The sequence below is a fragment of the Microcebus murinus genome, chromosome 6, assembly GCF_040939455.1.
Source record: "Microcebus murinus isolate Inina chromosome 6, M.murinus_Inina_mat1.0, whole genome shotgun sequence".
In the NCBI taxonomy this organism is placed as follows: domain Eukaryota; kingdom Metazoa; phylum Chordata; class Mammalia; order Primates; family Cheirogaleidae; genus Microcebus; species Microcebus murinus.
The window spans coordinates 57,112,094-57,344,045 of record NC_134109.1 but is presented as its reverse complement, the minus strand read 5'-3'; the positions used below and the strand labels follow the sequence as shown (position 1 = coordinate 57,344,045).

The window sequence follows — 231,952 nt, the reverse complement described above, 5'->3', positions numbered from 1 at the left end:
ACTCTCTGGCCCTAATTCTGTCCTCTGTAATCACATAAAATAAATAATTCTAGTCTGTCTCACACATGCTAGAAATAACTATAATATCTTCCAATGTAACAGAAATGTTTTATTCTGTGGCCAAACATCCTCTGTCTAAGCCATCCTTCACAAGGCATAGTTTAGTTCTCACCCATATCTTCTAAATATCTTTAGATATATTTATAATCTTCTAAATGCACCTCACTTCTTCTGTATTCCTCAGAGTATAGATCCAACACATGAAACATAATCCTGTGATGACCAGTGCCTTCTTGCTTTCCCCATTCCATGTGTGCAGCCTAAAATAACATTATGTTTTATAAGGGAAGAAAATCACATTGGTTATTCACATGTAATTTCTAACTTTACCCCTTTGGAAACTCTGGCCTCAAGAGGTTAGGACTTATCTATACTCACTGAAAGCTATTGTTCAGGAATATTGGGGCAGTAATGGTGTACAGACAAAAACTGTCCAAAGAGAATCTGGAGGCCATTTAACAGATAGTGGACAGTAGTATGGAGTAAAATTGTGACCTTTGAAATCTCAAGGAAGAAGAGGTTGGGGTAATGGGAATTATTGCAGATGTGTGGGCAATGACAGAGACAAGTCAATGATGACTATGAATTTTCAAGCCTGAATGACTAAAGAGAGTGAGAAAAAATATGGAAGTCAGGAGAGGTGCATTGTTACTGGAAGAAATGTGTTGCTTTAATTTAACTATATTGAATATTAATGGCAATATCTTGCAGACAGGTATAGAAATAAGATGGAAGCTTTTTTAAAGGACAGGGATAAACTTTTAGCTTGCTACGTGATAGTTCAAGCCATGAAACAAAAGAACAAAAGGCCTGTCAATGTCCTGTAGCCAGACTATTAGGGACATACCTATAGTTGAATAAGTTGGGTTTATTGCTTGTTACAAATAAGGGAGACCACACACCGTGGGGAACTGTGTGGCATTTCAGTAAGAGGGTGTTAGAAAGAACTTTCTGTAGGATTGGGGCTTATGTTGTGTGGGGGCGAGTTCAAGAAAGTGAGACTTTGGATTGAAAGATGTCAGCAGGAATAATTCTATGATTGGATATCTTAAATCTTATCTAGGAGAGAAGATTAAAACAAAGCTAAAGCTGTAATTTGTAAAGAAGCAACAGTTACTCTTATTAGTTGGCATGGGGGCAGGGATGTTTGCTATTTTTGTGGTTTACACAGTGACCTGGTTTTTATCTGTGCTTAGACAAAACTACAGTGTGGTCTTGATTTTGTCTCACTTCTGTGTGGCTATAGAGTGGCCTTGTCTAATGTTGGTGTTTGGTAAAATTGTTTGGCGGATATGTTTGTCTCAGAGAGGAGGCAAGACTCCTCCTCCTGAACCTAATGCAGGATTTATTGGTATAGGAGGAGAAATGTTGGTTTGGAATATAGGCTAGATGAAGGAATGGATGACAGGTAAAATCAACTCTCTCTTTTTTTTTATTTTTCAGTAAAGTTAGACACAAGATTGTCTGCCAAGGTTTGGGAACAAGAGATATGACAAAGCCTAGAGAAAGTTTAACTCATCTAAGCAGTTGTTCAGTGAATCAACAAAAGATGCTGTTTTTGACTATTTTATCCAAGAACTAGATGTAGCTGTTACTGTGTATCATGAATTCATGGAGGATTTAGGATTGAGAGTTCTTTTATTCAAAATAAATAAATAAAGGGATGGGTTGCCATCTTTTTATATGAGTGGTAAAGCCAAACATTTTTTGGAATACCTATACTAGTAAAATATTATTCGATACACATAATTTGTAGCCTTTATTTTGGCTCTTGGACTGTGTCTCCCAAAGGGAAAAAAAAATCTTGCTGTTTTCAAAAGCTAAATAGAACATCAGCTAGGGACAATAGCCATCTAGAAGACTAAGTTGCATAGTATCCAGAGCAAAGAAAATTAACGTTCCACCCACAACCATAAAAATGGACTTCGCACTCCCACTTGAATTCTCTGTTTTTGTGTATCTAAATAACTAGATGCCTTGCTCCTTCCTGGTATTAGGTGTGATTGAGAGATAACTCACTTACGGCAGCAGTAGCGGCAGCAGTTTCTGTGCCTGCTATAGCCCATGCTCTTGTGAGCATCAAAAGGAGATGAAGCCTGATTAACCATTTTGAAATCTATCGGATGAGGAGAAGTCCTTACAAAACAACTTTTATACGCTTTAATTAAAAACGTGTTCCGGCAGCTCAGAGCTGAATGGGCTTCAGGGGGAGCAGGGCTGAGCCCGTTGCTATGACGACACCAAATCTTTTCACGCCTGGCCCTTCCTCAGCACACTCTGTCTGGCTCTCTCTAGCTATTAATTTGCTTCTGTCCCATCTCTCGCTCCCTCGGTCCCCTGGTCTGAGTCTATACATGACCTAATACCTTCTGCTTCTGCTATGGTGCTTCTCCTTCCTCCCTGTTTCCTTCATCTGTTCATCACTTACATTTGCCTGGAAATCTCTGTCTTCTGTTCTTCTCAAAAACAAGTTGCCCTTTGGAGTCAAAAACACTTTAAAAATTTGTTTTAATCAAACCATGGTAATCATTGTTTATTACCACTCTTGACAAATCCAGTGTTAAGAGTCTTGAGTGTAGGCCGGGCGCTGTGGCTCACGCCTGTAATCCTAGCTCTTGGGAGGCCGAGGCGGGCGGATTGCTCAAGGTCAGGAGTTCAAAACCAGCCTGAGCAAGAGCGAGACCCCGTCTCTACTATAAATAGAAAGAAATTAATTGGCCAACTGATATATATATGAAAAATTAGCCGGGCATGGTGGCGCATGCCTGTAGTCCCAGCTACCCGGGAGGCTGAGGCAGAGGGATCACTCGAGCCCAGGAGTTTGAGGTTGCTGTGAGCTGGGCTGACGCCACGGCACTCACTCTAGCCTGGGCAACAAAGCGAGACTCTGTCTCAAAAAAAAAAAAAAAAGAGTCTTGAGTGTAGTTGAGAAGAGTCTCACCACGTTCCACATGTTTTATATTTCAGGTTGAACACTGGTTACTGTACCATTGCTGAGAGTCAGACTAAAATGGAAAGGGCTTAGTTATACTCTGTTAATTTGTGCTTTATTATTAAAATCTCAGATTATTCAACAAACAGCATTGTGTGGTAACAATTGTAAGTGAATGTAAGACTTTAAAATATGTTTGTACTACAAATCCTGGGAAAAAAACAAAATTTACTTAACAAGGCTCTTTGAATATTTTTAAAGTTGCATTCATTATGCAGGGAGTTCAATAAAACCCAACACTGCCACTTGTTATATCACATGCATCAAGAATTGGGTAGAACTTGTCCCTCTTAGGACTCAGTGGCCAATTGGAGGGAAGCTGATATCTTTGCAACTTTGAATTCAATGGATTTATATGAACTATAATATTATTACATAACTTCTTAATGTTACTCTCTGAATCATCGGAGGCCCTACAACCTTTCATTTTGATTATAATTCCAATTTTCCCTTTCACCTATTCTATTTTATAAGATGAGATAGGTGAATGGAATGCATTGGAGATGATTTCTCAGTATTTCTCATTTCCTCTGCCTACTTAACTCACAAACTGTTCTTGCAATGATTGTACTTCCAAAGTGAATTATTTGTCAGGTTAAGTAAGCATTTACTTTCTAGTTGCCTGACTCAGTGGAGCTGTTGTAATTTAAGAGACAGGTGCCGTGTGAGGGGTTAATTCTTGGCTTGGCATCATCTCTCAACAGAGTGTGGGAAAGTCATTCAGCACGCTGGGAGTCCAGAGTTCAGTTCTGAGTCTGAGACTCCAAATCATAATGCAGCTTCTAGCTCTAGCATCTGAATCCCTGGAATTGAAATATAAAAGTTTTACTTCTCTTTAGTAGTTTTATAATGAACTTCCTTGATCTATTTACTATTAATATATAAAATTCTGACATAATATATTCCTGATAGGCCACATGTGAATCTCTGGGTCACAAGTAACAAATACTCTGAAATCTCTCCAGTATGAGGAACAGTATTTCTTCTAAATAAACCAATTCTCAACTGGTTTCTAGGGATCTTTTTTCTTATAATTTAAGAATTTACCACATTTTAAGAAGTTGAAGTCCTATAATTTCATAAAAATTACACTTAAAAAGTAAAGAGGCTGTGTGACCTAGCATTTGGGTGATATCTCACAAACGGACCAAATCTTGTGTTTATAATGCTGGTAGAATTCAAAGGAATTTGAGATTTAACTTCACTTTTCCCTCTTAACATTAAGAATAGAAAATCAAATGCTTTTCCACGTTAAAGGTGTTTTCCATCTGGGCGTTTTATTTAGATCAATCTTAGGCAGGAACTAAAGACAGTAAATCTGTATAGATTGGCTAAATAAATAGAGACAAGCATTCAGGTATCTGAAACAGGTTTGAGACCTAATAAAAATGGACCCTCAAAGAGGCATACTTAAAATGTAAGACAATTTTGCCTTAACAGCAGAGAAAATATTCAGTTGGTAAATGTTGAGCACCATGAATATAAAGCTCCTCCATTACACAGATAAACTCAAGAAATTAGAGTCTTTCAATTCTTGATATTTCAGTCTATTCTGGATCTGGCTTGAGAATAGTCTGAGGGGAATAATCTTGCAGATGAGTGAACTAGGAGACATAAGGGGTGTTTTCCATTACTATTTTCTATGGCCCCAAGATTCAGTGAATCTCAAGACTGAAATGTGCTTTGGGGTTGCACTTTAGATAACACTGAATTCTCATTTCTGTTGAAATGCTTGCATCTCTTTCCCTTCTAATTCTGTTCCATGGCCAAAGATATCTACCTGAAAATCATGGTATCTTTGGTTTGGTAATTCATCCATCCTATGGGGTCCTGCTCACCTGAAGCCACATAATCCTTATGTGTGCTCTGACACTAGACAAATTGTTTACAGGATAAACCACAGAACTGTCCTGTAGCTTCTGTGGTCTGGTGGAAATGTGTCAGAATTAATGATTTTTTGGTGGTTGTTTTGAACATATCATTTCAGGGAATAGTTCTTTCCTTGGGTCCAAAGTGGTTAGTCTGAAGTCTTCAAAATATCATGAAAATTAATTCCCAAATAGCTATAACCTATGTGTAACTTATTCTGATCATTCATATTTTGTTAAACTCTTATTCAAATTGTGAATATGTAAAAATCTAAATCACTGCTATCTTTACCCTGTGTAAATGCCTTTCTCTTCCCAGTATTTCTAAGCATGTGATAATGAATATGCAAAGGAAGCACAGCAAGAAATCCACCAGGTGTGGGATATGTGTGCCACAATTCAAGACAAAGATTAAACCTCCACTTGATGTTGCAAAAGAGATTTTATAAAAGGTGACTGAAGTAAGTCATTGCACTATAAGTGAATGAGTCACCAAGATTCAAACCTATTTTTTAATAAGTTAATAAAAAGTGTGCTAAGTGTCCAAAAGAGAAGTCACTCGTTTTTTGATAACCTGTAGTATCTGGAGTTTAAAACTTATCTAAAGAATAGAATTTCCCATAGACTTCTTTATTAGACACTTGGAATATCAGCAAGGTAAATGTTTTACATCCTTTTTGAGGCAAATGAAAGCCATAAAGACTTCACAAAGGTAAATTTGTGTTTTAATGTAAGTTATGTTCTGGATGCTGCTCTATAAGACAAAAAGAAATTTTTTAAAAAGGAAGGAAGAACTGAAGTCTTTCTCCTTAATCTTACCTACCACAACGGAATGTTTCCTCTCCCCACCCCCACCCCCAGTGCCTAAGCCTAAAAATGGAAAAACTACAGTCAGAGTTCCATGGTCTAAATTTGTAACGGTTGCTCTATTTTATGCTGAAAAGAAGTAAATAACTAAATCCTGTATCTCCTGACGAGAGAAATGCCTCACTGAAAGTCTTAAACCTAAAACACTTTTCTTGGTTTATCCCAAATCAGCAGATCACTCAATTTATTGCTTTCTTGCTTTCAGGACATTCTTGTAGATGGGAATGTCAGGTGGATGCTCCTCAAAGTCAGTATATCTATTAGTGTGAACACGTTCAGGTATCTATCCAGATCTGTCTATATACTTCCTATAGCATACGCGTGCTGGCTCTAATTCTCCTAAGGTGAAGAGTAGATTGCTTGAAGGTTGGGAAAGTCATGACTAATTGGGAAGAACAACCAATTCTCAGACACTATTGCAGAGCATTCCTATTCCTAAGTGTTTTGGCTTCTTTTTTTTAAAGTTCTTTAAATTGTTTTTATTATTATTATTTATCTGACTGAAATAAAACTACAATACACACTGTCCCCAGAAATGGATGAGGAGGAAAGTAGGGTTGTGTAGGAAGCATGCTCAGTAATGACTTAAACTGGTATTTTAGCTACGAAGCTATATAGAGAAGTCTTCTTTGATCATGATTCTTAGGGATTCAAAATCAATCTCTCTCTCTCTCTCTCTTCTCTCTCTCTCTCTCCCTCTTTCTCCCTCCCTCCTCCCCCCCACACCCCGAGGTCAAAGTACGCAATGCCTTAGTCTATTTTCACCTCCATACATTCAGGAGAGCAGAGAAGCAGGGGCTAGAGGTGGCTGAAAGGGCAGGGATGGCGGTGGAACCCGGGAGGAGGCATTCGTGACGGGTCTCGGAGCGGGGTGGACGGGGCATCAGGCCCGGCGCCCGGACCCCAATACCAAGGGGCCGGACGTGGTGTCCCGCAGTCCCGGCTCAGGCTCTTGGGGCGCCTTTCCTCTACGGCTGGTGTGGAAGCGAATGGAGAGAGCCTGAACTGAGAGAGCCCGGTTTATCCGTGCTAGGTTCAGAGTAAAGCTGGCTCCAAGCCCAGGACACCAGGATTGGCGGCGCGGCCGGGACGTTGAGAGCCTGGCGTGCTCACCGGGGCCCTCCTGCCCAGCGCGCCCCGGGCGCGGGGACCGCTTCGCAGCGGGAGGCAGGGAGGGGGAGAGCAAACACCCAGTCTGCCGGGGCCGCCCTCGGGGGATAGTTTCAAAGGGAGAAACAAAAAATAAGTCAAGCCAGAAAGCCGCCCCGCCCCTCCCCGCGCGGCCTCCCCTCCGCGGGTGGCGCCACCGGTCCTGCAGCCTCGGGACGGGCCCGCGCCCCCCGCGCCCAGGGGGCGCCGCAGCCCGCGGTGCGGGCCGGGACTGCGCCTCCGAGCGGGTCCCCAGGAGCGCTTCTCGCCCGTCCGCCCCGCCCCGCCGAGCCCCTCGGGCGGAATAGAGCCTTGCTTTGCTCTTTTCGTTGGCCAAGCACAATTGTGTTATTGGAGATAATGAATTCAATCCCCATCAAAGGGCATTAGGCTCGCCCGGGCCTTGGAGTTGCTGATGCCTTTTTTTTTCAAACCAGGAATGAAAGGCTGGGGAGAAAAAAAATTCTCTGGGGGAGCCTTTCCCCTGATCGCAGCTTTTGAAGTGAAGGGGCCCGAGCATTGTTGTTCACCTCGCGGCCCATACGGCTGAAGAAAGCCCGGGCTTTTGATGAGCTGAGAACCGCCTCGGCAATGAGCACCACGTCGGGCCGCGCGGCCTGCGGGCAGCATATGTCCCCGGACGCCAGGGCCCCGTCTGGCGGGCGAGGCCGCAGGCCGGCGGGGAGGGCGCCGCCACGGGAGACGAGGTCCGCACCCAGCCGCGGCGACCCGGACCTCAGGCCTCCGGCCAGGCATCGCGGCTCCTCGCGCCCACCTGGGGCAGAGGGCAAGGGTTCCGCCTACGGCTGGTCGGGTTAAAGCCTCGGGCTGGGCGGCCGGGCTGCCCGTTGGCGTGGGGTGAGGGGCGGCGGGGAAGCCGGGCTCTCCTTGGAGGCAGTGGGCCAGGCTGGTTGAAGTCTTTGTTTTAACCACTGGGACCCAGCATCTAAAGCGGCTGGCTTGGCTAGAACTCGATGAGTCTGTGTCTGCGAAGGTGTACACCTCTAAGAGGCGCATTCGCAGGACTCGAAGCGAGGAATTTTCACCTGCGACTCGCAGCGGCTCGGCGCGGCGGAGCTCGGGGCCGGTGGGCGGGGGAGGCGGAGACGGCAGCCGGCGCGCGGCCGCTCCGCCAGAGGGACCGTCTCTCGAGCTTCCGCGCGTCTGGCCGCGCAGTTCTGAGCACACGACAGCGCATTAGCATCAGGTCACCTTTTCTAAGACTTGTTGCAGGCATTTAAATTAACTTTCAGTGCCCCCATGGTGAACTTGCCCCACCTCGATTCGCTCCCCCATCCCCGGGCCGCCTCTGAGCTCCTTGGCCCAAGGGTCAGCAGCCAGAGCTGTTCGGTTCCCTTCTCCGCCCTCCCCATCTGCAACCCCCTCCTCCCCTCCTCGAAGGATCCGGGTTATCCGCCCCATTAATATATTAGCCAGGCATAACACAAAGGAAGCGCGTGTCGGCAGAAGGCAGTGTGACTCCAGGGAGAGGCAAGGAAACCTGGACGATGCCCTGCGTCACAACACGGCTCATTGCAGTTTGAGCTAGTAAATCAGCCTCCACCTAGCAGAAGCGGTGGAGGATGCGGCGGGCGTTGGAGCTTGGGGTTGAGCGGCTGTTGGGCTGGACATTTATAGCGGGGCTGCAGGAATAAAGCACAAGCCTCCCAGGTGGGACCCAGAGCTAGGGGAACGTTCCAAAAATGCCCCAGTCACCTGAGTCATGCAAAGAAAATCAGCTCTCCAAGATCACTGCACTGGGCGGGCGCCTATCTCCCCCCTCGAGCATAATGGACCCTTACAATTAAATATATAAACGAAACAAACCACTGCAAAGCCCCTTACATTTTTCTCATTAAATTGTTTGTGTTTTAAAATAACTCCTTTCTGTAAGGGAGAGAAACAAAAAATACTGGCCCAAGACATGAATAGACAAGCAAAGGAGTAACAACTTTCATAGGGGGAAGGAGGAGAAACTAAGGAGGTTTCCACTTTAATTAATTGTTCCCTATTTCCAGGCAATTCTTTTTTGGGGGAGGGGAGTGGATTTCCAGGTTGTTTTCTTGGTTTCAGAAAAAAAAAAAAAAACACAAAAAAGCTGATGTGTAATCTTGAAGAGTTTAGAGAAGTAGAAAGTCAACCCAAAGCAACCTCTCACTGAAAAGTCTGAATCAGGCTTCCCTTGGTGTCACTGGCCGGGTTCTGAACTTAATTTCACCAGTGCCTTCACCAGCATCCTACCTGGATTTGAAGTCCTCCATCGTGATTCCAGTTAAACTGTTTCCTTCCTGGATTTTTAGGGAGAATATCTTTCTTCTGTACTCTAAGATGACTAGAACTAAGAGAACCCCAAAATGTCATGAGGTGTCATCTAGAAGAAAGGAGGCTCCTCACTTCCTGGGGCTGCAAGGGGGAGGGGAGCTCACTGATCACTGTGTTCTTTGCTCTTACACTGTGTAGTCACAGCTAACATACTTGGAGAAATGAGGAAGTTAGAAAAAGAAAGGTAGCAAGTGAGGATTTCCCCCTTGTCAGGTGTTTAAAAATGTTTATAATAGGAAAATGCATGCATTTTACAAGTTAAAATTGAACTGCCTGCATGGCTATTTTCCAGCCACGCATTGCTTGCTAAAAGGACGGCTGGAGGTGGGGGGGGGGGCGGAATGAGAGCTGCAGTCCGAGCTGGCCAAAGTTCAATGAAGCAAGCTGGGCTGGGAACTAAAAAGAGAAAACCCATGGAACCATTGTGCCCTCAAACTTAACTATTTGGAAGGAAAATACAGATTTAAAATAATCTGTTGTTAATTGTTATTTGGATACAGTGAACACCATCATGGGTAGAAAAAAAACTTGCATAAATGGCTACATGATAAAACCTTTTATCTCCCCAAATAGATTCTGTTTCTAAACGGGAAGTTTGTAAAATCTTTCAAGTTGTTTCATTTTCTTACACTCTTACTATCATGAGTATCTATTGATGCTAATGATTATTTGTTTGGGAAAATTTTATTTTTAAATTTCAGTATAATTTGATTACCTATTTAGCTCAATGTAGCTTAAAAATAATCGCCTTTCACACAATTATCTTGAAGTAATTAGGCATTATTTTAACTCCATTTAGTTGCAAAACACATTTACTCCAATTCAAATAAACACTTAACATTTAATTTTTGAAGACAAAATACCTTTTACAAGTGTATTAAATATCTATTAAATAATTTAAACAATTTTATTTTTCAACGAGTTTTTTCTCCTTGACATATTGAGGTATCACATTAAAATACATTATAGCTAAATGTTCTACAATATTACTGCTAAATCAACAGAAAACGAATTGATCTTGAGGAAAGGTTAATTAATTTGGGCTACAGGTCTCCTACTTTGGCCCGCATTGAAAGGAATTTGTATTGATCGTGGCAGTTTTTTTAAAAGAAATTTAATAAGCATTTTTGTGGAACTGAGACCAATTTTTAATATGACAAAAAACAAGCTTAACATTTTTTTTTTATCACTCTAGGAATTATTTTGTTGTTGCTTATTCACACCTCTTAGACTTCTGAGAAAAATGTTTTCTATACTATCAGTGAAATCAGTCAGGTAACCAGCCTTCAGAAGATGAAAAAAGAAGTTAAGAACTTTAACAGGATTTTGTTTGTTTTAATCCCTCCTCCCATAATAATTCTCACCAGCTTATTCTGCTATGAGGGAGGTCACGACTGGACAAAGGAAATTAAATTTTGTCTTTGATTTAAACACTGTATTAGCCATCATGTAGAAGACGGAGCGAGCTGCCTTCCACTTGCCAGTACTTCTGGGTTGTTTCTGCCGAATTGGAACTGGTGAGCTTTTCTTCTTCTCTATCTTTGGTGTCTCCTCTTTTTATCATGTTAACAATGTTTCAGACCTGTTATTCCTAGATGCTAGGTGAAAGTAACAATTGAAGGTCCCCTCCCCTGCACTATACTCACTCCCCAAACATTTTTGTTTTTCTTTTCCTGAGTGTCCGCCCGCTGGGGTAGTCGGCGGATCGGAGGGCCTCGGGAGCTTCACCCTGGGATCAGTTGGAAGGGTTTCCCCTCCTCGCTCCCTCCCTCCCCCTTCGGAAGACCCCTCCCCCACTTGGGGCGAAATTCCTAAGTAAAGGGAGCGGGGGGCCGCGGCGGAGCGGGCAGCACCCCCTTTCCTGGCCTCCTCTTCGCGAGCGTCGGAGGTGAAGGCATATGGAAACTCCGAGACAAAAGGGGGGAGCGGGCGGGGGCTGCAGGGAGGCTGCGCTCGGGAAGGGTCCCGCGCTCCCCGCGAACCACAGATGTTTTCCTCCTGGCCCCGGGCCGCGGCGCCCCAGCCCCGGGCGCTCCGGCGTTTGTGTGTCCGGGTTTCCGAGGAAGGGATTACGCAGCGGGAGCAGCCGCTGCAACTGCGACCGCTGGGGCCGTAGCGGCCGGAACGAGGCGGCTGGCCTTCTTTGTTGACTTTTAGGTCTCAGGCTCAACAGAAGATTTATTCGCTGGGAGGGGAAAATGCTCAGACAATGAAGAACTAACTGCACTTGTCACCTCCAGATGCTTGCGGTCCGGCTCTGTCCGCCTTCCTCGGCATCCAGCAGCCCTGCGCGTCTTCACGCGCCGTTCGCAGGTCGCATCGCCCAGGGGTGGCGGGGCGCGCGGTCCGGGAACCGCGAGAGGCCCGCGAGGCAGGGGCTGGGCGCCGAGGCAAAGCCCGCTCCCCGCGACCCGCAGTTCTAGCTTCCGAGGCGGGTCTCCAAAGTAGCTCCTCGGCCCCCCAGCCCTGCAAGACCACAGAAAGTCTCCCCCAAGTAAGAGAGTAAGGCTGAAGCCCAAGACAAGACATTGATATTGCTGATATGTTAAAGAGGAGAAAGGGAGGGGACAGCACAAAAGTTAGAGGCCTTAGATTCAGCGAGACCGGGTAAAATGCCGAGGCCTAAGCTCACGCCTTTACATTTGGAATTCGAATTTGCCAGCCACATTTGTTTGCCCTCTATAAATATGAATTACTGTTGGGATTGAAAGCTTTTTCGTCTCTTTGGGATTTTTAACGTCCTTCCTAGGCCTCCAAATTAGGTTTCGAAATTACTCGAACCAGTAATTTCCCTCCCCTTCTCCTTTCATTAGCTGAAGTGAGCGGGGGAGGTGCGTTGAGATTTCTGGATTTTTCTCAAGTGCTACATGGCACCCTTCTCTCATCTGGGGAGGCAATTACGCGATAATTAAGCGACTCACACAGCTCTTTTTATCTTGTCTGCTGTGTGGAGTGGGGCGATCAAAGTAAAGGCTGCCCAAGTTCAAGCCCTGGTGAGGATGGAGTTCATACACAAGGGATCAGGCAGTCCAGCCTCTGCTTGGGCTGGTGTTGTTATTGTTGATGTCAATCCGAACAAGACTTACAAAGAAATAGGTGGACTGGAAAGTGAGGCTACTATCAAAGGAGATTAATGATTTTGTGATCCCAAGCAACTATGGGGTGTGAAGTTGCATTGGAAAGCTTCTTAGAAGGCAAACAATCAGTTTTAAGCTCTTAGGAACAATATTTTTAGAAACAATATTTTAAAAAATATCTTCACAAAATACAAAATAGCAGCTATTCTGAAATGTCCTGGTGGTACAAGCTTCCCTTGTAGGAGTAAATTAACTCCCCTCCTCTCCCCACCCCTTCAAAGCTACTATGATAGCTAAGTTTTGTTTCTCTTTTAATGAGAAGAGGGCTCTGGCATCTCTGCAGTAGACAATTTTATCACCCACAGCTGGTATTTTATTCCCACTCAAATACTTCTCAGATAAAGGAAAAATGATATGTTGGAGAGCGGGGAAAGGTAAATTAACAACATTTGATTTTGTAGTGGATGGAAAGATTCCAAGGACACATGGAAAGCTTAAGCCTATATTTTAAAAATGAAGTAAACATTACTGGGAATATAGAATCTTTAAAATCTCAATTCTTGAAATATTAAATCAATTTATCTACTCATTTTCATTCAGTTTCTTTCACTGCTTTTACTAGCTACATGTTCATTCAAATCACAGACAAAACAATTGTTTTTGATTATTTTCCTTTTTGTCATTTATATTCATTTTCAAAATTTGAAAAATGTCATAGTCAGAATATCCATTTTGGATTTAAGTAAGGAAAATAACAGAAATCCTTTTTTGTTAACATTTGATTTATTTAAACTCCTTAACTGCAAATAATCAAGAACATTTTCCATCGCTTAAAATCTGGTATTATTTTTGTTATTTAAATCAAAATATTTTAATTACAATCACATGATAAAAATTAACATTTTAATTTGTAATTTTAACCATCATTTAAAGCAATTTCAGCTGTAAAGAAAAAGAATAAACCATGCAATAAATTAACATTGAAAAAGCAAAGAGGAATAATAATGAAACCCGTCTGGCTATACTAATACCATGTCCAACTGTGGAAAGTGCATTAACACTGGATGAAACAAGCACACGATGGCAATAATTAAAATGGCCACAATCAATAGGATTTTAGAATCTTGGACCAAATTTTGAAATACAGCTCCCTATAACTTCTCTCTCCTCCAACATTGTAATATTCCCTTTTTTCCTGGAAAAAAATATTCTTTAAATGGCATACACACATAGAAGCTAATTTTATACATGTTATGTGACCTCAGAATGACATGACCATGGCACTCTGCAAAGCAAGGAGCAGAGTTCTAGAGGAGGGCAATTCCTGAGGAATGGATTCCCAGGTCCATATGTGGATAAAGAGGACAAGGGGATTGGGGTCCTTGTAACTTCTTGGTCAGGCAACTCTTGAAAATGTAGCATGTATATCACCTATTATCTCTATATGTTATGTAAATATATGGAGGTGTCTACATATCTGAGCATGTGCATAATTGTACATATATGTATTTCATTTAAAGACATCTGCTATCTGAATGTATCAGAAATGTAAACTGAAAAACAAATGGCTCTGATGTTTATAGTCTATGTCTTGCTGCATAACAACAGTATTGTCTTTCAATATTTTTAAGAGCCCAATGTCTACTTGTTTCTTCACCATTTCAGTTCTTATGGTTAAGAGTATTGCCACAGACCTGTAAACTTGTAGGGGTACATCAGGTAAGGAGGGAAAAAAGCACAAATATTTTACAAACTTGACCATCTTCTTTTTTTTTCTTTTTTTGTTAAATAAAACCTGCACAGACTAGAATGTTGTCTGGAGGGGAAAGAGGAAGGAAAGGCAGGGGGGCAAGGAAGGAGCAGGATTTTATATATACACTTGTGGTTCATTAAACTTCACAGGAAATAAATGTTGGTTTGGGGTTGGTTGTCTTTGTAATAATACACAACGAGTTTTGAATACAATAATAAAGTAACAGTCCTTTGCACTGAGGGAAAGATTGTGCACGAAAAACAAAATAAAAAGAGGTGTTAGGATTTTATTATGCTGTTATTGGTTTGATATATGTGGTTTTGTTTGCTGTTGATTTTTTTCTCTCCTGCTACCAGCATGGCCATGCCAGACAAACCCCCAGTCCCAGGAGCTAGGAAGTGTTTAGGACGGGTCTGGAATACACACCTTGGTAGTAGGCCGGCTCCAGGGCTGAGGGCTCGATGGGGCTCCTGGTGGCCACCGAGGCGCTGCCGAGAGGCAAGCTGGCAGGCAACGTGGCGCCGTAGGGCGAGTACTGCAGTGCCTGCTCGTATGCCTTGAAGTCCAGCTTGTGCTGCTGCTCCGAGGAGGACATGAGGTTGTTGATAGAGAAGGGGTGGTTGAAGGAGTAGTGGGGATCCCCTTTCAGGTGCAGCTGGGACTCGTGGGGTGCCAGGCCATGTGCCGGGTGAGAGGGGGGCACCGATGCCAGTGCCCCGGGCCCGGAGCTTATGGGGGGCGCAGAGGAGGAGGCTGGAGTCTTCAACTCCGACGCGCCCCCTGTCGCCGTAGCCCCACTGTGGTCCAGAGTCTGGGGGCTGGCGGCGGGCCCGGGGGCCGGCGCGCCCTCTAGCTGGCCGGCCTTACCGTGCACGCCCCGATGCAGAGGCGAGTCGGCGCTGGGGTTGGCGGCGCCCGAGGGGTCCTTGCGGCTCTCAGGGCCGCCCTTGGCCCCGCCGCCCCCGCTCCCACCCCCTCCGCCGCCGCCAGCCCCGGGCTGCTTCTCGCACTTGAAGCGCTTCTGGCGGCGCAGGTAACAGCCGTTCTCGAACATGTTGCCGGAGTCCGGGTGCAGCGTCCAGTAGGAGCCCTTGCCTGGCTTGTCCGGGGAGCGCGCCACCTTGACGAAGCAGTCATTGAAGGAGAGCGAGTGGCGGATGGAGTTCTGCCAGCGCTGCTGGTTCTGCCGGTAATAGGGGAAGAGGTCCATGATCCACTGGTAGATCTCGCTCAGCGTGAGCATCTTGCTGGGCGCCTGCTGGATGGCCATGGTGATGAGCGAGATGTACGAGTAGGGCGGCTTGGCGTGCGGGTAGCTGCGCTTGAACGTCTTGGCGTCGCCTCCGCCGCCCGCGCGGCTGCGGCCCAGGTTGGACGGCGCGTACGCCATGGGGCTCATGCACGGGTTCATGGCGGCCGCGTAGGGGCCCAGGCCGTTCATGGAGGCCGCGGGCTGTGCGCCCATGGCGCCCATGCCGCCCGGGCTCAGCGCCGTCCCCATGGCCGTCACGCCCGCCGCCGTCATGCTGTTCATGGCGCCCGCCGAGCCCCCTGGCATGCCGGCCACGGCGCCGGGACTCAGGCCGGCCCCCAGGCCCGGGTTGGCGTAGGACATGTTGAAGGAAGCCGGAGTCATGTTGCCGCTCGTGGTCATGGTGTTCATAGTCATGTAGGTGTTCATGGAGTTCATGGAGCCCAGGCCCGAGTTCATGTTGCTGACCGGGACGGAGGAGTAGGCCTGGAGCAGAGACAGCGAGTGGAGAGGCCCCGAAGGGCGGGGTTAGTGGTGGGCGCAGGAAGGCGGCCGGCCGGGGGCGAACCCGGGGCAAGCGGAGGGCATTTCTGCAAAGCAGGGGACACCCCCACCCAGGGCAAACTGTTAGGCGCCTTCCTCAGACCAAGTAAAGGTGTCTTGCACGGCAGGGGGAAAATCCTAGCTCGGCAGGCATGAAAGATAAGCGCTCACAGAAAACATGTCCCCGGGAAGATGTGTAATCGCCTTACACGCCAGGCACAGGGGCTGACTTCCAGGCCCCCTTCATCGCCTCCTCCATCCACGCCAGGTGGTATCCCAAGTCTCCACCCCAACCAGCCGGGCAAAGCGCCCTTTGGGGGCAAATCATCTTTAAAACTCTGAAAATAGAACTCATCTTTGACCCTCTGCTTATTCACATCACCACCAAGGGTGCAGTGGGTTCCACAGCGCAGGCCGGCTCAGCAGACCTCACGGCACCGGCTCCCTGTCCACCTCCGCAGAGGCTGCCAGGCCCAGCTGACCACACAACGGTCTCACTTGTGCTAAGTGGCTGTTAATGAAACTCTCCCTGATAGAACAAATCATCTATGGCCATAGGATCCCCCCCAACATTCATTTCCCAGCAGCTAGCTTTGTTGTCTTACACGTTTTTGTTGTTTATTATATTTAAAAGAAGTGTTTTTCACCTACTTGTAGAAACTGTAATATTGAAGGGAAACAAACTAATACGGTAAATAAGTTTGGGAAAAACAAAACTAAAAATAGATCTATCACAGAAGAGGAGTGCATAGTAGTATCAATGTGCTACATACATTTAACTTTAGCGTGACTTTACATGTACACCTCTGTAAGTCACTTAAAAACGTGCATTAATTCTGTTACCGATTTATAGTCCCTTAACGTTTGAAAATTTTGGTAACAGTTCATTGAACTAATCATCTTTTTTTTTCCCCACATACTGATGTGTTGTTGTTGATCATTTCAAAGCCTGGCCTTTGAAACTACACGAGTAGTTTAGAATAATTTAAAATTCCAAAATTGAACTCTTACTTATTTTCTCTTAATGCTATTCTACTTACTCTAGGCTTTAACATGTAAGAAAGCTCTTTAGTTAGAGGTCTTAATTGACTGGTGGGACTAGATGACTGCGTCAGAATTAAACCTCTGGAAGAGCTCTGAGTTCCTTTTAAAATCACCAAGTGAAACCCTTTATCAACAGCAATTTGAGAATGCATTAGGTACAGTGTTTTAAAAATACAGAGCTCAGATATGTTAAAACTACTTTTCTGATACTTTAATAAAAAATCATGATGCCCTTAATTTATTTCCATCAGCAAATACAACTCCATTTTAAAACATAAGAAGTGAACAAACAGATTTAAATAAGAACACCCTGTGAGCCATCATATGCAAATAAACTCAGAGGTAAATTTGTGAATATAAAAATTTAAATAAATTAGTTACCATAAAAATATTTCCTGATTCTATAGTTTTTCTGTGTATGTCTTAAAGTATTTTTTACTTTGGGGTTTATTTTCCTCTTCCCAACATTATCCAAAGCAATTTCAATAAGCGTTTTCAATAATAGTAATTAAACTTTTGGGGGGTAATCGCCAGCTGTTTCTAGAAAAATACTTTTAATAGGGGGTAGTCCTGTCTGTACCTGGTTTTCCTTGTAATCCTTTTGTGCACATTGTAAAACAAACCCTATGAACCAAGGGGACAATGGAGAGAAACAGGTTCTCGGCCCCAAGTTCTGGGAGAAGATTCTGGTCGCACCAGCGCCACCCAGCGGTTCTAGAGACGAATGAGCACACTTTTCCCCAAACAGGGTTTTTGAAGAACAAGTTTTATAAAATTTAGGAATCGTTTCATTATTAAGACACTCAACTTAGCGGCAGAGCGCTTTCATCAGAAGACGTCTGCGCATTAAACGGCGGGACGAAGAGGCCACCCTGCAGGAGTGCCCTGGCTTTCTCAGAGTTGCTTCCAACTCGTGCGGCGCCCGCCAGCCCGCCGAACCCGGGCCAGGCTCTGGCTCCCGCTCTCGGCCGGGAAGAGGCAAGTGCTTCCCAGGGCGGGTGTTTTCAAAGCCCGGAGTTCTCTAAAACTCTCTCCCCCGCTGCGAGAGTGGGGGAAGAGAAGGGCCGTGGGTGCGGCTCGCAGGCCCGGCCGAGGCCGGGGCCACACCGGCAGGCGGGCAGCCGCGGCACCGCAGGCGCCCCCGCCCGCCCGCCCGCCCGTGCAGCTCAGCGCCCACCTCCCCCTGGCCTCCCCGGCGCGGGCTCCGGAGCGCCCCGCCGGCTGCCCGCCTCTCACCTCCTGCGTGTCCGCGTAGTAGCTGTTCCAGTCGCTGCTCTCATGCCCTTCCATCTTCACAGTCCCTAACATCCTGGAGCCACCCTGCCCGCTGCAACCATCCAGCCCTCTGCGAAGCGACGGGCGGCCGCGCGGCGCGGGCGGGGGAGGGGAGCCGGGCGGCAGCAGTCACCCGAGCGCCCGCGCGGGCCCACGCCACCCCGGCCGAGAGGAAGCCGGGCGCTGCGGGGCGCGGCGTGCGCGGCGGCGGGGGCGGCGCGGCGGGCGGGGGCAGCGCCGGGGGCAGGCGGCTGCCGCGGAGCCCGGCGCGGGGGAGCGCCTCCGCGGGAAGTGAGCGGGCGGCCTCTGCGAGGCGAGTGCAGTTGAGCTGATGTGGATCTTACGTCGCTCGAGTGCCCACCTCCTCGTCCTCTCCCCATTTGTCCGCCGCACAAAGACGCTCGCACCTACAAAGCCCGAGGTGCACCTGCGAGGCGGCCGCCCGCCAGTCCAGCCGCCGCGCCTCCCGCCCCGCCGCGCCGCCGCGCGCGCCCCCCGCGCCCCCTCCCACTCACCCCCGCCCCCCAAACCCGGCCCTCACTTTGTTTGCAAAGCAGTGTAATTGGTTTAAGCCCAGAAGCTAGGGAAAGAGGGAAATGGGGTGGAGGGGTGTAACCCCCTTTGGAAAAAGAAAAAAGAAAGATAGGCGGGGCCGGGCGGGCAGGCCCGGGCTCCGCTTGGGAACTGTGCCGGGGAAGAAGGCCAGGGGCGGTGGCATCGGAGCCCTGCCTTAGAGACCGAGCGGACTAAATGACCCCGGGGTACCTCCCCGGAGGTGCTCACCACCCTCCGGAGCCGGGCCGCGGCCCAGTCCCGCGCACCTCTTGCTCTTCTGCCTGCTCTCTGCCCCCTCCCTCCTGACTCCTGACCCAAAGTTCAACTCTGGGAGACTGGAGAATACAGACTTTTTCCCCCCTTTCCTTTCTTTCCTGCTTGGGCTTCAAACTAGAAAAGGGAAAAAGCCCCACTTTTGCTTCGTCACTAGAAACCCGGTCATCTGAGTCAGCCTAGCCGAGTGACGTTAGGCCGACCCGGGCTCCTGGCTAGCAGAGCGGAGGCCCTGCCACGAAACTCGTACCTGCGGCTAAGAGCAGGTGAGTCACAGCACCGTTTTATATCTTTATGACATAACTTTTTTTTTTTCCGCCTCGGTCCGCTCCACTCCCCTTGTCATCTGTAGCGATCATAAAGAGGAAGAAACTGAGAGCAGACGTCTGTGTGATAGGGCAGGACCCAAGTAGGGCGTCCTCCCTCTGCCCGGCTCCTCCTCCCGCCCCCCTTCAGCAGCCTCCGCACTGGGCTGGAGGCGACCGTCTGGTTTCTGATAGGGAAAGGTCAGGGGGAGGGGCATCTCCCTAAACGCGCGCGCTAGCTGGGGGAGCAAAGGCCTGGCTCGGGAATGCATCTGCACTGCTGAAGAGGTGCCAGGCACACGCATTGGTGCCTGGTGGGGTCTCTGACGTGAAGAGGCCGTGCTAGGATCCGTGGGGCCCCTCGGTTCCTAATCGGTCCTGGACGCCGGTGGGAAATTCTCCCCCACGCAAAGCCTCTTGACTCCTATGAGACTCTGGGTAGCGGACTGCCCACACGTCCTGGGGACAGAACAACTGAATTAGCTGCGTGATAGGCACTGAGTTGGTGATAGGTTGGGAGATGGTGCGTGTGTTTCTGAGTGGATGTGACCATGTGTTTCTGAGTGTGTGGGTGACCATGTATGTTGTACCGCCTGTATAACCACTAGGGTTCCTTAAGTAGCAGTAAAATAAAAATCTTCCTCAAGTCGCTGAGAATCTGCAAAATATTCTTGTTTTTTAAAGTTTTAAAAAAATATTATTAATCTCATTTTAAGAAATGTGTTTTAACTTGTCTTTCAAACAAATACCTTATTTTCCCCCCTCTGCTTTGTTCTTTTAAATCTCTCTTCCTTGAAATGTGGCAATAGAATCATGTTAAATCCTTGAACCAAACAAATCTCTTAAATCAGCAGGGAGTAGAGAGGGTGAAGATGTGCAGTTAAGGAAATAAAAAAGATAAAAGCATCGGATTACAATTCACTTTAAAAGGGGGGGGCATCACATTGTAAGGAAAGGAATGAGAACGAAATTAAATCCACCTGGAATTCAACAAAGCAGGAACCCTCCCCAAGACAGCCTTTTCTTGTGACTGCCAGTCATTCCATCAGTTTGTGTAAATGTATCTGCGAATGTGTGTCAGAAACTAATTCTTTTGTGCAAAGTTCCCATCAGCAGCAGGACTTGAGTTCCATTTGTCAAGTACACGGATGCTTAGCTTCCTCGGCCTGATGTGGGACTTTCAGTGCTTGTGAGCTTCCTTGTTCCTTCCCGAGGTGACTCTCCAACGCCCTCTTGGCTCTTCAACAACGTCGAGCAAGACTAGGGTATTTTCTGTGGATGGTTAACAATTGAGTAATGGCTTTTATAGTGCACAAGAAGCCAGTGCTTTTTAGGGGAAAAACACTGTCACTTTAAACGGGGGGGGGGTCAATGAAAATATCAAATATTATTCTTTCAACACATTTTCCAAAGCTATTAGGTCTCATCTTAAAAAAAAAAGTTCAGTGTTCATAGCCTGATGGCCAAAGCGAAATTTCTTCCAGGCTTCTTCAAAAAACCCAAGACTGGTGGTGCAGAGTGAACTCAGCCAGCTTCACATCCTTGATCCAGCTTGGAGGTTCCTGGGTCTGGGGCCCAGGAGATTCCCACGAACACAGCGCCTCCTGTCGTGGAGAGGGAACGCTGGATTCTTCCGCAGGCGTCTGCAGGGAGCTTCGCCAGGCGAGAAGGTATTGACTCCCGCACGCATCCCGCACCCAGGGATTTCGGTTTATACAGTCCGAGGCTTGGTTGAAGGAGAGATGGCAGTTCGGTTAGCTCCCAGCCTCTCTCCACTCCGTGGCATCATTCTAAGACACCTAACAAATTCTGGAAGTGAAGTTCTAGTGCACTCAAGATGAAGTTCTAGCGCAGTCAGTCTTTTTCCTCGAGGTTTAAAAGCGAATCAGCAGAGCTATGTCGGGTCTTTGACTTGGAAAATACGTACATACATGCCCACAGACATTCACAAAGTAATGCAGCTGTCTCGGAGTTGCTGGCCTGTCGGCAGCCAGGTAACTTACTCATTTTCAACCTCTTTTCCCAAATAGGCCCTTACACTATTGCAAAACTGCTTTGCGAAGACTGCTGCTCGTTAGGGGGAACTAGACCTGTCTTCAGCTCGGGGAGGCTAGGTGGACTGGGCCAGGGGAGCCGCGAGGACAACCACGTGTCGACTCCTGGGGAATCCTGGGCCAAACTCGTGCGGGTGAGGACCGGTCTGTGGCGGCCTGGGGCGGCTCAGGTAGCAGCGAGGGCGGGCTTCTCCAGTGGAGGAGGCCGCGGCGGTCGGGACGGTAGGGAGCGCCGGTACTCCAGGTGGCCTTGGGAGGAAGAAGCAGCTCCGCCCTTCCCGGAAGCCGCGCCTGCGACCCGCGGGGGCCGCTCTCCGCGCAGTGCGGCTGTAGAAGAGGCGGCACACGGTCCACTGACCAAACTGGGCTGCCTCAGCTTAGCCTTCCCAGCATGACCTGGCTGGGAGTCCCTTCGCATATATTCACCGCGGAGGGAGACTCAGAGTGTGACTGCGAAGGGAAAGGCCACGGGCTCGTGCTCGGGCCCAGCCGGTGGCCTCTCGCGGCGACGAGGGCCTTCCAGTTTACCTGGGCCGCAGGCTGGGCCGAGAGCAGGGCCCGCGGCGGCGGGACTCCGCCGTGCCCACTGGCGTCTCTGGAGGGCTTCTCACTCTGGCTCTCTAGACCGCCCCTTTTCTTGCCCACCCTCTTTCCCCGACGGGGCTGTTGTCAGTCACTGCCTCCCTGGGTCCGCCACGCTCGGTGTGGGGTGGTCCGAGCTCGCCCCCACCCTTCGCCCAGATAAGGAGCTGAAGTCCTCTTTCCTGCGGGGGAGAGTCGTCGTGCGCAACGAAACTAAGATTCATTTTAGTTTTAACGCAATTCAAAGCCGATTGACAGCTTAGGAGTAAGGAAGGCCTGGACGCTGGAAGCAGCTGTCCGCACTTGCGCGTGCGGGGCCTTCCAGCTGGAGGTGTGCGCGGGCCGGACGAGGCCTGGGCGCGCGAGAGGACGGCCCAGCGCCTGCCCTCTGCATCCCGCCCACAACCGCAGGAGGCGCGGCGGCCAGGCCCGCGCGGCCCCCGCTGCCCCGACCGGACTGGACTGGGGCGCTGGAGCTGAGAGAGGAGAAGCGTGGATGGGCTTGGCCAGCGTTCGAGCTCCTGTTCCTCCGCTGCCTTTTTCTTTTCATTTTTCTTTCCTCATACCTTCCTTGCTCTCTCCCTTCCATCATTAAATCACTTAATTCCCAACTCACAAGGCATCTGACCCCCAGTAGGTAGGGGTCCTGGGACCACCTGACCGGCCGCTACTTTTCCTGACCCATCCCTGACTCTGTGTGTGTGTATGTGTGTGTGTGTGTGTGTGTGGTGTGAAACCAACATATATACATACCCAGGACCTTCCCTTATGTTGAAGCAAGCAAACAAAAACAGCCACTGTTTGTCTTTTCCCCTACTGCTCCCTAAGCCGCCGCCGGGTTTCTGAGCGGCCCGGGGCGCCGGCTTGGCTCTACTGCAGCCGGATGTCAGAGCCGGAGCTGCTCCCCACCCAGCCTCGCCCGCAGGCGACAAAACGGTCTCACTGGCCGTGAGAGAGCTTCGTGTTGCCAAAATCAACTCGCATTTTCATGTATTCAAATGAGAAAGGTTGGGAAGGGAGACTTGTCCTCCTGGGCAATCAACAGCCTTGGAAGGAAGAAGTGCCCCATCAGTCACCGCTGGAGGGAACTTCCCTCCCTCGAGGCCCCGGGAGCTGATACTGCGCCCCCGCCTGCACCTGGGCCACCAAGGCGGTAGCGCATCTCCTGGCGGCTTTGTCCCCCAGAGTTACCAAATGCTTTATTCACGTCGGTAAGCGCCAGCTGGAGAACGTGCTCGGCCCCAGCGGTCCCCCTCCTGGGGAAAGCGGGCTCCACTGCAGTGATGCTCATACTGTCCTCTGGCTTTCCCCCTCTCTTTAAAAGCCCCTAGGGTTGGAGACCTAGGGGAGGGAATGGAAATGCAGGCTTCACACACAGTCCTGAGTTAGAGACGGGGACCAGAGCGGATGAGGCCCTACTGTGTGCCACAGACTGGGTGGGGAGCTTGGGGATCCCCCATCTCTCCACCTGCAGAGGCAGTGTGCGAAAGCTGGGAGGCGGGAAGCCTGGGCGACGGTAGGTCAGGAGCTCCACTCCACCCCAACACAGAAGTCAGAGCTAATGGGGAGCAGTGGTTGCAGCTGAGGGCTTGGAAAAGTCAACGAATTTCATCTCTTGCCCAGAAGCTGGCAGCTTAAACCTAAATCCTTCTAGAATGGTCGATCAGAGTTTAGCTTCCCCGTCAGGGCCAACCAGACAGACCCCTCAGATCCTCCCGCAGCCCACCCCCTGCCCGCCCTCCCCAGACACCCAAGAGCTTTCCCACAGTCCCTCCGTTGTCCCTAGTGGTTTAACTTTGGCTATTCAAATGCGATTACCCTCAAATTTTCATAGTTCTATTTAACAGACGCTTTAGTAACAATCGTATAAATCATGCACTACACACTTGGAAAGAAAATAAACTGTACAAATGCATTCTAGACAGTAGTTTTTCATCGTATAGCTTCCTGATTTACCCCGTAATTTTGAAATTGTGCTTTCTACTTATAAAAAAGACTAATTTACTGGCACGACTAGAGGGAGGTTACATTCATTATTTAAAATTAAAATTCGATTGGAGGGCATTGTTGGGTGACTGCTCCTGAGACTTCCAGCAGCTATTCCAGAGCTAACATCCAGAGAAAAGTTTTGTTTTAAAAGTGGTGCGTTTGTTTGAAGTTTTTTGATTTTCTGTGTCTTATGGGGATCCAGAGCAAACCTAGTGCTTAGCTCAGCTTGCAGTGAGTTTGTTTCCAAACAGAAACACCCTGAAGAGGCCTCCATGGCAGCATTTGCTTTTGTTGGGATACTAGTGAGATTTGCAGGAACTCTGGCCACTTTCTAAATGCTATGGTTTTGGTTGTCTACCCAAACCATGGATCAAAGTGAAGAAATGCAGCAGCCACCATTGGTGGTAGCAAGTCCAGAGCAGCTTTCTGGGGTCCCTGGTGAGAACTTTGCACACCTTCCCCAACCAAGTGAACCCTACCCTCCCTAGGTCCACACCTTGCTCTAGATTCCTGCCAGGTTCTTATCACTCATGGACAGCAAATTCCATTTGTTTCTTTTTCATTTTTTTTTTTTCTCTCACCCACTGGTCTAGTAGCTTCCTGAGGGCAGGGACTGCTATGGATCCTGCTGCCAGAGCAGAGCCTGAAACACAGTAGACTTTCTAGGAAGATTAGTTGAGTCAATTAATCAACTAACTACCCCATCCCAGAGAGTGCAACTAACTACCCCATCCCAGAGAGTGCGGCAGGCTGGCATCTGGCAGGGAAGGATTCTCTAGTCTAGAAACCGTATCCACCACCTCCAAAATCTCCATGTGAGAGAATCCAAGGGACGTGATTTAGCTCAGTGCATTGGGAAAACAAACGTTTTGTGGAATAAATGGGCCAATGGACTGAGGATTGAAGGACTGGATGGGACAGATGCTTCTGGCACAACAGACAGGCTCTCAGAGCCCTGGGACCACTGACCTCGATGCCTGATTTTATCTACGGGTGACATGATCAAATCAGAAATGCTCCCCTTTCCGTGTACCTGAACATGGGCAGAATCAGCACCCGCGCTTTGCCCATATAAGGCGGTCGTGTGACCCAAGGCAAATATTTCACTTTTTTCTTCTGTGAAAAGGCAGCAGCCACACCCTTCAATAGCAGATACTGAGTAAAAGGTAAAGAACCCCATCATTTTCCATCAAGCAACATGTTTCACTCGGAGCTGCAAAGGAAACGTCCGTGTTTAAATAATACTCTTAATTGGCAAACACATAAAGCAGAGCCCACGCGTTGAGCAGGAAAAGCCTTACAACAGAGCTCTCTGTTAGTCCGAGGTTGTGCGCTGCGGCTTGGAGCGCGCTGCCGTCCAGCCCCGGCGCTGGGGGGCGCCTGGAGCCCTGGGTGACCGCGGGGCGGGCGTGCACCCCCAGAGTCACAGATGCGATCCTCTCGGCTGCTCGCCTCTGAGCAGGCCTTGGCTCTCTGTCTTTAGGATGCAAAGGATTTTATTCTACACACCTTCCCTGTGTAATGTAATGATTTTCTGAAAGGGTCACCAGTCCCTCTCAGAACTTACAGTGTTGTTGCAAGGTATTAACTGGAGACTCCTAGTGTCAATTTTTCATCCTGAAGTTTTATTTGCCACGAAAGCAGGCATGGGGAGTGCTTGCAAGAGGAAGCACTTCTCCTCTTCTGGGTTGCTGTCACTGGAGAAGCCACACAGGCTGCGCGATCCTTCAGATCCTACGTGATCCGTGTACTCCATGTCCCTCACTCCTCTCTGGGCTGTGGTGGAGCTCAGCCTTGGCTTGGATGCGACCTGGAATCTGCGCCACTAACTTCTGTGCTTTCAAGTCCTCTTTACTGGGCTGCGCACACCCTGACTCAAGTCACCGCAGTGGGGGAGAAGGGGCTCAGAACTCACACCCAGTCCACCTTGGAGACTCAGGGTTTCGAGTTTTAGCAGATCTGGTATAGATTTATTTTCTTTCAAATGATTTCGAAGATGCCCTCAGTGGGGTGGAACCCACTCTCCTCACGGCACTGGCCACCTCCCGCCAAAATACCTTCCATTGTGAATCGCTGGTCTCCTCTGACCTCCCCATGACCCTCCTTCCACCCCCTCCAAGAGAAGAGGTTTCAATAAATAAAGCCCAGTACTGGGGTTGAAGGTCAGTTTACACTGGAGCAGGAGCTTCAAAAACTCCTGCAGGTGCTGGAATGGGAATAAACCAGGTCACCATCCCAAGAGGTGAGAGAGGGAAGAAATGAGTACAAGAGAGAATGTGTGAAGACGCCACCTGGAGTTAGAATTGGGGTGGGAGGAGCACAGTCAGGAGCTTGGTCCCAGTGCTACCCACATCACATTTCTAGGGAACCCAGGTAGACCCTTCTGCCACCGTTTCCTGCTTTTCCAAGTGATGAGTTTGGACCTGATGTCAGGGCTCTAGTAGTCGCCAGTTGTGGAATAGCGTGGCTGGCGCTCCAGAGTCAGCCCTGATGACCCATCCAGGGGAATGAGGACCTGTGTGAGCCTAGGAAGGGCGCTGCTGTGGTTGTGGTGGTGGGGCGGGGGCTCCACTCCCGAAGTGGACAAGCCTCTCTACCAGGAGAGAAGACTCTTGGAGAATTGGTACTGTGAAGATTTCCCTTCTTTTTGCTGAATGCCTACTTTTAAGTTCTATGTTGTATGTTCTACGTATTTTATGTTCTATGTTCATAGAACTTTTATGTTCTATGTACAAGGTTCTATGTAACCTTGGGTAAAAAGCCTTTCCCTTTTTCACTTCCTAGCATCTCCAAAGACAGCAGCAGCAGGAGAGAGAGGAGGGTGTCTTTCCAATTTCCAAGCGCAGACACAGCCTCTTTAGTGAGCCAACAGCTCAGCACTGTAAACATTCTCCCCCACTCCCCCACAGGGCTGGCGGCCCAGGCTGCTGGTGTCTGAGAATGAGAATCTCTGAGACAGTCTCTCATTAGACAAACTCCAACAGGGCATGTTCAATACAATCAACAAGGACAAGTAGTGTGTCTGTGTAAGTGCACGGGGTTTGGAATCAGTCCTGGATTCCAATCTGAATACTGCAAGAGACTGGCCCTCTCTGAGACTCATTTTTCTCAGCTGTAAAATGGGCATGTTAATACTCACCTCATATCAATTGAGTGCAGAGTAAATACACAATAAATGGTAACCCAAATAAGGAGCTTTCACAGAATTCTGGGAGCCTAGGTGGTGCTGCATGCTGAGACACGCAGTGGCAGGTGATGCAGACCTGCAATCCAGCTGTGCCTCCCATGCTCCCTTTATAGGTCTTTTGCCTGTGGTCACCAGTCAGGCTCCCTGATGCAGTGGTTCTTCCCAGCTACAGTTGGTGAGGAAGGAGACAGCTCCTGCCTGGGGACTGGGTAGCCAGCAGGCAGAGTGACAGTGCCTATGGGGACCCTGCCTGGAACTTCCTTTCTATCTTCTAGAAGGATGGACGGAGCCTGTTGGAAAAGCATCATCCTAATGGGACCCAGAGACTGCATCAGGCCCTATGTTAAGGACCTTCTGGGGGAAGGAAGCTTGAGGATGGAGGAGATGAGAGGTCAGGAACCTCTAGGTTGTGCAGAACACGCCTAGGCCAGCAGGAAATTTGTTCTTTCCTCCACTCCTCCAAGAGAGGGGGATGATCCTACCCCAAAAGCCTGGCTGTGGCTCCCCTGGGCTCCTGAGATGGTCATCTGTGCCCAGGTTTACCAGTTGGACTTGCGGATTTTGGGTGCCACTAGCATGCCTCTCTCTGAGGCTTCCACCATCAACCTGGCTATGGTGATGTCAAGCAAACAGGAGTTGTGACCTGGATCCAGGAGGCACTATTGAAGAATAGGGGAGCTGCAGGGGAGAGGAAGAAAAAGGAAGCTGAGTCTGAGCTTCTGAAAGGCCACTCTGCCCTCAGCACCTAAACTTGGGGAGAACTGAGATGAGAAAGCAGGACCCTTGATTTCACCTAGACACTTTCTCCTCCCTCCTCTTCCCTTCTCATGGACAGTTAGAAGGAACCATTTATGACTCATTTGCTGAAGTGAATCCTAAGTTGTTATTATAGCAAGGAAGCTATATTTGCTGTCTTTGAAAATGTTTTGATTTAAATTCCCTAAAATAGTGTCTTACTGGGTTTTCAAGTCCATCTAAAATTAAGCAAGCATGATGGGCTTTTGATGTATGCTTCAAATAGTAAAACTTTAAATATTACCTTGCATGTCCAAGGATGCTTAGTAGGGTGCTAAAGCTTAACTAAGACAAATAATATAGTTTGTGAAAGAGCAAATCACAAAAAGATTTTCCAGATATAGATCCATCTTCTGAAGTGAAGATTCAGGAGTCGATTAACCCGTCCTACTGAGGAAGTTTGGACAGGCTGTAGTGCAGCTGTGGAGGCAGGGGCATCTCATGAAAAAAAAGTTCCACAAATTTCAGACAGGGCTTGGATGAGCTAAGAAGGTTGTGTGTACAGGCTGTAGTAAGTTTTTGAATTCTTCTTCACTCAGTAATCAGAATCCAGTTGGATTGAAAAAAATATTTCCAGCCAGGCATGGTGGCCATGGTGGCTCACGTCTGTAATCCTAGCACTTTGGGAGGCTGAGGCAGAGGATGACTTGAGCTCTTGTGTTTGAAACCAGCTTGAGCAAGAGTGAGACCCTGTCTCTAATAAAAATAGAAAAATTAGCCAGGTGTGGTGGCACATGCTTTCAGTCCCAGCTACTTGGGAGACTGAGGCAATAGGATCCCTTGAGCCCTGGAGTTTGAGGTTGCTGTGAGCTATGATGATGCCATTGCATTCTAGCCGGGGCAACAGAGTGAGACTTTGTCTCAAAAAAAAAAAAAAATTCCTTCCCTGTAGAACAGAAAAACAACACATCTTCAAAGCTTATTAATTTTCCTTGGATTGGTATTGGGGGAGGTGAGTACAGGGGAAGTGGTCTGGTACACAAAAGTCTCAGACAGTGATCTCTGGCTAAATGCAGCTTCTGTTTTTACAGCTTACTTGGGAGAGCTGTTAGTTTTTCTAAGCATAAACCGGGCATTGGTTCTCTAAGCTCAATGTTTAGGCTACAAAGCACATACAACAGTCTTACATACCTACCTTTAGAAAAGGAATGGTTTTGACCTCAAACTCAGCAAAATCTCTAGAGCATTACCATACTTGGAGAACACCTAAGCCAAACCCTTTGGAGGTATAAAGTGTAACTGGAATGCTAAACACCAGCCACTACCACCAAGAAAAATAAATCCTTAATTCTCAGCCAAATACATCTGTTTTGGACCAGACTTATTAGTGTTATTTGTATCTTTTCTTCTCAAATGAGTAGTTTTACTCTCAGGGTTTTTCTTTCTGCGCAGTGCTTGCTATTTTTATCTTGCCTTAAGCACCCTTAAGCACCTCCAGTGCCAGACCTCTGAGGCACTCCAGGGAGAGTCGTAGTTGGCTTCCCAGGGCTCCATTCCTGAACTCCGAAATCTTAATTTTTAAATTTTTTTTTTTGTTTATTTTTTTGAGACAGAGTCTTGCTCTGTTGCCCAGGCTGGAGTTAGTGCCATGGCGTCAGCCTAGCTCACAGCAACCTCAAACTCCTGGGCTCTAGCAATCCTGCTGCCTCAGCCTCCCGAGTAGCTGGGACTACAGGCATGCACCACCATGCCCAGCTAATTTTTTTCTATATATATTAGTTGGCCAATTAATTTCTTTCTATTGATAGTAGAGACGGGGTCTCGCTCTTGCTCAGGCTAGTTTCAAACTCCTGACCTTGAGCAATACGCCCGCCTCGGCCTCCCAGAGTGCTAGGATTACAGGCATGAGCCACCGTGCTGGGCCCCGAAATCTTAGATGTTAGAACCCCATCAGAGTTTATGATCTAGAGGGAAGCCTGACATATGTTGATTAGGTCACTGTGGGGAAGGGGAGGGTGAGCAGGATGCATGGAGAAGGCTGAAGATAGTCAATGCCAGGGAGGACCCTAAGGCAAGGTAAGCTGTCTCAATACACTAGTTTCTGTGGATCAATGGCAGTATAGGCAAATTTTGGTAGGTGACTCCTCTGGTTGTTCACTGTTAGACTCCTTGGCTGCCTCCTCTGCCCTGTTCTCAGCCCCCGGAGGCTGACCTCTATGAGCCACATTACCCAGCCTTCCTTGCCTTTGGCTTTGGCCAATGGGGGACAATGGCACAGGAATGAAGGGCAGGAGGATAGAGCAGTAGGAGTACTTATTCCTCCTACTTTCTCTCTGTATCACTGTGGCTTTGTCCTTTACTTCCTCTCTCTGTGTCCCTAGCAGGTAGCCCCTCTCTCATAGCTTCAGCTTTCACCAGGCTCTGCTAATACCTCCTTTTGCCCCTTGCCTTTTCAGATCAAAGGTGGTTATACCTTCCTGGTGTTGCTAGACCTTGGGTGACTCTTTATCTCTTGTTAGTTCCCTTTAATCCCACTTCGATTCTTTCCCTCCCGGCCCCCCGCCCAGGAAACCTCTTTTGAGCATGCCATGTTTCCTGTGGGGAGCTGACTGATGAGGAGAGGAATGAGGACTCATGGAAGAGAAGAATGACGTCTTCAATTCTTTCCAGTGTCATCCTCAAGCTGTAACTCATCGAAAGGCTCTACTCCTTCCCCATCACCATCTTGGGGTGCAGCTGTGAAGGCTCCAGGGTTTCTATTGTGGCTTGTTTCTGCAGGCAAGGCTGCCTCTGGGTCTAGCAGGAGAACAAATTCTGACTTTATTTGCTTTATATTCACCATTTTAATTTGCTGATTTGCATTTGATATGATTTTTAAAGTAATTGATGCTAAAATCGAATATCAGTATTATTCAAGTTTTTTTGACTTCTACTCAACTGACCTTTTACTATAAATCAAGGAATAAGACTTTTGCTAGTGGTGAGTTGTGTTAACAGAACCAGACACTGAACTAGGTCCAGTGACTGAAAGGCTCACGGGAAATGTTCATGTATGCTCCCCAGGGCCTCGGCATCTTTGGCTTCCTCATCTCTATAATGTTAAGTCTAGAGCTCAGTTCTCTTTAGGCCCATGTTCTGGCAACAAGTGTCTTGATTAATGTTAAATCAGTGACATTTTTCAGGTGTGACCATCAACGAGAATTCTATGTGCCAGGCACTGTGCTAGATACTAAGGACGTCACATGTAAGACAAGATTCTGCCTTACAATGAGTAAAACAAATGTTTCAATATCATTATTTAACATTTTTCATACCTCTATGTAGGAAAAGTCTATCAACATGACATTTCTGGGTCAAAAGACATGCAAATATTTAAGCCTTTTAGGACATTTTGCTACCTGGCGTCTAGCAGGGAGCCATCAGAAACCTGAGTGGCTGTGTGACTGAGTTCCTCATTCCCATGAACAAACTCTATTACTAACTTTGTAATTTGATTGGTGAAAATGTCATACCAATGTTCTAATTTATATTTCTAAGATTATTAATGGAGTTGAATATTCTTATATTTCTATTGATCAAAATATTTCTTCTTTTGGGAACTGCCTGTTCACACCTTCCCAAACCAATTGGAAAATTTGGGTGTTATTATCTTATCTACAAAATGTTGATCCCATGTCTGCTATAAATGTAAAATTTTCAACAGGTTTTCATTTGCATTATAATTTTGTTTATTTTAAATGCATAAAAGTTTTAAAAATCAATATTTTTATCTATAGTTTCTGCTTTTTTTTAGTTTAATGCTTACAAGTCTTACATACACAAAATCGAAATCTTTCATCCAGTTGGAATTTATTTTGATGCATAATATGCAGATATAACCCTAATTGTTTATTTTACAAATATTTAAGCCTTTGGGCAGGCCCTCATTGTGAGGAGCCTTGAATTCTCTTGGGGAACTGTGTTAGGATTGTTCTGTGGTGATACTTTGAAGGTGTGGAAGCTGGGAAGTCACATTGGGTCTGCTTTCACTTGCAGTGTAGTGAATTATAGGGGGCTTCAAAACTAGATGACAAGGGGACTGGTAGGTGGCTGTTGGAGTGTGAAAAAAGTTGCATGAAGTCATAGTGTTTAAATGATTGCTTGAGTAATTTTATGCTGCTCTTCTGAGTCTAATTACCCTCTCTTTGGTACCAAAACTATTAACACTTTCATATGAAGGTATTATAATATCAACAATAAATTTAGAAATGCCTCTAGATTAATAATCAACTTATCTTTCTCCTCCTTCATCCTTCTCCCTTCCTTTCTTTATTTTTGATAAAACTAGACCTAGAACAGAAGTTCCTAGCACAAGAGTACTAGCTAGAGGGCCTCAGGTGAACTCCTTCATTTCTTTGAACATCGATGCCTTATCTATAAAATGAAGATAATAATAGTACCTAGCTCATGGATTGTATTATCCTATGAAATGGCTACCAGACTACTTAGTTACTATTTTTTGATTATGAAACATATTGATGAACAATATTTATTTACCATTTAAATTGTTTTCTGACCATATGATAGACCTATTTTAAGGTTATGTTAATTAAATTTTTTTTACCGGTTAGGAACATGGCCTATATCTCATTTTTGTGCAGTATCCAGGATGGTACCATGAGCAATTAGTCACTTCACAAGCACCTTGGCTATTTGCTTATTATCTTAATTAGCATAGAAAAGCAATTGACTCCTGGACTGAAGAGGCTACTCCCATACTTAGAGTAAAGCTGCCCTCACAGAATGCTCCCAGAGCAGTGGGATGTGATGTGAATGCAGTGAAACCTCAGGGATGGAAGGTCCTTTTCTATAGAATGCTTCTCATCTTGTGCATTCAGCAACCATTTTGAACACATTATGTTAGGTAGTAAAGTAACAAACCTTTCAGGTAAGATTATTCTCTCCATTTCATAGATGGGGATGCAGAATCCCTGAGATGGGAAGCAGCTTGTCCCAGTGGCAAAGTTGGGTGTCCTAGCCTGGCTTTGTCTGTTTCTTGAGGTGGATTTTCCCTTTTGAAGGCCTGAGGATGCCTGGGTGCATCAGTCTTCACAGCTGGGCTGTTCAGAGGCTCAGCACTAGGGAATTGTAGAGCACAGAGCATTCTTTTATCTTGAACTTCTGGGAAGCGTGTTGCCTCCTTCCAGCATGTAGAATCTTATGGATGACCTCTAGGTTTTATCTGCATTCTCCTGATCTCATGTTTTAGTTGCCCTAGTATTTGGAGGAGTTGGTAGAGAGTAGAGGGATATAAAATAATATGTGAGGGCCTGCTAAGTGCCAGGTACTGAGCAAAACTACACTATTTCATCTAATTGGTTTTTCTTTTTCTTTTTGCCCTTTTAAAAAATGGTGAAATATTACGTGGGAAAATCAACAAAACAGAATTTCCTCTTTATCTCAAAGAGAAAAATCCAAGAAACCATCTCTAAGGTTAAAAAATAGGATATCACTAGCACCCTAAGACTCGCCCTGGTACTACCTGCCCACTCACCATCACCTTCCCCTCTCCCAAGATAACTACTATCTGGACCTTTATGATTATCACTTTCTTGTGTTTATTTGTAATACATCAGCTGAGCATGCACCCATAAACACTATAGGTTTTGAACTTTATATCATGGAAACATGCAGCATGTATCCCTCTGTGTTTGGCTTCTTTGCTCAACATTCCATTTGTGAGATATTCATCTATGTTGTTCCCCCAAAGTTGAAGTTTGTTTCCTTGATGTATAGTATTATCACGTTTTATGTATATATTACAATTAATTTGTGAATTTCACTTTTGTTAGATATTTGTGTTGTTTTCAAGTGTTAGCTATTATGAATGAAACTGCAATGAATATACACGTTTCTTGGTGCACAGATGCATGCATTTCTGTTGGGAGTGTAATTGCTGGATCATAGAGTATGTGTATATTCAACTTTAATAGATTATGCCAATTAATGCTTCTTATCTTGGACCACATCTGAAGTTCAAAAATGGCTAAATCTGAGATTTTAATATGAACTTTCCAGAAGTCTGAGTCTCGTGCCCTTGATTTCAATATGTTCTTTACAAGTTGTGCTCACCTAAGTGGACAGCATGGAAACATACCCCCTGAAATGTACCCTTCGCTGGCATGTATATTTAAAAACATATACCCGCTCTCAATTTTTTTTTTTTTTTTTTTTTTTAATTTCGTGGCCCAGCATTATTCATTTAAACGTAGAGAGAGCAAGAGTGCTAAGTAAGCAGTTGGTTAAGCTGGGCAAAAGCGACCAATCCAGGCAGCTCTTGGGGAGTAGCGGCTTCACCACTGGGAGAAGTGAGAGCTGGGTTCGGGGTCCGAGGCGGAGACGGTAGGTGCGCGCCCCTCGCGCGGGGGACCCTCCAACCCTCCAGGGCCGGGCCGGGGGCGGGGGCGGGGCGGAGGAGGGCGCGCGGCTTGTTGCCGGGCGACCGAGCGCGTCCTTTCTTCCGGCGGAGCGGCTCGAGCCCACCCGGCCCCTGGGCACCGGAACGGCCGGTTGGATACCCGCCCGGCGGCGGCGGCGGGGCGCATCTCCCGCCACCTGCATGTGAACACGGGCGCCCCCGGAGCTGGGTGAGAGAGGGACGCGGCCTGGGGCGGGAGTGACCGGGTCTGGACGCTGCGGGAGGGGAAGACCGAGAGCTTGGGGCGGAGCGAGTGCCCGCCCTGTTCCGCCTCTCTAATCCGCTCCGGCAGGTTCCTGGGCCCAGATCAGTCCCGAAAGTAGGAGCTGAGGCGCAGCGGGGATGGCGCAGTCGCGGGGCCTGCGGACGGACTTAGGCTGCCTTCTGCGGGGAGTGAGCGCGGGTGGAAGAGGCGCCGCGAGGAGCGAAGGCTCGGGGGAAGGGAGCGGCAGATGGTTGCGCAGGACCGGCCTGCGGGGAAAGGAGGAAAGGGCTAGAAGGCAAAAGAGCGGGCGCAATCTGGGGGGCTGCGCGGAGGGTGAAAGACATCAGTGGAGGAATTCACTCCCACCTCCCGGATGACCCCTGCCGTCCAAAGACGGGCGGCTTCTTTCGGGCAAACTTTAACCACCATTAGGTGACCTCTCCCACTAGGATCAATGTGTCTAAAATTTCAAAATAGCTGTTTCCTGAGTTTGGCTCTGTTTGGTGGGCAGGGCGAGGGCACTGTGTGTTTAATGCAAGGATTGAAGGCCACAGACCCACGAGGAAACTATTGCAGACGACCCTTGCAGGAGCTTAAAGGAGATCAATAGTTTATTTTTTAAATATGCAAATCTAAAAGTTTTAACGAGTTGCTTTTTTTCCTATTTACAACTTTATAGAAGTATCATTTATATTCAATATACTGCACAAATGTTCAGTTTGTACAATGCACAATGTACAAGTATGCAATTTGGTGAGTTTTGACAGACATATACACTTTTGAAACAATTACTGCACTGAACCTGTTTGTTCCTTGTCCCCTTTGCTTTCCACTCCTGCTCTCACCCCCACCGCCAGCCATCCGCTGATCTGCTTTGTGATGCTATCTATAGAATAGGTTGCATTTTTCTAGAATTTTCTTTAAAAGGAAGCATCCTGTATATGTCTTTTGTGTCTGGCTTCCTTTGTTCATCATGATGCTTTGCCAGGACCTTTGCCTTGATTACTGTAGCTTACTGCAGTAAGTTTTGAAATTGGATAGTTTAAATCCTTCAGCTTTGCTTTTCTTTTTTAAAACTCGCTTTGGTGATTTTAAGTCATTTGAATTTCTGTGTACACTTTAGAATCAGTTTGTAATTTCTATAAAAAAAAAGCCTGCTGGAATTTTGATTTGGATTGCATTGAATCTATAGATCTATTTGGGGAGAATGCTGATTTTAACAATATTGAGTCTTCCAATCTATGGAAATGGCATGTCCATTTATGTAGGTGTTTAATTTCTATAAACCTCCATTTATGTAGGTGTTTAATTTCTATAAACCTCCATTTATGTAGGTGTTTAATTTCTATAAACAGTGTTTTGTAATTTTCATTGTAGAGATTTTGGACGTCTTTTGTGAGATGAATTTCTAGACATTTTATGTTTTGGAAAGGGGCATTAGTGTAAGTGGAATTAAAATATTTTCCAATTATTTGCTACTAGTATAAAAATCGATTTTTACGTTAACCTTATATTGTGCAACCTTGATACATTTACTCATTAGTAGTTGTTTTGTAGATTCCTTAGGATTTTTAATCTAAAAATCATGTCATCTAGAAATATGGATACTTTTACCTTTTCCTTTTCTATCTTTATTCCTTTTATTTCTTTTTCTTGCTAGATTGCTATGGCAGTATGATAGTATAATGTCTCATCGACATAGTACAAGCAAGGTATTTTTTTTCTCTCACTCTGTTGGCCAGGCTAGAGTGCCATGGAGTCAGCCTAGCTCACAGCAACCTCAAACTCCTGGGCTCAAGCGATCCTTCTGCCTCAGCCTCCTGAGTAGCTGGGACTACAGGCATGTGCCACCATGCCCCGCTAATTTTTTCTATATATTTTTAGTTGGCCAATTAATTTCTTTCTATTTTTAGTAGAGATGGGGTCTCACTCTTGTTCAGGCTGGTTTCGAACTCCTGGTCTTGAGGAGGTCCACCGGCCTCAGGCTTCCAGAGTGCTGGGATTATAGGCTGAGCCCCACAGTGCCTGGCCCCAAGCAAGGTATTTTTGCCTTGTTTCCAATCTTACGAGAGTGTATAAATATAATGTTAGCTGTAATTTTTTTGTGTGGATTCTCTTAGTAAGATTGAGGATGTTCCCTATGATTCAGCTTGCCCAGTTATTTATTTATTATGAATGGTTGTTGAATGATGTCAAATGTCCTATCGCTATCTATTAAAATAATCTCATATTTTTCTCCTATACTCTGTTAGTAATGTGAATTATATTGACTTTCAAATCAGTATAATTAAGTCAAAATAGTTAAATCAATTTTTCAACCCTGGGATAAACTCTATTTGGTCAGAATGTATTATCCTTTTTAAAAATATATGCTTGGATTGGTTTTGCTAATATTTTGTTAAAGACTTTTACATCTATGTTCATGAAGGATAAGGCATGTAATTTTCTTTCTTTTTTTAAAAATGCCTTTGTCAGATTGGTATTAGGATTATGTATGTCTCATAGAATGATTGTTCCTTCCTCTCTATTTTCTGAAAAAAAATTTATTTTATTTTTTCTTGAATATTTGAGAGAACCATCTGAGTCTTATGGTAAGATTTCTGATAACACTTTTTTTAAAAATAGAGGGCTATTCAGATTTTCTGCTTCTTTTGTTAATTTTCATAAGGTGGAATTTTCAGATTTTCCCATTTCATCTAAATTGTTAGATTTATTGGCATAGAGTTGTTTACCATATTATCCTTTAGTATCTTATTATCCTTTAATATCTTAGGATCTATAGTGAAAACCCCTCTTTTATTCCTGCTCTGGTGATTTTTGTTCTTTATTATTTTTAAACCAGCCAGCCAGGGATATTTTAAACTTTTTTGATATTTTTAAAGAACCAGCTCTTGGCTTTGTTAATTTTCTCAATTACTTTTCTGTTTTCTATTTGATTGACTTACATCTTTATACTTATTATTTCTTTTTATTTACTTTGGGTATACTTGGTCTTCTTTTAATAGATTCTTAAGGTAGAATCTTAGGTTATTGATTTTTTTACTTCTTTTTGACATAAGCATTTAAACTGTAAATCAGTGCTTTAGCTGCGCCCCACATATTCTGATATGTTGTATTTTCATTATTATTTAATCTAAAATATTTTCTAAAATTTAACAACATCTTTTGTTTTTCATTTGATTATCTATTGACTTTTTAGTTATATTTCTTTGTATTACTTTAAACATTGTTTCTCTTGGAATTACAATATATATCCTTAACATTTCACAGTCTACTTAGAGTTAATATTGAACTAGTTCACATAAAATGCAGAAACTGTACAATCATATAGTTCCTTCATCCACCCCTATCCGGGTCTTTTTGGTTGTTGTTGTCATTTGCATAACATCTACTTACACAAACATCTCACAAGACATGTTATAATTTTTCATACAATTTTTAAAAAACTTAAGAGAAAAAATGGCCTATTGCACTCATCCATATATTTGCCATTTCTGATCTTCTTCATTTGTTCTTGAAGATTCAGATTTTCCTCTGGTATAATTTCTCCTCAGCTTGAAAAACTTTCTTTAGCATTTCTTGTAGTTCCAGGTGGCTGGTGAGTAATGCTCTTTTATTTTAATATGTCTTCATTTTGCCTACATTTTAAAAAAGAATAGGCATACTAGGTATAGAATTCTGGGATGACAGTTTTTTAGTTTTTTTTTATGTGTTAGCATGTTATAAATCTTGTTTCCTTGTCATCTGTTCTCAGTGGTGTCTTATGAGAAGTCCATGGTCATTTGAATTGTTATTTCCCTGTAAATAAAGTGTTGTTTCTCTCTTTCTCCTGATGTCTGATCTGGCCTTGTGAGAGAAGCAAAAAGGTTGTTTTTTGGCTCTTCTGACTACCTCACTGCTCAGGCCTTAAACCTCCTGGTAGAAGAGAAAGAAAAAGGTATAGGCAGAGTTCCAGTAATTTGGAAAAAAGAGGAGAGTAAAATTACTGCTTGAGTCACAAATATTTTAAGTGTATTCTATTCCATTTTAAAGTGCAGGGTAAACTTAAACAACCTGAATGGTGTGCCACAGATTTGACACCTCATGTAGGTTCAAACTTTCTCCTTTTGAGACAACTACACTATTTTTCCTTGTGTATCTCCAAAATAGATCTAGTCTTTCTTAGTAAATTGCTCCCAAGAAAGAGGGAAAATGCTATTTTCTCATAAGATTGGATGTTTAAAAGTTATTTCACTTTTTTGTATTGTAGAATGGTGGGTGGGGGAATAAAGGCATCAAGTTTTGATGGACTGGCCCATGACACATTGGGATACCACCCACCTTGAATGCACAATAGAAGTTCCTGTCAAATTTAGAAGTTCTATTTCATGTTGGTTTACTTTTAGATAGAAAGAGAAACTTTCCTATTAAGAACTCATGGGAATGTACTGAGAAGTGTTAAACAATGAACACTTGTTAAACTTCAATAGCAAACCAAGGGCCTGGGAGAAGTTGGGAAGGGCATCCAAAGCAGGAACTAAGAAATAAAAGGGAAGTGGATTTGGGAGAGTCAAGTCCAATTCTCATCAGGTGTTAATGTACTTCTGCTCTGTGCTCTGTTCCAGTTATTACCTTTTAACCTTTTACAGGAAGAAATGCAGGTGGTGTTGGTGTGAACATATTGCCACCTGTGCAAACAATAACAACGAAAATACTATGACGAGGAGGATTATATAGCATTTTTTAAAATAAGGAAACTTTCTTAAGGGCTTTAGAAGGCCTTTCTAATGTTCATGTACTCTGGTCTAGAAAACAGACAACAGATTATTATTTTCACTTTTTTTATATGAACCCTTGGTATGGATAGAATTGGATTGTCCAAGGTCTAGTCAGTGGTGTAGCTGGGTAAAGAAAGAAAGCCTATTGATTCCCAGATGAGAGCTTTAGCATGTAGAAGGATCTTCAATTTTAGAAGCAGTGGTTCATATTTTAGAAATTAAAATCAGTATGACTATTTGGAGGATAAATAGGATGTTCTCTTTATACCACCCAAACTACATGATAAATGATGACTAGATATTGTAATTATACTAGGTCTTCCCCAAATACTGTATTGGTTTAATGCTAATACAAAAATTTAAAAATGGTATTTTGAACATTTGAAAAATTATTATGAACTCAACATTTAATACTACCTTTATAACTTATATTATTTTTAATTCTTTTTCTTCTTTTCTCAGTCTACCTATTGATTCTAGCAGCAGTATTTCAGTCCCACTTATATCTGTATAAATTTTATTTATCTGGTCGTTCTCTCATACAAGTGCTCCCTCATTTCATTTTATAAAATTTCTGGTTAGTCTAGCCTGTTCATTATTTCAAATGAGTTCAGAATAACTTTTCAAATGTTCAAAATATCATTTTTAAATTTTTGTATTAGCATTAAACCAATACAGTATTTTGGGAAGACCTAGTATAATTATAATATCTAGTCATCGCATCAAGGAACATTTAACTGTCCATTTAGTTGAATCTTTATTTAATGTCCTTCAGAAAAATTTGAAAAATTTATTCATATAGTTTTAGTACATTTCTTGTTATGTTTATGTGAGAGTCTTTTAAAAAAATTACACATGAAATTTTACCATTATGTTTTTGATTGGACCATTTTGGTATAAAGGAAACAACTGGTTTTTGTATAATTAAGAAAAAAAATTCAAACCTTACTGAGTGTGGTTGCTCACACTTGTAATCCTAGCACTTTGGGAGGCTGAGGTGGGAGGATCATTTGAGATCAGGAGTTTGAGATCAGCCAGAGCAAGAGCAAGATGTCCTCTCTACAAAAAATTAGCCAGGTGCAGTGGCACATGCCTGTAGTCCCAGCTACTTGAGAGGCTGAGGAAGGAGGATTGCTTGAACCCAGGAGTGTGAGGTTGCTGTGAGCTATGATGGCACCACTGTACTCTATCCCGGGCAACAGAGCGAGACCCTTTCTCCAAACAAAACGAAACCAACCAAACAAACAAAAAAAATTCAAATCACTTGTAGAATTTTATTAGAGTTCTAAGTAGTTCTTTTTTTTTTTTTTTTTTGAGACAGAGTCTCGCTTGTTGACCAGGCTAGAGTGAGTGCCGTGGCGTCAGCCTAGCTCACAGCAACCTCAAACTCCTGGGCTCAAGCAGTCCTTCTGCCTCAGCCTCCCGAGTAGCTGGGACTACAGGCATGTGCCACCATGCCCGGCTAATTTTCTATATATATTAGTTGGCCAATTAATTTCTTTCTATTTATAGTAGAGACAGGGTCTTGCTCTTGCTCAGGCTGGTTTCGAACTCCTGACCTCGAGCAATCCGCCCGCCTCAGCCTCCCAGAGTGCTAGGATTACAGGCGTGAGCCACCGCGCCCGGCTTAAGTAGTTCTTTAGTGCCTGAGTTTTCTAGTAGATAATCATACTGGAAATAATGACAATATTCCAGAGGGGTTTCTGCTATATTATTTTATTTTGTTTAAAATAATCTTGGCTTTGGGCTTTAAAAATTTACTATTCTTCTAATTCATTATTTTTTGTTTTTATTTTCATTGCTTTAAAGCTATTTTTTGAAACACAGCTTTTCTTGCCTTCTGTGGAACTCTATTCTCTTCATTTTTCTAACCCTGGTTGCTCTTGCTCCTTCTATTTGCCACAGGCAAGTGTGACACAGAAGCTGTAATTGGCCCCTTTTCTATTTATATTTCCTGTTAGCCTGGCTTTGAGTAATGATCTCAGAGTTTTCAAGATCTCAAAATTCATTCATGAATAACAGAAGTTGTTTTTTCAAAAATTGTGGTAAAATACACATAACATAAAATTTACCTCTTAACCATTTTGAAGGGTACAGTTCAGTGAATAACAGAAGTTTTATTATGCACTTGGTTATGATCAAGATTTCATTAAGATGATTGAAAATCCCTATTTTATGAAGGAGCTGTAATTGCTCCCCTCCCTCCCTTCCTTCCTTCCTTCCTTCCTTCCTTCCTTCCTTCCTTCCTTCCTTCCTTCCTTCCTTCCTTCCTTCCTTCCTTCCTTCCTTCCTTCCTTCCTTCCTTCCTTCCTTCCTTCCTTCCTTCCTTCCTTCCTCCCTCCCTCCCTCCCTCTCTCTTTCTTTCTTTCTTTCTCTGTTTTTTTTGAGACAGAGTCTCACTCTGTTGCCCAGGCTAGAGTGAATGCCCTGGTGTCAGCCTAGCTCACAGCAACCTCAAACTCCTGGGCTCAAGCGATCCTTCTGCCTCAGCCTCCCAAGTAGCTGGGACTACAGGCATGCGCTACCATGCCCAGCTAATTTTTTCTCTCTATATTTTTTAGTTGTCCAGCTAATTTCTTTCTTGTTTTTTAGTAGATATGGTGTCTCGCTCCTGCTCTAGCTGGTCTTGAGCTCCTAAGCTCAAACGATCTGCCTGCCTTGGCCTCCCACATTGCTAATATTACAGGCTGAGCCACCTCACCCGGCCTTCCATTTATTCCTAATCATTGGCCTGATCCCACCAGCTTTACCTTGTTAGGTCTCCAATTTTACTCTGCTCCATTACCAGGGCCAAGTCTCGGGTTCCAGCTACCAAGACTCGTACTTGCCCTTCCTGACTTTATTCTGTCTTCTAGTTGATATTAATATCCCCCATGCAACAGATGCTATCAAGACACTGTGCTAAAAATTTTGAGTGGTTTCCAGTGGTTCACAGAAGTACAGACACCTGGCATTCAAGCGTCATGATCCTGGCTGCAGCCTACCATAAGGCTGACCACCTCCTTCCCTTCCTACACTCTGCTCTAGCTCAGGTGACACATTAAGGAGTGGGCTGAGTGAGTGAGGGAGACCCATGGGACCAGCTGGTGAAGGAAGGGGAAACAGCTTTCCAGCCACAAGAGCAGGGATTTGGCCCTTGCACTGCCAGAGCTGTCACTTTTCTGTTTTCCAGAGAAACTGCAAACCTGAATTTTTATGTGAAAATCTTCCAACTTAAAATGTTGGCTATGAATTAATGTTGAAATACCCTGAACAACTGAAGACATGATCATGGGCTGGATCCAGGTCACACGCCACAGATGGTGCCCTCTGTTTTCTCTTTGCAGGGCTGCTTTGGATTTTTTTTTTTTTTGCCTATACTTAGTGTGGTCTCTCTTGCCTGGAAATGGGACACTGCATCATAGTCTAAAGAAATGTTAAAATAAATCCAGTAGGATTTTGGGAAACTCACTCCGAAAAAAGTTACTGCTTTAGAGATTTCTCATGGTTCTCGTGACAAGGCCAATCGATGGCTATAAAATTGTATACTTAGTTTACCCATTTGTACTTCAGGGAGCAGCACAATGAGGTTCTATCCTAAGAAACTTTGCTGAACTGGAATTGTATTTATCAACAGTTTTGTGTTATATATATGCATAAATAGAATCTAATTTGGGGGGTGGTTATTTTACAGGTCAAAATCGTCAAGATGTCCACAATCCCGAAGCACTTTGGTCTGAAACATAAAGAAGAATCACACATGTTTAAAGAGCTTGAGAAGGTTCGCCAGGAGACTAAAAAGGATTTTGTCCGATTCAAACAGAAATTGGCCGCCAAGCCGACTGTAGTTGAAGGCTCAGCCCACAGCCTCCGCGCCTCCAGCCCGGCCCACCTTAGGGGCCTTTCCTACGCTGGACTCCGGACGCCGAAAGCGTCCTCTCCGGCTAAAGGCCGCGAGTTCTCGGCCGCGCCCGGCCTGCAGGGGGCGCTCGGAGGCGCAGCGCGTCTCTTGGGCCCGGCGGCTCCTGGGAAGGCCCCGACGTTTCAGCCCCGGAGCTTTTACTTACGGAGCTCCGCGTTCCTACGGCACCGGGTCCAGAAGAAGCCTCCGGTCATCGCCTCGGGTGTCGGCACGGCCAAACCTGTGGTCCTGCTGCCGCCGCCCACGCCGCGGGCGAGGCCCATGGCGCACGGGGCCCCGGAGCGCCCGCCGCCCGCGGCCTCCAGGCGGGACGTCGACCGGGCCGCGGGGCGCGGAGCGAGCCAGGTGGCAGCTTGGTCCCCAGGGCCCTTCAAGGCCAGAGAGAGGAAGTCCAGCTCCCTCGCCAGCGAGGACGCCGACGCGGAGGCGGGCGGCTGGCGGAGGAGAGTGCGGAGGAGCACCTACGTCGGGCGCGAGGCCGAGGGCTGGGCTGGCAAAGCGCGGGAAACGGCCGGGTCCGTGTCCAGAGGAGAGCGCGAGAGCCACCGGCAGAGCGTGGCGCCCGACGGGACCCTGCTGCCCCCGCGCGCGATGCCCAAGTCCATCGAGGAGATCATCGCCTCGCTGCAGTCCGAGGCCCAGCTGGCCTCCGACCAGATCATCAAAGAGCTCATAGAGAGCGTCCTCGGCCAGAACTACGACATTAAAGTGGAAGTAGGTGAACCAGACCGAGAGTAATATTTCTCCTGGGTAAATGCAACTTTAGGATACGTTATATATGTGCTATTTTATTATATATAATACTTAGGCGTCTGTGGTATGTTACTGCGAAAACACTGCCGTGGTATTCAGCTTCTTTGCGTTTTGTCTGAATTTTCAATTTGAATTTTTTAATTTTCCACCAAGGAAGCGTATCCTCTTGTCAAAGTGAAAAATTGAAAAGTTATGCCAAAAACTTGTTCGGAGAACATTAGCTGAAGACCTGAGTAATACATCACTAGTAGCCTTCCCTTTCAAACGCTTTGTATTGAAATAAAAGCAGGCATTTAATGTGAAAAACTCAGTTTAGCATTATTAGTAGTGAATTACAGTAAAAGTGAGTTTATATCCTAAGATCAGTATATAAGTATTACGTTTGTTTATTTAATTGTTTATTTATTTTGAGACAGAGTCTCACTCTGTTGCTGGGGCTAAAATGCAGTTACATGATCATAACTCACTGCAACCTTAAACTCCTGGGCTCAAGCAATCCTTCTGCCTCAGCCTCTGGAGTATCTGGGGCTACAGGCATGTGCTGCCACGCCTGGCTAATTTTTCCAGTTTTTCTGTAGAGACAGGGGTCTTGCTCTTGCTCAGGCTGGTCTCCAACTCCTGGCCTCAAGCAATCCTCCTGCCGCTTCCCAGAGTGCTGGGATTGCAGGTGTGAGCCACTGTGCTAGGCCTAATAAGTTTAATGTACAAGGATTTTAGAATATTTTCAGTGAAAACAGTTCTCTTGAAACATTTTTAAAAATTTATTTTTTTAGACCTTCCGAGTTACAGAGACTTAAGTGTTTCTTGTGTGCCAAACACTATGGGGATGCATGTTGTATGCATTTTTGTCACCACACCCCTCCACCCCAATCAGGTAGATAGATAACAATCATAAGTCCTATTTTATGTAGGAGGCCTTCTAGCTTCAGTGAAGCTAAAGGATTGGTCTAGTGTTTTGCGACTAATGCATGGCAGAGCTGGGATTCCACCCCAGTCAGTCTGTCCCAGAGACTTGATTAGAATTGTGCTCAGGATGGTCCATTTATTATGACATATCCCCAACAGGAAGCAAAGCTACACAGGGTCATATTTAAATTTAAAATATTTTGTCTATTATATAGACTTTGCTTTGGCAGGGACATTCAAAGCAAAAATAGTAACAAGGGAACTTGAGCACCACACTCGAAGAAAGGAAGAAAAAAAAATAGTCTTTTTTGAGAATGACAGGGGAAGAAGGAATAAGAGGGAAGAAGATTCTATTACTGTTCTTGGCTGCTGCTCCAAATTTATTAGTAAACAGAATACTGCTGCCACATTAGGTCTTTAAAATAGTTTCAGCCCCAGAATACACTCCTGGCTGTGATTTAGAGAATGTTATCATAAAGGGAAACAAAAATATGTATGAACAAGAGTCCACAGTGTCACTTTTGACCTAATGGTTTTTTGGGCAGAGTACAACAAATATTCTGAATTAAAAGCCGCATCTCACCGCTGTTGCTGAACAAGATCAGGGTGACTGCTCGGGTCATTTCAAAATGAGTGTTTCTAATTAGACTTTCTGTAAATCTAATGTGGATAAAGGAATCAGGGATGTCTCAGAAGAGCCTTGGCTGAGAAGAAAGGCCTCTTCTTCTAAGATGGGCCCATAGCCTATCACATAGTTAAGGTACTTGACATGAAAAGGGACTGCTATTAGAAACCAGCTCAGAGGCCCTGTACAGTTGGAGAAGTTATGCTTCAGAGCAGGGTCCCGTAGGAAGGGCATATTTGAAGGACTCAAATGGAATTAGTGATAAATAAAGGGAGAGTATCAAATGAATAGTGGACATCAGAACAGTGAATTCTGTTCTTCTTCTGGAAGTGTTCATTTCTCTTGTGTAGCTTTTCTTGGTGCTTCAGTTACCTGAATTGTTTCATGTAGGAGAGAGGCATAGATCATGGAGCGTTAGAATCAGGAGCCAGGGGCTCTAGCCCAGGGCAATATTGGATAAAAGTGGTTTCAGAAGTTTTATTGGAGTGAGAAAGGAACAATGGGGAATTTGTTGAAAATGGAGGTGGGAGGGTAGGTGAGAGATAGCAATAAGGACACAAGTATAAAGTGGGGTCTAAATTATGATTTTAAAAATTCTTAAGATGACTAGAATAAAGGTTTTTTTTTTAACATTTGGAGTTTATGTAAATGATGTTCTCTCCAGAGAAAGCAAAGGAACATGATTTTTCACTTTAGAAATCTTAGAGCCACACAGCAATCCCTAGAAGGGAAAGCCAAAGGGTAAGATAGTCTTGGAAGACTGGATTGTCTCTATTTAGAGCTTGGGCAAGGCCATTCCGGACCCAGCATTCAGAGTTTCACATTTCCATGGGCCAGGAGATATACTGAATACCTGAAGATTAAACTTAACTGTCAATGTAGGTCAGACATCGAAACCAGGGTTTATCAACTTTGGCACTATTGAAATTTTGGGCTTGTGACTTCTTTATTGTGGGTGGCTATCCTGAGAATTATAGAATTTTTGAGGCATCCCTGGCTTCTGCCCACTAGATGCCAGTAGCTCCTCCCAAGTCTTAACAATAAAAATGTCTCTAGATGTTGCCAAATGAGCCTTTAGGGAGAGGGGCAAAACTGCCCTTTTCATTCAATTGAGAATCACTGACCTTAACAGTGTGCATACACCATGGCAGCAGACATGGAGATGTTACAAAATCTTATGTTTGTTTTACTGAGAAGTTCGATAGTATCACTCACATTCTAATTATCTGAGACTGGAGTTGGGAGACCACCTTCCAGATCTTAATTGAGTGTGAAGGAGCCAGGCTGTCCTTGCTTCTGTCATATTTAGTTGTTTTTGGTCAATAGCTCAGGAGGAAAATGGCTTGACGTGACCTAGGTAAGAGCGAATTCATGTTATGAGGTCTCCCATAAGCAACTAATGTATAGTCCTCAAGAAAATATTGTATCATAAAACTTATGTTTACTTTTGCTTCGGGGAACATGAAATAGATATTCTTTTTCTTATTCCTCCTGCTAAGTAGAACTGTGTACATACTCTGAACTGTGTATAAAACAAACATGAGAAGACTCCTACGGTGAAAAGCAGAAGACAGAGTAGCTAGGGACTTTGGGACATAAGGACTGACATGGTGGTGAGTTGTCTGGGTTTTCTTTTTTCCTAATTTATCACGGACTTAGAACTAAAGAAGCTGGTAACCTAGGGATGCCAATGGGTACAGATGGAAAAAGCCCTAACAAAAGCCTGCTCTCTAGCCAAAGGATCGGGGAAGGGGCAGTTTAACAAGACAGAAAACTTTTAGACAGCAACTGTGCCACTCCAGCCAAACACTGCAGTAAAACCTGTGGCCCCATCCCCACACCCACCCCACCAGAGACTGGGGTGGTGAATGGGGAGCCTAGATTTCTAATCTCACCAGGCTGTAACAAGGTGTCCCAACACCTCTCCACTGGGGTGGTGTTGGTGGAGAGTCCAGACTTTCAACACTGCCCAGCAGTAGTGAAGCTACCCTTTCCCTCCTTCCTGTGGTGTCACTGGAGGCCTCGTGGAGAACAGTAATGAGACGTGCCTTTTCCTTCCAACTAGGATGGTATTAGCAGAAGCCTAGTGGAGAGCCAGAACTCCTTCTCCCACCCAGCAGTAATAAGGCGCCTCCCACCCCTGGTGCCAACAGAGGACAAGCAGGGAGCCTGGACTTCTACCCAGCAGTAACAGGCAGTCCCTTCTCCCACTGTCCCCATTACAGCAGTGTCAGAGGAAGCCAGCTAAAACAGAAAGTTTAACTAATATCCAGATTCTCATAATGCCCCAAATGTCCAGGTTTCAATAGAAAATCACTTGTTATGCCAAGAATCAGGAACATTTAAACTCGAAAGAAAAGAAAAGACAATTAATAGATGTCAAAATTGAGATAACGGAGATGTTAGAATCATCTGACAAAGATTTTAAAGCAGCTCCCCTCAAAAATGCCTCAGTGAGCAATTATGAATGTACTTGAAACAAATGAAAAACTAGAAAGTCTTAGCGGAGAAGCAGAAAGTCTCAGTAAAGAAACAGAAAATATAAAGAAGAACCAAAGGAAAATTTTAGAACTAAAAAATGCAATAACTGACACAAAAACTCAATGGATGGTCTCAACAGCTGAATGGAAAGGACAGAGGAAAGTGTCAGTAAACTTGCAGAACAATACAACTTTCCTGAGCTGAACAACAGAGATGATAGATTGAGAAATAAAATTGACAGAGCCTCAAGGACATGTGGGACTATAACAAAAGACAAAACCTTGGTTTCATCACAATCGTGGAAGGAGAGGAAAAAGAAGGCAGGACTGAAAAAGTACTCAAAGAAATAATGGCCCCAAACTCCCCAAATTTGACAAGAGACAACCTACATATTCAAGAAGCTGAGTGAATCCCAAACCAAAGAAATCCACACCAGAAAGACATAATAGTCACACTTCTGAAAACTAAAGTCAAAGAAAATAATCTTGAAAGCAGTGAGGGAAACAACATGTTGCATATAGGGGAAAACAATTTGAATGACACTAGATATTTCAACAGAAACCATGACGGTCAGAAGGAATTAGCACAGCATTTTTCAAGTGCTGAAAGAAAAGAACTGTTCACCCAGAATTCTATTTCTTATGAAATGATCTTTTAGGAATGAAGGGGAAATGAGCACACTCTCAGATGAGATAAAGCTAAGAGAATTTGTCACTTGCAGTTCTACCCTAAAAGGATAGCTAAGGGAAGTTCTCAAACACAAAAGAAACAATTGGAAGAAAGGATTCTTGAAGCAGGAGGAAGGAAGAAAGAACATAATAAACAAAACTATGGCTATATACAATAGACTTTTCTTTTCCTCTTGAGTTTTCTATATTATGTTTGATGGTTGATGCTAGAATTATGACACTGTCTGATGTGGTTCTAAATGTATGTAGAGGCAATATTTAAGACAATTATAGACAGGGGAGGATAAATGGACATAAAGGGAGATAAAGTTTCTATGTGTCACCCATTGGAAAGTGACCATACCAGTAGGCTGTGGTAAGTTAAATATATATAATGTACTACCCAGAGCCATGAGTAAAAAAGTATGCCAAGGGATTCATTTAAAAAACCACTCTAGATAAATCAAAATAGAATTCTAAAAAAGTATTAAGTAAGCCATAGGAAGGCAGATAAAAACAAGAGAGAATAAAAAGAAAACAAAAAATAAATGGTGGACTTAAACCCTAACTTATTAGTAACTGCATCAAGTATAAATGGTTTAAATATAATTACAGAGACAGCAGGTAGATTAAAAGCATGACTCAAGTATATATTGTTTATGAGAAACTTAGTTCCGGTAGGATGATATGGGCAGGTTGAAAGTTAAAGATGAAAAAAATGTTAATATAATGCATACATTAATCAGGAAGAAGCAGGAGTGGCTATCTTCATATTAGATAAGGTAGAGTTCAGAGCAAAGAAGATTGCAGGGATACAGAGGACTTTATAATATATAAAAGGGTCAATTGACCAAGAAGACAAAGCAATTCTAAATATATATGTACCAAATAACAGAGCTATAGAATATGTGAAATAAAAACTGAGAGAGAAACAAATCCCAAATTATAGTTGAAGACTTTAACACCCCTCTTTCAACAATTGATAGAAAAACTACACAGAAAATCCTCAAGGATTTAGAACTCAACAATGCTATCAACTACCAGCATCTAATCTACATTTTTAGAATACTGTGCCCAACAAAAGTAGAATACACATTCTTTTCAGCTGCTCATGGATCATATACTAAGATGGACCATATCCTGGGCCATAAAATGAACCTCAGTACACTTAAAAGAATTGAAATCATGCAGAGTGTGTTTTCTGACCATAACAGAATCAAACTAGAAATCAATAAATAGCAGAATGATAATAGGAAAATCTCCAAAAACTTGGTAACTAAACAATACAATTTTGAATAATCCATGGGCCAAAGAGGAAGTCTTAGGGAAATTAAAAAAATACATTGGACTGAATTAAAATAAAAATATAACTTTTCAAAATCTGTGGGCTGCAGCTAAAGTAATACTAAGGGGAAATTTATAGCACTAAACATATACATTAAGAAAGAGGAGGCCGGGCGCGGTGGCTCACGCCTGTAATCCTAGCTCTCTGGGAGGCCGAGGCGGGCGGATTGCTCTAGGTCAGGAGTTCAAAACCAGCCTGAGCAAGAGCAAGACCCCGTCTCTACTATAAATAGAAAGAAATTAATTGGCCAACTGATATATATATATAAAATTAGCCGGGCATGGTGGCACATGCCTGTAGTCCCAGCTACTCGGGAGGCTGAGCCAGGAGGATCGCTTGAGCCCAGGAGTTTGAGGTTGCTGTGAGCTAGGCTGACGCCACGGCACTCACTCTAGCCTGGACAACAAAGTGAGACTCTGTCTCAAAAAAAAAAAAAAGAAAAGAAAGAGGAAAAGTATCAGATCAATAATCTAAATTCCCACCTAACATTATAATGACTGGATTACTGAAATAAGTAACAAAATGTCCACTTTTAAGAAAAATAGTTGAAAGATATTTTATCACAGCAAGTTTTATTATAGTTATTGACAAAGACATTCCAAAATTAATATGGAAAGGCAAAAGAAGTAAAATAGCTAAAAATAATTTTGAAAAAGAAAAACGTGGGAGCTATCAGTGTACTTTATTTCAGTCTTTATTATATAGCTATGCTAATCATGACTGTGTGATACTGGTGGAAGGAGAGACAGTGGAGACAATGGAACAGAATAGAGGACATGGAAGCAAATCTGCACAAATGTGCCCAGCTGATCTGACAAAGGTACACAAACAATTCAATTTCATTTCAAAAAATGGAACTGGAGAAAGTGAACATGTATAGGCAATAAAAAAAAAGAACCTTGATATAAATCTCACATCTTAAACAAAAATTAACTCAAATGGATTATGGACTTTAAAACCATAAAACTTTCAGGAAAAAAACAGGAGAAAATCTTTTGGATCTAGGGCTAGGCAAAGAGTGCTTAGAATTGACACTAAAAGCATGATCCGTAAAGGAAAACTTGAACATTATCCAAATTAAAGTTTTTTTGTTTTACAGAAGACCCTGTTAAAAGGATGAAAACACAAACTGCAGGCTGAGAGGAAATAATTTGCAAGCCATATACTGTGTTTCCCCCAAAATAAGACAGGGTCTTATATTTATTTTTCCTCAAGAAGACACCCTAGGGCATATTTTCAGGGGATGTGTTATTTTCCCCTCAAAGCCTCAGCTTGCAGCATGCACAGGATGGTCAGGACCTGACAGGGGGAGCCGACCTTGTTGGTGGGGCTTCCTGCACCTTTCTCGGTCACCTCTGGGATAGTAGCTGTCACGATGGGGCAGATGAGAAGGGCTGCTCGTCGTCTTTACCGCTTCGCGATGAAATGCACGGGTTGTGCAGATACACTGCGTAGCCACGGCCATCACTAGGTCTTATTTTCGGGGTAGGGCTTGTATTGTGCAAATGCTTAGAAATCCTGCTAGGGCTTATTGTATGGGTAGGTCTTATTTTCAGGGAAACACGGTATCCAGCAAAGCACTGGTATCTAAAATTTATAAAAAACTCCCAAAACTCAACATAAAAATTCCAATTAGACAATGGGCAAAATACATGAACAGACCTTTCACCAAATGTTGAGCATATACAGATGGGAAATATGCACATGAAAAAATGTGCCAACATCATTCACCATTAGGAAAATGCAAATTAAGACCATAATGAGATATCACTGCATACCTATGGAAAATGCCTAAAATAAAAAATAGTGACAGTACCAAAGGGGTGCAGAGATAATGGATCACTCATACATTGTTGGTGGGAATATGAAATGACACAGCCACTTTGGAAAACAGTTTGCAGCTTATTAAAAAAGTAAGTATGCTACTACCATGTGATGCAACAATTGCACTCGGCATTTATCACAGAGAAAGGAAAATTTATGTTTGCACAAAAATCTGAGATAAATCTTCATTTCAACTTTATTAGTAATAACCCCAAACTGGAAACAACCCAGATGTCCTTCAGGGAGAAATGGATATATTACTCAGCAATAAAAATAATAAAGTATCGATATCTACAACAACTTGGATGAATCTCCAGAGAATTATGCTAAGGCAAAAAAGCCAATCTCCAAAAGTTAGATACTTTATGATTATGTTATACCATATTCTTGAAACGAAAAAATTACAGGAATGGTTGAAAAAATTATAGGAATGGAAAACAGATTTGTGGTTGTCAGGAGTTAAGGATGGGCTTGTGATGAGGGTATCTGGTGGGACATGTGTGTGGCTTTAAAAGGGCAACATGAGAAATCCTTATGGTGATAGAAGTGTTTTGGTATCTTGATTATATCAGTGTCTGTATCTGGTTGTAATATTGTATTATAGTTTTGCATAATGTTAGCATGGGGAAAGCTGTGTAAAGGGTACAAGAGATCTCGCTGTATTATTTCTTACAACTGAATATAAATCTGTAATTGTCTCAAAATAAAAAACTTTAAAGATGTTAGCTGATTTTTTATAAAAAGTGTATGCTTCGTTTTACAAGTTATAAGAAGATACATAAGAAAATAATATATTCTCTTCTAAGCCCCTCTTAATTCTCCAAACTAACCAATACTGATTATTGTTTATCTATACTTAATTTTTAAAACAAATATGTATGCACACATATACAAATATATAGGGTATTTTTTCTTTATAAAAATAAGAACATACCATACACATTATTCTGCAACTGACTTTTTGATGCATGTCAATGAACACACATCAAAGATGTATAACTTATAATGTATTCTTTTAAAGAGCTACATATTTTTGCAAACTATTTAAATATTTTCTTGGCCCTTTGCTTTTCAAGTTTCATCTTTCCCTATCTTAGGAACACATTTTTGCTCATTGAGGGAATAAATCAGATAACCTACCAGGATTTAAGCAGAGAAAAGCAATTGGTATTGTTTGATATCAGTACAATTGGGAGGGACTTGTTTGGGTAAATCTTTTATATTCAAAATGACAAGATATATGTATTACATTTTTCTCTTAAATATGCCTTTTGGGAAATACTTTATTGTCCTCATAGATGTAACAGGTTACACTAGTACAAGTGATATAATGATTAAGAAGTTTCCTTTTATTGCCAAATCAATATATAGTTTTTTTCTGTGAAAATTTAAAATATCTCAGATAACATTTGGATGCTTTCAGTAAATACAAAGTGCTTAGGTATATAATTTTTATTAACTTTTTAAAAATGGAAAATTAGATATATTAATTCTTGGAGGAAAATTCCTATTCTTTTAACTATTAATAGATTGATTATAATAATGATTTTGAACCAAGCTAGAAGTTGTTCCTTCAGAATAAGCTTATTGTTTGTTGGATAAAAGTGCTGTTCATTTTTTGTGAGAATTTTTTTTAAGATTAGAATATTGAGTTATTTGAAAAATGAAATGTTAATTTATTAGAGAATTCATATTTTTTTCTGTTTCTTAGTACAGATGCAACCTAACAATGAATTTTTTCTTTAGCTTGTGTTTATAATTAAATTCCTGACAAAGGCCAGGTGCATTTGAATCTTCAAAGTGATTCATTTTTACACATACCAGGATTTAAGCAATATCTGTGCATGTGCGATAAAGTGAAGAATTTAAAAATGTTGTTAAAAATAATTACTTTTTCTAGCTATTTCAGGTACAATTACTTGGATATTTAGGATTAAAGCTTCTCTTCCTCACCTCCCATGGATTATTGTTTTAATACATAAGTCAATATCAACTTTGATTTTGTAACATACACCTTTTTAATACTTTTACATTTTAAGAACTGGTTGTAGGCTTTAGAACAGGTGTGGGGAATCTTTTCATGTTGGAAGGCCACATTAATTTAACTGTAATCAAATAAGGCAGCATTCAAGAAACTTCAATTAGATATACTTAAAAATGTACATTATTTTGTAAAAATCTAACCACTATGTACTTAGTAATTTCAAAAAAGGAAAACTATTTGTTAATTTCTTTAGATGACTTTGTTGTGTCTGCTTTTTGTTGGAAAGCATTTGAATATTTGGTTGTAGATGGAGGCCTGCAGTTTCAGTTGATGGTCATCGGCCATTTGTGACCTTATGGGCATCTTGATTTGGGTTAGGTAGGTGAATGTAGATTCACAGCAATAAATGATTGAAAAGCAAGAAAGCATTTTTTGGGCATGTTGCCAAAGGTGTGAGTGTTCTGAATTTCTCCGTATGTCAATTGGATCTTTCTTAGCATCAAACAATGACTTTAAAATGTCATCTACTGAGAACTTGGTGATACTACTGTGCCTTGCTGATATCAACTAGGTGAGGCTGAAATGCTAATTTGAGTGTGATGTCATGATTCTCAAAGTCAGTGAACCTTTCATTGTATTCTCCAATTAATAGGTCTATAACAGCTGCATATTCTTCAAATATTCACATAGATCATCCTGTTCATCAGTGACCTTTGCTAACTGAGGAAAATGTTCATCTAAAATTTCCTTCTGAAGAAGGATTTTGAAAAAAGAGAGCTTTTTTCGAAATGCTTAGATTTTTTTGCCACACACATATAGACTTAGTTTTATCTTGGGAAGAAATATTCAAGTTGTTTTGATTTGACATGATATCACACAGAAATGCTGCACTCCTATGGAAATCTTCTTCCAATAATTCACATTGCTGATTCTGTCCTGATAAAATTTAACTGTTATCACAGAGATAAATTTTTTTTTTTTTTTCATGATTAGGGTATCCTTAGAGCAGAGATAAAATTTTGACTAACACCTGTCCCTGAGAAAGCCAACACACTTTATGAAGATATGGCAAATCCACACTGAATACCTAATTGTTCAACTTTCCCATGTTACAGAACTAAGGATGCCCTGTTGCATTTGCAGGAATGTAGTTAACAATCTTATAACTTGTTGCAAAGTGTCACTTAAAATAGTAGCTTTAGCACAGAGGTTTTTGCTGATGCAAGATACAATGAAAAAACTGAGAGCATTGGATCTGTTAATACTTTTTAAATCTGTGCAATATACCCTTCATGTTTTCCTGTCATGGAAGGTGCACTGTCTGTACATACACTCATTAAATTTACCAAATTCAGTCCAACTTCATGACATTTATCTTGAAAGTTGTTGAAGATATCTATTCCCCTTGTTTTGTTTGCAAGAGTGCCCAAAGCAAGTAACTCTTCGAAGCAAAGAAAATCTTCATTATGACCTGAATGAAGTATAAAACTTCAGTAAGTAGTATCAGTTTATTTTTCCAAAGCAATTGAATAATATATATTTTTCTTTAGAATTATTGCAAGAAGTTGTTCTGGTAAGCTGAAGGCTAATGCATGCTGCCGTTCAGTTATGGTTCTCCCTGAAAGAGACAGTTGTTTGCACTTCAAAATGTTATTGGGGTCTAAGCATCCTACAACTTTGAAAATGCATTCCTTCACAATTTCTACATCACTGAATGGCTTCTCCTTTTTCCTCCGAGCATACAAGCTACTTTATAAGTTGCTTCAGTGGCATTATATCCAGGTCTTGTTGCTGCTTGAAAGAATTGTCTTTTCATCTTTTAATTTCTGCAATACAACCTTTCACACCTCTCTCTCTAATTTAAAATATTTGTGGTCCTTATGAGTGTTATAATGCTAATGAGAACTGAATTTCTTTAGTGTTGATATTGCAGTATCACAAAGCAAGCAAATCATCTTATCTTTAGCGGAAACAAGATAATAGTGCAATTCCCAGTCCTCATTAAAAAGTCTTTTTTCTTCAGCATTCTCTCGGTCTTCTTTGACATGATTGGCTGTTAAGCAGGCAGAACTAAAAAATACTGTTGAGCTGTGCACCTGTTTACAAATTCCACCTCAAATAGTAACACAGTGCACTGATAACAGACTGGCGTACTTGACTCCCACAAACTCTCGCCAACCAGCCTGGTGTGGCGCCAGTCAGGCAGGGAAAGTTAGAACTAAATCATGAGTGTAACAGCCATCAATTTAACATTGATGGCTTACTAATGTTCTAGCTGTGCCAGTTGATCTAGGAGGACTATTTCATTGAAACTTATTTTATTCTTTGGTATTTTAAATATGTTCATTTTAAAAATAAAATAAAAATATAAAAGAAAAACAAAAATGTATTAATAAAAATAAAAGAATTTGTTCTGTAAAATTTGGATTCAGTCAGAAGGCTTCTCACTTAAGGACCTAGAAGGCTGCATGTGTGGCCTTGAGGCAGGAGTAGGAGGTGAGGTGGGACGCCAGCTGGCAAGCTGTGTAGTTGAAATCCAGCACTCATTGCCACCTTGACATTGTAGAGTGTCAGTCCACTTTAAGGGTAATATTTGTGACAGCTTCAAGTCATGATTTTCATTTATTTTGTGTAAAACTAAAGGAAAGAGCTTACGAAATTTAAATCAGTTGTTTAACAAGTAAAGTTGACATCAGAGCTTAGAATAATACAGCTACTTTGACATTAAATTGAACCAACTAAATATCCCAGTTAGGTTACACATCAACATATTGTACATGGGGAGTTGTTTATTTTTTATTACTGAAAAGTGCAGTATTTGATTGCGATTGAAGTCAGCCATTCTGGAGCTATAAACAGCCTGAAGCTAGGCAGCTGTATTCTTTACAGTGTTTGTTTTAAAGCAGAATAGGTAAACATGTGGGTTTTAAGGATGGGTAAATGAACAGTTTTGACAGTAAAATCAAAATCTTGAGAACTAGCCAAGCACAATCATGTTTAAGCATCTCTTAACCCAAATGAAAACAGTCTAATGGACTGTGCAGAAAATTTTCTAGTTGTGTTGGATAAATGTTTCATTTTAGGGGCAATATTCTTTTATAAGTACCTGGTTTTCTTAGTCCATTGCAAAGTGTGCTGAATCTTGGTCTTGCCATAGTGGAGAGGGATGGCTTGACAAAATTAGCCATATTATCTTTGTGAGTTTTATCATCATGGTAGGAAAAAGGTTAAATTCTTGGTCTATTGTATTGAAGCTAAAAATAATACATTCTTATTTAATACATTTTACTTTGACATATTTTACTCTGTGTTCTCACTGTTTGGAAAAGAACTTTCAGAGTCCTAGTGATAAATTTCCCCATAGTGTTTCCTTACCCCTGCTTTTTACTAAAATTGTGTCTACAGCCAGAAGGTAACTTGATTCATTTTTTATTATAGATAATACAACTGAGACTCAATGAGCAACTGCAACTTTCGCAAGACCGTACAGTGAAGTAGCATTGTTGGGACTAGAACTATTGAGTTCTTCTGACAGTCAGTCCAGACTTATTTTTATTCAAGTTACATCATGCTGATGGCACTTTCCTTTCTCTCTTTTACTCCATCTTCCTTTCCTTTTTTTCCTTCACTGCTTTAACACCTAGACCCCAGGTATCTAGAATTATTTCTTACTGTGACGTCTCCTCTCTCAGATCTCTGCATTAGTGGGAGGACCATTGTATTGTCTCATGCTGGGACGTCCCCACAGCCTCTTGCTAGTAGCTTCTGAGCCCAACACACCTGGGCCTGGGGAAGGTCAGAGACAACCAAGGATTTGCTCATAGAGACCTGTGGTGTTGGTGAGATGGTGGGTGTGGGAAGGGACCTGGGCTGGGCACCTTAGATAGCACATTTTGTCATCCAAGTGAGAGGAGTGAGAAGAGATGTTCGTAGTCGGTTACGTGATCACTCACCAGTCAGTCAAAAATCTAAGTTGATTCTGCCAACTTAGATTGCTTTTCAAATGAGTAGAAGATACAATATCCTCTATCTGCTGTCTCTCATCTCAAATAAAAGCATAGTAACAGGCTGACTCACTTTTACTTAATCTTATTAGTTTTATTATTAGTGAAATCTTTGAGCTATTTGCAGGTATTTCAAACTGAATACCTGCAAATACTTTCTCTTCTTAGCCTGATAGGTAAAGGTGCATGTTCCCATCTTTTTCTGGAAAAACAGTTACTTCGATACACAGTCATGGGTCACTTAACAACGGAGATACTTTCTGAGAAATGCAATGTTAGGCAATTTCGTCATTGTGTGAACATCATAGAATGTACTTACACAAACTTAGATGAGATAGCCTATTGCTCCTAGACCACTGACCATGATACTGAACTGACTACTGTAGGTAATTGTAACACCATATTGTTTGTGGATCTAAACATAGAAAAGGTATGATAAAAATATAGTCGTATAATCTTATGGGACCACCCTCATATGCGATCTGTCATTGACTGAAATGTTCTTACATAGTGTATGATTATATTTGAAATCTTAATATCTGTGGTGAGTTTTAGGGTCTTTTTGAGAATTCTCAACTTAAGAGAATGGAATGGTTCAATGGTCTTTCCAAAAGCCAGGAGGAAGAGCCAGTGCTTTGGATATTATTTAAGTAGGGCTACAGGATTGCCATGATCACATGGCCAACTGTTAATCAGCATGCTGGTTATCAGATTTATTCACTCTTGGTAAAAAGTAAAATTCCCTGCACCCTCCACCCCTTCCTCACCTTTTAAAGAGGTAGTCTATCTTCTCTTTAGACCTCACAGATAATACAATAAATAAAATTCTTGTCATTTGCTTGGCTTACTACAAATTTATTAGACACACAGGAGCAGATTACAGTAAAGCCAGACCTCATCATTTCAGCCAGATTTCCCTTCAAGAACATTACTAGTCTCAAGCTCTTCATCTCTTAATCATTGGAAATAGGGTTACGAAGAAATGAAAGATTGAGACAGCTGAGGCACTTTTCATTGTTCTTATTTCATTATGCTGTTGAGACCTGCCTAGTCGTACAGTTTTTGACAATCAATTATTACTCTGGAAAGTGATTATTAAACAGTTTATGGAATTATGGCTTTTTATGCGTGACTGTTCTGTTGCTCTTTAGGGTTAAGTGAAAAGGCTTATTAAATATCCATTTACAATGGAATCTTTGAAAATGCTAAATGGAATGCATAATTCATATCGGCTGTCACTAGTACAAAGCCAAATCACTTTAACTAAATATCAAGTTACAAGGAAATAGCGAGTAAGTGGCAGTCCTAAAAGAACTAGTTCAGAGTAGCTAATGGGTCCTAAACTCAAAGTAATACTGGCTTAGACAAGATAGAAGTTTATTTCTCTCTTGTAAAAAATGGTCATGTAACAAGGTAATGTAGTACTGATATGGTATTCCATAGGGCCAGGGATCCAGAATTCTGCCAACTGACTACTCCACTGACAATCCTCTTTCTCAAGGTCATCTCAAGGTCCAATCTAATATAGCTGCACCAGTTATCACATCTGCATTCTAGACAGCAGGAAGGTATTAAGCAAGAGAGGCACGTACCTGAGGTTGCCCACCACTTCTGCTTATTACTTAGGTAGCCAGAATATAGCCACATGACCACATCTAGCTACAAAAGAGGGTGAAAAATGAAGTCACTTTCCTGAGCAGCCATTTGCCAAAGTTCATGTTCTATTACTATAGAAAGGTAGCAGAGATATTGGTCTCTCACATCAGCACACTCTTTAGCCTTTAAGCCATTTGTCTACACATTCAGTGTTATTAAGTCTGGTGCTATACTAGATAGTGGGAAATGGCAATGGACAAATAAAGTCCCTGCTTTCTTGGGGCTTACAATCTAGCGCAAAGAAGCAGAGAGTAAACAAATAAATGAGTAATGTTTTAGTTGGCAATAAGTGACTAAGGAAAAATAATTCAGGATAAGAGAGGTAGAGAATATGGGGATGGAGAAACATTCAAGTAAGATGGTCAGAAAAGGACCATAAGAGAATGTGAATTTGAGCAGAGGTCTGAAGGAAGGAAGGGAATAAGCCATGCAATTCATATATGGGGGAGGATCATTCCCCACAGAGGGAAGAGACAGTGCAAGGCCCCAAAACAGAAATGTTCCTGTGGTGTTTGAGAATCAGCTAAGTGGGGTTTGAATGGGTAGTACGATGGGAAATGATGTCATAGAGGTAGCCAAGAGCCATATCAACTAGGGCAGTGGTTCTCAATACTATCAGACACAGCATTCTTTTTGTATTGGGTATATTCTTCCCCTTTCACTATCCTGAAATAAAATTCATAGATAATTATCTATGATAGGTAATTATCTTTTACCTATCCATGTAATATAAAAAATTAATATAATTCTTTTTGTAACACATAGGAAAAATTAGAGTACTTTATAATTAAATCACAATTATAAATGACTACACTGGAAGACTTTTAAAATTGTTAGCCGCTTTTTTCTACTGATAGTAAATATCTTTTGGGCAGGAATATAAGGAGCCATAATGTATAAGAAGGACTTGAAAATGAAAGAACAGTGGAATTGGTACTAAAATACATTAGGATAAATAATAGCAGACTAGACTTGTGTGTGCATGATAAGAGAAAATGGTAAATAACCTTAAGTGAAGTAGGGATGTACACTAAGATCAGTTAAAAACTTCTGAAATGGAGAAAATGAGCTGGGCCTCTTTATAGCTGTAATATCAAAATAAATCCTTGTTGTGACATGGGACAAAGTGACAAAGTATCAGAGAACAAAACAAAACAAAACCCAAACAAACAAAATGTATCTTCCAATTTGAAATCTCAACAAGCCACATGTAGTCTCTGGTACTTAAGAAGACCTTGGAAATCATGTCTTTCAAATAGACCTCTGTGAACAGTTTCAGGGTAAAAGAAAAGCAACAGATCATTCAAAATTAAATAATTTCAATATGTAATTCTTACAACATAAATTTACCTTTGTTTTGATAAAAAATTTTAAAATTATATGGATTAGCAATAACATATTTTTAAAACTTTATTAGTGAAATATTATTCCTCATTTCATGTCTTTGCTAATTTAATTATGTTTGGTTATAAGCTTACAAATGAAGAATGAACTTCATGAAGAATATTCTTCATGAAGAATGAACTTCATATATTCTCTGTACATATTTGAAAGTAACTACTACCAATGCATAATGAAACAGGTGTGTTGTTTTGTTGACTAAACTACTAGCAGAGTTGCTAGACTTTACGCAGTAGTTGCATTTTAAAAAAAATATAATGTGGGTTAAATAAGGAAAATATTTTGTGTTTAAATATATAAAACAAATTAGATTCTGGCCTCATGTATTTATAAAATGATTTTTTACCTACCTGAAAGCCTTTTAGGACATTTGAAAGTTATGCAGGATGTGGGCATTTCGTTATTTTGTGGGATTTTTTTGTGAACTGTAGGCTGTCTTCTATGTATCTGGCCCTTCTTTGCCCACTAAATGCCACTAGCACTTTCCCATTTTAGCAACTAAAAATGCTATGGCCTCCCACCAATTTCTAAATGTTCCCTAGGGAGTAGTACTGTCCCTGCTGAGAATCACTGGTGTGTAGAGTCTTGCAGCCCATGGTAAGGACATGGCATGGGAAGACATTGGAGGGTTTTAAGCAGGGGCATGACATAATCTGACCTTATTTTAAAAGGATCATTTGATTGCTGTGTGGATAATAGATTATAGGTGGGAAATGGTGAGGGGAAAAAAGACCAGTTAGGCACCTATTGCCATGATCCAGGTTAGAGATGATGGTGGCTAGGGCCAACTATGGTGACAGTGGTAGAGAAAGATGTGAAAAATGATCTGACTCAGCATCTACTTTGAAGGTTGCTTATGGTGTGTGTGTGTATGTATGTGGAGAAAGAGAGGAATAAAGTGAAGAGAGAGGAGAGAGAAGTGAGAAGAGAGAGGAAATGGAAGAGAGAGAAGGGAGAGAGGAGAGAGAAGAGAGAAAAGAGAAAGGAGAGACAGAAGGAAGAGACAAGAGAGCAGAGAGAGAGAGGGAGAGACTCCATGTTTTTTTGTGAGTGTAGCCAGCTGGTAGAATTGAGTTTTCATTTTCTGAGATGGTGGAGACAAAGGGTGGGCCAGGTGTTGGGGTTTATTTTGGATATTTTAAATTTGAGATGCCTAATATACTTCCCAGTGGAGTTGTTGAATAGGCAGTTATAATTCTAGGGTTCAGGTAGGAGGTTAGGGCCAGAGAGATTGGGAATCATAAATGATCAGATAGTATTTGAATTCATGAAACTGGAAGAGATTACCAAGGGGATAAGTGTAGCTAAAAAGGAGAAAAGACCTAACAACTAAGAGCCCAAGAACATGTCATTGTGTAGAGGCATAGAGAAGAGGTAGAATGAGAAAAATAAAGCAAGGAAAGTCTGGTGTAGGAGGAAAATCAAGAGAATGTATATGGTATCTTGGTAACTAAGTGAAGAAATTATTTCAAGAAGGATACAATAATTGTGTCAAATACTGCTAAGTCTAGTAAGATGAAGACTACAAAGTTTAACCACAGTGTTAAAACTATAACTGCATACACACACACACACACACCCATACACCTACCTTATAGATTTTATTGCTCTTGTAAATGGAATGTATTTTCCATTTACATTTTTGAATTGTTTGTTTGTTTATTTATTTATTTATTTTTTTTGAGACAGAGTCTCACTTTTGTTGCCCAGGCTAGAGTGAGTGCCGTGGCGTCAGCCTAGCTCACAGCAACCTCAAACTCCTGGGCTCAAGCGATCCTCCTGCCTCAGCCTCCCGAGTAGCTGGGACTACAGGCATGTGCCACCATGCCCGGCTAATTTTTTGTATATATATTTTTAGTTGGTCAATTAATTTCTTTCTATTTTTAGTAGAGACGGGGTCTCGCTCAGGATGGTTTCGAACTCCCAACCTCGAGCAATCCGCCCGCCTCGGCCTCCCAGAGTGCTAGGATTACAGGCGTGAGCCACCGCGCCCGGCCTGAATTGTTTATTATTATATTGGTTTTAATATGTGGAACCTTTAGAATTTCTTGTTTAATAAAATTTGTATTTACAAAAGTAGTGATGATGGACATTCTTATTTTATTCTTGACTTTAAAACAAAGGCTTTTAGAATTTTACTACTAAGTATGATGTTTATGATATTAATAGTTTTTTGATATTATTTATTAAGGTCACTTCCTTTCTCAGTTTGCTCAGACTTTTTTTGAATACTTTCTCTCTTTAATCTGTTACTGTGATATATTAGTCGATGTGAACTATTCTTGCATTCTGGGAAAGATGTTCCTTGTTACAGTTTGTTTATATACACTGATAATTCTATTAGCGTTTTTGCATTTGTAGTCATATGCAAGATTAGGGCATAGTTTTTTCTTATACTGCCTTTGTCCATGTTTAATATCGAGATTGTACTAGCCTCATAAATTGGATGTTTGCTTTCTGTTTCTATTCTTCAAAAACAGTTTGTATAAGAAAGAGGTTATTTGTTCCTTTAAAGTTTGATAATTTTCACCTGTAATGTTTTCTGGCCTGGTATCTTGGGTAAAGAGAGATTTCAAAAAATTATCTCAGTTTCTTGAATGATTATTAATTTATTCAGCCATTAAATTCCTTTCTTCTTCCCAGGTCAATTTTATGATGATGTATTTCTAGGCAATTATTTTTTTATCCAAGTTTCCCCACATTTATTGTCATGAAGTTATTCATAGATTATTTCTTCTTATTCTGTGGCTTGGCCTTTTGATTTCATGGCTGTTGAGTCTGTCACAGCATGTAGTAGGTATGGATCTCAGGCTGTAAACACAGATGTGCAAAAACTATGTTTATTTCTCTAGAACTCAATTTAGTCTTTATTTGGAGCTCCCATTCCATCAGGGTCACAGAATCTTAGTCTCAATTTGGGGACCCCCCTCCCCATCCCCGGGATATATAAAGTTCCTTACGATTATGTGCCATGCTGGGCACCTCTGTTGAGACATCCATACTTCTGTCTGATGGTCCACTTAGGTCTTCCCAACATCATCAGTTCACTTCTAAGTTGCCCCTGTTCTAGTTTCTAAGGCTCCTGTGATTTCCTGAGCTCTGTCATTCATATTTGCTACTCTTGATTACACAGAAGTCATTTTGCTGTTCTCAAGCCATTCTGGGCCCTGATAAACTGTGAGGTTATATAATGCTCCTTCTACCTTGACCCTCCACTTGGCCATTCTTCTCAGGGATCTTGCTGTTTCTTGGATTCTTCATGGGAATTGGTCCCAGGTCCTTTCTGCTCTTCATCCCACAAACGCATCTCCCTCTTGTTTCCTTTGGGCTTAGTGCTGGGGAGCTGGGTGTGAGCCCCTATCCCAGGGGCCTATCAATGTCTATGTTTTTAATCACCTCCCTGGCAGTTTTCTCTGGCCCAGGAATTCAATTCTTTTCTAGCTGCAGAGGAAGGAAATATTACACATACTCATCTTGTTTTCTCCCAAATCACTTGTCATTGTCCTATATTCTTTTATTTCACCCAGTTCCTAGGTTTTTGAAACCTGAAAGCTGGAAAGAAGCTCTTCTTTTATTACTTTATGTTCTTCTGTAGCACTTTTTACCTGAGGCCATGGGCCGGCAATAACCAGTCGGGATAAGAGGGGAGAATATTGAGTGTGTGGGTTGGAAGGAAACATCATTGGATACTTCGCAGCTATCTCTTTAACTTCTTCATTTCACAGATGAGAAGATAGAGTCTCAGAGAAGTAACCGATTCGCCAAGGCCACATGTGGTTAGTGGTGGAATGGAGAGACCAAACCCCAGATACCCTAACTACTACTCTTATATTCTTTGATGTTATTTACTGTTGAACAGTTATTTGAAACCCTTATGGAGTTTAGGTTCTATGACCCAATATATATTCCAGCTAGATTTTTAGATACATTGTAACTGCTATCATGAGGGTTCCTTAGCAAATGAATCATTTTAGATACTGTGTTTTCTTGACAATTAGGGGTTCAGTCCTTTAAGGACAAATATGCCTTCTTTTATGCTTACTCTCTCAGCAGAAACATTTTCTTAAGTGTGCTGTACTCTTTCCGCCATTCCCATTACCTGGCATGGGTATGCCCCAGTGGAGGAGCTAAGCTGATCCTTTACTTGAGGACAAAGGGCACCATTTTGGGTGTCGATTCTTTATGCTATGGTATGAGATGGTGATGTCCCCCAAGATCTTATTGGGTGTATGAAGCATTTGCCCCACACCCTGTATTCAGCTGTGCTTTGAGGTCTTTTGTTTTCTTGTTCTAATTTTTGTTTCCTCCTTCCCAGTAGGCTGACAGTTGTCTCTGTCGTGCAGTCAGTGTGTCAGTATGTTGTAAGTAGCCCCTCTCCCACAGCTCTCTTCTTAATATTTTATTTCTATTCTGCCGTAGGCTTAGAAACTAGATAAATAAGCTGGGTAATATTGTTTGTAAAGTGAGAGTAAACAGCCTCTGAGGGAGAGCCTCAAAAGCTTTCCTATGGGAAAGTGTGTGAGCTTCCTCTGCACAGAGCTTTGCTGACATCTTTTTTTTTTTTTGCCTGCGTTAAGCCCTTTTTTTGTGTACATCCTGATTCCTGTCTCTGCTAGATCCGTGAGGTTGTTGGATGTCTGCACAGTGAATAGGTGAGGAATAACGACTTTTTAAAAATTGATTTAGAGATACTGTAAACATATTTTTGCATTTGAATAAGCCATATTCTTAGCATAGAGCTAAGATCCCTTGCAAATCAGAATAAAAAGTAATAGCCATGGAACCACAGAATACCTTTGGGCAATTTGATTATTTAAGATGCAAACTATAACGCTGGCCTTGGGGGCTTTTTGAACCACAGCTGTCAGTTTAAACAAAACTCCAAACCTAATTAAACTTTGTTGGATGGGGTACTAGCTTGAGAACTGGTTGGACAGCTTTTAAAACTTAATGATGCAGTTCTTTACCAGAAAACAAATAGAAGTATTAATACTTAGTATATATATTCTTTAAGGCTAACTATAAGGACTTCATTTTATCGCTTTTTAGAAAACAGAGAACAATTTCCTGCACACAGATTAATTGTAATGTTTATGAATTTTCTTCACTTAGTTGTTACAATGTGAAATTGAGCTATTTTCCCATACCCCTTCCCTCCCTCTTCCTTCTCTTCTCCTCTTTCCTTTTTATTTCTCTCATTCTTTCCTTCTTTGTCTCCTTCTCTTTCTTCTACCTGTCAGTATAATTTATGTTGTTTTTAGTTAACTGTCATTATGCATTTTAATACTTAAATAAACATAGTTAGCCTTTTCAATTTTCACTTGGTTCATAGAAGAAATAGAATATGTATACTGTATATAGTATGTATATTTTTTCATCCATGATTCACTTTTGGCTCATTTATGAAAACACTAAATTTTCCTTTCATAAATATTTATCAGGTACCTTCGAGGTGCCAAATATTAGGGATATGTCATCTCCTATATGTATATTTTAATATATATTAATAAAAGGAACATTTCTGCATGTAAGTTGTTTAGTATGACTCAGGTACAGAGGGTACTCATCTCAGTGGGGTGCACCGGTATTCCCAACTACTCTGGAGGCTGAGGTGGGAGGATCACTGGAGGCCAGGGGTTCGAGGCTGCAGTGAGCCATGGTCATCCCACTGCACTTCAGTCTGGGTGACAGAACGTGATCCTGTCTCTAAAAAAACAAAAAGAAAAAAGCATAGAGGGCAAGTTTGGGACCAAGCCAGGGTGGGCTGCAGAGTCTGGAGGGAAATGAAGCTGGAGAGGCGCAGGGAGTGGTCAACATGTGGCCCTGGAAGGGAGTTTAGGTTTGATTTTTTTAAATTTCAAAATATTAAGGGAGTACAAATATTCTTGTTACATGGATACCTTTTTATAATGCTTAAAGTGGGGCTTTTGGTGTGCTTGTCACCAGAACAGTGTTCATTGTACCTGATAGGTAAGTTTTTATCCTTGCCCTCCCCACCCTCCCCCTTCTTGGTTTCCAATGTCCTTTACGTCTCTTTGCACCTGTGTGTGCCCGTCAGTTAGCTCCCAATTATTAGAGAGTATATATGGTGTTTGTTTTTCCATTCATGAGCTACTTCACTTAGGATAAGGGTCCCCAGTTCCATTCAAGTTGCTGCAAAGGACATTATTTCATTCTGTTTTATGGCTGAGTAGTAAGGAGTTTAGGTTTGATTCTGATAGCACTGGGCTGCCACTGAAGAATTTGAAGCAGGAGAGTGACACCATACAATTAATATTTTGAAAAGACCATTCTGGCGGCTATGCCAACATAGACTTGTGGGGAGCAGGAGTTAGGAGGTAAAGCCTTAACCCAGAAAGACATGAAGCACATCTGAATTAAGGCAGGGGTAACGTGGCTGGAGAGTAGGGCACAAATGAAGCAGACAGCAGGAGATACTCAGGTGATGGGCGCAGAATTTGGTGGTGGTGATGACAATAAGCCCTTATATTGGACCATATGGAGTTTTTGTTTTTGTGGGTAAAAAGTTATTAGATCGGCAACTTCATTTGGTTCAACTCAATCCATTGCAACAGGTTGAGTAGGGATGGTGAGGGCCTGATTAGAGAAAAATTTACAGTAAGATTGGCAGTGATAGAAAGAAAAGAAATTGGACTATAGCTAAAAGAGGTTGTATAAGGATTTTCTTTTAAATGAATGTATAAATGCTGAGGGGAAAGACTGAGCAGAGAGAGAGAAAGAGATATTGAAGATATAAGAAGAGGAGGTAGATTTAATTTTTGTTGTTACTATTTATTTTATTGCTTATCTTTTGTTATACTTTAAGTTTAATTTTTATATTTTGGTTAAAGTAATATATAAACATAGCTAAAAATGTCATACAGTGCTACTAGGCTTATAATAGCAGTTCCTTGCCAAACTTTTCCATACCTCTCATTCCGACTCCCCATAGACAACCACTTCCCAGCCTTTTAGCTATTTCATCTTATGTATATCTTTCTATTTCTAAATCATATTTTAATGTTGCTAGTTTCTGATTTCTCCCCATGTTAGACAGCATCTATTGATTTCCTATTATGGAATATAAGCAAATAAATCTTTTTATTTGCTTTTACTACCACCCACCCCTACCCTATGGTAATACACTTTCCTATCTTCCCAATATAGTTAATCATAATTTTTGGTATTTGCAATATTATGTTTAGGTAGATATCACAGTAACATTTCCTTTCTTGAGTAACTGCCTTTCCCCAGAATTAATGATTGCAAGGTTTTTTTTCACCTTATTACTTAATATTCTATGTATACATCACTAACTTATCTCTAAACTCTTTCTGCAAGTGTAAATGTCTTCTTAATATATTCAGATACATCAGGTAATCTCTCTTATTCTTTTTTTGAGATGTTCCTTTAGGAGCCCTTTGATCTCCTGTGTAATCAGGATTAATGGCTCTTCGGGCTTCCTTCTTAGCTGTAGCCTTGGCTTTTGCCTTCATCTGTTGTTTGGATCTCATATCTTCCCTTTCCTGGCTTACTAACTACCAAGAAAGGGGATGTGGGAAGTACATTGTGGTGTTTTTTAGATCTTGCCCATCTGAAAATTTTACTATTTTACCTTCCCTTAAAAATAATAATTTGGCTGGTAGTAGAATTCTAGGTTGGAATCATTTTACTGAGAGTTATGGAAGTATTGTTCCAACTTTTTTTATATTTATGATTGCAGATGAGAAATCCAATGATGTTCTCATTTCTGTTCCCTTTTTAGTGGCTTTTTCTCTCCTCTCTTAAAAACTGTTTTTACCCCAAGTTTTCTGAAATTTCTCAATGACATGCCTTGACATGGCTCCTTTTTCATTCATTTGTGGTGGGCCCTTTCCTTCTAAATAACTCATATCCTTCAGTTTTGAGTAATTTTCTTTTAAAATGTATTCCTGTCTGTTTTCTTGTTTCTTTCTTTCTGGAACTCATATTATTTGGATGTTGGTAGGCTGGACCAATTCTTCTGATTTTTATATATCTCTGCCACTTTCCCACTCATTCTCTCCTCTTTTTTTCCTGAGAGAATTTTCTCAAATTTAGCTTGTTCCTTTGCATTCATTCCTGCTAGTATATTTTATTTTTCTCAGATGAGGGAAAGGTATTACTTGGCTGTGTGCAGGGGGATCTAGGTGCTGTTTTCGGTCCCACTTGCACTCTCACTTTTGGAGTTTGGTGTTTACAATTCCTAAATCATTCTGAGGTTCTGTGGTATCAATTGTTTTGCTTCTGGGCTTTCATTTTAGTAAAATGTGGTTACATTTCATAGAGAGGTGTTGATAAAATAATAAGAAAATATTTACAAGACACTCTTGTCAGCTTATTCAGGTTTGTTGTTTTTAATGTATGCCTTTTTTACTTATTTATACACTGGCAACTGACTACATGCCTTACAATAACCAGTCAAGAATAAATAACCGTCTTGTAGAATACATTTTGATGTTCTTACTGTCTGTCAAGTTATATCCAAAGTAAACTTCCTTTCATATATTTGTTCCCAATTAGAAAAGTGTTTATTTAAAGCAATGTCTTCTTATAGTTAAAGCTTGCTTAAGATAATTGTTTCTATAAATGATTTTAAGAAATCCCCTTTATTTGAGAAGTTATTAAATATATCTTTAAGAAAATAGAAGTTGGAACTGACAGAATTGTTGTCACAGGGTAAACAGCTCAGGGATAAATAATCTTTCTTCTTTTTATTTAGTTTCATGAATTTAAGAGAAAACATGCAGTTGGTATCTAGACAAAATTTAAATTAGTTTAAATAATAGCACTTCTAAAAATACAGGTAAGTCAGGTGCTTGAGTTGTTGAAAAATTTTGTTTTCTAATCTACAGGGAATAATGTCAGATTTTATAGTTGACTATAATCTAATGTTAATCTGGAGATTACACTTTTCCATTCATCGACTTATTCCTTAAATAATTTCTAAATTCCTACTAAATGTCTGATTCCATTACTCTGTGAATGGGTTTAGGAATGCTGTGCGTGAACAGTTCGGTGTGCATGACACTTACTGTCAATGGCAGCTCCTGGTCCCTGCTGCTAGACTGCTTGCGACTGCTTGCTTGTCCAGTGTAGCAGGGCCAGAGGTTTTGACATAAAGACTGGAAAAGCAAGAATCATGGCCAAATACCACCCTTGATTTATAATATTGTAAAGATAAATATTTATGATAACACATAAATTGATAAATATATTTTCTAAATAGAGAAACTGAATGATCTAGGAGAATAAAGACACAAAAAGGAGTATACAATTCTAAGAACAAAATAGTTTCTCATATTACTTCTTTTTCTTTCTGTGTTTTAAGCCACTTGCAGCAGTTTTAAAAGAAAACCTTGTGTTTTAATTTCTTTATTGCTACTTTGCTAATACTATGCTATTAATATGAGCCATAATATCTTGAATTTATAGGGTATAAGCAGCCAAGCAGGCTTAATCTTTTTTTTTTTTCCTCAGAACTCCCTTTATGTCAATTTGAGGTAACCTTTCTTTCTCTTGAACTTTCTGCCATATCTATAATGAAGGCATGTGATTTCCCTGCTCTAGATTTTTATTTTCTTAACAACTCCTCCCAGGCTTATTCAGCATGACTCAGAAGCATGAAGGGGCCCCAGATACTTTGAACAGGGACCAACAGAGGATAATGGAGTAAGACTGTGAATTCCTAAGAAATACAAAGACATTCAGAAACATTAATCCGACACTACCACCACCCAATATTTCATTCATGGATATTAATAAGGGACTTTGTTACAAAATCACTCCTCTTTGTAGTCCACAATTGAAGGCTGCATATCTTTAGGCTCTTATAACCATCCTCTCAACTTTAGTTTTTTTTTTTTAATCTGTAAAGTTGGAATAATAACAACTACCGCATGGGTTAGTTGTGAGAACTAAATGGAATAACGTTTGTAAAGTGTTCATCAATGCCTGGCATACTGTAAGTGCTCAATAGTTGTTAGCTCTCATATCCCATAATACATTCTTTTATTAATCTTTTGTCAAGTATCTATCCATTAGGGGGTGGGTTGGGTTTTTTGGAAACAACCAAATGTCATTGAGAGCAATGTCTTGTGAATAAAAAGGCTGAACACTTTGATAGGGGTGAAACCATCTTGGGTCAAAAATCCAGGTGTAACAATGAAGATGCAAAAGACAAATTTTCTTTTGTCAATGGCAAGCTGTATCTGAAGGCAATTCCAAAATATATTCCCCCAACTACAGATATAGGTATGGAGGTTCTAAAATGGACTCTTTTAAAGTAGTTGGCAACTTTGGGATGCAAAGAACTGCCGGGTGCTGTGGTGGAGTCCTTTCCTTATGATCTGGTGGGAGAGACGGGCTTCAAACTCTAAACCGTTTTGTAAGCTGCATTGTGTTGTCACAGCCTGCAAAACTGTGGGTAGTTGACCCAGTCAGCCATGTCAGTATGTATGTTGTGTGCGTTGATCAGAGTTGAATTCGAGAGGATTACCTTGACTCAGGATGAGGAGTGGATGGCTGTGGTGGAAGGTGATTAGAGAGGTGTGGGTTATAATGGTTAAGAGGCTACAGTGGGGATTCCTGAGATGATGTTAGGTAGCAAATTTAAGGGTTTAGTGATGATTTGGATTAGGGAAGTGAGGGAGAGCAGAGATGTCAAGGATGGTTCCTTTCTGGTGTATGCAGCTGGCTCCCTGGGATTTTGAAGACGAGGATCACCAGGAGAAAACCAACTTCTTGAAATCTGTAAGGATCTAGGAGTGGTTGAAAGCACATTCTAATAGCATAAAGCCAAATCGATGTACAGGTCATGTGCTGTGGGAACAATGAATTCTGAGTGAATGTTTAAGGAGGAATAGGATTTTAATAAAAAATATTTGAAAGCTTTGGAAGCTTTCTTTTAAAAAAATAAGACCCCCTTCTGCCAAATAAAACATCTCCCTATGTCACCTGGGGAACCACCCATGAAAGTATTTGGGAAGCGAATTCCCTAGTAGGAGACAAGCATAAACAAGGACACTGATCTAAAAAAGGCTCCAGTGTCCTTGGGAGACTAAGTATTCCAATATGAATGGTGTGGAGAATCTATAAAGAAAAATAAAATATTGATATGTTCCATGAATTAGAAATGATTTAATACACTGTCATTAAGTAGATTTTTCAAAGATAGCAAATTAGAAAAATATTATTTTGTTTAATAAAAACCTTATCAAGTTAAGCAGAGGGTAAGAGTAGAGTGGTTGGTTAATTCTTAGGCCTAAATTCTAAATGAAATTAATTTTGTTTTTGAATTTTGGAGGAAGATGCCAATTTATCTTGTTTTTCAGACAATCTGATATGTAATAAAGTGATAAAATCAGTGCAACCCATACAACTCTACATAAAGATACAATTTGATTTCTTCTTCTTTTTTTTTTTTTCATGTGTACCAACCCTTAAAAACATTTGTCTCGTCTGACATTCTGGGGTGAAAAATTCATTCCTTTGGTCCTCTTTCACGATGCATTTATTCCACAGGGTGGAGCTTTTATATTGCTTATCATTTATATCAGGGGTGGCCAGACTTTTATTTTATTCAGGAACAGCAAAAACAAAGTTTTTTAGATTTAGTTTCATTTGAGAAAACACAACAAATATGTTTTCATCCTTCCTCAGTTTGTGTTTTGAAAATTTTAATTTTATGCAATCTTGTTGACCAAATGAACAAAAGAGGTATATGAACTTTCAAAATTCATCGATACAGATGCATAATTATTTTCAGGTGGTCTTATAGTAAAATATGAAATACTGTGTTTCCTCTGCCCTCCACCTCCTGTCCCAAGAACTCAGATCTTTCCCAAATTTATTTTTCAATAACATAGTTCAAATGGGTGCATTTTCTGATATTTATACTCTTTCCTCGTCTCTCTGTATAAATTGGATCCCTGTTGAACTTGAGCCCTGTGCATAATAATTATACTTGATTAAATATACTGCTTTGCATTTTGAATAACATTATTTCTAGTCTGTTATTTTCATCTCTTTAACTAGATTGTAAATTTCTGAAGGGAAAGAATCTTGCCTTATGCTTCTCTTGGATTCCTATACTTGAAGTGCTATAGCACAGTGCTGCTCACATAGCTGATCATAACTCACTAAATAGTTGGTCCGTATTTCAAAGAGATGTCATATCCGACAGAGCAGATGCTGTAACCTAGAAGCAGGCATAATGACTCAAATTTCTCTATAGGCTTCTGAGAGGAAAAGCCTGGATTTTGTGTTGTCTTTTCCAGCATAGATGTCAAGAAGTAAAGGATGGTGCATTACGCAATCACAGACTTGATCATATTCTGGAAATATTTTTCTGATTGCATCTGTTTTAGGTAATCTGGTTTAAACAATCTTTTCATGAATGCCATAGTAATTTTTTTCCCCTAAGAGCACTGTATGGTTTTATAGCATAGGGCAACTATTAGAGAAGTGATATTTAAAAAATAGAAATCTTACTTGAAACAGTGATTCTGGGAATAGTGTACTTTTTGAATAGGCTTAAGTAATAGACTATATTCTGCTAGGACTTTGTGGAAAAGAGGACACATGTATTTAGTTACGGTTTCCGTAGCAATTTTGATGTTTAAATTTATATGGCAGCCCTTCAAATGCTGATGTTTTTTCAAATTACGTTTTTCAGTTGTTCTACTGAATGCAGGGTCCAGTTACCCAGAACAATCACATAAAATGTTCGGTGGCTCACGCCTGTAATCCTAGCTCTCTGGGAGGCCGAGGTGGGCGGATTGCTCTAGGTCAGGAGTTCGAAACCAGCCTGAGCAAGAGCGAGACCCCGTCTCTACTATAAATAGAAAGAAATTAATTGGCCAACTGATATATATATAAAAAATTAGCCGGGCATGGTGGCACATGCCTGTAGTCCCAGCTACTCGGGAGGCTGAGGCAGAAGGATTGCTTGAGCCCAGGAGTTTGAGGTTGCTGTGAGCTAGGCTGACGCCATGGCACTCACTCTAGCCTGGACAACAAAGCGAGACTCTGTCTCAAAAAAAAAAAAAAAAAAAAAGTCAAAAGTGGTGACAGCAAATGTAAAGCAGCTCTTGTGCCTGTAAGCAGGATTCTACAGGCCAACGCCATCAGGGTTTTTGCCTGCAGGAAGCAAGAGAAAGTCAATGAAAATCAGGGCAGTTTCTCAAGAAAGTTACCTGTGTACTTGTTTTGGGCCATAGAATGCCTTCTCTTTCCTTCTTTCTGAAACTTGCACTTCACAGTAAGTTATTTAAAGGCAGTACACTTTGACCAAGTGCTGATGAAACTATAAAAGAGTGTATGTTAGAAATGCTGTTTTGCCCATGTCATTGCAGCCAGTGTCATGTGGGGAGAACCTGGATTGCATGATGAAGAGTAGCGGGACAGTTGCTCTCCCCACGCCTTTTAATGATTATTGAAAAAACTACTGGGCCTGCCCAAGAGGCCAGAGGAACACTGCTGCCTCTGTGGCTGGTTCATCTGCTTGAAGCAGTTTAGGGGAAAGACCATGTGCTCTGTTTGTTTTGAATACTACACAGCACTAGTTAAAGCTCAAAGCTCTGGTTTCAGCGTCTGTGAAATTTGGGCTTCCTTCACATTTTACCAATCCTTTAAGTTCCTTCCAGGTCTGACATTTTGGATTCTAAGTTAGCTGTCCCAGCTGGAAGTTGCTCTGTGAAACACATGAAAAATGTATCCAGGATTGTGAAGCTGGACTGCTCACAGCTGTATAAATTTTCAATTATTTATGGAGTTTAAAAATTTGTTAACACTTTGCCAGACCCTGTGGAAGATGTAGAAATATACTACTAGTTATAGTTTATAACTCAGGGAGACAAGATAGTGTAAATGCATGTTAGATAAAATACTAATAGTATTACTTAAAATTTTTCTTTTTGACTTTTTTCTTGGTCCAAAATTCAAGATTTCTGATTCAAGTAAATTTTTATGTCTCAGTATTTTTTTTTTTTTTTTTTTTTTAGTTTGGCTTACTTTTTTTTTCTTTCTTTTTTTTTTTTTTTTTGAGACAGAGTCTCGCTTTGTTGCCCAGGCTAGAGTGAGTGCCGTGGCGTCAGCCTAGCTCACAGCAACCTCAAACTCCTGGGCTCGAGTGATCCTTCTGCCTCAGCCTCCCGGGTAGCTGGGACTACAGGCATGCGCCACCATGCCCGGCTAATTTTTTATATATATATATCAGTTGGCCAATTAATTTCTTTCTATTTATAGTAGAGACGGGGTCTCGCTCTTGCTCAGGCTGGTTTCGAACTCCTGACCTTGAGCAATCCGCCCGCCTCGGCCTCCCAAGAGCTAGGATTACAGGCGTGAGCCACAGCGCCCGGCCTACTTTTTTTTTCATTTCAATAAATTTAGAGAGTACAAGTGGAATTCTGTTACATGTATATTTTGTGTAGTGGGTGAAGTCTGGGCTTTTAGTCTCTGGAGCCAGATAATCCTGGTTTAAATTTCCAACTATAATAATATATTTGTATATTTTTGTTTTTAGATCTGTTAGTTTTTGTTTTATGTATTTTGAAGCTTTGTCATTAGTGAATGCTGTTCTGTCTTCTGAGTGACTTGACCATTTTATTATTATGAAATGATCCTTTTTATCCTGCTAATATTCCTTGTTTTGAAGTCTACTTAGTCTGATACTAATATAGCCACTCCAGTTTTCTTATGGTTAGTGTTTGCATGTTATATCTTCCTTAATCTCTTTACTATTAACCCATTCGTGTCTGTATACTTAAAGTAGGCTTTCTATAGTTATCATATAGTAGGGCTTTGTTTTGTTTTTTTCTGTGGTCCAACAATCTTTATCTTTTTAATTGCAGTGTTTAGAACCATTTACATGTAATTATCGATATGGTTGAGTTTGGACTTACCATATTGCTATTTGGTTTCTATATGCCACATACACTCTTTGTTCTTTTTCCCTTTTTCCCTGTCTTATTATGATTATTATTATTTTTTAGCATCCCATGCTATTCCAAACTATTAGCTGTTTCTTTGTGTTTTATCATGTTAGTGGCTGCTATGGGATTTTCAATATGCATATTTAATTTATCTTAGTAAATAATATACCATTTCACAAATAGTATAAAAACTTTACAGGGGTATAGTTCTTTTATTGTGCTTTTTATATAGTTCTAATTTACTGCATGCTATTGACCAGCTTATATTTCTCTTTTATATTTCTCATGTACTGCATTAACTGACTAGCGTTTTGTTACATCAAAAAACGTGCCTCGATGATTTTTAAAATTGTCATTATTTTAATTATTTCCTTTTCTCCCCCTTCAAGGATATTTCTTTACTGGGACAAATGCACGTCAGATCAGCTGAGATACAAGCAGAAACACCTCAGATACAAGTAGAACAAGGATTACCGATAAGTGTTGAGGAGCCTCAAGTGGTAAAATCTTTAGTGAAAATCCTCCTTTCCTATGTTAAAGTAACAGTCTGCCTCCTGTTACTGGAATGTTTATATAGAGAGTTGAAAAAATATTTCCTCTGATTTATTTTAGAGTTATGTTTAACTTCGATCACTAATGCAACCCCACCTTGGGAGTCCTGGCTACTTTGGCTCACTGTAGCTGGCTATCATTGACTGTCTGAGCTAAAGCTCAAACTCTTTTCAGAAGGGCAAGATTTTAACTACTCTTCTTGTTTAGAGACATTCAAATCTAGAAGATAGATGGAGAATCAATTAAAAGTTATTTAACTTGTACGAAAGCATCCCTCTAAACTCTATTCTGCTAGAAGAATTGTTAAAATCATTGACAAGGACAAAATTTGGTTGAGAAATATGGACAGTTGGTGACAGTTTCTTTCAGAAATAAAGCTCCCTGTTTATCCACCATTGACAAAATAATAGTGGGATTCAAAGCAATCTGGAACACATTCCCTATGAATGGGAAGTGTCTCCTTTTGCAGAGAAACACATTTGTATAGAAAAATGATGGCATGATGATAAATTCCTTTATAAAGGATTCATAAAATGTTTTAATCAAATAACAAGCTCCTTTGGTTCCTGGAAAATGGCCCCACAAACATAAAAATTGTGATTACAACTCATTTTTAGGATAGCATATCATTTTTTCAAAAAGCACATGGGATCTTTTCTTTTCATGAAAGCCATGGATCCTCTATTATATTAGAATTGCCACAAAGGGTACAGCTACTAGAGTTTGAGATGTTTCTGGTTGAGACCATATCATTTTCTCTGTTATATTCTTATCACCTGCCTCAGGACCCAGCATGTGGTGGAACTAGTAGCCACTTGGTAATAATATGTGGGTAAATCAATTGTGAAGCCTTACTATACATGCTATAAGCATCTAGGTTGCTGCCTCGAGGTGACACCATTTACAGGTAGATAGCAAAACCTCTGACATCTGATCCTCTTAATAGGTATGATAAGCTGCAAATACAAGATCAGTTAGGTTTAACAAAATAGAAGTCTTCATAACAGAATAAACTTGAGTTAATACCATTCACTATATTCATCTAAAATATAAGGTGTCTCAAAAGTCTCCATACAAAGGAAAAATTCTGCAATGAATATTTTGTAAATAAAGATACATGTAGCTATGGTTTCCCATTTTCCCTATGTATGGTGACTTTTGGGACACCCTGTATAAGAAAATTTACCATTTTGAAGAAAATGATGAAAAAGGCTACTGGGTACCTAGCTTAGACATCATCTTGATTATTTAAAAGAAAGATTTAAACAAAAATATTAATTTCTTTGCAAGTCTGTGGGAACAATGAGCAATCACTTATTCTCTTCTGGCCACTGGCTTTTTATGAGGAAGCTCACCACTTCTTTAGAGATAAAATACCTTTTGACGCTGTACCTGGTCATGGTAGAAAGGCTTCTCTATGGTTCCAGACATATTTTTTTGGGGGGGATGCCTACTCTGTGCCAGACAGCAGAACTCTATCTGTCCTACCTGACCCTTAGACTGCTCTAGAAGCTTCCCTGGTAGTTCCTGAACTGAGATCTGTCTGGGCAGCACTGCCCAGACAGATCTCAGACATGGTCTCTACTCGAAGGGCCTGTTCTTTCTCAGTGGTACCTTGTACCTGGCACCTGCCCTCAGAAAATGGCGGCCTCAGTCATGAGCATCTCAATGCCACAAGCCAGAGTTCTCTAAGTTCTTTGACACAACGTGTTTCTTTTTCAAAAGGAACATTCTTAATGGAATACCTTTTCTTTTTAAGTACCCACCAAGTTTGAATATAACAGTTTTTGAACCACTATAGTGAGTGATTTCCTTACTTACTCACTCAAAATAAAAAAAAAATAATGAAATGTATTCATTCATTTCTTTTCCTATTATGTGCCAGCTATTGTTTTAAACATGGTTGATGCAAAGACAGAAAAGACAGTTCTTGCCCTGGAGGAACTCATTTAGAAAGTAGACCAATATGTAAAGAGACAAAGCATACTGCCATTTAATGAGTATTATAATAGTGACTAACTGTATATTAGATAAAAATTGAAATAATTTCCTTTCATTCATTTATTCATTGACTTATTCATGCATAATTGCAGAATGTCTATAATATACTAGGTGCTTGGGATATAAAAGATAAGTGAGACACAATTTCTGTTTTAAGAAATTTTCAAACTTTTTAGTCTCAGGATACCTTTACACTCTTAAAAATTATTTTAGTAATATCAAAGAATTTTTGGTTATGTGGATTATATCAACCAATATTTACCATATTAGAAATTAAAATTGAGAAAAATTTAAAATATTTATTCATTTAAAATAACAACAATAAGCCAATTGAATATCACATAAAAATATACTTTTTAGACAAAAATCCAAAACAAAAAATTTGAGTGAGAAGAGTAGGATTGTCTTACATGTTTTTGCAAATCCAATGTCTGGTTTAATAGAGAGCTAGATTCTCATCTCTGCTTTGACATTCAATCGGTTGTAATGTGTTTTTTTTTGTTGTTGTTGATTGAAGTATATTAAGTAAATTTGGTTTCATACAGGTTGGAAAGAGAGTCATATTTTAATAGTATTTTTACATAATTATGGCCACTTTTCTTTGTTAACGCACCAACATTTTACAAGTGGTAGTTTCTTAAAGATTAGTTGCATTGTGGAATTTGAAACCAAATAAATGAACTTGTTGCATATCATTACATTAAAATCCTTTGATCTACCATGTTCTTTGAATGAATCTTTTACCCTGCATGATTTTATAACTTTGTTCCTCACTAGTAAAAAGGGTTAATAAAATCATTTTTTTATAAATTGGAAAGGTAGATACACTGGGGCAATATATGTTATGGGCCCTGCTCCTATTCTGTCTGGGAGACTGTGTTGAGGAAGCCAAGAGCAGAGAAATTCAAAAGAAAGGGAATGACCAACAGTGCCAAAAGCTAGGGAACATAAAATCATTGAATTTATCATAGGTAGACAGCGTAGGGGCAAGGCCCATAAAACAAATTGCCTCAATGTATCCACCTTGTCATGTAATAAAAAGGGTTGTATTAACCCCATTTAGCTGTGAGGAAAATGAAGCTAAAAATGTTCAAGTAACTTTACCAAGATCAAACATCTATTTATTGACAGATCCAGGGTTTGAATTCAGTCCCATTTGGTTACAAAGCTCTTAATCTTCACATAACATGAGCTCAACATTAAAGTTTCATTTTAAAAATGTAAATTTCTTGGTCCAGCAATCCCTTCTTGCATAATAAAGAAATTTGGATGGTATTTGTACTGTATGCCATCTTTTACCCATAACAACTGTGAAGTGGCTATATTTTCTGACACAAGGACCAAGGACAATAATTGCCAGCCTTCACATTTTTCTTAAGCCAATTTGGGTTTCCCTTTATAAATCTTCAGAGGAAACTTGGCACCACTGTTTATTTTAAATATGCATTTTCATATTCATTTTGTTGTCAACGTTGCATCACTGAAAACTTTGGAAGGACCAATAAAAGAGCCTTCTTGTACATTTACTTTTCCCAATAGAATATGCTTAAGGAGCTTCCTGAAGCCACGTCAAGTGTGTTCCAGATTGAACAAGAGGATATAGAATGGGAAGCCTCAGAAGCAGAAGGCATAGTATTGAAACCTCAGGAAATTTTGGAAGTTCAGCCAGCAGTGGAATTAAGTAAACCTTTGGAAGATGGACAGCCCAAAAGTGATGCAAAAGCTGCCAAGCACGTGACTTTAAAGGTAAAAACACTGTTTGTGTTGGAAACACTTAGAGTTATGAGAGTTGAGGATGTGCAGGTGTGAAGAAATGGTCCAGAGAAGGACCAAAGTGTGGGGTGTGGGGGTTCACACTGAAAAGAGGGCCTCAGAAGAACAAATTGTCCATTTAGGAAAAGAGAATATATGCTTTATGAGGACTTTTAGTCTCAACCCTAATTGCAACTCTGAGGAGAGAAGATGGATTTTCAAGGAGAGAAGGAACCTCAGGTATGTCAGAAATTGATTAAGAATCTTCTAGTTACCATCTGGAAGGAGTTAGGAACTGTAGCCCAAGGACTAAGACTTTTATAACTTTATTCCTTAGGTTTATAACTTTATCCACTTAGGTTTATACTAATCCTTAAATCATTTCCTATTGTGAGAATGTTTTCCAGATTCATTTTGTATTATTTACATACATACATTCATTATGAATACATACATTCATTATGTATTATTTTCATAATCTTTACCATATTTGCATATCACTCTACCATTACAGTAGTCTCCTTTTATCTGTGGTTTTGCTTGCTGCAGTTTCAGTTACTTGCAGTGAACCGCAGCGTGAAAACAGATAAATACCATACAGCACAGAAAGATATTTTGAGAGAGACTATATTCACATAACTTTTATTACAGTATGTTGTTATCATGCTCTATTTTATTATTAGCTATTGTTGTTAATCTGTTATAGTGCCTAATTTAGAAATTAAACTTTATTAGAGGTATGTCTATATGTAGGAAAAAATATAATATATATAGGGTTCAGTACTACCTGAGGTTTCAGGCATCCACTTTAGGGTTTTGAACGTATGCCCCATGGATAAGGGAGGACTACTATATTTACTTAATACTTTAATTTGAGAGAGTCACTGTTTGACTTAAATGATTTATTTAAAAATAGATATATTATTATTGGTATTAAAAACTCACAGTCCTTTCTCCTTGAACCACAGCATATCACCTTGATTATCACCAGTTCTCTCCTTGGCTGATTCAGAGAGATGTCTCTTCTTGGGTAAACAGCCTTCCTGGTCAATCCCTCTACTTTCAGGCCCCCCATCCCCACTAATAACTGTGTTCCTGCTATGCTTCACTCAAGTTGACTGGCCATTACCAGTTTTTCAATTTTTGCCCAGGACTCTCAAGTCTGAAACCTGGGATTTATCTGTGACCTTCTCCTTCCCTTTCTGTTCACATATGGTCAGTCTCCAAGGCCTAGATCCTTCCCACACACAATATGTTTTTCCTTCTCTTTTCCAGTTACTCCATCCTTGTCTTGGTCCTAGTGACCTTATGTTTGGATTAGTGTATTATCCAGTTTTTCTTCATTTTTTTTTTCACCTCTTAAGCCCTACTTTCTTAGGTTCATTCTGTATGACACTAGCCTATTGATCTTCCAGCAATAAGTAACAAGGAAGATACACAAGTTTTGAGTTGACCAGAGAAAATCCATCACTGCTTTCAGGGAGAAGGGACTTACCCTGTGGTTGGTGACTGACCCCATCAACAGTCATGCTATTTTTCTGAAGCCTGCACTTTGATTCTTCTCAGAAGCATTTTATGAAGAATGGTTTGACCAGAGAGACTTCGTAAATGGATTAAGAAAGAGGACTCTAAACTAACATAAGACATGTTTCAAGGGGTGGAGAAGAGAATGTCCTGTAAGATTTTATAGTTTTTTCTTGTGGGATATTGTGACACACAACAGAAATGCCATAAAAATAGCACTGGAAGTATTCCTGCAACTTATCCCACGAAGTCTTTACCAAGAATCTTTTATTTATTTATTTATTTGTGTTAACATTTTAAGATCAATTGTTATCCATAAACTTTGCCCTGTATATGGACATTTGAGACCATAAAGTTAGTCTCTAGCATCTCTGGCACAAGAATGAGGAACAACACACTCCAGCAACCCAGGTCAGATTGAGCGGACAAGAAGACCTTTCCTGACATGGCTAATAAATAGCACTAGCCAGAGACGTGATAAAGGAACAATGTAGGACTTCAATTGCTTGGATATATGCCTGAAGGTGTTGTTGAGCAAAAAAGTAAAGAATTTCTTCATTCCTTACCTTATTGGCCCTCTTTACTCTTATAAGCTCATTAGTAACAAACAAAAAATAACTTGGTGATGGGCACACTTAGAACCTTGACTCAATCATAACAAAGGCCATCCATTTAACCAAAAGCTTTTCTACTGTAACCAAAATATTTCTACTGTAATATTTTGCAGTAATGAAAAAAAATACTTTTCATGTTAATTACATATTGAAAAGATAATATTTTGGACATATTGGGCTAAATAAAGCATTATTAAAATAAAAAATTGGTAATAAATATTCAAAACCCATCTCTTTCTAAATATTTTACTACATTTGATCAGCCATGCTCTTGAAATTATTTACACCTGTTGTTTCTGTATGATGTTTATATTTATTGTTATCTGTATCAAGGAAATTTTATGTTATGATGTTCTAGTGTGCATCTTTTTCCAGCTCTGTATTGAGAGACATTACATTGTTAGCTTGAAATCAGCAGTATTGGGAGTATTTATACCCCCATAGTATTTGGCAAAGACTACAAATGAAGGTTTGCTGTTGTTGTTTTTCTGGAGAGTTAATAGTTAAATATTTACCACTACTCTTAAGGAACAAACAAGCTTGAACATCATTCTCTTAATTATTTTAAAGCAAAAAATAAAAGAAGCTCATTAGTATTAAAAAAGGTATTAGTAGTCTGGTCTAAGTTATGACCAACAAAATAAAGTTAGAAAAAATAGTGGCCCTGTGAAGAAATGACTGACACAATAGCTAGTCATAGAATTGTTGCACAGTTTAGGAAGATAGATTTCAATAAAAGTTTATAAAAAAAAAATAGAGATTTGATCACATGACCTGAGATTTTAAATGGAAGAATGTTCAAGAAGTGTCAGATGCCCTAAATCCCCTCAAATTCTCATAAAACAATTAGGAATGATCTATTACATTTGGAGCCTAAAAAATTTACAAAAGATGAAAGAAGAAATAGATACCCATAGATAAACATAAAAATGGCATGGGGCTATAAAATTATAGTAAGAAGGCTGAAGTCACGAATGGGTTGAGGCCTATGAATAATGCTAAGAACAACAAAAAAACGTATTTTCTTTGTTAGGATGGAAGCAAAGAGAGGGGAAAGAAAAAGAAAGATAACCCTGTTATTATGGATGAATAGTATGATGACAACAGATGACAGAGCTGCTTTAATTTATTTTGGAAAAAAGTTGAGGTTTTAAACAAACAGAAACATGAGAAAGAGAAAAGGAAACTGATAAACTCATGCTTTGCTTCCCTTAAATCTGACAAGGAGAATGATCTTTAGTTTTGAAAGAGGAGAAGAAGAATTGATAAAAGAAACTTGAAGTTCAAGGTCTATAAAAGACTTTAAGAGTTAATTTGGACATCTGAGCCTATGGGCTCTGATAGATGGGTTTAAGCCTGCTGTGCCCTGTCAGCAGCAGCTTTGGGGAGCTGATACCTGTGGGAGGGGTGCCGAGACCTGCAGACTAGCAACTGCAAATCTGACTTTCTTTTTTAAGAGTAAGGGTTGCAATTTGTGCAGTCTATGCATTGATCTTGGATAAAGCTCTAGAATGATTAAATGACTAAGCATAGTACTTCAAAACCACGTCACGTAAGGTACAGTTGAAGAGACTGGGGCTGTTTCTCTGGAGGAAAAGCAGTCCCTGGGGAGTCAACTGTATTCAAATAATTATCTGTCAAATGGAAGAGAGCTAGATTGTGCCTGTTATATAGTTCTTGAGGTTTGAAATGAGACTGGCGGATGGAAGTTGTTAGGCTCAATAATAAACAAACAAACAAACAAAAATTCTAACAACTGGAAGAGTTTCAAAGAGAAAGTGGCTGCCTTTATGTGTATCTAACTTCTCTGATCCTGACCATGTTTAAGCCAAGTATTGACTACTTCGTGGAGATACTGTAGAGGAAATTCAAAGATTAACTGGATGGTGAGATGGAATGCACTGTACTCCTCCAACTTTTATTCTTCATCACTTCTTACCCAAGAAGTTGGAATAGCTCTTTTCTTAGTACTGTGTCAAGCCCAAACCCTCTACCTAATTTATAAGAACTTCCTTTTATCTGGCTACTCATTTAACTGTATCTCTCTGCTCTGGTAATTGTGCCTCCTTGCTTTCTTCCTTAAATCTAGTCTCAACAATTATAAAGCAACCCACATAGAAAAATATTTTTACATCAATGATTACCATGAATGTTACAATTTTCTAGGAAACCTAGGAAAACAATACTCCTAATACTTATAATGATTAAAAGGCAGTTATTTATGAGACAGAATGTATTTTATTTTTCCCAAGCAGTAGTAATAGAAAGCAGTACAACTCTAAGAAGTACAAATTGATAAATGTTGCTCAAAATAGTAACATAAAGCATTAAAGTTCTTTTTAGCTTATGCTTGTAACCACCGGTCATGTCAAACTAAGGATAAGTTTTATTAAAAATACCAATCATGAAGAGTAGATTTATGAAGGGAGAAATCTTAATATTTCTTCTTTGATAATTTCAATGTGATAAATAAATGATATTGTAAATAAATATGGTAGTAATATTTTTATTATTATGAAGGTATATATGTAAAAATTTAAGAATGGATTTAGAGGAAAATATCAACTCACCTTTAGGATTTATATTCTATTATAAAATATACATAGAAATCAGGAGTTTAAATATTAGATGGATCATTAAATATGACAGAACGATCTAGCCTTCACATTACAGATTCCCTTAATAACCCACGTGATATATTTTTTTAAAGGTGAAATCATTAGAATTCTTGGAAATAAAAGGAAAAGAAGTTAAGCGAATACGAAAAGCTGTATCAGGGATTTCACCACCGAGACCAAGAAAGTGTTTAAAACCCCCTTGGGATCCAAAACTAAATAATAAGTAAGCTTCTTAAATTTATAAATTTTATTATTGGAAGATAAGTTATTCAGTAGCATTGATACATGGAAATACATTTTAAAAAGGAAAACTAAATGTTTTAGAAATGGATATACAAGATCTGAGTTAAACCTTCTCACAGAAAAAGTAGTGGCAGATTTTATAGTTAGAAATATATATGTTATATTCTGTGCTTCTTTCTTCCCATTTGAAAAATGTACTTTCATGATATAACAATAGCTAGAATAAAAGTAGCTCTTTGTGAGACTAAAGAAAACTAAGTGTTAGCATGTAAGATTTGATATTTTTGATCACTATAATGCCTGATTTGGATTAATTGCTTTTATACTGACTAATTTTGTTATGATAAAATAAAAGGCAACCCAACACAAAATGTCCATAGGTCAATAAATTTGATAATTTTGATGGCTTTATTTTTCTGTACTATCATGTTTCATCTCCTCACCCATATTTTTAGTGGAGTTTCTTTATTACACAGGAATACAACCACAATTTTGAATAACTGTGTAAGTGCAATTTAGATTATGGTTTACCTTTTGCCATTTACCTTGGTGAAACTCTGATTTTCTTCTTATTATACCACTAGGTTTTTATGAGTTGGTTTATTCTAGATTCTTCTTCATTTAACTCTTAATGGGGGTTTAAAGAAGCTTTAATTATTAGCTTTTGTTGTTGCTTAGGGCACTGAAAGGTGTGCTGGACACCGAAGACAACCTTTTTATGACCAGCCCAAACTTTGTAAATGGATATTACTCACAATTTAGTAGCTGAGAATAGACTCATGGGAAAAGAATTCCAAAGTTTATGAAACAGTCAAATTGGCATTTAAGTGACCCTGTACATACCATTGCTTATCTGCATTGCTTTAAGCTCATTTAGTTAGCAAGATTATGTATTAAAACAAATAGTGACAGCAGACAACAAGTATTTTAACTTCAATAAATAGTTACTGTCAGATTATCAATGGAGCAGAAACTTCTTGATTTTTTTTTTCTAAAAACCCTTGCATTTAGTGCATTAAGCAAAGTAGTATGGCCACACACAGAGTCAGTCTTTTCTTTTTTATGTCTTAGTGTTTCAAAGAATGACAAATAGTCCTGTTTAAGGAGAGTGTGCTATAAAAACACACAGCCTTTCTTGAGCATGCCAAAAATATTTGTAGATCTTATATATATATAGAGAGAGAGACCTATTTTAATTCATTAAAACCAAAATTAGAAGTTCCTGTTAGAGAGAAATAAGAATGAAGTGTATAAAAATATGACACTTAAAAAATTTATGTAATAAAATAGAATCTTGGAAAAATATTTCTGAAAATCTTTTATTCACTGCTCCTTTTTCTTTAATCAATTTTTTTACCTAAATTTTCTCACCAGTGATTGGCCCCCAAATTAAATTGTTTTCTTGGGAATTCAGCTATCTACTGCAGCATATTGTTATTTAGCTCAGTAACCAAGGGAGATTCACTTGCTAACCTATGTTGTTACACTTCAATGGGAGTTTAGAAATTCAGATTGGTTGTGGTACTTTTTAAGAAAAAATAAAAATCAGTAATGTAATCTCAAGCACATTCCACTAGCTAGGACCTGTCTGAGGCAGAATGATGGTATAGGTGAGCTTGACATTAGAGCTCACCCTTTTCTCTTCTCTCTCTCTTTCTCTTTTTTAAAAGCCCTCTCTTAGGAGTCCTGAGTGCCTGGAGCTCTGGCTTCCTGGATACTCCTTTTCACCCCTCAGTTAGGGCTCTTTGTCTCAGGCATTTCTAAATGCTTTTCCTTCTTTGCATGAACTTATACGAATTTCAAGTCCTGTTTTTGTTAAGCCCTATGGTGTTTTGGAAATGCCATAAACCCCTCTCTGTTAATGATTCCATAATGTATATATTGTGCCTAGCAATGGGTTAGGTGCTGTGCACTACAAACTAATAACAACAACAATAAAAACAAAATCATAATTTCTTGAGAGACCTCTTATAGACCAGGAATGATTTCTGTTATTTTTATCAATTTTTACAAAGCAAGAGTTAGCGATTTTTATTCTCATTTTTCAGTAGGCTTTCAGAGAAGCCAGTAATACAGTGTGCAAGTGTTAGAACTGAAATTCTGAACCAGGCCCAGCCAACTCTAAAATCTATATGCTCCATATTATGTTATTCTCTGAGGTGATCCTCGACACATGGAGCAGTCATTGGACAGACTAGTATTAACCCACTAGATAAGGGGTCAAAATAGGTGGCACAAGACTAGGACAATATATGAAAAGAGACAGTTGTAAAAAAGAAATAAAAAGATAAAGTTGCAGAGAAGTCTGTTCTTGAGATATTGTTTGAAGGATGTTTAGACATGGACAAAAGGGTAGACAGCATTCAATCTATAACTGAAGGAACTGACAGGTCTAGCTCTGTGATATGTCCTGGAAACTAATGACAGTAGCTAACATCTACCATGTGAGAGACATTGAATGCATTCACTTTTCTTTCTTAAAGCAACTTTATCCAGCATGCACTACCGTGTTTCCCCAAAAATAAGACCTACCCATAAAATAAGCCCTAGCAGGATTTCTAAGCATTTGCACAATATAAGCCCTACCCCGAAAATTAGACCTAGTGATGGGTGTGGCTACGCAGTGTATCTGCACAACCCGTGCATTTCATTGCGGAGCGGTAAAGAAGACAAGCAGCCCTTCTCATCTGCCCCATTGTGACAGCTACTAACCCAGAGGTGACCGGAAAGGTGCGGGCAGCCCCACCAACAAGGTCAGCTCCCTCTGTCAGGTCCCGGCCATCCTGTGAGTGCTGCAAGCTGAGGCTTTGAGGGGAAAAATAACACATCCCTGAAAATAAGCCCTAGGGTGTCTTCTTGAGGAAAAATAAATACAAGACCCTGTCTTATTTTCAGGGAAACACGGTAATGTTGTTATTCATAACTTACTACAGTACAGAGAAATTAATTGCCTTGCTTATGACCAAGTGAGAATTTTAAACAGGATTTGGACCTAGGCAATCTAACTCAAGAGTCTACACTCTTAATCACTATGCTAGAAGTGAGGCCAGATGCCAGGAGCCCTGAAACTTAGAGAGAGGATGTTAGACAGATGCAGTAGCAAGAAAGAACCATTGTGCTGGGTAAAGTAGAACTTAAGATCAATCTGGTAGAATTTTGTAGAGGGGGTAAGACAGAGGGTGCAGTACTTAAGTCAGCTAGAAAACCCTTGCCTGTGCAGGCTGAGGTGATGAGGTCCTTGTCTTGGGGGGAGCTGGCGGTGAGAATGGAGAAGGAGCACACTGGAGCAACTCTGTGTGGGAAGAAACTCAGTTTTGTGCTGAATATGCAGGTGAAGGAGAGAGGAGTCAAAGATGTTTTTGCTCTGCATGATGAAGAATCTAGGTGAGAGAGTGCTACTGGGGGTGAGACGGGAGCTCTCAGCGCAGAGGGAATAGCTGAAACACCAAAGGTGCGTTTTCCAATGTAGGAAATAAAGTTAAGCTTTAGAAACCACACCCAGTTTGGAAGCTGGAGAAGGAAAAACCAGTGACTTAAGTCAGATTTTGAAGAGTTTGGGAGATAGATGGAAAGCTGGGATAGTGTAGGCTTAATAAAGCTCACAGAGAAAGCAGTTTCAGGAAGAGTCATCAATATTGTCAGCTGCGACTTGGAGGTCATAAGAGAATATGATCTAAAGATCTGAAGTTGATTTTATTTGATTTGATGAAAAGAAAGTCATTTGGTTGATGTAAGATTATAGCTTTAGTTGGGAGGTGGGGATGGAATGGTAGTACCAGACAAGGGCCACTTCCAGGCAGGAGTCATTAATAGGCAAGAAATTTGGCTTATAGCCAGCAACGTTGTGTTTGGATCTTATTAGTCACCCACTAATTTTGTGACTTACCCAAAATAAGCCTGCTCCAAAACAAGAATAATAATGCCTCTAACATAGCTTCATTGTGAGGGTTAGAGAAAAATGCATGTAAAGCACCTAGCACAGAGTCTGGCACATAGTAGGTGCTCAGTAAATATTTGTTGATTGGGTGGCAAGTAGTGCCAGGGATTAGGAATCCAGATCTTTGTGCCCTCTTCCCTCCTTTGGAAAGTCAGGAGAGAGGCAAGGTCCAGCAGAGTGAGAAGGGAGATGCCAAGATGTGACTTAGATGCAAGGTTTTATCAGTGCTAGTTAACAAATATTGTGCTATACTTTCTTACTTCTTTAGGGACATTAGCATTTAAGCAGAATGGCAAAGGAGTAACGCATGATGGCTAGATATGGTGTTTCCAGACTGAATTACAGAATTCAGAGAAAAAAGGTTTAGGGATGGGTGGTAACGAGTTTGCTCTTAGATCTGTTGATTCTGAGGTGTTTGTAGGACATGTAGGTTGAGATATTCAGCAGGTAGTTGGATACAAGTTTAAAGTTGTGGACAATGGCCTGAGATTGTGATATTATATTTGTTATAAACCATTATTATAGTTTCAAATCCCGATCTCTTACATTAATATATGCTCTTTAGATCTTAAACTAAACTGTCAATATAAATTATTTTATATCTGAAGACCACAAAATGATAAAAGAAGCTCACTTTCTTTTCTCTGGTACAGAATTCCATACAACTACTCCACTCCTAACCTTCATGATCTGTGCACCACTATCCCATCCCGGGAGTTGCCCATTGACTTGCGCCTGGCTTCTCGAGTGTATCACACTGCTGATAAGAAAGGTCACGATACCCTACTTGGAGTATTTGGAACATCTTTCATAAATGATCGCTTTTCAGATGAAGAGCAAAAGGATAGGTAAGAGTTCCACTGGTAATTTTGTTTTAAACTAAACTTAAACTGCCAAAGACATTCTGCCTTTTGATGTTTAGATTTTAAATATTTGATTCTTTTCTTGGATGCTAGAGAGGAGCGGGTTTTGTTCTTTCCCATTGCTTCCCCAGTATGTACATAATCTAGGTTCGTATCTCCACTTCTTGACAGTACTAACAAGAACCGTACCCTACCATAAGGTAACTTTAGTTTAGTAGCCTAGTTCCCAAAGAGAGTTACATACTGTACATTATTTCACTTGTTCTTCATCACAACTCTGGAGTACACATGTGGAAATTGAGGCTCATAAAAGTTAAGCAACTTAGTTACATTTATACAATTTACAAAAAGTCACAGATTTGGTGCTGAAACCCACTATCTTAAACTAGATTTCACCATCCTTGGGTACACTTGGGTCCAGGGATCATATACAAAAGTCATTGCCTCTTGGAGTTCATCCCACTTCTCCTTGGGTCTTACTTTCCTTGGGAATTTGCATATTCTTTTGTGGAGAATATATAATTTATAGCATCCTCAGACAAGAAAAGGGAAGGGACCTAATGTTTATTTAGCAGTAACTATATTCTGAGCATTGTGCTGTGTGTTTTGCATATGTTTCCTATTTAAGTCTTCGACTGCAAGCGAGAGTCATAATTTCCATTTTATTCATGAAGAAATTTAGGGTCCATGATATCAGGTTACTTGCATAAGTTCTTATCTCTTAATAAAGATTAGAATTCAATTTGTCTAAGTCAGTTTTTCTCAGCCTTCTTTTTTATTATCACCCTTTTAAAGAAAATTTTAAGACCTTTCCTCCCAATAACCTCTCTTGATTAAATTGTAATACCCTGGATATGCTATATATCTGTTTATGGTACTTTATGTATGTCTGTGCTTTATACAAAAAAAAGAGTAAGCTCTTATCACCCTCCCCTTTCCCCATCTATAGCACCCATTTTCACCCCATTGGGGGCAAGATCACTGGCCCATTAAGAATGCATGCTTTAAAGTCTCTTGCCTTTCAGAAGCTTTTATAGGAATTCTGAAAAATCTACTACAAACTTTTTTAGTATTACAATTTATCCTGGATATATGAAAATAATATTTGAAAAGATTACTTTTAATTACATGATTACAAAATTATTAATAACTTATGCACATTTTCCATTATATATATTTATATATTTATTTTTTTCTTCTTTTTTTTTTTTTCTATTAATGCAATTGTAATTTTTATTCCACTGATGGGAGGATGTAGAAACTTGCCTTATGTACTGGCCTTAAGATACAAAAGCACAGTAGGTACCTTTCTTAGAACAATGCACATTTTTAATTTATGAATGTTCTTTTATATTCCTTTATTTTCTATTTCAGGATATTATGGGGGTACAAATATTTTGGTTACACAAATTGCTTTTATACCATTTGAGTCAAAGTTGTAAGTGTGCCCATCATCCAGATAATGTGCATTGTACCCATTAGGTATGAATTTACTCAAATCCCCCCCTTCCCATCTGCTTGATTTCCCATGAATGTTATTTCCATATGTACACATTTGTGTTATTGATTAGTACCAACTTAATGGTGAGTACATGTGGTGCTTGTTTTTCTATTCTTGTGATACTTTACTTAGAAGAATGGTTTTCAGTTTCATCCAGGTTAATATAAGAGGTATTAGGTCAGCATTTTTTATGGCTGAGTAATACTCCCCGGTATACATATACTACATTTTATTAATCCACTCATGTATTGATGGACACTTGGGTTATTTTCACATCTTTGCAATTGTGAATTGTGCTGTTATAAACATTCAAGTGCAGGTATCTTTTTTATAGAATGTCTTTTTTTCCTTTGGGTAAATACCCAGTAGTAGGATTGCTGGATCGAAATAGTAGGTCTACTTTTAGTTTTTTGAGGTACCTCCATACTACTTTCCATAGAGGTTGTACTAGTTTGCAGTTCCACCAACAATGTATGAGTGTTCTTGTCTCTCCGCATTTACATCAGTACTTGTTGTTTTGGGACTTTTTGATAAAGGCCATTCTCACTGGAGTTAAATGATATCTCATTGTGGTTTTGATTTGCATTTCCCTGATGATATGAGATGTTGAGTATTTTTTCATGTTTTTTGAAAAGTTTCTGTTTCTGTCTTTTGCCCACTTTTTAATGGGGTCGTTTGATTTTTTTCTTGCTGATTTGCTTGAGTACTTTATAGATTCTAGTTATTAGCCTTTTATTGAAATACAAATATTTTCTCCTATTTTATAGGTTGTCTATTTTCTCTAATGATAGATTCCTTGGTTGTGCAGAGCTTTTAAATTTGATCAGGTTCCATTTATTTATTTTTGTTGTTGCTGTGGTTACCTTTGGGGTCTTCTTCATAAATTCTTTGCCTAGGCCAATGTATATAAGAATTTTTCCAACATTTTCTAGACTTCTTGTAGTTTCATGCTATAGGTTAAGTCTGTTATCCATCATGAGTTATTTTTTTGTGAGTGGTGACAGGTTTGAATCCTGTTTCAGTCTTCTCTTGTGGCTATCCAATTTTCCCAGCATCATTTATTGAATAGAGATTCTTTTCCCCAGTGTATGTTTTTGTTTGTTTTGCCAACGATCAGAAATATGAGAATGGTTTTATATCTGCATTCTCTGTTCTGATCTATTGGTGTATGTCTCTGTTCTTGTGCCAATACCATGTTTTGGTTACTATAGCCTTGTAGTATAACTTGAAGTCTGGTAAATTTATGCCTCCCAATTTTTTCTTTTTGCTTAAGGTTGCTTTGGCTATATGGGGTCTTCTCTGGTTCCATATGAAGTATAGAATTATTTTTTCTAGATCTATAAAAGATGAGATTGGTATTTTAATAGAGATTGCATTGAATCTGTAGATCACTTTGGGTAGTATAAACATTTTAACAATATTAATTCTTCTAATCCATGAGCATGGTATGTTTTTACATCTGTTTATGTCTGCAATTTCCTTTCTCAGTGCTTTGTAGTTCTCCCTGTAGAGTTCTTTCACCTCCTTAGTTAAATATATTCCTATGTATTTTATTTATTGCTATTGTGAAAGGTAGTGAGTCTTTGATTTGGTTCTTAGCTTGGCTGTTGTTGGTATATATGCATGCTACTGATTTGTGTACATTGATTTTGTAATTTGAGACTTTGATGAATTTATCAATTCCTGGAGTCTCTTGGCAGAATCTTTGGGGGTTTCTAGATATAAGATTATATCGCTAGCATAGAGCAATAGTTTGACCTCTCTGCTCTCATTTGGATGCCCTTGATTTCCTTCTCTTATCTGATTGCTCTGGCTAGGACTTCCAGCACCATGCTGAATAGAAGTGGTGATAGTCAGGTTCCAGTTGTCTGGTTCCAGTTCTAAGCAGGAATGCTTTCAATTTTTCCTCATTCAGTATGATGTTGGCTATGGGTTTTTTGTATATGGCTTTTATAATTTTGAGGAAAGTACCATCTATGCCTATTTTGTTAAGAGTGTTCTTATCATAAAAGGGTGCAGAATTTTGTCAATTATTTTTTCTGTGTCTATTGAGAGGATCATATGGTTTTTGTTTTTACTTCTATTTATGTGGTGAATTATATTTATAAATTTGCATATTTTGAACCATCCTTGCATCTCTGGGGTGAAGCTCTGTTGGTTGTGATGGATTATTTCTTTGATGTGCAGCTGAATTCAGTTTGCTAGGATTATATTGATAATTTTTGCATCTATATTCATAAGGGATATTGGTCTGTAGTTTTCTTTTTTTGTTGAGTCCTTCATGATATATTTTGAATCCATTTCCTCCAACTTGACTTTTAGTAAAACTGGGAATACTCTACTGCATTCTTTCATGGTTTCAAATTACCTAGTTTCCCAGTGTTTAGTAATCACAATGAGTTTCAATTTGAATTCCTAAAAGAAGGTCATTCTCACATTTATTTTCTATATGTTTAGGATTTATTTGTCAATCATAATTTTATGTATCTACAGCCTTTTTGTTTTAATTTATCAAGTCAATATTTGCTAAATTAAAAAAATTATGTGTGAAATATTTTGGAAATTTCAAAACTGTTCCAGTATCTCTGGCAGAAACAGCAACTCAGCATGACATTCTTTGGAATGTCTTTTTAAAGCCTAAATCTGAGAGTAGAAAATTAAGACATAAATGTAATCTAGCAGTCAAGAAATTCTACTATTTTGAGTTATTTTCACTAGCACTATGTAAGCCAAACATCATCTTGAGGATTTATAGCTTCTGTTATCCACGCAATGTGTTAAAATTGCTGGTTTCTTTCCAATTCTAAAGTTTTTTTTTTCTTTAAGTAGACCTCCCTTTCTTTTTCTAAGAGAGTCAATAAATGTTCTATTTGATGATGTTAATTCTTGGCAATTTGTTCCTAAGTACCAAATAAGAAGTTAATTTAAGTACTGAATATTTAATTCTCAAGCATCCATCTCTTGAGGATTACCTTGCTAAACATAGCTTAACCTTTTCAAAATATATCTGTCTACTCAGCCTACAAGTTTGAAGAAATGTATAATTTTGTCTGCACTAATAGTGGTCTCAAGAAAGGTAATTATAAACATAAAATAAATATCCTTTCATTTTATAGCTTTTTGCTTTTTCTGTGCAATGAACAGTTAACTCTAAAGATGATAATACTTGTGATTATATAGTTTTTTTTTTTTTTTTAATTATTTTTTTTATTTTGGTATATTATGGGGGTACAGATTTTAAGGTTTCAATAAATGCCCATTTCCCCCCTCCCCCCAAAAGTCTGAGTCTCCATCATGACCATCCCCCAGATGGTGCACATCTCACTCACTATGTATGTATATACCCGCCCCCCTCCCCCCTCCCACCTGCCCAATACCCTATTACTGTAGCACCTATGTGTCCACTTAGGTGCTACTCAGTTAATACCAGTTTGCTGGAGAATATATCTGGTGCTTGTTTTTCCATTCTTGGGATACTTCACTTAGTAGTATGGGTTCCAGCTCTAACCAGGAAAATATAAGGTGTGCTATATCACCATTGTTTCTTAGAGCTGAATAGTACTCCATGGTGTACATATACCACATTTTATTAATCCATTCTTTGATTGATGGACACTTGGGCTGTTTCCACAGCCTTGCAATTATGAATTGTGCTGCTATAAACATTCGAGTGCAGGTGTCTTTTTTGTAGAGTGTCACTGGATCATTTGGGTAGATGCCCAGCAATGGGATTGCTGGATCAAACGGTAGATTCACTTGTATCGCTTTAAGGTATCTCCATATTGCTTTCCACAGAGGTTGAACTAGTTTGCAGTCCCACCAGCAGTGTAGGAGTGTTCCTCTCTCTCCGCAACCACGCCAGCATTTATTGTTTGGAGATTTTTTGATAAAGGCCATTCTCACTGGGGTTAAGTGATATCTCATTGTGGTTTTGATTTGCATTTCCCTGATGATTAGAGATGTTGAGCATTTCTTCATATGTTTGTTGGCCATTCTTCTGTCTTCTTTAGAAAAATTTCTGTTCAAGTCCTTTGCCCACTTTTTAATGGGGTTATTTGATTTTTTCTTCCTAATTTTCGTGAGTTCTAAGTATATTCTAGTTATCAGTCCCTTATCGGATGCATAGGATGCAAAAATTTTCTCCCATTCTGTAGGTTGTCTGTTTACTTTCATGACTATTTCTTTGGCTGTGCAGAAGCTTTGTAGTTTGATCATGTCCCATTTATTTATTTTTGTTGCTGCTGTGATTGCCTTTGGGGACTTCTTCATAAACTCTTTGCCCAGGCCGATGTCTAGGAGAGTGTTTCCAACTTTTTCCTCTAGAGTTCTAATAGTTTCATATCTTAGGTTTAAGTCTGTTATCCAGCGTGAGTTGGTTTTTGTGAGAGGTGAAAGGTGTGGGTCCTGTTTTAGCCTTCTACAGGTGACTATCCAGTTTTCCCAGCACCATTTATTGAAGAGGGATTCTTTTCCCCAGCATATGTTTTTGTCTGCTTTGTCAAAGATGAGATGGCTATATGAGGATGGTTTTATATCAGGATTCTCACATCTGTTCCACTGGTCAATATTCCTGTTTTTGTGCCAATACCATATTGTTTTAATTACTACAGCTTTGTAGTATAGTTTGATATCTGGCATATTAATGCCTCCCATTTTGTTTTTGTTGCCTAGAATTGTTCTCGATATTCGGGGTCTTCTTTGGTTCCATACGAAGCGTAAAATTATTTTTTCTATATCTGTGAAGAATGCTGATGGGATTTTAATAGGTATTGCATTGAATCTGTAGATCAGTTTGGGTAGTATAGACATTTTGATGATATTGAGTCTGCCGATCCACGAGCATGGTATGGATTTCCATCTGTTTACATCCTCTGCTATTTCCTTCCTCAGTGTTTCATAGTTCTCCCTGTAGAGGTCTTTTACCTCTTTGGTTAAATATATTCCTAGGTACTTTAATTTCTTTGTTGCTATTGTGAAGGGAATTGAGTCTTTGATTTGGTTCTCAATTAGATTGTTGTTGGCGTATATGAATGCCTCTGATTTCTGTGTATTAATTTTGGATTATATAGTTTTAATGCTTTCCTAATTCTGTGTATAGTCATTGTTATTTGTGGCAAACACCAAGGATATTTTAGTGGACTAGTAAGGGTATAATCTTAAGTTTATTTGAACTAGTAATGTACTGTTCAAACTTATGTTTATTTTGCTAAGCAGCAATTATGATGAGAATTATAAAAATATTCCACATTGACCATATTTTTGCTTTAAAAGGTGATTTCTGTATCATATAGAGAAAGTTATAGACATTTTGTTAGAATATCATGAAATTTAAACTATAGAGCATCTAACTTTTACTAAAAATCAAGTTTGAGGAAATAGATTCAAAATATATTATGAAGGACTCAACAAAAAAAGAAATTTAAGTTATTTCATGATATTCACTACTTCAGCCAAACTACAGTGACATTGTTTATGACAATTTATGAGACTTTTCTTTTTTTTGCCTAATTGCTAAGTGTCAATCTTTTTAATTTTTTTATAATCTGATGAGGAAAAACTTTTTAAAAATTATTTTTATTCATTTCTGGTAAGGTCAAGCATATTTTTAGATGTCTCTTGGCTATTTGGTTGTTTTTTATTTTCCTTTTGAAAATTATCAGCTCATATTCTGTGGAGTTGTCATTCATCTCTTTCTTACTGATTTGTAAGTGATCTTTTCATGTTAAAGATTTTAATTATTTATCTCATATATTGTAGACTTTTTCACTTTGTTTTTTGCTTCTCTGTTTTGTTTATGGTGTTTTATGCTATACAGAAGTTTTAATTTTTGTGTAGTAAAAACTATCAGTTGTTTTGTATAGGTGTTCTTGTCTTAGTGTCATTTTTAGGCCATTTCTACACTTAACCTTTGAATGTATTCTCTCATATTTTCTTGTAGCAATTTTATGGCTTCATTTGAAAAAAATTAAGTATTTGATTCATCTGTAATTTATTTTGATAAGAATAATAATTATACAATGTAATTTATTTAATAAATCCTCTTTTCCTCACTGTTTTGAAATACAGCTTTTCATATCTTAAAATGGTCTTTTTTTCTGTTTCATGAATTTGTCTATGTAGAACTGCCTGGGTATTTTTTTTTTTTTTAATCTACCATCAATAAAGAGAGTTGGTGTCAAAAATGCTGTCCTACACATGTCGACTGATTTCCTCAAATCAGGTATCTATTTTAACCAGCTACCTGTTGGTGAGCAATGTTTAGGCTGTGGATCTCAGACAGCACAAAAGAAATTTCTAGTCAATTTTTGAAAAAATATAGACAGACTATTAGTTCTTCACATTAAAATAACAGCAAAAGCAACTGGAAAACCAAAGATTTAGTGTTAGAATTCAATGTTTAATTTCATTTTTTATTATTTCATTATAAAAATAAAAATGTTTTAGAAAATATGCAAAAATATGTAAGAAAATGCTAAAAGAAAAACAATTACTCAAAATCTTGCCATCCAGGGATAATACTGTTAACATTCTTAAATATAGGATTCCAGACTTTCCTGCATGGAAGTAAATCATGTATAACAAAACTGGGTTAATGCTATATGTGTAGTGTTTTGTAACCTGACTTTAAAAACCCATTATGCTGTAAACATCTTTTCATGTCAAGAAATATAGATTTGAGTAATCATTTAAATTAATCAGCAAATATTTTTTGTGTACTTACTATGCGGCAAGCAAGATAAACATAACCCCTGCCCTCAGGGAACCTGGAGACTAGCAAAAAGAAAGAGATGAATTAATTATTGAGACTGTGACAATTAATGTGGAGATGTGCAGGGTGCTATGGAAACATTTAAGAAGAGTCCCTGATTGTCAGGGGAGCTTTGAGGAAATGATACTTAAATTGAAATCTGAAGGATGAACAGAAGATAGCTAGGAGGAAAGAATATTTTAGGTCCTTGCTCTTCAAAGCATAGTACACAGACTAGTAGCATCACTACCACCTGGGAACTTGTTAGAGGTGCAGGTGATTTGCATACATATTGAAATTTGAGAGTACCTGTTGTGGACAGCTGGAACCCATGTAAGAATTAAAAAGAAGTCCAGTATTAGAAAACAGGCAGAACACTGATGTAATTGAGGCTGGAGAGGAGGCAGGATTTTATGGATACCCTGTATATATATGTGAGGGTGTGTGTGAGGACTTGGGAGAGGGATTTTTATTCATAGTGCATTGGGAAAGCACTGGTAGGGTTTTGGAAGAAGAATATGATCAGATTTGCTTCAAGACATCACAGGCCTTGTCTTGACATCTCTGTAATATTTGACACAGTTGATCACTTGGTCTTCTGTAAATCTCTTTTATCCCTTGGCTTTAGGGACCACTGTTAGTTCTCTTCCAGCTTTTCTGGCTGTGCCTTATCAGTCTCATTCCCTGGTGTCTCCTCCTCTTGATTTCAACATTGGAGTGCCCAAGGCTTATCCTGGGACCTCTCTGCTCCTCTACCTACACCCTCAGTGTAACTTATCTAGGACTATGGCTTGAAATGCCATATATATGCTGATGACTATCAATTAGTAAGATAAATGCACAAGGGCATTCATCATTCATCGTTGTCACTTTTTATAATAACTAAACACCAGAAACAAATATCCATCAATTGTGGACTTTTTTTGGTGCAGACAATAAAGAGATGCATTGCAACCACGGTAAAGAACGAGGTGGAGCTCTGTGTTCTGAAAGGAGGTAGAATTAAATATTGAAACAATATATTATAATTATATAAAACAATTTTTTTGTGTGTAGAAGATTTAAAGAACTGTGACTGTGGTACTTTTATTTTCATTGTAGATTGTACAGTGAAAATGTATTTTTTCTTATTTTTTGCTTTATTTATATGATATATATTTGTCCTTTGTTTTATTTTACTCTTTCTTAGTTTAGTTTCTTAGTTTTTTATGTCTCTTTTAAGATTGCATAGACTTAAATATTTTTAAGCTAATCAGAAATTTATTTTCTTATAATAGATTGGAGCACCCCACATTCATTTATTGCCTTATCAAATATACTTGATATTATTCTTGTCACTCTATTTTACATTCTTTTTCTCTGTTTTGCTTCTTTGCTATTTCCTATAATCTGTTATATTTGCCAACGTATCTATGTGTTTTTTGTTTTTTTGTATCATTATCTGATGTCTAACCTTGTGAGATAGAAATCTGAAGCCAGCCTGCTTTTATTATATTATATTTGTATGGAATGTTTCTCTTCTACTTCCATTAGATATTTATAGAATTTTAAATTTTGCTCTAAATGGTTTCACTAGCATATGTCTGAGAATGGATTGCTATCTAATTTTTTTTGTACATGGAAAGCCCTTCTGATATGCAAATATAGCTCTTTAGTTTAGGAGTTTTTCTGTTTTATTTTGAGTAATATTTCCATTTAATTTATTTTGTGCATTTCTTAAGGAATTATCAATTAGCCATAAGTTGGATCTTCATTATCTTTCTTCTGCATTTACTATTTTTCAGTTTACATTTATCTCTCAAACTTCTGTTCATCAGTGGTTTCATTTTCCTGAGGTATAAATTTTAAAATTTCAATTAATTTCTATTTTAATACTGCTATGGTATAATTTTTATTATTTTTTCTTTAATTCTATGAGTCTCAAGAAAAATCTAAGTCTTTTATTTATATGTTTCATGAAAACCTTTAAAAAGTTTTCTTGAGAACACAAAGCAGAACCTTTATAAATATTTTTTTGTTTCATATGATAAATCTTTTATAAAAGGATGTTCTTTGTGTAACTCTTTGAATACTATTTTTCTTTCTCATTGTTTGCAGACTCTTCATAGAACTCATATTGGATTTTTCTGCATACTCACCTTTGAATGAAGATAGGTTATTTCTGGCCCTCCAAAATTAATATTGGATAGATTTACCTTGCAGTTTTTGACTGTTCATCTTGGAGGCATTAGAATACTACTTTTAGGTCTTAAGTAGGAGAACCAGAGCTGTGGGTTTATATTACCAGTTCAGTCATTCAGAATCCTGAAAGGTGTTGGAGGTGGGATGGAGCAGGATCTGAAAATTTTAACTCTATGATTTTTCTCTGTGATTGTTATAATTGGTATACTATGAATGACTTTTTTTCTATTGGGATTTTGTATGGTAAATATTATTATAGGCTTTTTTTCTGTGCATAAAATATTATGTATACATACGTTTTACACAAATGACATATGTTATTTTGACAGCTTATATTCCTTTGAATGTGTGCATGTATATATATATGTCACACTTCATATATATGTATAAATTGTAAAGACAGGTATATGAGTAATTATTTTGACTTATTATCTCTAACCACTTATAGCTTACAAATCAACTATATAGGATGTATCCAAAGCCTTCAAGTAGATATGTGATAAGAAAATAGAAAATGAATTGAAGTACACTGCACTTATTATACAATTTTGTATTAACAACAACTCTATATAATAGATAAAATACTTTCATTTCCTAAATGTAGAAAATACAGCATAGTGATTAAGTGACTAGTCCATATTTATACAGCCAGTAAAAGCTAGGATTCAAACTCAGGTCTCTCTGATTCTAAATGTGGTTTCTATTATATACCATTGCTTTCTGAATTTGTGAAAGACCCTCCTATTTTTATCTCTTTACACTTTATTCTGAATATTCATTCTCATCCTGTTTTCAGGACCAGTTCTGATTTAACCTAGGAAGAGTTTCAGGAGCTCTAGTTGGATAATCTGAGAGAAGTGTATTTCACTCACTCTTGGTTATTTATATTTGATCCATGTTAACCAATTTGGGAAGTAGAGTTTATGCTTATATAAGGTGAGGAATCTATTTTACTTTGCCTGTTTCCTCATAGGAATTGAAAATCCAGTGTTTTGAGTCTAGGCCAAGGAAGTGGCCTTACTAACTATGGAAGACTTCCCTGATGTTAATGACTTTACTGAAAGCTTTAGAGTCTCTGAATATTGACTGGTTTTGTATTTGGCTATAACTGTTTGCCCCTGACCAAAAAGTGCTGTTTTCCCATGCTATAGACCTTTCTGATGCCAGTTGTAGTGCATGGTCTGTCATACTTTATTTGTAATATTGTGTTCTGTATTCTCTTTATTTCCTTCCAATATGGGTATCTGGGACTGACTTTCCTTACCATCTTCCATTTCCCCTATTGCCTGTCATTTCTTAATGGTCAGGTCTAACCTGGCCCCACTCCCACTCTTTGCTTGACCTTGTTCCTTGATACATAATCCAGGCAATGATCAAAGATATACCAAATAGCATAAAAAGCCCTGTCTGAGGTCTGCTTTGTTATATGTGTCATAGAAGTCCACAGATCACAAGTATGAGAGTTCTTAGTGTTTCCTTAGTCCAAACCCCTCAGATTATGGATGAGGAAACTGAGGCAAAGTTTTACATCCCAAATCCTAGTTGGTGACAGAGTTAGAACTAGAATCAATAGTGACTTCATTTCAATTTATATTATATCCACTTTGAACAAATAGCCCCATCAAATATACCTTAAACATATTTTTAAAAATATAGATTGAGGTGACAAAAAGTCATTTTAGTCACTTACAAATATATGATAAGATATTAGACTTGTATATTTTTATTTTTATATGGAAATATCAAAAGAGAGTTATTTGGAAATTCGTCTTTTTCCGTAACTGCCTATATGTAATAGCTGGATTTTTTAAAAAGTAAAGCAATGTCATTCCACCAGATGTCACTGTTTGCATGTAGCAATGAAGTTACAATATTAAAAATACAATTCCCCCTCCCCAGTCATATTTTATAAAAAAAGAAATCTATACAGTTATACACTTAACTTATCTGTAGAGTCATTATTTTATCAAGACTGTATTTCCTGATGTTTATAAAGCATACGAAGTATTCATATGCCTCCACTGCAGATTTTGAAGAAAAAATTACTTAAGGCTAAAGAAAACTATTTGTATATTAGCATCTTCAAGAAGGTGAACTCCTAAAGTTCCAGACCCAGGAGTCTGCTTTTTAAACAACATTATTTGAAAGTTAACATTTCCCAAGTTGTGACTCAGTGGATTGGGTTGTGAAATCAGTTCTGTAGTTTGCTACAAGCACTTTAAAAAATGGTATCTAGCATAGGACACACCATCACATGTAAGAATTACTTTGGTGAAATTTTTGTATGAGACCACTCTAAATATTTCCCTGTACACATTTTCCCTGAGTTACTTAAAAGTGACTATGAGCTCCATCCTGTAAAGCCTCTTTCAGGCTTTTGTACACCAAGGAGCAAGATAAATTTGCTAAGGAAGAGATATTGTAGTAAAGCTGTGATGGGGGAAATTGTCTGTTAGGGTCATACCAAGGTGGGAGCAGGTTGCTGGAGAGAGAACCCTGCCCAAGCTTCACAGGATGTAGCTCACAGTCGCTTTTATGTAGCTCATGGAACATATGTGCAGAGATATTTTAAGAGTACTCACAGCTTAGAGCAAAAATTTTCCAAACTTCTTTAACAGCAACCTACAATAAGAAATACATTTTATATCTCTGGCCCCATGGAAGGCTGATATTGAATCGGAAGGAGGTTTAACTTTCACTCTGAGAGAGATGGGCTCATTCCCTCCATTTACATCGTCAATGACAGGAACAATAATGATTGTAATATCAATCACTTACTTAGCATGTACTGTGTGTAAAGTTCTTCACATGTATTACTTCTAAGCATTAGACTCGAAAGACTCCATCACTGTTGCCATTCATAGATGAGAAAACTATCTGAGACTTAGAAAGGAAAAGCGACCTACCCAGCAAAGCATAGCAAGGGACCAAAATCCTGGTTTTCAGCATCAATCCAAAGACTTGCTCTTCCCACTAGTTCAACGATTTTTAGGCTTCCCTGAGGATAAGGGCCATGTGGGATATTTAACAAGTATATCAATTCCTGGGCTGTATTCCAAACCTATTGAGTTAGAACCTCTAAAGGTAGGGTGTGGGAAGGCAATCTGAAAAGCGTCTTGGGATATTCTTATGATCAGGCTGTTTCAGGAAAGATTGTGGTACATCAGTTGTTACTGATTTTCAGACTGAATCAGAATCATCTTTAACCTTCAGAGCTGTTTAAAACACAGATGACTGGGCCCCATCTTCTGAGTTTCTCATTCATTAGGTCTGTGATGGGGCTGAATAATTTTTGTTCCTAACAGTTTCTTATGTGATGCTAATGCTGCTGCCTAGGGAACACACTTTGAGAACCACTGCGGTATCTCGTGCTGACCTGTGATTCTCAGTTCCTCAGGACAGGGTCTGAGGCTGACTTTGGCTGTGAGATTTTTCTTGCTCAGCCAAAATTCAACAATATTTATTCAGTATCGATTATAATACATTGAAGTCCTTCGGAGAAAGAAAATGAATGAGCATTACTTTTCTCCCCAAATCAGCCTATGATCTACTGTGAAAAAGATATACTGAATAGAATGAGATATATTCTATAATGAAAGAGCAAATCAAATGCAGCAGGAAAACTAGGGAGGCAAAGATAAATTTTGGCTAGGTAGAACGGGATTTGTAAAGGTCTCGTGGAGGACTTGAAATCTAAAGGCCTTGCCCTCATCATTAGTCATTTTCTTGTTTATTTATTTATTTATTTTTAAGAGGTACAAGTGTTTTTATGACATGGATATCTTGTATAATGCTTAAGTCAGGGCTTTTAGTTTGCCCATCATCAGAATAGTGTTCATTGTACCCCAAAGTTTTTAATCCCACATGCACCCTCCCCCCCTTCTTGGTTTCTTATGTTCTTTATATCACTCTGCGCCCATGTATACTCATCTATTAGCTTCCACTTATTAGTGAGAACATTGCTGTTTGGTTTTGCATTCCTGAGATACATTACATAGGATAATTGTCTCTATTTCCATCCCCATTGCTGAAAATGACATTATTTCATTCCTTTTTATGGCTGAGGAGTACTCCATGGGATGGAGATATCTATCTATCTATCTATCTATCTATCTATCTATCTATCTATCTATCTATCTATCTATCTATATATATATATATCACATTTTCTTTTTCCACTCATGAATTGAAAGGCATGTTGGTTGATTCCATATCTTTGCAATTGTGATTTGTGCTGTGATAAAGATTTGAGTGTAGGTATCTTTTTGATTTTAAATTACTTCATTTCCTTGGGGAAGATACCCAGCAGTGGGATTACTGGATTAAATGGTAGGTCTACATTTCTTTATTTGAGGAATCTCCATACTGTTTTCTATAGAGGTTGTACTAATTTGCAGTCCCACCAACAGTGTATAAGTGTTCCTTTCTCTCTGCATCCTTACCAGCATCTATTGTTTTTGGACTTTTTAATAATGGCCATTCTGATAGGGGTAAGGTGGTATTTCATTGTTGCTTTAATTTTCATTTCCCTGATGATTAGTGATGCTGAGCATTCTTTCATGTTTGTTGTTCATTTGTCTTCCTCTTCTAAAAAGGTTCTGTTCATATTTTTTGACAACTTTTTGATGGGTTTGTTTGTTTCTTGCTGATTTCTTTGAGTTCTTTGTAGATTCTAGATATCAGTAGTTTGTTGGATGTATAGTTTGTGAATATTTTCTCCCACTCTGTAGGTTGTCTATTAACTCTATTGATTATTTCCTTTGCTGCACAGAAGCTTTTTAATTTAAGAAAGTCCCATTTATTTATTTTTGTTGTTGCTATATTTGCCTTTGAGATTTTAGTCATAAAATTCTTTGCCTAGGCTGATATCTAGAAGAGTTTTTCCTACATTTTCTTCCAAAATTCTTATGGTTTCATGCCTTTCATTTAAGTCTTTAATCCATCTTGAATTAATTTTTGTATACAGTAAGATAGGGGTCCTGTTTCATTCTTCTGCTTGGGGCTGTCCAATTTTCCCAGCATCATTTATTTAATAGGACTTCTTTTCCTAAGTGTATGTTGTTGTCTGCTTTGTCAACATCAGTTTGTTGTAGGTAAATGGTTTTATTTCTGGGTTCTCTATTCTGTTCCATTAGTCTATGTCTCTACTTTTATACCAGTACCATACTGTTTGGGTTACTATAGCCTTGTAGTATAATTTGAAGTCTGGTAATGTGATGTCTCCAGATTTGGTCTTTTGCTTAAGAATGATTTGGCTATTCTGGCTCTTTTTTGGTTCCAAATGAAGTGTAGAATTACTTTTTCTAGATATGTGAAATACTACCTTGGTTTCATGCCTTTCATTTAAGTCCTTAATCCATCTTGAATTAATTTTTGTATACAGTAAGATAGGGGTCCTGTTTGATTCTTCTGCTTGGGGCTGTCCAATTTTCCCAGCACCATTTTCCCAGCATCAATTCCCATTGCTTTGAATCTATAAATTGCTATAAATCTATAAATTGCTTTGGGCAGTATAGACATTATAATGATGTTGATTCTACCAATCCATGAGCAGTGGATGTTTTTCCATTTGTTTGTATCATCTGTGATGTCTTTCATCAATGTTTGTAGATCTCCATATAGAGGTCTTAAATCTCCTTTGTTAAGTGTATTCTAGATATTTTATTTTCTTTGTAGCTATTGTGAATGGAATTGAGTCTTTGATTTAACTCTCTGCTTGCTGTTATTAGTATCTAGAAATGCTACTGATTTGTGTACATTGATTTTGTAACCTGAGACTTTGCTGAATTTCTCTCAATTACATGAGTCTTTTCGTGGAGTCTTTAGGTTTTCTAGATACAGGATCATATCATCAGTAAATATGATTAGTTTGACCTCTCTTTCCCAATTTGGATGCTGTTTATTTCCTTCTCTTACCTGATATTGCTCTGGCTAGGACTTTCAGTACTATGTTGAATAGAAGTGGTGACAGTAGGCACCCTTGTCTTGTTCAAATTTTTAGGGGGAATGCTTTCAACTTTTCTTCAGGCAGTATGGTGTTGACTATGGGTTTGTCATGTATGGCTTTGGTTATTTTGAGGTACGTTCCTTCTGTGTCTAGTTTGTTGAGGGTTTTTTCATGACAGGGTGCTAGATTTTGTCAAATGCTTTTTCTGCATCTGTTGAGATGATCATATGGTCTTAGTTTATGTTTCTGTTTATGTGGTAAATCACATTTATTGATTTACATATTTTGAAGTATCCTTGCATTCTTGGGATGAAGCCCAAATGGTCATGGTGGATTATTTTTTTGATGTGCTGTTGAATTTAGTTTGCTAGTATTTTACTGAGGATTTTTACATCTATATTCATAAAGCATATTGGTTTATAGTTTTCTTTTTTTTATTGTGTCCTCTCCTGGCTTTGCTATCAAGGTGACACTGGCTTTATAGAATGAGTTAGGGAGGATTCCTTCCTTCTTGATGTTATTGAATAGTTTCTGCAGTATGGCTACCAGCTCCTCTTTGTAGGTCTGGTAAAATTCAGATGTGAATCTATCTGGTCCAGGGATTTTTTTGTTGTTGGAAACATTTTTATTACTACTTCTTATTGCTCATTATTGGTCTATTAAGAAGTTATATTTCTTCCTAATTGAGTCTTGGGAGGCTGTGTATTTCCAGGAATTTGTCCGTTTTCTCTACATTTTTTGAGTTTATATGTATAGAAATTTTTATAGTATTCACAGATGATATTTTGTATTTCTGTGGGTCAATTGTAATATCTCCTTTTTCATTTCTGGTTGAGGTTATTTGGGTCTTTTCTCTTCTATTCCTGGTTGATCTAGCAAGAGTTTATCAATTTCATTTATCTTTTCAAATAACTAACCTCTTTTGTAATTAGGCTTTCATAGTTTGAATCTATTATTCCAATATTGATAAGGGTTACTACTAAAATGTGTACATAACCAAACATGAGTTATTTGTGAATTATTTCTAATTTTTTATTATTATTTGATTACTACACAATCTCTGTTTAGTGCAGATATGAAATATTAATGTATTTATTTCAGCAGAGATATGCAATGAGAGCAAACATCTTTTGCTTTATCAATGACTTGAAAAACAAACTTAATAATTTTTATTACATTGTAGAATACTGCATGGAATTCCTGTTGTGGCCAACAAGCAAGAATATGTTCATGTTCCTCCAATACTACCAGGAATACCACCTGAATTGGTACAAAGAACTGGAAAGCATGCTCGCAGACCACCACACTTGCAAGTTTGGGGAGAGGAAGTAAGAACTTTCTTTAATATTAATTTTCTGCACCTCATAGTTGTCAAACTTTTTGATTTTAGAGCACTTTTTTCACTGTTGAAAATTATCAAAGACTTCAATAGTCATTTATGTGAATTTTATCTATTGGCATTTACCATGTTAGAAATGAAAACTGAGAGCATACTAATAATTTATTTATTAAAATAGCAGTAATAAAGTCCTAATATTCATATAAATAATGTATTTTTATGAAAAATAATTATATTTTTGAAAACAAAATATTTAGTGAGAAAACTAGGATTTTTTTCCCCTAATCTCTTTAATGTCTGGTTTAATAGATGACAGAGGGATTCTCATATCTGCTTCTGCATTCAATTTTTTGGTAGTTTGTTTTGGTTGAAATATATGAGAAAAATTCTGGCTTCACAAAGATTTATAGTTAGAAAAGTTAAATTATTTTAATAGAACTTTAAAACATAATTATGGATATTCTCCTTTGATAATACACTTTAGTGTGTATTAAGTGTTTTAACTTAACAAGTGGTAGTTTCTTGAAAGTTAGTTGTGAGACTTGCACTTCTGGGAATGATGGAGTAGAAGCATTTTTCCCTATGCTTCCTGCTAAGTACAACTAGAAACCCTGGGCATTCCCAACATAAGAAGACTATGAAAGGTGGAAAGAAGGAAGCACACCAGCTATTAACTTTGAGACTCAGGCATGAAATGGTGGTTAGTTAGTTCCCTGAATTTTCTTTTTGCTTCATTTATACTAGGCTTGAGATGAAAAAGGTGGTAATCTAGAAACATCAACAGGTAAAGAAGGAAAAAAAAGTCCCAAGAAAAGGCTGCTATTCATAGCCAAAGAATCAGGAAAGGGATAGCCTAGTAAAACAGAACAATTTTAGACAAATAATTACTTTATGCCAGCTAAACACCACAGGAAAAACTGTGGTCCCATCCCTACCTCCACCAGTAAAGGTCTACCGGGAGCCCTAGATTTCTACCTTAGATAGGATGTTACAAGGCACTCCAATACCTCTGCCAGGGTGGTGTCAAAGAGGGCTGAGTATGTAAAACAGGGGGCTTTTATCTTAATGGAGTGATATAGGACTTTCCCTTTATGCTGTCAGTCGAGACCACCTGAGGATCCTGGGCTTAGTCTCTTTCTAGTAGTAATGAGCCAGTGCTCCTCTGTACCCTGGGGGATAGTATCAGGGGAAGTCTAATGGAGCGTCAGCTAAAACAGAATACTTAAATAAGACCTCACAGCATAATATCTCAAATATTCAGATTTCAACTAAAAATCACTAATCATAACAAGAACAAGCAAAATCTCTAATTAAATATAAAAATCAATCAATAGATGCCAAGGCTGAGATGACAGAGATGTTAGAATTATCTGACAAAGATTTTAAAACCTGCTAGCATAAAAAATGCTTCAGTGAGCAATTGTTAACATGCTTGAAACAAATTATAAAAACAAAAAAAACATTCAGAAAGGAAATAGAAAGTCTCAGTAAAAAAAAAAAAAGATGAGACTGAGAAGAAACATGAAAATTTTAGACTTGAAAAATACAATAACTGAAATAAAAAGCTTAGTGGTTGGGCTCAAAAGTAGAATGGAGGATACTGGAAAGAATCAGTGAACTTGGAAATAGAACAATTAGAATTTACTCAATCTGAACAACAAAGAGAAAATAGGCTGAATAACAAAGAGAAAACAGACTGAAAAGATATTAACAGAGCCTTGGGGATCTAGGAAACTATAACAAAAGATCTGACATTTATGTTATCACAATCCTAGAGAGAAAAGAAAAAGGGGGAGAGACTGAAAAAGTAATGAAGTAAATAATGGCTGGAAACTTCACTTGTTTGGTGAAAGACCTAAAGCTATAGATTCAGGAATATGAGCAAATCCCCAAACAGGAAAAAGCCAAAGAAATACACACCAAACCACATAATAATTAAACTTCTGAAAATTAAAAACAGAAAAATCCTGAAAGCAATAAGAGAGAAATAACATGTTCACTTAGAGGGGAAAAACAATTTGAATGGGAGTAGATTCCTCCAGAAGCTATCAAGGCCAGAACATTTTTCAAGTGCTGAAAGAAAACAACTGTGAACCCAGAATCCTATGTCTAGAGAAATATACTTCAGGAATGAATGGGAATCACAACATTCTCAGATGAAAGGAAACTAAGAGAATTTGTTGCCAGCAGACTTACTCTAAATGAAGGGCTAGGAAAAGTTCTCTAAACAGAAAGAAAATGATAAAAAGAAGAAGTCTCAGAATATCTACAAGAACAAAGAACATTTCAAGCAAAAATATGAGTCAGTACAATTCCTTCTCCTTTTGAATTTTCTAAATTATGTTTGTGAATTGAAGAAAAAATTATCATACTGATGTGGTCATAAATGTATATAGAGGAAATATTTAAGATAATTATATTAAAAATGGGAAGGGTAAGAGACAAAAAGTAAGGTTTCTACTTATCACTTGAACTGGTAAAATGATGATATCACTAGACTGATAAGTTATGTTTATTGAAAAGTTATAAATTATATTTAGTTGTTTAGAGCAAAAATTAAAAAGCTATACAAAGGAATATACTCAAAAACACTACAGATAAATAAAAGTAGAATTCTAATATATGTTCAAATAACTTACAGGAAGGCAATAAAAAGAAAGCAGAGAAACAAACAGATAGGACAAACAGAAAACAGACAATAAAATAGCAGACTCAAGGCCTAACTTAAATGTAAATGGTCTGAATACAGCAATTAAATGACAGAGAGTGACAGAGTTGAATAAAAAATATGACTCAACTACATTTAGCCTATAAAAAACAGACTTAAAATATAATGATTTAGGCAGGTTGAAAGTAAAAAGATAATATATATATATATAATGCAAATGTTCATCAAAGAAAAGTGGGAGTGGCTGTATTAATATCAGATAAAGTAGAATTCCAAACAAAGAAAGTTAACAGATACAGAGAGAGAAATTATATTATGATACAAGTGTCAATACACCAAGAAGACATAGCAATCTTAAAAAGTGTATGCACCAAACAACAGAACTGCAAAATAGGTGAAGCAAAAACTAATGGAACTGAAAGGAGAAATGGACAATCCCACAAATATAATTGGAAACTTCAACATTCCTCTCTCAATAATTGATAGAACACTTAGACAGAAAATCAGCAAGGATATGGAATAATTCAGCAATCCCATATACCAACAGGATCTAGTTGACATTTATAGAACACTATACCCAACAAAAGCAGAATATATATTCTTTTCAGTTCCCATGAAACATATTCCAGGATACAGCAAATCCATAGCAGATGTAAACTAAAAATCAACAACAGGAAGATAATGGATAGACCGCCAAACACTTGGAATCTAAAGAATATAGTTATAAATAATCTAGGGGTTAAAGAAGAAGTTTCAAGTGATTTAAAAAATATATTGAACTGAATGAAAATTAAAATACAACACATAAAAATGCATGTGACACAGCTAAAGCAGAATTTATAGCATTCAATGTTTATAATAAAAAAGAGAAAGTCCCAAATCAATAATTTAAGCTTCTTCCTCAAGAACTAAGAAAAAGAAGAGTAAAATAAAACCAAAGCAAGCAGAAGGAAGGAATAATAGAAAGAAGAAATCAATGAAATTGAAAACAAAAAAATAATAAAGAAAATCAATGGAAAAAATTCTTTGAAAGACCAGTAAAGTTGATCTCTAGCAAGACTGACAGGGAAAGAAAGAGAAGACAAAAGTTACCAATACTAGAAATGAAACAGGAGATATCACTAAAGACCCTGAAGACATAAAAATAATAATATGGGAATACTATGAACAACTCTGTACACACATAAATTTGACAACTTAGATGAAATGGAGCAATTCCTCAAAAAAGACAAACTATCACAACTTACCAAATATACAATAGATAATTTGAATAGTCCTATAATGCTTACGGAAATTGAATTATTAATATATATATTTTTTATTTCAGCATATTATGGGGGTACAGATTTTAAAGTTTCAATAAATGCCTATTTCCCCCCCTTCCCCCACAAGTCTGAGTTTCCAGCATGACCATCCCCCAGATGGTGCAATCTCACTCATTATGTATGTATATACACACCCCCTCCCCCCTCCCCCCTGCCCAATACCCTATTACTGTAGTACCTATGTGACCACTTAGGTGCTGTTCAGTTAATACCAATTTGCTGGTGAGTATATGTGGTGCATGTTTTTCCATTCTTGGGAAACTTCACTTAATAGTATGGGTTCCAGCTCTAACCAGGAAAATATAAGATGTGCTATGTCACCATTGTTTCTTAGAGCTGAATAGTACTCCATGGTATACATATACCACATTTTATTAATCCATTCTTGGATTGATGGGCACTTGGCTGTCCCTGCATCCCTGGGATGAAGTCCACTTGGTCATGATGGATTATTGTTTTGATAAGCATCTGGATTCGGTTAGCTAAGATTTTGTTAAAAATTTTTGCATCTATATTCATTAGGGATATTGGTCTGTAGTTTTCTTTTTTTGTTGCGTCCTTTCCTGGTTTTGGTATCAGAGTAATATTCGCTTCATAAAAGGTGTCTGGGAGGTTTCCATTCTTCTCGATGTTGTGGAATAGTTTTTGCAAGATAGGTACTAGTTCGTCTTTGTAAGTGTGGTAAAATTCGGGCGTGAAGCCATCTAGACCAGGACTTTTCTTTTTAGGGAGATTTTTAATTGCTGTTTCTATTTCAGCTGTTGAGATTGGTCTGTTCAGGGAATCTATTTCTTCCTGGTTGAGCCTAGGGAGGCTGTGTGTTTCTAGAAATTTGTCCATTTCCTCCACATTTTCCAGTTTGTGTGCATAAAGATTTTTGTAGTATTCATAAATTATATCTTGTATCTCTTTGGGATCAGTTGTGATATCTTCTTTTTTGTTCCTGATGGAGCTTATTAGAGATTTCTCTTTTCTGCTTTTCGTTAGCTTAGCCAATGGTGTGTCAATTTTGTTTATTTTTTCAAAGAACCAACTTTTTGTTTTGTTAATCTCCTGAATAGCTTTCCTGTTTTCAATTTCGTTTAGTTCTGATTTGATCTTGTTGATTTCACTTCTTCTGCTGGGTTTGGGGTTGGTCTGTTCTTCTTATTCCAGCTCTTTGAGTTGTTTCGTTAGATTGTCTATTTGTGATCTTTTTGTCTTTTGGTTATAGGCATTTATGGAGATAAACTTTCCTCTCAGAACTGCTTTAGCTGTGTCCCAGAGGAGTTGATAACTTGTCTCTCCATTGTCGTTTTCTTCATAGAATTTTTTTATTTCCATCTTGATTTCTTCATTTATGAAGTAATCATTTAGTAGGAGGTTGTTTAATTTCTAAGTTTTTGTGTAGAAATGTGAGTTTCTGTTAGGGTTTATTTCTAGTTTTATTCCACTGTGATCTGAGAAGGTACATGGTATGATTTCTATTTTTTTAAATTTCTTGAGATTTACTTTGTGTCCTAGGATATGGTCAATCTTAGAGAATGTCCCATGAGCTGATGAGAAGAACGTATATTCAGTGGATTTTGGGTAGAATGTCCTGTAGATGTCAGTCAGACCCAATTGTTCCAGGGTTTTGTTTGAGTCCCTTATTTCTTTATTAATTTTCTGTTTGGAGGATCTGTCTTGTGCCCGTCAGTGGGGTGTTGAAATCTCCGGTGATTATGGAGTTGCTATTAATCGATGTGCTTAGATCCAGTAAGGTTTGCTTTATGAAACTGGGTGCACCTAAGTTGGGTGCATATATATTTAAATTGTTATCTCTTCTTGTTGAAGAGATAACATTATCACCCTTCACCATTATATAATGACCCTCTTTGTCTTTCACTACTTTTGTTGGTTTAGAAACTCAATCGTCTGATATTTGAACTGTCACAACAGCCTTCTTTTGGCTTCCACTTGCCTGGAATACTGATCTCCACCCTTTTACTTTTAGTCTATATGCATCTTTGCAGGTTAGATGTGTTTCCTGAAGACAGCATATACTTGGCCTGCATTTTCTTATCCATTCAGCCAGCCTATGTCTCTTGAGTGGAGAGTTTAAGCCATTCACGTTTATCAAGAGAACTGATAGGTAAGGTAGATTACTGTTCATTCTGTTGGGTTGGATGTTGTTGCTTTGATTTTTCTCTTGAGCCATTGTATTATCTGGCCTTTAATCTTTGGGTTTTGGTTGTTTTTATATTCGTGAGTTTTTATTATGGTGTTCCGTGCGTAACACTGTTTTGAGTACTTCTTGTAGGGCTGGTCTTTTATTGGTGAATTCTCTGAGACTTTGCTTGTCTGAGAATGACTTAATTTCTCCTTCAAATATGAAGCTTAGTTTTGCAGGGCATAAGATTCTAGGCTGGGCATTGTTTTGTTTCAGACGAGTGAGAATGGGGCCCCAGTCTCTCCTTGCTTGTAAAGTCTCATTAGAGAAGTCTGGTGTTATGCGAATTGGCTTTCCCTTGTATGCCACTTGCTTCTTTCGTCTTAGAGCTCTTAGAAGGGCCTCTTTAGTTGATATTTTGGTCAGTCTGATGACTGCATGTCGTGACGTCTTCCTGTTTGCATTGAATCTCCCAGGGGTCCTCTGAGCTTCTTGAACTTGTATATCGAGGTTTTGAGCAAGGCCTGGGAAATTTTTTTCTATATATCTTCAAATAGCTTGTCCAACCCTTGAGTGTTGTCTTCTTCCCCTTCTGGTAACCCTATGACCCTCACATTAGGTTTCATCACATAATTCCACATCTCTTGTAGGCTTTGCACTTTTCTCTTGTTTCGCTCCTCTATCTCTGTGACGGTTTTATTTAGTTGGAGGATGTTATCTTCAATCTCTGAGATTCTTTCTTCTGTTTGATCTACCCTGTTCTTGAGACTTTCCAGTGTATTTTGTTGTTCCTTGAATTGATTCTTCATTTCCAGGAGTTTGGTTAAACTTTTCTTCATTGTGTCCATTTCTTTAGTGAACTTTTCTTCTAGGTCCTGGAGGCTTTTTGTGGTTTCTTTGTGTTGGTTATTGAGTTGTTGTTGCAGGTCGGTGAGTGTTCTTATGATCCACGTACGAAATTCCTCTTCTGTCATTTTGGTTGCCTGATTTTGGTTGGTGTCCGTTTCTAGGGACTTGGTGCTCCTCTTTGGGGGTGTGTTTTCCGTTTGGTTCTTCATATTTCCTGAGTTCCTTCGCTGATTTCTTCCCATGTCGATCAGTAGTTGTTTCTTTCCTTTAGGTTTTTGTTTGGGTATTCACACACCTTGTTTAGTTTCTGAGCCGTTAGGTGGTGTCTGTGGGTGAGATTCAACCACTCCCTGTATAATGAGTCAGTGGGTGCCATGAAAAGGCTGTGCAGGATGCCGTCCCTGTCAGTAGGTGGCGCTTGCTTGGAGGCACAGGCTATGCTGTTGATTTTGTGTCCTGTTATCAGCTCTTGTTCTGGGCGGAGCTGGGTTGGGAAAGGCTGCCCTCAGGCACCACCAATGTCGTTAGCAGGGGTCGAAGTTCTGTTCTCTGCTTCCAGGAAAAGCTGTCAGGGCGGGGCTGGAATGGTCCAGCTCAGCCAGAAAGTCTGCGTGTGCGGGTGGGGCTGTCTGAGACTGGCAGTCTGGAGCGGGCCTCGCTTCTTTCCACCCTCCGCTACTCCGCAGCTACTCCTGGGCCTCTGCCAGGAGGCCAGACCACACGCCACCAGGCCTCTCCGGACTGTGATGCTGGCAGGGAGGTTCCCTGCGCAGGAACGCCACCTGGGCTGGACTTACGGCCTCCTTTTGGGAGGAGGGTTGCCCTCTAGGATGCTTATCTGCCCCTGAAGGCACACACACCTCAGTAGGCTGTTCACGTATATCCCTTCTGTGACTCCGGCAATGCTAGACCTCGGTGCATGGGATCTCGTCTGCAGGTCCGACCTCTGGGTCCCAGAGTTCAAACTGTATCCCCTCCAGGGAGAGGAGTTCCGGTCCCAATTCACCCACAGCGAGCTCAAGCTGGGTCTATGTCTCTCAGCTTCTGAGTTGGCACTGTTCTCCTGGGAACACCATGCCAGCAGCACCTGGGAGGGCTGGCGGGTAGGGAGCTCACAGTCTGAGTTCCCCTTAGTCAGCTGTATGGTCCCAAAAGGGAAGGTCCTGTTCCCTGGAGGTGCCTCTGGCTGGTGGCTGTATTGTGTCTTTGGGCAGCCGCAGGTAGGGTCGGCAGAGAGGAGGAGGAGGCAATATGGCGTCTGCCTCGTGGCTCGGGTCTGTGCACACGGAGGTGCCCGGAGGGAGTTGGGAGCCTGGTGCTGCGTCCACTACAGGCTCACCGCTAGCTGGCGGCGGCCGTCTCTGGGCTAGTGTCTGCAGGTCTCTCCACCCACTGGGGAGCCCACCATCAGTCCCAAATGCAGGGGAGGGGAAAGGTGAATTATCCACCTACCCTTGCCGCTGCTCTCCGGGCTGTTCCGGTGGTCTCAGCTTCCAGTTCTCCTCCGCAGCCTCTTCCCGTGGAGTCTCCCAGGGTCTCAGGTAACCCTCCTTCCAGCCCTCGTCTGCTGTATGCTCATCTTCTTGCTTCTTTTTTCTAATTTCTGCTAGAATCTGTCTTTTCTGCAGAGACACTCTGTCTGGCGGTGTTTCTCGTCCGCCATCTTGATCCTCCCCCTCTGAATTATTAATATTAACTTATAAAGCATTCCCCTTCTTTCAAATATCTTGAGGCTCAGAGAGAATTCTACCAACATTTAAGGAAGAATTAACAAGAAATCTGCAGACTCTCCTCCGGAAAATAAAAAAGGAAGGAACCCTTTCCAATTAATTTTTTGAAGCTAATAAACCTTGGTTTCTAAACCAAAGGCAGTAAAAATAAATGAATAAATAAAATATACAGACCAATATCCCTGCTATGGTTTGAATATTTGTCCCCTCCAAAACTCATGTTGAAATTTAATGGTCTTTGTAACAGTAATAAAAGGTCAGACCTTGAAGAAGTGATTAGGTGCTCACTGATGGGATTAATGCCATTATAAAATGGAATTTAGTCCCCCTTTTCTCTCTTGGCTCTTCCACCTTCCTCCATGTGAGAAAACAGGAAGAAGGCATACACCAGATGCCAGCACCTTGATCTTGGAATTCCTAGCCTCTAGAGATAGGAGAAAATGAATTTCTGTTCTTTATAAATTATCCAGTCTCAGGAATTCTGTTATAGCAGCACAAAACAGACTAAGACAATCTCTTATGAATATTAGACATAAAAATCTTTAACAAATATTAGAACATAGAATTGGAACATACATAAAAAGAATTATCTACCATGATCTAAGGGGGTTATTTTAGGGCTTTAAGGGTGACTCAATATTTGAAAGTCAACCATTGTAATCCATCATATTAATAACATAAAGAAAAAAAATAACATGATCATATCAATCCATTTGACAAAATTCAGCAACCCTTTTCATGATAAAAATTCTCAGAAACACAGGAAAACTTCTACAACTTTATATAGAGCATCTACAAAGACTTACAACTAACTTTATAGTTAATAGTGAAAGCCTGATTGTTTCCTTTCACCTTTCACCACTTTTATTCAACATAGTGCTGGAAATTCTAGGCAGTGCAATAAGGCAAGAGAAGAAAAAAAAGCACACAGACTATAAAGGAAGCAATACAACTGCTATTATTTGCAGATGATGTGATTGTCTACATAGAACACTGTGAGGAATTTTTATATGACAGATCGCACAAAACTAATAATTGAGCTCAAAAACGTCACAGGATACAAGATAAACATGAACAACCCAATTGTATTTCTATATATCTATCAATGAACATGTGGATACTGAAATTAAAACTGTAATATTATTTATAATTGCTCAAAAACTGAAATAGTTTTAAATCTAACAAAACATGTATGGGACTTGAATGCTGAAAACTACAAAATGTTGATGAAAGAAATGAAAGTGACTTAAATAAATGGAGAAATTCTGTGTTCATGGATTGAAAGAATCAACATAGTAAATATATCATTTCTCCCCAAATTGATATACAGGTTTAACACAATTCCTGTCAAATTTTCAGCAAGATATTTTTCTTGGTAGGTATAGACAAGAGCATTATAAAGTTTATATTGAAACTCAAAGGAACTAGAATAGCTAAAAAATTTTGAATAGGAAGAATAAAATGGAAGGAATTAGTTTACCCAACTTCAAGACATTTTATATTAGCTACAGTAATCAAGACTATATGGTCTTGGTGGAGAGACAGACTTATAGATCAATGGAACAGAGTAGAAAAACCACAGATAAACTTGCACAGATAAGCACAACTGATTTTTGATAAATGTGCAAAAACAATTTGATGGAGATAGGGGAGTGATAGACTTTTTAACAATTGCTGCTGGAGCAATTGGACATCCATATGCAAAAGAAAAAATCCCCCAAAACAAAACAACCCCCTGCAAGTCTTATATAAAAAATTAACTTAAAATAGTTAATGTACTTATATGGTTCATATGTAAACTATGGAACTCAGAAAATACAAGAGAAGATCTTTGAGATTTAGGGCTAGGCAAAGCATTCTAAGACTTGACACCAAAAGCTCTCTATATAAAAGGAAAAATCAATAAATTGGATTTTATCAGAATTAAAAACTTTTGTTCTCCAAAAGATCCTGTTAAGAGAATTAAATACAAGGTGTACAGATTTAGAGAAAATATTTACAAACCACATATCCAGAAAAGTATTAGTATCTGGAATACATAATGAATTTTCAAAATCCAACACTAAAAAACAATCTAACTGGCAAGTGGGCAAAAAGCATTAATAGGTATGTCACAAAATAGAATATGTAGGTGGCAAATAAGCATATAAAAAGATGTTCATTAGCTATTAGCGAAATGCAAATTAAAACCACAATGAGATATCACTAAAATAAAATAATGGTTAAATGCAAATTAAAACCACAATGAGATATCACTAAAATAAAATAATGGTAAAATAAAATAATGGTGATGACACCAAATGCTGTGAAGTGTGTGGAGAAACTGCATCACTCATATGTTTTTGGTGGAAAGGTAAAATGGTATAGCTATTTGGAGATCAGTTTGCCAGTTAAAAAAAAAAACACCAAAAAACTACCATATATGATATAGCAATTGCATGCCTGGGCATTTATTAATATCTTAGAGAAATATAAATTTTTGATCACATTGTAACTTATACATAAAACATTATAACAACTTTATTCATAAAAGTCAAAATAGAAATGCTGTGGATATTCTTCAATGGTTAAGAACACTAGAGTACATCCATACCATGGAATACTACTCAGCGATAAAAAGGAATGAACTATGGATACATGGAAAAATAGTGATGAATCTTCAGAGAATTATGCTAGAAAAAGTCAATTCTAAAAGATTACACATTGTGTGATCTCACCATATAACATTCTTGAAATGCCAAAATTATAGAAATGGAGAACAGAATAGTGTTTTCCATAGTTTCAAGATGTGGAGTAGGATGAATCTGACTTTAAAGGGCAATGTGAAGTATCCTTATGATGATGGAAATGTTCTGTATCTTGGCTGTATCAATGTCAACATTTTGTTTATGATATTGTACTATGGCTTTGCAAGATGTTCCTTCTCAGGTAAACTGGGTAAAGGGTAGGTGAAATCTCTTTGTATTATTTCTTAAAACTGCATATGAATTTATAATTATCTCACAAAGCTTAATATAAAAATTGTGGTCAGTAAACCAGCAAAAAAAAAAAAGCAAAAAAACAATTAAGCTTAGTAAAAGGAGACTATATCACATGATAATGTGTACAACTAAAAAATAAGTTTGTTGCAACTGAAATATGAAACCATATTGATGACTTTTTCATACCTTCTTACATTGAAATCTATTGGTTTATCTTGTACTTTGAGTTGCTCTTTGACCCATTCATAATTTTGTAACATCATGCATTGGTTATTTGGAAAATATTGTTTATTGAGTTATGTAGCTCTTCAAATGTTGACACATTTCACTATATATACAATATTAAAATAACTTATTTTTAATATTGTCACAAAAGTCTTTAGCTTTGGGAGCATGGAAAGCTCATGGTGAGAGACACAAATTTTCCAAAATTTTACTTTTTGCTCAAAAACTTAAATTTTTTTCTTTGGCACAAATAGTCTCAAGTATTTTATTTGAAGTGACAAATTTGGTTCATTCTTTTTCAACAAAATTCTTGCCACATACCCAAGTCTCAATAACCATTTGATGCTTGTCCTGTGAAATAAAAATGGTGGCTAGTTCAGTTCACACCTCAAACAATATAGCACACATGCTTTTCCTCAAAAACACCATCATACTTCACTATGACCACAGATGCATTTCGTACGTATTTCTCATTTAATCACATTGAATATTAAAAAGATGTGTACTGAAAGGTTGAGATTTAATAAAATAAACAATTTTCATGCTTCCTGGTAGGTATTTTTAAGGTGCTGGTGTCTTGATTCATGCTTGGCACCATCAGTTTTACCATATATATAGATTTCCACTATTAGTGCAAATGTCAACACAAGTGAAAAAGGCAAATAACCTTCCCCAGGGACTCAGACCACATTTTGAAAACTGGCGTTCTACTTTATGTTGCATTTGTATGAAACTTAACTTACCCCTGAAAGTAATTTGCATGTCTCTCCCCCTTCTTGAACAGAAAATTCTGACTTTCAGTTGACAGTGTGAATAAGGTTATTGTATTGGGTTGTAATATACATCATGGCCTTAGGGGCTGTGCAGATGCTGTTGAATACTAAATTGCACTAGGACACTTCATAGTTATTCAGTTTGCTGTGCAATCTCAATTCTCCTGTCAGGTTTTGGCAACCACCAACCCTGCTGCTTCTAATCATTTTCCTAGAATTCTTAGAAAGTTCTGAGCATTTCTGGGGCAACCAATTTACCAACATTAGCCTTTCTTTATTAGTTTAATTTGATAATTCTTTCCTGAAGGTGCATCTGTGCTTTTCCTTGAGAGCGAAGTACCGTTGTTTAGTGATAGCGTTCCTGACCTTTCCACTTAGAGGCTTGTGTCTTGCTTACTTTTAGGGCAGTCTATTCATTCTGGATGCTTAAGCTGCTGGAAGTCTACTATGCAGGAGAAATTACTGTATTGTATGTGACATATCATTTGAATACCTAAAATCCTCTTAATTTCTAGGTGATCTTTGGACGAAGAGTTGTCAGCTGATTTTGGAAGAGTTTATTCATCTTTTAGCAAGGACTTCCTGGCTTTAGGTCTATATAGTGTAACATGATGCAGTGTGCCCAGCAAAACAGAGGACAAGTGAGACCGAAAACTTAATTTTGAATTTTTACATTGGATAAATTACCTGGCAACTGTAAAATCTACCTTTCTCTAAGTACTTTACTCTGTTGGCAAATAAGAAACATGCGATCAAGTTTGAGGATATTTCTGACTAGAAATAAAAGTGCTCCAGATTCAGCGTCACCTTATTATTGTGAATCTTTATTTACTGGGTTTGTGTCTTTATATGTTACTATAGAAAGTCTGTGTAACATCCATGCTCCGGATTCATAGTTTATGCTAAAGTAATGCTTCTAAGTTGATGTTTTAAAATAGTTTGAGTTCATTTTTCTGGTGAAAGACAAATCTTTTTTGGGAAAATGCATAGTCTAATAAAATATTATTAAAAGTCAAGAAAAGCATTAAAGAAAACATAATTACCAATAATACAATGGATTCAAATAGCTATTATTTAAAAATCTTACTACATTTTCTTCAAGATCTTGACATGGATACCTGATTAATTTTTTTGCTTACAACTAGTTTTTAAAATTATTTTTTCCTTTTACTATTTAAAAATTATTATTATTTTATTGATAATTGATATTTATTTTTTAGAATAATTTTAGACTCACTGAAAACTAGCAAAGAGAGTATGGAAGTTTCCCATATATTCCACACCCTGTTTAACTTGTTATTAACATAGTATTAGTGGGTTGAATAGTGGTCCCCAAATGATATGTCCAAGTATATGTGAATGACCCTTATTTAGAAAAGAGGGTCTTTGTAGATGTAATTAAGTGAAGGATCTTGTGATGAGATTATCCTGGGTGCAAGGTGGGCCTTACATCCAATATGACTGGTATCCTCATCAAAGGAGAATGCCAGTTGAACACACATAGAGACGCACAGGGAAGAAACCCATGTGATGATGGAGGCAGAAATTGGAATGATGCAACTGCAAGCCAAGGAAGGCCAAGGAATGCCAATGATTGCCAGCAACACTAGGAGCCAGGAAGAGGCAAGGAAGAAAGCTTCCCCAAAGTCTTCAGAGGGAGTATGGCCCTCCCTTCACCTTGATTCCAGAATTGTGAGAGAATAAACTTCTGTTGTTTTAAGCTATCCAGTGGTAATTTGTTATGGTAGCCTTGGAAAATTTATACAGCAGCTTACAGTAGTATGGTACATCTCTTAAAATTAATGGATCAATGTGGATATATTATCATTAACTAAGGTCCACACTTCATTCAGGTTTCCTTAGTTTTTATGTAATGTTCTTTTTATATCCCAGGATCCCACCCAGGATGCCCTATTACATTTAATTGTCATGTCTCCTTAGGCTCCTTTAGATTGTAATAGTTTCTCAGACTTTCCTTGTTTTTGATGACTTTAACAGTTTTGAGGAGTACTGGTCAGGTATATTGTAGAATGTCTCCCAATTGGGGTTTACCTGGTGTTTTTCAGATTTGATTGGGTTATGTGATTTTGGGAGGAAGACCACTGAGGTAAAGTGCCATTTTCATTATATGGTATTGATCACCTGCTAGATAGTGTTTACCAGGTTACTTCATTGTAAAGTTTCCCTTCTTTCCCCTTTTCCCTATTGTACTCTTTAGAAGGAAGTCACTATGCACAGCGACACTTAAGAAGTGGGGAGTTATTTATGCTCCACCTTCTTGAGGACAGAATATCTAAAAAATTAATTAGAATTCTTTCATAAAGGTAGTTTATCTATTCTTCCTATTTATTTATTTATTCAGTCATTAATTTATATCAGTATGAATCATGGATATTTATGTTATGCTTTGAGTTAATAATCCATTACTACTCTATTATTGTTATTATTAGTTTTGCTAAAATTGTTTGAGCTTTGGCCATTGGGAGCACCTTCAGTTGGTTCCTATGTCTCTTTTGACATATCTCATCATTGTGGGATTTTTTTTTTGGAGCACTTTCTTATTTTTTTGGCAGTAGAAGAGATTCCAGGCTCGTTTTGTATATTTCTTGCTCTAGTCCTAGAATCAGCCATTTGTACAAGGAGCCCTGGTTCCCATATCGGAACCAAAATCTGGGCAGTAGGAGTGCATTGTCGCTTCTAAGGCCTGGTCAGCTGACAAAGCAAAGGGATATATATGTGCACATTAACTTATATAAATACACATAATGGTAAGTATTTCCATATGTAAACATCTGTGTCTGCTTAAGCTAAACATGAGTCATACTGATGTCTCCAAGTCTATTACCCCATGGGTTATTCTAGCTTCCTCCCTTGCTTATCTTTAAACTCCTACCCCAACAGTGACAAATCTTGTTCTCACCAGCTTCTACTGATTTATTTAATTTTTCAATTCCAGTACACATGTATAGACGTACCAGAATTGTTAATCCATATTCCTGTGGGATAAGCTTTTTTTTAGCTAAAGTAGAATGGTATATGTACAGTTTCTTTTGCCTTTAGTTTTATATACCCCACTCTTTCCAAAGTTGCTAAGGCTGGCAACCTTTCCCTCTACCCACTCTGCTGAGGTTGAGGTTGTGTCATACATTTTAATGCAGTTAGATATTTTTGTTACGTTCTGCATTCTATCCTGGGTTTCTTACTTACTTTCTAGATGATATTTTAAAATTTGTATTACAGACATGATAGGATACATTCAGGGTGGCGTGGCGTAGACATAAAATTTGCATTACATTAAAATTCACCCTCTGTACTGCAAAGTTCAATGGGTTTTGACAAATACATAATATCACATAGCCAAAATTCCGGTATCATACGGAATAGTTTCACGTTCCTAAAAAAATCTACTAGGCCTGATTAATTTTTATTTAGCAAAGAAATACAGAAACCAGAAAATTAGCAAACACCTGGGAACATGTTTTTAAGAATTCATAAATGCTAACATTTTGTCATACTCATTTCAGGCTTTTTAAAATAAAAGAAATATTAAAAATCATTAAATTAACTCCTCTTGTACTTCTTCCTAATGCCATTTCTCTTCCTCCCTACTCAAGGGCAATTACTGTTACAATTGTGGTCTTTCCAGTCCCTGAGTTTATACTTTACTAGATGTATTCATGACTCTAAATAAATAATATAATTTTGTATGTTGTAGATATATAAGTGAAACAATTTTGTATGCATCTTTCTAAAACTTGCTTATTTTATTCTCAATACTGTGATTCTAAGACCCATCTATAGATCATAATTTTTGTGTTTTAATGGTTCTATGGTATTTAAGTAAATGAGTATGCCACATTTTATTTATTTCTCTATTAGTGGACATTTAGATTGGGATTTGTTTTTTGCTATTTCATATGCTCTCTGAATATCCTGTACATATATCTCCATACGTGTATATAAGAATTTGCCTACATATGGCTGGAAGTGAAATTGCTGGAGAATGTGGCCTGTACATTTTCTATTTTACTAGAAATGGCCAATTTGCCTTCAGTGTGGTTCTACTAATTTCCCCACAACCTTGGCATCACTTGGTATTGCTTACTTTACATATTTGCTAATCTGATGAGTGTGAAAAGTTGTCTTTCACAGATTTTCAGAGGCTGTGGAACCAATCACTTTTCAGTAACTAAAAATGATTTTGAGAGGAGCTTGGGTTTTTAACCTAGGGGCGATTTGTTGTTCCCATTTCTAATAACATTTTATGTTATTTATTTTCAAAGATGTATGCTTATCCAGGATGTACGAAGTTGTTTTGGAATACAACTGCTCCTAAATTCTCTCTTCCAGAAACTGTCATGAAGGAAACCGTATATCCAAAATATGAGGTAACATACTGAATGAGTTTTCTCTATTATTGTTATTATCATTTAATAATTAAATTGTATAATTGATTATGAAATTCAATTTTACTGGACAGCTGTTATGAAGATTGTCAGGCAACTATTTCAATAATCAGGATTGATTGGATGGCACTATAAAAATTATTTGTATATATATGTAGATAATTAATGTATATATCATTGTATGTATATATATTATACCTATATGCTTATAAAATAATAATTTTATATATTCATATAACTATAATTTCATATATTATATACATTTTAAAATATTATACTTATCCATGTTAAGAAGAATATTCTGTTTTCTTTATGAAAGGATATTTTATTTGACTGAAAATTCAAGGTGTAAAATCACTTGGGTTGTTTAGAGGATCTTCATGGTATTTTCATTTGCTTTTAAAAGTGCATTTTTAGTTAATTCAATGTTAAAAAAGTTTAACACTACCTAAATATAACTATTAATCTTTTTTCTCCCCTTAAAGAATGTTTGCTTACTCTCCTTTTATGTCATACTGATTATTTTAAAAATAAGAAAAATTAAGAGAAAAAAATAAAATCATCTATTGTTCTTTTCCCATAGACAATTACTGCCCACTTTTTGGTTGATTTTCTTTGATTTGTAAAAATTCTTCTTCCTCTACTTCCTCCTTCTTTCTTCTTTTCCTTCTTATTTTCTTCCTTCTTATTTTTTCCTCTTACAGCAATTCAGTGATGAGCATCATTGTGCATATATTTTTAGTAGTATGTAGGATTATTTCATTTGCACAGTATTTTAGGCAGCTTGCTAAAACACACATATCAGAAAAGTATAAAACAAAAAAGTTAAGGAAATCACAAGAAAGTATAACAAGAGTAATAGTGTAATAAAGCCAGAGGTAAGATTAATTCAAAGAAATTTAGTTTGTATATGCTGTTGCTTGAAACAGGGTCATGAAGCTCTTAGCCTCCTTGCAACCAAGGCAGGGATAGAATCAGGTTTTTGTGCTTTTTAACTTATGAGTTTTCTTTTGTATAAGACTTTGACTTTATTTCATAAATTTTTATTTATAGTGTCTTTATTTTCTAAATTATTTTTATTGCAATTTTCATTTTCTTTTTGATACGCCACTTATGTGAGAAAACATTTTAATTTTTTTTAATTTGTTGGAATTATTTTGTTTAAATTTTATTCTTACTTCTCATTAACATAAGAAGATGTTTGAGAAGTTCTGTTCTGGTGATTTTAATCTTGAAAATGAGCCATATGGGTGACCTGAGACCAAGATGGATAATGATGACCTGAAAGCTGTAGTGGAAACGAATCCATCTCAATCTATGCTTGAATTAGCAGCAAGGTTTGATGTAACTATTCCAACAATATTGGACCATTTGAAACAAACTGGCAAGGTAAAGAAGCTGGATAGATGGGTTCCGCATGAATTAAGCAAGCATCAGAAGAGAAATTGTCTTGAAGCTTACCTTTCTTTGCTATTACGACATAAAGGCAAACCATTTCTACACCATATGGTTAGATGTGGTGAAAAATGGATTCTTTTTGACAATTGCAAGTGTTCAGCACAATGGTTGGATAAAGATGAAGTGCCAAAACATAGTCCAAAACTGAATATTCATCAAAAACAGCTATGGTGTCTGTTTGGTGGTCCGGTGCTGGTATTATCCACTACAGCTTCTTGACACCTGGTCAATTGATTGCAGCAGATGTCTTCTGCAACCATTTGGATGAAATGATGAGGATACTTGCAATTAAGCAGCTGAGATTGGTCAATAGAGACAGGCCAATCCTCTTGCAAGACTATGCTTGACCACATGTCACGCAAACAACTCTGCTCAAACTAGAGACTGGACTTGGAAACTCTCTGTTATCCGCTGTATTCACCAGACCTTGCACCAACTGAGTACCACTTCTTCCAGCGTTTGGACCACTTCTTGCAAGGAAAAAGATTCAATTCTCAAGAAACTGCAAAACGCCTTTGGCAATTTCATCACCACTTGCTCTCCAGCTTCTTCACTGCTGTCATAAACAAGCTGTCATTACAATGGCAAAACTGTGTCAATGATAGTGTAGGTGCATACTTTAATTGTACTACTTTTTGTTTGAGATATAATAAACTACACTTTTGGTTCAAAATTGGACATTTCATATTTAATAACCTAATACATACATAATTTACTATCTTTACCATTTTTAAGTGTATAGTTTAGTGGCAGATAATAAATACACTTATATTCTTTCCCTTTCTGTTCCCTTCCCAATTAGATTGGTGAATTCCATAAATGCCTATATACAAAGGTTGAAAAAATCACAGATACACAACCTAATGGATTGTCTCAAAGAGCTGGAAAAAGAGGAACAGACCGACCCCAAACCCAGCAGAAGAAGTGAAATCATTAAGATCAAATCAGAACTAAATGAAATTGACAACAGGGAAACCATACGGAAGATTAATAAAACAAAAAGTTGGTTCTTTGAAAAAATAAACAAAATTAACACACCTTTGGCTAGACTAACGAAAAGCAGAAAAGAAAAATCTCTAATAAGCTCCATCAGGAACAATAAAGGAGAAATTACAATGGATGCCATGGAGGTACAAGATATAATTTATGAATACTGCAAAAATCTATGCACACAAACTGGAAAATGTGGAGGAAATTTTTTAGAAACGCACATCCTCCCTAGGCTCGACCAGGAAGAAATAGAATTCCTGAACAGACCAATAGCAAGTACTGAAATTGAAACAACAATAAAAAACCTTCCTAAAAAGAAAAGTCCTGGACCAGATGGTTTCACACCTGAATTTTACCACACCTACAAAGAAGAACTGGTGCCTATCCTACAGAAATTATTCCATAACATCGAGAAGGATGGAATCCTCTCCAACACATTTTATGAAGGGAACATAACTCTGATACCAAAACCAGGAAAGGATGCAACAACAAAAAAGAAAATTACAGACCAATATCTCTTATGAATATAGATGCAAAAATTCTCAACAAAATCCTAGCCAATCGAATCCAGGTGCTTGTCAAGAAAATAATCCATCACAATCAAGTGGGCTTCATCCCAGGGATGCAAAGATGGTTCAACATACACAAATCTATAAATGTAATTCACCATATAAACAGAAGCAAAAACAAAGACCATGATCTTCTCAATAGATGCAGAACAAGCATTTGACAAAATTCAACACCCTTTTATGATAAGAACACTCAACAAAATAGGCATAGATGGGGCTTACCTAAAAATGACACAAGCCATATATGACAAACCCACAGCCAATATCATACTGAATGGGAAAAATTGAAAGCATTCCCACTTAGAACTGGAACAAGACAAGGTTGCCCACTATTCAACATTGACTATTCAACACTATCCACATCTATTCAATATAGTGCTGGAAGTCCTTGCAATCAGACAAGTCAGCGGAATTAAGGGCATCCAAATGGGAGCAGAAGAGATCAAACTCTCACTCTTTGCTGATGACATGATATTATACCTAGAAAACCCCAAGGATTCAAGCAAGAGACTCCTTGAATTGGTAAATGAATTTGGTAAAGTCTCAGGATGCAAAAAATACACAGAAATCAGAGGCAGGCTGGGCATGGTGGCTCACGCCTGTAATCCTAGCACTCTGGGAGGCTGAGGCAGGTGGATTGCTTGAGGTCAGGAGTTTGAAACCAGCCTGAGCAAGAGCAAGACCCTGTCTCTACTATAAAAATAGAAAGAAATTAATTGGCCAACTAATATATAGAGAAAAAATTAGCCAGGCACGGTGGCACATGCCTGTAGTCCCAGCTACTCGGATTGGGGAGGCTGAGGCAGAAGGATTGCTTGAGCCCAGGATTTTGAGGTTGCTGGGACCTAGGCTGACGCCACGGCACTCACTCTAGCCTGGGCAACAAAGTGAGACTCTGTCTCAAAAAAGAAGAAGAAGAAAAAAATAAATCAGAGGTATTCATATACGCCAACAACAGTAAAGTGAGAACCAAATCAAAGACTCAATTCCCTTCAAAATAGCAACAAAGAAAATAAAGTACCTAGGAATATATTTAACTAAGGAGGTAAAGGACCTCTACAGGGAGAACTATGAAAGACTGAAGAAGGAAATAGCAGAGGATGTAAACAGGCAGAAGAATATACCATGCTCATGGGTCGGCAGAATCAACATTGTTAAAATGTCTATACTACCCAAAGTGACCTACAGAGTCAATGCAATCCCTATTAAAACACCATCATCATTTTTCACAGATATGGAAATAATAATTTTACACTTTGTATGGAACCAGAGAAGACCCCGTATAGCAAAATCAATCCTAGGCAATAAAAACAAAATAGGAGGTATCAATTTATCAGACTTCAAACTTACTACAAGGCTATAATAATTAAAACAGTTTTAGAGTGGCACAAGAACAGGGACATTGACCAGTGAAATAGAATAGAGAACCCAGATATAAAACCATCCTCATATAGCCAACTAATCTTCGACAAAGCAGACAAAAGCATACACTGGAGAAAAGAATCCTTATTCAATAAATGGTGCTGGGAAAACTGGATAGCCACATGTAGAAGACTGAAACAAGACCCACACCTTTCACCTCTCACAAAAATCAACTCACACTGGGTAACAGACTTGACCCTTAGGTGTGAAACTATTAGAATTCTAGAGGAAAACATTGGAAATACTCTTCTAGGCAAAGAATTTATGAAGAAGACCCCAAAGGCAATCACAGCAGCAACAAAAATAAACAAATGGGACCTGATCAAATTAAAAAGCTTTTGTACAGCCAAAGAAACTGTCAAGAGAGCAGGCAATCCACAGAATGGCAAAAATTTTCACAAGCTACACATCCGATAAAGGGCTGATAACTAGAATTTATTTAGAACTTAGGAAAATCAGCAAGAAAAAAATCAAACAGCCCTATCAAAAAGTGGGCAAAGGACATGAACAGAAGTTTTTCAAAAGAAGACAGAATAATGGCCAGCAAACATATCAAAAAATGCTCAACATCTCTAATCATCAGGGAAATGCAAATCAAAACTGCAGTGAGATATCACTTATCTCCAGTAAGAATGGCCTTTATCAAAAAGTCTTCAAACAATAAATGTTTGCGTGGATGTGGAGAGATAGGAGCACTCCTACAGTGCTGGTGGGATTGCAAACTGGTTCAGCCTCTGTGGAAAGCAATATGGAGATAACTTAAAGCAATACAAGTGGATCTACCATTTGATCCAGCAATTCCACTACTGGGCATCTACCCAGAAGATCAAAAGTCACTTTATGAACAAGACACCTGCACTCAAATGTTTATAGCAGCACAATTCACAATTGCAAAGCTGTGGAAACAACCCAAATGCCTATCAATTCATGAGTGGATTAATAAAATGTGGTATATGTATACCATGGAGTACTATTCAGCTTTAAGAAACAATGGTGATATAGCACCTCTTATATTTTCCTGGATAGAGCTGGAACCCATTCTACTAAGTGAAGTATCTCATGAATGGAAAAACAAGCACCACATGTACTCACCAGCAAATTGGTATTAACAGATCAACTCCTAAATGGACATATAGGAATAATATTTATTGGGTGTCAGGGAGGTGGGAGCAGGGAGGAGGGGATGGGTATATACAAACATAATGAGTGAGATGTTGGGTGTTGGGCAGGTGGGAGGGGGAGGGGGGCATGGGCAATATATGTAACCTTAACATTTGTACCCCATGATATGCTGAAATTAAAAAAAAAAGACTCTTGGTTCATATAAATGGGAAATGCTATTTAGATACAAAGCGTGCTATGATTTTTTAAAAAGCAAATTTAGATTTAGATTGTGAGAAATGGTGGAGTAGGGGTGTCCTCCTGGCTCTCTGCTCCCAGAGCGAAAGGTGAAGAAAGTGGATAACCACACGTGAGCGATCTGTACTTCCACAGGACCAACTTCACAAATCTGCAGGCATCCACTGGGAAATGGAGGGAGAAGACAGTCTACAGCCTAAAGCAAAGGGGTTGAGAGCAATCTCCCACTCACAAGAGTTATCCAACCTCCAAATCTCTGAGCAAGGGGCCTACACCTATATTAATCTCAATAGACATAAGGTGAAGACATTAGACCAAAGTTTACCCAACAGAATCAAAATCCTCTAAGTCACTACAGGACTGGACCATATACGGCCAGCCCTGCCAGAGATCAATCCTCAGGGACACCAGAATTTAGCCAATAATCCAGCCCTAGTACCTCCAGTGCTCGACAAAACATCCAGATGAGAAAGAACCAGCGGAAGATCACAGGAAACATGAAGGAGAAGAGAGAAAAGTCACCTCCAATAATACTCAAGCCCCATCAAACGACACCAACTTACATGATACAATTAAACTGACGGAAGAAGAATTTCGAATATGGATTGTCAGAAAGCTCAATGGAATTGAAGAGAAAATAGAATCACAACACCGAGAAACCTCAAGAACAATACAGGAAATGAATGAAAGATTCTCCAAAGAAATTGAAATTATTCAGAAGAACCAAGCATAAATCTTGGCAATGAAGGAAACAATCAAGGACCTCCATAATACAGTAGAAAACATCAAAAACAGGATGGACCATGCAGAAGAAAGACTCTCAGAGCTTGAAGATTTTGCCTATGCACTAAACAAATCAGAGGATGAAAGGGAACACAGAAACAAGAAACAAGTCCAAAGCTTATAAGAAGTATGAGATTATGTAAAAAAGCCGAACCTAAGAGTGATCGAGTTACCAAAAGGGGAAGAGGAACAATCACAAGGACTGGAAAACTTATTTCATGGAATACTCGAGGAAAACATGCCAGGCCTGGCCAGAAATCTTGATATCCAAATACAAGAAACACACAGAACGCCTGGCATACTCAACATGAAAAGGCAATCACCTCGTCACATGGTCATTAGGTTGACCAAAGTAAATGTGAAAGAAGCAATACTCCATTCAGCAAGATGAAAACAACAATTAACCTATAAAGGAAAACCTATCAGACTAACAGAAGACTTCTCTTCTGAAACCTTACAAGCTAGGAAGGATTGGGTGCCTATTTTTAACCTTCTAAAACAGAACAATGCCCAACCTAGAATTCTTTATCTGGCAAAATTAAGTTTCATCTATGAAGGAGAAATAAAGTCCTTCTCAGACAAGCAATCACTGAAGGAATATGCAAAGTCCAGACCAGCCCTACAGGAAGTTCTCAGACCTGCATTTCTAACTGAACAGGGCAATAGACACTCCTCAAAGTAAAATCTTCAAAGAATTAAAGTTTAGATCCCGATTTACATGATGGCACAAGGACTAAGGCAAAGCAACGAGTCTTCACTCAACAATATGAATGGTAATCTTCCTCCAATTTCAATCCTTTCAATAAACGTAAATGGTTTAAACTGTCCTCTGAAGAGGCATAGATTTGCAGAGTGGATAAAACTCCACAAGCCTAGCATCTGCTGTCTACAGGAAACACATCTAACCCACAAAGATGCCTTCCGACTGAAGATCAAGGGATGGAAAGCTATTATCCAGTCAAACGGAAGTCAAAAGAAAGCTGGGGTAGCTATACTATTTGCAGATAACATAAGCTTTAAAATAAAAAGTAAAAAAGGATAAAGAAGGCCATTTTATAATGGTGAAAGGGAAGATCCAACAAGAAGAATTAACAATTCTGAATATCTATGCACCCAATGCAGGAACACCCAATTACATAAAACAAACCTTGTCTAATCTAAACACCATGTTACACAACACTGCCATAGTAGCAGGGGACTTCAACACTCCATTGAATGATCTGGATAGATCCTCCAAACAGAAAATAAGCAAAGAAATAATGGACCTGAACAGAGTGCTTGATCAAAAAGGTCTGACAGATCTCTATAGAACATTTCACCCAAATAAAGCTGAATTTACATTCTTCTCAGCAGCCCCTGGATCCTTCTCCAAAATTGATCACATCCTAGGCTGCAAATAAGATCTGAAAAAATTCAAGAAAATAGAAATTATACCTTGTATCTTCTCCGACCATAATGGTATAAAATAATAGTTCAATTCCAACAGAAACACTCAACACCTCACAAAACCATGGAAACTAAACAATCTATTATTTAAAAATTATTGGGTCAAGGAAGAAATTCAGAGAGAAATCAAGAATGTCTTGGAACAAAATGATAATGGTGATACTTGTTACCAAAACCTGTGGGATACAGCCAAAGCTTACCTGAGAGGAAAACTAATAGCAATTAATGCTCACATCCAAAAAACACAAAGCTTAGATACTGACAACCTAATGAATAAGCTCAAGGAAAAAGAAGAGCAAACAACTTCCAATCCTAGTAGAAGAAAAGAAATAATGAAGATCAAAGTGGAACTGAATGAAATGGAGAACAAGAGAACTATCCTAAAGATCAACAAAACCAGAAGCTGGTTTTTTAAAAAGATAAACAAAATTGATAGCCCTCTTGCTAGAATGACAAGGACTCAAAGGGAAAAGACTCTAATAAACTCAATAAGAAATGAAAAAGGAGAGATCACAACAGACACCACAGAAATACAAAACATTATATTTGATTACTATAAAAATCTATATGCCCAAAAACTACAGAACGAAGATGAAATGGACAAATTCTTGGATACAAACAACCTCCCTAAGTTCACCCAGGAGGTAACAGATCTCCTGAATAGACCAATCTCAAACTCAGAAATTGAAGCAGTAATTAAAAACCTCTCCAAATGGAAAATTCCTGGACCTGATGGCTACACTTCAGAGTTCTACCAAACATACAAAGATGAACTCATACCTATCCTACAGAAACTATTCAACACCATTGAGAAAGATGGTATCCTTCCTAACTCATTCTACGAAGCAAATATCACCTTGATACCAAAGCCAGGAAAGGACATAACAAAAAAAGAAAATTATAGACCAATATCCCTCAGGAATACAGATGCAAAAACCCTAAATAAAATTCTAGCAAATAGAATTCAACAGCACATCAAAAAAATAATTCACCATGACCAGGTGGGCTTTATTCCAGGGATGCAAGGCTGGTTCAACATACACAAGTCTATAAATGCAATTCACTTTATAAATAAAATCAAGAACGAAGACCATATGATTCTGGCAATAGATGCAGAAAAAGCATTTGATAAAGTCCAACATACCTTTATGATAAAAACTCTTAATAAAATAGGCATAGATGGTTCATACTGTAAACTTATCAAATCCATTTATGACAAATCCACTGCTAATATCATCCTAAATGGGGAAAAATTGAAATCATTCCCTCTTCAATCCGGAACTAGACAAGGATGCCCACTGTCTCCTCTTCTATTCAATATATACTCGAAGTCCTAGCTATAGCAATCAGACAAGAGAGGGGTATTAAGGGCATCTAAGTGGGGGCAGACGGGATAAAACTCTCACTGTTTGCTGATGATATGATATTATACCTAGAAAACCCCATGGATTCATCTAAGAGACTCCTAGATTTAATAAACATATTTGGTAAAGTTTCAGGCTATAAAATCAATATACACAAATCAGAAGCATTCATATATGCCAAGAACCATCAAGCAGAAACTCAAATAAAAAATGCAATACCCTTTACTATAGTCCCAAGGAAAATTAAATATCTAGGAGTATACTTAACAAAAGATACGAAAGATTTATACAAGGAGAACTATGAAACACTAAAAAAAGAAATTGCAGATGATTTGAACAGACTTGTTCATGGATTGATAGAATCAATATCATTAAAATGTCAATATTACCTAAAATTATCTACAGAATTAATGTAATCCTCATCAAAATATCACCAGCATTCTTTACAGATCTAGAAAAAATAATTCTGCACTTTGTATGGAACCAGAAAAAACCTCGTATAGCCAAAGCAATCTTAAGTAAGAAGAACAAACTGGGAGTGATCATTCTTCTTGACTTCAGCACTATACTTTAGGGCCATTTTAAAGAGCAAAATCATGAGCAAAAAGGACAAAAATGTGAAAAAAATGACAGTATATAGTCCATGAAAATGATACTTGTTTAAAATAGGAGAGCTGAAGTAAGAAGGTAGAGTGACACGTCATTTAACCTCAGTGGGGTGTTAAAATGTTTCACTGTGGTATAGATTTCTCTATGTCTTCTTGTCATTTTGTCAATTTTTGCTTTATATATTTTGAAACCATGTTATTAGGTGCATACAAATTAAGAATTATAAACTTTGTGAACTGAAACTTTCAATTATGAAATGAGCTTTTTTATTTTAGTAAACACTTTTATCTTAGAGTCTATCTTTGCTATTAATACATTGATGCCAGTTTTACTTTATTTAAATATTTTTTCTCTTATGCTTAACTTTTCTGGAGTCTTATATTTTAGATATGTCTTTTATAAACAACATATGATTAGAATTAAAACAAATCTATACATTTGGGTAATTTTTTAATTTTTTAATTAGACCTATTTAAAATTTATACCTACTTTAATTTTGTTCGTTTTAGTTTCTTTACCCATTATATATATATTTTTCTTTTTCTTATTTTCTTGACAATTATTTGGGTTTATTGTGTTTTATCATACGTACAGTAGACCCTTGGACAACATGGAGGTTAGGGACTCTGACCCCTAGCACAATTGAAAATCCATGTATAAATTTGACTCCCCAAAACTTAACTACTAATAGCCTACTGTTGACCAGAAGCCTTACTGACATGAACAGTAGATTAACATATATTTTGTATATTATATGTATTATATTAATATACTGTATTCTTACCATAAAATAGGCCAGAGAAAGGAAAATATTATTAACAAAAATCAGAAGGAAAAGAAAAGATATTAACTATTCATTAAATGGGAAGTTGCCAAATCTGCCGCTCAGATTTGCAGCTGTTTTGGCAAACACTCTGAGAACAGAAGCATCTTTGAATATCAGGCTTGCCTTTCCAAGTCTTTGTCTTTTCCTAGATTTTGGTTCATTATCTCTTCATCATGTTAGCTGTTTGATGCTTTGAAGATATTTTTCTTATTACATTTAGCTCTCTTAGTTGTCCTCACAAGAATTACCTATAATGCCATAATTAGAAGCTGAAGTCATAATCAACTTCTAAGGTAACAAAGTGTTTCCATTTTCATCTGCATCCAAGCTTTTATTGCATGATAGCAATTTCGGCAATATCCCTGGAGTAGAGTAGTAGGACTTTTTTCAAGGGAACCATGTAAGTGACACTGCAATTGCCCTTTCAATGCACATCATTTTAGGCAATGTTTTGGTAAGTTCCGAGGTTCTAACACATGAGCCTTGTTCTCTTTTTAAAATAAGCAATCGCTTATTGTTAATCTGCTGTTAGTCTGTTGTTTTGATATCTATAAATTATGTTATTAAGGGTTTTATCCTTGTTAAAAGCATTCTTTGAAATATGTAATAGCAATTATTCTATCATATTTCAATAACTTATGTAAACATAGGACAAAATAGTTCCAACCTCTCTTATATATCAAACTAAATAGTTTTGTCTTTGAAGAATAATAATGAAAGTGACCAAGTATCTTTTCTGCTATGTATAATAATTCTCTTACAGGATTTTTGGCAAAAATTCAATGCTGGTGATTCCTAAATTACCATAGACTTCTCCATTGTCAGTGATAATTGCATGATACTTCTAAAATCTGATTTTTTATTCAATAAATATTTTTAAAATTTGTAATGTTAGTTGTTTGACACCTGAGAATTTTAGCAAACAAATAAAGCAACAGCCTGATTTAATTAATCATGAATCCACTAGGCTGTCAAATTTAGGTCTTCTAGTTTCTGCATATCCAAATTGCTTATTAGAAGATAGAAAAGTAATATTTAATAATAATCATAATTATTGCAGCTGTTTACTTTTAGAACAATAAATTTACATATGTAGCTTCATTGATGGATAGAATTCAATATATAAAGCATTTAAAAAAATTTTCATTTCAATTTCCATTTAGAATGCTTGCTTGTATTTAAAAATGAATAGTCATTTATTGACAAGAAATCTAGATAATATGTCTTGTTCATAATCCTGATGTTGATATGCTAAATAGATTCAATGCTAATATATGAGATCACAGGATCATTGATCACCGGGAAGATTAAGGATGTCATAAATAATGTAAAAGTCCCCATTTGTATAAAGGGCAACACTGAAGCCAAATTGCAGGTTTTGGCCCAATACTAAGGCTGTGGCTAGATTTGGATGGATCTCTGGTAATGTTTTCTAGAATTTTTCCCCTTTCACCTTTCATTTGTTTCCCTTTTGGTGATAATGTAGTATGAGGTAACAGTCATCATAGACTTTTAAAAGCATTCTAAAACATAATTTAAAAATATTATCTTTTTATCACAGAGTATTCAAGGAAGCAGACTTCTAATTGAGAAATTTTCATCTATAAGCGATGAAAGTATTATATTAGATGATGATAACAAAACAGCTTTTCAGGTATATATAATTTTTGTTCTTAATTGTGGGTTGGTTACTGTATCTGCTTACAGTTCAGAAATTATTTCTAATAATTCCAGAAATTATTTCTTGGTGCTTCCTCATTCTGAGAAATGGCTCAGACCATTCAGTGGTATCTTTGCTAAGGATACATTTCCTTTTTCTCAAATATGCAGTTTTTATGACACTCAGAAGATGCCATTCATTAATCAATAACTGGACCTCTGCTGTGAGCTTTTCTAAAATTTCCAGTTTTTTCACTCATTCTTGCCTAATCTTAAATGATCAAAAGAACATATTTATGAGTCTTTTTGTCAAATGGGGAAGCTGTTTATGGACATGAAGCAGAGTAAAACCGGTTGTTCTAAATGGAGATTAGATGCATATTCATGATTTTAATATCACTACAGTGCATCCAAGTCAGCTTATCAAGTAATAAACACAATTGGAGAGAAAAGATAGAGATTGAGGGAAGAAGAGAGGTATTAAATTTTATATAACTGGTTTACTAATGGCCTGAACTTTGTGGGGGACAAACAGGAAGTAGTTTTTATTTTTCTCTCACTTGTGCCTCCAGCCCTCTACATCCCTGAATGGTATCTTGGGGTGCTGAGTGCCACATAGTAGAGAGTCTTACTGCCCTGGGACCAATCAAACTCCTATTCTATCAGTTAGCTGGGTTAAATATGTCCCTGTGCCTCCTCCTTTGCTCCCTTACAGTCAAGGAATACTTTTTTGGGTGAGGGAGGGTAATGTTTTTAATATGGGTCCCTCTTTTGCTGCTTTCTTTATAATACTTATCAAATATTTGTCCTTCTGTATGATTGATCTTTTTATTCCTCACCAGCCTGGGGTCATATCATTCATATTCACTGTTTTATCCACAACACCTAGAGCAGTGACTGTCACTTAAAAATAACCAAATCAACAAATGACGCCTTTCTAATTTGGGTGCCATTTGCACTTTCTAGACTATTGAAGTAGCACTACTTACATCTACTTATTGGATATTCCCATTTTTAGTAGTTGCTTCTCGCAATTCATCCTGCTATGTTTTCTTTTTATAATGTTATTTTAAATTTGAAAAATCAATAACAATTTTGATTTGTAAATATAAGGATTTTATATTGGCCATTGAAACAAGTGTAATATGGCTTTTGATAATAGGAATTTTGATGACTGCTTATCCTAAGTATATTTTGTGTTAACTTTAGTTTTTTTTTTTTTTAGTAATTGTATTATCCCCAAATTTAGAAGCTTCATACTATTTCAACTTCAGCTGTCTTTTTTTTTGTTTCAGAATTTTAAGGGGGTACAAATGTTTTTGATTACATGGATGCTTTTGTAATGCTTGAGTCAGGGCTATAAGTGTGCCCATCACCCAAATAGTGTTCACTGTACCCATTAGGTAGGTCTTCACCCATTCCCTCCTCCCTCTCCCACCTCTCCCCGCTTGATTTCCACTGAATTTTACTTCCCTCTGTGCACATCTATGCTCATTGGTTAGTTCCAATTTAACAGTGAGTACATGTGGTGTTTGTTTTTCTATTCTTTAGATACTTTGCTTAGGATAATGGTCTCCAGTTCCATCTAAATTGTTGCAAAAGGCATTAATTCATTCTTTTTATGGCTGAATAGTATTCCAGTAACACATACCACATTTTGTTAATCACTCATGAATTGATGGGCAGTTGGGTTAATTCTACATTTTTGCAGTTGTGTATTGTGCTACAATAAACATTCAAGTACAGGTGTCTTTTGATAAAACGACTTCTTTTTCCTTGGGTAGATACCCAGGGGTCAGATTTCTGGATCAAATGGCAGGTCTACTTTTAGTTCTTTGAGGAATCTCCATATTGTTTTCATAGATGTTGTACTAATTTGCAGTCCTACCAGTAGGGTATGAGCATTCCTTTCTGCATTCACACCAGCATCTATTGTTTTTGGACTTTTTAATAAAAGTTATTCTAGCAGGGAGTAAGGTGATATCTCATTGTGGTTTTAATTTGCATTTCCCTGATAATTACTGACATTGAGCATTTTTTCATATGTTTATTGGCCATTTGTCTACCTTCTTTTGAAAAGATTCTGTTCATATCATTTGCCCACTTTTCATGGGGCTGTTTTTTTCCTTGCTGATTTGTTTAACTTCTTTGTAGATTCTGGTTATTAGCCTTTTATCATATGTGAATATTTTCTCATGTTCTATAGATTGTCTGTTTACTCTGTTGATGATTTCCTTAGCTGTGCAGAAGCATTTCAATTTAATTAAGTCCCATTTATTTTTTGTGGTTGCTGTAATTGCCATTGGGGTACAGAGAACTTATCACTAAGACATCCTGCTATATTCTTAAAACACAGGTATGATTGTATCACTCATGTCTCAACAAACTTAATAACTCCATCTACCAAATAATGTCTGAGTACTTAACTAAGTCTCATAACCTGGCCTCAACTCTATGTTCCCTTCCTTTATACTTCTACTTCTGCGTAACCTCCATGTACTCTGTACTCTGCCTACACCAAGCTCATTGTGGATTAAAATTATTGGCACTTTGATACTTTTTCTGTGTTCGTTAGGCTGATCCCTTGTCCTGGGATGTTCTCGACCCCTTCTCAGTCTATGGAAATGCTGCCGCCTTTCATATACTTGCTCTTCAAGCAAATCTATCCAGGATCCTCCCTTTTCAGAACTGATCCCTCCCTCTCCTACATTCTCTTTGCACCTGATTTGTGCCATCTGGGCAGTCATTGCCACAGTCATTTTTGATTATAGATATTTATTTTTTGCTATTTGTATTATTATGTTGTGTGAGGGCATGAAACATGTCATTTTCTTGGTACTTTCCATTCTAGTATAGTAGTGCTTTCCAACTCTTAACACCGGTAACACCAATCTGGGTGCTATTGCAGTTAAGTTGTAATAAGTTGAAATAAGTTGTGTGGTCCCCTGGAGTAAAAGGCTGAGGTTGCTCATGATTAGAAGTGACTGACCAGGGGAGACTAGCTGCCCCAGGTCCAACCAGTGCAGCTCCATGGTTAAGGGGATTCATGGCTCAGCACATCCATGTGCATTGCCACACACCAGTGCCACTGACACCAGCTGGGAAGCTTTGCATGAGAGCACCTTGAACATAGCAGAGTTGTTATATCAAGCTGAGTTTTTAAAAATGATATAGTTTTCATTATACACTTTTCTAAATTAATTGATGGCCTTTAAGTTCTGTTCCTCTCTATGAAGTTAGTGATTTCAAAATCAGTAAGAACCTGTATTTTAATTAGTATTTTTGTGTTTCATTAATTTACATAAACAGTGATCATTAACTGACTGTCATATGATATTTTAGTTTACAAATAGTATCTGTGGTTAATGTGTATTTTTCATTTGATTATTTCACAGTCTTTCTTACGAAGAAAATCTAGATCATTCGACAATTTCCCAACATATTTGGTTGCACAACCTCCACAATTAAAGGTATCATAATTTTTTAGCTTTTACTATCTAAAAGAAATGTTTATATTTCTTGGAAAAAACCCTATGGTTTTTAAAAAAGCATGCATATATATTTTATATTCTATTCTCTAGTCTAATTACATATTGAGTTACATATATTAATAGTTATTTGAGATGAGGGAAGTATAGCAAGTCACAGAGAATCAATATTTCTATTGTACTTTAGTATTAAATATATCTTGTGATATATAATTAACTTGTATGAAATTGTTATGTTTGAAATTTGGGCCTAAATCCACTATAAAGAAAAACATCTCTGTTACGTTATTATTTATTATCAAAAAGAAATGCAGTTAACTTATTCACAATAGCTCCAATAGGTAGAGAATGCTATATCAAAGGATTAGAATTGATTTATCTTTTATAAGTAATAAGTATTATTAAAGTTTCAAGCATCAATATATAATTATTAAAAATTATTTGTTATAAATAGTGGCATTATTAAAATTAAGTTGATTCTGTAATGATTAGATAAAATAAATAATGTACTAGGCTGGGATTCTTTTCTTAAGCTTACAAATATTGAATTGAAAGTTACTGTAGAGAATATTTAATAGTATTGTATAGAAACTCAATGCTGTTAAAGTGCTTTTGAAAATAGACTCAAATTAATTTTAATTTGATTTAAGGCATTTTAATAGTTTTTGTCCATTCTACTAATTTTTTTTTGCATTAAATATCAAAGTAGAGCATGTACTTTATTTGGATATGTAGAGCATTCTCTTTCAATTAAAAATATATAAAGTCATAATTAATGCATATCTACTTTATATTATTTGTATATATCTAATGAAATGTCATATGACCAACAAAATTATGGTACTTTGCTTTAACTAACCCTTTATTAACTTTATAAGCTGACTTTTAAATAAACTTAAGAATATATGATTTCTAAAATTTTCAATAAAGTGGCCAAACTACATTAATAGAAATTGTAACTGAATTAATTTTAAATTGACAACTAAATCGATTTTATATTTTTTCCTATCTCTTTGCTTCCTTATTAAGAGAGTGAAATCTGGAGCTGAGTGGAGGAGGGAGAGCATAGCTCTATGGGAAATCAAGGATGACATCCAAAGCTGTATGAAAGAGGTGATGTTTCAGAAAGCAAAGCAGCTGGAGCATCAGCTCACTAAGCAAAATAAAACTGAGGAACCCATTCCTGTGAAAGAAGATATAGATGTCATCTTGGATGATATTCAGGAAAAACACGATGTGACCGATCTCTCTCTCTCTCTCATTGAAGCATCTAGAAAAGCTGGCATTAGTTACATTGTTTATCCCAAGAAAAGGAAGATGAAATTCAAGAAAAGATTGAAATTCCAAAAACTTACAGCTGTGTTTGAAGAATTATCCAAGCCTCCAAAATCCCTTAAAAGGTCTTGTTTAAGCAACATTTTTTATATTAATAGTTGAAGAAACATATTATGGTTTTGGCCTTAATGTTACAATTTCATCCAATGGAGTTATTATTTTATTCAGCACTGAAAATACACTGAACTCTTAGCTAAAGGGCAAACTCCCTGGCCAGGGCCAGCAGCCACTGATTCAGGGCCACCTAAGTAGAGGAGGTATGTGGGAGGCTGAGGGACTGTGATGGTCGTGGCTCCATGAGCGGGTTCTGGAGTCACAGCTGAGTGATTTTGGGGAGTGCTTAAATCAGGTCTGTTGTAGCGTATGAGGCAATGTCACAGTGTAGCCACTGAAATATGTTTATGCAGGAGAAGACTGAGTGTCCCAGATAGAGGGTCTGATACCCCTCAGCCAGTCTCCTCTGTTAAGGGAAGTTAAATGGAATTAAAGTTAAATGGAATTTAGAGATTCAAAATTCTCACCCTCATTCATGTCTGCTCTCATGTTCACAACCCATATTTCAGTTTCCTATTTCTTCCCTTAGTAGCTTTATTACCTTATTGCACAAGGTTTAGAGGGCTTAGGCATTTAATAGGTACTGCAACTACTCTTTGGTCTGAAAGAAGTAGTTAGCTGACTACATAATTTTTATAATCATTTTTATTGTCCTATGTTAGCTACTTGATCTCCCAATGCCTTGCTTCTACCTGAACACCATTCCCTGCTAACTCTGGGGATTATTTGAGAAGTTTTGATACCACTACATTTCACCCTGGCAAGGACCTTATCCTAGAATCCTTTGTATGTGTGTGTTTCCTGCGTCCATCTCTGGTACTATTACTTTATCAATCAGGGTCCCAGTAGCAAACAAATAGGATAGTTCTGAGAGGTCATGAGAAACGGGCAATTTACAAAGATATCAGAGTATAGGGAAACCACAAATGATAATGCACTATCCATGGACTAAAAGTTGTAAAGCCATTTTCTACCCCTAAGTTAGAGAGGACAAAAAGAGGGAGTTATGGGAAGAAAGAGCTGTGTAGAAAAAGTTTTTTTCTTGAAATCAGGAATGATCTTTGGTCAAGGATTATAGCCAGTTTGAGGTGACCATTCATGAGTGAGCCAGAGGAATAAATAGCTTGACTTCTTCTTCCCTCTGTTGGGGTTCCTAATTGCACAAACTCTATGAAAAGACAGAACAAGGGATCCCCTGGATGCAGTCTGTACAGATCAGTCTCCCAGGGCAGCAAGCAAGGTGGAGAAGGGTAGAGATGAATGCGCAGGTGCAAACAAAACATATCTGGCACAGAAAGTCTTTCTAAGGTGACATTTGGTCAGGAATGTGAATTGAGAAGGAGCCAGCAAGCAAGAAGGCTAGAAAGGGCTGTGGTCTTGAGGCTTGCTCAAGGATGTTGTGCCTGGAAATATGGAGTGAGGGGAGAGAGTAGTGGTATCAGAGATCTGTGCTAGGGACTCAATCGTGCGGAATCGTGTAGAACGTGGTGAAAAGCTTGATTTGCATTCTGTGTGCTACGGGAAGCTCTTGGAGCGAATGACATGATTTGATTTATATTTGGACAAAAACCATGCTGACTGCCATGTGGAGAATGGATTACACAAAGTGCAAGAGTAGAAACAGGGAATTAAGAAGTTACTGTAGAAATAGGGGAGGATCAAGATGGCAGACGAGAAACACCTCCAGACAGAGTGTCTCTGCAGAAAAGACAGATTCTAGCAGAAATTAGAAAAAAGAAGCAAGAAGACAAGCATACAGCGGACGAGGGCTGGAAGGAGAGGTACCTGAGATCATGGGAGACTCCACAGGAGGAGGCTGCGGAGGAGAACTGGAAGCTGAGACCGCAGGAGCAGCCCGGAGACCAGCGGGAAGGGTAGGTGGATAATTCACCTTTCCCCTCCCCTGCATTTGGGACTGCTGGTGGGCTCCCCAGTGGGTGGAGAGACCTGCGGACACCAGCCCAGAGACGGCCCCCGCCAGCTAGCGGTGAGCCTGTAGCGGACACGGCACCAGGCTCCCAACTCCCTCCTGGCACCTCTGTGTGCACAGACCCGAGCCGCACGGCAGGCGCCATATTGCCTCCTCCTCCCCTCCGCAGACCCTACCCGCGGCTGCCCAGAGAGACAATACAGCCACCAGCCAGAGGCACCTCCAGGGAACGGGATCTTCCCTTTTGGGACCCTACAGCTGACTAAGGGGAACTCAGACTGTGAGCTCCCTACCCACCAGCCCTCCCAGGTGCTGCTGGCACGGTGTTCCCAGGAGTACTGTGCAGACTCAGAGGCTGAAACACATAGACCCAGCTTGGGCTCCCTGTGGGTGAATTGGGACCCGAACTCCTCTCCCTGGAGGGGATACAGTTTGAACTCTGGGACCCAGAGGTCGGACCTGCAGACGAGATCCCGTGCACCGAGGTCTAGCATTGCCCGAGTCACAGAAGGGATATATGTGAACAGCCTATTGAGGTGTGTGTGCCTTCAGGGGCAGATCAGCGTCCTAGAGGGCAACCCTCCTCCCAAAAGGAGGCCGCACGCCCAGCCCAGGTGGCGTTCCTGCGCAGGGAACCTCCCCGCCAGCATCACAATCTGGGGAGGCCTGGTGGCGTGTGGTCTGGCCTGCGGGCAGATATAATTTATGAATACTACAAAAATCTTTATGCACACAAACTGGAAAATATGGAGGAAATGGACAAATTTCTAGAAACACACAGCCTCCCTAGGCTCAATCAGGAAGATATAGATTCCCTGAACAGACCAATCTCAACAGCTGAAATAGAAACAGCAATTAAAAATCTCCCTAAAAAGAAAAGTCCTGGTCCAGATGGCTTCACACCCAAATTTTACCACACTTACAAAGAACTAGTACCCATTTTGCAGAAACTATTCCACAACATCGAGAAGAATGGAAACCTCCCCGACACCTTTTATGAAGCGAATATTACTCTGATACCAAAACCAGGAAAGGACGCAACAAAAAAAGAAAACTACAGACCAATATCCCTAATGAATATAGATGCAAAAATTTTCAACAAAATCTTAGCTAATCGAATCCAGACGCTTATCAAAAAAATAATCCACCACAACCAAGTGGGCTTCATCCCAGGGATGCAGGGATGGTTCAACATACGTAAATCTATAAATGCAATTCACCACATACAGAAGCAAAAACAAAGACCACATGATTCTTTCAATAGATGCAGAAAAAGCTTTTGACAAAATTCAACACCCTTTCATGATACGAACACTTAAGAAAATAGGCATAGAAGGGACATACCTAAAAATGATACAAGCCATATATGACAGACCCATAGCCAACATCATACTGAATGGGGAAAGATTGAAATCATTCCCACTGAGAACTGGAACCAGACAAGGCTGCCCACTATCTCCACTTCTGTTCAACATAGTGCTGGAAGTCTTGGCTACAGCAATCAGACAGGAAAATGGCATCAAAGGTATCCAAATAGGGGCAGAAGAGATCAAACTTTCACTGTTTGCTGATGATATGATATTGTATGTAGAAAACCCCAAAGATTCAACCAAGAATCTCCTGGAACTGATCAATGAATTTAGTAAAGTCTCAGGATACAAAATCAATACACAGAAATCAGAGGCATTCATATACGCCAACAACAATCTAATTGAGAACCAAATCAAAGACTCAATTCCCTTCACAGTAGCAACAAAGAAATTAAAATACCTAGGAATATAGTTAACTAAGGACGTAAAAGACCTCTACAGGGAGAACTATGAAACACTGAGGATGGAAATAGCAGAGGATGTAAACAGATGGAAATCCATACCATGCTCTTGGATCGGCAGACTCAACATCATCAAAATGTCTATACTACCCAAACTGATCTACAGATTCAATGCAATACCTATTAAAATCCCATCAGCATTCTTCACAGATATAGAAAAAATAATTTTATGCTTCGCATGGAACCAAAGAAGACCCCAAATATCAAAAGCAATTCTAGGCAACAAAAACAAAATGGGAGGCATTAATATGCCAGATATCAAACTATACTACAAACCTGTCGTAATTAAATCAATATGTTATTGGCACAAAAATAGGAATATTGACCAGTGGAACAGATGTGAGAATCCTGATATAAAACCATCCTCATATAGCCATCTAATCTTTGACAAAGCAGACAAAAACATACGCTGGGGAAAAGAATCCCTTTTCAATAAATGGTGCTGGGAAAACTAGATAGCCACCTGTAGAAGGCTAAAACAGGACCCACACCTTTCACCTCTCACAAAAATCAACTCATGCTGGATAACAGACTTAAACCTAAGGTATGAAACTATTAGAATTCTAGAGGAAAAAGTTGGAAACACTCTCCTAGACATCGGCCTAGGCAAAGATTTTATGAAGAAGTCCCCAAAGGCAATCGCAGCAGCAACAAAAATAAATAAATGGGACATGATCAAACTACAAAGCTTCTGCACAGCCAAACAAATAGTCATGAAAGTAAACAGACAACCTACAGAATGGGAGAAAATTTTTGCATCCTATGCATCCGATAAGGGACTGATAACTAGAATATACTTAAAACTCATGAAAATCAGGAAGAAAAAATCAAATAACCCTATTAAAAAGTGGGCAAAGGACTTGAACAGAAACTTTTCTAAAGAAGACAGAAGAATGGCCAACAAACATATGAAAAAATGCTCAACATCTCTAATCATCAGGGAAATGCAAATCAAAACCACAATGAGATATCACTTAACTCCAATGAGAATGGCCTTTATCAAAAAGTCTCCGAACAATAAATGGTGGTGTGGATGCGGAAAGAGAGGAACACTCCTACACTGCTGGTGGGAGTGCAAACTAGTTCAACCTCTGTGGAAAGCAATATGGAGATACCTTAAAGCGATACAAGTGAATCTACCATTTGATCCAGCAATCCCATTGCTGGGCATCTACCCAAATGATCCAATGACACTCTACAAAAAAGACACCTGCACTCGAATGTTTATAGCAGCACAATTCATAATTGCAAGGCTGTGGAAACAGCCCAAGTGCCCATCAATCCAAGAATGGATTAATAAAATGTGGTATATGTATACCATGGAGTACTATTCAGCTCTAAGAAACAATGGTGATATAGCACATCTTATATTTTCCTGGTTAGAGCTGGAACCCATATTATTAAGTGAAGTTTCCCAAGAATGGAAAAACAAGCACCAGATATACTCACCAGCAAATTGGTATTAACTGAACAGCACCTAAGTGGTCACATAGGTACTGCAGTAATAGGATATTGGGCAGGGGGGAGGGGGGCGGGTATATACATATATAATGAGTGAGATGTGCACCATCTGGGGGATGGTCATGCTGGAGACTCAGACTTGTGGGGGGAGGGGGGGAAGGGCATTTATTGAAACCTTAAAATCTGTACCCCCATAATATGCTGAAATAAAAAAAAAACTTTCAAAAAAAAAAAAAAGAAGTTACTGTACTCTCAGCAGAATAGATATGGTAGCTTGCACTAGAATGTGGAAAAGATTGGAGTGTGTAGGAAAGAAATGAAAGGGAAGGAAACAGATTTTTCTTACTTTTATTTTCCAAGTGTTTAATACTAGGTCTTTCTCCTGGTAAACACTAAGTATGTAGTGATGAGCTTAAAAATTTTTTTTTTCTTCCGATAGAATGGGTTTATCCTATCTCCTGTGGCTAGTACAGTATCAGCCATACACTAAATGTTACTGAATGAAAACTATGTTGGAAATGGAAAAATTGAGCAGAATAACCCTAGACTTGTAGCATTTGAGAGCATATTAGGTATTCTCTAATTTGACAGCCTACTAGAGAAGGGTAAAGTTTGTGTTGTTTATTTGGTACTCTGCCCTGAAGTCAACTCCTTTCTTTTTCCCACTTCCTCAAGTTCATGTCCTTTTCAACCTCTTGGATTGCATTTTCTTTCTCACATTGTGTTTACTTGCTTAATTCTGCATTGTACTTCCACTGGTGGGTGGTGTGTTGGGGGTATAAATTAAACCTGAAAGGAGCACTGACCCCATTATTTTGGTACTCTAGGGAGGTTACATCTTTAAAAACAGTGTTTTGCTTTCATAAACTCTGCAGGTGTTCACAAACCGTTACAATTTTAATGAATGCAAAGGAGCACTTAGGCTGCTTAAGATTAGCATGTAATTTTATTTCAATAGCAGAGAAATAGGAATTTTGTGTGTGTCTGAGTTGATTTATTGATTAGAAAGATAGTTATATTTCTGTAATTTAAAAAAAATCACTCTTTTAAAAACTAGATCAGCATCTCATGGAATACTTCCTGAACAGAAGAAATATTTGCTCAAAATTCCATTATATGAACGTCAAATACGGTGTCCCAGCTTACCTTTGTGTTTAGATTTTGAAAAATTCATCCAAAGTAAGGGAGGAATTCCAGAAAACGTTAATCCTCGGATATGGGCTATTGATTTGTTCGCTAAGCACAAAATTCAGAGGACACCTGTAACAGAGAAAGCTGTTGAAACAGATGCTCTCAAAAACCTGCCTGGAAGAGAGATAGAACCACAAAAAATAGAATTAAGCGATTCTTTGGAGTCTTATCTTCCACCAGAAGTCATTAAACATTATGAATCTGAAGTGGCGATCTTGACTGAAGAAATAAATTCAAAGAAAAAATATCCTGCATTTGCATATTGTAGGCGTGGAGCTCTTTATAGGAAACTGGGAAAGTTACGGAGTGCCATGGATGATCTACAGAGAGTAAGTTTTATTATATTTAGTTGAAATAGAAATATTAACCATTTATCTTGCTTTTAATTATATAGCAATTTTTACTGGAATTTTGAACATTGAATATTTGTTATATAGCATGTGGGATTGTGCAAATATGATTATTAGCATTTTCAAATAATATTAAGAGCATTAGATGTTTGTCAGATTGGGAGGTTTTATTTTATGCAATATATATACAAAGCCACTGGGATCAATAGTATTTGAAAAATTTATTTGGTAGGATATCTTCCTTTAACAAATCAACTTTAATTGAATTTATGCATATATTTTCTAGGCTATACGCTTGGAGCCATTGTTGCTCAATGCCTATTGGCACCGACATTTAATTTATCTTTTCCAAGACAAGATTAATGAAGCTTTGGATGACTTGAACTATATAAGTAAATATAATAAAAATAATGCAGGTGGGTTGTCTGTGGAGACAGTTATAGTACCTATATCTTTACCTCAGTCTTTGTCATTCATTGGTATTATAGAGATACATAAATCAGGAGATATAAGTCCTGAAAAAATGGTTGTGACTTTTCTCATTTAAACTTTTTAGTCTTCTTATTGTAAATTCAAGGCTCAAACAATTCTGTATTGTTTTCAAAATACTCATCATGGTTTGAAATGTTAATTTCTTGATATATATTTCAGTAACTTGGTTCCTTACTGCACATGTCATAAGAGTATAAATTTAATATTTGTAGTTATAGAAGTTATTTAAAAATCTTTTCTTGACCATGAATCTCTGAATTAGAGTTGTAGTATACCTAGATCTTCTTGGTGGAATGAAATATGCACCTTTTCTCTGATGTACTATTCTCTAACCAACTTGAACCACTAGACATAGAAGTTTCTAGGAATGTGAAAGTGTCATATTCATCTTTGTATCCCCAGCACCTACAACACACCCATAGGATATAAGTTTGCTAAATATTTTTGACCTATGTTGATCTCTGTCTGCTAAAAATTCATAAAATTTTGTGCCATCAAAACCTGACTTTTTACTATGATCATTACAAGATTATAAAACATTTTCGACATATAAAAAGGTAAAAGGTAATTTTTGTCACTCAAATTAAATGTACTTTTAACCACAAATGAGTAATTTATCCAGGCTTTCAGAACAAAATTGGCATTGTTGAAATAAAAAATTGAATAAAATGGTTAAGAAAGAATAATAGAGAAAATTATTCTAAGCCTACATTTTTGGAGGGAGAGGGATTAATCTTCTAAAATTTTCATGGTTAGTGAAAGAATTGTAACACTAATTTTACCTTTTTAATCTTTTATAGACATCTATTTGTCAAAGGCAGAAATTTTCAGGGGAAAAAAAGACATTACTTTGGCAATTCTAAACTATACCCAGGCAATTAAGTGTAGGCCCACAGATGCTGACATCTATTTCAGGAGGGGCGAAATGTATGAAATAGAAAACACACTACTGGCCATTGATGACTTTACTAGGGTAAGCTTTATCTCACGTAATGTGGCCGTTTATATATTTTAAATCATGGTATTCTCATGCTAATAGTATAGCAAGTTTTTAAAAGTCTTTTCACTTAATCAGTTAATTTACTATAGGTTAGGAGCTAGAGTTTTCATTACTGTAATTAATATTTATGCTATATTACTGTGTAAAATTATGGGTGAATGAATAGATTCACATCAGAGTTGAGTGTGGCGGCATGGAGACAACGACGAAGGGGTCTCATTTTTTCCAGCTCTCTCCTTTTGAACTATGAATCAGTAGTTAAAGAAGCCTTTAAAAATTGCTTCTTCCCTTCAATCAATAGAGAAAATTGTTTTCTACTTGTTAATTTTTGAACAACTGATTCTTTTCTGCAGGGAACCTATCTGTTTTCAGAGAAGCTGTGATTACTGATTCATTAGTCCATTCATTCATCACTCACAAATATTTATTTACTAAGGCACTGCATAATGTAGTGGATATACATATCATTGCAAATTATGATGAGTGCTATGAAGAAAATGAGGATGGTGGTAGAGTAATTTATATTTGGTTGGAGTATGTTAGGGAATGTGAGGGCACGAACTTTTTCCTGAACTTTGAGGCTAGAGTCAAGGCAAAATATTTCCCTGGTTGCAGCACAATTGTAATTCTGATTTCCTGACCTTTAACTCCAAATTTTTAGGCGTTAGTACAATTGAGAATTTAGGAGAAATTACTTAAATAATTTAACTTTCCATGTTCCCGACTGCTCTGTTTCTTAAAAAAATGGCAGTTTAGCCACTTATTTGACATTCTTCTGCTTGAAGAGAATATTATGTGTTTTGTAACTTCTGGTCTAGAATTGACCAAAAACCCTTTTGAAGATATGGAAATTATCCTCTGTTCTGTTTTTTCCCCCACCTGACACCAATAGTTTAAAAATAGATTTAATGTAACACATTGAGGTCAAACAAGTTTCAAAATCTTTAGCTTTTTTGTTTTTTTCTGTTCTAAAAATACTTGCTAACCTCCTTTGTGCTTTAATTCTTTCCCACTACCAATAGGCAAAGAGCTTTAAAACTGAGTATTGTGATGATCATTCTATTGCCTTGTATTTTAGTGTGAAATGAATGAACCATGCCAATACCAACTCATTTCTCTTCCCTGTTTTAATGGCCAGATTAATCTATATTTGATTTGATTGAATCAGCCTTGATAATAGTCTCATATGTTACATCTTTAATTCAGATAAAATGCTGATAGATCCAATATACTCTACTTTAGTTGAACAATTCACTTATGAATTTTTATCAGTAAAAATTTCAGTGGGCAAAACTCATGGCTTCTTGTATATGCTGTTTGTTTTTTCTCTTAGAAAATATTTCCCCTCTAGAATTTGATGATGGGTGGATTTTGTAAAGATATGTTCTTTAGATGCAAATCTGGAAATTTTGGCATCTTAAAGGGGTTTGCTTTTATGTAATCTGAAGTTAAAATTGTGGTTGTAATTCACTTAACTTGTTATGTGATTACATACTTTTCTTAGTTCTTTTTTCATTATGTGATGTTTATGTACTTCTCCCCACCACTTTAGTGTATTCATTATGATCCCAAAAGAACAGATGCCTTATGGAAACGTGGGATGTTTTATTTTGAAAATGGAAACTGGATTGCAGCCATACAGGATTTTACAGCCTTGTTAAATATAAATCCCCAAAGTTCTCAAGCAAGGTAAGAATTATTTTAGATATCATTTTTGAAATTATAATATGCATAAATGACAATATAGAATCATTCTATTTGTATTTCCTAAATACTATTAATGTTAATCATTTCTAAAACATTGAATACCATGAATTGAATACCATTGAATACCATATTATTATTCCTTGCATTTTTTATTTTAGAAAATATTTTATTTTAAAATGTGTGGGTTTATTTGTCTTTCAAAAAGTTTCAGGACTAGTTTCATATAACCAAAAGATTTAGTGTATTGAACATCTTTATAGAAGAACCAATAAATAATTTCTCACCTGAACTGTGAATTTTTTAAGGTTAGGGTGAGGTGAGAAAGGAAGAATTATTACTTGGAAAAACAGAAAAGGCAAAGGATAGTGATAGTGTACAAGGTTTTATAAGGAAGCATCACTCAACTCTTCAGTTACTTCTGTCACTTATAATTTATTGCAAAAATGAATTCCAGTCATTTTTGGCCTTGTGTCTCATTTTGTTTTTTATTGTCACTGAAGCAATCAGTGAAACAAAACCAAAAACAAACTTCTCTGTTTTAGATAAGGAAACTGAGGAGTGAGAAGTTAAAGGGTTTGTCCATGTTGGGGCTGAGAAATAAAGGAAAAACAGAAGGCGGAGAAACCCTCTGGGTTCTGCTTAGAAAGACTTTAGAAATTGTTTTTTAAGACAAGGTATTTTTTTTAGTTCAGCATATTATGGGGGTACAAATGTTTAGGTTATATATATTGCCCCCATCCATCCACCCCCAGTTAGAGTTTCAAGCGCGTCCATCGCCTAGATGGTGCTCATTGCACTCATTATGTATGTATACATCCATCCCCCTCCCCCATCTGCCCAACGCCCAGTGAATGTTATTTGTATATGTGCACTTAGGTGTTGATCAGTGAAACTAATTTGCTGGTGAGTACAGCTGGTGAGTACAGTGAAACCAATTTGCTGGTGGTGCTTATTTTTCCATTCTTGGGTTACTTCACTTAGTAGAATGGATTCCAGCTCTATCCAGGAAAATGCAAGAGGTGCTTTATCACCATTGTTTCTTAGAGCTGAAGAGTACTCCATGGTATACATGTACCACATTTTATTAATACACTCATGTATCAATGGGCACTTGGATTGTTTCCACATCTTTGCAATTGTGAATTGTGCTGCTATAAATATTTGAGTGCAGGTGTCTTTTTTTATAGAAGGTCTTTTGTTCTTTTGGGTAGGGGATTGCTGGATCAAATGGTAGATCTACTTGCATCTCTTTGAGATATCTCCAAATTGCTTTCCACTGAGGTTGCGCTAGTTTGCAGTCCCATCAGGAGTGTATGAGTGTTCCTATCTCTCTGCATCCACGCCAACATTTATTGTTTTGGGACTTTTTGCTAAAGGCTATTCTCATTGGGGATAAGTGGTGTCTCATTGTGGTTTTGATTTGCATTTCTCTTATGGTTAGAGATGTTGAGCATTTTTTCATATGTTTGTTGGTCATTATTCTGTCTTCTTTTAAAAAGTTTCTATTCATGTCCTTTGCCCACTTTTTGATAGGGTTGTTTGTTTTTTTCTTGCTGATTTTCCTGAGTTCTAAATAGATTCTAGTTATCAGCCCTTTATCATATGTGTAGCATGCATGTATTTTCTCCCATTCTGCAGGATTTTCTGCTCTTGTGATAGTTTCTTTGGCTGTGCAGAAGCTTTATAATTTGATCAGGTCCCATTTATTTATTTTTGTTGTTGCTGTGATTGCCTTTGAAGTCTTCATAAATTCTTTGCCTAGTCCAATGTCTAGAAGAGTATTTCCATGTTTTCTTCTAGAATTCTTATAGTTTCATGCCTTAGGTTTAAGTCTGTTATTCACCGTGAGTTGATTTTTGTGAGATGTGAAATGTGTGGATTGTGATTTGGTCTGCCACATGTGGCTATCCAATTTTCCAAGCACCATTTATTAAATAGTGTTCTTTTCCCCAGTGTATGTTTTTGTCTGCTTTGTCAAAGATTAGATGGCTATATGAGGATAGTTTTATATCTGGGTTCTCAGTTTTGTTCCATTGGTTTATGTCTCTGTTCTTGTACCAGTAATTTGCTGTTTTAGTTATTATAACCTTGTAGTATAGCTTGAAGTCCAGTAAATTGATGACTCCCAATTTGTTCTTTTTGCTTAAGATTGCTTTTGCTAGACAAAAGCAATATGGTCTTCTCTGGTTCCATATGAAGCATAGAATAAACATTTACCAGTGTAAAATCAACCAAAAACTGAAAGTCCAGATACCACAGTGGCTCAAGAGAGAAAACAAAGCAACAAAGTTCAACTCAATAGGATGAATAGAAATCTGCCCCCCTTGTCTATTCTTTCAATAAATATGAATAGCTTGAACTGCCCACTAAATAGATATATTAATACTTTTCAACTTCAGAATTTCTACTTGCCTCCATTTTATAAATTATCTATCAATTATCTATCAACATCAATAATTTCTTTAGGTTTTTTTCCATTGTTTCCTTTAGCTCTTGGAGCAGATTTAAAATGGTTGATTTAAAGTCTTTGTCTAGTAAGTCCAATGTCTGGGCTTCCTCAGGGACAATTTATATTAAATATTTTTTTGTCCCATGACTAGGCCATACTTTCTTATTGCTTTACATTACTTGTATTTTTTTTTGTTGTTGAAATGTGGACATTTTGAATATTATAATATGATCATCTTTACTGCCCTTCCCACATTTTGCTGTTGCTGCTTCTTGTCATTCATATTTGTTTAATAGCTTTTGTGAACTACTTTTGTGAAGTTTGTATTTTTTCTGTCATGTGTGGCCACTGAAGTCCTTGTTCTTTTAGCTTAGTTGTCAGCTAGTGATTTGACTGAGATTTCCTTAAACTCCTGGCACCAAAAAACCAAGGCAAAACTCTTTTAGTCCTTGCAATTGACTCTGTCTGGGTCCTTCTTTAATGTTTATCCAGGCAGTTATAACTTTAGTGCCTTAGCTTTCACATCCTGCTTGTGTGAAGCCTGAATCAACCAGAGCAGAAAGCTCAGAATCTTCTTAGATCTTTTCTGTCCATGCTTCAAGCCCTCGGCTTGCATGTGGCCTTATAGATTTCTTGGAGTATGTGGAAACTTTTCAAAGCTCATATTTCCCAAGTATCTCCTTCCCCAGCTTATTCCTTATCAGTCTTTTCATTTTGTCTACTGCTTGCCCCAACTGTTACCCATCGCTCCAGGTGATAGTAGTTGATACATTTGCCCTTAAATGATTTTGATAAACACCATTCAGGAAGGTACCTCAGCTCTGGGAAAGTTCTGAGGCAGCCTAAACAAAGGCAAGTGCTTGAGCTTATCCTTCAGTGATCCACCAGACAGCTCAAAATGCACAACCACAATTCTTTGAATAAAAGGTCCTTATTGCTTCCTTTCATACCAACAACCTGAGCCAGGAATGTTGTTCTCAAGGCCACCACTGATCTGGAAATGGCAGATGGTAACAAGGTAAATTAGAACACCATCAACAGTTTCCCCTCTTTATTAAGCATTCCCCCAATTGTAAGTTTTTAATTAGATCCCAGTGTTCCAAAAATGTTGATTCTGACAGTGTTTTTTTTTGGGGGGGGGCAGGTTATTCATTACTTTTATGGAAGGATGGAGTTTTGAATTCTCCACTTTGCCACTTTTGCTCTATCCTCATCTCCAACATTTAAAAAATTATCACATTGACTTTCACTTAATGATAATTTTAGTGATAATAGGAATCTTCTTATTTTGAATTTAATGAAAATGCCTTTGGTTTTTACTAAAAAATATAATAGTTGGAATTTTTGAGCCATTTTTTCTTTCTTTCTTTTTTTTTTTTTTTTTGAGACAGAGTCTTGCTTTGTTGCCCAGGCTAGAGTGAGTGCCGCGGCGTCAGCCTAGCTCACAGCAACCTCAAACTCCTGAGCTTAAGCAATCCTTCTGCCTCAGCCTCCTGAGTAGCTGGGACTACATGCATGCGCCACCATGCCTGGCTAAATTTTTCTATAGATATTAGTTGGCTAATTAATTTCTTTCTATTTATAGTAGAGATGGGGTCTCGCTCTTGCTCAGGCTGGTTTCAAACTCCTGACCTCAAGCAATCCGTCCACCTCGGCCTCCCAGAGTGTTAGGATTACAGGCATGAGCCACAGCGCCCGGCCACCATTTATTCTTTAATTATTTCAAGGGATATACTTTTATTCCTGTTTCAAATTTATTTTTTCCTGTGATCTACTTATAAGATGCTCATATTAATAGGCTTTCTAATTTTGAAGGATAAATGCCTCTTGGTCATCAGATTTTTTGATGGAATATTATTAAACTATACTGAATTTTATTTGTTTTACTTTTTTTTTTCAAATCAAAAGTACAGCTTATTATATCACAAACAAGAAAACTGTTGGCACAGTTTTTCCATCTTAACAGTAGCTTGTATTTTTTTTATTATTTTATTTTATTTTTTTATCTCAAATTCTGTGGGTACAAATATTGTTAGGGTTACATATCTTGCTCCTGCTCCCCCTCCCCAGCCCGCTCTGCCAGAGCTTCAAGCGTGTCCAGTCTCCAAGTGGTGTGCCCTGGACCCACCATAAAAGTTCGTACCCTTCCCCTTCTCCCCCCTTCTACCTGTTCACCTCCCATTAACAAATTTTTTTTTAGACATTTTGGTTACAGTGTGTTTCTTTGCCTCTACCTAAAAAGGGATAGAGGTAATCCTTTCCCCCTACAATGCTCATCACATCCTTAAGATGTGGGTCTCTCCCCCCCAGATCCCTGTTGAACACTACAATTTTTTGAGCACCATAGATTTAGTCTGTCAGTACCAATTTGATGGCGAGTAGATGTGTAGCCCATTTTCCAGGTCTTTTTTTTTTTTTTTTTTTTTTTTTGAGACAGAGTCTCACTTTGTTGTTCTGGCTAGAGTGAGTGCTGTGGCGTCAGCCTAGCTCACAGCAACCTCACACTCCTGGGCTGGAGCGATCCTTCTGTCTCAGCCTCCCGAGTAGCTGGGACTACAGGCATGCGCCACCATGCCCGGCTAATTTTTTATATACATATCAGTTGGCCAATTATTTCTATTTATAGTAGAGACGGGGTCTCGCTCTTGCTCAGGCTGGTTTTGAACTCCTGACCTTGAGCAATCCGCCCGCCTCGGCCTCCCAGAGAGCTAGGATTACAGGCGTGAGCCACCGCGCCTGGCCCATTTTCCAGGTCTTGTGTCGTCTCGCTTTGTATTACAGGTTTAAGCTTAATCCAAGATAGCATAAACAGTGCTAGTTCACTATCATTTCTTAGGGTTGAGTAATATTCCATTGTGAGTATATACCACATTTTAGTTATCCATTCATGAATTGACAGGCACTTGGGTTGTTTCCATGACCGTGCAATAGTGAATTGTGCTGCCATAAACATTCGGGTGCAGATGTCTTTATAATAGAGTGACTTATGTTCTTTTGGATAGATGCCCAACAATGCTATTGCTGTGTCGAATGGTATTTATATTTATAGTTGTTTGAGATATCTCCAAATTCTTTTCCACAAAGGTTGCACTATTTGCAGTCCCACCAGCAGTGTAAGAGTGTTCCTGTCTCTGCATCCTCACCAGCATTTGTTGTTTTGAGATTTCTTGATACAGGCCATTCTCACTGGGGTTAGGTGGTATCTCACTGTGGTTTTGATTTGCATTTCTCTAATAATTAGAGATGTTGAACATTTTTTTATATGTTTGCAGGCCATTATTCTGTCTTCTTTGGAGAAGTTTCTGTTCATTTCCATTGCCCATTTCTTGATGGGGTTGTTTGATTTTTTTGTTGTTTATTCTTTTAAGTTCTAGATAGATTCTTGTTATTAGACCTTTATCAGAAGTGTAGAGAACAAATAATTTCTCCCATTCTGTGGGTTGTCTATTTGCTCTAATGATCATTTCCTTGGCAGTGCAGAAAGTTTTTAATTTGATCAGATCCCATTTATTTATTTTTTCTGTGGCAGTGATTGCCTTGGGAGTCTTCCTCATAAATTATTTGCCTAGACCAATATCTTTTAGGGTTTTCCCAACACCTTCTTCTAGGATTCTTAAAGTTTCATGTCTTAGGTTTAGGTCTGCTATCCATCTTGAGTGAATTTTTGTGAGGGGTGAGAGGTTGGGGTCCTGATTTGCTCTTCTGCATGTAGCTAACCAGTTTTCCCAGCACCATTTATTGAAGAGAGAATCTTTTCCCCATGGTATATTTTTGTCTGGTTTATCAAAGATTAGGTTACTGTATACAGATAGTTTGATCTCTGGAATCTCAGATCTATTCCAGATATGGATGTTTCTGTTCTTGTGCCAATACCATGCAGATTTTACTATTATTGCCTTATGGTACAGCTTGAAGTCAGGAAGACTCATCCCTCCCAGTTTGTTCTTTTCACTTAAGATTGCTTTGGCTGGCCGGGCGCTGTGGCTCATGCCTGTAATCCTAGCTCTTGGGAGGCCGAGGCGGGCGGATTGCTCAAGGCCAGGAGTTCAAAACCAGCCTGAGCAAGTGCGAGACCCCGTCTCTACTATAAATAGAAAGAAATTAATTGGCCAACTGATATATATATATAAAAAATTAGCCGGGCATGGTGGCACATGCCTGTAGTCCCAGCTACTCGGGAGGCTGAGGCAGAAGGATCACTCAAGCCCAGGAGTTTGAGGTTGCTGTGAGCTAGGCTGACGCCACGGCACTCACTCTAGCCTGGACAACAAAGTGAGACTCTGTCTCAAAAAAAAAAAAAAAAAAAAAAAGATTGCTTTGGCTATGCGTGGTTTTCTGTGGTTCCATACAAAGCGAAGGATTACTTTTTCTAGATCTGTAAAGAATGCTGGTGATATTTTGATGGGAATTGCATTGATTCTGTAGATCACCTTAGGTAATATTGACATTTTAACAATATTGATTCTTCCAAGCCATGAGCATGGTAGATTTTTCCATCTGTTTAAATCATCTGAAATTTCTTTTTTTAGTGTTTCATAGTTCTCCTTGTATAAATCTTTTGTATCTCTTGTTAGATATACTCCTAGATATTTAATTTTCTGTGGAGCTATAGTAAAGGGTATTGCGTTTTTGATTTGAGTTTCTGCTTGATGGTTCTTGGCATATATGAATGCTTCTGACTTGTGTATATTGATTTTATACCCTGAAACTTTACCGAATTCATTTATCAGATCTAGGAGTCTCTTGGATGAGTCCATGGGGTTTTCTAGATATAATATCATATCATCGGTGAAGAGTGGGAGTTTGATCTCATCTGACCCAACTTGGATGCCCTTAATACCCCTCTCATGCCTGATTGCTATAGCTAAGATTTCAAGCACTATGTTGAATAGGAGGGGAGAAAGTGGGCATCCTTGTCTAGTTCCAGTTTGAAGGGGGAATGATTTTAATTTTTCCCCATTTAGAATGATGTTAGCCATTGGTTTGTCATAAATGGATTTGATAAATTTAAGGTATGGGCCGTCAATGCCTATTTTGTTAAGGGTTTTTATCATAAAGGTATGTTGGACTTTATCAAATGCTTTTTCTGCATCTATTGACAGAATCATATGGTCTTTGTTTTTGAATTTATTTATAAAGTGGATTGCATTTATAGACTTGCGTATGTTGAACCAGCCTTGCATGCCAGGAATAAACCCCACTTGGTCATGGTGAATTATTTTTTTGATGTGCTGCTGAATTCTATTTGCTAAAATTTTGTTTAGGATTTTTGCATCTATATTCATGAGGGATATTGGTGTATAATTTTCATTTTTTGTTGCATCATTTCCTGGCTTTGGTATTAAGGTGATATTGGCTTCGTAGAATGAGTTAGAAAGGATACCATCCTTCTCAATGGTGTGGAATAATTTCTGTAGCATAGGTATGAGTTCATCCTTGAATGTTTGGTAGAACTCTGGGGTATAGCCATCTGGCCCAGGACTTTTCCATTTGGGGAGGTTTTTAATTACTTCTTCAATTTCTGAGCTTGTGATTGGTCTGTTCAGAAACTCATTTTCCTCCTGGATGAACTTAGGGAGATTGTGTGATTCTAGGAATCTGTCCATTTCATCTTCATTCTGTAGTTTTTGGGCATATAGATTTCTATAGTAGTCAAACATAATGTTTTGTATTTATGTGGAGTCTGTTTTGATCTCTCCTTTTTCATTTCTTTTCTTTTCTTTTTTTTTTTTTTTTGAGACAGAGTCTCGCTTTGTTGCCCAGGCTAGAGTGAGTGCCATGGCATCAGCCTAGCTCACAGCAACCTCAAACTCCTGGCTCAAGCAATCCTCCTGCCTCAGCCTCCCAAGTAGCTGGGACTATAGGCATTCGCCACCATGCCCGGCTAATTTTTTGTATATATATTAGTTGGCCAATTAATTTCTTTCTATTTATAGTAGAGACGGGGTCTCGCTCTTGGCTCAGGCTGGTTTTGAACTCCTGACCTCGAGCAATCTGCCCGCCTCGGCCTCCCAGAGAGCTAGGATTACAGGCGTGAGCCACCGCGCCCGGCACCTTTTTCATTTCTTATTGAGGTAACTAGAGTCCTTTCCCTTTGAGTTCTTGTTAGCCTAGCTAACAAGAGGGCTGTCAATTTTGTTGATCTTTTCAAAAAACCAGCTTCTGGTTTTGTTGATCTTCCATATAATTCTCTTATTCTCCATTTCATTTAGTTGAGCTTTGATCTTAGATATTTCTTCTGCTAGGATTGGAATTGGTTTGCTCTTCTTTTTCCAATTCCTTGAGTCTATTCATTAAGTTGTCGGTATCTAATCTTTCTGTTTTTTGGATGTGAACATTTATTGCTATTAGTTTTCCTCTCAGATATGCTTTTGCTGTATCCCAAAGGTTTTGGTAAAATATGGCTCTGTTGTCGTTTTGTTCCAAGACATTCTTGATTTCTCTCTGAATTTCTTCCTTGACCCAATAGTCATTCAACAGTATGTTGTTTAGTTTCCATGACTTAGTGATGTTGTGCATATTTCTGTTAGAGTTGAACTCTAATTTTATACCACTATGGTCAGAGAAGACACAAGGTATTATTTTTATTTTCTTGAATTTTTTGAGGTCTGCTTTGCGGCCTAGTATGTGATCAATTTTTGAGAAGGATCCATGGGCTGCTGAGAAGAATGTAAATTCAACTTTATTTGGGTGAAATGTTCTGTATAGATGTGTCAGACCTTTTTGTTTAATATCTTTGTTTAGGTCCCTTATTTCTTTACTTAATTTCTGTTTGGAGTATCTATCCAGTTCATTTAGTAGTGTATTGAAGTCCCTTGCTACTATGGCAGTATTGTTTAGGGTGGTATTTAGCTCTGATAAGGTTTGCTTTATGTAATTGGGTGCTCCTGCATTGGGAGCATAAATATTAAGAATTGTTAGGTCTTCTTGTTGGATCTTCCCTTTCACCATTATGAAGTGGCCTTCTTTATCCTTTTTAACTTTTGTTAATTTAAAACTAATGTTGTCTGCGAATAATATAGCAACCCCCACTTTCTTTTGACTTCCGTTTGCTTGGATGATAGTTTTCCATCCCTTGATCTTTAGCCAGGAGGCATCTTTATGGTTTAGGTGTGTTTCCTGTAGACAGCAAATACTAGGCTTGTGGGATTTTATCCACTCTGCCAGCCTATGTCTCTTCAGAGGACAGTTTAAACCATTTACATTTATTGAGAGGATTGAAATTGGAGGAAGATTTCCGTTCATATTGATGGGCGAAGTCCTGTTGCTTTGACTTAGAGCTTGAGTCATTATGAAGTTCGAGTTCTAGACTTTAATTCCTCGAGGATTTCATTTTGGGGAGTGTCTATTGCCCTGTTAACTGTGGAATGCAGGTCTGAGAATTTCCTGTAGTGCTGGTCTGGTCTTTGCATATTCCTTCAGCGATTGTTTGTCTGAGAAGGATATTTCACCCTCATAGATGAAACTTAATTTTGCTGTATAAAGAATTCTAGGTTGGGCTTTGTTCTGTTTTAGAAGGTTAAGGATAGGCATCCAATCCCTCCTGGCTTGTAAGTTTTCAGATGAGAAGTTGCGGTTAGTCTGATAGGCTTTCCTTTGTAGGTTATTTGTTGTTTACGCCTTGCTGTATGAAGGATTGCTTCTTTCACATTTATTTTGGTCAGCTTAATAACCACATGACGAGGTGATTGCCTATTCTCATTGTGTCTTCCAGGAGTTCTGTGCACTTCTTGAATTTGGATATCCAGATTTCTAGCTAGGCCCGGCATATTTTCCTCCAGTATGCTGTAGAATAAGTTTTCCAACCCTTGTGAATGTTCCTCTTCCCCTTCTGGAATGCCAATCATTCTGAGATTCGACTTTTTTACATAATCCCATACTTCATGTAAGCTTTGATCTTGTCTCTTGTTTCTGTGCACCCTTTCTTCCTCTGATTTGTTTAGCATGTAGGTACAATCTTCAAGCTCTGAGATTCTTTCCTTAGCATGATCTATTCTGTTTTTGAGGCTTTCCATTGTGTTATGGAGTTCCTTAAATGTTTCCTTCATTGCTAGAATTTCTGCTTGGTTTCTCTGAATTACTTCTATATCTTTAGAGAATTTTTTATTCATTTCCTGGATTGTTCTTGTGGTTTCTCTATGTTGGGATTCTATTTTCTCTTTGATTCTGTTGAGCTTTCTAATAATCCATATTCGGAATTCTTCCTCTGTTAGTTTAATCATATCATGTAAGTTGGTGTCAGTTGGTGAAGAATGAGTATTTTCTTTTGGAGGTGATATTTCATGGTTCCTGATGTTTTTCACTGGTTCTTCTTCATCTGGATACTTTGTTGAGGACCAGAGGTGCTGGAAGTTGATTATAAGCTGTGTACTTGGGTTCCAAAGGAATGATCCTTGGAAGACCTGGGGAGGATGTGTTCTGGTCATGTATCGTCTCTTCCAAGGGTTCTTTGAGTCCTCAGGAATAGCAGCCTTCTTCGCTTCTTTGGCTGTACTCTCTGGGCACAGAATGCCAACCACTGAGTACAGCAAGATACCACTCAGGTTCAAACTTGTGAGATAGCTGCCAAACAAAGCACCACTCTCAACTTTATAAATAAAGCACCACCCTTATAAATTCAGCTTTCAAGGCCACCTGCCCGGTTAGGGCAGAGGGGAAGACTGAGTTTACTACCAGGGAAGCCCTCCACAGTGTTTTCACACTAAGGAGCAGCTCGGTGGAGCTGGGAAGCAGCTGTTGGGTCGGACCCTTCCCCACTTGCTTCTGCTTCAGCGGAGCACTGGGAGCTCAACAAGTTGCCTTCTCTGGAGGCCTGAACAGATCAGCCAGTTTAGGGTAGAAGAGGTGCCAGAGAAATGCTTGAGCACTGCCCCCCACAGCGTCTCCAAGCTTCGGGGCAGTGTGGCAGTGCTAGGAAGTGGCTGCAGGGTTTGGACCCTTTTTTCTCCCGCTACTGGTTCAGTGGGGTTCTGGCGGTTCAGAGAGATGCCTTCTTCAGCCGCTCAAAGAGTTTGTCTAGTTTAGGGTAGTAGGGAAGCCTGGCAAACTCCTCCAGTATGGTCCTCCACAGCTTCTTCAAGCCATGGGGGTAGGGTAGCGGGGTGGGGGAGCGAACACAGAGCTGGGCCCTTCTCCCTACCCACTACTGCTTCAGCAGTGCTGTGGGCTCGATAGGCTACCCTCTCCTTAAGCAGGAACAGTTCAGCTGGTTTGGTGCACTGGGGAAGCCCGGAGAACACCTCCTGTGTGGTTCCATGCGCAGTCTCCAAGCCGCGGGGGCTGGGCGGCAGGGCTGAGGAGCGGGTGCTGGGTTCAGACCCTTCCTGTACTCCCCACTGCTTCAGCAGGGCGCTGTGTAGAATTCAAAATGCTACCTGCTTCAGACTCCCCTCCAAACTGCTCGTCTTCCCACGTTGCCACCTCCCATTAACTTCAGGCAATTCCCTGCCTGCTTGGGCGTGGGGACCAGTGGGGAAGGTATCGTCTCCCTGTGTGGGGGAGAAGGGATGCCTTCTCCGGCCAGCCTGTGGGGCGGCTGATGCGAGGGCGCACTCCCTCCCCACTATACTTCTGACTCCCCGGTTTTTGTGAAAGAATTTTGGTTCACCTTTAATTGTTGTTCACGATTTCTGTATCCCAGTGTCTCTTTGCAGTCCTGCGAATCTGCTCCAGAGCAGGTGCAGATGGCCTGCGTGTGGTCTTCCGTCCTCTGTCCTCTTCACCCCTCACCCCAAGAGCCAAAAGTCAAGAGGTCAGCCCTATTCCGCCATTTTTCCCAAGAGATCAACAGTCTGTTTTACTTTTTTTAAAAGAGATTTTTAATCTAGTTTCATAGTAAGATTGGTCACTAGTTTTGTAGTCATATTTTGATTTCAGGATTTGGCTATTTTCTCAAAATGAATTAAGTCTTCCATCTTTTCTTAGAAACATATCCTTAGTATTGGATTTTTTTTTGTTCTTTGAAAATTTAAAATAACTAACCTCTAAAATTATACCAGCTGGTAGTCATTTGTAGGGCAATCTTTACTGAAACTTTTTAAAATTTCTTCTCTTGTTATTGGTCTGTTTTGGTTGTCTACTTCTTTTTGAGTTAACAGGGAAGGAAGGGATAAAATTAGTTGCAGGGGAAAAATATGGTTAATTCAGGTATTGTGAGATGGTTCTGTCTTACGGGGAGCCTTATATGCCATTTTAAAGAATTTGGCTTTATTCCATTAGCAATAGGGGGCTATTGAAAGAAATTTTTGAGAAAGGAAATCTTTATTATGTGATAATCAAATCTTGTCACTTCAGAGCTAGGAATGGAGTAAAATAGCAGTGTAAGTGTGTACTGATGAGAGGCTGAAGTATATAGAAGCAGTAGAAATGAAAGAAAGAACAAATGCAAAAGTCAGTGTGTTTGAATTAATATGACTTAATGCTGTGTTACAAAGGACATTACAGAAGATTTATTGTGTAAGATTCTAAGTTCAGAATCATATATATGTTGAAAACTAATTAGTAATATTCTTTAGCAATGAGTAATAATTAAAAATAAATAGAAAGCTTTTTTATTTATTAGAAAATAAGACATTTCTTTTTTCCCCTTTATATGTAGGTTTTTATCTTTTAAAAAAATATACCATATGTATAATTTTATATTCTGCTTTGTAAACTTCAAGTATATTACAGAGATACGCTTTGTGTTAAATTCTTCTAAATTTTATTTTATTAGATACAGTGATAATTATCAAATGAATATACTATGGCATTGTTAATTATTTCCTCATTGATATTTACCACTTTTTTTTAAATGTAGGGAAAATTATTTCTTACATGATAAAATATCTTGAGTCTCAAGAGGCTTATTACTTTTAAAAGACCTCTATTATCAATCTGCCAATATACTGGTTGCACTCTTTTGTCTGAATTACCATTGCCTTCATAATATAGCACTCTTGAACACTTATTTATCCTCCCATTGGATTTATTTTAACATCTTCAGAGCAGACAATCTAGAAGCTAATTCCTCCTATTTTTCCTTAATTGTCATCTTTATTTCATTTCTAAAAACTGATATACTTCACATTATTAACTAATTGAAAATGAGTTTTCAGGAATTGATATAGGTCGATGACAATTTCAAAATTGGAGTGAGAGTTAATGAGAAGAACCCAATTCACACAACTAATGTAATAGCTTTCCTCCATGAAAGAGTACACTCTTATTTGTTGGGGTATATTTTCAGTACTAGAGAAAACCCCCATAACAAGTTATACTCATTGGGCCCATTTTCTGCAAAATAGGTTATTTTGTTTTTCTAGAGAACAATTGTGTATAAATTAGTGCCTAACACATTTTGGGTATTCAATAAATAATAAAAATAAATAAATATTATATTTAGTTTATTACATACCTCCATGATAAATACAGGAAACAAAATAAAATTAATAGACACATAATTAATATATAGAATATACTTAATAAGTATATAATTATATATACAATAAAGTATATTTATTTATAAAAAGTTCATATCCTTTTTGCTAATAACATCATGACTGAACTCTCTTGAGAATCAAGGATAAATAATAACAAATTGTCATTCCAATGTGAAATTAGTCATATAGATTAACCAAAACCAGAAAATATATATTTTGCAATACATGTTAAAATAATTTTCTTTCTAGGACATACCGAGGGAGAGCATATTTTAAACGGAATTTTCATAAGCAAGCAATTCAAGATTTATCTGTGGCAGTTCACTTAGATCCTAATAACTGGTTAGCATTTTATTATCGAGCTTGCTTATTTAGAAAAGCTAACCCTCTTAGAGCGCTACAGGATTATAGCGTTTCAGGTACGTTGCCTTCAACTGCACTTATAAAGGAATCTGATCTGAAGTTCAGCAGCTCAGTTTCATAGCAGGGAATACTGATGTGAGATCACTAATATCTACTATCATATATATTCATACATTTAAATATACATATATATAGTATACTATTCATACACTGTATAATTATAAGCTATAATGGTTTAGCTAGAAGTGTTTCTAATATGCCCTTTAAGAATGTGTGTGTGTGTGCATGCATGCATGCGTGTGTGGTAACTGTGGCAAGGGGATACTATTATATCAAATAAACCTTTTTCTATATATTGAATTCTGAGGATTTTTCTGGAAACCCAGGTCCATTTCCTGGTCAGTTTGCTAAAATGGCAATAAATTGTCCTGGTGGGCTGTGTCCTACTCCATAGTCTCAGCCCATGAATTTGTCAAATTCAGAGTTTGTGACCCTTAAACCAAAAATAGGCTTTGAGAATCCTCAGTAGCTAGTTGGATGCCAACAATTAAAAATGACCATTTCTACCTTACCCTCAACCAGTGCATTCCTGGCTTATATATGTGCCCTGCACAATTCTGGGCATAGAATAAGTGCTTAGTAAACAATGTCCAATGTAATGAATGAGCTCATTCTGCTGACAAAATCTAGCCAGAGCCCAGAACTCTAAACATGGCTGTGTTTGCCTGGGTGCAAGGTTGTAGAATCCCACCATCCTAGGTGAGGCAGTATCTAGAGATTAAGAGAGAACTAGACTCTTACAAGGAAGTAAATCTAAGAGGATTGTTACCTGACTGTCTCTGGGTCTATTTGCCTTCTGAGGTCACCCTTCCCATTAAAATTCAAATAAAATAACTCAAACCCCATTCTATGTGCGGAGAGTAGTTTCGTGCCCTCCCCTCTATTTCCAGGGATTCTTGGGAAAGAGACTTGAGGATTCCTGTTCAGTGCTCTTGTCATCTTAACGTCTGATTTCTGTTCTTGGCTAGATTCCCCATCTTTGCTCACCCACTCGCTTCTTGTGGCTACTGATCTCTCTGTTTTGCTTTTTCCCAGGTCTTTCCTTCATTCCCCAATGGAACATTAACACAAGCATGTTGTGTGTAATATTCTGAATGTTAGGGTTCAGAGGATACATTTAGAATAAACAACTTGAAATTGAAAGTCAAACACCCACTTTTCCATAAGTTTATCTGGCACTATCAGTCCTGTCCATCTGCCATCTGGCCAAATGCCTTTCTCCCTGGTTTTTCTCAAAAGGTCTTTTGCTCATATTTTTTTTCTCCTATAAGTTTTGGGCTTCTCACTGTCCCTTCCACCTTTCTAGGCTTCAAATAATAGTTTGAAATTTAATTATTCAAAGCAGAAAAGCTTGAGTTTGGCCTCAGCTCTTTCCTATAGGCTAGCTAAACTTTTTAGTTTAAGCTACAACTAAATATGACCCTCAAGATATTTTTCTAAGGTAATAATAATAATATCTAATATTTATTGGGCATTGCACTACTTGCCAAGCACTGTTCTAGGTGCTATATATGGGATATCTCAATTAATATTCAGAGTAATGCTATGAGGTAGGTACTATTTTCATTCATATTTTACTGATGAGAAAACCAAAGCACAGAGGGGTTAAGTAACTCTAATTTTTTTCCTTAAAAATAATTTTTGTTTTTCTAAAGCAACCACCAAAACTGTTTTTCATTTTCATAACTAATCATGCTGTGAGCTGAGCAGTCTGCACTGCATGACTGTAATTACTTGAAGGCAATGCTTCAGTCAAAAATGGACTATATATACGATGGTGGTCTCATAAGATTATAATGAAGCATATATAGAAACCTGATATATGGCATTTGATATTGGCATTGCAGATCAAGTAGGGGAAATGATTATTATTCAGTTATGGTGCTGGAAGATTTGGTTTTCCATATGAAAAATACACATAAATAAAAATATATGTACCATCTAGGTTTGTGTAAGTACACTCTAACATATTTGCACAATGACAAAGCTGCCTAACAATGCATTTTTCAGAACATATTCTCGTTATTAAGTGATGCATTACTGTATTTACTTAATTTGTATGATCATTGCTCATACTGGGTATACTTCCCCAAATCCAGTGCTGTGAATATTTTTTTCCCAGACTATGAATATTATGCACATTTTTGTCAAAACTTTCCCTCCTAAGCCAGAATGGGCTTGAGAAGCTTAGAAGATATGTGTCAAGACTTGTGAAAAACCAATCCCAGCTACATGGGAGGTTGAGTTGGCAGGATTGGTTGAGCCTGGGAGTTTCAGGCTTCAGTGAGCTAAGATTGTGCCACTGTACTCCAGACAGGGTGACAGAATGAGACCTTGTCTCTAAAACAACAAAACAAAACAGCAACAACAACAACAAAACCTCATGGAAAACCCATCTAACCTACTAGCATGTTTTTGAAAGTGAAGGGGGAATCAGTAAGGGAGAGATATGAGATGACATCCAGACTGCTTAGAGTCATGCCCCTGGAGTATTAAGAGTAGGTTCTTTTTGCTCTTTGCTTCTGTTGTTTGGGACATGCATAGTCAAATTGTTTGCCTTAATTCCAAGTTCTGCTTGCCTTGATGTAGCCTCTTTGCAGCTTCCCATCTTGACTTGTATGTGTGCCTGACCTCTGTCTGCTGCCCTGGTCTGGACTAGTACCCGTGCCTATTCCTTGGCCAGTAACAAAGTCATTGTGATAATAACAGGCCATTGAGGGCAATGGTGCCCTTCTGACTGGTGTTATATTCTAGGGCAATCTTTGCCATTCACTTGCAATATGACCATGGTCGATGTACCTAGCCCCTTTGGACCTTAGTCTCCTCGTCTGTAAAGTGAGTGGACCATACTGCATTATCATCAGGATTTCTTCTGGATCTAAAGAGTTTGTGAACCACAGCCACACTCTTACTAATAAATAAATACATTTTTATGTATAATACTATTTTTTACTCACGGAAAATGAACACTCATCATAGATATGTTCTATTTTATGTAATGTTAAAAAAGAATAAGCAATAGGAAGGTTATAGGCAAAATTATTACTCAGATATGATTGTTCAAAACCTGAAATAAGATCTATATTTTCATTTTTAAGCTCTCTTAAATGATGGCTATGAGAATTTTGGTTCTTTTCTACATCGGGGCATAATCTATACACATCTAAAACTTTGGATGCTGGCAATTTGTGACTTTGAAACTGTTATTTATCTAGAAAGGTATGTTTTCCTTTTCATTCTTAATGATTTCACTTTTATATAAAATTAAAAAACTGAAATGAAAGAAAAAGCTTCCTTTACCTTGTCATTGATAACCTAATTAGACACTTATATAGACAGGGAAATTAGACAATTATATAAAATCATCCTAGAATTAGAATACTACTTCTAAAATTAAGATTGCTTCTAAAATAATACCCATTCTCAACATGTATTTGGCTCAGGTGTTTTTACAAATTTACAGGTTGAGTGAGTTTGAGGAGAGTTAAATGTATGCCTAACAAATCAACAAGTAGGTCATTAATATGAAATGTACAATTTCAAAGTAAAAGTTTATATCTCAAACAAGAAGCAGTACAATTAGTCAAAGTATGCACCTACATTATTGATACAATTTTGTCATCTTAACAGTAGCTTGTTTATGCCAGCAGTGAAGAAGCCTGGAGAGTGAGTGGTGATGAAATCACAAAAGGCATTGAGAATTGAATATTTTTCCTTGCAAGAAGTGGTCCAAGCCTGGAAGAAGTTGTGCTCAGTTGGTGCAAGGTCTGGTGAATACAGCGGATGACAGAGTTTCCAAGTCCAGTCTCTGTAGTTTGAGCAGAGTTGTTTGTACGACATGTGGTTGAGCATTGTCTTGCAAGAGGATTGGCCTGTCTCCAGTGACCAATCTTGACTGCTTAATCACAAGCATCCTCATCATTTCATTCAAATGGTTACAGAAGACATCTGCTGCAATCGAATGACCAGGTGTCAAGAAGCTGTAGTGGATAATACCGGCACTGGACCACCAAACAGGCACCATAGTTGTTTTTTGATAAATATTTGGTTTTGACTGTGTATCGGGACTTCATCTTTACCCAGCCATTGTGCAGAACACTTGCAATTGTCAAAAAGAATCCATTTTCACCACATCTAACAATATGGTGTAGAAATGATTTGCCTTTATGTCATGACAGCAAAGAAAGGCAAGCTTCAAGATGATTTCTCTTCTGATGTTCATTTAACTAGGTGGAACCCAGCTATCCAGCTTCTTTACCTTGCCAATTTGTTTCAAATGGTCCAATATTATTGGAATAGTTACGTCAAACCTTGCTGCTAATTCATGTGTAGGTTGAGATGGATTCGTTTCCACTACAGCTTTCAGCTCATCATTATCCACCTTGGTCTCAGGTTGCCCATGTGGCTCATTTTCAAGATTAAAATCACCAGAATGGAACTTCTCAAATCATTGATGTGCTGTGTGTTCATTAGCCACATCCTTCCCAAACACTTTGTTAATATTTCAAGCTGTCTGCGCTGCGTTGGTTCCTCTATAGAACTCATATTAAAAAATAACTTGAATTTTTGACTTATTCATGGTTTTGCAAAATTGCTCCAAAAAATATTTGAAAGATAATCACAAGCTCAAACCATGCATTCGAAAGAATGAGGCTGTACCTTCACAACAAAAGTAAAACAAGAAGTATCAAAGTGAAATATCGGCGATATCAACTGTGAAATTTAGTACTTGAGGAAATTGAACATTTCATACTTAATAACCTAATATTAAGAGGAGCTTGGGGGTACTCACACTAGAGCTTTTTGAAATTAACATCTTGGAAAACTGTCATCAGGTTTTAAAATAATGGCAAACTATTCTGCTTGACATATCATTGCTGTGTACAACATATAACTCAATCGAAGGAAACCCTCTATTTAGAACTTCTGACTTTATTGTGTTTAGTAAAGCAAAAGAAAAATGTCAATACCATTAGACCATAAGATTCAGGAAGAAAAACAGACTGAAAGTTGAACACTCTAGTCAGAAAACTCAAACTGTAAATCACAGCATTTAATTAAATAATTCCCCTTCTTTCCAATGAAGCATTTTTGAAAATGGAAGGTGTCAGAAGAGTAACTAATCCAATTCCATGACAACCAGCAGGCGGTTTACTTAGCCTGTCCGAGGTAAACTTTGACTTTGACACAGGAAAGTCATGGAGTGTGACTCCATAATGACTGCATTGGTTTCTTTTGAACATTTTTGAGCCAGGAAGGAAAAGAGAAGAGTTTCAGTTGCATTAAGTCAGAAGGCAGCCAGTGGAAACTGGTGTCTAGGCAAAGGGTCAGGGCTTCTATGAGGTTGGGCTATGGAATGGGTGGTTTTCTCATTTTGAAGTAGAAGCATCAAATAAGGTAATTTCAAAGGTCATTTTTATGCTGAAAATTATTTGATTCTAAAAAAAACCCCAATGTTTATTTGATACAGAAAAGTGCCGTGTTAGTACCTATGTAGAGAGGATTTTCAACCCAAGCTGCCAAATTCTTGAATATTACTCTTTCTCACTGTTACTTGTGGCCAATATAACATAGCCTGAGGCAAAGACTTTTGGCTTGAAGAAAATGAAACTTATACAATTCATGTTAACTCAAGATTAAGTTAACTCAAAATTAACATCTTGCTAAGAGTCCAGGAGACTTTAGGAATTCTGTTCTTAGCACAGACTCCTTACAAATGTTAATTTCCTACCAAGGATTTTATAAAGGTGTTTATAATTTTTAGTAGACAATAGTTACTGATTTACTTTGCCTTGCAAAAATATAAAAAAAATCCTCATATATATTGATGTATGTATTTCATAAGGTTCATTCACAATTGGAGAACATTTGGAATAATTAAAAATGTTTAACAAGATTTTCCTTTTTCATTTTATTTAGAAATATTACTTTGGCTTATGTAAATATTGGTCTCATATATCTCCTACACCTGGATAACTACACTGAGGCCATTTTGAATTTTTCTGAGGCTATTAAACTTGATCCTTTATATATACAAAGCTATATTTGTAGAGCAGAAGCCTATCAAAAGGTATTTAATGTTTGAGAACCTAGATTCTTTTGAAAAAAGTTTTAGTTTTCTGGATATTTGTTAAATATAATTTTTAATATCTAATTTATTATTTTCTTTAGCTAATTGTAGGGGGTAATGCATTTATAAACAGTAACTGTTAAACAGATATACTTAGCTGTACTTACCCATATATATAGCCTCTACTTATGAGATGTGCATTTTTATGTCTTTCATTTTTTAAAATAATACTTATATGTTTTTTCCTTATTATAAAAACATTATATGTTTATTGCATGCAATATGAGTATGAATAAGAATAAATTAAAAATTATTATCTATAATTTCATTCTCTAAAGGTAGCTACTAGTAACATTTGAGTCTATGGTCCAACGTTGTGTGTGTGTATGTGTGTGTGTGTGTGTGTGTGTGGTGAATGAGTGGGTTCATAGAATGGGATCCATGCATAGAATGCGATCCCAATCATTCATACTTTTCTTTAAATTTTGTTTAAGTTTTACAAGTTATTTAACTTAAAAAAATAAATGTAATATATCCTTGGTATAACAAACACAAACAGTACAATAAATAGTACAAGTCCTCTTCAACTCCAACCAAATCTGACTTTCCAGATAGAATTCTATTTACTCTTATCTCTACCTTTCAGAATAGACAACCTGTTCCACTACTGCTCCACTAAATGCCCTGTCCAGGACACTCATTTCTCACCAGGATTATTGCAGTAGCCTCCTGATCATGCTTCTGTTCCTTAGTACTTTTGATGGATTTTTAACACAGCAGCCACAGTTATCTTGCCAAAACATAAGTCAGATTATTTCACTTCTTTACTCAAAACCCTTCAACAACTTCCTTTTGTGTTTAGAATAAAAGCCAAATCCTCCAAAAGACAAAGACCTACAGGAACCCACAGGAGCTGGCTCTTCATTACCTTTCTACCCTTGTTTCCTCTAACTATACTGGTTTCAGTTTACCTTACGCTGAGGTAAAAAAAAAAAAAACAAAAACTTAAAAATCACTGTATTAAAATATTAAAAGTTTATTTCTTGCTCATACCACATGTTCACTGGGGGATGGCCTGGAGACTCTGCTCTCCATGGTCCACATCTACCCAGTGTGACTACAGCCCCATTTAGAGTCCTTACCCTGTTGGTGATGGAGGTGGAAGACCCAGGGCAGGTTCAGTGTTGTCTCCAGGTGAAGACTGCTCTTGACCCTGTTGGAGAAAGAATGGCTGGTGTGTGGCTCTTTTCCTTAACCTAACCTTGTTGATGAAGAGGAGGCCATCTGGGGAGGTTAGAGTTTTTCCTGGGCACACATAGAAACCAAAGCACCAGCATGATTGCAGGATGTAAGGACATAAATCCAAAGACTCTTTGTTCTGAGAGACAAAAATCCCCACACAGTAATGGTTGAATAATGTGTGGTGTATTCACACCATAGAATATGACAGTGTCAGTAAAAAGAATAAATAGAACTATTCAAGCTGACTTGGAGGGATTTTCATGAGATATTTTTGAGTAAGAAAAGCAAGATTCAGAAAAGAGTATAAATGTGTACAATATGATTCCATGTAAATAAAACAACTATAGAGCAACCTTTGTTTATATGTATATAGAAGAATACATACTCCTACTGTGTGGCTGCAGCCTCCAGGGTGAATCTAATTTAAGGTTGCCTGGTAGAGGTCTAACCACAGGGAAGCTTGCAGAGATCAGACAATAAATAGTCCTCCATTTCTCCTAAACCAGGGTTTCCTTAGTGCATGGATATGTGTGGTTAGTAGAACACGTGCAGCAATGTGCACATATAACTAGATGATTTATCAATTATGCCAACCTAAGTAGGGTCAGCTTTTCACAGAAATTCTCCAGTTTGTTTAAACAAATCTAAAACCTCCTCCTTTTGGCTTCCCTCTTTTGATTTCCATCCACTATTTCCTCCAAACCATTTCTACAGGTACTGCCTACTCCCATGCACAAATTCGTTATGTCCATTCTCTTCTTTGCATCATCATGTCATAATAAAAGGTATGGTTGGTTGTCTCAGGTTAATTTTGCTCTGTGTAGTGCTGCTTTTGTAATATTTCCAATGGTAGTTGTTTTTTGTTCCCAAATTTGCACAAATTCATGTTATGATTCTGTGACCAGTATTGAGGGAAGAATCAATGTTTACTTTTCATGATGTATTTATGTTAAATGGATCTCCTTTTCATCATTCTTGTATTTTGTTATATTCATTCATTTACTTAATTTTTGTGCAAGCCTATTTTTCCTCCATTATTTTTAAGTGGAATTGACTTTTTATCCTACCCCCTTTCATATGGTAGTTTATTAACATGAGTGAAGCTTGGTGAAAAAGGTTTTATGGTTTAAGGAGAGAAACTGAAAAACTAAATGAAAAATGGAAAACATACATGAACACAAATAAGAATGTATGATATAATCCCATTTATGTAAAATTATATACATGTGGATATGTGTGATCATTCTTCAAAATTAAAGATAAATTATTAAAAAAAATAAACATACTGCATCATAAACATTTTTTTTTGTTTTCTTCTCTGTGTACCATTGGGTTTTGATGATTCTTAAGAAAAACATGTGTATTGGGAGAGGTTCCTGCAAAATTTCTGTAGTAAAAGGTGGGAAGGGAAAAATATAATATCAAAAGGAAATAATATTATTAGGAGCTAAGTTTCTGTTTATCATTAAACAGGTGCATAAATTGGATAAGGCAGTAAGAGACTTATCTTGTGCTATCCACCTTCAGCCAGATGGAATTCAATTATATATAATGAGGTATGAACATAGAAACTGAATTCTTTTTGGGATAACTTAGCATCCCAGGATACTGAGTTCTCCTGATCCTTGATCTAGCCTCTTTGTCTTACGTTTAATCTCCCAACAATGGCCATCTCCCAACCAGCAAGCCAGTTTGTTAAACTTTAAAATAATTTATTATGTGAGATAACCAGGTCTTTTCCTTTGCTCTACCCTTGTGTCAAAACACAACTGTTTAGTGTTTAAGTTCTTCAGGGCATTCCTAGGTTACTAGTTATGTAGTTATCACATATCTCATGAGAGTAAGATGACATATTTTGAACAGTTTTTGACTGTGTCCACAGAGGTACCAAACATAAACCTCAGCTAATTCAGTGAAAAAAAAAGTAATACATTGAATTGTATTTCAAATGTAGTAAAACTTGCTATAAAGGGAACTTTTGCAGTTTATGAGTTATCACCATCAAAAATATAATATTATCTTTTAAGAATTTACAGACTTGGGAAAATGGAATGGAAAAATGCTTTCTGATAAGGGCTTGCTTTGTCCTTTAACTCTTGAACCATATTTTATTAATATCAATTTATGTAACTACCTCCCCCTTTTATGTTCCTTGAACTTTATCTTTTAATAATTTCATAGCAACAAAGTATGACATGTTAAATACAGATAATTGCAAAAAGAAATTTGAGTATTTTCCTTTCAGTATTATATTCCTAAATGGTTTTCTCATCACATGTGTATGGTAATTCGTCTATTTAGAGCATATAAAAAATATATAATTTTCACATTTTTTATGCATACATGTGTAAATGTGAATGATTGTATCATAATTGTAACATTTTAAGTAGCTGGTTATAAGAAATTTTATTCTAGATAAATTATTTTTAACTACTTAGACTCAAAAGCTATTATTTTTTTTTCCAGAGGGCAGTATCTTCTTATGATGAAATGTTATGATCTTGCAAAGTTTACTATTTATCAAGTAGCAGAAATGGACACAGGTAAATATAATTAATGCAAAATTATAATTGTTTTAACTTAAGAAATACATCTTTAAATTTTTTATTCTGTTTTTAATAGCATGAAGAGTTTACTTGAAAGTCAAAGTTAGATTTTGAAACCTCAGTTTCATATGTGCATAACAATTAGTAAAGTGATTCATAACATAGTGAATTTTTTGAGTGAGATTATTATAGGAAATATCAAGCTTACAGTATGTTTTTGTTTATAATGAGAATTTCTTATTGTTTGCTGGTAGTAAATAGATTTTAGTATAATATTGATTTGTTAATTCATATTATCAAGAAAAAATTGTTGAATTGTTTGCCTTAAAATAATTGTATTCTAAATCCTTGATACTTGGCAAGGATACTGATGAATGTTCCTTTCCTTTTAGGTCTTATTGAGTTGAGTCCTGTACAGCAAGCACTTATTTATTCATTTTGTGAAAACCATGACAAGGCCATTGAGGTCTTGGAGAGGCTCACTTGGAATAAACCTGAGATATCCATGTTTGCTCTATTAGCAAAAGCTAATATGAAGGCTAAGAGAACCAAGGTGAAAAAGTGCTCCGAGTAACATTTACTGAATCTATTAATGAACTTTAAATATTGTGCTTAGTATGACACTTTAAATATTTTATACAACACTAAATTATATTTTTTATCTATTTATTTATTTTTCTGTTAACATTTGACTTATTGCCTCCTTTTTTTCCCTCTTAATAACAGAGTTGTCCTAAATATTCTTTTTCATGTTTTCTGTTAATATGTGGCATAGTTTTCCAGGATATATTTCGAGGCATGGAATTGCTGGTATATAGAAAGCGTGAATGTTTAACTTTCAAGAAAATGACACATTGTTTCGTGTAGTGCTACATAATTTATTCTCCCACCTGTAGCGGATGAGTGTTCCTGTCGATCTATATCCTCTACAGTAATAGATATTGTTAGACTTTACTTTTACTAGTGTGGTGGATAAAAACTGGTGTCTCAGTGTAATCTTAATTCACATTTCTCAATTTGAACAGCTTTGCATGTCTATCAGCCACTAGTATTTCCTGTTCTATTAATTTTCTATACATATTTTTTGTTTGGTTTTCTATTTTTTATTGATTTTAGGCATTTAAAGTATGAATTCTGTATGCTAACCCTTGGTTATATGCTGCATATCTTCTCACAATTTGTAGATCGCCTTGTAATTGTCTATATGGTGGCTTTTGGTTAACAGAGCTTCTTAATTTTAATGTAGTTAAATATGCTCTTTTTAATTTTGTTGTCAGGGCCTTTTTCCTTTCAAAAGAAAAAACACTTTGTTTAAGAAGTCCTTCACTACACCAGGGTCATTAAGACATTCTTCCGTATTGTCTTTGAAAAGGTTAAGCTTTTCTTTTTCCATTTAAGACCTTTTTCTATTATAAGATGGGTTTTTTTTCAATGTGAGTGATAAAATTTCAATTGTCCCCATATGGATATTCAAATGTTTCCGTTTAATTTATTGAAATGTTATCCTTAGCCCAAAGCTCTGCAGTTCTGCCTCTATCATACTGCAAGTTTTCACATATATGTAGATCAAGTATAATTTTAGGCTCTCTATTCTGTTCCGTTGGTCAATTTTTCTATTCCTGGCCCAACAGTACAATGCCTTAATTACTATAACCTCACTGAAATTCTTGACATCTGGGAGAGCAAGTACCCACACAATATTATTCTCCAGGAAATTGCTGGTTATTTTTGAGCTTTTACTCTGTCATACAAATTTTAAATTCAGCTTTCTAATAGTTGGGAATTTTGACTGAAAAAATATTGAATATTTAGATTATTTTACAGAGAATTGACATCCTTATTTTAGGGAAAATCAACACCTTTATGATATTGAATTCTTTAGTTTATAGCCATGATGATAAATCTCCTCATTTATTTCACTTTTTCTTTTAAACAGATTTTACATATATATTGTTAGAAATATTCCTAACTATCCTCATAATTTTTGCTGCTATCATAAATGGTATCTATGTAAAAAATTCTGATAGTTCATAGAAATGAAATTGATTTTTGAATATCTTTCTACTAGCCAGCCACCTTGATGAACTGTTATTATGTCTACACTTGATCTTAGCCAAAAGGCCAAGAAGCAATGCAGTCTTATTATTTCTGAAAATGCTTAGATCTGTTCTTTTGGGCTCATAAATAGATATTTATATCTTCTTTAAATAATGATAATTTTCTTTCTTTCTTTCTCTCTATAGCTTCCATTTCTTTTTTTTGTCTAATTGTGCTGGCTAGAAACTCCAAAACAATGCCGACTAGAAGTGGTGATAGAGATGTCCTTTATCTTTTTCCAAATTTTAAAGGCAATTTATCCCACTAAGAATGAAGTTTCTGGTTGATTTTTGTAGATAACTTAACCTAAGTTAAAAAGTTTCTTTCTATTCCTGTTTTGAATTTTATCAAATTATTTTTCATCAGGTATTTAAATGACTATGTTTTTATCTTTTAATATGTACATATAGCCAATTATATATCATAGATTACTTAATATTAGATCAACTGTATTCCTGGGTTAAACCAACTTGATCGGATTATATAATCTTTTTTATACATCACTGCATTTGGTTTACTGGTGAGGATCTTTGTCCCTATATTTATGAGTGGTGACCTTGTTGTGTTTGAGTATCAAGGTTATATTGGTCTCATACGATGATTGGGGGAATAGTTCTTTCCTATTAATGAATGAGCTCGTCTAAAGATTGCAGTGATCATCTTTTCTTTGAAAGGTTGATAGAAGCCACCTGTAAAATAATCTGTAATGTTTTCTTTAATAGGTACAGAAATATTTAGTCTTTTATTTCTTCTTTAGTTTTGCTACCATAGTTTTCTGGGAATAGGTCCATTTCATCTAAGTTTTCAAATTTATTTGCATAAAATTATTCAAAATATCATCTATTATAACTTCAATTTCTGCTGTGTTTGTAGTTATGTATCACCCTTTTATTTGTGCCTTTTGTATTCTTGATTAATCTTGTCAGAAATCTCTACTTAAAGAATCAAATTTTGGCTTTCTGATCTTTCTTTATCTTTATTTTCTGTTTGATTGAAATCTGCTTTTACCTTTATAGTTTCTTTCTCTTTTTATTGAAAGGGATTTTTTTTGTTATTTGTATTAAAATTTCAGTTGGATACTCATTTCATTAATTTTCAAACTTTATTCTTTTATACCATAAGCCACCTAGGGCTATATATTTTCAAGTATCATATTTACTAAATTTCATAGTATTTTTAAATTTATAGTATTTCTTTTGTTATATATGAATTTTTTTAAACTTTTAAAAAAATTTCAAATTCCAAATACATTATGAAAAGAATATTCTGCTTGATTCTACTGATTCTTTGAAATGTGTTCAGATTTACTTATGGCCTATTTTATAAATCACTCCTGTTTACTTGAAAAAATATATATTTTATCATTGTTTGGTATGTTTTTCATATTTGTTCCTTAGGTCTTATTTTTTTTTTTTTCTTTTCTAGTCAACAGAATGTCATAGCAGGGTCTTATTTTTTATATGGTATTCAAAATGCACTTTTTGGCCGGGCGTGGTGGCTCACGCCTGTAATCCTAGCACTCTGGGAGGCCGAGGCGGGCAGATTGCTCGAGGTCAGGAGTTCAAAACCAGCCTGACCAAGAGTGAGACCCCGTCTCTACTATAAATAGAAAGAAATTAATTGGCCAACTAATATATATAGAAAAAATTAGCCAGGCATGGTAGTGCAGGCCTGTAGTCCCAGCTACTTGGGAGGCTGAGGCAGTAAGATTGGTTGAGCCTAGGAGTTTGAGGTTGCTGTGAGCCAGGCTGACGCCATGGCACTCACTCTAGCCTGGGCAACAAAGCAAGACTCTGTCTCAAAAAAAAAATAAAATGAAATTTAAAAATATGCACTTTTTTTTTTTTTTTTTTTTTTTTTTTTTTTAAGACAGAGTCTCACTTTGTTGTCCAGGCTAGAGTGAGTGCCGTGGCGTCAGCCTAGCTCACAGCAACCTCAAACTCCTGGGCTCAAGCGATCCTCCTGCCTCAGCCTCCCGAGTAGCTGGGACTACAGGCATGCGCCACCATGCCCGGCTAATTTTTTCTATATATATCAGTTGGCCAATTAATTTCTTTCTATTTTTTATAGTAGAGACGGGGTCTCGCTCTTGCTCAGGCTGGTTTTGAACTCCTGACCTTGAGCAATCCGCCCGCCTCGGCCTCCCGAGAGCTAGGATTACAGGCGTGAGCCACAGCGCCCGGCCAAATATGCACTTTTTTACCTAATCTATCAGTAACTGTAATATGTTAAAGTCCCCAGTATGATGTTAGATGTCAATTTCTCTCTGTAGTTCTTTCAATTTTTGGTTTATCAATTATAGACACACATCTTTAGAATTGTTATGCCTTGCTGAAGAATTTAACATTTTATCATTACATAGTGACCCTTTCTATCATTAATAATACTTTTTGTCTTAATGTTTGCTTTGTTTGATAGTATGTCTACTTTATTTTGATTAGTATTTCTTAGTTATATCTTTTCTATCCTTTTACTTTTAACTTTTCCATATCCTAGGTTTTAGATTTATCTTGTTTTAATAAATCCATTCTGACAATGTCTCTGTTTTACTTGGAAGATTTGGAATCTGTGTTTTTTCTTCTGTCTGGATTTTTTGTTGTTGTTATTGTTGTCTTAGTTCTCTCTCTCTCTCCCTTCCTTCCTCTTTCCCTCTTAAATTGTGGTGTTTAATACTTGCCCTTCTATTTCGTTGTTTCTTTTAAAATCTCTTTATCACTGTTTACTTTTTGTATTGAAGTTTTTAATTTAAAAATTTGTCTTTATTCAATTTTCTTATCTATTCCTTTTGTTTCATTTCTGTTTTAGTTTTTACTATTTAAATATTGCCATGCATTTATAGTAAAGTCTAAAGTTAAGTAATATTGTATTCCTGAGTACAGGGATTATTCTCCTGGGTAATAAAAAGAACTTAGACCCATCTAACTTTTATCACTGCCTTCCCAACTCAAACTTCTTTTTGTTTTGTATTTTAGTTCTATACTTTTTAAATTATACAAATTACAATACAAAATAAAATTACTACCATTACTTTAGATAAAAATGTTTATACTTATATGTTTCTATTTTATCTTACTCATTTCTTATTACATGTCATACTGTCCTGAGATAATTTTTTTCCTGAAATAAAAGTGAATGTCTGTCATTGGTAAAGCTTTTCATTTTTGTTTATTTCATGACAAAATTTTAAATTGGCAGTGATTTTTTTCCTTAATATTTTCAAGGTAATATTACCCTGTCTTTTGGCTTCTATTGTTGACAGCAGTGGTATGGGTGAAGTAGGATTCTCTAAGATGGTTTTTGTTGCTGTTATTGCTGTAGTAAAACCTTATCTGGTGAATGTTATATTATAATTTTTGATGAGTCCTCAATAATGCAAGTATGAAGGACTAATAATAATAGTAATAAGCAACTGCCATTAATTAAGCACCTAATGTGCATCAGACAGGCTGAGGGCTGAGTGCTAATGTGGTCTCATTTAATTTTCATGACATTTTATGATGAGAGAATTGTCAGCTCGCCCATCTTCCCAGGAATCTAAATGCTTGGTTGAGAGTATGGGCTCTGGAGCCAGACTGCCTGGATTCATGTCTTAGCTTTGCAATGTGCCATCAGTGAGCCACTGAGCAAGTCACTCTTCCCAAATTCTCAGCTGTCTCATCTTAAAATGGAAATATTAGGGGAGCATTTCATGAGGTTTTTGTGAAGATTAGATGAACAAAATTAAGTAACTATTTAATGCTTTAATATCTGGCACATGGTAAACATTTGATAAACATTAGCTTTTACTATTTTTTCTTCCTTAAGTATTTTTAGCCTCTTTTTAGGTTTCTTTCCATAAACATTTAATCACGAGTAGCTATTCTTAATTTTTTGAAGAAAACCTCCTTTATTTTTGCCTCCTTGACATCTCCAATTATTGACGTTTTCCTCTTTTCTCTCATATTCATTATCTTAATTTCCTCACTTTCTGATCATTCTTGTATTCACTACAATCTTGCCTCTATACTCTCATGATGGACACATCAGAAGGTGGCTCCCAATAAACTATAGCCTTGTATGACCTTGAGTGTGGGTGGAACCTGTGAATTAGCAGAATATGGCAAGGTGATGGGATGTGACTCCTTTGATTATGTTAGGTTTGTGAGACTCTGTCATGGCATATTGGAGACATAAATTTTCCTGCCGGCCTTGAGGAAATAGCAAGCCATACTGTGAGATGCCTGTGGAGAGCGTCTCATGCCAGGGAACTGCTGTGGCCTTGAGGAACTTAGGGCAGCCTCCAGCCAACGGCCAGTAAGAAGCCTGGACTCTCAGTCAGATAGCCATAAGGAAATGAATCCTGCCAACAACTGGAATGAGCTTGGAAGAAGATACTTCTGTAGCTGAGCCTCTACTACTATACTACTAGATACTACTAGATATACTACTATCTGAACCTCTACAGATACTTCTGTAGCTGAGAATGCAGTCTGGTGGACACCTTGATTGCAGCCTGGGAGAATGCTCAAGTCACCTGAGACAGACTGTTAGTAGATATCGGGTCTTTGAAAACACTGGTAATGAGCGAGGACTCAGAAGCAAGTGAGCAACATATTATTGGAAACTGGTGGGAGGAGGTTCCTTTTTATGTAGTGGTAGAGAGCTTAGCAAAATTGCCTCCTGTAGTTATATGGAAAGCAGAACTAGTAAGTCAGGAACCTGAATATATAACTGAGATCATTTCCAAGCAAAGTGTTGACAGTGCTGCTTGGAGCACTGTCAGTGCTGCTCATCTTGCTTCTTGTGAGAGGAGAGAGAGAAATTAAGAGCAGTTGAACAGAATAAACCAGGACTTGATGATGTTGAAAATTCTCAACTTCTCCAGAAGGCAAAAGATGATAAAATCAAATATTCACTTTCAGGAAAGCATGAGCTAGAGAAAAGGCCCAGGTGTGGCTGGACAGCCCTTTGCCAAGATCTCAGAAAGATCATAAGATCACAGTATTCTGTCATACTAGGTCTCTTTCAAGACTAAGGATATGCCTTACAAATCTTATTAACCAAACCAGAGGAATTCTAGAAACTTAAGGACAATTTCCCTCAGACATCTCAGCATGAAGCCAAATTAGGCAAGGAATTTTCTTGAAAAAATTAGTAGATGTGGCTTTTGTCTGATGGAGTGAATCCCTGTGAAATCCATGGAATGTCTCCAAAATTTTTGAAAGAACTATTTCTTCATAAACACTGCCAGTTTGGACTAAAAGAGACAGAGAGAGTACAAAATAAAATAAGGCTGTCAGACCTCAAAATTATACTTGAAAGAAGCAGATTAATAAAACAACTCAGCTGGCAAGACCAAGAACACATAGGACAGGACTAAAAGCCATAGAAAATTATCCTTATTTTTTGAAAACTAATCAAGAGACTCTGGATATTTTCCCAAATGTATTTTAGAATTGCCATGGACCAGTGACTCCTTTTTTAATCTTCCATTTCTCCCATTTTTGAACCAATGTCTACCAATATTATCCTATGCTTGTCTCACCATTGCATGTTGAGTATCTTGGAGACAGAAAACTTGTCCCTTTAATTTCACAGGTCCACAGATGGAAAGGAATTGCGCCCCAGGAGTAGTACTTAGTGGATTATACTCAAATGCCACATCTAAACTGGAACCTACTTTAGATGATGATATTGTAGACTTTGAGCTGAGGCAGCAATGAGATGAGACTTTTGGGGACCTTGGAATGAAGGAATGTATTTTGTACATGGCAGCAATGTTGAATCATTGGGGGCCAGAGAGTGGACTCTAGTGGACACACCCTAAATTTACTGTCAATGAATCATGCCCTGTATAATCTCCTTCCTTTCCTTGAGTGTGGGCAGGACATGCGACTTGTTTCTAACCAATAGAATATGGCAAAGTTGATGGTTTGCCACTCCCTTGATTATCTTGCAGTATATAGGACTCCTTAGCAGACTGCAGAGATTCTCTTGCTGGCCCTGTTGTGGCTGCCGGTGGAGAGGGTGATGTGGTAGGGGGAACTGTGTGCAGCTTCTAAAGCATCTGAGGGCAACCAAGAGCCAGCAAAAAGCCAGGCCTCTCAGTTCTGGAGTCTCAAGGAAATGAATTCTGCCAACAGCATGCATGAGCTTGGAAGCTGATTCTCCCTAGTAGAGTTTCCAGAGGAGAAAACAGCTCAACTGACAGCTCAATCGATTGCAGCCTTATGGGACCCAAGGCTGAGGACCCAGCTAAGCCAGGTCCAATCTCCTGACCTGTGGAAACTGTCAGATAATAAACGCGTGTTACTTTAATCTGCTAACTTGTGATAATTTGATTTGCAACAGTAGAAAATGAATGCACCCCTGGTTTGGAATGAAGCGCTCTTGCTATTTTTTAATGACTTTCTTATTGCAGATTCAGTCGTCATTTCTCAATATGGATCATTGCCTACTTTTTGTCCACATTTGAAGTTCTGTTCTCTTCAGGCCTTGAGGAATGCTCTTTTATACTTGCTTTAACCTCCCCCACCCCTGTGCCCTTCGTTCTGGCTGGACACCTGATGTCAACTTTGGCTGTCCTCTTCTACCCAGTCAATAATGATGTTCTCTTGGTTCTACTTTCCAAATATCTCTCAAATCCACTTCCTTTCTCTATTTCTATGGTCACTATCCTGGCTCAGAATATATACTTTTTAAAAAGTTTTCTTGAATTCTAGCAGCATTGTCTCTTCTTCCAAGCTTTTGTTCACACAGCAGCCACAGCACTGTTTTCAGAGCAGGAATGTGCCTTATCTGCAAACCTTCCACATCTCCCTGGGGAGACTTCCTAGAGTAGTGAGGGCGAGAGCGATGGGGGAAGCAGTAGGAAGCAAAGGTGTGTTCGTTTTAATCTAAATGGGATGGAAGGCTTGAGTAGACTCAAGTTTGTATGGACCCAAGAATGCAATGAAGGGGGAGAGCTCCAAACAGGGATGGAAATAATAGATTGTGCTCAGGTGGGGCAGAAGGAGATGGGGTCCAAGACGCAGCTTGAGGAGTCTGCAAAGAAGAAAGAAAATAGGAGAAAAAAGTGAGAAGGGATGAAGCCATAGAGACACTGAGAAGTAGAAAGGAGGGAAATTGAGAGGATAATCCACTTTTTCTATGGCAAGGTCATGTGCTGAGTGAGGACAGAAGGATGGTTGTTGAGGTGAGTTGTAAATGTGTGGAGTAAATGCTGAAGGAGAGCAATAAAGGACATTTAGCATGTCCCAGCTAAATCTCATTGTTTCTTTTGCAACTTAAATACAATTAAGAAAATGAGATAACCAGTAACAAGTGTTTTTATTTCTATATAAATATATATAATGATTAGTTAATTATTAAGTGGCATTTCTATCTGGAAAATAGAATTTTTTTCATCAATGAGTTTCAACTATTTTGACTAAATCTAAATGGGTGATTTATTTTCTGGTGCCAATGGAACCCCATTAGGAGCACAACTGGAGAAAATGAAGACAGATTAAAATTGAATCGGTATTATCTGTGGAGATCTTTTACTACCTAGGTGGCTTCCCAATATTCCATTCAGGAAAATTCTTAGGAGATTCGCAATAAATTAGTTCATAAGTTTAAGTCTGACTTATGACTACAAGAAAATAGCCTCCAAAAATCCATGTGTGTAAGCCTACTTATGACTGGTTTATAGGATAGGCACCTGGGGGGACACGGGGTGATCAGACTCCCAATCTGGGTCCTTTTCTGCGTTTGTACTAACAAGATCTGTGGCTTTACCAGGCCTGTGTGTCCCTGGGTGAAATGAGAGTAAAGGTGTGTGCTCTGCATTCCTTTTAACATTTAAGGCTGTAATGTTAAATAAACATTGGAAAGAAACATTCTCCTCTCACCTCCTTTTTCTTTATAGGAAGCTGTGAAAATATTTAAGAAGACTTTGGATATCTTTTCTTATTCTGATAAAGGCCCAAGTGCCACAGCTATTTCAGCAGACTGTCTGTATAACCTGGGTCTTTGTTACATGGAGGAAGGCAACTTACAATTGGTATTTTGTGTATTTAGGAGCATGGGTTATTTGTAATTTTAAAAACGGATTGCTTGTGTTCAGTTCTATTTCTGAAGGCTACCTATACCTATACTCCTAGTCTGGAGTGACTAATCCAAAGCTTACAAAACTTGGCTTATTACAATCAGTCTGTACTCTGCAATACCTATGACATTATTTTATTTAATCAATTCATTTTATTTGATGCTTGTTTGTCAACAATATTCTAAAGACTAATGTGTGTTTCCCACCAAAATAATACATCTAACTGAAGGAAATTACTATAGCAAAATAATTTCATCATATTAATATAAATTTACCTATTCAATTGCAAGTGTAATGTAGAATCAATGGAAAATAATTAGGACACTCTGGCTTCTATTACTGATAATTGAACAATTCAAATCACATTGAAACTGGTTGTTAAGATGGCTTGATTCACTGAAAAATAGTTGATTCAATTAATATATGTTTATCCAGTCTGGCTATTTTACACAATTTCTCACTTCCACATTGTCACTGTTCTGATAAATATGTACAATACTTGTTACTATCTAATGGCTAATATTGGATATTGCACAACTCCTTGTCTATACACACACACACACACACACACACATACCATACACACACATACAGGACACACACACATTATTCTAATTTTCATATCCATGAAGTGAAAAGTACCTTAAACTTGTATTTCCATACCATACAAAAACAGCTGCACTTGATTAGTTGTTCCATTAAGAAATGCCAATAAATGTAAGATGAATTACAAATCTTTTACAAGTTTTTAGTCCTTTTGAACAACCAGAGCAAACTTGGCTTTGCTTTACAGTGTTGGGAAAAATTTTAGAGTTCTATTGTTCTGAAATTTCATAACTACGTATCTGCTACAGTTATTCAATTTTCATGGAAAATAAATGTGTTGGTTGTGATTTCTTATAAAATATGAAAAATAATGATTAAAATTATATTCCCAAAATGTTATAATCTAAAAATGTGAGTTATGTAGATATTAGTCTGGGAATGAGGCCTTTAATTATAATAATAAACCTTTTATTATTTATTGTTTATTATTTTTAGTATTTAATGTTATTTGTTCCTAAATAGTATTTTTGTTTGATTCACAAGATTCATTGGGAGAAATGTATTTAAACTTACCAAAAAATAGAGTGAAACTTTCAACATTTGTTATAATTGTTAACATTTTAAATAATAAAGTCTGTCACTAAATGGTTTGCATATCTTGACAATATGCTCCTCTAGGCTTTTGATTCTTTTACAAAAGCTGTCAAAGCAAATCCTGATTTTGCAGAAGTCTTTTACCAACGAGGACTTTGTAAAGTAAAACTCTCCAAGGATAACTCAATCTTGGATTTTAATCGTGCAATTACCCTTGATCCAAGACATTACCAGGTATTTAAATAAATATTTAAATAAATGATTTTAGTATTTAAATAAATGATTTTAGTGATTTGGAGAGTGTGTTAATTTTGGTAAAACTATTAAATCCTTTATATGCTATCATTATTAATGAACAACTGTTACTTATACCTGCTTTTCAACTAACTATATTTTGATAATCCAGATATCTGTACTTCCCCTTGAACAAAAAGTATTGTTTCCATCAGTGATATTATGTATATAAAAGTATTTGTGAATTGTGATGTATGTAAATACTGTTAGTATGTTAATATAGCTATAAATAATGTTAATTTTATATATTAATTCTATTTTTTGTTTTGCTATTACATTGATTTCTGCCTTTAGACTAAAGAGACAGCACAAAATTCAATAGGTAAAGCTTTATTGGATCCTGATTTTAAAAGTCTATGAAATTTCAATATGGACTAAATATTAGATAATTTTAGTTTAGATTAAATAATTTTATTGTTAGTTTTCTTAGATATATAATGGTTATAATTATGTAGGAGAATGTCTTTTTTTTATAGGTGATGCATACTGGAGTATATGGGGTGAAATATTATGATGTCTATGACTTATTTTCAAATAGTTCAAAGGAAAATAGACAAATATGACAAAATGTTGATAGTTATTGAATCCAGGTATTCATTCAATCCAGGTGTTCACTGTACTGTTATTTTAATTATTCTGTATGTTTGAAATTTTTTCTAAAAATTTTCACTCTCCTTTAGAGTGAAAAAAAAGACTATACTTTAATATCATATTTTGTTCAAAGTACTGTATATTTTTGTAGAATTGATGCTTTTACTAATGCATTCATTTCTGCTTTCCTTCTTTCTCTGAATAGGCATATTTAAGCCGAGCAGCCTTCTATGGTTTAAAAGGCAGATACTCCAAAGCAATCTTGAATTGTAATGAAGCTATCAAAATTTATCCTGGGAGTGTGCGTGGCTATCTGTACAGAGGAGTTCTGAAATACTACAACAGGGTAAGGCCATTTCCTGCCTGGTTTACTGAAATTTTAGAGTGGACGATTCTCTGATGCCAAGTGGGGACTTGCTTCCTTTCTTTCTCTATGGTGGGGGAATCCCTGTGGTGTCAGGGGCCAAACTATTTTAGAGTCCTTTGCACTTTCCTGGCATCAAAAGGAATTTAACTAATAATTTCTCACAAAATAATGATATTTATTTTTGGCATTTGTTTTAAATAATACATTATTATTAAGGCAGTAGTATATATTCATTGTAGACAATTTGGAAAATATAGAAGAGAATAAAAAATTATTGCCCCTACCATCAATGATAATTCCTGAGTACATTTTGGTGTATTTGTATTCACTGTTTTATCTTCCTGATAATATATAATATATATTTTCTAAAATTGAGATTATACTACATGTATAACTTGTACCCTGCTTTTTACACTTAATCTTTGAAGATACAATTTTTCTGACTACATAATATTCCACTATAATTTATTTTTAATCACTTTATTGTTGAAAATTTGGGTTGTTATAATTATTTTTTTACTATTTAAAATATTACAGTTTTACACAACTAAGAGAAAAATTGTTGCTAAGTTTGTGATTGGTTCTTAAACAGAAATTACTGGGTTAAAAAGTGCGACCAACCCTGTTGATATTTTAGACTGCATGGAATACTTTGTTTCTCCATACTTTTCTTTTCTGACCTTTCTTTGTAGCTATTTCATATGAAATATTTTGCAAATAATACCTTAAAGCAAAGGTAAGACCTTGCATTATGTGTTAATTCCATGAAAATTACTATCTATAGAAATGGATGATATAAGGTATCAGAGAAGAATCAAAGAGGAAGCAAAAGAGAACGTGGGTGGAAAACATGACGATTATGTGATATGACAGTCTGAGTGACAGAAGCAAGCAATCTTTGGTGGATGTTTGCTGGATGAATATTGATTGGTTTTTTTTTTTATATATAAGTATGATTTTCTCTTTGCCATATAGCAAAATTTTGAATAAGTCGATTATCTAAATAAAAGTTGTTAATATATTTAATTTTATTTACAGGTAAGAGAAACTATAACAATAATTCCTACCAGAAGATCTTTTTAATGAACTCTGTGAAAGATTAGCTTAAATGTCTTAATTTCACAGATGAAATGCAGAATGGTTAAATGAGTGTTTCAAAACCTCTGATAGAATCAAGAATTTATTTTACAATTAAATTTTGGTAATTTATGATTCACCCTTCTCACCTAATTATTTTTTGTTTTATAGACTTATAAGCTAGCAATTACAGATTTAACTACAGCTATCAACATGAACAAAAAATGTTATGTAGCATTTTATAACAGAGCATTATGTTACACCAAGATAAAAGAATTTCAAATGGTAAGATGACTGTTTCAGTAAACAACATATTCGAAGCATTTAATATATAACATGTATTCGATAGCTTGCTGAATTCAACATGCAATCAATGAATAACATTTAATAAATAACACATTAAAGCATTTGTACACATGGTTAAAGCATTTGTAGAGTATTACTTCTGCTATAATTTTGGAAAGTAATTCCTATGGAAATACGCACACACAAAACTTGAGAAACTAAAGAACCATCTAGAAAAATAGTTAATTTCTTTGTTAGTGCTCATCAACATTTCTTATACAATTTTTATAATAAGTCAAATGAAAATTTAATTTTATAATGTTTATATAAGCATTTAAATGCATGTATAAATTAAAATACGTTGCATAATTATCTTTTGAGTAAATGTTTCTACTGATACACTGCATGCAGAATTTTTTTTTATTTTAGCATATTATGGGGGTACAAGTATTAAGGTTACATATATTGCCCATGCCCCCCTCCCCCTCAGGTAAGAGCTTCAAGCGTATCCATCCCCCAAATGTTGCAGACAAGGTCTCGCTCTGTTGCCCAGGCTGGAGTTCAGTGACGTCATCATAGCTCCCTGCAACCTCAAACTCCTGGGCTCAAGTGATCCTCTTGCCTCAGCTTTCCAGGTAGCTGTGACTACAGGCACATGCCACCATGTCTGGCTAATTTGTCAGTTTTTTTTTTTTGCCTCACAGGTGTCTTCCCATGTTGCTCAGGCTGGGTCACATTCCTGGCCTCAAGTGATCCTCCCGCCTCAGCCTCCAAAGTGCTAGGATTATAAGCGTGAGCCACTGTGCCTGGCCATGTACAGAATTTTAAAGCAGTGATCACTATCAATATTGTTGCTTCAAAATTTCAACATTAGCTAGAGTAGTTCATGTAGAGTTTTAAAAAAGTTTTTATTTTTAATTAATATGAGTACATAATAGTTGTGTATCTTGATAGGATACATATGATGTTTTGATATAGGCATACAATGTGAATCAGTCAAATCAGGGTAATTGGGATATCCATCACCTCAGGCATTTATCATTTTTTGTGTTAGGAACATTCCACTTCCATTCTTGTAGTTATTTTAAAGTATAACCTAATTTATTGTTGATTATAGTCACTTTGTTGTGCTATCAAATATTTTTCATTCTATCTAACTATATTTTTTGCATCCATTAACAAATCCCATTTAATCTCCTCCTCCCTGCTACCCTTCCCAACTTCTGGTAACTGTCATTCTACTCTTTGTCTCCATGAGAGCAGTTGTTTTTTTGTTTTTTTTTTTTTTTTGAGACAGAGTCTCACTCTGTCGCCCATGCTGGAGTGAGTGCTGTGGTGTCAGCCTAGCTCACAGCAACCTCAATCTCCTGGGCTCAAGCAATCCTGCTGCCTCAGCCTCCCGAGTAGCTGAGACTACAGGCATGTGCCACCATGCTCGGCTAATTTTTTCTATATATATTAGTTGGCCAAATTAATTTCTTTCTATTTATAGTAGAGACGGGGTCTCGTTCTTGCTCAGGTTGGTTTTGAACTCCTAAGCTCAAACGATCCACCCGCCTCGGCCTCCCAGAGAGCTAGGATTACAGGTGTGAGCCACCGTGCCCGGCCGAGAGCCGTTGTTTTTAATATTTAGCTCCCACATATGAGTGAGAACATGAGCTTCATCTTTCTGTGCTTGGCTTATTTCACATAACATAAAGTTCTCCAGCTCTATCCATGTCATTGCAAATGACAGGATTTCATTTTTTGTGGCTATATAATACTCCATTATGTATCACAATTTCTTTATCCTTTCATTTATTGATGAACACTTAGGTTGATTCCAAATCTTGGCTATTGTGAATAGTGCTGCAATAAACGTGGGAGTGCAGAATTTGTTTCAGTACACTGAATTCCCTGCCTTTGGATATATATTATATCCAAAAATGGGACTGCTAGGTCATATGGCAGTTTTATTTTTATGGCAGTTTTATTTTCAGTCGAGGAACCTCCATACTGTTCTCCATAGTAGTTACACTAATTTATATTCCTGCCAATAGTGCGTGTGTTTCCCTTTCTCCTTGCCCAACATCCTTGCCAGCATTTGTTATTGCTCGTCTTTTTTGATGAAAGCTATTTTAACTGGGGTGAGATGATATCTTATTGTAGCTTTGATTTGCATTTCTCTGGGGCATAATGATGTTGAGCATTTATTCACATATCTGTTGGCCATTTGTATGTCTTCTTGTAGATCTTTTGCCCACTTTTAAATCAGATTATTTGATTTTTTCCTTATTGAGTTGTTAGAGCTCCTTATATATTCTAGTTATTAATCCGTTGTTAGATGGGCAAATATTTTCTCTCATTCTTTGGGTTGTCTTTTCACTCTGTTGATTGTTTCCTTTGCTGTGTAGAAGCTTTTTAGCTTGATGTGATCCTATTTGTCCAATTTTGCTTTGGTTACCTGTGCTTTGGGGGTATTACTCAAGAAGTCCTTGCCCAGACCAAAGTTCTGAAGCATTTCCCCAATGTTTTCTGTTAGTAGTCGCAAAGTTTAAGACAAACTTTAATATAAGACAAAGGTCTTATATTTAGGAGTTTAATCCATTTTTATTTGATTTTTGTATATGGCAAGAGATAAGGGTCTGGTTTCATTCTTATGCACATGGATATCCACTTTTCTCAGCACCATTTATTGAAGAAACTGTTCTTTTCCCACTGTTTGTTCTTGGCAACTTTGTTGAAGATAAGTTTGCTATAGATGTGTGGATTTATTTCTGGGTTCTCTACTCTGTTTCATTGATCTATGTGTCTGTTTTTATGCCAATGTTATGCTGTGTTGGTTACTACAGCTCTGTAATATAATTTGAAGTCATGTAATGTGATTCCTCCAGTTTCATTCTTTTGATCTGAATGGCTTTGACCATTTTGGATCTTCTGTGGTTCCATATAAATTTTAGGATTACTTTTTCTCTTTCTGTGAAGGATGTCATTGGTATTTTGATGGGGATTGCATTGAATCTGTAGATTGCTTTGGGCAGTATGGCATGTAGATATTTTTTTTGTTTGGTCCTCAGACCACACATGCAGCAGGAATTTGTAGTGATAGTTTCCAGCTTCAAGTACGAGTGAACAGAATTTGCCTGAGTATTTTGAGGGTCTAACTGTGGCTGCAGCAAACCTTCTTAATTTATCTTGATCCAGCATCTACCTGTGCAAACTCTAGTTTTTCCAATCTTATCCTCTCCTCCCTCCCCTTGTCTGTGTGGTCCCTTTTCAGTGAGGACTCTTCACAGGGGAGCAGGTGGTCAGAGTCTCTCAGTATTGTATCCCATCCTCTTGCTTCTTTTTCTCTGTTACCCATTTGTCTCCCTGTTGTTATGTCTGCCCTCTTCCATAATAGATGCAGCATTCCTTTAAAAGGCCACATAATGTTCCCACTATTCTATGTGGACACACTCCCAATCTCTGTAAAACCTGGACAGTTAAACCTGTTTAAAACATTCTGAAATTTAGCAATCTACAAGCTTTGGAAGGTAAGACGTTGAGAAACATTGTTTCCACTTAAAAGGATGTAAAATTCCTGGTAACTAGACTATCAGGTTTCCTCCAGAAATGTTGACAAATGAATAACTAATTTTTAACAAAGGAATTGTTAAGATTCTAGGAGCTAATTAAAGGATCATTTATCAGAGTGACCTGCACAGCAGGTGTCTTTGAGGACTCCCTCCCAACCCTCTTTCCTGCCAGAAGGTGGGGAAACAATGGGCTGGGTGGGAGAGAACTCCCATTTTTTGTTATCTCAGATATGTAAAAAAGGCCAATGCCCTATAAATAAAGAAACTGCAAAACTATCTAAATAAAGTGAGACAGAATCAGAGTAATAAAATATTGGTGATTTTAGAGCTGCCAGGACCCCAAAGCATTTCATCCAATCTGTTTTACAGATAAGGAAATGGAAGTAGGGAGAGGTTATAAAACCCATCCAAGTCACACAGGGAGTTAGAGACCTGTATTGGTGTCCACAGGTTTGTTTGCTTCTGGGTTAATAGTCTTTAGGAGGCTTTGTAAAACCATCTGACCTCCAGCATATGGACTGGGTGTCATTAAACACTGCCACCTCTTCCCTTGTTGTCTAACTCCACCTGTTTCTCAGCATTCCTGCCATCCCTAGGCTGAGAAAAACCAAGTATCTTTCTGCAGAACATGCACTTAGGCATTCTCCCAAGATATGGTTTCAAAAAACTGAGCAAAGGTGAATTCTGGTTCTAGCACTCTATGTTAATGAAAATAGTTAATAGTTACCATTTATTTAAATGGGCTCCTTGTGTGCCACTGGGTTAAATCCTTTACCAACATACAATCAAAATATTTTTAAGTGGATCCTTACAATATGATGAGTTTTTAATTTCCCAGTTTTGCTGATAAGGAAACTGAGGCTTAGTGTTAAGTAACTTTCCTAAGACTGAGAAGCTAATATTATTAATAATAGTAGAGTCATGATACAAACCCAAAATAGGCCAAGGCCGTGACTCACCTTAATCAAACCTCTTTGCTCCCATCCTGCTCCTACCCTCACTGACCTTCATGAAATCTTATTTCCTAGCTTTGCTTTCCTTAGGTGTTACATATTCAGCTGCTTATGGGTCTCTAAGGCATCATACAGGTTTTACATTCTGAGTAAAGGCAAAATTAGACAATTGTGGCTAACAGTCTAGGTTTTCTTTATTTTATTTTTTACAACTATTACTAATTACTTTTTACAGCCTTGGCAATGTTTACTTAAAATTATGCCACAGTATACATATAGGATCTTTAATTGCACATTTTTTTTAGACACTTGAGTACCAAATCAGGAAACAGTAGAAGAGGGCAAATGAGCAAATAACTATCTGTCATTTTCAGTTAGCAGGTGCTGCAGGCATATAAGATTTGGCCCTTTTCTGATCAAGCCATATGGCTCTTCTGAACAAAATGTTCAGTAGGAAAATGAGTTAAGAGATTCAGCTCCAACCTAAATTTAAGATTCTTCTAGTGCCTGATGCAGAGTAGAGACCAGTAAAATCCTGTTTATTCATTGAATGGAAAAAAAGGTAAAAGAAATGGAGAAAGGTCTTCTAAGTTGATTAATTTTTAGCTCAGATTACTGTCTTTAAAACAATGAATATATCTATCAAAATATTTAAAGTAATTTTCTTACAAGTGCTTATTTGCTAGTTTTATTAAGATTCATTTTCATTGATTCATGATTTATTCATTTGATAAAAATTTCTCAAATGCCTATTTTGTGCAGGCATGATGCTTGTTACTGGGCTTAAATGGTGAACAAAATGGACAAGCTGTGCCCTCATAGAGCTTAGATCTTAGTCAGGAAAACAATAAAGCACTAAAAAGAAATTAAATGTTAAATGGTAATCATGTCAACAGTTATTCAATGAAACTACTGAGTGGGGGAAGAGTATTGAATCCTTCTCTTGTAACCCATACACAAATGAGTAAGCATTAGATGACTTACAGATAACATGTGAAGTGCAAGCACAGTGTGTTCCACTTATTAAAAAGCAGCATTATTCACAATTTTAGCTAAAGGGGCCCTTCAAATCTAACATCTGATTATTTTGGCCATATATTATAAGACAAATTAAAGAACTAACTATTGAATCTAGTTTGGACACAAACACCTTTGTCTATAGCCTATGAAGTAAGGCTCTAAAAAGTTCAATCTGCATTGCAAGTACTTATTTTATTTTTAGGCATTAATAGATTATGGAATTGTGCTGCTTCTTGATGCTGGAGAAACTATAACATTAAACACCTTCATCAATCGTGGACTCATCTACTCAGAACTAGAGCAGTATGGTTTTGCATTAGAGGTAAGCATTCCTGTTGATATGTAAGAGTGAACCCACTTGATTTTGCACATTTACGCCTGAAAACTAGTGAACAAGTTCTCACTACTATCAACTGGCAATATTAATGAGTGATAACTCAATTTAGCAAGAATTGTATTGAAACACTTGGAATGACTAATAGAATCTTTTGCAAAAAGTATGTATTTTTACTTTGTTTTAATTACAGATAAAGAGCCAATATATAAAAAAATTCTAATTTGATTAAGACTATCATCTCCCCTAAGGTAGTATACACATAACTCAACTATTATAAAATAAAACGATTTATGTATAGTTTAACCTGCAGTTCTGTGCTGTTTCTCATTCACATTTCTTCTCTCTTCCCATTGAAAATATATCAAAATCTTTTTCAAGCAGGGCAGGATATAGTTGCTTAAGATGGGCTACTGGGAATGGACTTTTAAATTAGTGAAAACAGGTATGCAGAATCATAATATTTAATAGAAGAAGGTACATGCAATTGAAAAGAAACAGGTGATTTAAAATATATTTCATTATAGCATAATTAAAATTCATCACTCTCATTTTTAACTTTTTATTGTCCATTTTACAATAACTTTGGAATTGAGATTAAGAAACACAAAGCATTAACTTGGTGTGGGGGTACACGTTTGTAGTCCTAGCTACTCGGGAGGCTGAGGCAGGAGGATTGCTTGAACCCAGGACAGTGAGTTTTGATCATGCCACTGTACTCCAGCCTGCCCCAAAACAAAACAAAAAAAAACAAAACACAAAAGAAAGCAAAACAAAAACAAACAACGCAAAGAAATACAAGGCAAAAATTAAATATCAATTTGAGGTTTGCCATTAATTAACAGCAGTTTTGCTTCTTCATTTCTGATGCACTACAATGTAACATTATGTAGTAGAGTGTTTCCTATTCTCTTCATTTCTCAAGATGGCTTGTATTATTTTTCTGCTTCTGGAGTCATCTTTTGAGATTCTGCCCCCACAGAATCACTTTCTAGGCAATTTACACCATGAGGAAATGTAATCTCAACATTTGAACTCCTTTAGGCTTTTGATACATCAAAAATATCTTTGTGACATGCCCTTAGGTATCCCTTCAGGTCAAGAGAGCTAAAGAACCTCTCTGTCATGGGCAAGAGAACTATGAAAATCTGGGCAACAGTGTTGGGGTGGAGAGAGTGAGAAAAATGGGGGTGGGAACAAAGGGCCCAGGCTATTGGAGAATTAAATGGAGGGCCTATGTTATCTACCGAATAGATGTTTGTTTAGTACTAAACAACTGCATTAATTCTATTGCACAGTTGTTACATACCAGGTTCTCAACAATGCTGCACAATTTAAAATTTAACTTATAGATAAGGAAACTGGTATTCAAAAAAGTTAAATCAGGCCTTTGAACCAATAAGTACTTGAGTAAGATTTGAACTCAGGTCTCACATGATTCCAAATTCTATGTTCTTGCAGATAAGTCATTGGCATTGGTATGTGGAGATCACAAAGACAGAGCTCCAGTCCTTGAGGAGCTGATGGTCTAGTAAAAATTTGACCCCTCTCTTTCCTCATACCCCACATCTAACCCATTTGCAAGTCTAGTCAGCTCTACCACTAAAGCATACTTTGAATTAAATCATTTCTAATAATTGCCACTGCTATCCTCCTTTCAACCATTAAGTACTGGGGCAAGATCTGAACTCAGGTGTCAGAACTGAATCATTTCTCTAGATTCCTGCAGGAGTTTTCCAACTGGGCCCTCTTGCCCCTCTATGTGCTGTTCTCCAAATAGATGCCAGGGAACTCACTTAACAATATAAAGCAGATCGAGTTATTCCTCTGCTCAAAACCCTCCAATGGCTTCCCATCACCCTTAGAATAAAATCTCAACTCTTGACTATGACCAACCAAGACTGTACTTGAGTGACTGCTGCTCACGTCTCCAAACTCATTGTCAAACATTGTTTTCTCTACTCTAGCCACCTCATGCTGGCATTTTGCTCTGCCTTGGAAATGCCAGGCTCTCTTCCTGCATTTACACAAGCTATTCCCTATGCATATAACCTTCTTCCTACTGATCTGTGAATGGTTCATGCCCATTTAGGTTTCATTTAGGTTTTTGCTCCAATGTGACCTCTTCTAGTCAGAAAGAAAGAAGATAAACTAAAATGGAATATTAAAAGAATAAAAAATAAGTCTGGAAAGGGGAAACAAAGGAGGCCAGCAGAAAAGAAAGAATAGTAGACCTAAATCCAATCACATTAGTGGTTACAGGAAATGGAAATGGTCAAAATACAACAATTAAAATAATGAGAATGCCAGATTGTAAGTTTTAAAAAGTTCCAACTATATTTTGGCTACAAGAAACACACTTTAAATATAATAATACAGATAGGTGAAAATAAAAGGCTAGAAAAAGATACACCACACAAACACAAATTAAAAGCAAAAATAATTTTTCTCCATGTATAATAAATTAAAAAAATTAATTAAAAATTAAATAAAAAAGAAATAGGTGGAGGAAGAAGCAATGGATATAAGACTGAATCAGTAGAGATCAGGATGAAAAACTCAGAGAAAGCAGAGTCCGAAAATATACCTAGGGGAAAAAATTTAGTGGGAAGGACTGATGAACTGAGAGGTCGAGTAGCATGAGTGCTGAAAATGTAGCAGTGAACTGAGAGCCATATGCCTTTCATAGGAGCACCTTGATCAGGAAGCATCTAGACTTGGATTGTTTGAGAAGTGAATGGTTAAATTAACTCGAAGTTAATAAATCGTGGACATTTGATTATCTCTTTTCCCTCTTGAAATTCTAGCATGATAATTGCAAAGGAATAAAAAAGATATAATTCCGAAAGTTTAAAGATAACAGTGAAGAGATATTCAGGTATACCAAACTACCATTCTGTATTTTAATCCCTCAAAGTTAAATATGAATGGGTAGCCAAGCATCAGACACCTAAGGGAAGTAAAATAGAGACTAAAACAAACAAGGGGTCATAGGTGTGTAGGGCTGATGGGAGAAGGGTCAGTGTGTGGAGTGCTGCTGTGAAACAACTAAATTCCATTCCATGCAGGAAGTGAATGGTTCTACCATAAAGTTAAATATGATACAATGTTCATGTTATTTAGAAATCTGAAGCTAAATAGCAGAAGAAATAAAAGCAAGCTGTGAAAAGGATTGCCCTTGGGGAGTGGGGCTCAGGGGTAAGGAGAGGTGGAACAGGATCACTGGACTCTATCAGTCCCTATATACTATATATGTGGATTACTTTGATAAGGTTAAAAGCAAATAAATAAAAATGTCTTTAGAGCCAGTTTACAAAGTACAAATAAAATCAGTCTTCTTAACAAGAATAGTTTAGTGGATGACAGTTGCGGGTGTGGAGCCCCTTGTATGCTCTCGATGAGACTGGTAGTGACAGGAATGAGACAGACGTGGCCACTCGTTTTCAGGGCACATGGGGGTCAGGCGAGGTGTGGTAGGCTGGGGCAGTGAGACAAGGGTTAAAGATACAGAGGGCAGCAGATATATGATAGAGCAAGGTTCCAGAGGAGATGGGAAGGAGTGAGGCCAAGAGCCCCCCTCTGACACAGAAAGGAAGATTCTGGGCGTGAAGGTCATCAGGGAGTAGATGGGAGTAGAGGAAATTTGCACTGAGCATGAGTGACTTTGTGTGGTTTATTATTATCATCCTCATATTAGAGAGAGAGTTAATGCAGAAGGGAAAAGTCACAAAAACAGTGGCTAGCTTTATTCTAAGTAATGCTAAAAGTCATCATTTATGTCTATTGCTGATAATTAATGCCTAATTCCCACATAGTATTATAATGATTATGTATATAGAGTCAAGTTGACTTTTATAAATTTCAACCGACTACAAAACTAAATTTGGGGTTCTCAGCCTTCTAAATTATATGATCATTCCCTGAAACTTCCTAAATTAATGGGAATGTTTGTAGTAAATCTCACACTTGTAAATTTGCCTCCTTTTTAGCAAAAAAAAAAAAATCCCTCCTGGAGTGATATCTGGAAGCACAGTTCATTAGATGTTATTTGATTAGACAATATTTCTATTTTCTTGCAAATAGTTTCATTTAGTATCAAAACATGCTTCTCGAATCTGAGAGGAGAGCCCACGCTCACAGGTTGGTCTGTGACAAATGGCTCCTCCTCCAGCAGGACCCTGGAGTACTCAGCCTGACCCCACGACTCCTTCCACCCTTGTAGCAGCCAAAAACCCATCCCACCTCACTAAGACAGCCGGCCCCTTCCCTCTGATACACCAGGGAGGGCTCTTGCGGAAGGAGGAAGGAAGAGGAGAGGGCGGTTATGGTTAGAGCCTCTCTCCTTGGGTGGTGCCTCATGGGGCCCTGAAGTGCTGGTATCTGGCCTTCTGGAAGGAAGCCTCGAGAGATTTCCTTTTGCCAGTGCAGGAGAGAGTATGGCCCTCCCCATTGCTTAGCTCGATCACGTGAGACCAGAGACAAAACTGCCCACGAAGATTCCCGTTGAAACAAGTCCTCTGGGAAAAAGTAGGGCCATCCCATTTTATTCTGTCATAGGTTCTAGACTCTTACTTTTAGAAGGCCTCTTTTCACATTATAGCAATCCTTAAAATCAATTTACATCTCATGTCTATATAGCACATTGCAGTTGACATGATATTTTGTTTTATAGATATTTATTTAAATATTTTATTAATTTAAGTTTAGTGATGTTCTTATTTTGTCTCAAGCCTCAAATATTTTTGTAGGATGTTGAAAAGCTATACACTTCAGGCACTGTGTCTGGTGTCTAATAGAGGAGAGTGCTCTGAGCCACTGCTGCAGGATCTCTTACAGACTTAGCACTTTTAATTCTTCTAAACAGCCTCTTTCGCAGGGCCATTCAGATCCTTCCCAGCCGACTTCCCTAACTTCAAATCTTGGGGTTAGAGTTTCCATTTTCCCCTCTCAGGAGGCCTTATGGATCACTGGATGCCTTTTCAGCAGGAGTGTGGACTCCAGAGGTAGGAGCAGCCTTGGCCACTCTACACAGAAGGCCTAGTGTGTCCTTCCCCTTCCCTGGGTGCCTGTTTGTGGTGTAGTCATGTAACTCCCAAGGTTCTCTCCAGGTGCATTTCCTTTTATATCTAAACAGAGAAGTCTTTGGCGGTGTTCACTGGGTATAAACAGTAAAAAGAAAGTAAATGAGATAGCTTACTACACATAGAAGGGCAAAAACCACAGGTAGAGTCCCTATTCTTGAAGTGGAGATGAGTAACACAAGATTCTGAGTGAGTTTACAATAATGGGTTTCCTTTGCCTCAGCCATTCTTACTCAATGTGATATTATAAAGAAGAAATAAAGTTGTAGGAAGGTGTTTATTTTGATGCTTGTGTTATGTCTATTCATGGTGGAGTTGAAGTTAGAAGGAATTTTAAGAAAGTGCATGAAGTAATGTTGCAAAATTAACAAAAAACTCGAATAATTATTTCAGGATTTTAAACAAGCTGCACTGGTAAGCCAGACTAACGTGAACCTTTGTCAAGCTGTCGCCGTGTGCCATCACAGGTACGGAGTGCAACTGGTGTCAAAGGGGAGGCATCAGGTTTATGTAATTATAGCTCTAAAAGTAAGCCAGAGGGAACGGAAGAAATTGGGGAAAATTTGTGAATGTGACAGTGTGCAAAAGTGGGCGGGACACAAAGAATTCCCTGGTTAGACATGGGGACCACACTTAGCGTGTCATGAGCACCCCTCTGCGTTCTAATGAATTGTTTTAGCAAGATTAGCAAGTAAATGCCTGCATCACTGCGTGAGAGGGCATCGATCTGATCCAAGCCTAGACACTGGGAAGGATCTTGGTAATATATAGAATAGAGTTATGCATAGTTTACAGTATGTAAGCATAAAATGATTTATTTTGTTCGTAATATGTAGGACCAACTTTTACAATGCCTCTTTGTTGGAAGAGAGAGTGATTTCAAAAAATTATATGTTTTCAAGAAAATTTTTCATTTAAGAAAAATAATTGTAAATCTAAAATTGTGTAAAACAATACCAGTGAATATCTACAGAACACAATAAAGTCTACAAAAAAATGACAGTGCTTAAAGCATTATTACTTATTCTAGGATTGTAATAAAAATAAGCTATAGAAGGAGAGAAAAAACTCTCATATAAGCTAAAATACAGAAGAGGATCAGTTTAAAATACACTCTGAGATAGTATTATAGTATACAGACTTGGCTAACCATAATGTTTACATTTCTATGTATACATTTCACATTTGAAAATTAGTTTTTGGTCATTTTGCTTTTAAAATCATAGAGATTTAGCATATAGGATAAAATGTATTTGAAAAGTAATAGTTTATAGCATTTTTTAAATGAAAGAAACAATGGCAGTTAATTTGAAGGATGAAATGAGAATATTGGCAAATTATGTAGACTAGGCAGTTTAGCAAATAGAACATAGTTTGAATTATTTAGGAAATTGACATTCTTTTTTCCCCTTTTAGGACATAGATAGTACAGCTATATTTCCCCATGAGATTTAGATGTTTTAGCTCATGAACAAAGTGTACTATACTGGAACTTCTGAAGATGCCTTTGTGTTAAAAGGCCTAAACCAGTCTCAGATCTTTCACTTTATATAGACAGCAAAACATGGTCATGCCATTGTCTATTTTAATCCAGCACCTTCGTACAATCCATTTCTTTGAGTAATTGTCATTCTTAAGAAGAGATGGAATAATGATGACTGATGTGTTTGTTTTGGTGGGCGGGTGCAGACCAAAAGTGTCTAAGGTCATTGCATTCTGCCAAAACTAAAAGCAGACTCCAGAATTTCTCTGAACCTCATTCCTATGTTTAGCAACCATTATAGTCAGTAAATTTCTCTGTGTGTCAGTTCACAGTCTCTTTTATGAAATGTAATCACTGGGGGTATATGGCAGAGCCTCCTTAAGCTGAAACTGCTTTGCAATTCCAAATAACCAGCTTTCATCACCTGACTAGAATCTCTATTGTCCTTTAATAAAAGTAGAATTTAAATCAACAGTAAAGCCCTGAAAACTCAGAGTCCCAATTCCATGTGTTCTGAGTTTTAACAGTTTTACTGAATGTAACAATAAAGAAGGTTTAGTGATTGCTTATATTTATTTCAGGAAAAAATATTTTTGCTTTTCAAGGTGAGCTAATAATACACACTTATATGATAGCTGTATGGTTTCTAACTATGGGGATTCACTTTTAGTGTTTTATAGCGGGAAAAGTAAAAATTTTCTCATTTGGAAAAGTTTTAAAGAGGAATAAATTTTAAAATTTTAGGCCTTTGCTCTTTGATCTCATGGTCTTGCAGACTTTTGAAGTATCCTTTGTATATCTCTGGTTCTCACTCTTGTGGTTGCTAGGAGACAACATTCCTTAGGCTTGAATATCCTACTTGTTGCCCAATTTAGTCACCAAGAGTGTTATGGTAGAGTTAATTTTTAGAGCTCTTTGAGAAAGCCACCTTAATATTTTAAAAAATAGCATTGTAGAGGGAGATTACTCAGATATTTATCCTCTCTACTTTTTTACTTTATCACATTTTATTTTACTATTCTTATATTTGCATAAAATATTCTTGAATCTTTAACTCTGCAAGCCAGGTTATTTAGTTTGGGGAGGGATTTGTGATTTATTTGTACAACTCAGTAGGGCATATCTGGTCATGTAGGTGATTGATTTGGAAGATGCAGTGGGCCGTTGTGTCCACGGCCTAGTGGCCAAGCTCAGCACGTGATACCTGATTGATAGGACACTGTAAGGAGAATCATGCACCTTCAATGAGTGACCCCATTACTATAGATTTGCACAAACAAGTTTTATTTTAGAAAAACTCATTTGATATACTTTTATGTTTGTGGTAAACAATGCTTAACCATTTACATTTCAACGAATAGGTATCCTGACATAACATATTCTGCCACATTTTTCCGTTGGTTAACTGCCATGTTGTTACTTAATAAGCGCTTCAATCTGTAGGACCTGTGATAGACACATTTTCAGAGAAATGTAGTTGCTGTTTCCACAGTGGGATCTGTTTCATCTTTTCTCCGATCTTTGGTGCAGAAAGCTAGGAAGTCTCTGTCTTCAGCACTTTTACCTTCTCTGGACTCAATTTTACTCACCGTCAGCTTTGAGGAACTTGCTAGGTGGCTTTCAAGATCTCTTTCCAGCTTTAAAGGTTTAATGATTATCTACTTAGACTGAACAGATTAGATGCTCATTAAATCTTAGTGCTGATCAGTAAAGAAAAATAGCTTCAATCACTGCCTTTTGGTAATTCACAACTTATACCACATAGTGGTGAGTTTCAGTTCACTGCCTTGTTTTTGTTTTGTTTTAATTGGTTAGGCTGTACAAAGGGAGAGATTGTATTTTAGAAGCCATGTATCAGAATATGTACTCACAAAGGATTTGTATTAATAATTGCTCTGGGTAAGAGGGGATATGAATGCAATATGGATGTCATATTGCATACGATGCAGCATGAATGTCAGTATGCTGGGAGCATTTCAATGATTTATGGGGAACATATGAATAAATGGATATTTCCCTGGAAATTTCAGATTACATGGTCACCATCAGTATGCATCATAAGTAAATACTGTACTATTCATAGATAAAAAAATACTGAGCACAACACAATCTATCAACTAAGTGCATTTACCCCAAATAACTATGGGTTAATTATTTCAGATAAAGAATCTGTTATGCCATGTTTAGAATTATTGCTATGATATAGTGAGAAGCGCACTTAGAAAAGCAAAGGAACTTTTGCTTCTTAAATAGCGCCGATCATCAGGAAAGAGGAATACTATTTCATTGTGAACTACCTGAGGGAAGTGACCCTGTGTCTTCTGGGTAACAATCTAGGGCGAACTCAGAAGATAGCATCTGGTTGATATCCATGCGTGTTAATCTTTGCCTGTCTGTAAAATCAGAAACCAAGCTTTTCTAGTGCTTCACTGTTGGTTCTTTTGTAATCTTCTAGCAGAATGCTTGTTGAGTAGTGTTTGCCAAAACATGGAGCAAGTATCATGAGTAACTCAATTATTTTTCATAGTGTAGAGAAGCATTAAAAAAATTACTGAATCACGTCGTGAGAAACTGAATCCCTTTTCAGTTTCAAAATGAATTGTTTCTCAAACCTTCTGAACACATCAAGGTGAAAGTCTCGACTAAGAGTCTTTATTAACTTTCTAAGTTTTTGTAGCCAGTGGTGCATCCCCTCAGTTTCAGTTTCTGCAGACTACCTTATCCAGCTCCAATTTTATTTATTTTTAGGGTTGCCTTCTATGTATAGCATGAGATGATAATTTTTCAATTTATGGTACTGAAATTTGGTTATCTTTTAATATAAATTTAGTTAAGTAAAAAAAGTGAATTGTCAAGTGAATATTCAGTAAATGATAAATATTCAACTCTTGTGAAGGAAGGGCTAAAGTTTGAGAAACACTGTTATAAGAGATATTCTTGATTAATATCTAGGAGATGATTTGTTCTAGAACAGTTATCCTGGGTTCCATGTATTTCATAAAGGAAAAATGAGCAAAGTGGTGATGTATCTTACTAAATTTCGAAGCCTGTTTGGGAAGTAATGAAAAGAATGGAAGGAAGATGATAATCTTTATTGGGTAAGGGTCTCTATGCTAGATGTTCTTCACTTGCTCTTCTTTGATCCTCCTAAAAACTTTTTTTTTTATTTCAGCATATTATGGGGGTACAGATTTTAAAGTTTCAATAAATGCCCTTCCCCCCCTCCCCCCACAAGTCTGAGTCTCCAGCATGACCATCCCTCAGATGGTGCGCCTATCACTCGTTATGTCCTAAAAACTTTGAAGAATTAGTATTAATTTGTATACTAAGGCTCAAATCTGAACTCCAAGCCTTTCTTCTAACTACACTGTTGAGATACCAGCTTACTGGCTCTTGCACACCAACCACAGGGATGTGGTAGGTGCAGAATGTGTGGTAGAGTTGGCTGTGTGGACAAGCATGGATTTTGGTGTCAGACTAACCTGAGTTTGAATCTCAGGCATTTATTCTGTGCAAACTTAGTATGCTATTTACTATACCATTTCCTATGTGAAGACTTTTCTGCCATGATTTTCTGTTCATTTGTATATGTGGATAATTATAACTAGCTTACAGAGTTTTGGGAAGGATTAAAGGAAATAGCACATGTGAAGCATTTTGCAAAGTACCTGGTAAGTGAGCAGTTACTCAATTTTACCTCCCTTATTCTATTTTTTAAAAAATTGTATACTCTGTCCATGTGAATTGAGACTAAATATAATTATTAGATATTCATATGAAATGGAGAAGTGACTTTATATGCTCATGAACAAATATTTGATTCCTTCAACAGCTGTCACCCTTGCCTTAAGAGAGTAATTAGGGAGGATAGAGAAACAGAGTTATCATTTATCTGCATACATTCCCAAGTTATTAATAATAAATAAAATGCATTTTGCTTCTTTCTCTCATCTCCTCTCTTGGTATCCACAATGAAATGGGCTACCTTTATATTAATAGAAGATCTAAAGTAAGGACGTCTGTGTGATGAAAGTCTGGTTCATTTTATTGTATAGTAAAATATTAAATACATATAAGTAAATTTATTTTAGTCTAATTTAAATAGACTAAAATCAGTAATAGCACATGATTTTCTATACTGGTAATTGATAACTATTAAAAACAGGTATAGGCATGCCATTCAGACTTTTATAATTTGAAAAAAGACTTCCAGAATATCATTCCATCACATTCTGCTATGAAAATGACTCTTACCTTCTTTCTTTCATTTTACTAAAATCTTGAAAGAACCTGTCAGGCTTCCTTAGGTCATTTGAACTTGTGTGCTTCCCTTCTATGATGGAAATAAAAATGAAATATTATTTTTCATAAGGGGATATTCAAATATTTATGGGAAAGTCTTATACAAAAAAACATTGTATGTCATTAAAATGTATCAGTTCATCAGAATGCATCAATATTTTCATTTATTTTCAGAATTAAAGAGTTTGAAGAAGCTATCAAATTCTTTACCTGGGCTATTGAAATTAACCCGTGTTTTCTGGATGCTTACATTGGACGGGGAAATTCTTACATGGAATATGGTCATGGTGAAGCCACCAATCGAGCACAGAAGGACTTTCTGAAAGCGTTGCATTTTAATCCATCATATATAAAATCCAGAATTTGTTTAGGCTATATTTTGCAGGTAATATTATATAACAACATTTGAGCATTGAAAGCATCTTTTGGACAGGAGAAAGATCTATTTGGGCCTTTACTAGTGATGAGGATAAATGTCATTTCTTTGGTTATGAGCATTTACCTTTCCCTTATCTTTAGTTTCCAGGGCAGCAGTGGGGATCTGGGGTTCAGTTAGTTACAGGGACCTGCCTGGGTAAGCCTGGGGACCTGTGTGCTAGATGAGGAGCTTTTCAATCTGAGTTTCCTTAAGGTCTGCACCTCTCCCTACTTTGCCCCTACATTTACAAACAACTTTTAAAATTCACCCGATGAATTTCACATATGAGAATCTGGCTAACCTTTATTTTACTAGCTTATACCTGGGCTCTGTAAGTTTTGTCCTATTGAATTAGTGAAAAGCTAAAAGGAATAAACAATGTATGAAAGTGTTGAAGTAGACTGCAGCCATACGATGGGTCAGATAGACACTGTTTGGGGACTTCTGAATTCAGTCATCTTTCAAATTGCTGTGAATGAGGACTTGCTGGGAAGGCAAGAGGCCAGGCATTTGTCCTTCCAGCAAGATATACAAGTGCTACTCTGTATGTTGCCAAGCAAGTCTCAGAGTGACTTCTGGGACACTCTGGCCTGACCCATGTACCAAAATTTCCTAAATCACGGAGCTATTTGCACTAATAAAAAATGTAGTGACATTTTCATAGTAAGGTGCTTAAATGTGCTATATTTGCCATGAAAAGTAACTGAGTAATCTTAAATCTTCTTTTTATCCCTTTCAGTATTCAAAATTTTAAATTATTTTAATTCACAGAAATTCCTGCTAATAATCTTCCATTAAAGTTGATTTATTTTAAAAAATAAGTGAGTTTGGGTGACCTAAGACTGATAATTTTGGAGGGGGCGATAGTGGTAGTATTAGTGAGGTATGCCTTAGAACTTATTAATAAGAGATATAAGATTGCTTTCTTAGAGCTAAACACAAAATTGGCCATTATTGATCACAGTACAAATTTGCAAAGTCAATTTAAAGAGACAAGGTGACTTTCAAGGCAACTAGAGCTGACTGAAATCCAATGAAATGTGTTAACATCATCATTCATTGTATTCAACAGAACTTTTTTTTCTTTTTTTTGAGACAGGGTCTTGCTCTGTTGCCCAGGCTCAGCCTCCCAGGTAGCTGGCCACAGGTACATGCCACTACACCTGGCTAAGTTTTGTATTTATTTATTTATTTTTTTTGTAGAGACAAAGTCTTGCTATGTTGCTTAGGCTGGTCTTGAACTATTAGCTTCAAGCAATCCTTCCACCTTGGCCTCCCAAAGTGCTGGGATTAGAGGTGTGAGCAACCATGCCCAGTTTCAACAGACGTTTACTGAGCACCAAATATAGGATGGGGAACCACTCTAGGCCTAGAGATATAGCGATGAACAAGATATACTTGTCGATGAACAAGATATACTTGTTTCTTCTTGTAGAATTTACTACCAAGTAGAGAGATAGGCATCAAACACTTAATTTTATATTTATATATATATATATATATATATAGTTATTTGATTATAATTATGGGAAGTGCAACAAAGGAAAAATATGAGTTTTAGTGCAACTTAAAACAAGGGAACCTAGCTTGCTTTGAGAGGTGAGAGGGTTTTTTTGAGAAACTAACATTTAAGTTGAGGTGTGAAAGTGTGGGTTGGGGCTAGGATACAGTGTTCCAGAGAGAACAGCCCATTAGGAAGACTTGTAAGAAGGAGATAGAGTGCCCCAGTGGACGGAATATTATGGGCAGGGGACAGGCTGGAGTTGAAGGCCTTATAGTCCAGTTAAAAATGTGAATATCACTAATCAGAGAGGTGACATCTAATTTGCACTTTATGAAGGTCTCACTAGGTATATAGCATCCTGAAAAGGAATTGAAAAGCACATCAGTGGAAAGAATTGAATCAGGAAAGAAGGACTGAAAAAGGAGAGTTGGGCCTATTCCAATTCTGCCCAGGGGAAGGAGGGACAGTTTGCTCAACAAATACCTGTAGATTTCCCTAACTACTTGCCTAGCATTAGGAATACAGAGGTGAGCACAACAGACATTGTCAGGAGCAGATAACAGAGATCCCATCTTGATGGGTTTTGCAGTTTAATATGCCAATAACCTCATCTCAATTTTCCCAATTCATTTATTAAATGAACTTGTGATTACAATGTGGATTTCCAAATATTAATAGCTTATACCGAGAGAGAGAAGACGTTCTAATAAAAAAATAGGGTCCAGTTCCCTTAAGAGTTAAATTTCTTTTTAGTTTTATGCGAGAGTCATTGGGCTCAGCTGGGCTAAAGTGAGTGAGCTTCTGAGATTCTGGCAAATTGGGTTTTTGAGCCCATGAGAAAAAGACAGACCTTGGACCAAGATGAATTTAGTAACTCATTGCCTTCCTGTGGGGAGACATTCAGTTGTCAGCTGGTCTTCCCTAGGAAACACTCTGACATTGTTCTGTTAACAGTGCCCCTCTCCTGACCTTTATTCTTTCCTTTCCAATTGGCACTAAGGTTGGTAGAAACAGATGCTTTGTAGATTTACATGCATTTTCCATGGAATAATGTATAGTGACTCTAAAATTCCAGATGCTGGTACAATTTATGGAAATAGGCTTCACACCATTAGTTTATTCATTTATTTATTCAGCATGTACTTATTTTGTTATGTATAGTATGCATATCTTATGTATAACTGGAGATTCAGTGCCAAGCAAATAAATACAATTCCTGCCTGTGTGTGGAGCTCAATGTAAATTTTTTGGCAATTGTCAGAAGCATTGATGTTTCACATGGTGGCCATAATTTTATGTTGTCCAAGATTGGTATGAGAGATGACTGCAATTAAACTTATTTTAACTAATTAAAATTTAATCATAAACACTCATAGATAATTAGCCAACTGTATACACTCATAGTATAGTCTACTTTGTTTAAAATACCTTAGATTTAGCACAATGTAAATATACCCTTACTAGAGGTTTTGTTTGAGTGAGTTAGAATCATAAACATTTGGTGTGTTATGGATTATTTCCTACATCATGTAATCGGAAAATTATTTTAGGATCAAGGAAAATTCCAGAAAGCTTGGAGGCACTTTACCATTGCCACAGAAGTTGATCCAAAGAGCTACCTAGCCTATGAAGGCAGAGCTATGGTCTGTCTTCAGATGGGTAATAATTTTGCTGCAATGCAGGATATGAATACCGCCATAAAGGTAAAAAATCCATTTAGAGTGTATTATTATTAGCATAAATTAACACCATCAATAAATAGGTTTAATAAAGAAGTTCTCAGTTACCTTTTTAAAGTGACTTGTGGAGAAAATAATGTGGTTTTTCTTTTCCCCTGAGTGATCTCTAGGGTAGAATTATGGCTTGGCAATTTTGTAACCTAAATGGATTTAAAATTCAAAAACCCAAATTCCTGATACATGTTGATTCCTTTCAGTAAATACAGTTTATAGTTTCCTGGTACATCAATATTATTTTGTAATACACAATGAACGCAAAATGTAAAATAATGTTCTAGATTTGAAAGAAATAAAGAACAAAAGAAAGAACAATGTTTCCCAGATTTTTCCTGCAGTGAAATGACAAATAAAACCCTCATGTTGTATGTAATGACAGAAACTCATGTTTTCTTCTAGCTTTTAGGCTTTGTTTCTGTAGATTTGGGCAGATGTAGTAATATTCAAGAGGAGGAAAAGGAAAGAACTGAAATATAATTGCTACTACATAGGACAAATAAGCATGTTAATTATTAAATCTAATTTCTTCTCTAGCCTAACATAGCTAAACAGATAAGCTTTTCCGCTATGTCTATTCCTTTGAAAGTAATGGAGTAAAACACTAAGATTATTTGTTTTATTGCAACCAGATCAACAAACTGTTGACATTGAACCAACTTCATGCCAAGTCCTTTCTCAAAATATTTGCTCTAATGGAGTTTTACCTGCCCTATAAAATTACTAGTTTCCCACAAGTAGATTTCATAACGTTCATTTTTGCAGACATGAAATTGGAGATAAATACTATTCCCAGATGCCAAATACTCATACTATTATATTGCAGATCAATACTACAGCAGAATTCTTAACAAATCGTGGTGTGATTCATGAGTTTATGGGTCAACGGCAGAATGCAATGAAAGACTATCAAGGAGCAATTTCTCTAAACCCCAAGTACTCACTTGCTTACTTTAATGCAGGAAATATCTACTTTCACCACAGGCAGTTTTCCCAGGTAATGTGAGTTTTCCTTAATATTTCCTTTTCGACATTAAATGCTTTCTTTGTCATATATGCAGTTTCAAAATGTAATCCTTACTATCTCAGGTTAATAATTCACTAATTCACTTGTTCTTTTTTTTTTAAATGTTCTTTTTCATAGGGATGTTTATAATTTATTTATTAAATGTTTATACCTCTGGGGTTTATTCTTCTCATTATCATCAAACATTCAACACTTGTCCAGTAAACAATCTTTTGGACCTCTCAAAGTGTTAGCACTTCCCTGGCTATATCTATTGAAACCAGCTTCCAGCCTGGAATCCTTTGTTCTTTTCTCCCACTTACACTTCCCTCAAGACCTTCTTTATGATGTGATTATCTAACTCATTTTAATTTATACCTTTTCTAAACTTCAGTCACCTGAGCATTTGACTGGGAGTGAGAATATTTGGATTTTAGTTCTGGTTTTGTATGACCCCCCTTAACCTCTTTGGACCGCAATTCTTCATGTCTGATATATAAATGTTGGGTTATTAGATGATATTTTCTATTTTTGAATTTATTTGAATTGTGATGGATTTACAGGATTCAAACTCTTTTTAATTTTTGCTTTTTGTCTATAGTCACTCTTTTGTTCTACTTCCCTTCCATTTATCTTGTTCTTTGTCTATCTTTTTGAGTTGGAAACTTAATTTATTTGTTGTTACCCCTTCACTTATATTGTGATAAGCCACTAAGGTTATGTCTTTTCCCCAAGTACTGTTTTGGCAATATTTCACACATTTTGGTCTGTAATGCTTGCTTGTTTGGTTTTCAACTCAGGTAGAATACACATTACAGATATTGAGGACATTAGACCAATTGTTAAAAAATCAAGGCCATTCATTGGTGTCTTTAGTTTCTAATTACTTTATGGCTAATACTGTAGTATTACTTTACTAAAGTAATTTAGTAACTCAGTAATTTAGTAAAGTATTACTTTACTAAAGTAACTTTACTATAATTAATACTTTAGTAGGTGTCTTTAGTCTCTAATTGCTTTATAGATAATACTCCTATACTTCAAGTAACCTCACTAAGTTTGTAGGTTTTCATTTTTTAAGTAATATATTTTGGAAGCTACAATAGAAAGTTATGTTGTACAAAGTTAGGTGTGCTATTGGTGTTTTACTGAGTTCTTTTCTCTTAGCCAAGGTAGGTATTTGCTCCTACATGGTCAAAGCCATGCTCTTGTAATATATAATTGTATAGGTTTTATTGATAATTTATTGGTGAATTAAAATGAAGCCCAAATTACTTTATGAAGAAACTCTTGGTCCTCCTTAGAGTCTTTCCCTTGCCGCAATTTCTGATGATTGCGAGTGAGCCTTCTTTGAGGAGCGAATTCTCTTCAAGCTCTTCACAGATGGATGTCAATTATGCCCCCATCTCAATAGATCCTTAAATTGCTCTTAACTGTGGTATAGAATAGCTGCCATTCAGGGATTCAGGGAAGGGATGGGTTATACAGTCTTGATCTAATTGCCTTTCCTTTCAAAAGTGAGAGAAAGTGAAGTTCATGGGACATTACCTGAAGGCTATGTTGCTGCTCCACTTATAGACATTGGAAAAAAATGACATTTCAATAATAATTGATTGAGTCATCACTGCATTTTGCATATCATTCTCGGTACTTTACATATTAGGTCACTTAATTCTCACGTCAACACTGGAAGTGGAATTTTATTTGTTACCTTTGTTTTTCAGCTCTATGCAAATAGAGCTTTAGTAACTCACCCAAGTTAGAGGCAGGATATGAACTCAGCAATCTGGCTCCATGGTCTGGGCTCCCAGCCACCATGCAGTCAACGTTCCATATTACCCATAATGGAAGTGAATAGAGGACAGATCTTTGAGAAACAGAGAGGAAAATAGTTCAGTGAAGGAGACAGAGAGAATGATCAGAGAGGTAGGAGAAAAGCTAGTAAGACACCTTGTCTCAAGGACAGAGAAGATTTTAAGAAGTAACGAAAGATCAAGAGTGTCCATCCCAAAGAAATGTCATGGAAGAAAAGAACTAGGAAATGTCCCTTGGCTTGAGGACATTGGCAACCTTAGCAAGAGAAGAGCTCATGGAATAAGGGAGGTAGATGGAAGCCAGATTGTGGTGAACTGGTCTGCACTGTACACTTTGAGCATAGTGATGAATTGTGAATAATCTATATGATAATAGTCAAAGGGTCTTCTTGACAAGCTGATTTTTCCTCTCCCTTTCTTATAATATTTTATCCCTTTTGGTATGGCTAACTTTTATCCCTTTTGGTATGTCTTAGAACCTTATTTTGAAAATTCATTTATCTGTTTAGCTCTTACTCTGTTTTTATAGGCAAACTGTTACTTTTCTCATTTGTATTTTATCTTCTTGTATGGACTTCTTTTCTTTTTTTTCTGTTTTTTTTTTTTTTTTTTGAGACAGAGTCTCGCTTTGTTGTCCAGGCTAGAGTGAGTGCCGTGGCGTCAGCCTAGCTCACAGCAACCTCACACTCCTGGGCTCAAGCAATCCTTCTGCCTCAGCCTCCCGAGTAGCTGGGACTACAGGCATGCGCCACCATGCCCGGCTAATTTTTATATACATATCAGTTGGCCAATTAATTTCTTTCTATTTATAGTAGAGACGGGGTCTCGCTCTTGCTCAGGCTGGTTTTGAACTCCTGACCTTGAGCAATCCGCCCGCCTCAGCTTCCCAGAGAGCTAGGATTACAGGCGTGAGCCACCGCGCCCGGCCTGGACTTCTTTTCTAATGTGTGTTTTACCTTTTTTTTTTTTAAACTATATACAGGGCTATAGGGCTTGGGTGTCAAGTAGTGGGAGAATTTCAACTCAGCAAGGAGGAATATTTTATCATTGACATTGTTTAGAATTGCTGACACATGGTAATAACACAAAGCCAACTTTTGTTCAGTTTTATTATTGGTTTTTACATTCTTTACAGACAATGCACCTCTGTATCTGGGATGAAATGCTTCCACTGGCCCCTTGGTATACCACCGGCCTTAATTTTAAATTAAGAGTAAATGTGCTTAAAATTTTTGTATGGTTGTCAATGGAAATATATTCCAATTATCATTATCTTCACATTTTTTAGGCCAGTGACTACTTCTCAAAGGCTTTAAAGTTTGATCCAGAAGACAAATATGCTCTCATGAATCGAGCTGTTGCCAATACAATATTAAAGAAATATGAAGAAGCGAAAGAAGATTTTGCATATGCAGTTGAAAGCTGTCCCTTTTGGGCTGCAGTATATTTTAACAGAGCACAATTATACTGCTGTTTAAAGCAATATGAACTAGCTGAGGAAGACCTTAGTAAAGGTATATTTTTGGCAATTATTTTAGTAAAATTACAGTTGTTGATGTGATTGTTTTTAGACAATAAAAGAAGTCACCAAGTCTTTTTGTCTAGATAAACTTATATAAGAATTAATGTTTTTAGATAACATGTCCTTAATGTAATTAATATAGATTCCTTTATGTAATATCTTACTAACAGCTTTGGTAAGCTGAAATATAGAGACTTATTAAGAAATCATACACAGATGATGCCAACGTTTCAAAGAAAGACATTATACTATGTTTCCCCAAGATAGTTTTCTTAAAAAGATTCAATATTTTTAATTTGACTAAATAGTTATGTTTGAAGAAAAGTGTTTTCATATAAATAATAGTAAAGTTCTTATATTATAAAATTTTGTTTTTAAAAAATGAGATTATTTTTTAATGCTAGCATAAACAAACCTTGAAATTTTTTTCTTTTGCAGCCCTGTCTTTGGTGCCTAATGATGGTGTAGTATACAATCTTAGAGCAAAGGTTCGTGGTAAAATAGGACGGATTGAGGAAGCTATGGCTGATTATAACCAAGCACTTGATCTTGAAGAATATGCCTCAGTTACATAATTACATAGACTGTGGTTTCTGCAGTAATTTACACAGTTGTTCTTCCTAAAACTGAAATATATTTGTTGTTTGAAAAGTTGCACTATTTTCATTATTGTATTCATTATGCCTAGTCTTCTGTATAACCCTTTAACACATTTTAACAAAACGTTTATGTTATGCATTCATTATAAAACTTTTAGATCATTTTCTGCATTTTTGGAATATCTCAATAATTGAATTTCTTCATATAATGCAGAGTTGAAATGGGAATGTTTCTTAACACCTAAAATATTTTCTTTAAAATAATTTCCTTAATTTATAGAAAAAGTGTCTTTGACCTTTTCAGCAATCCCTACTCATAATATATTCAACAGTATCTAGATTTAAAAACATAAATATGGAGCTGACAACTATAAAGAAATCGAATTCAACTATGTTTTCTGTCTCCTTTAAACAATGCATATACTGGCCTGTATCCCCTGCGGGATTGAGCCCCAGCTGGCCACAATTATAACTGCTATAACACACCCTTTGTTGGCTTTCTCCCTTCCCTTTCTCAGTTCCCTTTCCTCTGGCAGAGGCTTGTTGAGGGTAAAGTTTTGTTTTAGTTTCAAAGCTCACTCTGCACTTCCCACTCCTATTTACCTGCAAAAAACAAGACAAAATAGACACAGTCTTTGTTATAATGATATTAAAGCTCTTTGTCTGCCTCTCTAATGATTTTAGTGCATAAAAAGGATTTCCAGTCTTTATCACTTCTTTTTGTACTGGCATATGTATATTTATGCCTATGTCTGTCTGTCTATCTATCTATCATCTTCTACCTATCTGTCCATCTTAACCTTAGATAAATGTACAATGGTAATAAGATAATCTCAGGCTTTTAATTTGAAATATAGTCAATGTGCAGTATCTTATCTTTCATCTTTAATAGTAAGGGCCAGGTAGGAATTGACAGCAGAAAGATAACATGTAGGTAGTAAGAAAGGGAGAAAAAGAATATCATCATTTGTTAAAAACCTATTATGTACCAAACACTCAGCTATAGCTTAAGGACATTTCCATTTCACCCTTACCAATGAGGCAGGTCTTATTATTCACATTTTACAAAGGAAAAAAATGAAGTACACAAAGGTTAAATAATCAGTTTAGAGTACCCCTGGCATAACAATGTTGCCCTAATTTTGTTCCACTTTTATTTACTCAATATGTTTCCTTAAATTGACTTGCTAATATCAATAGAGTTTATTTTAAAAGAAGAAATTTTTAAAAATAAATTATTAAAAAAATTATTCTTGTTCTAACCTAAAATTTCTATTTTTATACCAGAGCTTTCATATTACATTTTGGGAAACATCGTACTTAACAGTATTATTGTATTGTTGCTTGATGGGTGTAGCTGGAAGAGTAATCAGAGTGAGGGAGGGAAAGACATCTAATGCCCGTTGAGACGGGTGAGAAAGAGAATGAACAAGAATCGGTGATTGGTGGGTGCCTGGACAGGCAGGTCAGAGTCAGAAGCAATAATCTTGTACTCTGAGAGTCCCAGTATATATTCTTAGCATGAAGTAACAGTAAGACCTTACTCCTAGTAATTCTCCAAGACCATAAAAAATGTTTTGCTAGTCAATGTCTTAGAATCATCGATTTCCCAAAATAACAGGAACCTTAATGACCATTCACTGTGAAGTCCCAGACAGCATTGAAAATCTCTTCCTCTTCTCATCTTTGCCTGGCTAATTTAAGGAATTTGGTCCCCTATCTGGAGGGTGGCTTAGATCTTTTATTATACGCTTCCACAGCACTGCCACCTACTCTTTGGGAACCTCCCTCACCTGTGTATATCCTGGCTTAATGGCTGTCTTCCTCGCTAGGCTGGAAACCCCATGCGGGCAAGGATTAGTCTGTCTGCTCACCATTGTGTCACCAACGGTCATCACAGTTCCTGGCACACAGTGGGTGCTTCACAAATATTGGAGGAATTTATTTAAAGAAAAGACAGGTCTGGATACTCACACAGTATTACCCAACACAACACAGATGTATGTTTTACTATTCATTTCTATTGCAAGTCTAGGCAAATCTACACTCTTCAAAGGTCCAAACCAGTGATTGCACACCTCCTCAGCATGTTCCTTATTTAATATTTTGTCCTTAGTGTCTACGCAGCTTTCACTGTGCCTAACACATACACAAACACAAACACACAGATACACACACGGCAGCCTTAGTGTACCACAAGATAAACATTAACCTTACAAAAATGAAGTAATGAAGTTAAGAAAAATCAAAACATAATGGATGAGATTAGCCAGTTAATGTGACCTGTAATTAGCCTGTGAAAATGACTTACCGCAAAGATTAGTCAACAAGTATGTAGCTGAAAACAGAACTCTGTGAAGGTTATGAGGGTGTAATGTCTGAAATAATGATGTATCAACATCTTACGCTAACCATTGTGATCTTAATAGTTGGACAATGATATAATCAAGTTGTATAAAGTATAGTCCATAAGAGACCATGCACATTTTTAAATCTTACTATTCTTTTTTAAGAAAGGTTGTACTAATCATGGGGACATAGTGTGTGTGTGTGTGTGTGTGTAACTTAGAATGAGGGGAGGGAATCATCAGAGTGCAAATGTTTATATGCATGTTCCTGGTTCTGACTGCTGATCAAGTTCTCCAAACAGTGAACAACTTTCTCATCTTCTGACCCATTTGCTGCTAAATTCCCATAAAGTAAATGGAGCATACCATTGTCATAGCTTTAATTCACTAAACCAATAAGGCAATTCAACTACTTTTTCTGATTTTACTGTGTCTGAAAAGCCTTCCAGTGATAATTAGGTTTTCCATATGGACACGCAGAACAATATGTATAATATAGTAAGATTCCATTTTGTTATATAATAAAATAATACATGTATAGAATATATTTTCATAGAAAGTTGTTACATGATTTTTATACACCAGCCTTTAACAGTGAGTGCCTATAGAGAATGGCATTGATGGTATAGAGTTTGTTGGTAGAGGTTGTGTGGGAGGTTTAAGAGATGTTCAGTTTTTTTTTTTGTTTGTTTGTTTGTTTTTTACTTTTGACACTTCTGTATTCTCTGATTTATTTTTTAGTCATTGAGCATGTCTTGGTTTTATAATAAGAAAAATACAATATTTTCCCCCTTCCCGAGTTAAATAGTTTATTTGGGGCAACATTTAAGACTATGAAAGATTCACATACTGCCTTTTTCCTGGTTATCTACAGTGGCCTCTGAGCTAGAGTCTAGGGGCAGGGACACTTCGGGGTCCCCCGGGACAGGCAGGTCCTGCCCACACAGCACCTCAGGTCCCTGCTTGCATCATGACCTTCTCTTATAAAACCCTTAGCCTTGAAAACTCTTTTTCTAAAATAGTCAGTTAAATTTTCAAGGAAAATATAAAATTCTCTCCAAACCTGTGGGTCAATTGAGGTCTTCTACCTTCCCAGAACTACAGAAGCTACTACTTCGCATGTGCTCTGGAAATATAGAGAACTCCAAAGCCCATGATAAAAAGAGAAAAAATGTAATCACTGAAAATTTCATCTTAGCATATCTATCAACTTTATGGCACAAATTTTAATAAAAAAGTAATCTTGAGAGACCGGTGGTTTATGCTGATGATATTTGTAATTTTATAGTCATGACTTAAAAGTAATAAATCACAAAATGGAAAAAGTATCATTTACTTTCCAAGTACAAATACACTGCTTAGTCTTACTTCAATTGGTTAATAGGTTAGACAACTCCATTTATTGTTACTATCTATAAACACACTATACTATAAACACACTATACTATAAACACACTATATATGTGTGTTTATATATAATCATCACATGACACTTTAAAATATAATTTTTTACTTACATGATTCTAAGATCTAAGGGAAAGATCCCTAACTGTTTTGTATGAAGCATTTCTTTCTTTCTATAACCTTCCCCTAGGAGACCTATGTAAGTCTATAAATCAACTTAACTTGACATATTTAAAGAAAGAAAAAGTAATTTGGAATATAACTTCATGTTTATGGCATTCTGACTATTACACAGTAGTAAGTTTTTTTTTTAAGCCTGTTCTAAATCATTAAAAGCTGAATTTATTAGACCAGGAGACCATCATTTAGGTATGTTTACTTTATAAACCAGGAAAAAAAATCTCTCTCTTGAATTAGGAGGCCAAGATAAAAATTTTAGTATCTAAGTTAAGGCATTTTATTATGCAAAAACTAGATATGAGGTCTTCTTTCCTTAACAATGATAGACCAATGATTTTATTCAAGTCTTGGAGACCTATTTGGAAAATTGACAAATTCTATAGTAGAACCCTGTGTCTTTGAGATGTGGGAGACATCTCAACACAACTTATCTGGGTGTAATTTACCCTGAATAATGTATGAGTTGTGTAATGGCTCTGCAGCGCATGCTCGCAGAATACCAACTTCTCCGGTATTGCGTCTTCTGCCTTCAATTTCCATGCTGCATTTTTACTTTATTGATGGTGAGTAGACAAGGTGGGAAAAGAATGGGAATTAAAAAATCTTGGCAATCTAGGAAAGAGTTTAATATGCTAGATTTCTTATTGTAACTTGGTTGTGAAAATCTGATTTTTGCATAGAAACTTCCTTCAGAGTTTCTGAAACTGGGATGTCTTTACAACTAGGGGAATAGGTGAGTAGCCAAGGAGTATCAATTTTACTTGAGGTGTGTTATAAGGAGAGTTGGTGTGGGAGTTAGGGAGGGGAGAGAGGAGAGAGAAATTTTAGTTATTTAACTGGAAAGTAATTTAAAATATTTTTATATAAAAGGACACGACTATGTCATGGAACAGAACTTTAAAAATTCACATAAATCTTCATGGTAAAGCACAAGACTTTGGAGCCCTTTCTCCTTTTTGGGGGTAGCTGCTTTGGGATGTGCTACCGACCCACAGGCCGGCATTCATTCTCACTGTCAGGAACCTCTGCCACCACAGCACCACAGTGGCACTCTCTCCTGAGGATCCCCTGAGGTGCTCACTGCATCCGCCCGATGCATTGTTAGCCCATTCTGCAGATGAGGAAACCTGAGTCCACAGAGATTAGGTGGCTTGGTGAGGTCCTGTGCTTAAATGTAGAGCCACAATACAAACTCAGGCGACCTGAGAAACTCCATTTCAGGAATACTTTGGAATGGAAATACCAATAAAGCAAGATTAAAAAGGTTGAATCCCTCTTTTTCAGGTTTTTTAAAATTCTAATATAGTGCATTCTTGACTGGATGTAGACTAATTCATTTCTCAAAGTACTTTCAATGATACATGTGTTTTTATTCAAGATTGTAAGTGCCAGTGGGTACAGTGGCACTTGCCTGTGGTCCCAGCTACTCAGGAGATTGAGGAGGGAGGATTACTTGAGGCCAGGAGTTTGAGACCAGCCTGGGCAACATAGTGAGACCCTGTCTCTAAAAATAAAATAATACAAAGTAAAATAAATAAAATATTTTAAGAGCCATCTTCCTGTTTATTTAGGTCCATTCTATGCTATATAAAATATTGAGAATACCAAAAACATTTAAGTGCTTACTGTCAAGATTTTTCTACATGTTTTATATGTATTACCTCTTTAATTACTGTGCCCACCCCATGAAGCTATTATAATTAATGTCCCCATTTTATAGATGAAAAAACTGAAGCAGGGAGAGGTTGGGTAATTTGCCAAAAGTCATGCATTGATAAGGCCTGGAGCAATCTGACCCTAGGAATTCTGCCTTTTGCCAGGATCCTGAGCCCCACGGGGAGGAAAGGCACGGAGGCTGCAGTGCTGTACCAAGGAGCTGCAGATCTGTGCCCCGGAAACTCTTGTTTCTTGGCCCCCCGGAAATGATATATCTCCTCGAGGACTTCAGGAACTTCGTCTTCTATCTTATGTTTGGAGTAATCTAGACACAAAGTGGGCAATTCAATTTTGTTTTAAAATGAGGAAGATTCGAGGATAAAACTCAACCTTAAACCTAACAATTAACTTCACAATGCTGTGGGGTTATAGCTGTTCTAAGCCAGAATTTTACTTTCTAGATACTAAGTCACTGTGAGATTTATCCCTGAAAGTTTATAGGAAAAAGGAAGGAATCTCCAAGAGGAAGTGGCTAATGCTGACCTAGCACTCTAAACAGGACAAGGCTTTCAGAGTAATTTCTACCATTGAGCTCTCCTGTGACCCACAAGCAATAAACGACAGTCTTTTAAAAACGGCGATGGCTTATCGAGTTCTTGGGCACCAAACGGGGAAGAGCTCGATCAATTTCTCTACACTCGTAATGTCAAGAGAAGTCATACTCGGGGACCTCTGTTATAAAAGAGGAATTGTTTATGGCTATTGAAAAGTCCCTGTGGAACTGTCCATCAAACTTTATGAAATGTGCATGTTACTTAGGTATCAGTTTTCTGGATCTAATTTTCTTTCCAGAGCTTTCAGAATCAGACCCTTTCCTTACTGGCTAGTTTCATACTGACAAGCATTGTGCAATTTTACTCAATCTTTTCCCCCTTCTCCTACCTGTTTCTATCGACTCTCCCACCTTTTTTTCTTTTCTTCGTCTCCTGTTCTGAGACTATATTTTAAATTCAGTATTTCTCAAAATAGAGTCAATGGTTTACCTGTGTCGGAATAGGGTGGGATGCTTGTTAAAAATACAAATTTCAAGCCTTCGCTCAATTTTGCTAAATTGGATTCTTTGAGGTGGAACACAGGAATCTGTATTTCAATAAACTCCCAAGGAGATTCCTGTCCATACTGAAGCAGAGAAGATCTGGTCTAATGGTTTTCAAACTTAATTGAGCCTCCTCAATGAATAAAACACAGAATTCTAGGCCTCACCTCAGAGTTTCTGATTCAGTAGGTCCTGGGTAGGAACCAAACCCGAGAACTTGCATTTCTGTAGAATTCCTAGGTGATATGAATGCTGCTGCTGGTTAAAAAACTCCACTTTAAAATTAAAAACAAAACAAAACAAACTAAAAGAAACCCCATTTAAGAACCCTAGAGCTTTGAGAAACTCTAATCTTTGAAGTTCTGAAAAATGTTTTAATAAAACATACCCCAGATTGTTAAATGTTAATCATTTTCTTTGTAGAAATTAAAACATTAGGAAAACATCCACATTTCTTTCTGTACGTGTGTGTCTGCCATTCCTCACTCTCCAACTCTGCACGTTCCACCCAGCTCACCCTTCAGAGGGTGGCCCCCTCCCCCTTCAGGAAGTCACCCTTGATTCACACAACGGTGTCACTTCTTTCCTCAGCTCCCCAGCTTTCCACTCCTTCAAGGACACAGATCGTTGCCACGTGGGCGTGCCGTTACTTGTGTGGGGGAAGATGTTTCATCTTTCCCACCATACTGCAAGTTCTGCAAACACAGTGTCTGCGCCTTTTTAATTCTGTCTGCCTGCAGTATACAGAGTCGTGCCAGGCATTTTGGTATTGCTCAGCAGATGTTTGGGTAACGAATGAGTTCCTCAGTGGGAGAGGGAGGAATGTAATTCCTTTACCTCAGAGCCAGACTATCAAGGCTTTGTACCTTCTGGCTGGAAGGATCTGTTCTCACAGAAGCGAGGCCATTCTTTGCTATCATTTAGCTGAGAAGGTAGGTAGTGTTTGGGAAGAGCCTCTTTATACAAAAAATTGTGAAAATCCAAGGAACACTCCAGTAAGGTGTTGAGCCCATTTACTGGTATCCTAGAAACATTTTTCTATTCTCTGTCTACATAAAAGTGTTTCTCCTGGACTAGCAGCTCCCGCCCCTGTGGGAGCATGTTAGAAATGCGGAATCTCGAGCCCCACCCCAGACCTCCCGAATGAGCATCTGCAGGCGGTTTGAACGTGCACTCATGTTTGAGAAGCGCTGTCCTACTCCGTTTCCTTTTGGCCGAAAAAGGATACTTAAAAACGGTGACAAGTCACTACTAGAAGACTTCGGTGGTTATAAATTTGTTAAAAAATTTTTTGTTCACAAGACACTCTTGTGGTAACTGGAGTAATGCTGGGGGTTTGTAATCATCATCAAAGGTTTTTATGAAACAGGCATCGTATTGTGTTAGACACTATAAAAGAAACATAATTAATCTGAGCTTTACCACAAAACCAGACATAAGTTATGTGGGAAAGCACATATTAAGACATAATTAAATGTGAAGCATATAGATGCAGTATTAATACAACATGAGAGGATTTGTTTTTGAAACTTTTTGTTATTATTCATCCCCTATAATCCATATTTTTTTGATTTTGGAGTCTTCAAACAAAGATATTTTTAGCTATTAGTCTACGAAAGTTTGGTATTAAATATCAACCTAGAAGGGTTATATAAAGACTGATATTCCCAAGCACCTTTCCAATCTATCTCAATCTGTAATTAAAAAGAATAAATATACTTTGATATGGAAAATTATTAATAGTTACACTATGTGGTAGCCAAATAAAAGCATCTTCTCTTTGCCTTTCATTTATATTATAACTCATGTACAAATGGATCAGGCATCAAAGGCATGATTAACAGTTATAAGTGAATTGTCAAAAACAATGAAAAGTATTTATATGCTTTGTGTTCAAATGTTTACTCATAATTTAGAATTCAGAGTATGTCATTATTATACAAATACAAAATATTCATTTAAGCTTATTTGAGATTACTGTACATAGAATATTGATCCTTTCTGTTCCCCAGTGAATGGATTATGCAATATTTAATGTGTGAGGCTTACATGAGATATAAACTTTCTTGGTTAATAAGATCTTTTTCCTTTTACGGCAGTTGTGATTCTCACAAGATGCTCATTAGAAAGGTCAGAGTGGCTGCATGGAAAGTGTGTTCAGTGTTGGGATGAGTGTATTGACAAGGTTATTGAATGAATTTGGGAACTTTATATGTCTTGTTCATTACTGTTTTCTGTTTTATTCCTCTGGGAGGTTTTATAAAAGTGACATAATTTAACCAAAGAAGAACAGAATCATTAAAAAGCTATTTAGGATATGGATGGTATTACTAGCTGCAAACATTCTGTTCTTCTAGGCCCACAAGCCTTAGAACAAGCTAATGTAGCAGTTAATTATAAGAATATATTTTCCCATTTTACATAATGTTATAGGATTTAGATGAATTATTTCTTTGCTGTTGAAGAATTTTAAATGGTCTACTTATTAGATATATCATTGTTAAAGTACTGGCACAAAATAATATATAATTATAACGATTTTGTTTCACTGCTATTGTCTTTATTTGAAACTGTAGAATTGAAAACAACCAAAGCATGCTAGCATTTCAGAATATGATAAAATGACCATGTTCATTATGAGCACAAACAAAACAATACCCATGTCTTCTTAATGGGAGTACAAAAACTTCTTCACATTTGATGTGCACTTTCCTAAGTTATAAGAAGATTAGCATTGTAAGCAATCAAGTCTCTTGTAAGATTTATTTGCTCTTGGGAATTTCACTTTGTTTCTCTTCTTCCTTTTCTCAACATAAAAATCAAGAATTCCTGAATCAGTAAGGGAGTGCCCAGCTCACGGTAGGCATTTGATACATATTTGTTTAAATTAGTATTTGGGAAAAAATTTGATCCCTCAAAAAAGACATAGGTTTAATATGTAGACATTGATTTTAGAAATTCACAATAAAAAGTCAATGCAAACAGCATATGGAAGGTAGTTATGTATGGTTTATATCAGTAATAATCAACCAACATGACTTTCAGCCTTGTATTAATGCTTTGATGTTCAGAATAATGAACTTCTACATAAATGCATATAAGTTTCTTGATCTCACTCTTTGTCAGATTTTTGAATCAAAGTAAAATGAGGTTTTTTCCAGAGATGAAATATTTCAAAAGACTGGGGCACTTTTTTTCTTTCTAAAGTGCATATCTGGACTTAGGTTTAGAATTGCATGTCTGGAAAAACTATTCATAATCTGCTTTTCTCCCCTTTCCTTTTATTTTTGCACGTATTTATTTTGGCCAGCTGGCGAGACAGATCTTTTTCAGGGGCTCAGCCTTCCAGTCTAAGTGTGGTTCTCCAAAACCAATCTTTGGATTAAATTCCTGTCTTACTTGCTCCAGTGTCTGAACAGTGTTGATGTCAGGGGGGCATGGTGACCCAGTTGTCTGTCCCAAATGGCTGGTGGCTTGCCAAGTAAAGAGCTTAGTTAGGCGGCCACACACTACACCGCCTCACCAGGGGAAGGAGAATGGGGTAGAATCCTTGGGCAACCTGTCTCACCTCTCAATCTTCCATGTCAGTTGTCTAACATGAAAGTAAACATAGAGCTCTCCTGATAAAATAAATGGTCCTCACTCCCTTCCTAGCTTGGTTTTCACCTCGTCTCTAGCCTGGTCGGTACATCCGATGGGCTCACACACAGATCAGTGTAAGGAAGCAGGTGCTGGAAAGTTATCCTTGTTCTGGAAATATTCCATAGCTTTGATTCTGGGGAAAAACTGTACAATTTGGTTCCATTCTATGTGGAATTTGTTCTAATGGTGTTTTAAGATTTTAAGTGAATTTTGTTCCTAATTTTGTCACAGTCAGGCTAAGAAATGACTTTCCTTCTCAGAGGTTCTGGAATTCCAGACCTAGGCAGCCCTAAGAGAGACCAGGTGGGGTGCATTGACTAGGAACCAATTTTTCCTTGGGGCTGGGCAGGCTGAATCAGAGGGGCTGTTCACTTCTCTGTCAGTTTAACAGGGGCACACGAATCGCAGGTGGTTTAAAGGGGTCTATTCCTCACCCTCCCATAGCCTTGACTGTGGGGAGGATCTTAACTGATGTGGTCACAAAACAGAGACATTATACATTTGAAGCCCTTGAGCACCTCTTTTTCCTTCCTTCCCTGTGGTCACCTACAGACTAAGTGACCACTTCTAGCTTTCCCTGCTTGAGATAGAGAGAGCTTCATAGTGTGATAGAAAGGCGACAGGTGTGGGTGTCATAACAGGGTTTTGTAGTCCCATCCCTACCAGCTGCGTGAACTCAGTGAACTACTCTGAACCTATCTTCTTATCTGTAGAATAGGCCTTCAAGTCCCTTCTAGCCTCAAGATCTATGGATTTGGTGGGAATAATATTACCTGACTGGGTTGTTGTGGAAATTAAAGGAGATCGTATTTATAAAACTACTCTGTAAGCCCTCTACAAAAGATTAAGCAATGCGATACTATTAATTCCCTCTGAAGAATCAAAATAGCTTGCAATTCACTTTTAATCTTCACAACTGTGTATGTATCTTTTGTATTTAGATCTTTAATGATGTGTACCATAATGCAAGACAAATGAACAGACTAATCTCTCTCTCACTAGATGTTACTCCAAGTGTCATTCTAAAGCAGTGGGCTGGAGGGAGGGACCACTTTTTTTTTTTTTAAACAGAGATAAAATTAATCCCAGGTACACAGGGTTCAGGACTTTTTTTTCTACTCCTTTCAAAGCTCTGAGAAGCAGTTTACTGTTTCACAGTAGAGATTGCTTAATACAGCTGGGACTCAGCACCTTTGGGCAGGAATGTGCTGTATCCTAGAACAACCCACAGCCAGGGAACTGAGTGAGAAGTGAGGGACAGTGAGTGGGGATTGTGGCAGAGACACACTCAGGGCCCAGAGGAAAATAACGTTGCCTTTGCACCTGGCCGTCACTGTTGAGGTACGGCATTATGTACGTTCCCATAAATAATGTACGGCATTATGTTAAGTCCTCTATGCAGTTGGGGCAGCAAAAGAATATTTTCCATTGTTCCAATTCATAAAGCAACACAGAAGCAAAAATGTCCCAAATATTTTATATATCTCTATCTATCATCTACAACTGGATGTAGCTGAGAGTAGTATAGAAAAAACGAGACTGCTCGAAAGGCACTGCATTTTCCTAATTCTTTATGCTCCTTAGTCATCCTTCCAGCTACACTGTATGCTGCCTGAGGGCAAGAACTATGTCTTAGGTTCTTTCTCTGTTCCCTCCCTTACCCTCACAGCATTGGACCCAGTCCTCGGTCCCTCACAGGTGCCTGATAACTCCTTGATGAAGAGGTGGATGCTCAAACAAAAAGGGAGGGATACTGAGGAACCCCCATCCTTACTCCTGCTCTCCTGTGTCCTTGAGTTTTGAGCCTATGGTTAAAGCTAGGGGTTTAACATGCCCTTACAGCTGCTAGGAAGCTCAGTAAGGTGTTGCAAGGTGGTGCAAAGGGTCCTGGGGAGGAGAGTCCCAGTTGCTCACCTTTGCCCATTGCTCCATGTGATGAATTCTAGATCACTTCATGATTAACAGCCTGCTAGGAGGTGCTGTTAAAAAGTGACTTTAAAAAAATAGGGCTTCAGGAGAGTGGGGCAGATCAAATGAAGGGGACCAGCAGTGTTCATAATGGTGCTGAAATTTAATTTCAGGGCTGACCTTTTATTTGACATTTTAGATAATGCTATGGATGTGCTCAGCTATTTGTTCTTAACATATTTTCCATCTTTTGGGGGCACTAATCTACTTAAATTCAAGGTCAATAAAAGAATAAAGTAAATTTTTTGGCTATAAAAATCACCCTTTTGAAAAAAAGAGTCTGTTCACAATAGCAACAAAATATGCAATGCATAGGAGTTAACTTAAACGTTCAAGACTATGAAAAAGTGCAAAACTTTATGAAGAGGCAAAAAGATATTGGAAAGAAAATTCATGTTCTGAGATGGGAAGAGTTTATAATAGATAGCTGCTAATTCTTCCAAATGAATATATGAAATTAAAAATTCAGTTAATAATCTCAGTGAGTTACATTTTTTATAATAGGACAACAGATTTCTAAAGTCTGTTTGGAGAATAAATTGATTAGATTGAAAAAAGTTTAAAAGCTTGAAAAGACTAAAAACTGATGAGGCTGTGGAGTGACGAAAGCTCTGCTTGTAGGAAGGTAAATATATGACTATTTTGGAGAGCAAACGGATGATACCTAGTTTAAAGTTGAAGAAGTATACATCCTACAGCTCAGCAATTTTACTTGTAAGTATACATCCTTGAGAAACTTTTGCATGTGTATATGGAGACAGGAACAAGAGGTTCACATAAAACCTCATTTACAAGGCAATGGGTAAGTAATTCAAACAATACATTCCATTCATACAATGGAATATTATAAAGCAACGAAAATGAAGGAACTAGAGCTACAGATAAAAATGCACAAACTTCACAAACATAATATTGAACAACAATGATAAAATGGGAAACATAAGAATATTTAGACACACCAAAATAAATTTCAAATGGATTGAAGAGATTTAAATGCCAAATGTATAAGAATAGTATGCAAAATTTTGAGAATATTTTTATAATCTTGAGTGTACTACATTTTTTAAACTTGACACAAAATCAGAAATAAAAAAAGAGAAAGGTGGATAGATTTGACCATGTGCAAATTTAAACTTCTTCATATAAAACATTATTAAAAAAAGTAAAATAAAACAGATAGTAAAAATAGATATTTGCAATAGGTATATGAAAGTTATTAAAAATAAAAGGCCAAATATATAATTTTACTGGCAAAGGATACAAACCCAAAAGGAAGAAATCACATGAATAATATGCATTATATTGTATTATATATGCACCATATAATATATTATTTCAATATCAGTAATTAAGTACAAATTAAAGCAAATTAAACTGTAACTTTAACCTAGTAAATAAACTAATAATAAAATATAATAATATACAGTGTTCAAGAAAATGACCAATTTCATTCCTTGCAGAAGGGTTATTAAATCGGTCTATGATTTTTGGAAGCTTTGTCAATATCCATCAAAAACCTTTAAAATATTTCTACTCTTTGACCTAGAAATTAGACTTCTATAAATTTGTCCTAAGAATATGATTACAAATTTAAGCAAATATTTAAATATCAGCATGCTCATCAAAGTTTTGCTTTTAAAGTTGAAAAATCAGAAGCAATCTAAATGTACAAAAGCAAACAGGTTAAATGAATTAGAGTGTATTTATAGAATAAAATGTTATTTCTCTATCAAAAAGTAATTTATCTTTGAATGGTGGAATTAAGGTGTTTATTTTTTTTCATTTTCCCTTATATGTTTTTTCTAAAATAATGTTTTACCCAAATAAAGATATATTTTCTCCATTTTTGAAAAGACGAAAAACTTTAAACTTAATTTTTTTAAGTCCCTCTTTTTATTTTTCAATTATTTTTCAATTTTTAATTTCAGCAGTTCTGAAATTAAAAGGCCATATTCATGAATTGCACTAGGAACCATTTTTCTATAGGTAGAACATAATATGCTCCAGTACAACTAACATGTGGTGGCTGCATACAATGGCATGATGACTCTTGCTCCCATTTCACAGTCTTAAAATGTGTGAAATATAGTATATTGAGTTTATTGTGTGTTTAATACCTCAAAATAAGACTCACAATGTCTATGTGGTGTTATTATCATTTTAACATAATTAACAAGGAAAATGCCCATATAGGAAAAGATATCTTCACCGATTTTCAGGAAGGAGCCTATACATTAATGACTTTGTCAGTTATTTGAGTAAATTAAGAAATATGCCCGGGGTTGTGGGTTATGAAAGACCCCTCACTCCACCCATCCCCCTTCCATCTGAGGGGAGGAGCAATCGTGGGGCAGTGAGAAAAGCCTTGGAGAGGAGGCACCCTTGGTGCCTTTTATTCCATCCTGCCCCTCCCTCCAGCGGGCAGACCTTCCTAATTATGATTGATGTAGGCTGTTATTTACATGCTTTTTTCACTCTCTTAGCACACAACACAGTTGGTAGCCTGAGAGAGTATTCTGGGCTATAGGAAGAAATGCATTTGGAATTAAAAACTGGACTATCTTCTTGCTTGTTTGTGCTGCTGAATATTACTGCTCATAGGAGTTGGTATAAAGTTTAATGGTGAACTTGCCCCCTAGACAAGAGTTTTTCTAGCTATTAAATAAAGATTAACCATTATGACATAACCATTTTGTCAAGTCACTCTTCTGTTAAGGAATCTTTAGTGACTTTCACTACTTTATAACCTGATAGTCAGACTTCTTGAACTGGCACCTTTGGCCCTGTATTTCCTGACTCTCCCACTTTTTTGACCACATTTCCCGCTATTTCATATATACTGTTGCTCAGTCAAACGAAGGCATCTACTTTTTTAAAAAAGAATGTCCAATCTTTCCCTCCCCAATCCACCACTCACACTGTTTCTCCTTGAGAATACCTTCTGCACCAGCGCTGCATGCACTGATGTGGAGACCATCTCTCTTCCCCACCTAAACCAATGCACCCTTTATTTGTGACTATGTGATGAAACTTCTAACCTGTGTTATGGATACTGTGTACTTATTATTAGTGATCAGGGTAAGTTTTTAGGTGGTAGGACATAGGGTTAATTTATTTTTGTTTTGCAGAGCACTTAACCCAGTGCTTTGTAATATAAACATTTGGTGAATGAATGAAATGCCTGACCATGACCATAGCCACCAAATCTTTGAGTTCATCTGCTTCTAATTTTGTTTCCTGGGCCACACCAGTCCGAGGTAACACCTGGTGGACCTGCCACCAGTATAGCACGTACTTTTCTCTCTTGCCTCTTTCACGGCTGTGAAAGAGTCTCATGGAAAGTTTTGGGGGTCTCTGAGTACCATATCATGGGGCTTCATGAACAAACCTTGGTGGCTGTTATATCAGCTGCCATCTGTTCCTCTCAAGCTCTGCCTTCTTTTAGTGACTTCCTGTTGCTGATTAAAACCACTTGAGGGCCTCATGAATGCTCACCCCTCCCAGGAGAGTCCTTTACTGATCTGGTCAGGGGCCTGACTCCACACAGAAGTTGCCCTTGCTCTCTGTTCCTGGGACACTAAGACAGAGAGGAGTGAAGGGCTGGACCACTTTTCCTGTCCACCCCATCCAACGTGGCATCCGCCTTCCCCTTGCTTTCTTCATCCTTTCGTGCTCATGGATTTTTGTTATAAGATCTTTCTGCTCACAGTGAGGAGTCTTAAAAATAAAAAAGATGCTGATGTCATCCATTTAACTAATCTTTACAGCATTTTAGAAGCAGCCAAAATATCCCATGATAAGCTTTTTCATTTAAAAATCTCCAATGAGGGAGGCTTACTACAAACTACACAGTGTTGTCTTCTAGCTGATGAAACACCAATGTCCCCTTTGCAGTTTGAGGCTAGCGTTTGTGTCCTTCCTGCACCAGATTGGTGCCATCCGTTGGCACCTCTGAAGACTTTGTCTTCAGGGCAGCCCCATGACTAACTGAAGTGAATATAGAGTGCGTCCCTCCAGCATCCCGGCTGAGCAGGTGCAGTATCACTCAGGGACGGACAAGTGCCTGTCTGGGGGTGGGGAGGTAGTGGGAAGGGGACTAGGGAAGGGAACCCACCTTTGCAGCCAGGTCAGCACAGAAAGGCCTTGTTTGGCTGCCACTGAGAAGAGAGCAATGCCTCACTGTTTTGTACTTCATTTTCTTTGAGCCGCTGCCCTCTCTCCTCCTCTGGCA

The 231,952-nt window shown here is 37.7% G+C and overlaps 2 protein-coding genes and 1 long non-coding RNA gene across 4 annotated transcripts; 2 read left to right on the top strand and 1 right to left on the bottom strand.

The window, feature by feature from the left end:
• Positions 1-12,817: 12,817 nt before the first annotated feature.
• FOXA1 (forkhead box A1) lies at positions 12,818-18,607 on the bottom strand. Its single transcript, XM_012767054.3, has 2 exons — positions 18,164-18,607; positions 12,818-15,826 (listed from the first exon to the last, which is right to left on the bottom strand). The coding sequence occupies exons 1-2, from the start codon at positions 18,233-18,235 to the stop codon at positions 14,480-14,482; spliced, it is 1,419 nt and encodes a 472-aa protein (XP_012622508.2). The 5' UTR covers positions 18,236-18,607; the 3' UTR covers positions 12,818-14,479.
• Positions 18,608-18,816: 209 nt separating this feature from the next.
• On the top strand, positions 18,817-23,891 carry LOC105872773 (uncharacterized). The gene is made up of 3 exons (XR_001154735.2): positions 18,817-19,296; positions 20,820-21,005; positions 21,366-23,891. It is a non-coding gene; the product is annotated as an uncharacterized LOC105872773 (long non-coding RNA).
• Positions 23,892-34,402: 10,511 nt separating this feature from the next.
• TTC6 (tetratricopeptide repeat domain 6) lies at positions 34,403-215,482 on the top strand. Of its 2 annotated transcripts, XM_076004083.1 has the most exons (32): positions 34,403-34,508; positions 42,975-43,916; positions 76,190-76,300; positions 79,893-80,099; positions 84,954-85,084; positions 89,695-89,889; positions 107,465-107,609; positions 124,586-124,690; positions 137,096-137,188; positions 140,589-140,663; positions 141,711-142,081; positions 148,350-148,812; positions 149,120-149,249; positions 150,126-150,298; positions 151,878-152,014; positions 166,151-166,320; positions 169,423-169,543; positions 172,244-172,394; positions 175,110-175,192; positions 176,103-176,179; positions 176,575-176,735; positions 186,168-186,302; positions 187,572-187,721; positions 188,578-188,718; positions 189,988-190,101; positions 195,834-195,953; positions 201,440-201,513; positions 207,006-207,216; positions 210,304-210,456; positions 211,313-211,483; positions 214,595-214,820; positions 215,267-215,482. In XM_076004083.1, the coding sequence occupies exons 2-32, from the start codon at positions 42,990-42,992 to the stop codon at positions 215,401-215,403; spliced, it is 5,658 nt and encodes a 1,885-aa protein (XP_075860198.1). In that variant the 5' UTR covers positions 34,403-34,508; positions 42,975-42,989; the 3' UTR covers positions 215,404-215,482. The 2 variants fall into 2 exon arrangements, with proteins under 2 accessions (XP_075860198.1, XP_075860197.1); XM_076004082.1 differs by lacking the exons at positions 34,403-34,508; positions 42,975-43,916; positions 76,190-76,300; ... (15 more) ...; positions 187,572-187,721; positions 188,578-188,718 and having other exon boundaries at positions 175,107-175,192.
• The last annotated feature ends 16,470 nt before the right edge of the window (positions 215,483-231,952 follow it).

Excerpts from the sequence above, each read along its gene's own strand:
- TTC6 (XM_076004083.1), top strand. The coding sequence starts at position 42,990 with ATGTCCACAATCCCGAAGCACTTTGGTCTGAAACATAAAGAAGAATCA. Across the intron at positions 89,890-107,464 it reads GATGAAGAGCAAAAGGATAG|AATACTGCATGGAATTCCTG; the intron begins GTAAGAGTTCCA and ends ATTACATTGTAG. Across the intron at positions 175,193-176,102 it reads ATTCAATTATATATAATGAG|AGGGCAGTATCTTCTTATGA; the intron begins GTATGAACATAG and ends TTTTTTTTCCAG.
- FOXA1 (XM_012767054.3), bottom strand. The coding sequence starts at position 18,235 with ATGTTAGGGACTGTGAAGATGGAAGGGCATGAGAGCAGCGACTGGAAC. Across the intron at positions 15,827-18,163 it reads ACTACGCGGACACGCAGGAG|GCCTACTCCTCCGTCCCGGT; the intron begins GTGAGAGGCGGG and ends TCTCTGCTCCAG.